The sequence below is a fragment of the Lepidochelys kempii genome, chromosome 24 (genome assembly GCF_965140285.1).
Source record: "Lepidochelys kempii isolate rLepKem1 chromosome 24, rLepKem1.hap1, whole genome shotgun sequence".
Taxonomy (NCBI): domain Eukaryota; kingdom Metazoa; phylum Chordata; order Testudines; family Cheloniidae; genus Lepidochelys; species Lepidochelys kempii.
This window is the reverse complement of record NC_136403.1, coordinates 7,591,698-7,829,440: the sequence shown is the minus strand read 5'-3', so window position 1 is coordinate 7,829,440 and position 237,743 is coordinate 7,591,698. Positions and strand designations below refer to the sequence as shown.

At 49.9% G+C, this 237,743-nt stretch overlaps 7 protein-coding genes across 32 annotated transcripts; 3 read left to right on the top strand and 4 right to left on the bottom strand.

Moving 5' to 3' along the window:
- Positions 1-11,391: 11,391 nt before the first annotated feature.
- On the bottom strand, positions 11,392-34,212 carry PRUNE1 (prune exopolyphosphatase 1). Of its 2 annotated transcripts, XM_073322481.2 has the most exons (8): positions 34,014-34,212; positions 23,690-23,794; positions 23,233-23,438; positions 20,899-21,077; positions 20,365-20,523; positions 19,988-20,082; positions 19,128-19,286; positions 11,392-16,115 (listed from the first exon to the last, which is right to left on the bottom strand). In XM_073322481.2, exons 1-8 carry the CDS (start codon positions 34,050-34,052, stop codon positions 15,594-15,596), a joined length of 1,464 nt encoding a protein of 487 aa, XP_073178582.1. In that variant the 5' UTR covers positions 34,053-34,212; the 3' UTR covers positions 11,392-15,593. The 2 variants fall into 2 exon arrangements, with proteins under 2 accessions (XP_073178582.1, XP_073178581.1); XM_073322480.2 differs by lacking the exon at positions 19,128-19,286 and having other exon boundaries at positions 34,014-34,196.
- Positions 34,213-39,581: 5,369 nt separating this feature from the next.
- Positions 39,582-65,863, top strand: MINDY1 (MINDY lysine 48 deubiquitinase 1). Of its 9 annotated transcripts, XM_073322512.2 has the most exons (12): positions 39,585-39,937; positions 44,859-44,984; positions 47,568-47,677; positions 48,688-49,571; positions 50,857-50,914; positions 53,201-53,265; positions 55,820-55,978; positions 57,565-57,667; positions 58,796-58,938; positions 61,615-61,794; positions 62,644-62,775; positions 63,605-65,863. In XM_073322512.2, exons 4-12 carry the CDS (start codon positions 48,933-48,935, stop codon positions 63,683-63,685), a joined length of 1,560 nt encoding a protein of 519 aa, XP_073178613.2. In that variant the 5' UTR covers positions 39,585-39,937; positions 44,859-44,984; positions 47,568-47,677; positions 48,688-48,932; the 3' UTR covers positions 63,686-65,863. The 9 variants fall into 9 exon arrangements, with proteins under 9 accessions (XP_073178619.2, XP_073178613.2, XP_073178618.2 ...); XM_073322517.2 differs by lacking the exon at positions 44,859-44,984 and having other exon boundaries at positions 62,671-62,775; XM_073322509.2 differs by lacking the exon at positions 44,859-44,984.
- A 1,424-nt stretch (positions 65,864-67,287) lies between these two features.
- Positions 67,288-82,691, bottom strand: ANXA9 (annexin A9). 3 transcript variants are annotated; one of them, XM_073323043.2, is made up of 14 exons: positions 82,537-82,691; positions 80,954-81,096; positions 79,496-79,596; positions 78,618-78,714; positions 78,430-78,524; positions 77,425-77,538; positions 75,528-75,618; positions 74,685-74,764; positions 74,227-74,286; positions 73,607-73,700; positions 72,624-72,719; positions 71,419-71,477; positions 70,977-71,099; positions 67,288-70,606 (listed from the first exon to the last, which is right to left on the bottom strand). In XM_073323043.2, the coding sequence occupies exons 2-14, from the start codon at positions 81,051-81,053 to the stop codon at positions 70,544-70,546; spliced, it is 1,173 nt and encodes a 390-aa protein (XP_073179144.1). In that variant the 5' UTR covers positions 81,054-81,096; positions 82,537-82,691; the 3' UTR covers positions 67,288-70,543. The 3 variants fall into 3 exon arrangements, with proteins under 3 accessions (XP_073179144.1, XP_073179146.1, XP_073179145.1); XM_073323045.2 differs by lacking the exon at positions 70,977-71,099; XM_073323044.2 differs by lacking the exons at positions 80,954-81,096; positions 82,537-82,691 and adding an exon at positions 80,415-80,934.
- Positions 82,692-99,551: 16,860 nt separating this feature from the next.
- On the top strand, positions 99,552-149,600 carry CERS2 (ceramide synthase 2). Of its 2 annotated transcripts, none has more exons than XM_073323349.2 (11): positions 99,552-99,670; positions 138,844-139,017; positions 141,623-141,740; positions 143,005-143,123; positions 143,885-143,942; positions 144,050-144,100; positions 144,559-144,651; positions 145,278-145,406; positions 146,074-146,180; positions 146,470-146,623; positions 147,681-149,600. In XM_073323349.2, exons 2-11 carry the CDS (start codon positions 138,845-138,847, stop codon positions 147,804-147,806), a joined length of 1,128 nt encoding a protein of 375 aa, XP_073179450.1. In that variant the 5' UTR covers positions 99,552-99,670; position 138,844; the 3' UTR covers positions 147,807-149,600. The 2 variants fall into 2 exon arrangements, with proteins under 2 accessions (XP_073179450.1, XP_073179449.1); XM_073323348.2 differs by lacking the exon at positions 99,552-99,670 and adding an exon at positions 100,307-100,551.
- A 2,271-nt stretch (positions 149,601-151,871) lies between these two features.
- Positions 151,872-178,945, bottom strand: SETDB1 (SET domain bifurcated histone lysine methyltransferase 1). Of its 11 annotated transcripts, XM_073323346.2 has the most exons (23): positions 178,794-178,945; positions 178,703-178,713; positions 176,847-177,063; positions 175,938-176,110; positions 174,357-174,394; positions 173,994-174,093; positions 173,286-173,456; positions 171,608-171,809; positions 169,847-169,920; positions 169,175-169,365; positions 167,727-167,895; positions 167,110-167,248; positions 164,392-164,550; positions 163,353-163,961; positions 162,422-162,538; positions 160,864-161,033; positions 158,906-159,537; positions 157,648-157,676; positions 157,092-157,224; positions 155,626-155,791; positions 154,758-154,969; positions 153,859-153,947; positions 151,872-152,842 (listed from the first exon to the last, which is right to left on the bottom strand). In XM_073323346.2, the coding sequence occupies exons 1-23, from the start codon at positions 178,943-178,945 to the stop codon at positions 152,725-152,727; spliced, it is 4,071 nt and encodes a 1,356-aa protein (XP_073179447.1). In that variant the 3' UTR covers positions 151,872-152,724. The 11 variants fall into 11 exon arrangements, 10 of the variants coding, with proteins under 10 accessions (XP_073179447.1, XP_073179445.1, XP_073179439.2 ...); XM_073323344.2 differs by lacking the exon at positions 178,703-178,713 and having other exon boundaries at positions 178,794-178,872; XM_073323338.2 differs by lacking the exons at positions 178,703-178,713; positions 178,794-178,945 and adding an exon at positions 178,230-178,324.
- Positions 178,946-179,905: 960 nt separating this feature from the next.
- On the bottom strand, positions 179,906-188,489 carry CTXND2 (cortexin domain containing 2). The gene is made up of 2 exons (XM_073323420.2): positions 188,420-188,489; positions 179,906-180,145 (listed from the first exon to the last, which is right to left on the bottom strand). The coding sequence occupies exon 2, from the start codon at positions 180,089-180,091 to the stop codon at positions 179,918-179,920; it is 174 nt and encodes a 57-aa protein (XP_073179521.1). The 5' UTR covers positions 180,092-180,145; positions 188,420-188,489; the 3' UTR covers positions 179,906-179,917.
- Positions 188,490-197,289: 8,800 nt separating this feature from the next.
- Positions 197,290-236,087, top strand: ARNT (aryl hydrocarbon receptor nuclear translocator). Of its 4 annotated transcripts, XM_073323393.1 has the most exons (22): positions 197,290-197,397; positions 207,879-207,990; positions 209,908-209,961; positions 212,448-212,492; positions 216,287-216,331; positions 218,526-218,739; positions 218,898-219,111; positions 219,805-219,904; positions 220,521-220,586; positions 221,812-221,897; positions 222,450-222,526; positions 223,229-223,363; positions 226,243-226,317; positions 227,177-227,328; positions 229,231-229,341; positions 229,904-229,979; positions 230,555-230,678; positions 231,376-231,475; positions 232,147-232,297; positions 234,110-234,269; positions 234,911-235,059; positions 235,836-236,087. In XM_073323393.1, exons 1-22 carry the CDS (start codon positions 197,373-197,375, stop codon positions 235,923-235,925), a joined length of 2,361 nt encoding a protein of 786 aa, XP_073179494.1. In that variant the 5' UTR covers positions 197,290-197,372; the 3' UTR covers positions 235,926-236,087. The 4 variants fall into 4 exon arrangements, with proteins under 4 accessions (XP_073179494.1, XP_073179495.1, XP_073179497.1 ...); XM_073323394.1 differs by lacking the exon at positions 216,287-216,331; XM_073323396.1 differs by lacking the exon at positions 220,521-220,586.
- Positions 236,088-237,743: the final 1,656 nt, after the last annotated feature.

Sequence of the window (237,743 nt, the reverse complement as noted above, 5' to 3'; positions counted from 1 at the left end):
ACCAGGGGTACCCTCGTGCAGGGATTGGGGTGTCTTCCCCTGCCCAATGACAGGTTTCAGAGCAGCAGCCAAGTTAGTCTGTACCCGCAAAAAGAACAGGAGTACTTGTGGCACCTTAGAGACTAACCAATTTATTAGAGCGTAAGCTTTCGTGAGCTACGGCCCACTTCATCGGATGCATAGAATGGAACATATAGTAAGAAGATAGATATATCGATCTATATCTATTGTATATATATACACACACACACACACTGTCGCTTACACACAGCCCCCGAACCCGAAGCAAACACTCACCAGCAACTACAAACCACACACTAAAAACACTAACCCAGGAACCTATCCTTGCAACAAAGCCCGATGCCAACTCTGTCCACATATTTATTCAAGTGACACCATCATAGGATCTAATCACATTAGTCACCTGCACATCTACCAATGTGATATATGCCATCCGGTGCCAGCAATGCCCCTCTGCCATGTACATTGGTCAAACCAGACAGTCTCTACGTAAAAGAATAAATGGGCACATCCAAAGTGACAACTCTTTACACAATGTGCATGATAATAAAGTTGGTTTATTGGATAATAAAGTGAGTTTGTGTGTGTATGGGGGTGGGGGGGATGTGAGAAAACCTGGATTTGTGCTGGAAATGGCCCACCTTAATTATGCACATTGTAGGGAGAATGGTCACTTTGGATGAGCTATTACCAGCAGGATAGTGAGTTTGTGTGTGTGGTTTTTGGGAGGGGGGTGAGGGGGTGAGAGAACCTGGATTTGTGCAGGAAATGGCCCAACTTTATTATCATGCACATTGTGTAAAGAGTTGTCACTTTGGATGGGCTATCACCAGCAGGAGAGTGAATTTGTGGGGGGGGTGGAGGGTGAGAAAACCTGGATTTGTGCTGGAAATGGCCCACCTGATGATCACTTTAGATAAGCTATTACCAGCTGGACAATGGGGTGGGAGGAGGTATTTTTTCATATTCTCTGTGTATATATAAAGTCTGCTGCAGTTTCCACGGCATGCATCTGATGAAGTGAGCTGTAGCTCACGAAAGCTCATGCTCAAATAAATTGGTTAGTCTCTAAGGTGCCACAAGTACTCCTTTTCTTTATGCAAACTAGATATCATTAACTTGGGTTTGAATAGAGCCTGGGAGTGGCTGGGTCATTCACATATTGAATCTATTTCCCCATGTTAAGTGTCCTCGCACCTTCTTGTCAACTGTCTAAATGGGCCATCTTCATCATCACTACAAAAGTATTTTTCTCCTGCTGATAATAGCTCATCTTAACTAATTAGCCTCTCACAGTTTGTATGGTAACTTCCAACTTATCTGTATGTGTATATATATATATATATATATATATATATATGTTCCATTCTATGCATCCGATGAGGTGGGCTGTAGCCCACGAAAGCTTATGCTCTAATAAATTAGTTAGTCTCTAAGGGGCCACAAGTCCTCCTGTTCTTTTTCCCCTGCCCAGCTGGCCTCTCTCATCAGGACAACGTGATTAGCATCTTAATGAGCATAACAACACCTTCCGTGCTGCCAACACATTCCTTCCCGGTGATCTGTGGCTTCCAGGCACACGCCCTGCTGCTCCAACCTGCCCTGGACCGGGAGCTCCCAGACAGGCTGGCACACGACTCGGTTAGCGGGACCCCGTGGGGCCAGAAGTGTGTGGTGCATACAGATGGGGTGAGGCAGCGGGATGGTCTCAAACACGGCTGGGGCTGCGGGGAGGGGGTGCTGCCCACGGTTTCTCCTGGCTTCTTTGCTATTGTGTTGCCATCAAACGTGCACTCATCAGAGATTCCAAAGCCACAAGGGACCGTTGTGACCATCTGGTCTGACCTCCTGGATCGCACAGGCCAAAGACCTCTGCCAAATCATTTCTGGAGCAGATCTTGGAGAACAACGTCCAAACTGGATTTAAAAACTTGTCAGTGGAGAATCCACCATGATCCTTAGTAAGTTGTTCTAATGGTTAATTGCGCTCACTGTTAAAAACTCACCCCTTATTTCCTGGCTGAATTTGTCTAGTGTCAACTTCCAGCCGTTGGATCCTGTTACCCCTTTCTCTACTAGATGGAAGAGACCACTAGTAAATATTTGTTCCTCATGTAGTTACTTATACCTATAAGGCACCCCTTAACCTTCTCTTTGTTAAGCTAAACAGATCGAGCTCCTTGCGTCTCTCACGGTAAGGCAGGTTTTCTAACCTTTAATCAGTCTCGTGGCTCTTCACTGACCCCTCTCCAATTTATCAACATCCTTGAATTGTGGGCACCAGAACTGGATCTCACCAGTGCCAAATACAAAATCACCTCTCTGCTCCTCCTCAAGATTCCCCTCTTTCTGCATCGCAGGATCGCATAAGCCCTCTTGGCCACGATGTTGCACTAGGAGTTCATGTGCAGCTGATTATCCACCATGACTCTCAAATCTCCTGCAGATTTGCTGCTTCCCAGGATAGAGTCCCCCATCCTGTAAGTTGTGTCTGAGCAACTATGCAGGGTCAGACCTGGTCAATATTTGGAGGGGAGACCTAAGAAGCAGCCTAATAGTAATGCCTACCTACCTTTTTTCTCAGTAGTTCTCAAAGCAATGCTGGTCTCCTGAGTGCCAGTCCGCTGTTCTGTCCACTAGGCCACACTGCCTCCCTGCTCAGGCTGTTACAGGAAGTGGTGTCCGCAATGCAACAGGGTGTACTCTCCCCTTGTGAGCTGCTGGCGCTAGGTCCTGATGGAGGCGCTATCTTTCACATGGGCTATAAAATCCCCCGGCGGGTGTGATTTCCGGCATTCTGGTTTAAAATCCAGCTCCCACAAAATCACCTCCCGCTTGGCAAAGCTGCACCTGCAGTTCCAGCAGGGCGAGTTATGAAATCCTCAGTAAAGCGCTTTACTGCCGAGTGACATGCTGACTCTGAAGCCTAATGGTGGTCGTTAACATTTGCTATTTCGTTCCTGCTCATTTTAAAGGGGGATTTTGGGCGGAGCACAGGGTTGTGGGCAGAGCATCAAGTCCCACCACTTTCTCCTCGCCCTGTCTTCAGCGGACAGAGGCACAGAGACAATGAAACATCCACCCTCTCTGTTCAACAGCAAGAGTTTGGGTGTTTTTTCTGCTCCACCCTCCTCCAAAGAAAACAAACAAGTCATGAAGCAGGCTGGCAAGCTGGAGTGACTCCCTGTGTAATTCTCCAGTGATTATGCCTCACCTGCCTTCTGAACCTTAACACGGGCTCTCAACTGGTTTCGCCCCACCAGGAGCAGTAACGGAGCCCTTTCCAGCTCCAGAATGCCCTGCTAACCCGAATCCATCGATTCTACGCCCAGAAGGGACGCCATGATCATCCTGCATAGCACAGGCCAGAGACCTTCCTCTAAATAATGAGACACACCATCCCCACCCTGAAGAGTGTCCGGTCTAAACTGACAAGCCAGCCAGAGGGAGGGCAAAGGGAAATATTTAATTGGATTCAAAATCTTTAAGTGGCAACGATCATTTAGCGTTTGTGACCATTGAGTGGGATGTATAAGCAGCGTTCAGCAAAATCCACATGTTGTTATAAAGCATATTGGGGAAGGGACTGTCTTGCTGTTCTGTTTGTACAGCGCCTAGCGCACTGGGCTCCTGGTCAAGATCAGGGCGACCGCAACACAAATAATAATAGAATTTACAGCTGTCTAAATCCTGATCATTCCATTGGTGCCAACCCCTGTGACATCAGCTCAAGATCTGACCCCTGGCTGCTGGAAACTGACAGTGTTTCAAAACATCATTTCTCTCCTTAGGAATCATCTTTCATGCAGCTTTTCCCCATCATAGAGCTCTAGCCCCATCTTACCCACCAGCCTGCCTCCCCCTCCCCTCAAATCCCTCCTCAAGACCCACTTCTTCTGAGAGGTGTAAAATAATTAGCCAGCTAATAAAAGTCAGGGTATTATTGTTATTATTTATATAGTGGTAATGTCATGAGCCAAAATGTCATTGTGCTAGGCACTGTACAAACAAAGAACAAACAACAAGGAGTCCTTGTGGCACCTTAGAGACTAACAAATTTTTCTGGGCATAAACTTTCGCGGGTTAGAACCCATTTCATCAGATGCATGGAATGAAAATACAGCAGCAGGTATAAATACACAGCACATGAAAAGATAGGAGTTGCCTTATCAAGTATTTTCCACTCCATGCATCTGATGAAGTGGGTTCTAGTCCACGAAAGCTTTTGCCCAAATAAATGTGTTAGTCTCTAAGGTGCCACAAGGACTCCTTGTTGTTTTTGCTGATACAGACTAACACGGCCGCCTCTCTGAAAGAACAAAGAGACAGTCATCCCTCTGAGTTCCCAATCCCTCTGAGTTCCCAATCTAAGTAAGGGTAGAATTGAAACCAGGGATATATGGGGCCTCAATTTTCAACAGTAACTAGTGATTTTGGGCTGCCAATAAAATTAGGATTCTCATGCTATTTGGAGAGGTGGGGGGGGTCACTCCTAAAAGTCCCAGCTCCTGGAGTCGTGTCAGAATCTCAACTTTCATTTAAAGAAAACAAGGAAGTATGCAGCCCTTGTGATTGTGGTTCAAACTCCAGAAGACAAAGAACCCAAAATTCATTATTACTGATTTTTTTGAGGCATGACTCAGTTTAAAAAAAACAAAACAAAAAAAACTCTTTGGATTGGCAACACTGCAAACCACAGACACTAAGGAGCCCTAATTTCCAGAAATTGCTGAACCCCTATTCGGTCTGAACACCACGGGCAAAATCCTGGGCCCCTGGAAGTCAGTGGAATTTTGCCTGTGATTTCAGTGGGGCCTGTGATTTCACCCACATCCCTTACAAGCATCTCATATAACTGGCAATTCCAAAAAAGCAGCAAAAAAAAATTTCATTCAACCCAAATCCAAAATTTTTGGCAAATCAAAAAGTAAAAAAAACAAAAACAAAAACCTAGTTTCAGGTCATATGAAACGTTTCATTCGACCTCAAGTGGAACATTTTGTTTGGATTTTGAGCATTTTTTAAAACGTTTTACATTTTTTTAAAAGTAAATTGAAAGAAAATGTCAAAACAACAAGTCTTTTTGAATTGGAAAATCAAAAAGTTGCATTTTGACTTTCAGGGAGTATTTGTTTTTTGAAATTTTGGGGCTGCCAAATCTGCATTTTACAGCAGGACAAAAAAAGTTTTGACTGACAAATTTTGCCCAAAGTTGTGGCAGCCAAAAATCACTAGTCACTTTTGAAAATCCAGGCTGTGTATCTTTCTCCCGTGCCTGGTTGTATGCTGCTGGATTGTAAGCACCTTGGGGCAGGGACTGTGTCTTCCAGTGACAGCATCCAGTACAACGGGGTCCCAATCCGGATTGGAATCCCTGCTCACTACTGTAAGAACAGACTGAGGCCGACCCTGTCTTGTAAGGTTTACATGACAGTCTCTGAGCCTGATTCTGAAAACACTAGGGGAGTAGTAGCTTACTGCAGCACACATTCCACTGTATTATGGGCTGGAATTTCAGCTCAACTCCCATGAGATCTTCAGAAAGTCTTGTCCCAATTGTGGGTGCTAAGTACTGAAAAACCTGGCCCTCTGCTTGGCAGAATCACTACAGGATCGGGCCCCACTTTCAGAAACCGTCCACTTTCTGAGCTGGATTTATCAGCCTGTCTGAAAGGCCCAGCACAGTATGATTCAGTCAATAAAATCGCAAGGACAACACATGCCTGATTCTCCAGATGCCTCCCGCAACAATCCTAAACAGTGTTTGCTGGTTCCACCGTGTTTAGACACCACACCGATGGGCACCACCAGGTACACTCAGGAGAGAATCCTGAAGCTGCCTATCTCATTGGCCCAGCCAATGCAGTGAACTGGGAACCTGAATCTCCCAAGCTAGATTCAAACAGCGTCGGACACTCCGGATCTCATTTAAACTGGAGTGGAGTCGCTCTGGATCAGTGGCTCTCAACCTTTCCTGACTATTGTACCCCTTTCAGGAGTCTGATTTGTCTTGCGTACCCATAAGTTTCACCTCACTTAAAACTACTTGCTTGCAACAGCGGACATAGAAACACAGAAGTGTGACAGCTCACTGTTACTGCAAAATTGCCGACTGACTCTCGTTTTTACCATGTACTTATGAAATAAATCAATTGGAATAGAAATATCACACTTACATGTCAGTGTATAGTATACAGAGCAAGATAAACAAGTCACTGTATGAAATTTTAGTTTGTACGGATTTTGCTAGTTGCTTTTTGTGCAGCCTGTTGCAAGACTAGGCAAATATTGAGATGAGTTGATGTACCCCCTGGACGACCTGTGTGTACCCCCAGCAGGGATACGCGAGAATGACTGATCTGGATTAACGGAGATCAGAATCCGGCCTGAGTGGGGTCAAAGACACCCAGCTGGGCTACTCACCTTTGAGGCTGGAGTTTCTCATCATAGACGTAGGAACCCATTGTTCCAGCCCTCAGAAAACACTGAAGTTAGCCGGGTTTTTCCCCCCTTCTTGGGGAGCCAAATCCCCAATGGATTTTCCCTCCTGTGGCTCTAGGACACCAGTTATGGCCCCTGTACTGCTCATCCCAAACTGGTTTGTCTGCATTCGCACCTCCTGACTCCACCTGGTGAGAATTCGCTGGGTCCTAGTGCCCATTGTTCCACCCCTGCAAACAGTGCTCTGGAGTGGCAGAAGGGGCCGTGTGTGTATGGGGGTGATTGCTCTCTGTTACCCCCAGTTTGCCGGCTGCTGTGTCTGGGCTGAGGCAGGTGGGCCCAGGCACAGGGCTCCATCATAATGAAACGTCCTCCAAGGACAGCATCAGCTTCCGGCAAAACCCCTGGATCCCAACTGGCCCCCCAAGCTCAGGGCAAAACTGGGGGCTGCAGCTGTAGGTAACTCTACAGCAAGGTTACCCGTCCTGGTATTAGATCCTAGGCACAGTGGGAGGAGACAAGCAGCCATGTCCTAGGGACCTGAGAAAAAGGTCCCCCCCGCCGGTCGCAGGGGCTAGTTATCTGAGACAGAGGGATTCCTGCGTCCTATTCCTGGCTCTGCTGCTGACTCACTCGATGACCTTCGGCGAGTCTCTGTGCCTCAGATTCCCCACTCCAGTACGGAACAATGCCCCCCTCTGTTCCCGGCAAGATTCCTGGGGGCCTCATTCCCCTGACTGGCTCATTCTGAGCACGCTGCAGCAGCAGCTCCTTCAGCCTTTTGTTGGGGAGGGGAAGCAGGAAAAGGGCAAAAGGACAAGGAGTGCCAGGCAATAGTCAAAATTCCCACCTCCCCTCGCCAACTAGGGAGGCAGCACTGAGGGATCCAAAGGCATCCTCTGTATCACAATTGTACCTAGATGTGCTAGGTGCTGCAGAAAAAGAGAGCAAAAAGACGGTCCCCACCGTGAAGGAGCTTGCAGTCTCTGGCTCCCAGCCTCTCTCATGGGCAGGAACCCCAGGATGGGGGAATATGAGGCCCCAGCAAGAATTTGAGCCCCGACCTGCTCTCTAGTGTGCTGGGCCAGCATCCAGGGGAAGCGACCAGGGCCGTTAACGACACCGACAAACCCTCCCCTGGCCTCCAGGCCCAGCTCAGCTTTTCCATTGACTCAGAGCAGCCTGGGTTGCTGCGAAACGCCGACGGGCAGCTGCCAGGAACCACACTTGGCATGTGGGTTGCCACAGCAACATGCCCCCCCCCGCCGCCACTTCCCCTGCTTCAAGGACCAGCCACTGCCTCACCGGCTTCCTGTTTTCTCTGCCACACACTTCACTCAGAAACACAGTCACGCCTTGGCCCTGGCTTTCGGGATTCCCCAGCGTCCCTGCCCTGTACGTAAGGGGACACATGCTGTACTGAAAAGGAAAAGGAACGGTGTGCAGAACGAACTCACCCTTGGGCTCGTCACGGAACCCCCTTGTCCGTCCGTGCCGCTCACCAGGCTGTCGGACGGGAGGGCTTTGAGCAACTCAGCTCAAAAAAAAGCTCTAATTAAGTGGTAGAACTTTCTTGGGGATGAGTGAGGGGACTAAGACCCCTGCATGCAGTTCCCAGCTCTGCCACTAACTCCCTGTGTGACCTTTGACACATCGCACCATCGCTCTGGACCTCAGTTTTCCTATCTGTAAAATGACAACTATCAGCCTGTCTTTGCCTATCTAGACTGGGAGTTCTCTGGGGCAGAGAGTCTCTCAGGTTGTGTCTGTGCAACAGCCAGCACAATGCGACCCTGATCTCAGTTTGGGCCTTAAATTGCTCTGGTAATATAGAGAAGTCCAACAAATGCTGTTTCCGTCATGCAGCAGAGTTTCAGAATTCAGGGGGGGATTTTCCCCAGCTTCATCACAAATGGTCCGCAGTTCGTATCTTCCAGCAGCCCTTTAAAATAAACAAAACTCATACAAGGTAATAGGGTGCAATTCTCCAGCCCCTGTTATACAAGTCAGACTAGATGAGCTAATAGGCCCCTCTGGCCTTACAATCGAACATAGACCTGTGCGTACGCTTGTGCACAGACGCTTGTGTGCACAGGCCTTCTTCAGTCTACATACAAGGGTGACTTTTCCAACCCAGGCGTGATCTGATCATTGGCACCAGGGATCCGTCAGCTGTGTCTGCATCTGCCCTCAGAGGTACTGCTCGGCCAATGAGAGCGTGCTCTGATGATGTCATGTTTCCAGGGTGGAACGAACTGATGCTCACTGCGGAATTGTGGGAAGACTGGTCTTTCCGCTTAGATGAGCCTCCAAACCTCTTGCTCATGTAGTTGAATTGAGTCATCAAAGCAGGGTTGTTGTTTTGTTTTTTTTTTTAAAAAAAAGAACAGCCATAAGGCTTTCAAAGCCAGCCATCCCTGCTTTTGCAGGGCCCAGTGATATGGACTGAGAGTGTTTTTCAGCCTTTAAGGATAGGGTCAGACTGTTGTATCTTTAACAAAGAAAGTTTTTCTCCCTCCCCTCTCCCCGGTCAGGCCTTTGAGTTTTAAATTGGCGTTAACAATAACTAAAAGTTTGACTGAGCCTGGATAAAATGCTCTCCCCATCTCAATCCGGTTTAATTATTTCTTGTGGCACAATCTTGCCAATTCTCCACTAGTTCAGGAACAGGCCTGTAAAGCTTTTTCTGTTCCCCCCAACCCTCCCTTCCCTTTCAAAGCTAAGCAATCAAAGTGTGTGTCTGGTAAAGGTAGGGGAGAGAGAACCCTGCTTAGCACCTCAGCTATTGTGTTTTGTCTTTCAAGCTGCAAAATCAAACATTTATTTTCCTCATTACAATGGGATGCTGCCACTGCCAGGAACTATTAGGTAAATACCGGAGCTTCGGTTACACATTTGACTGAAAAAAGCAAGTCGGGGCAAAGTGTGACTCATAAATGTGTTTAAACAGTGATCTGACCAAAAAAAAACAAAACAAAAAACTATCTATCTTTTTTTAGTCTTAGTTAAGCACTTGAGCATATGCTTAACTTTAGGCATCCTTTAAAAAAACAAACACCCATTTAACTCAAATGCTCGGCAAACAGTTGGGAAGAATGCTCTCTTCATTAAAGATCCTCCCAGCTCCCGGGAGGCTGCTCCCCATTTAGTTCTCTGAGCCCACGCAGCAGAAAAGTGAATTGATATGCCTGATATTTCTAAAAGTATAAAACCAAGCAGGGCCAATTTTAAAAGGCTTTCAGGCCTTTAAACAAAACAAGGCAGTAAAAATATGGGTGTGACCCCAGTTTACTTTTCTCTTTACAAGGGACCTTTAATCCAGCTCTGGCAGAAGGAAAGGAGTGTTTAGACCAAAATTTCCAAAGCAGCCTTTGAAATTTCAAAGAGATGTGGGTGCTTAACTGGCATAGGCGCCTAGACATTTGCGCTTTTATGGTGGTCATCACAGGCCCCCTTTGGCATTGCACTGCACCTTTGTGCTTGGAGTGTCTTAAAACAGTTTAAAAGTGTAAACTGTCACTTTAAATTTCAGGGCTTTTTTCTGGTTCTGCTTGCAAGAGCTCTGTAGGGAAGCGTAAGACTGAATCTAGCAGTAATGTTCAGTCTCTACAGAGAGCCAGCCTAGAGGAAGGTGTATCGAGCTGTGCCTCTGTTTTAGGGAGCAGCCCGTTTTGCCTCTTTCTGTTTTGGGGTTCTTACGTATTATCATTCTGAATGCTAAGAAATACAGTTGTGTTGTTATGACCTTCCAGCAAGAGAATTTATGTTTTTATCTAACGTCTCTTGTGTTCATGTCGTGATTGTCACAGGGCTGTCTTTTACACCAGTGCAAAGTAAGCGCAACAATGCTACCATTGTGATGCAGCGGAGTTTCACGCCCCACTCTGCACTGGTGTAAGGAGATGGCAAATCAAGCCTCCTGGAGAAACTTGCTCCGCTTTGAGGAGGGGGGCTGCTCTGTGCACCACTCACGTTCCCTCTGCACATGGGTGAATTTCACCCTCTGTCCTCCCCACTCTTCAGTCTTATCACGGAGGCAGCCCTGGCCTCCAGACACACCCCTCAAATTTGTGAAATGGGTGTGAGGATACCAGTGTGGTTCTTTAGCCCTCTCTAGTGACTACAGAGCACAGAGCCTGATAAGTCTGCTACTGCCTAAGAGCTAACAATGAGTCACGTGCTCTTTTAGCGCAAAATGGAGAGGCTGGTGCTTTTAGATCCAGAAGAGGTCGTCAATCCACCTGCATCTAAGCAAGAGCAGAATTTGTCACAAAAAGGGTTGTTCGGTCTTTTGTGTTTGATTATGATCCACACAACAAATACCATGAATAAGGCTACGTTTTAGTCACGGGTATTTTTAGTAAAAGTCATGGACAGGTCGCGGGCAGTAAACAAAAATTCACGGCCTGTGACCTGTCCATGACTTGCACTATACCCATGAGTAAAACTTGGGCCAGGGGTGCTCTGAGGAGGCGGTCTGAGGGCGCCGGGGGGGGGGGGGTAGCCCGGGACCCCTGCTGGTGCTGGTGGGGCAGGCAGCTCCCATTGGCCGGGAACCACAGCCAATAGGAGCTGTGGGGGTGGTGCCTCCAGGCAGTGGCAGCATGCAGAGCCCCCCAGCCCCTCCGCCTAGGAGCTAGAGGGACGTGCTGGCCACTTTCGGGAAGCCCCCCCCCAATAAGCGCCCCCCCTCACCCCAACCCTGAGCCCCCTCCCACACCCAAACTGCCCCAGCAGCGGCAACCCCGCTTGGGCAACCCCGGAACCAGCCACACTGGCCGCTGCAGAAGTCACGGAAAGTCACAGAATCCTTAACCATGAATGGGGGGGTGGATGAGGGGTGGTGGTTCTAAAATATACACCACCATGAGCAGGGGGAGAGCGTGTGTGTGTTAAAGTACACACACACACAAACAACAACACAGCCAGGAAAGCACACAAATTTAATCCTTAAAATGCAAGATCATCAGAATTACAAAAACAAAAAAAACTTTGGTTACGTAATATTTCTCTTTTTTCATACAACAATTTTGAAATAAATTTTGAAACGTAGCACATTTTAGTAGACCTGCGGCCTACATAAAAATACAACACCCCAAAAGTGTTGGAAGGGAAATTACCGTATCAAATCATTTAAAAAAAAAAAAAAAAAGACTAACAAAACGTTACCATCGGAAACCCTGCCAGCTGAGAACAGCCGCTCACTCCGCTGCGGAGGGGCTTGCTGGGAATGGAACAGAAAGGCTTACAGACCCACAGTGACAACTGAGGTGCTCATTGGTTCTCTTGCTAAAATGTGATTTACACAATGCTACACTGGATGAAAAAGCAAACCGCATTCTCTTCACTGTGCCTCGGTCCCTTCCATTGAAATAAAGCTGCTTCTCATCTTGTTTTGCCTTTATTACATACTGTATGTTACTTCAGCTGATACCCAGTTTAACAGCAGCCTGCATCCAGAGTGAAATTGACACCCCCCCTCCAAAGATCTATCCAACCCAGACTCAGGAAATCACTTAAGCACGTGTTTAACTTTAAGCACCTCTCCCGAATAGGGATGCTTTCCTAAATCAGGGCATGGAGGCCAATTTTGCTGGCTTATGTGATGCATTAAGCTTTGTGCTGCTCCCCTATCCCTGCACAAGGGTGAATTAAACCCCAGCTCTGATAGAACTGAGAGTTTTCCTACCCCACTCCCCACAAGTTCAATATCTCCCTTCCCCCACCCCTCACCCCAAAGCAGATTTTCTTTGCCCCACAGATCGCAAACGCATCCTGGCTCCTTTGATTACCATGTGGGGCAGCCTGAGCTGGGAGCTCCTGAAATCATACCCCAGTGGACACCAACTCGCTGATGGTAGGACACATCCCCCGTTGTGCCTCAGTTTCCCCCAGCTGCACAGCAGGTATAATGACCACACTCACCCAGAGGGGTGTTGCAAAGACAACTTGGAAAAGGGCTATGTAATGTCACCCCCAACTCTACCAGGCAGATACTAAAGCTTTCATTAAACCCTCCAGGGCCTTTCTGCTTCCCTGCTCTTTAGGACACAGATTGTCTGTTCTGTGTTTGTACGGCACCTAGCACCATGGGGTCTTGGTCTGTGACTGGGGCTCCTGCGTACCACTACAATACACACAAAGAGGGAGATCACACCCTGCATACCTGGTTCTGTCTTACTTCTGGTGCACGGTGTAGGACTGACAGCCTCGGAGCCTGAACCTCTCGAGGTGTCCTCCATGAATAAGGATGCACGTTGCTTTCGTAGACAGACCGCATTATAGCTACTAAATCGAGAGGGATTCAGACACAGCATTCATTTCCCGGTATCGACGTCGTCCATCAGTGCAGCTCCCAGACCCACCTGTTAGAGCCTTTGGTTGTGGGACGTATGGACAGACACAGACAGTAGCGTAGGAGGCTCAGGGCTCCGCCACAAGGGGGTCTCTCTAGGGTGTACGTACCATAGAGACGTACCAGGGTTAGATGATTCACAAGATCAAAGGGAGGAGGGGAATTCATGACGCACTGAGGAACACGCCTGGGGGTTCTAGCACCCGAGGCTTATTCACAGCCACCGCAGACAATGGGGTTACACGGGGGTCGGACTATGGGGTCAGGGAGTTTTTCCCCTTCATGCAAGTGCCCCACAGAGTGGACCCGGCTTGGGGGCACACGCGGTTACTTGCTAACCTGCAGTGTCAGTACCTGAGGCCTCTCTAGGAGGCACAGGTCCATTACAATTATCATGTGAGAGCCCAGAATGACAATTTTGGAGAAGGCCAGTTCCTGGGTGCCAGGTGCATTAGAACGACTGCCACAGGGTGGAAGCCCGTCCTTAACAACGAAAGCACCAGCAGGGCGGTGGACTAGGGCCATTTCCAAGGAACGGAGCCTGGAAAAGATTTCGAGGCCAGAGTTTCCGGTTTTTGCAGGCCCAATTGTACCAACCTGCAATTTCGGTCAATTTGCTGCTTGAACTCCTGATTTGCAGACAAGAGTCAGGACCATGGGGCCAAGTTTGCCGGAGGGCTCCGTTCCTATGTAGCTACCTAAATAAAATGGGATCACATGTTCCTTTGGGGCCAGATTATCTAAAGAGCTCATCTCCCACCCCCTACCCTCTGAGGACAAGGGGAATCTCACACCCATTCCTCTGAACAACAGAAGCTTCTAGGTGGCAAGCATAAATCATTTAAGGTCGTGGCTACATGGGACATTTGCACTGGCATAAATCCATGGTGTGAATTTAAATCAATATACGGCTATAACCCGTGTGGAAACTGATTTCCGTTACGAGTGGCTGATTTTGTTTAACTGAAGCCAATTGGGAACTGGCTTAAAATTAAACTGAAATAAGCCCCTTCCCCCCCCTCAGAGCCCACGCAGGGGTTTGCCCTGATTTAACAATATTGGTTAAAAAGCCAATTTAACTTGAACTGGTGCAAATTTCCCATGTAGACAAGGCCTCAAGCACTCTGAATTGCCAGCCCACAGAATTGTAGACACGAAACCGGGCCTGAAATCAAGTGAGCCCACACCAAAAGAGGCTGAGTTAAGGGCAAGCTGATAGTGTGGCCCCTTTGATAGTTTAATGAATGGTCGCCACCTGAAAAGTGCCTCATTAATGGCTACTTTCAAAGGGGAACTATGCTGTGGGTCACAGGGACACCCTGCCAGTCCCCTCGGGAGAAGGGACGGACGCATTGGGGCATTCTGTACCATCCATTTCCCCACCCGCAGGTTGGACCGTGCCATGGGACAGGTAGCTCAGCTCTCCAGTAGGCCAGTAAAGACAGCAGGCTGGGATTTTGGGGTTATTCCCTCAGTGACTCAGAAGCAAACACGCCCAGTTCACGAGCACTGAGGAGGGTTTTCCTCATTGCGAGCCCTGCAAACTCAGCCAGGGCTCCAAAAGTCAAGCCGGGCTCCTTCCTTCTTGTGCACCGGGCAGGCGGGAGGGGGACGACAACAAAAATGCCCTATAAAACCTGTAACTGGAAATTAGTAATGATTCCATACATGATGCACAAGGAGGAACAAACCCCAGCCTCCTCCTTGTAGAGCCGGGCTGTTCCCATGGGGTTAACAAGGAGAGACCCCAGCCCCCTCCCCACAGAGCCGGGCTGGCCCTGGTTTGCTAACAGGACCTCAAAGCAGTTTGTCCTGGCCCTGGGCTCAGCTCCCTCTCACGGTCGCTTTCCAGGGCAGAGCTTTAGGAACCAATCACTAGAAACCCCTTCACACAACCCCCGGACAGCTGGCTAGAATTCACTGCCCTGGGGGTCACTTTCCAAAGCTGCCCAGCCAGGGTTTCAAAGGGACTGGACAATGATGACCACAGATAATGGGGACGGTGGGAAGGAAGAGTTTTCCTTTACGCACGGTGCTGCGCAGGCAGGCAGGTACATGGCAGACCCAATGGCTCACAGGAGGCACGACGGCCGACTGTGTCACATGGACCAGGAGGAGAGGAGACGGGAGAGAAGTTCCTCTCCTTTATTGCTGTTCCCCGACGGGGGATTCTGGGTGGAAACGACGCTGCCAAATCCACACAGGGTTCAACAAGAGTGGGGCCGAGATCTCCCCTCCCACGATGCGAGGGGTAAGCCGGTGCACACAGGAAGGGGACACAACGTGGAATGGGTCTCAGGGGCTGCTGGACCTGGGCATTCTTCCGCATAACACAGCACAACCGCTCACGACCTAGGGCACGGTGACGCAAGAGGCAGCTGGGGCTGCGCCAGGGCAGGGTTTAAAGAAATCACTGTAACAGAGAAGAAGGAGGTGGTACTTGTGGGCACAGTCCAGTCAGGATCAAACCCCTCGGTGCCTTTAAACTGCAGCTGCACTTTGCACTGGGGGGGGGAGGGGGTGCCACGCTGCTGGTGTTTTGGTTTGGCTTTCCCATGAAATTCCCCGCTGGAGGAGGAGCTGGCTGGAAGTCGGTTCTGGAGCATCGCTGACAAAAGTGCCTGTGTCTGGCTTTTATTGCAGAGGCCAGGGTCCACGTCCCCGTGAGACAGACGGACGTGTTTCATCCACACACAGAAAGAGGCCACGCATCTAATCCCAGAGCACCAGGATTGCAATCGCTTCCCTGAAACCCGAGCGGGCACCAGCCCCGGTGTCATTTCTTCTCGGGGCTGCTGCTGGCAGAGGGGCGCACCACCGTGATGTGGCTGAACTTCTCGAAGATCGCCTCCACCGACAGCTTGGGCAGCCCCCTGTCCAGAGGGCACTCATCCACCAGGCTGTTCATGGGGGTGGGAGGCAACGGGGCATCGTCCTCCAGCAAGGCATCCCCATGCCTCGGGCACCTGCCTGGATCTCTCCTGCCCCTTGGCTCGTACTCCAGGGCACCCGCTTCGCCAGCCACATCCGAGTCCTCCGGGTTCTCGTCGCTTTCATCGCAACCGGCAGAGGAGTCTTTTGGCTCTGGTCTCGTCATGCCACAGGAATCTTTGTCCGCAGGATGCATGGTGCCAGCCGCTGTGCCCCACTCCCTTAGGAAGTCTTTAAGGATCGGGAGGACTTTCTTACGTGATGCAACTGTGTTGCCTTGGTGGTAGGCACAGAGGTTGGGGTAGAGGCTCCCCAGAGGGGAGAGGTCCAGGGGCGGGTTATTAGCACGCTCCAGAACGCCACATACCTATTGGGGACAGAAACATGAGGGGGTGAGGAGCCAGCTGAGAGCCAAGGACCCTCCCGAAGACTGAACCTGCTGTCACAATGCAGCAGGGATGGGATCATGACACGCATAGTACAGCAAAGCCGGAGCTGTACTGGGCTGACCCCCCAACTCCCCTCCTACATTTCTGCTGTTTGGGGCACTAGCCAGGTTATTCGGATATGCTCAGGGCCAGATCCCCCCCTGGTTGTAAACTGGTGCAGCTCCATGGATTTACACCATTTGAGGGGAGAGGGAATTATACATAGCTTGCCTCACACTGATTGGATCCTGGGCGGGAGCCCCATTCTGCTGCACCCCACCATTGCTGCTGTAGCAGGTCTGCAATGCCAGGGTGCGAGCAGAGCCCAGAGCTGGGGTCTCTGCTCTCGGTGCTCCCAGCCAGGCCCTTCTGATCCCAGGGTCGCTCTCCCCACAAGCTTGGATACAGCTCCCAGGTTGCTCAGTCTGCCAGAGAGCGGGCCAGATCCTCAGTTGGTGTCAGTCGGCACATCCCAAGAGAGCGACACTGATTTACACCAGCCGGGGATCTGGCCCATGGATTCCAATGGGGTAAATCTGCTGGAGCTCCAATCAGGGATTTGGCCCACAGACTCCAATGGAGCTACGATGGATTTACACCAGCTGTGGCTCTGGCCCACAGACTCCAATGGAGCTAAGGCGGATTTACACCAGCCGGAGATCTGGCCCACATACTCCAAAGGAGCTACCCTTATTAGGGTAGCTGAGTGTCAGACTCCAAGTCTCCCGTGCCTGGGCAGCCAGTCAACTGAGAGAAAACGTACGTGTCCCCCACAGCCCAGGGAAGGGTTTCACGCCCCCCACAGACAACCCCAGGGGACCGCGAGCTCAGAGCTGAGCGTTAAGGAACAAGTAAAATGAGTGGACAGCGGCTGACAGGGCAGATGTGTGTGTGTCGGCAGCCGGGGGAGACAGGTTGGTTTCTAACGATCGTCATTCAGCTTGTATCTGCCCAGTCCAGCCTCTGGATTCAGCCTCCAGAGGCAAAGTACTGGGTGCGGGAGGTGCCGAGGGTGCACGTCGGGGCAGGATCACACGGAGGGCATTTCCCGTTGGAGCAGAGCCGGTTGCAGGGATGGAAAAAGGAGCCTCTTACCTCTCATCTCTAAGGCTGCTGTCTCCCGCTCGGTCCCCTCGGCTGCTGTGATCTCTGACCCACCCGGGCGATTAGCCCGGGATCCCTCCCACGGCTCTAAACCTTTGACCACGGTTAATGAGTGACGAGTGGTGGCGAGGGATCGGAGGGGGTGGTGGTGGGGGGAGCCGTTGCTGCATGGCTGGGGATGGGGGGAGTAAACATGGCCTCCCCCCTCTGCCCCCACTCTTGTGGTAGGTTCTCGCCAGGCTCTGGAAAGCACCGCAGCAAACTCTGCAGGCACGTGGGCTGCTGCGCTGGGGGTGGCCTTGGAGCCGAAGGGTGAACGCCGAAGCCTACACAGCTCAGCAGCTACCCCACCGGCTACGGGAGCGACCGTGGCATGAACAAGCTCTGATGGGCAGAGGATGGGGGGGCTGCAGTGCTGAGCCTTGAGGGGTTGAGGGAGGGGGGATTCGCGGGGACCTAGAAACACCCACCGAGGTGGCGGGGGGAGGGGAACAGGGCTCTCAAGCGGTTTTGCTTCCACTTGGGTGGAGAGCGGCTCGGCTGGGAGCTCGGCACAACAGGCAGGTGAGCCGGTTTCCAGGGTGGACGGTGATTGGAACCAGACAGCCGTGGAAGGTGCTGCACAGTTTGTGCACCTGGGCCCCGATTCAGCAAAGCACTTGGGTGGGTGTTTCATAAGGGACTGATTCCCACAGGACTTCAGCGCTCTGCTGAGCTGGGGGCCAGGTCCGCAGGAGGGCGGGGGCCGGAGGAGGTAACCCACCGGGGACGCGCCACCACCCTGTAAATCCTCTCCCAGCCAGCCACCCGCCACTGCAGCAAAGAGGAAGGTGCTGGTTATAGCCCAGCACGCTGATCTGGGAATTCACAAGTCCAGGGGCACCCAGAGAGTCAGATACCCAGCGGGGGCTCTTCCTGCAGGCAGCTCCCTTGTGTTTTACGTTGTACAAACAAAACCCCCAGATCCCAAGCTTTGGCTCCCAAACCCCTTCACATTCTGCCCCATCTGCAGCAGGAGCAAATCCGTTTCTGCTCTGGGCTCTTTGCAGAAGCAACAACCAAGGTCCAGTTCCTCCCCTTGCTCCATTTCTAGAGGTTCCCAAGATGGGGGCGGCAGGGAGGGGCAGCTTTGGGGGCAGGGATTATCAGGGGTCAAGCAACGGCCAGACTAGAGCAATGGGCCACTATGAGAGCAAGTCAGATAAGTGCTTTGCTGGGTCAGAATCTAAGTCATACATGTCTAGAAAACATGACCTATGAGGGAAGGCTGAAAAAAATGAGTTTGTCTAGTCTGGAGAAGACTGAAGGGGGCCAGGATAGCAGTTTCCATGTACATAAACGGTTGTTACAAGGAGGAGGGAGAAATATTGTTCTCGTAACCTCTGAGGACAGGACAAGAAGTAATGGGCTTAAATTGCAGCAAGTGAGGTTTAGGCTGGACATTAGGAAAAACTTCCTTACTGTCAGGGTGGTTAAGCACTGGAATAAATTGCCCGGGGAGGTTGTGGAATCTCCATCATTGGAGACTTTTAAGAGCAGGTTGGACAAACCTCTGTCAGGGATGGTCTAGATAATACTTAGTCCTGCCATGAGTGCAGGGGACTGGACTAGATGACCTCTTGAGGTCCCCTCCAGTTCTATGATTCTATGTGACTGCAGTAAAGCACCTGTTTAAATGCTGTACAGGATCAGGGCGCAAGCAGGGGATCTAGTGCTTGCCCTCAGTTTGTTATATGCATGGGCTTCTGGGACTGGTCACTGAGGAAGGGCGGGCGGCTCTGGAATATCCCTTGAGAATCTGAGGGCAGACCCCGGGCAGGTAGGCAGCATGCCCCAACTATGCTCACCGCTGTGCGCACCGCCGCGTGCTGGCTGTACACCGCGAGCTGCCGGAATGGCTCGTTCCGCTCATTGAAGGATATTGTCATGGCTACCAACCCGCCGTAGCCATACCGCTGGCAGAAGGCGCACAGGTCCTGCTGCAAGCCAGGCCGCTGCAGGAAGGCCTAGGCAAGACCAGCGAGCGGCGTCAGAGTCCAGAACGCACAGGCACGCGACGGGACAGGACGGCAGGCAACGCTTCCAGCTCCCGCCCGTCTTACTACCCTGTCGTCCTCCCCCACCCCCAGCACCACCCGCTTGTCTCATGCACCTGTTATGTCTGAACTGTTCAGACTATAGGCTCCTTGGAGAAGGAATGCCTATTTGGCAGCAGTGTGATCTAATGGATAGAGCAACAGACTGGGATGTAGGAGACCTGGGTTCTATTCCCAGCTCAGCCACTGGCCTGCTGGGTGACCTTGGGCAAGTTCCCTCTCTGTGACTCAGTTCCCCACCTGTATGATGGAGATAACAGCATTGCTCTGCCTCAGAGGTGGGTTGTGAGGGAAGGTGCTCAGATACTACACTGATAAGTACCATGGAGAGATAGAAAACCCTCCATTGCCCTGCGAGGTAGATGGGCAGCATTATTCCCCACTTCATTGGCAGGGCTAGGGAGAAAACCTAGCTCCCAACCGTAGGATCGGCTTCTTTCCACTTGCACAGGATAACATTTAAATAGCAAAATGCACAGATACCCAGCAGGCAAAAGGTGCTTTCACTCCTGGGCTCTATTCCCAGCTCCGCCACTGACTCCCTCTGTGGTCCGGGGCAAGTCACTTCACTTCCCTGCGCCTCAGTATCCCCATGTTTTATTGATCCTTACCTCCAGCGTCACGTACACAGCACTGATGGCCAGAACGAGCCCGTCGCTCGACAGCGCCTTAAGGTCCTTTCGCAGCATCTGGTCCGTAGTGAGCCCTGGAAAAATGAGAGGGGCAAACGTGAGCGAAGAGGGATGTTCATTCCCAGCGGGAGCTTGGATCACTTCCAGGGAGCTTTGCGTTTTGACGCTCCAAAAGACTCAGACATCATTCGCACACACAACCCTCTGACCACTCTGCTAGGTGAATTCTTGGACTGTTTTCAGATGAATTCGGATACTCGTCTGATTTAATGCCTCCAACTATATAAGCTCCACGCAGCCCCTGCCTTCCCCATCTGTCCCACTTGATCCCCGATCAATCCGCGAAAAGCTGGTACCTGACACATCGAACTTGGCTGTCTGCAGAGCCTCAAACAGGATGCTCCTCGCTGGGAGGTCTGGGAACTTGGATTCCAACAGGGCCACGTACTGACTGTCTTTGGGAGTCACTTTCCCAGCTTCTGGAGTCATATTAACACAATCCAGAAGTATTGTACCTTTAAAGCAAAGGGAGCAGCAGTTGACACAAACATAGTGTGAGCCAAGCCAGGAGCAAACAGAGACCCATACACGGTTTTTGTGATCTTAGACATGAGCTGGGGAGTTAGAGCCTTGGGGTCTAGACAGGTGCTTGTTATATCTCCCCTAAGCAAAGCCCTGCTGCAATAGACTGGCCTTGCAGGAGTCCAGGATTTGCTGCTTCCTGGGTTGGTGCAGATGCAGCCCTGCTGAGCATGCTGCTGCTTAGGGGTCGGTTTTACAGCCAGCAGGATACAGCCTGGGAGACGGGCCTGATACTTGCAGCTGTGGGTCTCTGCCCCAGAACTCTACACCCCTCCCTGAATGTCAAAACAGGCTAGCACCGCTCTCACCGAGTAGCAGGGCGGCCGTCTGTCTGTCCAACAGCTCCGCTGGGCCCTGCACAATCCTCTCTGTCACCAGCGTGGCGCAGGAGCCCACCAGCTCCGCGGTGACTCTGCACCGAGGCTCCCTCTCCAGGGGCCGATGGTCGATCACCTCGATCACGGCCTCCTCCAGGGCTGCGTCTCCGCTGGGCGGGCAAGACGGGGACGTGAGCGGCGGTGCCCGTGAGAGCACCCCCCTCTGGAGAGGTGGGCGCAGGCCGAGAAAGACCCCGGTTTCGTCCCCAGGCGTTTCTCTCTGCAATTTCTCCCCCCACCCCCACGCCAAAATGAGGGACTTAGGGTCAATGGAGTCACCCCAGGGATGGAATCTGTCCTTTTGGCTACACCATCCACCCGAGAGCATCCAAGGGCGTTATGGCGCACCCTGGTGGGCGTTATTGTGTATTTATAGCATCACCCTAGGGACGGACTGAAAATTCCTCCTCTCGGGCTCTTTTCTTACCCCGCCCCCCACCAATAAAGACCGATGGGGGCTTATTTCCTCTACACTGAAAATATACTGACATGCACATGCAAAGGTGCTGGGCTGAGGGCGGTGCTGCAGTGAGGGGAGGGGGTTTTCAGCCCCTAAACAGGGAAAGGATGATATGGCAACTGCGGGGGAGGGGGGGAGGGGCGGTGAGGTTGGGGTAGCCATGTAGAGGGGGAGACAATACATGGAGCGTGGGCAGGGGTGAGGGTGGTGTAGGAATGGGGTGGGGTGGCGGCAAGGCGGGCACAGGAAAGGACGGCAGACACGCATGTAGAAGACGAAGGGAGAATGCCATCGTGTTCGGGTTCCCAGAGACGCAGGGGGATGCTGCGCACACCTGCCTGCTCATATCAGAGATTTTACACCTCATCCCCTTTAGCAAAACCCTCCCAGAGCACCCAGGGATGCAGAGCAGCTGTGGGGACGCCGTGGCTCCTGTCTGTAGGTCCCTTCCAGCCACAAGAGGTCTCCCGGCTCCTCCCAAGGCAGCTGAAGGGTTCATGAACTTGTCTGGACATCAGATCTGCTGTGGTGGGTAGCAACCCACCCGGCCCAAGCCCTCTGTGCCTTGTCCCATGCTGACCCCGTGTGCAGGGAGCTGTCCCTGGGAAAGACCCGTCTCTTCCCCAGTGCCCATGAGTCATGAGCTGACAGCAAGATTAGGAATATTTTAAAAGTGAGTCACTCGCTCCTCTAGGGCAGGGGTGGGCTAACTTTTTGGCTCGAGGGCCACATCAGGGTCGCGAAACTGTATGGAGAGCCAGGTGGGGAAGGCTGTGCCTCCCCAAACAGCCTGGCCCCCGCCCCCTATCTGCCCCCTCCCACTTCCCGCTCCCTGACCACCCCCCCCGAACCTCTGCCCCGTCCAACTGCCCCCTGACCCCTATCCACACCCACGCCCCCGACAGGGCCCCCAGGACTCCCATGCCTATCCAACCGCCCCCTGCTCCCTGTCCCCTGACCATCCCCCCAGAACCTCCACCCCCCCCCAGCTGCCCTCTGCTCTCTGTCCCCTGACTGCCCACTGGGGACCCCCTGCCCCTTATCCAACCCCCCGGCACCCCGCCCCCTTACCATGCCACTCAGAGTGGCAGGGGCTTGGAGCCCCGCCGCATGGCCAGAGCCAGCCACGCTGCCCGGGAGGAGCAGCGGGGCAGAGCACTAGTGATGCTGTGAGCTGAGGCTGCGGGGGAGGAGGGACAGTGGGGGAGGGGCTGGGGGTTAGCCTCTCCAGCCAGGAGCTCAGGGACCGGGCAGGATGGGCCCGCGGGCCAGATGTGCCCGTGGGCCATAGTTTGCCCACCTCTGCTTTAGGGGTTTCCACCTGCCCTTGTGCACCCATCTTTCATAATCCAGCAAGGATGCCATCCACGCCGTGGACAAGACAGTCCCTCTGTTTATAAGGCTAAGCAATATCATCTACTTCGATTGCAAGCTCGTAGGGGCAGAGGCCCTCCTTCTGTTCTGCATCCGTATGGTGCCTAGCACAACAGGGTCCTGGGCCAGGATTGTACCACAATACAAGTAATAATGTCTTCATTTGCCCATCATTTACTCCCCACTCCGTCCTGCCTGGAGCCCCCACCAGTGATTTAATGATAACACCGAGCTGCCGTATCGCGTGTTCCATCCGTACATCTCAAAACTTTATAAAGGTGGCTCAGTGTCCTTGGCCTCATTTTACAGATGGGGAAACTGAGGCACAAAGAGGGGAAGTGACTTGCCCAAGGTCACCCAGTAGGTCGGTGGCAGAGCCAGGATTAGCCCCCCCAGATCTCCTAAGTCCCCCGCACCGCCTCTCCACTTGCCTCGGCAGGATGTGGTGGTCAACCAGCGTCAAGGAGAGGAGGCCAGCCCGGTGCAGCGCATGCAGGTCGATCTCATCCCGGAAGATCAGGCAGCTGTCGGGGATCTGCTGCTCCTGCAGGAGGAAGGCGCTCTCTGTGCGCAAGGGGAACTCCGAGCGGGGGATGTTCAGCACAGGGACGAATGCCGCCCTGGACTCCAGAGAGGTCTGCAGGAGAACACAGTGAACCTCAGGGACAATTAGCAGCAGGCCTTGGCTATGGAAAGCCCAGCCCAGGGGGGTCCAGGCATCACACAGCAGCCCTAGTGTGCATTGGTCTCAGTGCTATGTGGTCACCAACCCAATTGCCCCATGTGCCCCCTTGCACAGAGAGAGCCCCTTCCCTCCCCATCCCCGTTAATTCCACCCCAGCCGAAGCAGAGCTCCAAAGCGGAGCCAAGCCTCAGGGCAGCACTCACCTTTGCCAAGTAATAAGCCAGGGCAAGCGCCGACACCATGGAGTCCAGATCGCAGGCTTCATTCCCCAGCACCACGTGGACTTCCTGCCTGTGCTGGACATGCTCCTGCCAAGAGACAGCAGGCTTTGAATCCAGGCAGAGCAGGCCCAATGTCGCTTGCACGGGAAAAAGACTCACTCCTATGAGCTGATGCAGAAGGAAAACACGCACCGTCTCCCCTGTGGGCAGGCTGAGCTGGGGAGCTGACATGACAGGGTCTTCCCGCCCGGCTCCTCTCTGTCTGGCCCAGGAAGCCTTGGTCATTCTAGACCCTTTGCTGGCTTAAGGACCTGAGGCTCCCAAGTTCATCTGCTGAGCAATCCCCGGGCCCCCAGAGCATATGCCCGACCCAGCCACCAAGATGCTCCAAAGGTAACAGTCACCGGCCACCTCTGGGTTAGAGGAGCCAATATAGGGGGAGACGTTCAGCTGATTAGAGACGCACCCGCAAGCACTCTCTGTAGTGCCAGATTCGCCTCCCACTCCCCCAGGTTCACAGACTGGCAGTGTTCAGAGACGCACACCGGGCTGTCAGCCCCGCAGTGACCACCTTGACCCAGCATGAAACTGACAAAGGAATGGAATCCCTTCGGGAACACAGCAAGAAGGAGCTGCACCAATGTTTTCCACTCGCCAGCGTCGTTCAGTGGCTAAACCAGGGGACTGGGAGCCAGGACTCAGCTCTGGGAGGGAGCACGCTCTCGTACTCAGACCAGGGCCCTGGGTATCAGGACTCCTGGGGCCCATTCCTAGCTCTGAAACTTTGTGCCTGTAAAATAAGGTTAATAATCCAATATTGTCCAACAGCACAGAGAGGGTGTGAGACCTGCTGCGTACAAACGGCCCTTGGAGGAAGGCAATGTCAGTACCACTGGCGATTGCTTTGCTCTGTGCTCACAGGGGGTCAGTAGGCTGCTCTGTGTTTTGAAGGGGAGATAAACATCTGGGGTTCACGGAGCAAAAGAGAAGGTTTCTGGCAGCCTATAACAAAACACAGGCAGCCAGATCTCAGGACGCTGTGCTCCTAACACAGCAGGCCCATAACCGGCTCGTCAGAGACGCAATCGAAACGCCAGCTGCTATCGATTCTCTTTGGTTCTAAAACATCTGGGGGGGGGGGGGGGGAAGGGAAGGCATGTGCAAAGAGAGCTGCAAGAACAAGCTGTGGGCCAGATTCTCCTTTCACACCATTTTACTCCTGTAACTCCAGTTTAGACCAGTATTAGGTCAGTGCACGTGGGAAGATAAGCAGACTCCTCTGGCTGCAGCCAGAAATTCAGATGCAAGGAAAACGGAAAGGGATGAAGGAGGGAGTTTAAAATGGAGGGGCATGATTCTCTGTTTGCCATGAAGTCATTTACAACCGCACAACTATGCTGACCTGCCAGCAGTTTACAACAGCGTACGTGACTGCACGAAGTGCAGGGCAAAAGGAGAATCAGCCCCAAGACATTTGAGGTTCAATGTGAATGTGGGGTGAAGGGTTGACTGAGACTCTTACAGCCTCTGAGCTGGTTCCGACGCTCCAATCTCTACACTGGCCCTTTTGCTCCGGTGCTGAAACTTGCCAATGAAAAGTGAGCCTGGAAACTACACATGGGTAGCAAGGTCTCGGTGACCACTTATGAATGAAGCTTTTGGTACCTGCAAAAGCAAACGGATGCAGCAGCAAAGAAGCCCTCCTTGTCAGACAGCAAACAAGGCAGATTTGCACCAGCTCCCTAAAAGCGATTTGCCATTCCTCCCAGGTGCAAAGAGGCAGCATCCGTTTCCCAGTTACTGTCAAGAGAACAGGCGGACACACTCGGTGCCGGGTTCGAAGCGCTGGGCGCTGGCTGGCCAAGCACTTTAGATAAGCAAGGCTGGGATAATGCATTTATGGAGCAGAGTTAAGAGCTGCATGTTACCGAGCGAACATGCAAAACAGCAGCATATGGCCCCCGGGGAGGAAAGAAAACAACCTCACCGAGAAATGCACAAGCAATTTGCACTAAAAGGCACTCAAAGGTCTCGGAGAGGGATGTGTGCAGCCTTTTCAAAGCTAATTTACCTTTGCGCTATCTGGGAATGGCAGCGATGTCCCAGCCATTCCTGCAAACACATTAAATCAACATGACAGGTCTGATCCATTAGGATTGTAAGAGACACCCTGGCACCTTTTGGAATCAGAATGGATTTTTTTCAGGGGAGCAAAGGCAATTAAAATTGTCTTTCCATCTAAATAATACAAGCAGCATATTCATAGAGACCTAGATTTTTATGGGACCATTCTGAGCATGTAGTCTGATCTACTACATACCACCAGCCACAGAACCTCACCCAGTAACTTCTGCATCGAGCCCATACCTTCTGGGTGGGCAGGCATGTATATTGTACAAAGCCATCCCGCCTTGACTCAATGACTGCACCACCATATAGGAGAGTTACTTTATCCTAGTCAGCACTGACTCACTTCTATAACACCAGGCATATCTCGATTTTTGATCCTGGGACTGCAATCCAAATAAAAAATAATAATACCTCTAGCAATGGTAGCTCTCTTCCTGGGATACTGGATTCAATTCTGGCCCCGCTATTCCAGAACGAGATTGCCAGAACAGAGAGGACCTTATGGGAAAACATCCAGATTGAAAAGGCGGAGACGGTTTAGTTTTCAGAAGCGACGTGTGAGAGGGAATATGATTGAGTATGAAAATAGCTGACAATGGAGAGAAGAGAACTTGGGACAGTTCGAGTTATCTTCCCAGAACACAAGACTCAGCTCCGGGAGGGAGTATGCTCTCGTGCTCAGTCCAGGGGCCTGGTTAGAACAAGGGGATATTATTCAGCAGAAGGCAGTCAGTAACAGACTGTGGAAAGGAAATGGTTTTATTTCTATACAGCATGCACCTGGCCTGTGGGACTCACTGATTTCACAAATCACAAGATTTCAGCAAGGCGAACAGCTCAGTCAGATTCACAAGGATTGGTCTTTTATACTGGTAATGAGGGCCTCCAAAGATACTTTAGGTGGAATTAAAGAAAAGATCAGAAGGGAAATAAATCTTCCTGCTTCAGGGCATACACTGACTCTAAGTGAAGGTGACAGGAAGAAAATTCCTTTACAAGAAGGTTATTCCGTAGCGGCCCACTGTAAGGGTGGTTTGCACCTTCCTCTGAAGCAGCTGGTTCTGGCCTCTATGAGAGACAGGATAGTGAGCTGGATCTAGAGATGAGGGATGGTGCAGTGGTTAAAATACCAGCCTGGGGCTCAGGAGATGTGGGTTCAAGTCCCTGTTTTGCCTCAGACTTCCTTACACAATTCACTTAGTGGAACATTTTCAAAATGGAGCCTAACTCCCATTTTCAAAAAAAAATCTAGACGGTGAAGAGTCCAAACCTCGTCGACTCTGAATAAATCACTTGGGTGCCTGGGTCACCACTCTGCTTGGGCCAGGGCAGTATTCAGAGCAATTTACCGCAGTGCCTAGAGAGGTCTGCACTGAGAGTGGAACCCCACTATGTCAGGCACTGTACCCAGGACAGTTCCTGCTGCCAAGAGCTTACAGCCTAAGTAAACAAAACAAAGGGAGGGGAAACTGAGGCAGAGAATGGGAAAATGATTTGCCTGCGGTCACTGGCAGAGCTAGGTCTAGAACCCAGGAGGCCCAGTTCAACGTGCTGTCCCACTGAGCCACACTGCCACTCAGGGTTTTAACATCACCTTTTCTCCTGCCCAACTTTTCTTTCTCTTTTTAGCCTTGCAAAGGTAACGCGCATTGTCTCACAGGCAGGCAGCATTAATTTGCAGGCCCAGCATAAGCATGACTTCACGCGAGTCTCAAGCAAATGCAGCAGACTTATTTTTGCGGCAGGCAAAGACACACACGAATAGCAGCCAGACGACGTCACTGATGCGCTTGGCGCAAACAGGCCACACTCAGTGAGCCGCACACAGAGGCTTGTTTATGTGCAGCCCCAAACAAACAGTTATTATGGAAGAACACCCACCCTGCATTCATCCTCCCAGCTCCTCTCAGCAGCCAGCAGAGTCCGTCAGGCCAGGAGAAAGCAGCTTTTTGTCCCAGCTCTCCACACTTCCACCCCTCTCTGTGTCCTGTTTGATCTCCAGAACAAGGGGACCCCTTCACCAGGTCAGCATTTAGGTTACACCCCACCACTCAGGCTTTGTCTATGGCCTGGCTTTTAGCCACCGGAGTAGTTATGCTGAGGCCGATCCCTAGTGCAGATATAAACGAAGCCTTACACCAATGCAGCGTGTGTATCGTACGGGCCTCATTCACCCCGGTGCAAAGTCTGTATAAACCCAACACTGATTCAGCAGCGAGGCAGATTTGAGTACATGGCCAGGGACCTATTTACCAACAACTGTTCTTCTCCCCAGGTCCTACTGCCACAGATGCAGTCAGAGCAGGGCACTCCCCGCTCCCATCAGAGAGATGGCGCAGCTGCTGGAGCTCTCTCTGTGAGGGCCCTTTAGCTTTGAATTAGTTCCTTCCGCCCTGGTCTGAAACAGTCCTGCCGAGGCACGCTGCCAGGTCCATTTGCAGACAACTCCAGTGGAGACCATAAAGATGGGAAATACGGTTCTAAGAGCTGGGTGATGATTTACGTTAACAATGGGGCGAAGGGGGCTTCCTAGAGCAAACCATGCACCATGGAGCACTTAGAATCAAAGACATATGCTGCTTTTTTATAGTTTCATGCAAGTTTAAGGTTGGAAGAGACCGATTGGATCAGGTGCCGGGAATGGCGAACCGCGGTCACTGGGAGATGCGGGGGGCCGTGCCTGCGGATGGTCAACGTAAACAAAATGTCTCGCGGTCTGCCAGTGGATTACCCTGATGGGCCACCTGCCGAAAATTGCTGACCCCTGGATTAGATCATCCAGTCTGGCCTCCTGTATCACACATTTCACCCAGACACCCCAATATTAAGCCCATCGACTAAACCAAAACATTTCAGCTCTCAGGAGACTAAACTGTGTGCCACAGGCAGAGAACAGGAGAGACCAAGGTTACACCAACGGCAGGGAACTGATTAGGTGGAACGTGCCCAGGGGAGGAAATTCCTTCGAGACCCTGAATATGTGAGCAAGACCCACCAGCCAGGCATCTAAGAAAAAAGGATTCTCGGTATCAGCTCAGAGCACTGCCCCACCCTGTCCAGTCTCCCGTCTCCAGCTGGAGCCCATCGCTGATGCTTCAGAGGAAGGCAAAAATAACCCCAGCATACAGGAAGTCAATTGTGCACTGGGGAAGACTGTTCCTTTTTAACCACCCCTTGCATTTTTACAGCCCCGAAAAATAAATACCCGATCTTGAAACCTGCACTGTGTCAGCGATTGCACATGGTGCAGAGCAAGGAAGAATCAGGCCCGAGGCAGTGAACACAATGCGATACACCACTGGCTAAAAACCCTTGTGTTAAATAAGGCCTTAGTCCCACCGCTAGGTCCTCTCTGCTACCCAGCGCAGAGAAGCGGGCCGGTCGGTGAGCAAGACGGGCAATGATACCAGGCAGCACGGGGGGAAGGAGAAAGGAGAAGTGAAGTCTTGACAAAGCCCTGGCTGGGATGATTTAACTGGGAATTGGTCCTGCTTTGAGCAGGGGGTTGGACTAGATGACCTTCTGGGGTCCCTTCCAACCCTGATATTCTATGATTCTATGATTCTAAGTCCTACTCTTTGGGAGTCAGTGTCCCAGCCCTCCCCTCCTCACTGCAGCACTGGAAGGTAGGTTTATTGGGTGTCACCTGCCTTCAAGACTCTAGCAACATGGAAAGGTGGGGGACTGTCCTTCAGCATAACCTCCATGGGATGGGAGGACAGGAATGCCTGCCTCACTTTATGGAGGCCCTGTGCTTCTCCCACAAGTGTCACCAGCCAAAAAGCAGCAGCTCCAGGGTCACCGCAAGCAGCATCTCCAGGAACAGACGCAGGGGGCCCAAACAGATCGCGATGAGGCAATTTTAGCACTAATTCAAGAGTCCTTTGGGCATCTGCTGATGGCCTCACCCTTGGAGACAGACATGTGAAACGCATGCAGTCCATGGCCTAGCATTCAAAACACACACTCAACACTGGGGAAGATGAGCCGCTCCCGGAATGGGTAAGACACCATGTTGCTAACCTATCCATTTCACCGTGGAAGAAACACTAGGGAAAGTGGGGATAATTCTTCATAGCACTTTGTAACTGTGGGGAGGAAGGTTGGTCTTGCAGCTAAGGCACTAGACTGGGACCCAGGAGATCTGGGTTCTAGGAAAGTCAATGAAATTGCTCTGCACCTCAGTTTTCCCATCTGCAAAGAGGGGATAATCTTCTTCCTCTCCTTCCACCTTTTGTCTATTTAGATCGTAAACTCTTCAGGACAGGGACCGTTTCTTACTCTGTGTGCGTGCGCAGCGGCTGGCACAATGGGCCCCAGATCTCGGTCTCTCTGTGTGCGTGCAGCAGCCAGTATGACGGGGCCCCTCATCTCAGTTATTCAGTGTCTGTGCAGCACAAGGCTCAATGGGGCCCTGATCTCAGCTGGAGCCTCTGAGTGTTACCCTACTACGAATAACAACAGTAAGTATTAGTAACAGGAGACATCACTGCATTAGCTTTGCTATTTATTCCCTCCCCCCACCCCCCGAGAACTGGGGAGGGTTTTCAGAAAGAACGATCAAAGCCGGGGATTAGCCGAGAAATAGGGAGTTTCTACTGTATACTGAAATGTCAAATAGATTCCTTTTAAATCTCAGCTGATATTTTTACACCTCTGTGCAGAGAGAGATTAAACATATTACCTGCTGCTGACTAGCTCATGTCTCTCCTCAAAGAACTGCATTAAAATACTCATCTATAATTACCTTATCATAACAAGGTATCAGTGTAGAGAAGCATGACAGCGCTACACTCTGGTTAGGAAATCTAAAGCTATTAGAAGAGAAATGTAATTTAAATTGCAAAGTAACCAGGATCAAAATAGACAAGACTCTTCTTTCATATCTTCCATTGCTCCTCAAGCACACTGATATTGTCACGGCCTGTAGCTAGCTGAGTGACCTAATTCTCCATTGCATCCATTAGAATGTCTCTGCAAAAAGCATTGTATCACGTTATCAAGGTTTTGGGGGTTTTAATATTTTTGTATCCCTTGATCAAATAAGATGAATGACATTTTCCAGATGCAGAGAGACAGAGGAGCTCGTGGCATGAGAATTTCTGCCCAAACGCAAACTCGTGGAATGGCCACAAACAGCATTGGGATGTCAAAACTCATTGTAAAAAAACACTCAGCAATTCTCAGCTGTTTACCCCACACAAACCTGCTTGCATAGAACTGTTGCCTTCACTTGAATTTTGGCACACTTGGGGAGATGGGAAGAAACACACTCTATTGTAAGAGGCAGGGAATCTTCCATTTTCATTTCCCCACATGGATTACGCTGTTTCTGATAGGTTCATGCTAATCACGACATCCCCAAGCTTCTCAAGTATATCACCATCTCAAATACTTCAGAGGCCAGCGATGACTGTTTAATTGCATATCCCAGCCTTACTAATTTATTTCACATAAGCAAAGCAAAAAAGTACTAGGCCTTGAAAAGACAAGCAGGGCCCGGAGGCCAGAATGAATCCCTAAAGGAGGGCCCACTCATATTTCATTTGACTGACAGGTCTTCATCTATAGGGTCCTTTTGAACATGCTTACAGCACTCTATGCTAATCTATGAAAAGGTTGCTCCAAAGATATATGATGTCAGATGTTCCGCTCCCACAGCCCTGTGCAATAGGGAGGTGTTGTACAGATGGGGAAACTGAGGCCCAGAGACTTGTCTCATGTGACATTGGACGTCTGCGGCAGGAACAGAACCCATGTTTCCTGACTCGCAGTCACGTGTCTTAACCACAAGTCCATTCTTTTGCCACTTTGCTCACATGTCAGAATGCCCCACATCATACAGAGCTGTCAGCCTGTGACTGCTGTTGGAGAGTTACACATTGGTGAGGGTGCCCTAGCCCAGTGCAAAGAGAATTCTCTCCAGATTCACAGTGCAGTAAAGTCTCGGATCTGACACACAACTTCGCCCTTACCATGAGTTTATAGCCTGGGCAGAGATCACATGTATACTAGCAAGCGAGACCTTTGCTGATTTTCAAATTAGTGGAGCACCTTAATTTCTAAAACGTATCTGTTCAGTGTTACAGCCAAGGTCTACTTCATTCCTGGAGAGACGTCTCCAATACAAACAAGGCGACACTAAATTCTAACAGGTCTTTACCACCTCTATTTCCTGCGCTTCTTATTTTGACACTGTAACCTGTTCACTTTAGCACTGTGCACAGCTGCCCATCACAGCAGAACTGAAAATGCTAAAGACATGAAAACAACAGCTTCTCCCTAAGGGCAAAAACTGAGTCATTTTGTGCATCCACTTCTGACACTCCCTCTCCCTGCCCATACACACTAACATTAAACACCAGCCCCTTTGTTTCCACAACTTCAGCCTGTTTTCATAATATTTGTCAGTCAACGGGTCCCACAGGTAAAGGAAATTATATGGGTCCAGGATATGCAAAAGCCAATTTGAACTAGCACCAAAACAAAACGCTAGCCTGATCGTAGAATTTAAGTCCAGCATCACATGAAACATCAGAACTAGACACCCCTGGAAAATTGACCCTCCTGTGATTTGAAGTGGGGTATATATATTTCTTATAATCTCTGGTAAGTCACTTTAAAGGTGTATCTTGTTTAAATTTCGTTCTCTACATAAATTCACCCATGATTTTAGCTGTCACTGGTTCTAGGGGTTCTTAAGACAGCAGACAGTGCTTCAGAGTCCAGCACCCCAGTAGTAGAAAGTCTTAGGCTGGGATTCTCCTCGGAACTTGAAAGGAGTTTGGTACCCACCTTTCACTGAAAGTCAGTGGGATATGGGAGTCTAACTTCCCTGTAAGGATCCTTTGAAGATGCCAGCCTCAGTCTCTAACTGTCTCTAACTCTCCTGGATCAGGAGAGATCAGCTGCTAATGTCATTTTCGAAAAGCTACAGGGGCAGGGGGAAAGCACGATAGTAATCAGAGCACCGTGATTTTCTAGGTCGAGGTATAAGGTCAGTTCCAGGATCAATATGTTTGGCTAAGTGCTGGGTTCAGTCCCGCCACCAAAGAGAGAATAATTCAGTCCCCGGGTACACTTTGTCCTAGTTCTGCAGGTGTAAATGGGCTACATCAAACTAGGCTCTTACATTGGTGCCCATCCCTGCAGCATCTTGGCACCTTAGCCTAGATCCCAGGCCAGTCCCAGAGCCAGGATGAGGGGAGATAGAAGGTCATGGGGGCAGCATGGAGGGGGACCATGGGGTTAGGGGAAGCAGAGATTGAAGGGGGGATGGGGAGGTTTGGAGGGGCATGGAGAAAGCTGGAGGACCGGGCATGGAAGGATGGGGGAGGAATCGGGGGCAGCGGTTGGTGGGTGCTGGGAGGCAAAGGGGACCATGGACTAAAGGAGCAGGGAGCAGCAGGGGGCAGCGATGGACAGGGTGAGAGTGGGGTGAGCTGTGGAGTGGAGGTCAGGCTGGGGAGCAGCAAGTGCGGGAGGTGGGTTGGGGCGCGGGAGAGACAGGACCAGGCTGTGTGGTTCTGGGAGGAGCAGCAAGGGGAAGTTCAGGGGGCACCAAGGCTGGGGGAGCAGCAGGGACAGCTGGGGTTTGTGAGGAGGGCGATGGAGGGGAAGCTTTGTGGGAGCCAGAGATGAAGCTCCTTCTATGGTCTCCCTGTGCTCTCCCCAGCCCATGGGCCCCCCATGCCCTCCCTCCAGCCCCTCCATAGCGCCCGTTCCTTCCACAGTCCCTCATCCCCCCAGTGCCCGCCTCCTGCTCCCCTCCAGCCTCTGCCCCCCATAGCTCCCACTGCTTCCACAGCCCCTCATCCCCCCATGCCCCCCTCCTGCTTCCACTGCCCCCCATAGCTCCAGAGCTCCTCACCCCCCATGCCCCTCCTGCTCCCCCCAGCCCCTGCCCCCCATAGCTCCCCTATTTCCACAGCCCCTCATCACCCCATACCCCCCCTCCTGCTGCCCCTGCCCCCCATAGCTCCCGCTCCTTCCACAGCCCTTCACCCCCCCAGTGCCCCCCTCCTGTTCCCCCCTGCCCCTGCCCCCCATAGCTGCTGCTCCTTCCACAGCCCCTCACCCCCCAGTGCCCCCTCCAGACTCTGCCCCCCATAGCTCCCCCAGCCCCTCACCCCCAGGGCTCCCCCCGGCCCCTGCCCCCCAGCGCCCGGCCCGCTACCTGCAGGGCGGCCCGGCGGCTCCGCACGAAGCTCTCCATGGCGGGCGGGCAGCGGGGCAGGGGGCGGCGGCCGCAGCGGGCCCTGGCTCCGGAGCGAGCGGGCGGCTCCTCCCGCCGGGCTGGGGAGCCCGGCCCGGCCCGGCCCGGCCCCTCCGTACGAGCCACACGCGGGGCTGCCGGGAAATGGAGGCGGCCCCGGGGAGCGAGAGAGCGGGAGTGTCACTGGGTGGGTGTGACCGCGGGGTTGTGTGTGTGTGTGTGTGTGTGTAGGGGAGGGTGTGACTGCAGGGTTGTGTGTGTGTAGGGGAGGGTGTGACTGCGGGGTTGTGTGTGTGTGTAGGGGAGGGTGTGGCCTCGGGGTTGTGTGTGTTGGTGTGGGTGTGACTGCAGGGTAGTGCGTGTGTAGGGGAGGGTGTGACTGCAGGGTTGTGTGTGTGTAGGGGAGGGTGTGACTGCGGGGTTGTGTGTGTGTAGGGGAGGGTGTGACTGCAGGGTTGTGTGTGTGTAGGGGAGGGTGTGACTGCGGGGTTGTGTGTGTTGGTGTGGGTGTGACTGCAGGGTAGTGCGTGTGTAGGGGAGGGTGTGACTGCAGGGTTGTGTGTGTGTAGGGGAGGGTGTGACTGCGGGGTTGTGTGTGTTGGTGTGGGTGTGACTGCAGGGTAGTGCGTGTGTAGGGGAGGGTGTGACTGCGGGGTTGTGTGTGTGTAGGGGAGGGTGTGACTGCGGGGTTGTGTGTGTGTAGGGGAGGGTGTGACTGCGGGGTTGTGTGTGTTGGTGTGGGTGTGACTGCAGGGTAGTGCATGTGTAGGGGAGGGTGTGACTGCAGGGTTGTATGTGGGTGTGTAGGAAAGGGTGTGACTGCTGAGGTTGTGTATGGGTGTGTAAGGGAAGGTGTGACTGCAGGGTTGTGTGTGTGTAGTGGAGGGGTGACTGCGGGGGTTATGCGTGTAGGGGAGAGTGTGACTGTGGGGTTGTCTGTGTTTGTAGCAGAGGGTGTGACTGTGGGGTTTGTGTAGGGAAAGGTATGACTGCGGGGGGCTGTGATGGGGGAGTTTGTGTGTGTCGGAGGATTTTGTGTGTAGGAGAGGGTCTAATGGGAGAAACTGTGCGGGGTTGTGATGGATGTGTTTGTACAGTAATTATGAGTGTGTGTGTAATCAGGAGTGTGTGTGGTAACTTGTGAGTATATAGGAGGGTTATGAATTTAGAAGGGAGTGTGGGGGGTTGTGTGTGGGGGTGTGTGGAGAGTGTATAGGAATCTGGTCTGAGTGTAGGGGGTTGTGATGGGGAGGGAATGTGGTTGTAAATGTGTTGGAAGATTGTGCATGTCAGAGATTATGATGTGTGTGTGTAGCTGTGAGTAGTGGATAGGGGTTCCAATGGGAGAGTATGTTTGTGTGGTGAGTGTGTATGGGGTTGGTGTGATTGTAGCGGATTGTGATGGGGGAGTGTATGTGTATAGTGAGTGTATAAGGGTTGCGATGGTGGAGTGTGTAGGAGGGAGTGTGGTTGGGCAGTGTGTATGGTTGTGAATGTTGGGAGTTTTCTGTGATTGTGGGGGTTGTAATGGAGAGTGTGTGTGTAGCTGTAAATGAGTGTGCATGGGGTTCTGATCAGGAGTGTGCTTGTAAGGGTTGCGATGGTGTATGTGTGGGAGGGTTGTGTGTGCAGGATAGGGTCTGTAGTTGTGAGTTTGTGCATAGGAGGGTTGTGAGTTTAGGGGGTTGTGATGTGTATGTGTAGTTGGGAGTGAGTGTGTATGGGTTCTGATGGTGGAGTGTGTGTAGGAGGGTTCTGAACACAGGGAATTGAGTCGGGAGACCGTGTGTGTAGTTAGTGTGTAATTTGGTGTGAGTGTAAGGGATTGTGATGGGGCGGTGTGAGTGTAAGGGATTGTGATGGGGAGTATTTGTGTGTAATGAGTAGAGGGATGGTAGTCTAGAGGTTGTGAGGGGGAGTGTGTGTGTAGTTATGTGTTTGTATGTAGGAATAAGCGTGTTTGCAGGGAGCCGTGTGAGGCGGTGGTTGTGTGCCGAGGGGTTTGGAAAGCTTAATCCCAACTCGACATATACAATGATGGGGTCTAAATTCACTATTACCACTCCAGAAAGAGCTCTTGGGGTCCTTGTGGATCGATCTCTGAAAACATCTGCTCAGTGTGCAGCGGCAGCCAAAAAAGTGACCAGAATGCTGGGAATCATTAAGAAAGGGATAGATAATAGGACAGAAAATATCATGTTGCCTCTATATAAATCTCTGGTACGCCCACATCTGGAATACTGCGTGTGGTGTGTGGTCACTCCATCTCAAAAAAGACACATTGGAATTGGAAAGGTTCAGAAAAGGGGCAACAAAAATGATGAGGGGGATGGAACGGCTTCCGTGTGAGGAGAGATTAATAAGACTGGGACTTTTCAGCTTGGAAAAGAGACGGCTAAGGGGAGCTATGATAGAGGACTATAAAATCATGACCGGTGTAGAGAAAGTAGATAAGGAAGTGTTGTTTACTACTTCTCATAACACAAGAACGAGGGGTCACCCAATGAAATTAATAGGCAGCAGGTTTAAAACAAACAAAAGGAAGTATTTCTTCACACAACACACAGTCAACCTGTGGAACTCTTTGCCAGAGGATGTTGTGAAGGCCAAGACCATAACAGGGTTCAAAAAAGAACTAGATAAGTTCATGGAGGACAGGTCCACCAATGGCTATTAGCCAGGGTGGGCAGGGATGGTGTCCCTACCCTCTGTTTGCCAGAAGCTGGGAATGGGCGACAGGGGCTGGGTCACTTGATGATTTCCTGTTCTGTTCGTTCCCTCTGAGGCACCTGGCACTGGCCACTGTCGGAAGACGGGATACTGGGCTAGATGGACCCTTGGTCTGACCCAGTAAGGCCATTCTTATGAGGGGTGTTCAAGTGCTGTGGGGATGGGTAGGTGACCGTGTCGGGGGAAAGTACTTTGCAAGTGAGGGGTTATATGGAAATACACCTGGGCAGCAGCTGTGAGTGTGTGTAGTTGTGGGATTTGTGGGAAAGGGGTGGGTGAGTAGTTGCTGGAGTATATGGGGGCTGTGTGTAGGAAAGGGAAGGGGTTGTGTGTTGATCCAGTTTGACAGAAGTGAGGCAGATCATTCAGGCCAAGTGACAAGGACAGAGGGAGCTCTGTGGAAGTACTGATGGGGCGGGGGTCTGGCTTTTCACAGTCACACGATTCTCCATCCCCCCTCCAGCTTTGCACACCCTGTAACGGTTGTTGCCTTGAATCCTGATTTGTTGTTCGCTACATTTCTTTGATCCAAAACCTCAGAAAACCACTGCCAGAAAACAATATTCCCTGCTACCTAACTTCCAACTTGTGTTATTTACATAATCCACTGGCTCTCCTTTAAGAAGGGCTCATTTCTGGACTGGTTCTTTTTCCTACATTGTTGCAGCAGCCCTGTTTCTTATTGTGTCTTCTGAATTACTCCTCTTACCTTTAGCTAAGCTTCAGATATGAGACCCAAATCCAGTGCAGCAGCCGGCTTGTGGGAGATGGCATTTCTTTGACAGCTGCAGTTCAGAAATAGAGAGGCCAGTGTGTGAGTTGCATGTCTGTCACACACTCCCTTTACAATAAATACTTTAATTAAAAAAACTAATCATCACAGGGCAAAAATAACCTGCAGCAAATTGCAATTAGGCCGACAATGTTGTCTGTGAACCAGTTTCACTTCCCGATAAAGAAGCACAGAACAGATTAAAGAGAAAAGGGTACGTCTAAAGGGTAAAAAATCATATTTGTTTTTAAATCATTATTGGCTTAAAATTATGAACTTTTTTATAGCACTGCAACGTTTTGGGGGGGGGGGTCTTCTTTGCTTTCTGGTATCTGAGACTTTAGGGTTCAATTGCTTCATGTTTTTAAGCAGTTCTCTTCAACCATAAGGACAAGAAAGTTACTTTTTTTCTTGTTTCCTTTCTAAGAAAAGCTGAAGAGTCTCTTGCAATCTCATGATTCCCAGCTGGAAATATCATGAATCTCGTGGGGGGAACGCTACAAGAGTGACGGTGGGTTTTGTGTTGCACGCGCCTGTCCCTGCCAGCTCATTTCAGACAGGCTGATATTTTTTTGGCCACTTAATAACCTGGGCTAGGTTGGAACCGGTGACCTAAACATGAATGGCTCTGAACGCTTCTGTGCCATCCATTATGCCAATCAGGATGGTTTTTAAAGGTCTTCTGGTGATATTTGTCCAGGGCGAGAGTAGAATTGGCTCTGCTGGAGGGAGGCATCTGGTATAAAAACCCCATGAGCTGTGATGTACTCCTTATAATGAAGATAGGCAACAGGGGTTTGTTATTTCATCTGGGAGTTTGTAGGGGTGACTCACAGAGACCCTGGCCTGGGATGAGGACGAGAGAGTGGGGGGCACAGCTGCTGGTATGGGGGCAGAGAGGAATGGGAAACATAGGGGGAGAATGGAGGGAGAGGAGAATGGGGTAGCACACAGCCTCCAGTATGGGGGGGAGAGAGAAATGGGCATTGGTGAAATGAGGGGCATGCAGTGCCTAGCATGGGGGAATGGGGGATATCGGAGGAATGGTGGGTACACAGCCCCTGGCATGGGGGGATTGTAGGGAGTCTCTAGAAGAGAGCGATATGGAAGTGTGGTACCCAGGGAGCTGTGGGGTGGGGGGAATGGAGGGATGCAAGAAGCCCCTGGGGTGTGCATTGAGCTCAGCCTAGGCAAGCTACAAAGTGCGCACCCTCCTAATTAATGTCATTGCAGGGCTAGGCAGATTGTATTCTCTGAATTATTATCTGATCATTTCTGTTACAACCCCCTCAGCTGCTGTCCTAAATTTAAAGAGTATCCCACAACTGTTTACCTGCTTTATGGAGGCGTTTCCCCTAAAGATGAGTCAGGCCCCCCCAAATCTGACAAGGTTGGCTTAAGAATCACATGCGCTTTTTTGTTTGCTTATTTTTATTTTTTAAAGCGAGGTTCTTTTTATTTGCCATCTGTTGTCTCAATCACATTTTCTAGCTCTTCTCCGTAACCACGAAAGCTAGAAACCTACTTAAAACACACATACCCCACCTGAGAGCCACACCTAATCACATGCCTCCAGCAGCTGGAGCTTTAAGAAACACACACCAAATATTGCCAGACTCACAATAAAATCACGGGAACTGGGCACCGGCTGCTGTTGGATAAGAAACTTGATGGACCAGCCACGTGACCCACTAGGTCAGATCCTGCAGGCCTTAAATGAGCATGATGATATTTCAGTGTAATCCCCAGTAGGTTGATTTGCTAATTCTGCTTTGCTTTGGCCCTGGACTCTTATCCTATGAGACAGCTCCTGCACATACCAAGTAAGGCTAATTTCGTTGCTACTGTTTGCCCTGCCTTTCTTTCTCCAGCTAGCTCTTGTGCATTGCTTCAACTGGGAGGGAAGGGGGGAAACAATCTCTTTTCCCTCCCCCTTGGCTGCTGTAAATCCTCCAACCCAGCAGATGTCTCTTCTGCAAACTCAAAAGCTAGGCCAAGAAACCCACGCGGCTTTTCTTTCCCCAGCAGCCTGGAGTCCTGTCTTTGATCAATGCACCCAGGGGGAGAAAAAAATAAAAAATAAAAAACTTCCTAGAGAAGGCAGCAAAGTAGTCTCAGAGAGTTCCAGGGATGTTTGGGGCACCCCATGCAGGCAGGAGAGCTTGCATGCATCTATATGTCCGGGGGAGGAAAGATACAGGGATTTAGCACAGTCATAGTAGAATCTGGATTAGTTGCATTTACATGAGCACTAAGAGGGGAGGGGACGGGAGAGCAGCGCAGTGCTGACAACAGGACGAGGGTGAGGAAAAGTCGTTCCTTGCCCTGAAGCAGCGTCAGAGTGAAGTCTGCAAAGAAACTTTTACATGCACCCCCATGCCAGGTAAAAATCTGGAGGCACCGCGGCTTGCGTGGTGGGGAGTGGGACAGATGCCAGCTGTGAAAGAAATATGGCTGCTGAGGAAGGGAGTTTGCAGAGGGTGTATGTGTGCGGGAGGGGGCTAATCAGTGGGTTGTGATCACTGTCACAGCTGTAATTTAGGGGGGTGGTTTGGAGCCGCAAGGCGACAACTCATTTGCTGGCTGTCTTTGGGGCAGGGGTGGCTGACTCAGTTTGGCTGGTGCACTGTAATAAAATATTGGGGGGGGGGGTGACTGGGGTTGTTCTTAAGAGCTAATAATCTCTCCTGTAAGTGCTAAACCTGCTTGCTGCAAGCCACTTCCCTCATCCCCAGAGCAAGCAGTGTCTGTTTGCATGGTGTAAAAGCTTTGCTTTTAATGTCGGCAGGGGGCACCCATATGGGCAAACCCATCTTGCCCCTTGCTCCAAGAGCAGCATGCTCCCCGCTTCTGAAGCAGTGCAGACCCAGCCTCAATGCTTTGCTGCTCAGAACCCGTCTCTGGGGTTTGCCGGCGGCTTGTTTGCAAAGGGAACTCAGGACGATTATGGAACAAATGCCCAGCCACCTAGGGTGCGGTGTTCCTACAATTAATGGACAAGCTTGGGAGCGTCTCTTTGCATGTGTGTGTGTTGCAAAGCTTGAGAAAAGATTGTTATGTGGTAAGACACAAGGAGGGGTGGAGCCAGAGGCTTGTGACTTGGCTTGGAGAAGTTATCCAAAGCAGGGGGGAAACTTTGCCTGGGTGGCATCCAACCTCCTGGCAGCGGCTGCCTGAATTCACTAAGCAATGAATCCAGTGTGGAAAGTTTGCTGGGACCCTGGCTGCTCTCTGGTTCCGGCCTAAGGCCTGCCATCTCCTTCGCAGATGCTCCTTTTATTTTGCTGCGCTGGAGCGTGGGATCCCGGAGGAGGGAGAGGCTCAGAGAGTCCATGCTGAGTGTGCCCGGGAGAGCCACGCAAGCCGTGGTGGCTGCTGAGAGCCCAGACAACAGGACCCCAGTTAAGAAACTGGGTCACTCTAGGCTAAGCTCGTAAACCCGTAATTTGCAGTCAGAAGCGGCTCGTGTTCTGGGAAGGGGATGGGTGCCATGGATCACCCTAGTTTGCCTGTTTAAAAGCTGCTCTCTTAAACCCATCTCTCACGGAGAATGGCACGTGAGCTCTCTTCGTTGTTTTGCGGTCCCCATGACTCTGTCCCCTCAGATGATCCTACAGGACACCAGTAAAAAGGTCAGCCCTCCCTTTTTGTAGCTATTTATAGAGCACCCATCCCCGTGGCATCTAGGTCCTGAGGCCTAGATATTTGAAGCCAGCTTCTCATGTGGCAATGGAGACCCCTTCCCCTTTCCACCCAGGCCTCGCCGACTTAACCCTTTCTATCCTGGGGCCAAATGCACCGCCAGAGTAAATGGGTGCAACTCTGATTTCAATGCAGTGCCATAGTCCCATCTAGCCCCATGATTTCACCAGCTCTGATTCTAATCTGTGTTCTCGTCCGAGGGCTTGCAGAGCAAATTGCTTGCTGCCCGTACAAAGTAAACGACCGTTCTTACCTGTCACAAAACTTTTAACTGAATAAGGTTTGCATTTAAAAGCCCTCCTCTCTTCCCCCTCTTCCCTCCCACCCCCGCATGTGTTTTGGTATGGTATGTGCTGTTGTCCTCATTTTACAGGTGGGGAAACTGAGGCATAAAGCTGGGATTGGTTTACCCAGTGGGCTACAGCAAGTCAGTGACAGAGATGGGGATAGAACCCAGGAGTCCTGCTCTCCCCACTAGACTCTATGCCTGCTAGCCATTTAAGACCGAGCACGGAAATGAGCAAGTGACACAATCTAGTGGACTATGGCTGAGGAGGAATTTGGGTGAAAAGTGTTTTCTCAGGGTTTCACTTCTGATAAGTTGCCTTTGTCGGCTGTGATGCAATGGCTGTTTTGACAGCTCCGGGGAGTGGCCCAGGGAAGGAATGTGAGATTCTGGAGCACAACATTGCCATCTCTTGTAATTTTTTGTTTTGTTGTTGCAAGTCTTGTGATATTTGATGTGTTTCTTAAAGCCCCAGCTTCTGGTGTCATGTGGTGTGGGAGAATTGCAACTTTCCTTTTTTTAAAGTGTCTAGCCCCGGTGGTGGTGGAGAAAAGATTGAAAACATGAAACCTGAAGGCTCAGTTATTACTTGTATTATAGTCATAAAGTAGGACCGCACTGTGCTAGGGTGCTGTACAAACAGAACAAAAAGAGGACCTCCATTCCAAAGAGCTTCTAGTCTGCGAAAACTATAAGAAAAGAGAGAATAGATGGATACTTCAGACAGGGGAGCACAAGGAGACAAATAATGGCCAGTGCTCTCAGAGGCCGAGAAGTGAATAGAAAGAACCCCACATCTATATTAAAAAACAAAAACAAACCCAAAACAAATCCGTGATTTCTTTAGGATCCTGACTAGTGACTTTTATTTATTTTAATACCTGGGGCAGGCAAGACTGGTGACAGGACCGTGACTGCAAATGTTCTGATCGTATTTTCCTTGGGAAGAAACATCAGATATATACTCTTAAAGCAAGAGCATTTCCAGCTGGCAACAGGGCTGGCTTGACAGTCTCCGATCTCAAGTCCCCTCTATCACTGGCAAGGCAGGTAACCCCCACCAATTCTCCCACTGCCAATGTGCCTCAACCTTGGTCTGGGGAGGGGTCCCCCAAAGGGGAAGCTCATGTACGTGACCCATTCAATCCTTAGTCTCGGCAGAGAGGTAGCGGAGGAGGGGTCAGATGGTGCCTAAATTGCAGGTGGCTTTGAAAGCTTGTTTTCAGACATTAGACTGCAGAGAATAAGGTGGAAGCTGGATGCTTCTGTCATGAATGGTGGGCGCCTGGATCCTGTCTCTCTGTAATCTGTCATAACAAACTCCATTATCGCTCGTGATTTGGCATTAAGGGAGCTGGCAGTGAATTACCATGGCAAGACAGAATTCACAGCTGCGTCCGTATCCTTTTCTATCAATGCAGGGTACTCTGGCTTCCAAAGCACTGTAGCTGGCAACTCTTCACCACTCTCCTTTCTCCCTGGAATCCCCTATGTACTCAGCATGCAAATAGAGGAAGCTTTAATGTATCCTGGCTGCTTTTAAGGGTGCTTTTAAATTTCTCTGGTCCTGATCCAGCAAAGCACTTAAGCATGTGCTTAACTTTTAAGCACAGGAACAGTTCCAATTGACTTCCATGGTACTACCGATGTGCTGATAGGGTTTATGTGATAGTTTAGTATGTGATTAAGCGCTTTCCTGGATCTGGGCTGAAATGACTTGACTTTCCTCTTTTTTTTTTTCTTCTTTTTTTAAAGCTGTGGCTGTAGCTAGAAAAGGGCAAATTTTACACGGTCGCTTTTTCCGTTCTGCTCGTGTGAATGAGATCAGTAGACCTGACTGACTGAAGCAAGTTTTCAGGCCTGTTGCAGCTCTGAGCCTTGGTTGTAGTTCTTCATCCCCCTCTGATGGAGCCGTCAACAGCTGACTGCCGAGGCTTTAGTGCTGCTCATGTCATCAGGAGGTGGGAAGAGCCTAGAACAGTGGTTCTCAAAGCCGATCCGCCGCTTGTTCACCTGCCGCGTCCGCAGGTTCGGTCGATCGCGGCTCCCATTGGCCGCGGTTCACTGCTCCAGGCCAATGGGGGCTGCGGGAAGGGCGGCCAACATGTCCCTTGGCCCGCACTGCTTCCCGCAGCCCCCATTGGCCTGGTTTTCCACTGAATGCATCCGATGAAGTGAGCTGTAGCTCATGAAAGCTTATGCTCAAATAAATTTGTTAGTGTCTAAGATGCCACAAGTACTCCTTTTTCTTTTTTCACTATAAAGCAGTAAACCTCCCTACTCCAAGCCCATGTCTACGGTGCTCAGCCGGTGTAGCCATACTCTTCACACAACGCACCGTCAACCTGTGGAACTCCTTGCCAGAGGATGTTGTGAAGGCCAAGACTATAACAGGATTCAAGAAAGAACTAGATAAATTAATGGAGGATAGGTCCATCAATGGTTATTAGCCAGGGTGGGCAGGGACGGTGACCCTACCCTCTGTTTGCCAGAAGCTGGGAATGGGCCACAGGGGGTGGGTCACTTGATGATCCCCTGTTCTGTTCATTCCCTCTGGGGCACCTGGCACTGGCCACTGTCGGAAGACGGGATAGTGGGCTCGATGGACCTTTGGTCTGACCCAGTATGGCCGTTCTTATACTGGTATACTGTACCAACAAAGCACTCCTGCAGCGGATGCCGCGGGCAGGTCTACACTTAAAAAGCTGCAGCTGCACCAAAGCCTCTGTAGCGCATCAGTGGAGACGCTGCTACGCCATTGGGAGCCCTTCTCCCGTCGGCGTCGTTCATCCATTTCCGCAAGAGGCGGGAGCTGTGTTAACGGGAGAAGCCGTCCCGCCGACAGCGCTGTCTGCACCCAGGGCTAGCTCGGTATAACTGCATCACTCGGGGCGGGGGGGGATTTTTCACACCCCTGAGTGATGTAGTTATGCTGACGTAAGTTTGTAGTGTAGACGGGGCCTGTGTATACTGGCAAAACTGCACTTTTGCTGGTACAGCTTATTCCAGCCTCTGCCCGGAGCAAAACAAGCGAGACCAGGAAAAGCGCAGTGTTGCTTGCACAACTGTGTCCGCCCTAGGGCCTTTTGTTGGTACAGCTGTTTCAGTCAGGAATCGCAGCTCTTCACATCGCTGACCGCCAGAAGTGTGTCGTGTAGACATAACCTTAGTGTGGACATGGTTATATTGGTAGAGAGGTGCAGTATCCTGGGATAGCTGTTCCTGTGTGGGAAGGCAAATAAAACCCTACCGGTATAAGGCATCTTTGTTTCACTCAATAATTATTATTATGTTTGTTTGTTTTTTATTTCAACAGCACCCAGAGGGCCAAATCAAGAGCAGGATCCCAGTAGTGTGGGCTAGTGGGTAGTGCACTGGATTGGGACTCAAGAGACCTGGATTCTGCTCCTGACTCAGCCCCTGGCCTGCTGGGTGGCTTTGGGCAAGTGGCTTCCCCTCTCTGTGCCTTTGTTTCCCTATCTGACCTCTTCTGTAAAGTGCTTTGCGATCTACTGATGAAAAGAGCCAGCTGAGAGCTATGATTATTATTAGGGTGCTGGGCTCTATACAAATATAAGACAGTCCTTGCCCTACAGATATTACAGTTCAGAGTCCTAGATTTTTAAGGGTAGGAGGGACTATTATGGTAATCTAGTCTGACCTCCTGTATAACACAGGCCATAGAATTTCGCCCACTGATTCCTGCGCTGAGCCCATGACCTCCAAGTATGGCGTGGTCCTGCTGAAGCCAGTGGTAAAATACACCCACTTCAGTGGGGCTTGCAGTATATAAAGTTAAGCATGTTTGTTAAGTCTCTGCAGGATCAGGGTTTAAATGTGGAGAAGTGCCGGCAGGGCGCAGAGCAGACAGAAGGGTGTGGGGAAGATGGGTGGCACGCATGGAAGACTCTATTAGGGCAAGTTTACACTACGAAATGAAGGCGAGCTGAGTTATGTCGATGTACAGCCACCAGAGTAATTAAACTGCTTTTGCACGTGCGTGGTACGCTCCTTGTGTCCTCACCAGGAGCGCTTGCAGCGATTTAACTGTCAGCGCGGGGCATTGTGGCACGGCTTCTGAAAAGTAGCAACAGGCGATGTAAGCAATGCAGTGTCTACACTGATACCGCATCAACCTAACTACCTTGACCTAAGCGCTCCGCCTCTTGCGGAGGTGGAGTTATTAAGTTGGTGTTGTGGGCAAGTTACACCAGTGGGAGCTGCATTTTAGGGTGTAGGCTTACAGGGTTAGGTTGATGTAAGCTGCCTTAAGATCTCTCTCTGGAGTGTAGACCAGGACTTAGCTAAGGAACCATACAGCTGGTTTGTGTGCCTAAATGATAAATGACCAAGATGTTAATGAGGTGCTAACAGGCCACCTACTTAGCATATCGTTAACTTTGCATTATGATTGGTTTCTGGAAGTGTGCCTTAAGGAGGGGTTTAAAGCAAGGGAGGGTGTTGGCTGCATGCATTTGATTGGCATCTTTCCTTTAACTAGAAGGCCTGGTCTACACACAGGTTTTTGGACTGATTGAGGCTATGTCTGCGTGACCGCTTATGTCAGCAAAACTTAAGCCGCCCACCTGAGCGACATAAGTTACGCCGGCATAAGTGGTAGCATGAGCTCCCTCCCATCAACATAGAGCAGCTACATGAGTGAGCTTACGGCTGTGTCGTAAGCTCTCTAAAGCTCTCTAGTGTAGACATAGCCTTAATTATATCGGGGGGGATCTTTTTTTTTAACTGATATAGTTATACCAGTCCAGCCCCCCAGTGTGAACGCAGTTATACAAGTATAAACATTACACTGGGATAGCTTATACCTCTTCTCTATGTTGGCTTCTCCGTCACTGGCCATTTTAAAATCCAGATTGGATGTTCTTTTTAAAAGATTTGCTCTGGTTCAAACAGGGATTAATTCAGGGATGTCCTATGGCTTGTGCTATGCAGGAGGTCAGACTAGAGGTGATCACAGTGGTCCCTTTTGGCCTTAGAATCGATGAATGGCTGGAACTGCATCCACGCTGGAGGGGTGTTACTGTTTTATACTTATACAGGTATAAGATGGTACAAGTGCTGTGTGTGGACATGCCCTAAGTGCTGTTTTCTGGCTGGGTGTGTATTTTTTGTTGCTACTAGGGGTTTTCTTTCTTTCTTTCTGTGCTTCCCGTGAGCCAAGCAACTTCCATACCAAACAAAAAGGGCCGGAGTAGGATTCTGAAAGGTCTCCCTGTAAGAATCTACCCACTGACCCTGCCTTGGAGGGTTTACAGTTCATTTGCTTTCAGACTTGACATGAAAAGTGAGAGCCATAAATTTGGGGGGGTTATGGGGAGGGTGTGAGGAAGAATAAGGATTAAGGTGATTAAATCTCTTGGATACTCAGCGGAGGCATGTAATAATAATCCCTAGTATTTTTCATCAGTAAATCTCAAAGGAGGTCAGTCTCATTATCCTCATTTTACAGGTGGGGAAGCTGAGGCACAGAACAGGGCAGTGACTTGCCCAAGGTCACCCAGCAGGCCAGTGGCAGAGCTGAGAATAGAACCCAGCTCTCCAAATTCCTAGGCCAGGGCACTCTCCATTATGCCACTCTGCCTGTGATGAATTTGTACCTGCTACAGCAGGGGGATTTGAATGAATTGAAGCAGTTGGTTTGGGATGGGGAAGGGAATCAGTGCTCTAGGGATCAGCATGGAAAAAAGGCCCGGAAACGGGAAATGCAGCCAAGATTTCCAAAAGGGGACTGATGTTGCTGGCCTTGTTTCTGGGGAGCCAACTTCAGACACTTTTTAAAGGACCTAGATAAACAAGGTCCCCTTAAGGCATCTGAAGCTGGGCACCTAAAAAAACACGGGTTGCTGGAAAGTCCTGGCCTGTATTGCTGTGTGCCAAGCAAAGCTGATATCCATTAGGTGTGTGTCTGTCCAGCTGCAAATGAGCTGACCTGTAACGATTACTGGAAATCTCATAATGGAATTATTAGTTCACTCTTTCTCTTCTCCTCTGTGTGTTTGTTCAGTGAACAAGGAGGAGTCTTCCTACTGGAGCTCCATCTGACAATGCTGCCAATGCCCCAACCCAGTTAAACAGCTACGGGAGAAAAACAGCTACGGGAGAAAAACTGGAAAGGCAAGTCAACGCACTAGGTGGAAAGATCTACAGATCAGGTCAAAACAAGATAAGAAAGCACCAGCCCTCTGCTCTGTTGACATAACCTCAAGGCTAGAGAGAAAAGGACTTTAGGTAAAGAATTGGGAGGAATCAGGAGATTCCAGACCACTGATAAGGCAAGAATTAGCCAAACAACCCCACTGACTTTGCTTTTTTTATTTCATGACTTAAAAATACTTTTTGTAGGAAAATCTTTGCTCTATAGATTGCGGGGGGTGGGAACATACATTTTCTATAATTACGTCAGGCCTGTTTTGCAAGCTAGTTGTTCTGTCTTTGTTTTGTTTTGAGTTAAAATCTCTCCCCTTCTTTCTAGATTATTGTTACTTTTCTACACCCTGAAAAGCATTGAGAAGCCAGTTGCAGACACCTTTTTTTATTTTTAAAGGTGATCTTGGGCTATAATTATCCAAAGTATACGCACACAGAGCAGGTGGAATATTGCATTTCATCAGTGCTGAGTAATTGAATTTAAAACATGAAAGGAAGAGGGATTGGGATTAATTTGCCTTGAGGAAATTGATTGATAAGGGATAGGCCAGGCATCAGTTTGGAATCAGGTTTTTTGGGAGGGGGCGACCTTTAAAAAAACAACTTTCATAGAAACCTCAAAGTGCCTAACAAAGATTTTTATTTTTTTTTAAATACCCTGGACTGACCAAGCAGCACTAAATAGATTCTGGAACAAGAATTAGACTGTTTTAAAAGGAGCTATATATGATAATCTTATTCTTTTTAGATATACTTTTTTTATTAATTTGAACAAATTTAATGGGGAATCTAAATTAATAGACAGGAAGAGGAAAGAGCTCTGAACCTGATCAATGAATAAGAGTTTGTTTTGCTTAAAACATACTATTTTTATATCCTTGAAAGAAACATAGTCCTTGATTGTTACTGGACGGACTTGATGGGTTTGTAAAGGCTAGGTTGAGACGTGGGGATTTTTTATTTTTTTTCTTTTCCAGAAGCAGGTGTGGTTGTTGCTTACCCCCCTCCAGTCGTGTTCAGTGGAATTGGCTTCCGTGAGAATTTGTAGAGTCAGGGACGGGAGCGAAATACGCGACAGAGTCAGACTGCAGCGGAAAGTGAACCGGGATTGCAGCTGGAGCTGGTTACCAGAGAGGGACCAGCCTGCGTGATCCGCTCTCTGCCCCGGTGAATGTACTAAGGACATTGAGGGGCACTGCGGAAGGGGTTTTGTCTGGGCCAGATGGAGCCCCGACTTGAGCAGGTGGATCCCATGGCCACGAAAGGGGATGATGTAAACGCAGAAGTCACCAGACCTGAAATCTGCCAGGCCCCTCTGGGGCTAGAGGAGGACGCTGCCGGCATGGAGGATGGAACCCAGGCTGCAGCAGGGCAGGGCCGCATGCTGAATGGGCAGGAGCCAGAAAGCCCAAAGGGGATTGCGGTAACGCACAGCGAGGAGGCTCCTTCTGGGCAGGGCAGCTTGAGCTGCCAACAGGCCGCATGCCAGGAGCATGAGGACACCCCAAGGAAGGATCCGTCCCCGAGAGCAGGGCCCAGTGACAAAGGCAAGTGGCTGGAGCGTGGGGAGCCAGAAGGAAGGGCGGACCCCAAAGAGAAGCAGCCTCCCCCAAGCGGGAGTATCCGAGCAGGAGGGGTCACCTCCCCACCGGATGACCCCATCGCCAGCCCTAGCCCAGGCTCCGCAGAGCAGGCGTCTGATGCCACCAAGGCCCGGCCCCCAGCCGGCGAGACCGAGCCTGACTTCTATTGCGTGAAGTGGATCAGCTGGAAAGGGGAGAGGACACCCATCATCACCCAGTGTGAGAACGGGCCCTGCCCACTCCTGGCCATCATGAACATCCTGTTCCTGCAGTGGAAGGTAGGTGGGAGCTAGGGGAGGCCCAGTACTGCTGTTCAGAGCAGGTGTGCTGGGTGCGAGGAGGGGGCGGTAAGGACCTAGAGATCTAATGTAGTTCATGTGAGAGGCTGTTATCTAGTGGCACAGAGGAGGCTACTCGTACTGAGAGGTTGGATGGCCTGAGGGTTAGGGCACTGACCTAGTACTGGGGAGACCTAGGTTCAAGTCCCTGCTCTGCCACAGACTCTGAGAGACCTTGGGCCAGTCATTAGCATCTCCGTGCCCCAGTTTCCCCAGATGTAAAATGGGGATAATAGCCCAGCCCCACACAGGCACTTGGGCTATAAAGTGCTCAGATACAACAGGGCCCAGATAAGTATCCAGGACACTGGGGAAACCTGCTCCAGGGGGGGACTTGAGGGCTGATGCTAGCTATCTGCTGTTGTGTGCTCTCTCCAGCGACCCCTGGGAGGACATGGTCCCTCTCAGCGCATGCGTGGGGAACGCGTGCCGAGCTGCTGTTGCCGCAGAACTGTTCTGTAGTCGCTGAAGCATTTGCGCTCTGAACTCCTGTTGTCAGGGTTCTTCTCATCTCGGGGTCAGAGCCAGCCCCCTGAAGTGCGTGGAAAGACTCACAGTGGGTTTTGGTATCCTGGGATGTGTCTGCCGTTACGGTAAAAATAAGTGTAGTCAAGTCTCATGCTTCAAGGCACCTGCTGGCTACCGCAGCGGTCAGGAAGGATTTTTCTACCTCTGTGCAGCGTTGTTAGGTAGCATGGCCCAGTAGATCAGGGCCTGAGACTCAGGAGACCTGGTTCTATTCCCAACCCTGCCTCTGATTTGCTCTATCACCTTGGGCAAGTCACTGCCTCTCTATGTGCCTCAGTTTTCCCATCTGTCAAACAGGGGTAACAAGACTGATGCAGTGTGGGAAAGTGTTTAGCAATTGATGGATGAAAAGTCCACCTTATGGTGAGGTGGTTGTTTTCGTGCCATCTTCTGAAACATCCAGTGTTGGCTGGTGGTGATGTGGGTTTCCCAACGTGGGATAATGGGTTAAGAGGGCTAATGGTCTGAATCAGTATGACAGGAGCCAGACTAGATGGACCAAGTGTCTGACCCCAATATGGCTGAAGCGGGGCTACTGGGTTAGTTGGACCATCTCATGTGGCATGGCAAATCTGCGTAAGGATGTTATTGGTATTGATTATCGCTGTGCCCTGATTCAAGGGGAAGCCTTGAGGGTCAAAGCAGTGCTGGGAGAGAGGGTCCTTCACTAACTTCGCCACCTTCCGTCTGTCTGCAGGTGAAACTCTCCCCCCAGAAGGAAGTGATCACGTCAGACGAGTTGATGGCGCATCTCGGTAAGTGGTGAATTCAGGAGAGCACCTGAGGGCACTGGGCTTCCTGGAACTATCCTGTGTTCCTGGGGTGCTCAAAATTCCCATCAGCTTCTCTGGGAATTCACCATGTCAGAGTTCCCTCCCCACTCTGAACTCTGGGGTACAGATGTGGGGACCCGCATGAAAGACCCCCTAAGCTTATTTCTACCAGCTTAGGTTAAAAACTTCCCCAAGGCACAAATCCTTCCTTGTCCTTGGATGGGATTGCTGCCACCACTGCTAAGGGTCCACTGAGCTGCGGCCTCAGTTTCACCATATACTGGTCTGTAGAGATGCTGTACCCAAGGCAGGCTGTTTCAGAATTTTCTAAGAAGGCCTCTGTATCATCACTTACCTTGTAGGTAGGGAATTTTTTGGAATGGGGAGCGGCACCTGGAGAAGGATTGTTAGGGTTATCTGGTAGACCCAGCTTAGCCCTTTCCAGATCTAAGCACTTCAGCTCTAACTCCGTATCCAAGCATTTTGTCTCCATTTCCGTCTCCAAGTGTTTTGCCTGTTTCCTCTCCTCTGCTTCCAACTCCAAGCATTTTAAGGCCATCTGTCTTTCATGTTCTTTCTGTCTCTCTTCAGCTTCAAATCTGGCTAATTCTAGTTTCTTTTGGACCTCACTTTCCATCATCCTAGCCTTCCTGCGCTTAGCCTACCCTAACCCGAGAGCTAGAAAGGGGAGGGGGGGAAATCAGCTTATAAATTCCCTTGCTGTAACTTAACTCCTCTGCCTCCAGGTAAAGAAAAAATCTCCAGCTGCTCTCAGCTTAAAAAACAAAAACAACAACAAAAAAAACCTCCCTGGTTTTCAATCAGCCAAAAGAAAAATTGCTTTTAAAATCATCAGGTCTGTGCTTCTGGTTCAAAACGATCCCATTCGCTGCCACCATGTCAGGGTTCCCTCCCCACTCTGAACTCTGGGGTACAGATGTGGGGACCCATATGAAAGACCCCCTAGGCTTATTTCTACCATCTTAGGTTAAAAACTTCCCCAAGGCACAAATTCTTCCTTGTCCTTGGATGGGATTGCTGCCACCACCAAATGAGTTAGACAAAGATTCAGGGAAAGGACCACTTGGAGTTCCTGTTTCCCCAAAATATCCCCCCAAGCCTCTTCACCCCCTTTCCTGGGGAGGCTTGAGAATAATATACCAACCAAATAGGTAAACAAGGTGAGCACAGACCAGACTCTTGGGTGTTTAGGACACTAAAACCCAATCAGATTCTTAAAAACGGAACTTTATTATAAAGAAAAAAGTAAAAGAAGCACCTCTGTAAAATCAGGATGGAAGGTAATTTTGCAGGGTAATAAGATTTAAAACACAGAGGATTCCCCTTTAGGCAAAACTTCAAAGTTACAAAAAACAGAAATAAACCTCACTCTTAGCATAGGGAAAATTCACAAGCTAAAACAAAAGATAATCTAACGCATTTCCTTGCTTTACTTATAATTTTTGTAATCTAGATACTTATTTCAGGTAGGGTTTTAGGAGAGGGTTTTTTTTTTTCCTGCCTGGTCCCTCTCTTTGTCCCGAGAGAACACACAACAAAACAGAGCACAACAAAACCTCCCCCCACAGATTTGAAAGGATCTTCTTCCCTTATTGGTCCTTTTGGGCAGGTGCCAACCAGGTTATTTGAGCTTCTTAACTCATTACAGGTAAAGGAGGGATTTTATGCTACTCTTATCTGTATGGTTATGACATAGGTACACAAAAAAGAAGGCAGGACTGGACCCTTAATGCTATCTCCTGCCTGCTTGTGTGGGTGCCTTTCTTCCCTGCCCCAAACACAAATGGGAAACAGGCTGCATTTAGTGTGTCTCCGTTCTGTTCCCCCCCACACCCGCCTCCATCCCAGTCTTCATCCCCTGATCCCATGAGGACCATGCTGCAGGGCTAGACAGAGAGCCATCAAATTGAGCCTGTGCAGGAATCGTCATCTTGCCATCTTGACCATAATCTAGATCCAGTCCACGCCCAGGGATAGGCCAAGCCCTTGCCCTGGTCCTAGAGGCAAAAATGATACTCCAGTTCCTGGCTCTGCCACAGACTCCCTGTGTAACCTTGGTCAAGTCACTTAGCCTCTCTGTGCCTCCGTTTCCCCATCTGTACAATGGGGATAATAGCCCTGTTCTGGCTCACGGGGGGGCTGTGAGGATAAAAACATTAGAGAATGGTGCCCAGGTATTACAGTATTGGGGGACTAGGTAAATACCATCCATTAGTAATCGGGACTGGGTGTTTTCTTGTCTCAAAGGCGACTGCATCTTATCCATCAAACCCCAAGAGAATTCGGAAGGGCTGCAGCTCAACTTTCAGCAGGTGAGACCATCTGGATCCACCCCCTCCTTCTGCAGAGTATTGAGGGAGGTCCGGGCGGCAGGGCTCCAACCTGAACCCTGTTTAAAAATGCCTATCCTGTCATCCTGAACTGCAGCCCCACTGTGAGGGGGAGAGGCCTCACATGTTGCAAAGGAACCTGCAAATCTGGGAGCTGTGTAGCTATCAAGAGTAGTCTAGAAGTTAGAGCACTGGACAGGGACTTGTTCTGCCATTGGCCCAGTTGATGGCCTTGTGCGAGCCACTTAATCTACCCGGTGCCTCAGTTTCTCCATCTATGTAAACAAACAAAAACCCCAATCTGTGCGTCTATATAAAATAGGGGTGACCAAACCATGGTTCACAAGCCACATGGGACTCTTTTGAAATTAGTGTGTGGCTCACAGAGCCCCCAGTGCTCCCCCCATTCTCCACCTACCAGACTTGTGGGGCAAGCTCAGGACCTCTGTCTTGCAGCGGGGTGGTTGGGTAGGGGCTTCTGCCCAGTGGGGAGGATGATCTCAGGGCTTCCGCTCCATGGAGTGTGCCTGCCGGGGCTCGGGGCTTCAGCAGGAATGGGGCTTCAGCCCCGAGCCCCGGTAAGTGCCTCCCGCAGGGCAGCAGCCCCGAGCTCCGGCAGTTATGCCCGGCTCTCGAACTTCTGTAGATTGTTCTATGCGGCTCGGAGGGTCAGTAAATTTGGCCAGCCCTGATATAAAATAAATAAAAGTTATTTAGGTAACACTTTCCATCTGGGTTATAGGGATTAAAAAAAATCCACACTCACATTTGTTGCTGGTGAAGGCCAGATAGATGCCTGCTTAGATAAGTTGCAGAATAGTTGATTGAGTGCAATTTCAGAGCTGCGTCTACCCTAAGGATACCTTCTGCTTCTACGGCCCTTTCCACTAGGGAGAGGAGCCATTGAAACTAAAGGAGAGCGCTGGCCCAAGGACAAATGGGGATTAAACTGGCCATGAGTCAACGGAGGCTGGAAATTAAAAGCAGGTTTGTAGCCACCAGAGGAGGAAGGTTCTGGACCAGCCTCCAATAGGAGGGGAAAGTGGCCTAACTAGTCTGAAGATGGAGCTTGATCAGTTTCTGAACGGGCTGCCGTGGCAGGGTTGTCTGTGCTAGAAGGGACTGTGGACTCAGCGAGCCAGAAGGCCCCTTTCAGACCTGTGTCCTCCATCCCACACGAGCATCTTGTCTGGATTTTGATCAGCTGTGCAGCTTGTTCTGGCTACCCCAGCCCCAAAAGCATAGGGCAGAACTAGCCTGGGGTTTAGAGGGGCAGCAAGAATGACTGGAGGCCTGAAAAGACTCTCCAATGAAGCGAGATTGGAAACATTGGGATTGTTTTACCTTTACGGAAGAGGCAAATAAGAGGAGACACGGTAAAAGCATATGCAGTGATGAATGGGACAGAGAATGTCGAGCAGGCTCTTCTGTTCTCTCTCGTTTATATGAGAACAAGAGGACAGTCGAGGAGATTAAAAGGTGGTAAATTCTAAGCTAATAAAAGGAGACGTGTGATTAACCTGTGGAACTCCTTGCTTCTGGAGGCCACTAAGGCCAAAAATATAGCACGTCTCAAAGAGGAGTTGGGTGTCCATATGGAGAACAAGTATAGCCAAAACTGGAATAGTTAGTGCTGACTAAATGAGCACTGGAAGGGAGATAGAACTTCAGGGTTGAAATCCATCTCTGAAGGGGCTAGGAGGAGCTGTTCGGAGAGACTGGTCATCCCACGTCTGCCTCCTGTGGGGTTTGTGCACCTTTCTCGAAGGCATCTGGAGCTGGCCGTTGTGGGAGTTGGGATACTGGGCTGTAGGTGGGCTCAGGTCTGATCCAGGCTGGCCTTTCCTCTGCTCAAAGCATTTTGCAAGCACTAATGGCTTGTCTACACCAGGAAATTGACTGACCCAACTAGTGCTGTAGAAGCTCTCCTGGAGGAGCTCTCCTTGTGGATGCTCAGTTCCAGAATAAAAGTGACATTCCAGAATAATTACTCCGCTTTGGAAGTGTGATGATTGTTCTAGGGCAGAGTGACTCGTGTTCTGGAGTGGAGTGCCCACACGGGGAGCGATTCTGGAATGGCTCCTCTGGTTAATGTCTCTGCATGGACAAGTCCTGACTGAGTCTCAGCTGCTGGGCTAGGAAGTATTTAAGTTATAGTAGTGCCCGATTCAGGATTGGGACCCCATTGTACTGGACGCTGTGCTGGCCTCACAAGAGACGGTCCCTGCGCTGGGAGGACACAGATTGGTGAAGTGAGTGGCCAGGGCCAGAAAGAGAACCCAAGAGTCCCGACTGCCAGTCGTTACCGCTAGGAACACTTGCCGAGGATCAGGGCCCCGTTGTGCTGGGTGCTGCACGGACAAGTCACAGAGAGATGGTTCCCACTCTGGAGTGCTTATGAACGATGTGACAACAGGATGTAAGAGACCAACAAGGCAGGGATAGGAGGAAAGCAGGAATCCCAGCCCCTCCCTTGCCACCGCTCCTCTGTCTCCTATCTACACAAGGTGCTCTCCTCTCTCTTTCCCAACTCCAGAACGTCAACGATGCCATGATGGTCTTGCCCAAACTGTCCACGGGGCTTGACGTGAACGTGAGGTTCACGGGCGTCTCCGACTTCGAGTACACCCCGGAGTGCATCGTCTTTGACCTCCTGAACGTCCCGCTGTACCACGGCTGGCTGGTGGACCCCCAGGTGAGTGCCATTGTTGTAAAGTCCACCCTGTGCGTTGAATGGATACAAGCCAGAGCCAGTGTGTGGAGGGGGTGGAGCAGGGAAGGGGGAGACAGTGTGATCTAGTGGATAGAGCACTCGACTGGTCCTTGTAGCACTGAGTTGCATCTCCAGCTCTACCACTGCCCTGCTGGGTGACCTTGGACAAGTCATGTCCCCGCCCCTTGACTCAGTTTTCCCACTGCAAAGTGCTGTGAGATCTGCTGACGAAAGAGCAGTCGGAAAGAGCTGGATGGCATTATGGTTATTATATGATCAAGGACAAAGGCAGGTGTAAACTCAGAGGGGTTTTTAGGAATTGACAAAGCTGAAGTCCTGTCCAGAGCTTCTTAATTCAGCTTCTTATGGCTGCTGGTAGCTGGGAACGTCTGGGGGAAAAATGAAGAGTTTGGAGCACGTTCAAGGGCCGTCACTCCACCCAGCGGGGTGACACGCGTCCACGTCCACTCCAAGAATGGAGGGGACGGTCCATGGGAGGTGCCAGTCTAACTGGGCAGGAGATGGTGCATTTTGTCTCTGCGATGTTGTGTGGTCAGGCCAAGCTGACGGCAGCTTCGGCCCCGACTGCAGAAGGAAGTCGAGCCCAGCCCCCAGATAGTGGGAGAAGAGCAGAAACATCTCTGGGACCAAGAGCCAGGGTTTGGGCCAATGTTGAGACACAAGGGTGAGTGGGTGGGTCGGGGGTTTTGCAGGTGAAATCCTGGCCTCGCTGAAGCCGATGGCAAAATTCCTGTGGGCTTCAACAGAGCAAGGCTTTCTTTCCCCATCGGCTGCCAGTTCGAATCCAGCCGGGCTGGTAGTGACCAAGCACTCTGCCCCCCAGGGCTGTTTGAGTGACCTGAGCAGGGCTCTGGTCCCATTTTCAAAGCAGATGTGTCTGAATTGCACCCCAAAGAGGCCACCAACATAATAGCTGCCCTTGTTGGCTGCCCAGCAGAGAGCCAAGGATGGAGCGGGCTACTGTGGCTGAGCTCTCCCCATACAGAAGGATGGGGTGCCTTCTTCCAGGAGAGGTGGGGGCAGGGGAGCAGCGTGGTGGCCCGGCTGTCCCAGATCTGGGAATAATCAGGGGCCCCAGTCTCCTGACTCTTTCATTTACAACTTAAAACCAAAGGTGCACTAAAAGACCAATGGAGACACCAGGGCAGGTTTGCCCCATTGCTGGCAGTGGCACAGAGGGCAGGCAGCCTGCACCGCCCCAGTGCAGGGGCAGCGGGCACCCATATGGCCCTGACTGGCACCTCTGGTTCTTTGGCCCCCCATGGGGCTTTGCAAGGCAATGGATAGCCAGAGCACAGGATGGCACCAGAATCCCTGGAGTGGGGGCAGGGCTGGCTCTGCTTGAGGGGAGCGTCCCCTTGTGGGGCGGAGGGGCAGGTTGCCTGGGCATTAAACTCCCTGTGCACCGTCCTCACGGGCGCAAAGGGGCCACAGGGTAGTGACCGGTCAGGCCTGCGCTTTCCCTTCTGCTTAAAAAGCCCTCTCTGGAGCCCTCCCCGGGCTCCTTGGGCCGTCTCCTCTCCCCCTCCACCCCCTTTCTGCTCCAGAGTCCGGATGCGGCCCAGGCCGTGGGCAAGCTGAGCTACAACCAGCTGGTGGAGAAGATCATCACCTGCAAACACTCGAGCGACCCCAACCTGGTCACCGAAGGTAAATCCCCATTCCCTGGAGAGCTCAACTCCCCGCCCCCAAACCTCGGCTGGGGGGACCTCCTGGGTGCTAGAGCTCCCCTGGCCTTTTGGGGGCTCTTTACATTGTTAACAGAGGAGGAACAACGAGGGCACTCCGCCCCCGTTAGGTGCCTGATGAGGGAAGCGATTTCAGATCTGCAGTGGGGTAAACGGCATGGCCAGATTCACTGCTGCACTGGTACGGGGGTGGGTACAGTCTCCCCTAATCAGGGGTTATGGGAGCCTGTGCCACCCTCAGGGGACCCCCCCATGTGCCAGTGGAAGAGTGCAGAATAGCCAGGGTACAGGCTTGGTCACGGGCAGCGAGGAACTGGGGTTCCCCAGGGAATCAGAGGATGTGCATCCGACCCTTTAAGAGGCCTGGCTGTGCTGAGCGCGGGGGTGCTGCAGTTAAGGGACACTCCACCCCCCACCGCATTTCCACCAGCCCACCCAGTGTCGTCAGGTGGGAAAAGCTCAGGGAGGAGTCACCCCGCGCCTGGCTGCGTTTCCATTTAAGGCCTTGCCAGGTTGCTCTGAAACCCTGTTCTCTCCCGACCTGCCTTTGTTGCGTTGCACCTACATCAGACAAACAGGCCGTCGGGTTGCGCCAGGAGGTTTAGCTGGGGACGAGGCATCCGAGCTGTTCCCTGGCTGCCTGGACAAATGCTGACTCCTCTACGGGCGTGGAGGGAGTTAAACCGCTGCTCAGCAGAGCACCTGCCCCCCACCCCAAAGGTATTCCCGCTCACCCCCCTCCATGCGTTTTCCTACCGCTGCTCGGTGAGGCTGCAGCTTGTTCACTTCCCAAGCTGTGGGTCGCTAGGCAGAGTGGCCCAGTGGGTAGGGTGCTGGATTGGGACGCAGGAGACCTGGGTTCTGCTCCCTGCTCTGATGCTGAGCAAGTCACTTCCCTTCCCTGTGTCGCTGGTTTCCGTCCCGCCTTGTGTCTCTCTGGTTTGGTAAATCGGTTTAGCTACTGTCGGTAAATTCGTAGGCGCAAGTTGAACCGGTTTCACGCCTATCATCGGTGCACCCACGCTGAGCACCAGTCTAACACCCCAGTTCATGCCCGCACCCCACCTGACGCCTTGTTTCTCCGCCCCAGGCCTGATCGCCGAGCAGTTCCTGGAGTCCACAGCCACCCAGCTGACCTACCACGGCCTGTGCGAGCTCACAGCTGCGGTCAAAGAGGGGGAACTAAGTGTCTTCTTCAGAAACAACCACTTCAGCACCATGATCAAGCACCAGGTCAGCCTGGCCCCTTCCACCCACACCTCTGCCTTCCATAACCGCTGCTGCGTGCATTTGCACATATGGGCTCTGTGGCTGGGGAGGCTCCACACAAGGCAGGAAAGGGTTAGTGGGCTACTGAAGGCCCAAATAGAGACACTGGGGAAACTGAGGCACAGCTGCTGCCCCATCACAGCCCTTTATGGCCTGTTGCAGCATTTGTGGCAGCCGTGCCTCGGTTTCCCCAATGTCTCTATTTGGGCCTGCAGTAGCCCATTAACCCTTTCATAGAATCATAGAATATCAGGGTTGGAAGGGACCTCAGGAGGTCATCTAGTCCAACCCCCTGCTCAAAGCAGGACCAATCCCCAATCAAATCATCCCAGCCAGGGCATTGTCAAGCCTGACCTTAAAAACTTCTAAGGAAGGAGATTCCACCGCCTCCCTAGGTAACGCATTCCAGTGTTTCACCACCCTCCTAGTGAAAAAGTTTTTCCTAATATCCAACCTAAACCTCCCCCACTGCAACTTGAGACTCCTTGTTCTGTCATCTGCTACCACTGAGAACAGTCTAGGTCCATCCTCCTTGGAACCCCCTTTCAGGTAGTTGAAAGCAGCTATCAAATCCCCCCTCATTCTTCTCTTCTGCAGATTAAACAATCCCAGTTCCCTCAGCCTCTCCTCATAAGTCATTGTTCCAGTCCCCTAATCATTTTTGTTGCCCTCCACTGAACGTTTTCCAATATTTCCACATCCTTCTTGTAGTGTGGGGCCTAAAACTGGACACAGTACTCCAGATGAGGCCTCACCAATGTCGAATAGAGGGGAATGATCACGTCCCTCGATCTGCTGGCAATGCCCCTACCTATACATCCCAAAATGCCATTGGCCTTCTTGGCAACAAGGGCACAGTGTTGACTCATATCCAGCTTCTCGTCCACTGTAACCCCTAGGTCCTTTTCTGCAGAACTGCTGCTGAGCCATTCGGTCCCTAGTCTGCAGCGGTACATGGGATTCTTCCGTCCTAAGTGCAGGACTCTGCACTTGTCCTTGTTGAACCTCATCAGATTTCTTTTGGCCCAATCCTCCAATTTGTCTAGATCCCTCTGTATCCTATCCCTATCCTCCAGTGTATCTACCTCTCCTCATAGTTTAGTGTCATCTGCAAACTTGCTGAGGGTGCAATCCACACCATCCTCCAGATCATTAATGAAGATATTGAACAAAACCGGCCCCAGGACCGACCCTTGGGGCACTCCACTTGATACCGGCTGCCAACTAGACATGGAGCCATTGATCACTACCCGTTGAGTCCGACAATCTAGCCAACTTTCTACCCACCTTATAGTCCATTCATCCAGCCCATAATTCTGTAACTTGCTGGCAAGAATACTGTGGGAGACCGTGTCAAAAGCTTTGCTAAAGTCAAGGAATAACACTTCCACTGCTTTCCCCTCATCCACAGAGCCAGTTATCTTATCATAGAAGGCAATTAGATTAGTCAGGCATGATTTGCCCTTGGTGAATCCATGCTGACTGTTCCTGATCACTTTCCTCTCCTCTAAGTGCTTCAGAATTGATTCCTTGAGGGCCTGCTCCATGATTTTTCCAGGGACTGAGGTGAGGCTGACTGGCCTGCAGTCCCCAGGATCCTCCTTCCCTTTTTTAAAGATGGGCACTACATTAGCCTTTTTCCAGTCGTCCGGGACTTCCCCCGATCGCCATGAGTTTTCAAAGATAATGGCCAATGGCTCTGCAATCACATCCGCCAACTCCTTTAGCACTCTCGGACGCAGCGCATCCAGCCCCATGGACTTGTGCTCGTCCAGCTTTTCTTAATAGTCCCTAACCACTTCTTTCTCCACAGAGGGCTGGTCACCTCCTCCCCATGCTGTGCTGCCCAGTGCAGTAGTCAGGGAGCTGACCTTGTTCGTGAAGACAGAGGCAAAAAAAGCACTGAGTACATTAGCTTTTTCGACATCCTCTGTCACTAGATTGCCTCCCTCATTCACTTTCCTTGACTTTCTTCTTGTTGCTAACATACCTGAAGAAACCCTTCTTGTTACTCTTAACACCTCTTGCTAGCTGCAACTCCAGGTGTGATTTGGCCTTCCTGATTTCACTCCTGCAAGCCCGAGCAATAGTTTTCTACTCATCCCTGGTCATTTGTCCAATCTTCCACTTCTTGTAAGCTTCTTTTTTGTATTTAAGAGCAGCAAGGATTTCACTGTTAAGCCAAGCTGGTCGTCTGCCATATTTACTATTCTTTCTACACATCGGGATGGTTTGTCCCTGTAACCTCAGTAAGGATTCTTTAAAATACAGCCAGCTCTCCTGGACTCCTTTCCCCCTCATGTTATTCTCCCAGGGGATCCTGCCCATCAGTTCCCTGAGGGAGTCAAAGTCTGCTTTTCTGAAGTCCAGGGTCCATATTTTGCTGCTTTCCTTTCTTCCTTGTGTCAGGATCCTGAACTTGACCATCTCTTGGTCACTGCCTCCCAGGTTCCCATCTAGGTTCCTTTCCTGCCTTGCATGGAGGCTTGTGTGCCCCACTAGAGGTGGGGTGATGGTTCCCCTTGATTGCGACGTCCCCAGGGGTTGTTGTCTCTGTGCCCTAGTGGATCACAGGCTGCCGCTCTGCCCACCCTCTGAGGGCTCTCAAGGGGACGCTGTCTCTTACTCATCTCTCCACAGGGCCACCTGTACCTGCTGGTCACAGACCAGGGCTTCCTGCAGGAGGAGAAGGTGACCTGGGAGAGCCTGCACAACGTGGATGGGGACAGCTGCTTCTGTGACGCCGAGTTCCACCTGAGCCACACCCTGGGGAAGGAGGCGGCCGGCAGCTCCCCCCAGGAGCAGAGGCAGGTGGACCAGGTAGGAAACAAATGGCTCAGCAGAGGCCCGACTGCGCTGGGAGGTGCTTAGTTACAGTAGCATATCTGAGCGGTTCGAGCAGAGGGGGCTGGGCTTCAGGACTCCTGGGTTCCTTTCCAGCTAGAGGAGGGGAATGTGGCCTAGTAGTTACAGCAAAGGGGACTGGGAGCTGGGACTCCTGGGTTCTCTTTCCAGCTCCAGACAGGATATGTGGCCTAGAGAATGGAATTTGTAGCTCCCCTGCTCTTCTGACTGAAATGTATCACCTCCAGGAATCGGTATCTGCTGTAGCAGGATCCTTATCTTTAGGGCAATGTAGTCTAGTGGTTAGAGCAGGGTGACGCTGGGAGCCAGGCCTCCTGGGAGGTCAGTGAGGGAGATAGGAGCTCAGGGTCTCTCTGGGTGGCTCTGAGTCTCATAACCCCTCTGAGCTTCCGTTCCCCCCCACACACCCCGTAGAGCGAGGGTGATAGAACCTCTGGGCAGGGGGGTCACTGTGGACAGGTGACCGAGCCCAGAGCCCCCGAGCCTTCCAAACCTCCCCCCCCGCCCCCCGATAATCACTGCTAAGTGAATTCGTGCAGAGGCCTGTTGAGACTGACGTACCCCTTCAGCGACTTGTCTCTCGTTCCTGCCCCCAAGCGTTTTGCAGCGCCGTCATTAAATGGTTGCGGCGTTGCTCCCCAGAGGTGGCCGCGTCCCAGTGCTGGGCGAGTGATCCTGTATGTGCACAATTAGTGTCGGGCTTCGGGACCCTCTGGGGTATGAGATCTCTTCTTCCGTGTGTCTCGCTCCCTGGGAGTCCCAGCACTGACCACGTCTCTCCCCACCACCCCCCCTTGCCCCCAGGACTACATGATCGCCCTGTCCTTGCAGCAACAGCAGCAGGGCCCCTCTGCCCTGAGCGACCTAGAGCTTGCACGCCAGCTGCAGCAAGAGGAATACCAGCAGCACCAGCAGCCAGCAGCGCCTCCCGCGCAGGTAATGGGCCCTGGCCTCCCTCCCAGAACACGTTGCAGCCCCCTCCCACTCCCCTGCCATGAGGACCTTGCTTCCTCCGGGATCCTGGAGAGCCTGTCAGCGCTGCTCCGAGACCAGCCAGCAGGGGGTGCTGTGGGGGTCGCACCCGCCTAGGGCGAGGGAAACTCAAACCCGTGCGTGGTGGGGCAGGGTGGGTCCATTCCAGCCTCCCTTTAACCCTCCCACCCAGGAGTTGCCCAGCTCAGCCCGAGCATCCCTCTTCTGGTCAGGCCAGTCTTCCCCCTTGTGTGGGGCTGACGCGCCGGTCACTCTCGGTGGCGCTGGGACAGCGACTTTGTCCTGTGCAGTTCTGTCTCCTCCTCACCACGGCTTAGCCGCGGCCCGCAGGCCTTTGCTCCGTGGCAGCGGGCGGATCAGGGATCTGTGGCTTTGCATGGGAATCGAACTCCAAAACCTCTCCTGCAGCAGCTGCATCTCTCAGGACAGCGACTGGAGCCTGGAAGTGAGGCCAGGCGCCTGGCTTCTGTTCCCAAGCCTGTGGAGGGTGCCAGGGGAGAGACCTGGAAACTGGGGCCCATTGACTCAGATGCCTAGCTCTGGGAGGAGTATTGCCTAATGATTAGAGAGGGGGCTGGCCCCAGGACCCCCAGGTTCCAACCCTGGCTGCGCCAAGGCCACGTGCCAAGTCACTCCCCCTCTCTTTGCTTCCATCGCCTCCTCCTAGGAGAGGATATTGGGGCGGGGGGCGAAGGGGGGGAATGGGACTGGTCTGAAAAGCACCCTGAGATCGCTGAAGGTAGCAGCTGCTTTTTCGTCTCCTTGGTTTCAGGGGAGAGCTCAGCCGGCCAGCCGGCCAGCCGGGGAACGCAGGCACAGACATAAGCAGGAGTCGGACTGTGTCCTGCTCTAGAGCCGCTCGCCCCCCTGCCTGCTGCTTTCGGACCCCTCGCCCTCCCATGGTCCTGCCGCGTCACCGTGAAGACTCCCAGACAACAGCCCCGGTGGGGCTCGCCTCGCCTCCGCTTCCCCCGGCCCCCGCCCTCCCCAGCACGGGACCCGCTTCCCGAAGAACCCAGCCCTGGCTCCCGTGCTGCGGGGGTGAAACCTCGTTCCGTGCTGCTGGCATCTCCCAGGCCTGCGCATCGCAGCGCGGGAGGGACCGTGCAGGGTGGAGTCCAGCCAGGCTGTGCATTGGCTGCAGTTTCTCCTCACCCCCGACGCCCTCAACTGTACCTCGTACCTCTGAGCTCTCCCCAAAGATACCGAGTGCTCTCCTCTTCCAGAGGCAGAGAGTTCAGTGATCAGAGCCCGGACTCCTGGGTTCCAGTCCCAGCTCTGGGAGCAGAGTAGGATCTAGAGCTTAGCAGAGGGTGGGGGTGTGAGTGTGAGCCAGGACTCCTGGGTTCTCTTCCCAGCTCTGGGGGGGGAGTGGGATCAGTGATTAGAGCTGGTGGGGACTTGGAGCCAGGACTCCTGGGTTCCATTCCCAGCTCTCACCCTGACTCGCTGTGGGATGCTGGGGCAAGTTGCTTCCCTACCCTGTTCCTCCATTTCTCCATCGGATATAGCAGGGGCAGAGGGGAGAAAAGGGGGTGATGGTACCAGTTCACCCACTCCTTCCTCACATGCTTTGGGATCCACAGATAGAAGCAGCTGTGATGCTGTGAAAACACAGAGGCTTATTTAACAGGCACGAAGCAGCAGCTGCCAGCCTCCCTCGAGCGGGGGCAGCTAACCCACCGAGTGTCCCAGGCAGCTGCCCGGTGCCTCTCGTGAATCCAGTGCAACTAAGGAGCAACGGCCTGTGCAGGGTCTCTGGGGCAGGGGGTGCACTTACAAAGCTGGCGGGACGCCCGTGTGTCCCCCTCCTGCCGGAGGGCCAAGAGATGCTCTGCAAGGCCTTGACGCAGACAGGAGGATGCAGAAGGTCCCCAGGGTGCTAGCCAATGAGTTGCTGCCTCCTTGATTCGATTCTCATGGCTGGGCGAGTGCAGAATTTCCCCCCTGCCCCCTCCTGTGTAGTCTCCCCTTGGGTGGGCCCGATCCTGCACTCAGCGGTCCTGCTGGGAATTCAGCGGGCAAGGCCATCGGCTCTAATTAACTAAGGCAGCATTGGCACGGAGGCAGAGCCAGCGGTGGCTCGGGGGGCAAGTGGATTGCAGGGGGAGGGGATCTGTCGGGTCCAAACTCTCTCCAGCCCAATGACGCGATCCGAGCTGCAGGAAGTGCGTTTTCAGGGTGCATTGAAATAATTTGCAGAGTAAAGCGCCCAGAGCGTAGGAGTAGGGGGAAGGTTTGGATGTAAATTCCCTGCTGGGACAAAGCTTTCCCTTAGCCCTGTCTGCCATGGCACCGTCCTCCCTCCAGCAGGGAGGGTTTAAACCAGACCCTGTGGAAAACAACCCGAGGCGGGATGGTGGTTATCGCACCCCGTTGGCATCAGCAGCCACCTAGTTGGGTCAGGGGAGGTACTCGGAGCCCCTTCTCCTGCTCGCAAGACGCCGAGTGACGCAGGAGCCAGCGGGACTTGCAGCTCGAGTGGGGGGGAGCGCGGTTCCGCCGGCTCCCAGGTGACTGCAGGCTGGATCCCAGTGCTGGCCGGGGCAGAGGGGGTGCTGCCTGCCCCTAGGAGAGGCAGGGAGCCCAGCGCCAGGACCGAGATGCTCGCTGGCCGTTCCAGATCAGCAGCGGCCGAGCCCACAGGAATGGCATCTCCTGTTCCTGTCCTTTGCTGGTTCTGCCCAATTCCTCTTCCAGACAGCCTCCTCCCCAGAAAAGCTGCAGTGGGGAGGGGCACGTTTAGGACCTGGGATCAGGGTGGCTCCCATGGGTTAGTTAACCCTGCCCCACTCCTCATCCTGTGACGTCCCCCGCCTCCACCCCGTGGATTGAATGGGATCAGGATCAAACTTTCAGGACACTAACGAACCTTCTGTGGTAAGCACCTGGGCACTTGCCTTCCCAGGGGGCTGGGCTCTGTCCCCCTGCTCTTACGCTCTCAGGCTTGAGGAGTTTTAGTCTCTTTTCTACTCTCCGTTATTTGTAACACTGCCTTAGACGTTTGGAAATAAAAGTGTCTTTCCCTAGGGTACTGGTGTGATGGTTGGGGGGGGGGTGTCTCTAGGGCTGGGGGCTTGTTCCTATGTGCTCATGGGGCATCTGTCTCCCTAGGACTGGTCTGACGACTTTCTGTATGTCAGTCTCTGGGGCTTGTCTGTTCGATCCAGCCCTTGGGCTGCAGTCTGCTGGGTGTTTGTCTCCCGCCCCGGGAATGTCCATCTTTTTGTCCATCCAGCATGGGGAGGGGGGGCATTTTGCCTCTTGCAAAGAACACAGCATCACTCATGGTGGTTTTTAATTCATGGGGGGCATTGCTGGTAACTGTCCCAGGACTGAGGCTTGTGTAGCTGCTCCAGTACCCAGGAGCTTAGAGTGTTGGGGGGCCTGACTTTCCCAGGGGCCTGAAGGCCCCCCCACTCCAAGTCCAATTAAAGTCCAGTGGGAGTTGCTCTTCTGCAAGTCAGGCATAGTGTTTTTAGGTCGGTCCTACATAAACAGTGAAGACTGTCGGGTTTTTTGTTGTTGTTTTGGTGGCAACGGAGACTAAAAAGTGAAAGTCCCCGAGGTCTCCTCCATGCCCAAAGCACGTCTCGAGGCCAGCTGCCTTTTCCTTCCAACCATTGGGGCCTCCAGAACAGGCTACCTGCAGTGTCTTTGGGGGATGCGGCCACCCTTGGAGATGACTGAGACTCGACAACCTCCCTTCCTGCCGGTCACTGGCAGAAGAGCGTGTTCTGGGTCAGGACCAAGCCCATCCTCCCCCTTCCCTGTCCGCTCCCCAGTTTTGGTGCCTGGGCTTGTCCACCTGTGGAGTTACTCTGGAATAGCTGTACCTGATTAGCATCCTGTGTGGACACTGAGTCTGGATTGAGGGAATTTGTTCTGCTGTAGTTTAATCTGGATTAAGCTACAAAGGAAATAAGGCACTCTTCTGACAGAATTAGTGTCTCTATTCGGGAATAACCACTGCAATTTAAATTCATGCCCTACCTTAATCTGACTTAACTTTTGAGTGTAGACAAGCCTTCATTCGGTTTGTTCCAATCTAGGAGCCTAAAAATGCTGCACCTCCATAGCACAACCTCACTGGGTCCTAACCTCAGCCAGGCCCACACAGCACCTGTCAGGGTTCCCTCCCCACTCTGAACTCTAGGGTACAGATGGGGGGACCTGCATGAAAAACCCCTTAAGCTTATTTTTACCATCTTAGGTTAAAAACTTTCCCAAGGCACAAATTTCGCCTTATCTTTGAACAGTATGCTGCCACCGCCAAGTGATTTAGACAAAGAACAGGGAAAGGACCACTTGGAGTTCCTGTTTCCCCAAAATATCCCCCCACGCCCTTACACCCCCTTTCCTGGGGAGGCTTGAGAATAAACAAGATGAGCACAAACCAGCCTTGGATTTTTAAGACCCGAAAACCCCAATCAGATTCTTAAAAAAACAGAACTTTATCAGAAGAACAAAAAAAGATAAGAGAACAACTTTGTGAGATCAGAATGGAAGATAATCTTACAGGCAGTCAGATTCAAAACATAGAGAATCCCTCTTGGCAAAACCTTAAGTTACAAAAAGACACAAAAACAGGAATACGCATTTCCTCCAGCACAGCGAATTTCACAAGCCAAAACAAAAAAAACCTAAAGCATGTTCTAGCTAGATTACTTACTAATTTTACAAGAGTTGGAGGGCTTGCATCCTTGATCTGTTCCCTGCAAAGGTATCACACAGACAGACAAAAGCCTTCCCCCCCCCCACCTGCTCCAGATTTGAAAGTATCTTGTCCCCTCATTGGTCACTTTGGGTCAGGTGCCGACCAGGTTACCTGAGCTTCTTAACCTTTACAGGTAACAGGATGTTGCCTCTGGCCAGGAGGGATTTTATAGCACTGTATACAGAAAGGTGGTTACCCTTCCTTTCATATTTATGACCGCATTGGTGTGGGAAACTGACATGATTTGAGCAGTGAGCCAGGAATCCAATTTGTGTTTCTTTCTTCTAACTTTTCTGAGGCCCCCTTTGCCAGCCTGTCAGTCACCCTGCGGGAGCCGCTGCTTCTCTCGTTAGTCTCCGTTGCCAGCAAAGGGTGAATTTAAAAAGTCGCTGTTTATGGTACTGCAGCAACAGTGGACCATTTTAGGTGTCACTGAGCAACTGACCCCTGGGAGGCAGGACACCTGGGTTGCGTTTCCAGCTCTGGGGAGGGACGTGGGGTGAGGAGAAGGCCTGGGAGTCAGGACTCCTGGGTTCTCTTCCTGACTCCACCACTGGATCCTTGGTCACCCTGCACCATGCCACCTCTGGGCTGAGAAAATTAAAGGGGACGGTTGCTTCATTCTTTCCATAACCAAGGGTTTCATCATTTATTTTTTTAAATGATGCGTGTTTCATTTTGGCGGAGTGATTCAGTTCAGCAGAGCCGCAGGGCCTCCCATCGGCTTCTTTCCAGGAAACGAACATGGCGAGTGCTCGATTCTAGCAGCGTTCAGTCCTACCAGAACCCCCAGCCTCCCCGCATGGCCTTGGGCCAATCTCGTCACTTTTGTGAGCGCCGGCTCCCCATCCACGCGAGGGGGATAACAGCACGGCCCTGCCTCCGAGGCACTCTGAGTCCACACCACCGTGAGTGGGGCCAGATAGGCACAAGTGTCTCTGCTAGAAAGTTGTGCCACTTTGAACGACAGCCTGGTATAATTAAAGCAGCCAACCCCCACTGCAGCCAGGGCCCTGCTTGACCCTACACTACAGTGATAGAACAGCAAAGCACGCTTAGTGCGGACGCAGCTTACACTGGCAAAACCGCACTTTTACTGGCCCCGCCCAGCGAAACGAGCAACGCTCGTATAACTGTGTCTACGGTGGGGGTATAACACTGTAGCTCGGGGATGATGCTACTGGCTGCCATAGCTATACCAGCCGAGGTCGGGGTAGCCCTGGCCTTAAAGGGGCAGCTCTCAGCTGTTTAGATCTCAGCTAGATGCTGGCAGAAGGCTATAGCAATGGTTCTCAACCAGCGCTATGCAGAGAACTTCCAGAACTGTATTTTTATGTCTGGTTTTGTAAGCAAAAGTGAAGGTACACAAGACAAATCAGACTCCTGAAAGGGGTACAGTCGTCTGGAAAAGTTGAGAGCCATTGATCTACAGGGTAGGCATGGCCCTAGTGGGGATGCAGTTATATGAGGAGAGAGGTGCATTATGCCAGCATAGCTGGTTCTATAGGGGAAGGGGAATCAGCCGTACCAGTATAAGGTACTTTTATACTGGTATACACAGTGCGATTTGACCCATTGGTCTGACTATACTGGTTAAAAAAAATCACCTCCTGATTGACAGTTATGAAGGTCGAAATTTTAATAGTGGCCAAGCCGGAGCCAAAACCAATTTTCCTGACTCTCTGTTGCCAAAGTCAAGGGATCAAACACCAGGTATCAGGCCTGCAAATATCACAAGCATGGCTGAAGAATCATGAGATTGTTGAAAAATAATAAATTTGGAGTCTGGCTCCCTGTTCCCCAGCTCCCGGTTTCTGAACCTTGAGGGTTGCCCTGAGGTCACATTCTCAAGCTTCTTTCCACCAGCCCAAGGGCTAAAAATTGAGAGTGTGTCTACACAGCAGTGTTTTAGTAGCTGGAGTGCTGGACTGGGAGGACATGGCAGCTCTGGCCTGCTGGGTGACCTTGGGCAAGTCACCGCCTGCTCTGTGCCTCAGTTGCCCCATTTGTAAAATTGGGATAGGAACACTGCCCTCTGTTAGAAAACACTTTGCACTCTGCTGAACAAAAGCACAATATCAGAGCTAGGTATTATAATTAGCCAGAGAGAGAAATACTGGGGTAACCCCGGGTGTGGCCCCTCTTATTTCAGTAGGACGGGGGTGTGTATTGGATTTCACTTAAACCCTTTCCCAAGTGACGTAGCTAAATGGCCCTCTTGCACCAGGATAGGCGTGTCCATGGAGGAGGTTATACCAGTATAACTATATCAGTTTAAAAACAACATACTGGAAAACTTTCCCATGTGGACGAAGCCTTTTTTGAAAATGCAAGCTAACGTTCCCCCAGAATCACATGACTCCTGGAGCTGGGACTTCAAGAACATCGCAAGAATTGGCAGCACTCCTGATTTCTCAGCTCCGGGACGGCTGCAGGTCCTGGTATTTCTAGAGTCCAAGGCCAGAAGGGACCATTGTGATCATCTAGACTGACCTCCTGGATTGTGCAGGCCAGAGACCTGCCCCGAAACAATTCCTAGGGCAGAACGTTTAGCAAAACCTCCAACCTTGATTTAAAAATGGTCTGCCCTGCCCTGGGGAAGTGTGATTGCAGAGCGTGCAGCGGGGATCTAGCCAGCTCGCTCCAACAACAACAGCAGTGATGCGCGCACCTGTTGAAACACTGCATGAGCGGAGGCCGCTCAACTAAATACCCAGGGTTCTGGGAGGGCAGGGCTTGCCCGGGCAGCCCCCCATCCCTGCTCTTGTTATTCAAGGCTCGGGGATGCGATCACATACCCCGGTTGCAGCGTAGATGCACCCTGCTGAGTGCGGCTCATGGCTGTTTCCATGATAAAATGAGTGAACGTGATAAAAGGAATGAACCCGATGCCACTGGGCGGACTCATGCTTCCCTCCCTCCCTGGTGCACTGTTCCCCACCGTTTTCTGCAGGCCAATGGGCTCAGCGGGTTTCTCCGAAGCTGGCAGCTGCCCTATAGGTCTTCCGCCCTGCACAAGGCTAGCAGGGCTGCCTGGTAATCGCCTCTCGTCTCCACCTGGAGCAAGGAAAGGAGAGAGCAATGAGACATTTCCCAACCTAAACCTTTACAGCAAACACTGGAAGAAAGCAGCGCGGTCTAGTGGGTAGGACAGGAAAGTTGGTGGTGGAGGGCCCAGATTCTATGCCTGACTCCAAGGAGCAGGGTCCGGTCTTGCTCTCACTAGGCAAGGGGCTGGGAGCCAGGACTCCTGGGTTCTAATCCTGGTGCTGGGAGGAAAGTGGGGTCTAGTGGGTAGAGCAGGGAATGTGGGAGTCAGGACCACGGGGGGGTGCTTGGCCTGGCGGCTCTATGCCCCTGGGTTCTAGGGCATGCTGGTGTTGGTTCTGTCTCTGTCTCTGCCCCCAGGCGGGCGCAGCAGGCTGACCTGGAGACAGGAGTACAGAGACTTCCCATGGCACTTCTTGAACTCGGAACGAATGCTCAGCAGGTCGGTTTCACTGCGGGAGACCAGGACACGGATCAGGACTTTGTCATCGGTGCCGGGGCCCTGTGGGGGAGGGGAGGAGAGAGGAGGTGCCCGCTCAGGCTGGGAGATGGAGAAATTTCAGCCGCCGATAGATGGGAAGTGGAGCCCCAAGTTCTGGTGGTAGGGGTCACTGTATCCCCATTGGTTTCTACAGCCCAGTAACTGCCCCCTGCAAGCAGACTAATGCAGCATCGGCCCCCTCCCGATGGCTAAAGGTCCTGCCTGACCCATGCGGCATGAACAGAACCCCCTGCAGCCCGAACATCACTGCCGGGCTGCCCCAAAAGGCCGCTGGGCCCATACACCGCCGATTCACTGGCACGGGTTGAAGGCGACTCACCTTCATGGCATGGTGCAGCTTCTCGGCAAAGTAGCGCGGGGTGTTCCTGCACGCCGAGGCTGAAATGAGAGGGGGGGCCCAGGGTTCAAGCCATGGCACATGCTGGCTGGCATGCACGGGGCACCACTGCACTTTGATGGATGGAATCAGAACTGCTCCACTCAGTGTCATAAGCCCTGTACTGTACACACCTCCTGGGGATGCTCCCATAGCTGACGGGGCAGGCGGTTCCACCCCCATAACCCCTTCGGTGCTCAGCCACTCAGGGGGGGCTGCCAGCCCGAGGGGCTCGCTAGAGACAACGCTGCAGTTGGCGTCTGCCAGGCAAACGCCGGCCTGCTAGGAACTGCGCTGAGACCCACCGCACTCGCTGCACAGAGAGGCCAGCGGATGGCAATGCTCCTTAGCAAGGAGGTGGCATTTGTCCTGGTGCCCCAGGGGCAGCGATCGCCCATCTTGTCCCTCAAGGCCAGGCAGCTCGGTGCCAGCCCCGAGTCACCTATCGAGCCCAGAACCCTTCGTGCCCACTGCCCTGCGCATGCTCGTGTTCTTCGAGGCCTTGAGTGGAGCCCAAAGCCTGGCTCTCACTTGATGCTGCAGGGTCTGTTTATAACGAGTTAATAAATAAATGAGTAGCTTGGCCCAGGCCCCCATTGCGCTAGGCACTGTACAAATCCAGTCCCTGTCCCACAGAACGTATAACCTATGTGAATCAATCGGGTGCTCTAGACGAAGTCAAATGGGGTCCTTAGAACCATCTATGCTCCCTTCTTCTGATGGCCGCAAAGCCACGCCCACCACCCACTACTCATGTCTGCACCGTGCATCCCCCGTCCATTCGCCAGGGATTAGCCCTTTATAAATGGGGCCCTCACCCGTGGATGACGCCATCAGAAAACAGGGAATCTGCAATAGTGACTCCCACTAAATATTCTCTTCTACCTCTCCGGCCGCCATCCCTGAGCACTTCCCAGGCTTTAGCGGATTGATCCAACCTGCTGTGAGGCAGGTAAATGCCACGGTCCCCATGGGAAACTGAGGCATGGAGCGACTGGTCCAAGGTCACCCTGGGAGTCCCTAGCAGAGCACAACCCCCCAGTTGGCACACTAACCCCTGGGCCCTTCTGCCTCTGAACTGCACTTGGCTGATGGCGCTCCCAGGTTCAGGGGACCCAGACCCAACTGCAGCCCAGGTTAGTGCTTACCTAGGGCCAGCATAGCCATCTGGCCATCTCCCCGGAAGCGCTTGCAGATGGTCTCCTCCACCTCCAGCCCGTGGGATTTCCGGTACTGACTGAACACTACCAGAGTTGGAAAGGGGAGAGTTAGTCCTGGCCTGCACGTGGCGTGCTTTGCCGGGGGGCTGTCCCGGGGCGCCGTACCAGCAAAGCGCTCCTGGGGCAGGGACACGCTGCGCAGACCTGCCACACTGCACTCTTAGGGTAGGGTTCACTCCTGCCCTGCCGAGCAAAACAAGCGACACTGGTGAAATACAGCGTTGCCCGCATGACACCATCTACCCTGGGGCCAGGATGCCTGCAGACATTTTTCACATGGTGTGCGCCTGCCACCCCCGTCCTGGCCGGCTCCCCCGGGCGGGTACCCACTGCAGCTTCCCATGCTTGTGCAGGTCTCCAGGCTGTTGCTGAACGAGTCCTGGGGGCAGAGCAGAGGGGAAATGGGCCGCTGGAGGCCGGGCAGCCCCCCGATGGGGAGCCGGGGTGCAGAAGCCAGCCCCATGGCAGTGGTAAGGGGGTGCAGTGCTGGCCACCCCACTGACCATGGGTGAGACCTAAGCAGCATAGAACCCCCATGTGTCAGATCATGACACCACTCACTCAGACTTGGCCCGACCAGCACCCTTGTCATGACAGAGGGGCTGCAGGTCCAAACCTGAGTGGACAGTGAGGTGGCCACTGCCCCTTCTCCCCTGCTGCTATGGGGCCGGTTCCTGTACCAGGGCTTCCCCCCAGGGTCCTGCCCAGCCGCACCCTGCTTCCAGGAGGCCATGTCCCTGCAGGACTAGTGGCGAGTGCCTGCAAGGGGGTGGGGCAGCCCGTGGACAAAATTTCCAGGGTACCCCTGGGTCGGGCCACATGGACACAGAGAGAGAAATGCCCCGACTCCCTGTGCCAGCTCCCAGCTGTGAGTGACGCCAGGTTCCTGCAGCAGGGCATCTGGGCCTTGCCTCTGCTGAGATGCTCAGGGCTTCGCTGCGTGAAGATGCTTATCCATGTCCTCTCACCGGCCCCCTCACTGCTGGCTCCTGGGTCTGCAAGAGCCTGGAAGAGGAGGAGAGTGGTGATGGGCTGTGGGTGCTGCGAGAAGTGACTCCCCCCCAGAGGGCTTCCCCATTAGCCTGGAATTAAGCCCACTGTGTTCTGGGTTGGGGGATGCAGCAAGATGGGACCGGGGGCATCTATTCCAGAGCCATAACCAGGCAGCTCTGAGCAAAGGTGCACTGAGCTTGGCTTCGCTGGGGAAGCTCAGACCTGAGGCAGGCAAGGGGCACGTGATCCAGAAGCACGGGGACGAACAGGTGCAATGGGCAGGGGGCAGCCGCCCATTGGTGCCAATCGTGTCACTACTGTGGCCTGTGGCCGGTGTACAGCAAGGTGCAGTACTGACTGCTGCCACGGCTCCTTGGCCTCAAGAGGCTGACGCCATCCCAAAGGACCCCATCCCAATGCCTCTCTCTGAGCATGGATCCCTGGGGACCCCGGGAGGCATGGAACTCCCCCCAATCAGTCCAGCAGGAGGATTTCAACAACTCACCCCCCCCCCACTTGAGCACATCCCCAGGTTCACCTCGGCATCCTGCTGTATCAGGGCATAGTCGATGATCCCGGTGTCGCGCTCACGCTTCCCCTGCAGGGTAGAAGGCCGGAGAGATGGATTTGTGACGTGGTCAGAGCTGGAGTCCCTCGCCCCACAACCCACCTAACAGGATGTCCACTCGCAGTTACAATATTCAGCCACTAGAGGACCGTTGGGTAGGCTGCGTGGAGGAGGCAGAGAGTGGCTGTCTGGTAATTAACAGAAACAAAGCTGGGTCTCAAGTGGGGTGGAAGCTTGTCTGTTTCCCAGTAGCTGTATGTACCATGATGCCCACAAATGCTGAGGGAAGGGAGTGCTGGAGATGGTAAAGCAGGTGGGTGCGTGCTCGGCCCCCCACCCTTGCTCTGCTGGTTCCTGCAGCTGAGCAGTGGTCCCCAGTGTACGTGCCCATTCAGGTCATGCAGAAAAGGAACCAAACAAAGTTTTACCTTTGCTAGCGCCAGGAGAATTTCCTTGAACCAACCGCTGGTTTCCAAGGCTATGTCCTTCTCAGGGTCTGCTTTAAAATCTGGAGATAGAGAAACCACCCTGGTTAAAGGGGAATTCAGCTCAGTGGGCTTGCATGGGTAACACGGCCGCCAGCTAGAATATATGCAGGGATCAAACCAAGAGACCCCTGGATTTAAAAGCAGCAACCTCTTCTGCTTGAGTTAAAGGAGCACCCCTGTTAGGCTAGCTGCCGAAGCCTGTATATATACTCTAGCCTTGGGGTGGGGGGACAGAAAGCGACCCTAATGTGCGACCACATAGGACTGGTCCAAAATTTTTCATTGAAACTGTTTTTTGACAGAAAATTGGGGTTTTGACTAAAAAACACAAAATCGCAACACATATCTACTCCCCCACAGAAAAGTTTCATTTTTCATTGAAAAGCAGAATGCCCCAAAATTGAACTCTTTCAATTAGGAAATGCTATTGCAGTGCCTCATGCTCCCCATTTTCCTCTCTTGGGCTAGGCTCCCTGGCTGGACTACATTTCCCATGATGCATCATGGCCAGTGATTCCCATGATGCACCACCTTCCTCACGAAAAGGGGAGAGTGTGGTGCATCATGGGAGATGTAGTTCAAGCAAGGAGCCTGGCTGATAGATGACAAAATGATTCCCTCCCTCCCCCCGGCCCATTTTTATTGAAAAAGGAATCCCAGCTGGCTGTAGAGACACACGGATCCAAATGTCCTCAGGGTAGCAGGGCCCTTCCTCCAGGGCTCAGACAGCACTAAACTGGGGCTCCCCTCACAGCCCCTGGCCTTCCCCGCCCCCACTTTTACCTTGCTGGTAAAAGGCCAGGATTTCTCTGAGCTGCTGGTTGGATCGAGTGGAGAGAATTTCGGTCAAAGCATCTTCGTCAGTGCCCATGCCCTGAGAAAGCAAAGGGCACAGAGCGGGTACAGGAGTGGCTGGCATGGGAGTGGCTGGCATGGCCATGGGATGAGGACAAGCCCACTGCTGGCTTCACTGGAATAGGGGGTGGAGAGGGCCAGCCCAAAGGGGAAGCATTGAGCCAGGAGCGGGGATGGGCAGTGATGCTGCTTTATGGCAAGCTAGTCCTCGGGACGTGGACGGCATTTGACGCCTGTTATCACGTCCCCCTTCTAACCTCTCTGTACAGCTCCTGCCATCCTCCTTGTTTGTGCTGCTCTTCTCGGACCTCCCTCCAAGGTGTCACCCCAGAGTGGCAGGACACCTGGGTTCTATGCCCACGGACCAGCTGGGTGAGCTTGGGCAAGTCCTGTCCCCTCACAGTGCCTCACTTTCCTCTCCAACTCTTCGTCTGGTCTGTTCTGACTGTGAGCTGCTTGGGGCAGGGACTGTCTGTGTCTATGCAGCGCCTGGCACCATGGGGCCTCTACCACTGTCATAAATATAAAGGGAAGGGTAACCACCTTTCTGTATACAGTGCTATAAAAACCCTCCTGGCCAGAGGCAACATCCTGTTACCTGTAAAGGGTTAAGAAGCTCAGCTAACCTGGCTGGCACCTGACCCAAAGGACCAATAAGGAGACAAGTTACTTTCAAATCTTGGTGGGGGGTGGAGGGGAGGGTTTTGTTTGTGCTCTTTGTTTATCCAATGAGGTGAGCTGTAGCCCACGAAAGCTTATGCTCAAATAAATTGGTTAGTCTCTAAGGTGCCACAAGTACTCCTTTTCTTTTTGCGGATACAGATTAACACGGCTGCTACTCTGAAACCTTTGTTTATGTGTTGTTCTCTCTTGGGACTGAGAGAGGCCAGACAGAAATCCATCTTCTCCAACCCATCCTAATCCAAGTCTCCAATATTGCAACCAGCATAGGTAAGCCAGGCAAGGCGGATTAGTTTATCTTTTGTTTTATGTGAATTTCCCCTGTGTTAAGAGGGAGGTTTATTCCTGTTTTCTGTAACTTTAAGGTTTTGCCCAGAGGGGGAGCCTCTGTGTTTTGAATCTGAATACCCTGTAAAGTATTTTCCATCCTGATTTTACAGAGATGATTTTTACCTTTCTTTTTTTAATAAAACCCTTCTTTTAAGAACCTGACTGATTTTTCCATTGTTCCAAGATCCAGGGGTTTGGGTTTTTGATGATTTTGTAACCAATTGGTTAGGATATTATTCTCAAGCCTCCCCAGGAAAGGGGGTGTGTAGGGCTTGGGGGGATATTTTGGGGGAAGACGTCTCCAAGTGGGCTCTTTCCCTGTTCTTTGTTTAACACGCTTGGTGGTGGCAGCATACGGTTCAAGGACAAGGCAAAGTTTGTACCTTGGGGAAGTTTTAACCTAAGCTAGGTAAGAATAAGCTTAGGAAGTCTTTCATGTGGGTCCCCACATCTGTACCCTAGAGTTCAGAGTGGGGAAGGAACCCTGACAAACACAATACATATTATATATGATAATATCACATCCCAACCTTGACTTGGCCAGTCCAAAATCCGTTTGAGTTTTTCTGCTGCTATATCCCCTTTGCAAGCCCCTCACTCACTGCCCCCTCCTCAACCCTTCCTGCTCTTGAACCCCTCCCACTGACCAGATGAATTTGTCAAATTTCCTCTGGGTATTTTCCACCTGTGTTTGTAGTCTCTCTGGCGGGCCCCTCACTGCTGGACGCGGCCATGCGCAGAGTCGGGAGCAGGGCTGATAGGCCGCGTGCACCCCACTGGCCTCCCAAAGGGGTGCTGTGTCCCCAGGCCGTACCTGCATGGCTGCCCTCAGCTCGTGAGCATCGTACTGAGCCGGTGGCTTCAGCAGCCCCACGATGACCCGCTCCAGGTTCCCAGACAGAGCCGCTTCCATGGATTTCAGCAGGTCCTGGAAGAGAGCCCAGGAGTGGTCAGAGCTGGGGCCAAGCAGTGGCCTAGCTCCAGGCCCCAACTCCCCTGAGACAGGAGGCTTCATGCATTTGGGGGACCCCATGGCAGCTCCCTTCCTCAGGGCCCTGCGAATGGTCACCCCAAGTGGGCTGGTCTAGCAGTTGGAGCATGAAACAAGGCAGGACTCCTGGGTTCTGGGAGGGTGTGGTCCAGTGGGTAGAGCAAGAGGCAGCAAGTCAGGATTCCTAGGCTGTATTCACGGTTCTGCCACTGACTCGCTGTGTAACCTCAGCACAGCCTCAGTTTCCCCATTTGTTAAGTGGTGAGAATAAGGGCTCCCATACAGGGGAGCTGCAAGGGTTAATAAATATTATTTGCACAGAGTTTCAGATGGAAGCCTCTAGAGAAAGGGAAAAGGTTGTAATGAGGCGGCCAGTGTCTGTGGATGCACCGCTGCCCCCTAGTGGAGAGATTCGGCAATGTGGCATAAGCCCTATACTGCCCACAGCTAATGGGGATTCTCTGTTGGCGCAAGTGCTGGGGCCTGGGCTATGGCCATAGGAGGATCAGAACAGTCACAGTCAGGATCTCAGTGGCCCACTGTGCAGCGTAGCGGCAACCAGGATGTGTTGGGTTATTAATATGACCGGGTGGGGGTTGAACCCAAAGGAGCATGGGGACACAGAAAGGAGCCCACTGAGTGGCTGCCCTGTCTTCCGCATGGCTGGTGCGTTGCCAAACGCCCGGCACACGGCCCCATCTTGTGCACTACGGCATCTCTCTGCAGGGCAGCCAGACTCCAGTGCCTGAAATGGGCCCCAAGCAGACAGCATCGCTGCTGCTGAGAGCCCAGCCCAGTGCCCCCCACCCCCTGGGCCCTTCCCATCACCTGCTTGGTGAGGGCCTGGAACACCTTGGTGATCTGCTGCCTCTGGGCGCTGGTCCGATTGGTCAGCACGTCCAGGATGGCCCCATGGTCAGCGCCTGTAGCAAGCGGGCAGGGAAGCTGGGTGTGAACCCATTCAGCTGGGTGCTGGGATCCCCTCCCCCAACCCCTCCACAGTGGGATCACATTACCATTGCCCACGATGGCCTCTGTGAGGTGCTGCACGTCACTCTCCACGTCAAAGCCCAGGTAGGGTTTGATGGTGCCCAGGGTCCCCCAGGCTGCTGTCTATGGCAAGAGTGGAGACGGTTAAGCAAGTAGTGGTTACTGAAATTCATATATGGAACTTGTTGCTGTGTGATATTGTTGAGGTGAGCCTGCGGGACTCCCTGTCACTCGCTATTGGTGGGGTTAACCCAGGGGATTCACTGCTGCTAGATATTAACATGATTAGCTCGTGGGACCTCACTGCCCCGGGTTATTATTGAAGTTAATTCATGGGACTCCCTGCATCTGGATATTACTCAGTTTAACCTGTGGGACCCACTGCCATTGGATAGTACTGGGGTTAATCTGTGGGACTCACTGCAGTGGGCTATTACTGAGGGTAGCATGTGGAACTCCCTGCCACTGGATATCATTATCAGAGTTAACTCATGGAATTCACTGCTACTGGAAATGATTTAACCTGTGGGATCCCTCATACTGGATATTATTGGAACTCACTGTCATTGGGTATTACTAGGATTAACTTGTGGGACTTCTGCCATTATTGAGGGTAACCTGTGGGACTTTCTGCTACTTGATGTTAGTGGGGCATACCTGTGGGTCTCCATGCTACTGGCTATCACTGGGGTTAACCCAATGGAAACCCAAATCACCCTCTCACAGTGCTCACCACTCCCCACTTGCTAGGGTGAAACGCTCACCATGGTGCCCAAGAACATCCTTAAAATACCCATGATGCCTGCAGAGACGCCCCAAAACACCCTTCCACCCATGCCCACAATGCCCCGGGCAGGGATGCCCATGGTGCCCCCCTCCTCCCACGCTCCTTGGCACCAGTCACCTGCTGGACCAGGGGCAGCTGGCTGAGAATCTCATGGGCGAGGGAGCATCTGTCCATCCCGTCCCCCAGGAGCATGGCGTTGTCTTTGTCTTTGGACAGCTCTGAAAGGCAGAGAGAGGCGGGGGTGAGGCCCCCACAGGGAGACTTAACCATCCCCCCAGCATCCCAAAACAGCCACCATCAACAGGCCCAGTCACAGGCCTGATTTCCTCAAGCCCAATCCGATTCAGGTATGCGGGCTGGTTCCCTACCCCGGTCCAGGCCTCCTGCACGCGCCCTGCTCCTTTGGCGGCCCTCGGGGATGGAGGACGGAGATCCGCGGGGTAGGTGCAAACTCACAGGGGTGGAATTGGGAGCCATGTAGGCTGCCTTATCCACGCAGCTTGGGCAGCAGCAGAGCAAACTTCCCCTGCATAGTGCCCCTGCTCATGGGGTGTGTCCCCCGGCACTGCCCTGAAGGGGATTAAGTGTACCCCAGTGAGTAAGGCACTGGCCAGAGAGCCACATGGGAGACAGGACACCTGGGTTCTATTCCACTATCTGCTGTAAGACTCTTGGCGGCTGTTCTGTGCCTCAGTTTCCCCTTCCATCCTTAGCTGCCTACTCTATTTAGACTGTGAGCTACTCAGGGCTGCCTGGGGGAGCAAAAGGGGCCCTTTGCCCTGGGCCTCCCATTTGAGAGGGCCCCCTAACTGGAGTGGTGCTGCAACCCCATGCACTAGGTTGCAATGCCCAGAGTGGGGAGCCAGGCTCAGCCATGTGGGACAGGAGCCATCGCTGCTGGGCGAGTCCAGGGCCTTCCCCCAGGGATAATATTTTTGGAAGGGTGGGGAGCCTCTGTTTCGTATTTTGTCTCAGGCTCCCCAAAACGTCTGTGCACCCTGCAGGGGACTGTCTTTCAGGTGTGTCTGGGCAGCACCTGGCATGACGGGGTCCTGATCTCGGTCGCTCTGTGTCTGGGCAGCGCCCGGCACGACGGGGCCCCGATCTCGGTCGCTCTGTGTCTGGGCAGCGCCCGGCACGACGGGGCCCCGATCTCGGTCGCTCTGTGTCTGGGCAGCGCCCGGCACGACGGGGCCCCGATCTCGGTCGCTTTGTGTCTGGGCAGCGCCCGGCGCGACGGGGCCCCGATCTCGGTCGCTCTGTGTCTGGGCAGCGCCCGGCGCGACGGGGTCCTGATCTCGGTCGCTCTGTGTCTGGGCAGCGCCCGGCACACCAATGTTCAGAGTCCTACAGCTCGGTCATTGTCTGGAGCTCCATTGATTTCAGCATAGCACTGCTCATTGGCAACAGCCGGGGACCTGGCCTGCACATGTCTGCAGCTGGAACACATCTGCCCTTAGACACACTTCCCTGCAGGGAGATTTTCCCTGAGCTAAAAAGCGTGGATCCATTGCTGAAGCCAGTTTTGCCAGCCTAACCGATGAGTGTGTGTTCTGGGTCCTTCTCTGTGCTGACCTGCGGAGGGTGCGAGTGGTGACAGCTGCAGCCACAGAGCGTTGGTGCTTTCGCCCAATTCATCACAGCTCCCGCTTTGAGCGGCGGAGGGCCCTGGCATGTCAGCCCAGAGCGCTGGCCATCAGGCAGACGGGGGTGGTGGCCTTTGAAGGGAATTTGTTCATTGCAGATGGGGCTTTACAAGCAACCTCCAAAGGGGCGAAATTAAGGAGGCCCGTGCTAGCAATCCAGGCCTCATGTCTGGAGTGAGGCGAGACTGCTTTGTCTGGAGATCCAACCAGCTCGTCAGTGCAGCCAGAGACTTTCCACAACAGCCTCCCCAAACCTCTTGCTTTCCAGTCCCCGTCCCCAGCCCCTCTTTCTCAAACCGCACCAGGCTGGGGGATGGGAGGGCGCAGGCCGTGACACAGGCTGGAAGAGCCTATGCCTTGGACAGGCGCCAAGGGGAAGCGAGCGCCACGGGGGGCTTTTATTTGGGCTGTTTCGAGGCTCTGGGTTGCTTTTGAACTCAAACATCTTGGGAGGAAAGACAGTTCGAGATGCCCGGAGCCTTTTGCAGGTTGCCTCTCCCAGCCTGGCCTTTAGCACGGAGCTGGAGCCTTTGCCCCGGGCCCGGAGATGGCTTCCTTCTCTGGCTCCCGCCTCCACCTCCTGGCTGCGCTTGCTCGTGACCACGGCCCAGCGAGCTGCCAGGCAGAACTAACTCAGTTAGTCTATTGCGAGCAGGGAGCTGAGATTCTAATCTGGTCTGCAGGGAGTCTGGTGCACGGGGTGGGGGGTGTACGCTGGGGAGCCTTGCATGGGAGAGCCTTTCACAGCACACACGGGGGAGTGTTGCCCTGGGGATTGCGGCATTGGGGGGGCGGCATGCGCTCCGTCTTCTCCGTGCCCAGTGCTCCTCCCCCACTTTGTACTCCTCTCCCTGTTCCCTGCAGCCCCATTGGGACTCAGGGATCCCTTACTGGTCTGAAGCCCTGGGGGTGGCAGCCATAAAAAGCAGGAGTCCCCCTAAAGTGTAAGGCAGCCTAGCCAGTTAGTGGGGCTCCATCTCCCCACAGCATCTCAAGCACTAATTGAAGTTAAGCTCCCCATAGAAATGCTAAGAATGATTATTAATTAATTAATCCACGCTGTGGGAAGCCGGCAGATGTATGTGTCTGTCCAGCTAATCCCCATTGAGATCTAGGTACTGGACATGCTCTTGATCACCAGCTGCGGATCCACCCCTGTTAATTAGCATCATCCTCATTCCACAGATGGGGGAACTGGGGCGCGGAGGGGGAAAGTGAGTGGGCCACGGCCATGGTGGGAGTCGGGGGGAGCTGAGACTAGATCGCAGGAGTCCTGACTCCCAGTCCCCTGCCCTCACCACTGGAACACACTCTCCTTCCAGAGCTGGGAAGGGAACCCAGGCGTCCTGACCCCCGCGCCCCGCCCCCTGCTCTAACCACTAGACTTTACTCCCCTCCTAGACCCAGGAAAGGAACCCAGGGGTCCTGACTCTCCTTGTTTGCAGCTCAGCTGGACAGCAGAAGAGCTGGATTTCTCAGAGACTGAGACAGACCTGACAAGGCTGCACTTACCCCAAGCCGCACTAGTCAGAGTCCGGATCAGTGCACACTATGACCCGACCAGTGTGTGTGCTCGGCTGATGCAGGGAGTGGCCAGGACTAAAGAAATCTGATCGGCTGAGGTCCACACAACTGGTGGGTGTGTATCATCTGTCCCACTCCCAAATAAACACCCTCCTGTGCAGGCGTGGGGACAAGCGGGGGCATATAAACAACCCTCCGCCCCCTAACCCACCCAGAAGCAGCCATGGCAACCCACACATACAGCCTGTCCATCCTCCCAGCACCCGGATTTTTCCGGACACTGGCTGCATTGTATTGCGCAGTCCCCAGCTTGACGTGACATCCACCGCCAGCCAGGACCCGCTGGGACAGTGGGCACTGGAGGGATGCCCCTCCCCGGCGGGGATCAGTCATTGGGCATGGAGCTGCTGACGAGAAGTGCAAAGAAAAACCTGTCCAGCGTGTCGCTCCAGAGCCAGGGTGGGTGGAAGCAGGGTGTCAGGTGGTTCTCAGCTTGGCTTGTGCACCGTGCCAAGCTTCGCTCCTGCTGGAGGACACCAGACGGGCCGTGCCCCAGGGGGAGCACTGGGGCGGGCGGCACTGGGACCGTGACCGGCTGTGGGTTTCTTAGTGGGGAGGCAGCGAGTGGACTTGCTACAGCATGACCTGGGGACAGGTTCCCATTGGGAAGCCAGAGAGCGGTTGGCAAGAGGCCAGGCCTGCCGACGTAGATCGCTCAGTGGAGAAGATGGGTGGCGGAGGGGTTAGTGTACCAGCCTGCCTGTAGCGAGACCTGGTTTCAACTCCCACCGCTGCCTCTGTGACCTTGGGCAAGTCAATTAGGCCCAGATCCTCAAGGATATTTAGCAAAAAGAAAAGGAGGACTTGTGGCACCTTAGAGACTAACAAATTTATTTGAGCATAAGCTTTCGTGAGCTACAGCTCACTTCAAATGCATCCGATGCAGTGAGCTGTAGCTCACGAAAGCTCATGCTCAAATAAATTGGTTAGTCTCTAAGGTGCCACAAGTCCTTCTTTTCTTTTTGCGAATACAGACTAACACGGCTGCTACGCTGAAACCTGTCATTATGCAAGGATATGTAGGTAACTAACTACCCCTGAAATCTGGGACTTAGGCCAGGTCTCCACTGCAGACCTATATTGGTGTAACTATGTCACTCAGGAGCCACATCCAGCTGTGGGTGGAGCCTGGGATTTGGGGGCGGAGTTAGATTCCCAGCCTGCCGTTCTGGAAAAGACCTCTTTACCTGGAAGGTTCTCAAGGCAGAACGACCTACCCCTCCAGATACACAGTGCACGGCGTGGAAAGGGCGTCTCTGGTCGGTTAAAATGGGAAACTGGGCAGAGGAGTGTGGATTGTAGGATCATTGGGGGCTAAGCCCACCCAGTGCCCCCACTGATGTACTGTGGGGTGCAACACCACCTGCTGCCACTGAAGGTCTGGTAGGGCTGGAGCAGCTGCAGTAGACCCAGCTGCCACCAGAGAATGCCGGAAGGAGACAGCGCAGAGCAAGGAATATAGGGTTCAACGGGACCGTTGGAGTTCAGCCCCCACAAACTCAGAGCCCTGTGCCTCTGGCCCCCACTGATCCTGCAGCCATGCTGGCTGAGAAGCAGCTGCTGCTGCCCCTTATCAAGCAAAAGCTGGTGTCGGCTGGATCCGTCTAGGTGGCCAGTGGTGCGTTTGTTGCATAAACCCCCACACCTGCGTGTGCCGGGCTGAAAACGCGGGGGTGTCTCCCAGCTGTCTGGAGCTGCATCAAGGGGGGCACCGAGCCAGCCAGTCTGACGCCGAGCCGCCTAGGACCAGCGCTTCCAGCTCAGGGGAGTGAGATATGGAGCCGCTTGGCTCTAGGGTGCGAACAGCAAACGCCCGAGCCGGCGGCCGGTGGGTGGTCTGCATGCAATGAGCCAGGTGGGATGAGGAAAGCTTGCCCCGGCCATCCCCATGCTGTGCTTGTTCTGGGGCTAGAGAGGGGATTTCTGTCTCCTGAGGCCCTGTCCGTCAAGCCAGCAGGAGAAAGCTGGAATGGGTCGGGGAGAGCTCTGTGACTGGGGGCTTCTACCAGGCATGTGTCCACATACAGTTCCTCTGGGTGGCGTCCACAGACTCCCTTTCGGGGCAGCGGGCACTCTGCTCGGTGTACCCTTCTGGGTCCCTCATTTTGACCCTATTCCCTGCACTCCCATCCCTCTACTTTTTTTTTGTCCCCCATGCTCAGTTGTCATCTGGGTCCTGTGGCCCCTCCCACACCTGAGGAGTGTGGGGCCTTTTGGTCCAGTGGGCCCGGCCCACCGTCTCAGTCATCAAACAGGCTGGGGAGAATGGATGGCCTTGTGATACAGCCCTGGGCCAGGGCTCTGGGGACCAGGGTTTGATTCCCTGTTCTGCCATAGACTTCCTGGGTGAGGTCCTTAACTACTTCATGCCTCAGTTTCCCACCTGTAAAATGTGGATGGTATTTCCCAGGCTGAATTCACTTCTCTTTATTCCCCACCTGGGGTTAAACAGATCAGTGGCTATGGGGTGGAGGCCAAAGCAGAATAATCTCAAGCAGGTAGGAATCCTGGGCCATTTTTCCAACCTCCTGGGAAGGAGCCTGGAGGCCCTGGGTGACTCAGCTGGGCTCCTTGCTGCCAGACTGCATTCCTAGCAGAAATTCCTTCCTTGTCAAACAAGATCAAACAATTCCTGCCTCAGAGGAGAAAGGGGGAATAAGTAACAAAACCACTGAGGAGGGCGGATCAGATGGGCCCAGGGCCGCTTGCACAACATGGCAAAGGCTTCCGTACCTGCCAGCACCTGACTCCTGGCTCTGATGCCTGGAGTGCTGTGGGGCAGTCGCTGCTGGAGGGCAGAGAGCAAAGTCCAGCGCTGGGTTCCAAAGCTCTTGCCGTGGGCGGGGGGAGGTATTTGGAACTGGGGGTGGAGAGGAGGAGTTGGGAACTCGGAATCCCCCCCAAAGTTAGAGGGGTTAAATCCTGGGTTTGGGGTTCATCTCTACACTCAGGGTGAGGAATCTTATCTTATCCCTACACATGCCTGTCTGCCTGGCTAGGGCTTGGATGTGCTGCCCATCCCCATGGCATCTGACTCCCCAGCCAAAGTCGCCCCCCCAGCTCTTTTGTCCCAAAGGGTATTTGCTGCTGTCAAGCGTCCCCTGAACTCTTCTGTTGGCATCTGGTCTCCCTTCCCAGCCCCACACCTGAGCAGAGCCCCCTCCCCAGCCCACCTGCTGCAGCCCCACAAAGAGCCCCATCTCCCCCACTTCCCTGGCCTGACTCCCCACTTATTCCCCCCAGCCTCAGCCTTTTCCCTCCCCTGCATCTCCTCACCCCTCTGCGCCTGTCTCCTTCCCCCCAATGCTGCCCCCCAACATGCCTTGTCTCCCCGCCCCCCCGGCTCCTGAGCAATGCTGTCCCCTCCTGGAGAAGGGCTGTATTGCAGCTGCTCAGGTCCAGGGGAGGGACCTAGGGAGAGGGAAGGGGCAGGAAGTCTTGGCTGCCGGCTTAGCAGCCCTGGTAGCCAGAAAGCCGGGCACATGCCCGCAGCCCAGCTGGGGAGCAATAGTGCAGCTGGGCTGAGTATCAGGCAGCTGCAGGGGGCAGGCCTAAGGCTGACGCTCCCTGTCCTGGCAAGTGGGCACTGCTGGGCCCTTGGGACTTGGGGTGTGTGAGTGTGTGTCCATGCATGTGTCATTGCGTGTGCGTGCAGGGCTGGCCCTAGATCACATGGCGCCCCAGGTGAGGAGCGTCTTTGATGCCCCCTCCCATTTGTTAAACCTTTGAATACCTTCTTTCTGATTGGTTTCAGAGTAACAGCCGTGTTAGTCTGTATTCGCAAAAAGAAAAGGAGTACTTGTGGCACCTTAGAGACTAACCAATTTATTAGAGCATAAGCTTTCGTGAGCTACAGCTCACTTCCTCAGATGCATATCGTGGAAACTGCAGCAGGCTTTATATATACACAGAGAATATGAAACAATACCTCCTCCCACCCCACTGTCCTGCTGGTAATAGCTTATCTAAAGTGATCATCAGGTGGGCCATTTCCAGCACAAATCCAGGTTTTCTCACCCTCCACCCCCACACACAAATTCACTCTCCTGCTGGTGATAGCCCATCCAAAGTGACAACTCTTTACACAATGTGCATGACAATCAAGTTGGGCTATTTCCTGCACAAATCCAGGTTTTCTCACATCCCCCCCACCCCCATACACACACAAATTCACTCTCCTGCTGGTAATAGCTCATCCAAACTGACCACTCTTCAAGTTTAAATCCAAGTTAAACCAGAACATCTCGGGGGGGGGGGGGTAGGGAAAAACAAGAGGAAACAGGCTACCTTGCATAATGACTTAGCCACTCCCAGTCTCTATTTAAGCCTAAATTAATAGTATCCAATTTGCAAATGAATTCCAATTCAGCAGTTTCTCGCTGGAGTCTGGATTTGAAGTTTTTTTGTTTTAAGATAGCGACCTTCATGTCTGTGATTGCGTGACCAGAGAGATTGAAGTGTTCTCCGACTGGTTTATGAATGTTATAATTCTTGACATCTGATTTGTGTCCATTTATTCTTTTACGTAGAGACTGTCCAGTTTGACCAATGTACATGGCAGAGGGGCATTGCTGGCACATGATGACATATATCACCATATATGATATATGCCATATATGTCGGAGAACACTTCAATCTCTCTGGTCACGCAATCACAGACATGAAGGTCGCTATCTTAAAACAAAAAAACTTCAAATCCAGACTCCAGCGAGAAACTGCTGAATTGGAATTCATTTGCAAATTGGATACTATTAATTTAGGCTTAAATAGAGACTGGGAGTGGCTAAGTCATTATGCAAGGTAGCCTGTTTCCTCTTGTTTTTCCCTACCCCCCCCCCCCCCCGAGATGTTCTGGTTTAACTTGGATTTAAACTTGAAGAGTGGTCAGTTTGGATGAGCTATTACCAGCAGGAGAGTGAATTTGTGTGTGTATGGGGGTGGGGGGGATGTGAGAAAACCTGGATTTGTGCAGGAAATAGCCCAACTTGATTGTCATGCACATTGTGTAAAGAGTTGTCACTTTGGATGGGCTATCACCAGCAGGAGAGTGAATTTGTGTGTGGGGGTGGAGGGTGAGAAAACCTGGATTTGTGCTGGAAATGGCCCACCTGATGATCACTTTAGATAAGCTATTACCAGCAGGACAGTGGGGTGGGAGGAGGTATTGTTTCATATTCTCTGTGTATATATAAAGCCTGCTGCAGTTTCCACGATATGCATCTGAGGAAGTGAGCTGTAGCTCACGAAAGCTTATGCTCTAATAAATTGGTTAGTCTCTAAGGTGCCACAAGTACTCCTTTTCTTCTTTCTGATTGCGTTTGTAGCCCATGTCACGACGCTGAGGCACGATTTGCCTGTGTGATTTATCCCTGTCATATAAGCTGACCAATTTGCGCACTGGGATCTGTACAGCTGTATTTATTCGGGCCGGACATAAGCAAATAACAAAAAATGAGTTTCCTCTAAGCTTATGGAAACCTTTTAAGAATAACTGAAATGTACAGGGCAGGGCTGACAACGTTCTAGGTTAGTGAAAAATGAAGCCACGTACAGAATACCGGAAACACTTTACTTCAGACGTTCTATTTTCCCTTTTGTTGCTAGCCACAAAACCAGCCCCCCGAGCCCGGCGCCCCCCGAGCCCAGCAACCCAGGCAGTCGCCTGCCCCTAAATCTGGCCCTGCCTGCATGTGCCTGCGTGTGTCTGTGTGTGAGCTTGCACGCGTGCGTGCGCCCAACCTGCCTACCTCTCGCACGCTGCTCCTGGGCCTCGTGAGCTAGTGCAGAGATGCTAATGGAGGGGTGGCCTGGGCAGCACAGGTTGGGAAGGGATCCCAGCAGTGGAGGAGGTGGGCGGTGTGGGGATCATTAGGAAACACAGGACTCTCCAGCCTGGATTGGACCAATGGGCCCATCTAGCCCAGCATCCTGTCTTCAACAGTGGACAATACCAGATGCTTCAGAGCAAGGAGCAAGAACCTTGCAGCGCTGGGATAACCTGCCCCCCAGGGAAAGTCCCTGGCTGATCCCAGGGAGCTAGAGGTTAGTTTATGCCCCTAAGGAGAGAGGTTTACAGCCTTTCCAGCACCTTTCATTCCTCCCCCCTGGAGATTTTCATTACCCACATCCGTGTCTGAGCCGTTCTGGAATCCCTCTAAGCTCTTAGCCTTGATGCTATCATGTGGCAGTGAGTTCCGCTGACTAATGGCAGGTTGCGTGGAAAAAGTAGTCATTGCATCCCACTGTAATGCAGCAATGGAGTTGGGAGTGCCTGGCTGCCAGGGCCCCACCCTGTGCTCTTCACAGACCCAGAGCTCCCATCGGCAGCAGTGGGAGCTTCCGGCATACAGGCTCCATCCCCAAGATTGGAATAAACCCCTGGGGCCAGTGAGCCAGATCCTCTTGCCAGTCAAACTGCCTCTGATGCAGAGATTCTGTGGGCTGGACAGGGGCCAAGCAGCTTTGAAGACAGATACTGCTGCAGGATCTCTCAGGCTGTGGACAGGTTCCTGGTACCGGAGGTCCGACGGACTAACTGCCTGGCAAAGCCAGCTGGGGAGGGAGGGAAGCTGCTGTACCACACCCTGAGTTGGCCAGATTTTATTGACTGAATTTCCTGGTGCAATATGAGGCCACACTGTCCCCTGGAGTTTAGACTCTTGCATGATCCAATTTTAGAGGGTAGATTATTATTGCTTGATGCTATAGATCTGCAGTAAATAGGCCAGTTCTCTCAACATCCCGCCGTTCACACCCCCTCCCTCTCTCTCTCTCTGCTTTCTCCCAGACGGCCTGGCATAGCTTCCTTATTGCTCTCTGCCCGTCCCACCTTTGTCTGAACGGCAGTGAGGGCTATTATTATTATTGTTATTTATTAGGTGTATTATGGTAGTGTCCAAGAGCCCCAGTCACTGAACCCAGGACCCCCACAGTGCTAGGGGCTGTACAGACTGAACAAAAAGACTGCTGCAAGCCAAACAGTTAATAAGCGAAAGATGAGAGCATGGTAGAGGGAGGCAGGACTCCTGAGTTCTAATCCTAATGCTGTGTGACCCCCTGGCATCTCATTTCTGTGCTCCGTGACTCAGTTCCGCCCCCCCCTAAAATGGCGGTACAGACCTCCCTTTGCCCAGAGAGTGGAGATCCCAGGATGAAAAGCACAAGATGTTTATTATCTGATCTGATTATAAATCTGTTCTGGGAAGCTGGGCAATGCCAAAGGAGAGAGGCTCGTCAGAGGAGGGAACTGCTAATTGTTCGGCATGTTACCCTGTTGCGCCAGGCCTGTTCGTGGCTGTACAGAGAAAAATATAGTCCCGGCAGATATTGGGCAAACTTCCTTCACACAGCTGTGCCGATGCTCCTCAGTCCCGACCCGCAGCCCTGGGCTTCCCCCGACCCCCGCTCTGCTGATGCCCTTCAATTCCAACCTGCAGCTGCTGCCCTGACGCCCTGAGCTAGCCCAAAACAGCTTTCCCGATGCCTCTTAATTCTGACCTACAGGCCTCCCATCACCCGCTATTCTGCCCCCCAACCCCAGCTCTTCCGATACCCTGCATCATGACTTGCATGCAATCATAACACACCCCCTGGTATTCGAGAGTCCTTTCTCTAATTTCTATTCTTCACGTATGCAGGTTTTGTTGTTGACTCTGCTACTTGACTTGTTTCCCCACCTATAAAACTGGGATCACAGCTCTTCTCAGAGACACAAGGGGTCTAATTCCTTAGTGTCTGGGAAATTTTTGAGATTTTCCAATAGAAGGTGTGAGAGAAATGCAAAGTACCATTATTATTTTGGTAAGAAAATCTGTCCATGTAGGTGCTGTTGCAGGGCTAGCCTCTGGGAACTTTATAGAAAGAGGGGGAATAGCATGTGGATTCTTCTCCCAAAGCCAATGCCCCTACCACCTGAGCTAAAGGAGAATCTCCATTTATGTATAGGGCATATGACACACAATTGAGTTGTTTCAATTCCATCCAGGAGAGGGCAGCTCTCCTTCAATATCTCTCACAAACTCTGCAGTCCATTACAATATTATTAATTTAATTGGTTGTTACTTAAACTCCATTTCCCAGCAGGCTATGATCCCCATTGCTTTAACCTTAATATTTCTCAGTACTTACAGTGCTTTTCTCTTTCAAAGCCTTGTGCATTCATTAGCTTTTAATCCACCTATTAACAAACCACACTTCTCGACCTGAATTGGTCGAGGAGCGGGTTGCATTGTTGAAGGCACTCCGTACATAATCCTCAGCTGTGAGTATGCAATTTTTCCAGGGACGCGAAGCAGATCACTGCTCCTGCTCCTAATTATTATTTTTCTTATCAATAATAATAATGCTGATCGCCTTTCCGCTTCATATTGCCAAGGTGCAGCAGATGGCAGCAGAGTAAACAGAGAGATGTTTGTATTGCAAGCGTTTGCTCGGCAGTGACTCAGCAGCGCTGTAGGTCTGGTAAATTAGTTCTCCCCAGCTGGGCTTTTCAAGGCTCATGGGCCCTCCTGGCCTAATGACAACAAAAGCTAAAACCTCGGACTGTAAAGCCCTACCCAGTTCAGGAGCGCAGCTCTTGGCTTTCATTCCGTGAGATGAGCCAAACAGGATGAGTTTCGGGAAAGACTCAGGTCCTGATCACACAGCTGGAGTCAGATGGGCAGGGCCCAGAGCGGCACCAAGTTCTAAGAAGTCAACGTAGATTGAAGCCCAAGTGTCAAATTACTAAATAAATTTAATTTAAATCTCTTTATTCTGAGTTCTATTGCCCGCTCTGCCACTGGTGACCTTGGGTACGTCATGTCCCTGCTCTGTGCCTCAGTTTCCCCATCTATACAATGGGGATAATGAAACTTACCTCCTTTCTAAGAGACTGTGAGATCTGGGAATGAGAAGTGCTGGATAAGAGCTAGCTAATAATCAATGTATAATATAATGATACAATTATTATTATAAATCGCATGCACACTATTCGGAAGAACACATTTTTCCTCAGTACGAAAACCAGTCATACTCTTTGGGCCTTTTGGCGAACACCGTTCAAAGAATGGATGGTCTGGAGCCTGGGATAAAATGTTATCAAAGCATCAGCTAATGCTGATTGTTAATTAACTGTTACTCATAGTTAATGGTGCAATCATGCTTGTATTGTTTAGTGTGCATGCCCTCTTGTTGGTTTGGTATAATCTCATCATGATTTCACTTGCTTACGAATTTGTTTGCAGGCCAGCAGCCTGCAAAGGCAGGCGAGAGGCGATTGCAGATAGATGGTCTGGAACAGACATGCAGGGAAAGGGCTCAAATTTTCAAACGTTCTTAAGCAGGGTTCTCAAACTGGGGGTCGTGACCCCCTCAGCAGGTTGTGAGGTTATTACATGGGGGGGGGTCGCGAGCTCTCAGCCTCCACCCCAAACCCCGCTTTGCCTCCAGCATTTATAATGGTGTTAAATATATAAAAAACGTGTTTTTAATTGATAAGGGGGGGGTTGCACTCAGAGGCTTTCTGTGTGAAAAGGGTCACCAGTACAAAAGTTTGAGAACCCCTGTTCTTAAGTAATTTAGGAGCCCAGATCCCACTGGCTTTCCTTGAGGCTGACGCTCTGGAATTGCTTGACTATTTTAACCAGTGTTCCTATCCGGGGCAGGATTTAAGGAAAGGTTGAAAGAACTGGACATGTTTAGTCTAGAGAGGAGAAGGCTGAGGGGCGACCTGATAGTCTTCAGATATGTTAAGGGCTGTTATAAAGAGGATGGGGATCATCCAGAGCCGTCCCTAGGGTACAACGAATCAGGGCAGCCGACCTGGGCCCCATGATTTGGGGGGCCCCCAGCAGCCACCCCAAATTACCATACCCTAGGGACAGCTCTGTGTGCCTGTCATGCGGGGGCACTAAGCCGGCCCAGAGGGGTGGGGTTAGGGTGCGGGGGCCAGGCTGGCCCAGGGGGTTAGTGAGGGGCCTGGCACCAGCAGCAGTGACCCCAGGCGTCGCACGTGGGATGAGGCGGAAGCTGGAAAGAGGCGGGGCAGGAGCGGAGCAGGGGCGGGACACGGGATTGGGGGAAGGGGTGGAGGGGGTGGGGTTTTCCTGGGCTCTGCACCCCTCGGGGGCGGCCCTGGGATCAACTCTTCTCTGTGTCCACTGGAGGTGGGACAAGAAGTAATGGGCTCAATCTGCAGCAAGGGAGATTTAGGTTAGAGATTAGCGGAAACGGTTTAACTGTAAGGACAGTTTAGCATTGAAACAGGCTACCAAGGAAATCCCCGCCACAGGAGGGTTTTAAGAACAGGTTGGACAAACACCCATCAGGGATGGCCTAGGTTTATTTAGCCCTGCCTCAGCGCAGGGGGCTCGACTAGATGACCTCTGGAGGTCCCTTCCAGCCAGACATTTCTCTGATTCTCCATGTCTAACTTGGAGCACGTGCTTACGTCTCACGTGCGTGCGAGCACTGGCCTGCATAGGGATAATTTCCTGAGTCGGGCCCTGGGAGACTCAGCGGATGACCTGACTCTGCTCTCATTTGACCACCTGGGGAAGTTTGCCCAGTGACTTCAGTGGCAGCAGAACGGCAGCCGAAATGGGGCGAAGGCTCCGTCCCTGCTCAGATCACTGCAGGATCGGGGCCACAGGAGGGCGGGGGGAGAGGGTAAGAATGTCGCAACCTTTGCTGAGGCCGCGTAGAGGAAACGCTCAGGGGAATGTGTTTCGGGCCAGAGAAGTGACTGCGCAAAACACTGGCCCCGCTTACTCAACCTGCTCCCTGCGTGTCTCTGAGTCACATCCCCTGACCCTGGCAACTCGGCCCTCCTGCTCCCTGCCAGCCAGGGGGGTGTACTCTGGGCCCACTGAATTGCCAGCTGCAGTGGCATTGTGCCCGGGGGTGGTGGAAGGAGCCAGCTGGAGTTTGAGATCTTGGGGGTGCAGTTTAGGGGGGTGTTTCTCTAGACGTCAATGGCCTGGCAGTGACTACGAGCCCTGGCATTCTGGGCTTCTGTTTTACTGCAACAGAACCCTGAGCTCTGGGGCCCTAAGTCCTGCTTGTCCTCCCCCTGCACCCCTGTTCCCCACCCCTGCAAGAGGTTACTCCAAAGACACAGACAGGAATGGAAGCAAAGAAGTGGAGAGTGCCAAGCTCTTTGCATAGCCCTTTAAGAGCCAGCCAAGGAAAGCGGGGTTAGAACAGGGGTCTGGGCATCAGGAGTCCTGGGTTCTGTCCCCAGCTCTGGGAGGGGAGTCAGGTCTAGTGGTTAGAAGAGCAGGCAGGCAGGCAGGCAGGACTGCTGGGTTCTATCCCCAGCTCTGGGAAGGGAGTGAGGTTTAGTGATTAGAGAAGGGGGGGAGGGACCAGGACTCCTGGGTTCTCTTTCCCAGGGGGACCCACCACGCACACTGCCTAGTGCATGACAGATGTGCAGAGAAGCAGAACGATCAGTGTCCCCAACTTGCATCGGGGGCTCTAACTGTATAGGGTGTGATGGGAACTAGTGGGAAACATATGGCCTGTAATCCCATCCTGCCCTAGCCTGACTCACAGGGGCTTTCCGGCAGTGACACGTTCCAGCAGGAACAAAAGATTTAATTCCTTCTCTGGGTAGAATCCTGCGTGGTCACAGACTTGTTACAGTCCCATCAGCACCATTCTACAGATGGTGACACCGAGGCACAGGGCAGGGACCAGACTTGCCTAAAGTTGCACAGACAGTGCTGGGAATAGATCCCAGGAGCCCAGACTCTCAGGCCCCTGTTCTAACTACTAGACTCTGCTTTCTCCCAGCAGTGGGCGTAGAACTGAGTCACAGTTCCCTGCTGTAAACACTAGACACCACTCCCCTCCCAGAACTGGGAAAGAGAACCCAGGAGTCCTGCACGCTAGAGGCTTGGCTCTTTGAATCATACTGCAGCAGCACCTGGTTCAATCCTGGTATGTTGGCCAAGAGGGTGGCTGGCATGCATTCTTCTGCATGGGGCCCGGACGGTGTCATGGCGCCAGGGGCTCTGGTGGGTGTCCAGGTTGCAGAGAGTGAGACGGCCAGGGCTAACCTGATGGAAGGTTATGAAAATCACGACAGGGACCTTCCCCCCCACTTCCAGGCTAGTATGTTTACAGTGATCGGGGTTGCTAGGCGGATAGGATTCCTTGTTCTGTACCAGCTAAAGCTGCATCAGGGTGTGTTTCTGCATTCCTAGGCAAGGCATCCCACGGCCAGTGCTGTGCATCATGGATCTGTTTTTTTGTAGTGTAGACATACCCTTAAACCCACTATGGATTTGGTGGAAGGTAATTATGCATCTTGGTATTAATAATTAGCATTCTCTGAATGGCACTCAAAGTTGGACAGACAGACAGGCTCAGCGACGAGTCTAGGTATTGATCCTGCAGTTGGGCCCCCTGCCCGCATGTGCAATCCCATGGGGCAGCAGGATCGGGGCCTCAACAGACCCTTTTCACACCATGGGGCAGATTTCCAAGGGCTCACCACCCACAGTTGGGGCCGGGACCCAGGGTTTTCTAAACACTTCCACTCCCATTCAGCTAGCAGAACAAGTGCCCCAAATTTCCAGCCCGGCACCCAAAAGGGTCACTTTTGGTGAGCGTCTCGGCACCCAGGGTGCTTCTGGAAAGCAGGTCCCTAGTACTGTGGGGAGCTGGGCTCTCTGGGAAAAGGGATGACCGTATAGCTGTATTTAAGGTACTTACAGGGCTCCTCCCACTACCAGAGCATCTGAGCGCCTCACACCCACCCTGTGAAATAGGGAAGTGCTATTATGGACCCCACTTACAGATGGGGGAAACGGAGGCTCTAATCCTCAAAGGTTTGGTCCCCAGTCATTTGCCCAAGGAGCCTGGGTAGAGTAAGGAATTGCACTTAGGTTTGCCAAGTCCTAGGCTAGTGGGCTAACCATTAGGCTGTCCTTACTCTCTGGGGAAGGGTTTGTTTGACTGCTGTCATGCCACACTCTCTTAGGTCTGACCTGGCCCCCACCACCCTAGTATCTGAGCACGTAACAGTCTTTAATGTATTTATCCTTACACCACCCCCATGAGACAAGGTAGTTCACTTATCACCATTGTACAGATGAGGAAACTGAGGCTAAGTGACTGGCCCAAGATCACACAGAGAGCCTGTGGCAGAGCAGATACTTGACCCCAGGTCTCTGGCTAGTGCTCTGACCACTGCACCAAATCTCCCGCCCTGCCTTCTCCCCCAGTGTCACGGCTCCATGCCCCCGTGTTTAACACACCATGTATTCACTCCTGCCATTTCTAAGCCTTACCCATTAACTCTTTAGTTGCTGTTTTATGGATGACTGGACACATACACACATCCCTCCCTGACACTCAGGGATGCTTCGCCCACCCTACTGAGGGGGCAGAAACCTCCATCCCTCTAAGGGTAGATCTAGAGTGCAAAGAAAAGACCCCTAGCAGCAACCCTCAGAGTGAGGGTCAACTGACTTGGGCTCATACTAGGGGGCTGAAAATAGCAGTGTAGCTGTTTGTGCTTGAGCTGGAGACCCTCCCTCCTCACTGGGTCTCCAGCCCGATTCTCTACACTGCTATTTCTAGTCCTGTAGTGCCAGCCCAAGTCAGTTGACCCAGGCTCTGACACTTGCTGCCGGGGGTCTTCTATGGCAGGGTAGCCATTCCCTAAGTCTTCTGGCCCTGGAGTACTCCCTGCAGCCACCAATTGGGTGTCTCTGCAAATCACAGAACTAAGACCAGTCAGTGATACGCCCTCCCCGCCCCCAAACGCACACTTCTCCATTTGGTCTGAGCAGGCTTGCTGCCGCAACTGCAGCAAACCTGTCTGCTCAGCAGAAAGGCATCTGACTCACCACCGTGGACCCACCGTGTGCGTTAGATGCCTCCTAGGCCGATTGACTGTGCCACACATCCATGAAGAGTGGGCGCTCCACAGGTGGGTGCTGCAGTCTATTGGGTGAGTGGAAGGAGGACCCTTCAGCCCCCAACGGCGAGTTCGTGGGGTCACTTTCTGGGGCTAAAGGAAGAGGACTTAGACTTACAGTGCACTGGAGTGGGGCTCAAGTGACCCAAATTCAATTCCTAGCTCTGCTGGTGACCTCAGTTTCTCCATCTGTAAAATGGGGACAATGACACTGACCTTCTTCATAAAGCACGTTTTGATCTATGGATGCAAAGAGCTAGGGATTTGACTCTGTTGACAGCATTGACAGGACAGCAACTGGTGCGAATTGTGGTGCATTGAAAACTGTGTTAATTGTAAACTGTCACTTTAAATTCTCAGGGGGCCTTCCTGGTTTTGCTAGCAGGCTAGGGGGCTCTGTAGGGAAGCGTGTGATATGGGCCTAACAGCAGTCAGTGCCAGTCTGCAAAGAGCCATGCTAGAGAAAGATTGGGTAAGGTGTGGCTCACTGCCTTAGGGAGCAGCCTGCTTTGTCTCTCTCTGGTTTTGGTTCTTGTGTGTTAAGGTCTGGAGTTTAAGAAATAAAGTCGTGTTATGCTGCAACCTTCCAGCAAGACTATTGATGTTTTCATCTAATGCCCAAATCAATGGACTCTCCTTCCTTCTTGCGATGTTGGGTAAAGGAAGTTGGCAGCTCATAGCTTGGTCAGAACAACGGAGCACCAAGGACCGAAGCAGCATTCCTGACCTCATGTTCTGAGGCGCTCTGTTTGTCTACTCCTCTTTGGACTCACTCCATAGCTACCTACACAAAACCCTGGCCGAGTGCCATCGGGAGCTTTATTAAAAGCTCTGGGTCGGTGTCCCTTGCCAGCACCTTGTTGCCTCTTAAATCCAGACTCAAGGGCCATTTTTCTATGGGAGCACCTACTACTTCTCCCCCTGATAACAGGGGGTTCCTATGTCTGGTTTTGGCCAACTTCAGGTTTAATCTTGTAGCCAGGCAAGATTCTTTGTTTTCCCACTAACAGGCAGGGTTGCACTACCTGTCAGATCCTTTGTGTTTAACACCAACACCCAGATTTCACAGGAGAACTCTGTGCCTTGGCAGGAGTTAATGAGAATGTATTTTAGCTGGTTCCAGGCGGGGTTTGTCAGACCTGCCGCTGTAGCAATGGGATAGGGTGCGTCCAGTTGCCCTCTTGAGTTTGCAAATACAGTTGATGTGCCGCAGTGTTTCTCCAGCCTCTGATACACCAAAAAATAAGCCAAGCTGGGTTCTCACCCAAGCATCAGGAACTGTGGTGCAACATTGTGCTTTGTGTCCCTGGAGATAAGCACCAAGAAAGCAGCAAAGAGATTTCCCCCTCCCTATTGATTGGCATTGCAAAAGCCATAATAGAGATTCTCACTGGGTGCTCACTGTACTACCACTGGACATCCTGGTACACTGAGGGTGGGACTGCTGACTCTCAAGCTATGATGGCCCCCAGAGACTTTCCACTACACGCTTCCTCTTCTCGGTCTCTCTCACCTGCCACTCTTGCATCATGTTGATGACATGCTCAAGCTGTGTGTCTCCTCCAGGCAGTGCAACAGCACCCACAGAGAAGCAGCTCAAAGGAGCACTCTAAAAAGCTAATGCATCAGGTGACACAAAGACGGGGTCTGAGGGTTAGAGTCCTTCACATCAGCCAGACTTACTGGCAGGACTTCCCCAGCGGCTCTTGCTAGCTCCAGGGGCAGAGTTCAGGTTGCGAGGCAGGGCTGGTGTGCATCTCGGTATTTCCTAGTTTTCAGAGGTTTAAGTAAGGGGGCCCCTCGACGTTCTGGAAAGGCAAGAGGCTGGCCAGACTTAACGCTCCAATAACAAAGTTTTGGGGCAGTGAATTTCCCTAGTTGTTTGGGGGAAGCGGGGGGAGTGAGGGCACACTATTGCGGGGTGCAAGGAGGCTTCCTGGGAGCACCTCACTGCCACTCAGCTACCAGCTCTGCCCTCCTCCTTGGGGCAGGGATGGGCCAGTAAGGCTGGAGTGGCTCCGGGGAGGAAGGAAGGTGGTATGCAATGGGCTCTGAGCAGCACATCGACCATTGGCAGGCAACCAGGGAGAGTGGAGGGGATCCCTAGCTGCTACACCCCCTGCTGGGGCCAGCGTATTGGGAGGGGGTTCTGCATAACCCTCTGTAGGCTCATCTCTCTGTTGATCCCTGTATCCGTCTCTCTGTTGATCCCCACATGCATCTATCGATCCTCACACACCTCATCTCTCTGTTGATCCCTGTATCCATCTCTCGATTGATCCCCACATGTATCTAGTAATCCTCATACACTTCATCTATTGATCCCTGTATCCGTCTCTCTATTGATCACTGTATCTATTAATCCTCATACACTTCATCTCTCTATTGATCCCTGTATCCATCTCTCTATTGATCCCCACATGTATCTATTAATCCTCATACACCTCATCTCTCTATTAATCCCTGTACAGTATTTGGCCTGCTAAACCCAGGGTTGTGAGTTCAATCCTTGAGGGGGCCATTAGGGATCTGGGGCAAAAACTGGGGATTGGTCCTGCTTTGAGCAGGGGGGGTTGGACTAGATGACCTCCTGAGGTCCCTTCCAACCCTGATACTCTATGATTCTATGATCCTCAGACACCTCACCTATTGAGCCCCGTATCTATCGATCTCTCTATTGAGCCCCGTATCTATCGATCCAGCTACCCGCGTATCTCTTTCTCTGTCTCTATTGATCCCCGTCTCTCGCTACTGATTCATCTATGGAGCCCCGTCTCAGCCTATCAGTCGATCCCCGTATCTATCCCTCTGTCCGTCCCCCCCGCCGCCGCCTCCCGCCACGGCCGCCTCAGCCCGCTGCCCTCCAGCCCCGCGAGTCGCGCCCCTCCCCCCAGCGGAGGAGCGGCCGCGCGGCGCCGGCCGCCGCAGGGTGGGGCGTGGCCTCAGCCCGGGTCCGCCCCTCCCCGCCGGCGGCTGAGGCCTCGGGCGGCCGATCGCTTTCTCCGCGGTCGACTGCTGGGGCTGGACCAGCGTCTCGCGCGGCGGCGGCGGCGGCGGGCACGTCACGGGGCAGGGCGCGCGTTGCCCGGCAGGGGCGGGGACCGAGAGGCGCAGGCGAGAGGCCGCAGGGAGCCCGCTCCCGCTCTTCCACAGGTGAGTGAGTGTCTGTCTGTCTGTCTGTCGGGGGGCTCCCCCCCTCCCCCTCCCCCCCCCGGGGGCGGTTGGCAGCGGCGCCTGAGGGGAAGCGACGCGCGGCTCTTCGCCAGCGTCGGCTGCAGGGTGGGGCTTCGCCGGGCGGCTTCTGCCCGCCCCGGCGGCCCGAGAGAGGGCGAGGGAAACAACGGCCCCCCCCCGCTAGGGGGCGTGTGCAAGGGGGGGCACCCCTCCCTTGGATGGGGGGGGGCTGGGGGCACCTACCCCCTCTGATGGGGGGGGGTGGGGAGTTGTCGATTTCTCCTCCTCTTTTGTGTGTGGAAGCCGTTAAAAAAGGGAGGGGGGGTGGTTTCTGCCGCATCCCCCCCCCCTTCCCCTTCCCCTTCCCCTTCCCTTGCCATGACTAATGGATTCAAATGGGCTTCGGTGCGTCTCAGCCCGTGTCCACCCACGTGAAGCGTTTACCAGAAACTGGTTCGCGAAGGTGGGGTGGGGAAGGGGGGTCGTTTCGCGGTCGGTCCCGCTCTGCCTTATTCCCTTTGATGGCGCCCGGGCCTGAAACAGTCACGAAAAGCGTTAACCGCCCCCCCCCCACCCGCCCCACACTCCTTCTCCTGTCTTCTTTATCGTCTCCACGCGCTGCCCTTCCCTTGGGCAGGGAGGGTTTTGCAAAGTTTCCGTGCCGCGGCGGCGGGGTCGTGTCATCGGCTCTCCCGTTTGCAACAAGCGGAGAGGCTGGAAGCGTTTGCAAAAGCTGGGCACTCCGGCGGGGTTGCGTCGGCTGGCCAGAGCCGCTTCTGAGCCGGCGGGGTGTGGAAGGGCCTTGCACGCTCCCCTTAAAATGAGGGAATGCAGCCGGCTGGGTGGATCGTGAGCAGAAAGTAAGTTGGAGGAGAGGCTGTTGTCCCGCTGTTGATAAAGTGCTTCCCCCCCCCCCCCCCGAAGGGTAGTGCCTTATGGAGTTTGGACGATGCGTGTGTGGGATATAATTATTTTCCAAGTAATCTAAGGTCTCTTCCCCACCATATGCCCTACATTTGGGGTACATGCTTTCTACGTTTATAAGGATTTTATTCTTTTGCTTCCAGTTTTTTTTTTTTGGGGGGTGGGGGGAACCTGCCCTGCCTCCAGCCTTGTTGCTGTGGTGAGTTTGAGACTTTTCCAAAGCACACGACTTTGCAGAACGCTTAATGCAACTGGGAAACGTTTGCAGGGAGTATGTTTTCCGAGGCCTCAATTACGGGAGTTTATCTTGTTTTGACTCTTCAGATGTTAAACAGCACATATCTCTGCTGAGTCCCATTATGTTTTTTAAGCTCCTGGGCTGCTGACTTCCCACTTTCTGAATTCCAGGAGCCATAATGTGACTTGCCAGTTAACAGGCCTGAGTCAAAGCAGATTGTAGTCTGTGGAAAAGATTCCATATTATGCATTAAGTTCTGCATAAATGTTCATCTTCAGACACCCCATGTTTCGGAGGGGATTGAATCAGTGAACTTTTAGTGGGGCTTAAGGGGCTGGAAAGTGTGCAAATTTAATAGCAGCTGGGTTCCTAACTCCCCTAGGGTACTCTGAAAACCCCAAAAAGAAAAGGAGTACTTGTGGCACCTTAGAGACTAACCAATTTATTTGAGCATAAGCTTTCGTGAGCTACAGCTCACTTCATCGGTTTTATGTGGCTCAAGAAAGACCACACAGTAAGTTGGAGGCCAGGGAAATTGCTGGCTCCCAGCCCCATGCTTCATCTGTGAGTAAATTCTAGCATTCAGTAAAATAGAAGGTTTCATTATACAGAATCTGAGGCTGCCTTCCAAAGTAAGATAGCTGGACCTTTGGGCTCTCTCTTAAACGGAACGAAAGACTCTGTTCGTAATGTTCATTGATTCAGCAATGCAGGTTCTCAATTACCATATTTGGGCGGGGGGAGGAAAGGGGACAGGAGCCCAATGTGTCAGAACCCTTATCAGCTCTGACTGTACGAAAGGTATGGGAACAGTCAGAATCTGCAATAACTTTACAAGATCAGCATACTGAATAATTTAACAATCTAGGAATAGAGAGGAAGATGGCCCCGTGGTCAGGACACTGATCTGTGACTTGGGAGATCTGTTTAATTTCCTGCCCTGCTGCAGACTTCCTCTGTAACCTTGGGCAAGTCACTTCAGAAATTAATGGAAGTTAAAAGCCTAAATACATTTGAGCATCTTGGCTTTCGTTTGTCTGTGCCTGAGGTTCCCCAACTGTAAAATGGGGGTGATCCTTCCTCACAGAGGGTTTGGGAGGATAAATATGGTAAAGATTGTGAGGTGCTCACACGCTACAATAATGGAGGTCAGATAAGGACCTTAAGGTAGAATGTGTAACCTGCTTGATGCTATAATGTAATTCTTGGGCACCTTTTAAAATTAGCCTACTCTGTACAGAAAACAGTGAATTTCTGGCATGTTGGTAGCTTTGTTAAAGGGGGTATGTTTCTATCTTTGAGATAAAGGTCTCACCTCTAATTTTGTTGTAACCAGGGTCGTTCTAGTTTATATTTACTGGGGAGCCTGAATCTTTGGCCTTGTTAGTGGTGGCTCCAGCTGACAACCCTGGTGCTGAGCAAACCAAAACACTTGAAAAGCAAAAGTTTCTGATTCCAAGTTCATCCCAAAACAACCCTCCTCTCCATTCCCATCTAGATGGGTTAATTCCAAGGAGCATTATTTATACAGCAAATCTTGCAAGGCTGTCAGTGGAAAATAATACTTTATTTACTCTTTCCTCTGTTTGCCATCATAACTGGAATTATAAATATTCCCCCTTTAAAAAAAACCAAAACAACTTGGCTGAATGAGCAGAATCTTGTGGGGGTACATGCAGCGCCTGGCACTTTAAATTCTCTCTGCAAAGAAGGGTTTTCTGCCATAAAGAGCTTTCAATCGGAAGCAAATGTGGGATGCAGGATCATTACCACTTCTGTTTCTTGCTAGTGCTTTGGCCTGATCTTTTGGTCTGGTTTGAGCAGGTGGTTCCCTGCACCCATGTGGAACCACATTGTTGGGCTGGGTTTTGCGTGGAGAGGTCAGATTGCAGGATGGGGTTTTTGTGAGCTATTCCTGAGCATCCAGTTAGCCAAATGTTAATAATCCATGCATTTTCCCTCCCCCTTCCCTAGCTCTGTGATCTGAATTGCTAGACAATCAAGACTCAACTCCTTCAGGTTAATTATTCACATCAGTGGAGAGTTTGAGCTATCTATTTTGGGGCATAGATTCCCCCCCACCACTATGACTGGTGATTTTATTTTGATGCTTCTGTTTTTGGGTGCCCAACTTGAAACACCCTGGGCCACATCCTCAGCTGGTGTAAACTGTCATAGCTCCATTGTGGGTATGGCAGGTACTTAACACACTCTGAAATTCAAACCCCTTTTAAAGCGCTTTGGGTTTGGTCTTACAAAATGACTCATTGCTTTTGAAAATCATGGCTTTGTTATTTTTAAGCCAGCAGTGGCAAAGCAGAAGTTGCCCAGATGTAATGTGTTAACTATGAAGACAAGAAGATTCTATTCTCAATAAATCCCTAGCTGTCACTCAGGAATTACAGGATGTTGGATGGGTGAGACTGAAAGAATTTAAAGAATATTGACCTGTCATCACTACTGCTCCATGTGTATGTTTACATAGGCTAGTCTGTTTCACTTTTGTTTTTAGTTACTTTCACTTTCTGGTTCTCCTGCCCTTGTACAGCTGTTTGGTACAGCTACCTAGAAATCCATGTGTGGTTTTTTCAAAAGCACTCAAGGCCCTGATCTTGTAAACACTTACACACAAATTAAACATTTTACTGTTATGAGTAGTCCCATGAATGTGTTAAAAAAACCAAAACCATGAAATGAAATCGGGAGGCAAATAAACAGAACTTAACACTTAGATTTCAGAGTGCTTTGCAAAGGAGGTATCATTATGCAGACAGAGAAACTGAGTCACACAGAGAGGTAGTGACTTGCCCAAGTCACCCAGAAAATCAGTGGCAGAGCCAGGAATAGAACAAAGTCTCCTGAGTCCCAGTCCAGTGACCTACCCATTAGGCTGCACTGCTGGGTTCTGTTTGTTTGCCTTCTGTGGTGTGTGTGGTGTATTTTGTTTTTGTTTTGCCATTAGGGGTCATATTTTCAAGTTTTTCTCTGTGACCACAAGGGCTAGAAGTGAAAGATTTTCATGTAACCTCCTGACTGCAGGACCAGGTGCTTTAAGAAAAGCAACAATTATCAAAAGACTCAAGATTTGGCAACATTTCTTTGCAAATAAATCCTATTTCTCCCTTCTAACCCTCTGAAAGCCTTCTCCAAATAATTGGAAAACTGTGTTTTTATGTATGTATATTTAAAAAAAAAAAGGAAATGGAAATTGTGGAGGTAATGAACCAAACTCCACTGCTTAATCACTGCTCTTTGTTGTAACCCCACCCTGATCTCTTATCTGTAAGGTTATCAACTTAAATCAGGATGCCTTCAGCGTGAGGTCAGAGGTGTTGGCATCTTAATACTGCAGAGCACATGAGATTCCTTCTGGTGCTGTATAAATAATAATGCCATTTTTTAAAAAGACAACCCTGCTAACCATAAATTTGGAGACTAATCTTAAATTTATGTTGTCCCTTTAACTCTGAGGAGCATCACTGTCAACGCTACAGATTTCCCTGGGTTTGGGGATCACAAGCACATAATCTCATTCATTCATTTTTTTTTAAATTAAAAAAAAAATCATGGAATTAGTTAAACAAAACCCAAACTACTTGAGTAAATTCCAAAAGCAGCTGATAAGCTTTTTCATAGCTTGCAGCTGTGTGTCTGCCTATGTTTAGATCTCTGAATCCAGCACTTTGCTCAGTTAGTTGCTTATATTCTTTGTCTGCCAAAAATCTCTCCTCTTAATGGTCTGGCTCTCTCTAACTCATCAGCTAGCACAGTTCTCCATCAGAGTGTCTTTGTGGCCTATTGGGTAGGGCACCAGCCTGAGACTTGGGAGACCTTGGTTCTCTTCCCAGCTCTGCCATTGATTTCCTGTTTGACCTTGTGATTCCCTTTTCAGGGCCTCTCTTTTCCATCCCACCCATTGTCTGTCTGTCTAGCTTTTGTTTGTTAGGCCCTGATCCTGCAAACACTTCTTATCATGTGCCTAACAGTGACTCATGGAGGTAAAATTAAACGTGCATAAGTGTTGGTAGGATCGGGGCTTTACTCTGGAAAATGGGGATGATCAGTCCTTATCTGCCTGGTCTGTTTAGATTGGGGGCTCTTTACGGGCAGGGTATGATCCTCACACAGTCTGTGCAGTGCCCAGTGTGACAGGGCCTTGATCAGTGTCTCAGTGTGCTGCTGTGACACACTGAAGGAACAATGAAGATGTTATTTTGGCAATGAGTTTAACAATCAGTTTACTCTTGATTAGCATAGGATGGGGTGGTTTTCTTGGTAGACTAGTTTAGGTAGCCAGTCTAAGCATCTGGGTTCTGTGGTCTTGTGGTTAGGATGATGTGAAGCAGTCATAATCCTTCTATTTTATTATTTACATCATAACAATGCCTAGAAGCCCCGACTGGATCAGGGCCCCATTGTGATCAGTACTATACTCAGAATCATAGGACTGGAAGGGACCTCGAGAGGTCTTCTAGTCCAGTCCCCTGAACTCAAGGCAGGACTAAATATTATCTAGACCATTGCTGACAGGTGTTTGTCTAACCTGCTCTTAAAAATATCCAGTGATGGAGATTCCACAACCTCCTTAGGAAATTTATTTCAGTGCTTAACTACCCTGACAGGAAGTTTTCCCTAATGTCCAACCTAAATTGCCCTTGCTACAATTTAAGTCCATTGCTTCTTGTCCTATCCTCAAAAGTTAAGAATATTTTTTTCTCTTTACTCCTTGTAACAATCTTTTGTGTACTTAAACTGTTATCCCCCTCGGTTTTCTGCAGACTAAACCAAACCAACATGCACGTAGTGCGACAAAGTCTTTGGCCTGAATTCCTTAGACAAAGGTGGGAGAAAGAAATAACTATAGTCTTCCCTTTAGAGGAGAAACTGAGGCACAGAGAGGCCAAGTGACTTGGGCTGGGAATTGGACCTGGGTCTTTTGAGTTCCTGTCTGGTGCCTGAGCCATTTGGTGCCCAAACTTTTGGAAATGTCTCATCAGCCAGGCATGGCAGTGGGACAATTGGAATGGACCAGAGCCATACAACTGTTGGATGTTTTTCTTCAAGGCTGGGGGTGTTTTTTAAGAGACACTCTAGTTCAAACGGGAATTAATTCAGGGCAGTTCTTGGGCCTGTGCTATTCAGGAGGCCAGACTAGATGATCACAGTCTTAAAATCTATGAATCTATAAATGAAAAATGAGCAGAAAAGCATATTAACAGACTTAATGATGCTGCTTTAGTCATCCCATCCCTAAAATGGACCGCAGCACTTGTTAACCCTTGCACTCCCCTGAGCTAAAAGGATTGGTAGAAGAGTAACTGAGAGATTGATTCACCCCCACACCCCACCCCATGGGTTCTTTCTTTAAATATATATTTTTAAGTAGCTATTTTTGAAGTCTGTGCAAAAATTCTGTTAGCGATCTAGAGACTCTCACACAGTGATCTTTAAAAACTAAAATACTTCTGATTAGCTGTACAGATTAGTAAACAAACCAAGCAGTAAGGAAGGAGGTGATCAAAAGTACCCAAGGGATTTAGGGACCAAGTCATATTGACTTTGAATGGAATTTGTACACCTAAAAATCCCTTTGATGCTTCTGAAAATCTCCTTTTACATTGTTTTTAATACAATGAGAGGCTATGTGTCCTGGTATGTAGGACACTAGACTGGGACTTGGAGCCCCGAGTTCTATTCCCAACTCTGCCGCTGGCTGGCTGGGGGGCTTTGGACAAGTCACTTCCCATCTCAGTCTGTTTCCCCGTGTGTTGAATGGGGAGACAGTTATACTGACCTCCTCTGTAAAGCATTTTGAGATCTAGAGATAAAGGGAGTGATGTGTAGTGATTAGAGCCATTTGAGAGATGAGACTCCTAGATTGTGTTTCTGTCACCAAGTTGGACATATGATATCAGACAGGTCACTTCCCCTTATTGGTGAGAGCCCCTGTCCCAAAAAGCTTTTAATCTAACCCATCTATAAAGAGAAGATAATGCTTACCCCCCTTCCTCTACTAAACCAGACCATAGTCTGTTGGGTGCAGCAGGGGGCTGGGTGCCAGGACCCCCTGAGTTCTAATCCTGGTTTGGCCACTGACTCGCTGGGAGACCTTGAGCAAGTTGCTTCCCTGCTCAGTTTCCCTATCTGTAAAATGGGGTAATGGGATTTTCCTCCCACACGAGGGGGTTGTGAGGACAAATCAGTGTCAAGTTCTTTGGGATCCTGTAATGCAAGGTGTTAGGGGAGTAGGGCTTTAGCATCACAGAGCACCTGCCTGCCCTTTGTGCCTTTGACAGTCATCAAATCATAGAAATGCAGGGCGGGATGGGACCCCGAGAGGTCATTTGGTCCAGTCCCCTGCGCTGAGGCAGGCCAAGTAAGCCTACAGAATCCCTGACAGGTGTTTGTCTTCTAACCTGCTCTTAAAAACCGCTAATGACAGGTTCCGCATCCCTGTTGGTAACCTGTTCTGGTGCTTAACTCTGCTAATATGGCAGCTTTGATCCATGCCAATTACAGCCCTTGCTCCTATTTGTTTTAGCAGCAGCATGGATTTCTTGCTCTCCTTTTCCCTCCCTCCTCCTTACAAATCTTCCTTACTTAGCAAAGCTTCAAGACTGAAGAGGCGGGTGAGGAGACAGGCAAATAGAAACCAAGTTCCTTGGAAGAAGTGTAACTCCCTCCCCCGCAGTCTATTGAATCTTTAAGTAGACAAACTAATATTAGCTCTGGCACGGGGCAGGGCAGACCTTCCTGAGCCAGCAAGTCAATCAAGGGACTTGGCACACTCATCCCTAGTTTCACTGAAAGTAAAATATTGATTGTGTGGCAAAGGTGCCAGAGGCACTAATTTCCCAAGGCTGAAGGGTCATGCCAGCAGGGGCCGGTTCTTGGTTATCATTCAAACCTGTAATTTGGGACGTCAAAATCCTTTCATGGGACAGCTCCGCTCCTCCCTTCTCGCCCATCCTCTCTCTGCAGCCTGGCGGATAGAACCTCAGGGTACCTGGGTTCTGTTCGGAGCTCTGCTGCGGGCCTTCTGGGTGACCTTGGGTAAGTTGCTTTCCCTCATGTGCCTCATTTTTGGGGACAATGAGACTGAAACCACCTGTGTAAAGTGCTTCGAGATCTCCAGATGAAAATCGGTAGGTAAGAGCTAGAGCGATGTGTATATCTCACACAACCCTTCAGCTCTTATCTATTGCTTTTCATCTGGAGAGCTCAAAACACTTTACAAATGTATAACATTCCATTGGCGTTTAGGGGCTGCAACTGAGATGTGGGCCCCATCATGTTAGATGTGGTACGTTCACATAAGGTATGTCTACACTTCAATAAAAGACCTGTGGCTGGCCTAGGTTGGCTTATGCGGGCTCGGGCTGTGGGGCTAAAAATTGCAGTGTAGTTGTTTGGGCTTGGGCTTGAACCCGGGATCTGGGACCCACCCTTTACAGCGGGTTTTCTGAGCCCAGGCTTCAGCCTAAGCTAGAACGTCTACACTGACATTTTTTAGCCTCACAGCCCGAGCCCATGTTGATTTATGTTCTGAGACTCTGGGTTTTTTATTGCAGTGTAGATGAACCCCTTGGGGGATGGTCCCTGCTCCAAACAGCCAACCATCTAATGGACATGAAGTGGGAGGGGAAATGGAGAGACTTGCCCAAGGTCAGGGCTGAGAATAGAACTTGTATCTCCTAACTCCCAGCCTGTGCTACCTCCCTGTGTGATGGCCCTATTAAATCTGTATTAGTGCAATGGGTTACATACCCTACCTGCTCTGCATCTTGTACCTGTGCTGGGATGTTTTCCCTCCCCGCACTCTGGGTGCTACAGTATTAAATCTCCCCTGGTTGCATTTTGATTTGTACCGTGGTACCTCTTAGATATCCCGTAAATGCCCTTTTGTGCCTGAACTCAGAGATTATGGATTTAAGTGGGGAGGGGTCTTTGCACTGGCTTTTTGAAAGGGGAGGATCTAATTTCCAGAGGCGCTGTGTCCCCGCAGCTCCCAGTGACAGCTGTAAATCAGGCCGCTGATTTAGGTGCCTCTGGTTAGGTCCCTGATTCTGGAAATCTCAACCCTGAACTGAGGAAAACCAGAACCCTGGTCTGGTTCCCTGATCCTTAGCTCTGGTTTCAGTCATCCGATGTCCTTTACTTAGTGAAACCTGAGAGTGTGGTCTGTTTGTGTTGGTGTCTAATCCTGCTTTGTGGGATTGTTTTCCTTCCTCTTTGTCGTTCTGGTTCCTCTGCAGCAGGGGGAGGGCGGCCAGCATAGCTGTATACCCAGCACTGCCTTCCCTAGGAAAGCTGAAGCCTTGGAATTTAGCACCTGTGGAAGTGAGGATGTGCTAATGTCACTCAGGCATAGGGTGCATAAGTGCTACTGCTCTGCTAAACCTCAGCCAGCAGCACTCTTTGCTCTTCCAGTCCTGGCTACACGCTCCTACATCACTGCTGCTTCGATCCCAATTTACTGCCATTCCAGCCCTGAATTCCCCCACCCCTCATCTCTGCCAATGTTGTAGAAGTGCATGTAACTACAGTGGCATCATAGACTATTGGGCTGGCGATATAAGATGGGAATTCTACAACAAGTGGGAATACGGATGAATTGCCAAGAGGAGTACAAAGGAATAACATGAGCATATAGGGACAAAATCAGACTAAGGCACAAAATGAGTTCTGCGTAGCAAGGGGAATAAAGGGCAATAAGAAGAGGTTCTTTAAATAGATTAGGAGCAAGAGAAAGAAGGACAAAAGTGTAGGTTTTCTACTTAGCAGGGAAGGAGAGCTAATAACGGACGATATCAAGGGGGCCGAGGTGTTTAATGTCTATTTTGCTTCAGTCTTCACTAGAAAGGTATATTGTAATTGTAACCAGATATTTGACACAATTAATATTAACAACAAGGTGGGGGGGAAATGCAAGACAAAATAAGGAAATAACAGGTTAAAAAATATTTAGATAAGTTAGATATATTCAAGGCAGCAGGGCCTGATGAAGTTAATCCTAGGCTTTTTAAGGAACAATCTCGGATCCATTAGCAATTATCTTCCAGAACTCATGGAGGAGGGGTGAGGTGCGAGTGGACTCAAGAAGGGAAAACATAGCACCGATCTTTAAAGGGGAGCAAAGAGGACCTGGGGAATTATAGACCAGTCAGCCAAACTTTGATACCTAGCAAGATACTGGAACAAACTATTAAACAATTAATTTGTAAACACCTGGAGGATAATAGGGTGATGATTAATAGCCAATGTGGAATTGTCAAGAACAAATTAGGGTTACTGGTCTTGTAGATGTGATATATCTTGATTTTTAGTACGGCCTTTGACACAGGCCTACATGGTATTCTCAATAGCAAACTGGGGAAATGCGGTCTAGATGAAATTACTATAAGGTGCATTTTGTAACTGGCAAAATGATTCCTCTAACAAACAAAAACATGAGGCATATCACCTTCTTAAAGCCAAAGTCCAAAGGCGGCTACGTGACCTCAAAAACAAGTGGTGGCAAGAGAAGGCCTCTGAGATCCATGGTTTCGTAGACTAGGGTGACATGAGAAGCTTCTTTCAAGCAACAAAACCTATATATGGGCCAAGCTCCAAAGGGCTAACCCCCTTACATTCTCCGGATGGCTCAACCCTCCTCAAGGACAATGCGGCCATTAAATAACACTGGAAGGAGAACTTTGAGAGCCTACTAAACCGCAGATCCATGGTCTCTGAAGACCCCATCGAGTTTATTCCACAATGCTTAGCAATGGAACACCTTGCTAATCCCCCATCTTCAGAGGAAGTCTGGCATGCCATCACCCAGGCAAAAAATCAGAAGGCACCAGGCCCAGACAGTATCCCAGCTGAAGTTTTTAAAGCTGGTGAAACAATGCTCCAGCACAAACTTTCCCAACTCCTTGACAAAATCTAGACCTGTGAAGAAATTTCACTTGACTTTAAGAACACCAGCATTGTTACAATATTCAAGAAAGGGGACAAATCTTTGTGCGGGAACCACAGAGGTATTGCTCTTCTCTCCATTGCAGGGAAGATTCTTTCCCAGATCCTACTAATCTGCCTTCTCTCCCTTGCTGAGGAACTCCTCCCCGAATCACAGTGTGACTTCAGGCCATCCCGAGCTACAACCGACATGATCTTCATGGCACGACAGATTCAGGAGAAGTGCAGAGAGCAACACCGGGAACTGTTTATGGCATTAATCGACCTAACCAAGGCCTTTGACTCTACCAATCGTGATGCTCTATGGAAGGTGTTGTGTAGGTTTTAGCCACAGAAATTCATTTCTACTCCATGATGAGATGACTGCCACCATTTTGTGCAACAGCTCAGAGACCGAACCATTCGCACCGGTGTCAAGCAGGGCTGTTTCATTGCTCCAACACTCTTCTCCATTTACCTTGCCATGATCCTGATTCTCATCCACGACTGCCTTCCTGTTGGAATAGGGATTGAGTATCATATGGGTGGCCAACTCCTGAATCTTGGATGCCTCCAAACAAAATCTAAGATCACAAATTGGCATCTCTGACCTTCAGCCTGTCATTCTTGCACACACAGAGGCCGAGCTGCAAAGCACACTAAATCTTTTTGCAGATGCCTATCACAGCCTGGGGGTCTCTCTCTCAACATCGGGAAAACCAAGGTACACTACCTGCCCTCACCTGCACAAACTACTCTTCGTACTCCACAAGTCACCGTCAGCGGAGAACCCCTAGAAAATGTGGACCATTTTCCGTACCTTGGCAGCCACCTCTCTCAAACAGCCAGCATTGACACAGAAATTGAATACAAGATCCGCTGTGCCAGCACGTTGTTTGGACGACTATTCAAACGAGTCTTCAATGGTAGGGATCTACAAACAGGTACCAAGATCTTGGTTTACAAGGGAGTTGTCACCCCCACCCTTCTCTATGGATGAGAGACCTGGGTAACCTGCAGACGATATCTCAAGCAGCTGGAGTGGTTCCAGCAGCACTGCCGCAGGAGGATTCTCAGGATCAACTGGGAAGACCAACACAGTAACATCAGCATTCTCTCTGCAGCCAACATTCGCAGTATAGAAGCACAGGTCATGAAATACCAACTCCGCTGCGCTGGCCACTGTGTATGTATGCCTGATGCTTGCCTCCTGAAGCAAGTGCTCTTCTCTCAGTTAAGTGAGGGAAGAAGGGCTTGCAGAGGGCAGTGGAAGCGTTTCAAAGACATTCTGAAAGTACATCTTAAAAAGAGGCATCAACCCAACAAACTGGCAGGACTCGGCACGGAACAGAACAGTGACACCACGCCACGCCATGCACCAAGTCACATCTCGCTTTGAGGTGAACAGACGTGCTCAAGAGACAGAAGCGACAAAGGAGGAAAGAGAGGGCACAACACTTCAGCCAACAACTATGTTTCCTCCAAGATTACACCTATCACTTCTGTGGGAAAATCTGCAGGGCAAGAACTGGGCTCCTCAGCCACTTAAAAACTCACCAATGAACCCTCTTGGCAGACGTCATCCTCACCTCAGTCCCTGGAAAAATCATGGAGCAGGTCCTCAAAGAATCAATCCTGAAGCACTTGCATGAGAGGAAAGTGATCAGGAACAGCCAGCATGGATTCACCAAGGGAAGGTCATGCCTGACTAATCTAATTGCCTTTTATGATGAGATTACTGGTTCTGTGGATGAAGGGAAAGCAGTGGATGTATATCTTGACTTTAGCAAAGCTTTTGATACGGTCTCCCACAGTATTCTTGTCAGCAAGTTAAGGAAGTATGGGCTGGATGAATGCACTATAAGGTGGGTAGAAAGCTGGCTAGATTGTCGGGCTCAACGGGTAGTGATCAATGGTTCCATGTCTAGTTGGCAGCCGGTATCAAGTGGAGTGCCCCAAGGGTCGGTCCTGGGGCCGGTTTTGTTCAATATCTTCATAAATGATCTGGAGGATGGTGTGGATTGCACTCTCAGCAAATTTGCAGATGATACTAAACTGGGAGGAGTGATAGATACGCTGGAGGGGAGGGATAGGATACAGAAGGACCTAGACAAATTGGAGGATTGGGCCAAAAGAAATCTGATGAGGTTCAATAAGGATAAGTGCAGGGTCCTGCACTTAGGATGGAAGAATCCAATGCACCACTACAGACTAGGGACCGAATGGCTAGGCAGCAGTTCTGCGGAAAAGGACCTAGGGGTGACAGTGGACGAGAAGCTGGATATGAGTCAGCAGTGTGCCCTTGTTGCCAAGAAGGCCAATGGCATTTTGAGATGTATAAGTAGGGGCATAGCGAGCAGATCGAGGGACGTGATCGTTCCCCTCTATTCGACATTGGTGAGGCCTCATCTGGAGTACTGTGTCCAGTTTTGGGCCCCACACTACAAGAAGGATGTGGATAAATTGGAGAGAGTCCAGCGAAGGGCAACAAAAATGATTAGTGGTCTAGAACACACGACTTACGAGGAGAGGCTGAGGGAGCTGGGATTGTTTAGCCTGCAGAAGAGAAGAATGAGGGGGGATTTGATAGCTGCTTTCAACTACCTGAAAGGGGGTTCCAAAGAGGATGGCTCTGGACTGTTCTCAATGGTAGCAGATGACAGAACGAGGAGTAATGGTCTCAAGTTGCAGTGGGGGAGGTTTAGATTGGATATTAGGAAAAACTTTTTCACTAAGAGGGTGGTGAAACACTGGAATGCGTTACCTAGGGAGGTGGTAGAATCTCCTTCCTTAGAGGTTTTTAAGGTCAGGCTTGACAAAGCCCTGGCTGGGATGATTTAACTGGGAATTGGTCCTGCTTCGAGCAGGGGGTTGGACTAGATGACCTTCAGGGGTCCCTTCCAACCCTGATATTCTATGATTCTATGAATAGATGAAGAAGGTGACAGTTATAAGGTGGATGCACAACTGATTGAAAAACTGTTCTCAAAGAGTAGTTATCTATGGTTCGCTGTCAGATTGGGAAGGCCACAAGGGTCAGTTCTGGATCCAGTATTCATTATCCAAGTCATAACTGAAAATATTGAAGTGGAGAGTATGCTTATAAAATTTACAGATGACCTCCATCTGGGACGGGTTGTTAGCACTTCGGAGGAGAGGATTAGAATTCAAAACAATCTTGACCAGTTGGTCTGAAATCAACAAGATGAGATTCCGTAAAGAGAAGTGCAAAATACTTCACGTAAGAAGGAAAAATAAAATGCGCAGCTACAAAATGGGGAATAACTGCCTAGGTGGTAGTACGCTGACAAGGATCTGGGAGTTATAGTGGATCACAAATTGAATCTGAGCCAACGATGTGATGCAACTGTGAAAAAAGCCAATATCATTCTGGTGTGTGTTAACAGGAGTGTTGTGTGTAAGACATAGGGGGTAATTGTCCCACTCTGCTTAATACTGGTAATGCCTCAGCTGAGGGACTGTGTCCACTTCTGGGTGCCACGCTTCAGGCAAGATATGGACAAACTGGCGAGAGTCCACAGGGAGAGCAACAAAAATGATAAACCTGATCTATGAGGAAAGGGTAAAAAAAATTGGGCACATTCAGTCATGAGACAAAGATGACCGAGAAGGGACTTGAGAACAGTCTTCAAATATGGTACGGGCTGTGCTTGGTTATTCTCCATGTCCACAGTGGGGTGGACAAGAAGTAATGGGTTTAATTTGCAGCAACAGAGATTTAGGTTAGATAGTAGGAAAATCTTTCCAACTATAAGGTTAGTTAAATGCTGGAATAGGCTTCCAAGGGAGGTGATGGAATGCCCGTGGCTGCAGGTTTTTAAGAACAGGTTAGAAAAACACCTGTCAGAGATGGTCTAGGTATTCTTGGTCCTCCTCCTGTGCAGGGGGCTGGACTAGATGACCTCTCAAGGTCCCTTCCAGCCCAACTTTTCTATAACTTTATGGCTCCAGCGGCAAGCTGAGTAGCTACTCCTGACAAGAGGCAGCCTGTTGTAGCAGCCAGCGTGCAGACCTGGGAGCTGGGATGTCCTGAGTTACCTCTGCGTCAGAGAGTCTTGCTCAAACACTTTCTGTACCTCGGTTTTCCTAGCTGTAAAACTGGAACTAATGCATATCTCAGTGGAGAGGGACTGGGGCTTCATGAATGGTTGAACATTGGCTTGGTGATGCCAGTGTGCATAAGCATTAAGCATTAGGGTTTCTACTGGCATCCCTCTAGGAGGTGAGTGCATGCAGGTGGACAAATACCTGCTCTACATTGCAGATATTGGGCACTGGGGTAGCTGCACTAATGCAAACCCCTAATGTGTACATGGGTTACATCAGTGCTGTTAACCTGGTACAAATGGTGTCCACGCTAAGGAATTTGCAGCAGTAGCAACCATGCTGGGGAATGAATCCCCAGTCTACCAGGCCATAGATCTCTGCAAAGTGGTCAGTCGATGCCTTCAGAGGGGATACCAGAGCATTGGTTGCTAATCCCCTAAGCAAACAGAGGAAGGATGGTCTGGGGCTGAAGGCGTTGGGCTGGGACTCAAGAGATCTGGGTTTCAATTCCCAGCTCAGCCACCGACTCCCTGTGCGACCTTGTTTGGGCAAGTTAAATGATCTCTCTGGGCCTTGGGTCCCTATCTGTAAAATGGAGATCCTTTCTCCCGCCCATCTCTTGCTTTACATTTGTGCAGCACCTGGTAGAAGAGGACCCCACCCTGAGCTGGGACCTCTGGGTGCTGCCATAATACACACAATAAAGTAGCATTGTTGTGTGTATTTAGGTCCGGGGAGATGAGTAGAATCCACTCCACACACTCATTGCTGAGGGGTAGATTGGAATTGCTGTCCGGCAGTGGCTGTCCTCTTGTTCAGCGCTTTGTGGAGTGCCTTGTGCCATAGATTCCCTATCCATGACTGGGGCGGAGAGGTGCCGTAATACACCTAATAAGTAGAAATAGTTTAACAGCAATTTCTTCCCCAAATGTAATATCACGACTGGAGGGCCAGATCTAGACTAGAAACTTTTGCTGGTAGAGTAATGTAGCTTAAGGGACTGATTATTTAACGTCTCTTCTGTACCAGCAAAACTGTAGTGCAGGCACAGTTATTCCAGCGTGAAAGTGGGTTTGCTGGTCTAGCTGATTTTGATTGGTATAAGCCATACTGGCAAAAGCCCTTTTTTGCCAGTATACGATGCATCTGCACTAGGAGGGTTTGCTGGTTATAGCTACACTGGCAACCCCTTTCTAGTGTAGACCTGGCTAAGATGTACTGATTTCAGGACCATTATTTTTGTCCTTTTCTAACGGGTATGAAATCTTTCTGAAAATACAGCGTTGCTCCATTAAAAATGGTACCATGGGGCTCCATATTGATCGTGGTTTTCTTAGCTTTATTACGATAGCCACCGTAATCTTTCATCTTGTTGATTTCAGATCAGGTCCTGTTGTGCCAGGCCCTGTACAGATCTAGTGAGAGCCAGTTCCTGCCCTGAACAGCCTACACTCTAAATAGCTAGATGATGTCTTCTAGAGAGAATCTGCCAACCCCCTCAGTGCTCAGATCTGATGAGGGTGGTTCAAAAAAACTCATGAGATCTTAATAGTGGGTTGTTGTATTTACTTCCTGTGTCTTGGACCCTTATAGGGTCAATTGTCCAAGCTTTTCTCCACCATCATTTTAGCTAGAAACTTGCCTTCTTTTTTTTTTAAAATTGTGCCAAGATTATCATGTGATCACAGGACTCCAGGAGATGGGGCTTTAAGGAAAAAAACAAGTCTCTTAATATTTTGTGAGATAAAATCATGAATGTTGGCCATGCTGAACTTGCGTAGTTTAAGAGTAAAAATCGGGTGAGGAGTATTGTTCTGTCGTCCTTGCATTCTGGGATCTTGAGGGTGGAGACGAGGACTTCTGCCTCTCAGGTAGTCAGGGTTAGTTAATTCTGATGCATGAGCTAGATTTTGTTCTGGCTCTTGCTGCCACAGCTGTGCTGAGACTTTGCAATACTAATAGAAGAAAAAAGTGTTAATTTACATTAAAGAAATTCATGCTGGTATTAGTGCATCAGTGTAGTTATGCCCATATAAACACTTTTCCTGGAGCAATTTAATCTGGTCCCAGATGGAAATAAGATTGATGGTGTAAGCCTGCTTTGCCTGCTGCAGAGCTCTTACATTGAGGTTTTGCATTGATTATACACATGCAAATGCCCTTAGTTACTAAGGTTTTTCTACACTACAAAATTCAGTCGACCTAAGTTAGGTCAATTTACAGCCATTGCAGTAATTATTGCGGTGTTCATGTCCACACCGCGCCCGCTCTGTTGGTGGTACATGTCCTGACCAGGAGCACTTCCACCGACTTAACTGTTTGGGACACTGACGGGTGGAGCCCCCTGCCCCAAGGCTGACAGCCAAGAGGCAATGTAAGCAACACAATAGGTATTAGGTTGGTGTAGTGGTCAGCTTACATCAGCAGGAACGACACTGACCTAACTCTGTAGTGTAGACCAAGCCTCCAGTAAGGCCTTTGTCTGTGTTTAAAGTCTGCGGCTGTGCATCCCCATCCTGAGCAGACTGGTTGAGTAGAGGAAGCTGCTGTTTATTTTTTTAACAGTCTTTTTAAAGGTGTGCCCGTTCCATGGCCCTATGGCTGGATCCTGGGGATTTTCCGTCCCTGTTAGGAGGCAAGAAATGTTCAAAGTGGGAGATCCTGGTGCCAGTCTGTGCTGGTGGGTGGGGAGATGTTTGGCAAGAACTAATGCCTTCAAGGCAAGTGCCTGCCCACTTCCTGTGACTGCTTTGGCAGTGTGGGTGTGATCTGTGCGCTGGAGGAATGTTGGATCTGATGCACTGCTGAGAGTCTGGAGGGCTACCCAGGATTTCTGCCCATGCCCCTGAGATCAGAATCTGGCTCTTAGACGTGCAGCGAGGACAGCAGTTCCCACTAAGGCAGATCCTGTTGGATTTTTCTTCAGCACCCAGAGAGTCTTTTTACACCAGGTCTTAGGTCAGGGAGCTCGGTTAATCATCTCTCTGTGACCCTCCAGAATGAGGGCAAAGTCCCTGAGCCAAACCTTTGGCCAACATGCCAGCAGCACAACAATTTCACAACCCTGTGGTGACTGGCTGGGTCAGGTGGGCTTGAGAATGTTTGCTGAATGATCTGGTGGATAAGACCTCCCTAGTGCCCATCCCTGGCTACTGGGGGGGGGGGGGTGCTGATTCAAGGGCTAGGCATGGATTTCCATGACAGCATGCAGCTGATCCTGACTTGGCAGCAGTGTCCATAAGTAACATGACTCCCCTGCACCTCCTTGCTGTCATAATTTGGTCAATATATTTGTTGTTTGTGCTAAACCTGAACTGCAATAGGGTAACCTCGTTTCCCCTCCCGAAGCTCTTCTGTTGCTTTAAGTGGTTGCAGAATTCTCCTTGTTCTGGCCTTGCTGGGTGACCATGGGTGAGTAATGTCCTCTGTGCCTCAGTTTTCCCATTTATACAATGGGTAAGGATGTTGACCTCCTTTGTAAAGTCGTTTGAGATCTAATAACCATCATCAGTTCCTATCCTGAAGTGTTTTTTAGTGTCACCATGTGGCTGTTAAGCACTAGCAGCTGCCACGTTCCAACCCAGAGGTGGCTGCATCTTTATAGTGGCTGAAGGGAATTGTGTAGATGGCTTGTAATTTTGTAAAAGGATTTGGGGCTTTCAAAATGATTAGGAAGGATTAAATCAAATTCTACAGCACCCATCTTCTGCATCTCCTTAGCTGTGAGACCTAGGTGCATATTTCAGATTGAATAAAGGAGCAGGGAATCACAGAGAAGTGAAGGCCCTGGGCTGGGACTCGGGTGCCTGGGCTTCAGTTCCCAGCTCTACCACTCCTTTGGCTGAGGCCCTGAGTGAGTAAACTCCATGCTTAACTTTCAGCCTGCCTTCACAGGGACGGGACTGAAGCATGTGCTTAAAGTTAGGCATGTGCTTAAGGGCATGCAGTACTTTAACTACGTTGGTTTAGAAACTGCTACAGTTAAAGCGGTACAGCACTACAGCATGAGTCTTTGTGAGTGCCTTTATACCAGTATTGCTCTGTCCACACTAGAGGTTGTTCCAGTTTAATTATGGTGGCAGAAAATCCCACCCCTAATCAACTGAGTTAAACCTGAACAAAAACTGTGAATGGAGCTGTGAATCTCTGGGCCTCAGTTTCTCATCTGTGAAATGGGGATCATAATCCTTCCTTTGTCTGGCTTATCTTTGAGACCGTGAGCTCTTTGGGTCTCTTGTCCTCTGTCTGTGCAGTGCCTGGCACAATGGGGCGCCGATCTCAGCTGGTGTCTCTAGGCACCTGTAATTATTATTTATTAGGTGCACTGCGGTATTGTGTCGTGGTCCTTGACTGGAGCCCCTAAGCACTAGTGTGATTGAGTCTGATGTGAAGGGACTGTTTGAGACATGCAAGGGCTTTGCAAGCTCCCTTTGCCCTCGGGTGCAGAAGTGAGCTCATAAATCAAACCTTAGGCATCTTGCTCCCCAACTGTCCAACTCCCCAACCCCTCAGACAGAGACAAACACCTACAAGATCTCTGTCAAGCTTTCTTACAACTACAATACCCACCTGCAGAAGTAAAGAAACAGATTGATAGAGCCAGAAGAGTTCCCAGAAGTTACCTACTACAGGACAGGCCTAACAAAGAAAATAACAGAACGCCACTAGCCGTCACCTTCAGCCCCCAACTAAAACCCCTCCAACGCATTATTAAGGATCTACAACCTATCCTAAAGGATGACCCAACACTCTCACAAGTCTTGGGAGACAGGCCAGTCCTTGCCTACAGACAGCCCCGCAACCTGAAGCAAATACTCACCAACAACCACATACCACACAACAGAACCACTAACCCAGGAACTTATCCTTGCAACAAAGCCCGTTGCCAATTGTGCCCACATATCTATTCAGGGGACACCATCACAGGGCCTAATAACATCAGCCACACTATCAGAGGCTCGTTCACCTGCACATCCACCAATGTGATCTATGCCATCATGTGCCAGCAATGCCCCTCTGCCATGTACATTGGTCAAACTGGACAGTCTCTACGTAAAAGAATAAATGGACACAAATCAGATGTCAAGAATTATAACATTCATAAACCAGTCGGAGAACACTTCAATCTCTCTGGTCACGCAATCACAGACATGAAGGTCGCTATCTTAAAACAAAAAAACTTCAAATCCAGACTCCAGCGAGAAACTGCTGAATTGGAATTCATTTGCAAATTGGATACTATTAATTTAGGCTTAAATAGAGACTGGGAGTGGCTAAGTCATTATGCAAGGTAGCCTGTTTCCTCTTGTTTTTTCCTACCCCCCCCCCCCAGATGTTCTGGTTTAACTTGGATTTAAACCTGGAGAATGGTCAGTTTAGATGAGCTATTACCAGCAGGAGAGTGAGTTTGTGTGTGTATGGGGGTGGGGGGGATGTGAGAAAACCTTGATCTATGCAGGAAATAGCCCGACTTGATTATGTAAAGAGTTGTCACTTTGGATGGGCTAGCACCAGCAGGAGAGTGAATTTGTGTGGGGGGGTGGAGGGTGAGAAAACCTGGATTTGTGCTGGAAATGGCCCACCTGTTGATCACTTTAGATAAGCTATTACCAGCAGGACAGTGGGGTGGGAGGAGGTATTGTTTCATGATTTCTGTGTGTATATAAAGTCTGCTGCAGTTTCCACGGTAAACATCTGATGAAGTGAGCTGTAGCTCACGAAAGCTCATGCTCAAATAAATTGGTTAGTCTCTAAGGTGCCACAAGTACTCCTTTTCTTTTTGCGAATACAGACTAACACGGCTGTTCCTCTGAAACCTGTCATTCTCTAGAAAGGCACATTGGCTCCTTCAGGGAGTTTATCTTGACTTGTTCTCAGCCCTGCCCAATGGCTACTAATAACACAGCATCTCCTTGCAGCTGTTGACTGGAACACTCTGGAGATAGGGATGGCATCACAACACACGTGCAGATTCTGGATTGGCTAGTACTAGGGAAGTGGAACAGGCTGTGCACTTGGCCAGCCTGGCTTGAATCGGCACCGGTTTGCTGACCTATGGAACTTGCAGCAACAGCAAAGTAGTTTAGAAAAGGTTGGAAAAGGGGTAGGAGATGATACGCATTCCTTGATGTGGTGGGTCCTTGCAACAATCCCAGGTGCAACTATGCAAGTAATCACAGGTACAACTATGAGCGTTGCTTGAACTATGAACTGGGGTTGCTTCCACCATTCCTGCAGAGTTTAGAGCATTATTGGAGGTTGACTGGTATGAGTTGGTGTCAGGAGTGGGATACTGGACAAACTGGTGCATTGTCTTGTTTCAGTTTGTTGCTCGTATTGCAGTAGCAGCTATACACCTTTTCGTGTGGTCAGGCCATGTGTCCCCTGCCTCAGTTTCCCTTCGGCTCCCCTTAGATGCTTGTGAATCAGGAAACAGCCCTTCCTGGGTGGGTGGCTTATTAAAATATCATTGCACTGCAGTGTCAATGACAAATCTCTCCCAGGCTCTATAGTTCTTTCCCCAACTAGGTCCTGGTGCCCTAAAGCTTCTCGCCATTAAGGCTGCTACTCCTGGTGCTTATGGGTATCATTTATCAGGAGCAAAACCCGCTCCTAGGCTCTTTCTCTGACCCTGGGGCTTCCTCCTATAGGAAATGACGCCACTGGGTGGTGCTGTCGCATGACCCTTGGTGACCTGTCCCAGGACCTTGCTTGTAAGCCCCATTGTGCGACATGAATACACAATGAGAGACAGTCCCTGCCCCACAGAGCTTGCAGTCTACAAATACAAAAGGGAGGGGGGAATGACTTGCCCTATGTCAGAGGCAGTGCTGGGAAAAGACTTAGGTCTCCTGACTCCCAGGCCTGTGCTGTATCCACTGAACAATGCTGTCTCTTTGGAAGGACAGCGGAAAAGAAGTACTGTTATCCCCACTGTATAGATGGGGAGTTGAAGGTCCAGAGAGATTAAATTTTGGGTTGATTTTTCTTGTGCACATCCCACCTTTCACATGCCGCTTGACATGCTGGTGAACTGCAAGGCCAGGTGATGAAAGAGGCTGCTGGCTATGGTGGCTTGGCTGGAACGCAGCTGGCTGTGGGTTCTGCCATGGATCAATGGGCTGAGAGTGCGGGGGGCAAAGTCCACTGCACAGGATGTGCTGGACCTCTGAGGACATCCTGGCAAGCACTTGGGGATTTGAACACGCAAGTGGAGAATGAAACTTGGTGCACTGCATTGTGGAAACTTGGGTTCCAATCAGTCGCTGAACCGCTTTGCAGCGGGAGTGTAGCTGCTTGTTGCAACTGATGTTCTATAAAGAGCTGCAGGGAAACTTTAAGCTTGGTCCTGGGAGAGATCAAAGCTTTTTGTGAAGTGGGTGGGCAGCCCCCAGCTTTTTGAGGCCTGAATTCTATGGGGATCAGCCTCCTGGGTAACTGAGGTAGCTGGTCTGGCCTGGATGAGCCATTAGAGTAACAGGCACATGCCAGAGCAAAGAGAAAGCTGTACCCTTTGCTGCACTGCTACAGCGACAGGACTCTTTCTGAGGACTGGATGCGTCACTTTGTTGGGGGACTCCAGACACATTCCACTGTGTGCTGTCTCCCCGCCTAGCCTGAGCCAAAATGTGTGACCTTAAGTCACTTCCCAGCCCTCCCTTAATGCCTGCAAACGCTGCTCAGCTGTCTGTGCTCTGCCCTTGTGTCTGTGTTTCCTGCAGTAGCCTTTTCAGCCCTTGTGGGATTCCCTGAGACACCGGTCCTGCACCAGGTCATGGCATAGCAAACCTGTCTGCTGCCCCAGCTGGGGCCCAGTCTAGTGTCTGTGCTTTGCTTCTAGCTATGGGGCTTCCGCCCACCAAATGTTTGTGAGGGGTAGAAGAGCTCGGGTTTGAGGACCTGGCACAATCTGCTTTGCAGAGTCTGGGTCCCAGTTCAGCACAGAGCGGGCAGGGGAGAGCTTATTTTCCAATTCCCGTTTGGATGTGGCCAACATTGCACTGCTCCCAATAGTAGTACTTTGTACCCAGCAAACCTGGTACTTTGTGGAGGTGGGTGGAAGATCAAGGTCCCTCATTTGAAGAGGGGGGAATCAGGGCAGAGAGGACCCAGTGTTTTGCAGCCAGTCAGAGAGAGAGAGCTGGGAATGGACCCTAGGAGTCCTGATTTTTAGCCCCATTAGCTCTAACCACTAGATCTGTTCCCACAGCCAGAAAGGAACCCAGGAGTCCCCATTTGCAAACTTGTGCCTTATTAGCTAGGCTGCAGCAGGCCCAGAATGGAGAAATCTAACATCTCCTGGCTACTGTCATCTTCAGCTGCAGTCTGTGTGTCTATTTTGTGTATGTTGCATTGAGAGCAGCTAGGTTGGTTGGCTTGCAAACACAAGTGTGTCTTCTCCATGGGTGTGTTCGCCACGTGGCTCTTCCTCTCGAATCACTGAGTTATTCCTAATGGCTTGGCTGTTGATGCTGTGTTGCTGCAGTGCTCTCAAATCCAACTATGTGAGAGAGTGCGAGCACCTGGCTTGGGGTGTGTGTGTGAGCGAGCTGTGCACACGGGGTGTTTTGGGTGTGTGTGAGATACTGTGGTGTAACCTCTCCCCTCTTATTTCCCAAATGTGAGCCTCTTGGCTCACCTCTGTGGACACTTGCAATGCGCTTGGGCAAGGAGTGCTGACTTAGTTTGAGGAAGTCCCTGCCCCGCCCCACCCCACCCTGGACACCCCATGTGACTCAGGAGGAAACCACAGCTTGTGACAAGCTGCACCACTGGGTGTCCCTGGCTCTTGCCACACGCCTGCCCAGCTGCACCCTTTCTCAGCTTCCTGTGACCTGGGCTTCCTAGCTAGGCCCGTGCCCTGGGAAGCGGGGCAGTCTCCTTCCAGGGTCTTGCTCAGCAGATGCATTGAAGCAGCACTTCAATAGCTGTGGGGAGTGGAGGGGTAGGGCCCTGGGCACAGCTTTGTCTCTGCAACTGCAGCCAAGATCTGCACCCTTCCCCAACTTTCGCACTCCAGATCTCCGTGTGCTGCCCATGTCTCTGCTCCCTTTGCCTGCTCCACACTGCCCCACCACCCTGTCTGTGTGCTCCCAGCTCCCTCATCCTACCCTGGCAGCTCCCACGTGCCTCAGCGTCCTGCGGAACAGATGCCCATCATGTCTTGGCAGCCTTTGCACGAAGCTGGCCATGCTCAGGATGCTGTGCATTCAATGGATCAGATCCATCTGGCTTCTCAGGGGACCCTGGCAGGTAGCCAACCTGCTTCCTGGTGCTTCCTTCCAGGGGTCTCTGAGCGTGGGGGTTCAGCATCCCTGCTGTCAGGGATCACCCCACATCTGGGCTTCTGATTAAAGGAGATACCAGCTATTGTCTGCCTAAGGGCTTTGGGCCATAGCATATCCCTCTGGGGTCAGGGCCGCCCCTGGACTGGGGGATCCAATGAAGAAGAGGCTGCTGAGTGGGGGGGATTTTATTGTTCTTGCTCGCTGTGATCTGGGAGCCCCTCGACTCATCCAATTCCCCACACAGCCATCAGGGCCCTCATTCCTCTTGTGCTCCCTGCATCTGGGGTGAACACACCCATGGCCTGTCTGGCGTAGGGGGTTCTTGTGTTGAAGACAGAACTTCAGGGCTGTTGAGGGCACCCCGGAATGTAGGAGCAGGCACTGCAGAGGGACTGCGGGAGATGTGCTCCTGTGTGCCAGCTGAACAGGTGGAAGTGACAAGGTGCGTTTGCAGTATACATTTCCTTGGTACCCCTGCATGGTGATCACCGGAAGCAGGAGATCTGGGAGTTGGGACTCCTGGGTTCTATTTCCAGCTCTGAGGGAAGTGGGGTCTACTGGATGGGGTCGGGGGGCTGGGAGTCAAGATTCCTGGGTTCCACTGCTGGCTCTGCCACTAACTGCTTGGCCAAATCACTCTGCCTTTCTCTGCCTCTGTTTCTCCACCCATAAACTGAGGGGGCGTGACAGTGACCCACCTTTTGCAAAGCCCTTTAAGATCTATGGATGCAAAAGGTCATAGAAAGCCACTGTTTGTTCTCTCTGTTCAGTGAATGCATTAACTGATCAATCCAGCTTCACCTACGTGTGTGTGTGAGAGAGAGAGAGAAAGAGAGAGATGTAGCACATCAGCATGGGACCAGTCAGTGCAGCTGCAGGGACTCTTCCCTCAGTGTGTTTCTGTAGCTCCTGGCATGGCGAGGCACAACCTGCTTGGCCAATAGGCGCTGGTGCTCTATAGCTGTTCCACAATGACCTCTGCTGTCTGGCTGCCCCACCCGTCGAGCCTCAACAGCGTGCACAAGACCCAGCACCAGCATCCCTGCTGTAGCTCTGCATTGAGAGATGCAGCAGTGGGAGAACCTGGGAGGAGCTGCTTTGCTCTGGAGACGTCTGGTCACCCGGCGTCATTTGTTTTCCATGGATGGTATTTAAGACAAGTCCTGACATGGTTAGTTTCCTAATCTGCTAAAACTGCTAAGGGCAGGGTGTGTGTGTGTGTGTGTGTGTGTGTGTGTGCACACGCAAACGTCCCACTTCTGTCCTGTCCTCTCACCACCTGGACTAGTAGCTCTTCTGCTTTCTAAATCCCGCCGCTTCCCAGCCTTGAAACGCAGCCCTTTCCCCAGCCCCTCTACTTGTGAGTGGGGGGCATGAACCTAGTCTAAAGCAAGGCCATGGGTTTGTCAAGCAGTCACTTGGGGGTGAAGGGTGCTAGCAACACAAGACCGTTCATGTTGCTTACTGTGAAAGACTTCAGCTCAATGAATGTAGCTTGTCTCTCTGGGATCCCTTGCTCAAATGAGCCCAAATTCTGACCACTAACCCTGCCCCAGGAGGCACAGGAGTTTCCAAGAAGATGTGAGATAGCATGTGGATTTTAGAGCACTAGGAAAACCTGGTTGTTGAACAGTAACTTAGGCTGTGTGTACGCTTACAATGCTACAGCAGTGCAGCTGCCCCAAAGAAACCCTCCCATCGCTATAGTCAATCCATCTTCCCGAGAGATGGTGGCTGAGTTGCATGAAAAATTCTTCTGTTGGCCTAGCACTGTCTATATGGGGACTTAAATTGGCTTAACTATGTCGCTCGGGAGTGTGGATTTTTCATACCCCTGAGCCATGTAACTGGGTTGACGTAATTTTTCTAGTATAGTTCAGCCCCTAGTCTCAAACTTACGTATAGCGGAGCTGCTGCTTTGCTGTAATCAGAGAAGATTGAGAAGCGACTTGATCACGGTCTATAGACACAAACATCAGGAGAAGGTTTCTGCTCTTGAAGTGAGCAGACAAAGGCAGAATTAGCTCCAAAGGCTGGAAGCTGAAACGGGAGTAATTCAGACTAGAAATAAAGTGTAAAATTTTAAGGGAGAGGAATTGATCTTTGGAACAACCCTGAGGATTCTACATCACTAACCATCTGTAACTCAAGGCTGGGTGCCTCTTTTTAAACAAACAAAAACCTGCTCTAGCTCAGCCAGAAGTTATGGGCTGGATGCAGAAATTGCAGGATGAGGTTCTCTGACCTGTGATGCAGGAAGCCATAGTAAATGATCATAGTGATCCCCATTGGCCTTATGCTCTGTGACTGACTGACTGACTTATCGATCAAGCCCAAGATATTCACTTTTTAAATATACCTTCCAAATTCATGTTCTGAACAAACCTATGAGTTCATTAGAGAGAGAGAGAGTGTGAGTTCAACATGTGGAAGAGTCAAAGAATTCAAGTAACCTCAGCAAAACCAACCAACCAACCATGTTAATAGACTGTAGGCACACGCTGGGCCCAATTCTCTGCTGGTGTGAACTGGTAGAGCATTACACTAGCAGCGAGTTTGCCCCAGTTACACAGCAAACCAGGAGTGTGTAGAAGAGGGGTTACTGAGTGTATGTAATGCACTATGGTTGGGAACAAATGATGTGATACTATATAGTCTTTGTGTATTGTTGCCCCTCCTTCTAACACCAGATATTGGGGCCTTGCAGATCAGCTCCCTGTGGAAGGGAAATCTGTGATGCAGAGGCTGGGTATATTCGAAAGGTCACTTGTTTTATTTATACACGTACACCAGTCCTGGAACAGGGGTCGTCAAACAGCACACAGGGCAATCCCTTCTCCCAGGAACCTCAGAGAAGTGCCAGTGCCTAGTTCCCAGGGAGCAAATCTGTGTCAAGAATTGGCTCCCATCAGGGCCCAGGCACAGAGCAAACATTTGCACTGCTCCCACAGCTCCCGCAACCTTGTCTAAGCAAATCTGTCACAGCATGTCTTCCTGAGGTGGAACACTTGCTCACACACCAAGAAAAGAATTTGGGCAGCTGTAACAGCGCCACCTGCTGTAACAATAGGTATGAAATATCACCCATAAAGTGATTGTGTGGTGGTCTAACTTGCAAATTTAATCTCCTTTTGGGGCATGCCTCAGGATTGCTTATCAGCTCAGCCCTAAAACCTGGATTAAAGGGTGTTTGCGTATTTTATAAATCTGTGTGCAAGTCCTAACAGAAAGATTAATGTGCTTTGTGATCTCTTCAGAGTTTTTTCTTCAGATCCTTCTCTGAGGGTGGGACATCTGACTTAGTTTGGGCTCCACAGCCACTTTTCTCTCTGGAGGGTGGGAGCCAGTGGAAACCGGTGTGTGGTGAGTTGCCTTTTCTTTAAAAAAAAAAAAAAAAAAAAATCAAAGTCTAGTGTCTTCAAGTTCAGCACTCAGCCTGTCCCTTTGCCCCAACATGAGGAGCCAAGTCCGGCATGTTCAGGGTTGTTTACTAGCCTGACTTGAATCTGCATTGCTTTTCCTGATTGACCTCCTAATGCCTTGACTTTTGATGTCATTATGGAGGTGGTGGAATGGGAAGAGCGTTGCTCCAATGCTTTGAGGTTCTCGAACACCAGACTTAAGGGGAGTGTCTTGTTGATATATCATGTGGCAAAGACCCATCAGTCCAGGATTGTCTGTTGCCCACCAGATTCTCAAGAACCGCCTTTGTCCCAGTTTGTTTGTAGGTGCAGGTTTGCTCACTTGGTCCAGAATTTTCACAAGTCTCAGCTTCCATTTAGGCACCAGAACAAGGGCCCGGGGTTGTAACAAGAGCTCAGCATTTCAGAAGCATGTTGTTAATTAACCTTGCCCTTGTTTTCGGTGCCTAAATAAGAGCTGCGATTCTTGAATGCCTGGGCCCCTCTGCTCATCTGGTAACTGTCTGGCCCTTTGCTACTTAAATGCTGTGTGAGTAACTGCAGGTGGTAAACTTCCACCCAGCCAGTTGCAAATTGCGGTGATGGGGCAGGGGAAGAGGGGTTGTGATTGAAAGTTAGTCCCTTCTTGGCTTTTTTTAATGAGCCTGGAGCTGCATGAAATGCTGTGAGCATCAGTGTGAGTTGTTCTAGGAATTAGCATAACACTTAGGTCCGTGTGTTGGATTCAGCACAAATTAGGCATGGCTTAACTTAAGCACATGCTTTATTGTGTGCCCTTTCATTGGGGTCTGATTTGACCTTAGCAGTTAGAGGGTGGAACCCTTTATGCGGCTGCCTTCTCCTTCAGGTCTTGACTGATCCTACAGAACGCTGTCCTACTCAACCTCCCCTTCCCTGGTCTGTTCTGCAGTTGCTTAAATCTATCTTGGGCAAATGACACTTAGGTGGGGCAGGGGTGTGATGTGTGTTATGCAATTGCATTGTGAAGCTCCACTGATCGCTGCAGGGTGTGCCTGCTTCTGTGCTCATTCGGATTGGGATGGCTTTTTTAAATTTTGGATTAATCCCATTTATTATGGCAGTGCCCAAGGGCCAGCTGAGAGGCCCTGTTGTGCTAAGTGTTGGACAAACTCACAGTAGTAGAGCTTACAGTCTAAATAGATTAGATGGGCACAGGGTGAGGGAAGAGGTATCTTCCCCCCCCCCCCCCACTAGGGCTGCTGACACTGTATTTCAAAAATAAGGGGCCGTTGTCTTAGCACTCCTGCCTCACCCCTCCTCTCGGTGTCATCATCAATAATAATACTACTAAGCAGTACTCACCTATGTTCACATGGGGTATTTCTTGCTGCTTTTTGCAGCACGTAGCCAGCCACCAACCAGCAGTTATGCTTCTCTGCTGGGGACATTGGCAGTGACTGCGAGCAGGGAGGCTAGGCCCTGGGAGTAATGACTGCCCTCTGACAGAGTCCTTTCCTGACCCTGGCCCTTCAGCTCAGCTCCAGGGCATACAGCCCCATCCACTTGCCCTGCCAGACAGTCTGCTCAGGGAAAGCAGATGGGGATGCACGCAAGGGCTGGAGTCAGCAGGAGGCCAGTACTCATGGGTGTACCTTTCCATTCCCCTCCCAACCTTGGCCTGGCCTTTGAGTGTGCCCTGCCTGCTTTCCCTGCACAGCCGCACTGAAGGCCCCCAGTCAGAGGGGAGTGGAAAGAGGCACCCATGAGTACTGGCCGCCTGCTGTTGAAATACTAGAAGGCATCCTGATTGAGTACTGGACAGGCAATTTTCTATGTAAATAAGGGACATCCCTTTTGTAATTCGGGGACTGTTGGAGACCCCCCCCCGCGAGCACAGCCTGTGTGTATGCATGGAGGCATGTCCTGCAGTGATCGCTCTTTCTCTTGCCCAGCTGCTGAGGACAGATCCATTTTGAATAGCCCTATTGAGCACTGGCCCTGGCCGCGCTGTGTATTCATTTAGCCCATGTGCATTCTCCACATGTTGCTTGCACAGCTCTGATAGAGGCCTGGGCAGGGCTATTGTGGCTGCTTTCCAAGCCCGCTTTCCCTTCCCCAGCGCTGTTACCCAGCTGCACCAAGTAGCTCAAATGCCCTGGACCTGATTCTTCATGGTGGACCGCTGGGAGATCTCTGGTTGGGCTGCAGGCCAGGGGTTTTGGTGCAATTGTGCAGTGGAAATGAGCCATGTCTTCTCCCCCCCCCCCCGCATTCCTCCCCAGAAAAAGCCCATCCATGCTGGCAGCGTGAAAGCCGGGCTCGCTGCTCTGGTTTGCCGCTCTGCTTTTGATCTCTGCAGTGTGCATACAGCAGCGCAGCGGCTTGGCGGACTCCCATCTGATTGTTGTAGGGGCTCAAGGAGTGGCTGAAGCGATGGGGCTGAGGACTGAGGGTCATGTGCAAACTGGGCGGGCTTCTTGCTCTCTGTGCAGGGAGTACTCAACCTGGGGCCTGGATTTTCAGAGGTGCAAAGTCTCTGCAGCTGTCCTGGGCTTGCTGTTGCTCAGCACCTCTAGGAGCCAGGTTCTCCCCACATACATGCCAGGATCATCTGGGTTCTGTGTGGATCAGCTGTTGTGGGCTCCAGCTGCAGAAGAAAAAAACAACCCAGGGTTCCCCACCCACTGCAGTCCATTCCAGTTCTCCGATGCCAGGGCAGCCCAGCCGCAGTTACAAGCCCCTTGCCTCTAGCACTGGAGAAGCATCCTGTCATGGAGTGGTCCCGACAGTCCTTTCCAGCCTTAGTCGCAGCCCACAGCCACCCTTGGTGGGCTTGACCATGCCATGCTCTGTTATATTTGTTTCCATTCAGCACCAGGTTCCCCACTTGTCTGCTGCAGCAGCCAGTCCTGCCTACTGCTGCCTTCCGTCAGGCTCCCCACTCCCCTCAGCACTTCCTGCCTGTTTGCTTAGACAGCCTTAGCTGCTGGGGCGCTTCCCCCTCACACAGCCCTTCAGCTGCAGCTGTACTCAGTTAATTGGCACCCTCCATCAGCTCCCTGCCTTCCTTCCAGTTAGGCTCTGGTTAAGAGTCTGGTGGGGATTTGCATTAGCCCCTGACTCAGCACACCCTGTCACACATCCCCTGTGACTGCCACCTCCCAGGTCTTGCACGTGGGGGGGTTGAGGTAATGAGGCTCCCGCAGGTGGGGGTGTGGGAGAACCTTGCTTTGTGTTACTGCTACTCTGGAGAGCTCATGCAGCAATGCTGCCGCCATCCCAACCCCACTGACAGATGGTGGCAGCAACAACCCAGCTTCCTGCCCCTGACGGCGCTGCACTCAGGAATCCTCCCCTTCGCCCTGCTTTGCAGCCCTATTGCTTGCCCTCTACGGCAGTTTTAAGGGGTCCCAATCCTCCTGGCTGCCACGCAGCCTTCGCTCCCACTGACTGGCAGGAGCAGAGAAGGCCCTGCGCCTGCCGGGGACATGCAGCCACTTGGGGGATTGGGCACCAAGGTGCCCAAATGCACCCTGGGTGGGTCTCTGTGCCCAACTCTCCCCCTGAACCTAATCCACGCAGTCCCTAGAATGGCAGGGTGAACACAGAGCTCATCAGCGGGAGAGGATCTCTGTGGCTTGTATGCCTGGCTAGATAGCCACTGCTGTAATCAAGGGGACCCTGCAAAGAAGGGAAAGTCAGGTTAAAATTAACCAAGAGGGAGTGGGGTCTAAGGGTTGGAGCAGGGGACTGGGCATCAGGACTCCTGGGTCCTAATCCCATTTGTGTCACTGGCTCACTCTGTGGCCTTGCACCAGACCACTTACCCTCCTTGTGCCAGGGCTTCCCTAGCTGAACCCTTCTCTGCCCTTTGGAAAATCCAGGGTCAGATGCTCAGCTATGGTAAATGGGTGTGTTCCCACCGACCTCAGTGCAGCTGGAATGTCATAGGACGTTATTAGGCCCCCGTCTCCTTAGTACCTGAGCACCTCATGCTCTATAGTGTATTTATCCTGTCATCCCCCTGTGGGCAGGGGAGTGCCGTTATCCTGTACACATGGGGAAACTGGGGCACAGAGCAGTTAAGTGACTGTCCCAAGCTCACATAGGCAGTGTGGAAGAGCAGGGAGTTGACTCTGACTCTCCCAAGTCCGAGACCAGCGCCCTTCCTCTCCATGCTGCACTGGCTTATCCCAGCTGTGACTCTTGCCCATAGATCCCTGGGGGGACTCTGAGTTCTGTGCCTGCAGGGATGTGGTGTGCGGGCATCCCAGCCCTCCGTAGAACCCGATGCTAGGGGCTGTGTCATTGGTTTCCGAGGGCTGGGAACTTGGTGTGGGGCCATGGCCGTGCCCGGAATGCTGTCTCCTTTGGGACGTTTGCATCAACAGATTGCAACGCTGCTGCTCCTGAGGCTATTCTAGTGCCCTGGGCTCGTCGCGTCCCACCGAGAGAGCTCACGGGCTGCCCCAGAGAGAGCCTGCGCTGAAGAACGTAGCTAGTGCTGTGGGGGGGGAGGGGGGAGAGGAGAGGCGGGGCAGGGTTTATGGGCACTTTCCAGACACCTGGCAGCTCCTGGCCCCCAGCAGTGAACTCTGTTGCACAGGATGGGGTAGAAGGGTCTGTGGGCGGGAATGGGAGCGGGATCTGACTCCTGTGAAAGATCATGCATCCCACACTGCTTCTCTGGGGTGGGACTCTGGATGCCTGGGTTCTATTCACAGCTCTGCCACTGACCTGTTGATGACTTTAGCAAGTGACAGCCCCTCTTCCGCCTCAGGTTCCCCTCCGTTTCCTAATTAGGTTCGACCTGCTCAGTCTCTTTAGACTGCAAGCTCCTTTGGGTGAAGGACCATCTCTCGCTCTGTCTCTGTGCCGTGCCCAGCACAACGGGGCCCTGATCTCAGTTTGCATCCCAAAGTGCTGCTATAATACACGTAATACCTGTCGCCACCTGCTCTGGGTTGGGCTATTGGCTGCCATTGCGTGTTGGGATGGTGTCACTAGGGTGGCGTGGTTGACGGTGTTTGGTGGTGGTTGTGCAGGGGGCTGTGTGTTGGATCTGCAGTTGTGCTATTGAGCAAGTTTTAATGTGGATCTGCACCCAGGTTTCCTTTAATGATGAGACACGCCACTTGATGGGGCAACAACTCTAACTAATCATCAGTGGGGTAGTGGAGGGGGACTGGTTACTCCGCACCTGGATCATCCGTTTGGTTGGGGTTTTCCCTTTTTTTTTTTTTTTTTTTTTTTGGTGGTATTATTCAGATGGGTGGGTGCCAGTGGAGGGAGACAGGATTGAGGGTCTAATGGGAGAGGCCAGTGGCTGGGTGTCCAGGGAGTAGGGGGATGGTATGGGATAAGGAGGAAATGACAGGGCAGGGCAGAATAAAGGGGCTCAGGTCTGTGTTCGGGGTTAAAAGGGAATGGAGGGAGATGGGTGGATGAGGGGATGGAAAGAGAGCAGAGGGGGAGTGTGATGGGCAGGTTACGGGTAGGGCAGGGAGATGCAGACAGAGGAGGGGAAAGAACCAGGAAGTGAAACTGGCCAGCCCAGCTGTTGGTGTCTGGGCTGTCAGTGGTGCTGGGGGGGAGAAAGCTCTAGAGTTTCGATCTCGGTCACCTCCAGGGTTGATATTTTTCAACCAGCTTTGATTGAGGCACAGGGCCAGCCCCTGCTCTTGGCAGTGCGGGGAGCTGCCATGCTGAGGCTGGTGGCGTGATTCCAGATTTATCCTGGAGTTTAGTGCTGATAAAATCCACCCTCGTGTGCGTGAAGAGGCTGTTTGGTTCAGAACGAATCTGCCCACAATGGTAATGCTTAATACTCTGTGGACACTGCCCACGCTCACCATGGTTCACAGCAGTGCATTCGTGGCTGGATTCCTTCTCATGTGTGCTGCAGGGAAGGGTAAGTGCTCGGGAAATGGTTCACTAGTGCTTCAACGCCCCATGTGCTCTGCTCCCTCCCCCACTGAGCTAAGCTCCACACCAGGCTGCCGAGCGGTGACTGGTTCCTATTGAACAGGTGCACCCTGCAGCCGTGGCCCCATTGTGTCCTTTTGCCTCGGTTCTGTCTCACCCACACCTCAGTCAAGCCTTTTATGGGGGGGCATTCTGGTAGGTGAGGCAGCATGTTGCAGGGAGGGTCCACCTTGCTTGAGTCTGCCCCCAACAGGAGGGACTGCGTGTTGGTGGGGTGGCTGTGCCAGTCTGTCCAGCGGCCCGGGCAGGGTGCCACTTAGCAAAGTCAGTTTCTGGTGAGTTGGCTCCAGGCAAAGCCAGGTGAATATTGGCCTTTTTGGTTACCCACTTTCTGCGCTGGGCAGGTCCTTTGCTCCCCAGTGTCTGTCTGGACTAGAGAGCTGACCTGGGAGAAGGGCCTGGGCTGTCCAAGGCCAGGAGCAGGAGATGGGGTGGGAGATTTGCTTGTCCTTGCATGCTGCCATCCAGCACCAATATGCAGCCACCTCTGGACAGGGGAGGGGCAGCTGTTAAGCTACACCCTAGTGTCTTGTTCCTCTAAGGGGCTTAAAGGATTTTGAATATAGCCCCTTCTGTATTTCCCATGTGGCAAGTGTTAGTTCTTTTCCACAGGCTGGGAAACTGAGGCATAGAGGCAGAAATCAACCTATTACTACTTGTCCTATGCCCAGTGGGGGAGGGATAACTCAGTGGCTTGAGCATTGGCCTGCTAAACCCAGGGTTGTGAGTTCAATCCTTGAGGGGGCTATTTAGGGATCTGAGGCAAAAATTGGGGATAGCTCCTGCTTTGAGCAGGGGGTTGGACTAGAGGACCTCCTCAGGTCCCTTCCAACCTTGATATTCTATGAAAACATTTGATCACCTTCCTTTGTAACAGCCCTTAACATATTTGAAGACTGTTATCAGGTCCCCCGTCTCCTTTTCTCAAGACTAAACTTGCTCAGGTTTTTACCTTTCCTCTTAGGTCATGTTTTTTAAACCTTTTATCGTTTTTGTTGCTCTCTCTCTGGCTTCTCTCCAGTTTGTCCACATCTTTCCTAAAGTGTGGCACCCAGAACTGGATGCAGGCATTACCAGTGCTGAATGTAGCCGGACAATTACCTCGCTTGTCTTACAAACACCACTCCTGTTAACATGCCTCAGAATGATACTAGCCTTTTTCGCAACTGCATCACATTGTTGGCTCTTACTCAATTTGTGATCCACTATAACCCCCAGATCCTTGTCAGCAGTGCTACTACCCAGCCACTTAATCCCCTCTTCGTAGTTGTGCAATTGATTTCTCCCTCCACCCCTTCTTAAGTGAAGTACTTTGCACTTCTCTTTATTGAATTTCATCTTGTTGATTCAGGCCAATTTGTCAAGGTCATTTTGAATTCTAATCCTGTCCTCCAAAGGGTCAGCAACTCCTCCCAGCTTGGTGTCCTCTGGAGCTCCATTATCCTGGTCATTAATGAAAATATTGAATAGTACCAGCCCAGGACTGACCCCTGCATAACCTCACTAAATCTGTCTGTCGTGTGTGTCATGTCATGTGTCCCGCCCCCCCGGTTTGATCCCGAACCATTGATAACTATATTTGAGTATGGTCTTTCAACCAGCTGTGCACCCACCTTTCGCTAGACCACATTTCTGTAGTGTGCAATTGAGGATGCCATGTGGGAAGGTGTCAGAAGCTTTACTAAAATCAAGATATACCACATTTACTGCTTCACGCCATCCACTAGGCCAGTTATCCTGTCAAAGATGAAAATTAGGTTTGTTTGGCATGATTTGTTCTTGGCTATTGCTTATCACCCTGTTACCTTCCAGGTGCTTACAAATTGATTGTTCAATAATTTGTTCCAGTATCTTTCCAGGTATTGAAGTCAGGCTGACTCGTCTATATTTCCCTGGGTCCTCTTTGTTCCCCTTTTTCAAGACCGGTACTGTGTTTGCCCTTCTCCGGTCCTCTTGGACCTCACCTCTCCTCCATGAGTTTTGGAAGATAATTGCTAACAGTTCTGAGATTGCTTCAGCTAGCTTCTTAAGTACCTTAGGGTGAATTTCATCAGGCCCTGCTGACTTGAATACTTGACTAACTTAGCTAAATATTCTTTAACCTGTTCTGTCCCTGTTTTGGCTTGCGTTCCCTCCCCCTTGTTGTGAATATTGTGCTGAGTATCTGGTCACCATTAAGCTTTTTAGTGCTCCATGCTCCCTGTTAAGCTGTAGAGTATTACAACAGCCACAGAGATCACGACCCTGCATGGGCGCAGAGTGAGAGACGGTCCTTGCTCTGATGAGCTCACAGTCCGAATAGCCAAGGCAAAGGCTGGGAGGGAAAGCAGAGGCATACAGGGCAATGACTTGTCTGAGGGCAGTGGCGGAGCTGGCAATAGAACCCAGGTGCCCTGCCGATGCAAGAAGGGGGAAGGTGGATCTTGTGTTTCTCCAGCACTGATGGAGGGCAACAATCTCTGGGGTGAAGCACAGTCCCAGACTGAACTGCATATTATGCAGCCACATGGGGGAGGGGAGTTGTTTAGTGGGTTTCAGCCCTGTTTTGTACAAGCTGCTCACACTGAGATGGGCCTCGACCCAGACACTGGGCAGCCTCCTCTCTCTGGCTTCACTGCCTGGGAGTGGGCTGGACTGGAATCTGTGACATGGAGGCAAACGGTAATCAGGAGACATCCGCTCCGCTTGCACTGAGTTGCTGTCAGAGTGGCAGGGCAGTACCCCTGTATCTGGGAGCCAGCCCCATGGCTGATCTGGAGGGTGGTCTTCTGCACATGCTGGGGTGGGAGGGCGGCAGAGAGCCAGCCTGACAGTCAGCACTGAGAGCCATCTTACCACCCACTGCCTGCAGCTTGAGTCTTGGCCATGCCTGGCTGGTCATATGCCACCAGCCTCTCTGCCGCCCAGGCACTCTCTTCCAGGCTATGCCAGCCCTGTCTTTGCCTTGCTGGTTAGCAAGAGATGCGCCCCAGTCCAAGAGGCCCTTTTGAATTGTTCCCCTGGGCCCCTGATGCTCACAGAAATCCCAGCTCCTCTGTCCCCGCAGGAGCAGTGTGCCCTAGTTTACCGTAAACCACTCTGCACTTGTGAGCACTTTTAATAAAACCAAAGCGGTTTATTGGAGAGAGAATAGAGATTTAACTAGAAACAAGAGCAAGCAGTGGAGAGAAAAGGTTGCGATACAAAACAAAACGCAAAGCTGGATCAGCACTTATCAATAGTTCCCTTTCCTAGCTAATAAAGTCGGGTTCTCCCCAATGTTCAACCTGTTGCAGAAGAACCAGGATCCAAACGTTGGTGAAAACACCCCTGCTCCCAAAGGGGTTTCTTCCTTGACTGGATCCAAAGAGCCCTTCCGTCCTCTGTTAAGACTGAAACAGCGTTTTGTTCCTGTTCACAGCCAGGGCGAGCCCGGGGCTTGTTGCAATCCTCCTTTTTCACCTTTAAGAGGTTTTGATTGTTTGTATGGCGCAAGGCTAAACAAAGGAGCCTTGCATTGCATCACCCGCTAAATAGAGGAGGCATGACAACTCCCTCCTGCCTGCGTGGGCTGTCACCGAGACCTATATCCTGGTGACTATTTTTTTTTTTACTGCAAGTCCATAAAGCATACTGTCAGTAGAAATACATTAGTCCTTGCTAGTACCCGTACAGTTGTGAATCTTGACAAGTTATGAGCTTTCTTTAGACACCTTACAGCAAGGGTGGGCAAACTACGGCCCGCGGGCTGGATCTGGCCCACCAGCCATTTTAATCCGGCCCTCGAGTCCTTGCTGGGGAGCAGGGTCTGGTGCTTGCCGTGCTCCAGCTGGGGAGCAGGGTCGGGGGCTGTTCCACGCAGCTCCCGGAAGCAGCGGCATGGCCCCGCTCTGCCTCCTATGTGTAAGGGCAGCCAAGGGGTTCCACTCTGCATGCTGCCCCTGCCCCAAGCGCTGGCCCCTGCAGCTCCCATTGGCTGGGAACTGCAGCCAATGGGAACCGCAACCAATGGGAGCTGCAGGGGCAGTGCCTGCGGACGGGGGCAGCATGCAGAGCCACCTGGCCACACCTCTACATAGGAGCCAGAGAAGGGACTTGTTGCTGCTGCTTCTGGGAGCCGCTTGAGGTAAGCGCTGCCTCTAGCCTGTGTCCCTGAGCCTCTAAATCCCCTGATCCCCCTCCTGCTCTCCGAACCCCTCAATCCCAGCCTGGAGCCCCCTCCTGCACCCTGAACTCCTCATTTCTGGCCCCCACCAGAGACCTCCCCCCCCCACCGCACCCCAACCCCAATTGTGTGAGCATTCATGGCCCGCCATACAATTTCTATTCCCAGATGTGGCCCGCAGGCCAAAAAGTTTGCTCACCCCACCTTATAGCTTACTCTTGGTGGATAAACATCCTGTAAGACATGTTTGGTGTGGTGCGTTTGTCAGGTCTGAGGTGAGAGTTCGCAAAGAGCCAGGGACCCTTTGCCAAGGAGCCTGTGTGTCACAGCCAGGTGCTGCAGTCATCCTGGGGAAAGCCCCTGTCACCCGCTCAGCCTCCTCTATTCTGAGCCCCAGGCAGAATGTAACTGGGTCTCTCACGCGTGGCTGGGATGAGCTGGGCAGGGGGACTAGACGCTGGAACTTTGCATGGAGGTGAGCGAAGGCTAGATGCAGAGCTGGGTGCATTTGTGCTGCTGGCGCCTCCTACTGACGCTGTTTATTTTTACTGCAGTAGCACCTAGGGTCGCCATTCGGGACCCCCTGGCACTAGGTGCTGTACAGACAGAACCAAAAGCCAGTCCCAGCCCCAAAGGACGTACACATCTGTACTTAAGAGAGTGTCTGGACTTGAACGTGGCATGTGACCGGCTGTACATCTGTCCCAACCCTGACCCTTTGCAGCCACTGTAGACCCCATAGCACTTTTCAACCCTCCACACTTGGCATTCCTGGATTTCCCCTGTGATTTCAGTCACATCCAAGGTTCTCTCCTTGCTAAACTGCCGTGTGGTGTTCAAACAGCTGCAGCATTCTGCGCACACACCCATTCTCAGCCCCCCCGGGCCAGCTATGTTCTCACCACTTTCCTGTGTGTCCTTAGCACTGTAGGGCTTACGGTGATTCTCCTCCTGCTCTGGGACAGGCAGGGGCCTGTGCTTTGAGTGGTGGGATCCCAGGGCTGCGAGGGTTGGAGCAGCCGTGATAAGTCATGTGTGTCCATGCTGCTTATTGTAGCTTGGGAGGTGGGAATCCAAGGGTGGAGGCGGGGGCCTTGGTCTTTGTTGCCCAGGGGCATGAGTAGGAGACTCAGGGAACCCTGGGGCATGAATGAGCCACTCCATTTGTCTCTCTCCCCCTGCAGGATGTTCCAGACGTTATACAATTACTTTTGGTGGGACCGGCTCTGGTTGCCAGTGAACCTGACATGGTCAGACCTGGAAGACCAGGATGGGCGGGTCTATGCCAAGGCTTCGGACCTCTACATCACCATCCCCTTAGCCTTCCTTTTCCTCATCGTCAGGCACCTCTTCGAAATGTGAGTACCCTTTGGGGAGGCCAGGTCAGCCTCCGTTCCTGCAGCCTGGCTGGAGCCAGCTGCAAAGAGCTCCCCCTGGCGGACAGTGAGGGAATATCCAGTCCCTAGAGGAAGTTTTGTCTTTAATGCCAGGCAGTTGAGGGCAGATTTTCATAACACTGGGTGCACATTAGGTGCTTCTGCAAACCCAGACCTTGTTAAGGTGCCTGAGCGGTCTAGAAAATCTGGCCGGCCCCAGTTCAAATCCCCACATCCCACTGCCTTCCCAGAGCCAGGAATCCTGACCCCCCTGCTCTAACCACAGACCCCACTCCTTCCCAGAGCTGGGGATAGATCCCAGGGGTCTTGACTCTGCTCTGTCCACTAGACCCCACTCCTCTCTCAGAGCTGGCAGTAGAACCCAGGAGTCCTGACTTCCAGCCCTCTGCTCTAACCCACTAGACCCCACTCCCCATCCAGAGCTGTGAACAAAACCCAGGAGTCCTGAATCTCCCAGTCCAGTGTGTGGGCCATGGGCGCCTTCTGGGCGGTATGGACACTGGATCAGATCCTGATTGGGTGGGACGGGACAAATGAACGGGGGAGAATCTCCTGATTTTACTTGGGCTGTGTCTACACTACGCTTCCGTCAAAATTTTGTCAGTCAGGAGTGTGAAAAAAACTCCTTGACTGACAAAAGTTTTACCAATGGAAAGTGCTGGTGTGGGTAGCATTTTGTTGGTGGGAGATGCTCTCCCGCCAACAAAGCTACTGCCCCTCGTTGGGTGTGGTTTTATTTTGCACTGCGTACCTTACAACGGTACGGCTGTAGCGGCACAGCTAAGGTACACAGTGTAGACAGCATCGTACACACGCTGTCCCTCCCTCCAAAATAGTAAAAAGTCCTAAACCCAGACTGCATGAAGCAGCAGACAATGGACTGCAGGCTGCGACCTGCACTGACCTCTGTGGGAATGAGATAAAGCTTGGTAGATGGTCTCTAACCTCCTAGCTTCTAGGAATACGGAGCATGTGGAGTATATTTATATGCACCCATCCCAGGCCACACTGCACAAATGCTTGCATTGTGCAGTCCAGCCCCCGATCCCAACTGTCTCAGCAATGCTGGGGGCTGAGGCAGGAACAGCTGGGCCGAGGAATTAAAGAGCAATTTGTTGTATAAACCACTGTCATGGTGACAAACAGAGACCTGAGAACAGAGCTGGCTTTGTTGGGGGATCGGCACAGGCACGTGGGTGGGTGGAGCTCTATCGGGAGCTGCCCGCCTGTGTTGTGTGTGTGCGCCCTGGGTGCTCTATGCCTGTGAGCATCTTGCTGTGATCGCAGCTGGGTGGGAGGAGCAGTGTGAAGCTGGGGGAGGAGGGGGCTGGGTTTCTGTGGGGATGTCTCCCCACATGTTGTCAGTAAATACAAAACCTGTGTGGGATGAAAGCAGGGGCCTTGGACTGGGAAGAAGGGGGCTAGAGATGTTTCTTTTCTGTGTAGCAAAGGGAAGATTCACTTTCCCAGCCTTCGACTTTCTCTTTCTTTCTATCTTTCCTGTCGCCCGTTCTTTTTTTCCTCTCCCCTCAGTTAAAGACATGCTCAGTCTGTCTCTTTGCTTTCATATCATTCACTTCTCTCCCTCTGAGTGTTTCTTCTTCTCTTCCCTCAATTAATTTTTCTTTCACTCTGTCTCCCCAGCCATCAGTTCAGAGCCCCCACTCTGATTTTTAATCCTTTACTTCCCCTGCGCCTGTCAGTCACCTCCATTATGGCAGGTCTTCTGATCAAAACACACACATTGTTGACTTTAACTCTTTGCTCCAACTGCTAGGAGTCAGGACTCCTGGGTTCTGTCCCCAGCTCTGGGACAGGAGTGGGCTTAGAGATTGGGAGACAGGACTCCTGGATTTTGTTCTCACCAACTGTATGACAGGGGAGTGAGTCCAGTCCCTTCTCCGTCCCTCAGTTTCCCCATCTGTAAAATGGGAAGGATGTTAAAGATTCCTCCCGAGCCATCTGCATCCCTTTGGCTCAGGTAGGTTTGCTCTGTCATGTGGGTTTGACTGCCACCTAATGGCCACTGCCCAGCAGAATTCTTGTCAGTGACTTTACAGGCAGCTTTGGAGTTCTGATCTGAGGGCTGTCAGGTTGCAGGAGGGAATTGATTGTCCATATGGATCTGTGTTATGGTAGGGCCTACAGGGCAAGCAGTAATGGGTGTGTCTTTGCCAGAAGCTGCACAAATGTAGGGTGACACACGGTTCCTGCCCTGAAGAGTTATTACCTAATAATTAGGCGTATTATGGTAGCACCTAATAGCCGCATGGTGCCAGGTGCTGCACACACTAATAACTCCTCCTCCTAACTCTTCCGTGGCACTTCCCATCCATAGATTTCAAAGTGCTGTACTCTGGAGAGCCGTGTCCTCCTCTGCCTTGCACAGATGGTGAAAAGCTGTGTGAAAGCCGTGGTGCTCTCCCTTTTCTAGACTGTGGCCCCATCTTATAACAACGCCAGATGGCCACAAAGGGAAGGGCCTCCATGTTCTAAAGCATTATTCTAACCATGTGTTTTCTGCCTGTGTTCCCCATTCCTCTCCCCCGCTTCGCCCCACCCCCAGATATGTGGCTACCCCACTAGCCGGGCTTTTGAATGTCAAGGAGAAGATCCGATTAAAAGCCACCCCGAATCCCGTGCTAGAAAAGTTCTACGCTTCATCCACAAAACACCCCAAACAGGTACAGCGCGTGCCACCGGCAGGGGGGACGGGTCGACACGACGTGTGTTGCCTGTGACAGGCATGGTGCTGGTATTGCACCCGGGTGCTGTGGGTCAGGTGCCCGGGCTGCCCTCTCCCACCTGGGGTCTCTGGGAGCTGATCTGTACGGGGCTAGCCAGGCGGCTGGGGCATTAATGTGATGGTATTAAATGAATCTGGCTCTGTGTGTTGGAAGAAACCGGGAGGCAAGTTGAGGAGCGAAGTGGCTGCATTTAGCGCTCGGGGGCGCTTTTGCATGCGGCTTTAGCGATGCAGGGGCTAAAGCACTGGTCTTTCCCCCCGGTGGGGTGGGGGTCCATTCCTGATCATTACAGGCACTCTGCCTCATCCCCAGTAGGTAGCTGGCCAGAATGGCAGCCTGTGCCCTGGGGGGTTCCCAGAGCTGGCATAACAGGGAGGAGGTACAAGGCAGGATTGAGGGGCATTGGCACAGCTGCTGGGGCAGAGGGGGAGCCCCGGGCTGGATTAGCAGGGGGGGATGCAGGTTGGGATTGAGGAGCCTAAGGCTGGGATAGCAGGGGGCTGCCGGGTAGGAGTGAGGGGCACCGGCAGAGCTGGGGGTGTCAGGAGTTGGGATAGCATGGGGATGTGGGTCAGGAATGAGGGGCCTGGGCAGAGCTCTGTGTGGGGTAAACCCAGAGCTGGGCTAGCCAGGGTGGGTTGGGATTGAGGGGCCCCAGCAGAGCGGGGTATGCGAGGCTAACAGCCTGTGGGTCAGGATTGCAGAGGAGCTAGTACCCTGCACTTGTCGCTTTCAGCTTCTCACTCTCTCAGGCACCTGCGCCCCCCAGCCCTTGTGGCCACTGGCTCTGAAGGCTCAAAACAAACCCGTTTTCGGCTCCCTGGGCCTGGCTGCGCAGTAACAGCGGGCTGTGGCTGCAGTGGGTGTAGACGGACCCGCTTTAGCGAGCTCAGGAGCAGCGAAGCTGCAGCAGCACCAGCTCAGGGCCAGTCTGGGCCCCCAGAGTTGCTCATGGGCTAGATGCCCCCACCCGGCGTCTTCGCTATGGTCAGTACCTGAGCTCATGAGACCAAAGCAAGCCTGGGTAGCTCCACGCAAGCTGCCATTCCACAGCCCTGATTATCAGGCAGACGCCCTCTGCTTCCCCTGGCATGAGTGGCTCCTGTCTCCCACTGACCACCCTGTGGCCTGGTCTTGGGGCCCAGCCAGCCCCTGGGTCACCCTGGCATCCGGTCACTGCCCCGGGTCTCTCCCCTCCCAGGGCGATGTCGAGATGCTCTCCAAGAAGAGCGGCTGCATGGTCCGGCAGGTGGAGCGCTGGTTCCGACGCAGGCGCAACCAGGACAGGCCCAGCTTGCTCAAGAAGTTCCGGGAGGCCAGGTAAGAGCCTGGTGCCGCTCGCCCAGCTGTGCAACAGCGACCCTGTCGCACCCTGGTGTCTGCAGCACCCCCTGCAGCCCATCTCTCTGAACTCGGGACCCCCTTGTGCTCTCTGCTGAGCTGGGCACCGTGGGGCGGACCCGGGGCTCTCGCTGTAATGAGACCCGGCAGGGGTTGGCAGGTGGGTGGTTCTCCAGTGGTAGTGAAGGGAGCATCTGTGGGCTGTGAGTGCTGGAACGGCAGCGTGGGGGGCCCCGGGAGTCCATTTGGGGTGATCCCCTTAAGTCCATAGTGCCCTGTCACCCCCATGCGCTGCCATCAGAACTGAGCAGGCAGGTTGGGGGAGGGAGTGCGTGGGAGTGGAAGAGGCTGTTCCCTCCCCAGCCCAGGCTGGTGAGCGCTGCTTCTGAGCCCAGCTTGGCTCTGAGCACGGCTCCGGCTCCAGCTCCAGCTTCAAGGCAAGAGGGTGACAGGATTGAGGGGACTCTTAAAACCCAGCAGCTGCAAGGCTAGCTCCTTCCCCTCTCCAGTTTTCTCCCAGGGCATAGGACAAGGCTCCGTCCCTGCTAGATCGCGAGAGAGGCACAGAAAGGGTCCCCCGTGACCCAGACGGACGCTTCAACCCTGTGTCCCCTGGGCCGGCTCGCTCTGGAGCTCCCAGCGTCTGGGGCTCCCTACTGGCCCTGCCCATGATGTGTTCTCTCTCCCCTTCACCCTGCCCCGGGCTCCTCTGTTGAGAATCATCTGCTTCCTTTTTCCAGTTGGCGATTCACCTTTTACCTTATTGCTTTCATTGCTGGCATGGCCGTCATAGTGGACGTAAGTAAGATCTGCCGTTTTGACCCCTTCCCGGTCTCTCACCCCATCCTGGCCAAGCTGCCCTGCTAACCTCTACCGTGTCTCCCCCGTCCCGCTTTTCCTCACAGAAGCCCTGGTTCTACGACTTGAAGGAAGTGTGGAAAGGGTACCCGATCCAGGTGAGTCCAGCATGCACCTGCTGTTCGGGTTAGCGCCGCTGGACAGAGAGAGTCCTGGCTCAGTTCAGGCTCCAGCATAGCTGCCCACGCAGCACGGGCTCCCTGCTTCATTGGGACGCGCGTCCATTGGTGCATGGGCTCCGAAGTCAGGATGGTTACCTGGCAACTACTTGGTGGATAACATCTACTTGGAGGGAGTTCTAAGGAATTGCTGGGATAGTGCAATATGTGGCCTGTGGCCATCTAGAAATCCAGGGTGATGTCAAGGCTCAGATCCTCCTGCTTCCAAAGCTCAGGTCCCTGCTGCTTGAGCTACTAGAGAATCCTCATTAGTTCTGTGCAGAATTGGGCTTATGACACACAGTGGTGCCATTCTGATCCCATCCAGCAGAGGGCGCGCGCGCATGCTTCAGCAGAGCATTGTGACGATTCGCTCTCTGTCCCCCTTTGCCTTGCAGACCACGTTGCCGTCGCAGTACTGGTACTACATGATTGAGCTGTCGTTCTACTGGTCCCTGCTCTTCAGCATCGCCTCCGACGTGAAGCGCAAGGTAGGCTGTCTCTTGCGGGCCCGGCTGTGCAGGAGGCAGGGGTCTCTGGGAAGGCGGGGGGCTGGATGGAGATCCATGTGCATCCCCAGTCCCAGGCTGCTGCTGAATGGAGATGAGATCTGGTGGCTGTGGGCTGCTCCTACCGACCCTGTGGGGCTCTGGAGAGAATCCCCTCTGCCCTGATCAGTTCTAGGCCTCCAGGACATGGGAGGGAAGGGTCTGCTGGGGTCAGAGGGCTTCTACTTGGGGCTGCCTCCACTAGCTCCATAGGGCGAGCGATGGCCCCCAAACCAGCCCTGGTACTAGGAATGTGGCCCTTCCCCCACTACATGGGTGTAGTTGCTTGGTGATCCCCAGGTAGCCCCTCTCCACCTCCCGGATTGGGATATTGCATGGGATTCTGTGTCCAGGGCTGGGGGTGTCTGGGCAGGGCTGGGGGAGTGAACAGCTTGGCAGTGCTGGGCAGGGAGGGTCTGGTGTGTTTGGGGATGGGGCAGGGGTAGGAGGTTTGGCAGGGCAGGGCCTGGTGTATCTGGGGCAGGAGGGGCTGGGCTGGGGTCTGACCCCTCCTCTTGTGTGTTGCGGGGCTTAATCCCTTCCTTTCCCCTCCCCCCTCTTCCCGGCAGGACTTCAAAGAGCAGATCATCCATCACGTGGCCACCATCATCCTGATCAGCTTTTCCTGGTTCGCCAATTACATCCGGGCGGGGACGCTGATCATGGCCCTGCACGACTCTTCCGACTACCTGCTGGAGGTGAGCCGGGTGGGGGGAGCAGCGCGCAACCCCCCACCCAGTCCCTGCGGCTCTTCCCCATGGCTGATGCACCATACAACCACCATGCCAGTGAGAGCAGACCCCCTGGCGCCCCCGTGGAGCCAGTGGGACTCACTCCCATGGGGTGTGGGGGCTGCCCCACTGAGCCCAGCACAGAACCCAGGAGTCCAGAGACTCATCCCTGGTCTATTTGGACTCTGAGTGCCTTGGGGCAGGGGACAGTGTCTCACTCTGTATCTGGGCAGCACCTGGCACATGGGGACCTCTGGGTGCTTCAGCACTACACCTGATGCGAAATGGATGACTCTGCGTTTCATTAAGAGACGTCCATCGTCGGGAGCTGGGGGCTACTCTCCAGACGCAAGCCCTGCCTGAAAACCAAACCATGCAGCTGCTGTTAGCAGTGCCGCTCTACCTTAGAGCGTAGAGGTTCCAGCTAAGAGCAGGACCCTGTTGTGCGAGGTGCTGTATGTACAGAACGAGACCTGGCCCCTGCCCCAAGGAGCTCCCAGTCGAGACTGACGAGGGGTGGGAGAGCCCCCGAGAGACGCAGTGACTCATCTGAGTCTCCCAAGGCCCACGCTCTGCCCCCTCCCACCCCTCAAAGGCACTGCAGCTTACTGTGGCTTTGGCCTCTCGCCCCCAGTCTGCCAAGATGTTTAACTACGCCGGCTGGAAGAACACCTGCAACAACATCTTCATCGTGTTCGCCGCCGTCTTCATCGTCACGCGCCTCGTCATCCTGCCCTTCTGGTGAGCGAGCCTCTGACCGTGGCCACCGGGCGGCTGCTGCTGCCAGGCCTGGGACAGCATTGCAGGCAGTGGGGCGGAAAAGCTGGCCGTCGGATGATGTTCCACGAGGCCAAGCTGTTGCATTTCGTGTACCTGGCAGAGCCAGGAATAGAACCCAGGGCTCCTGAGAGCCAGGGTGGCCCTCTAGCCACTAGGCCATGCTGCCAATTTTGCTTCTGAGCAGGGTGAACCAGGAGGGTTGCGTAGCCGCCTCACTTTCAGTACAGTGGTCTCCTGTGCTCTCCTGTAGGATCATGCACTGCACGGTGGTCTATCCTCTGGACCTGTACCCGCCCTTCTTCGGCTATTACTTCTTCAACTTCATGATGGTGGTACTCCAATCGCTGCATGTCTTCTGGGCGTATCTCATCATCCGCATGGCCCACAAGTTCATAACTGGAAAGGCAGGTTCACTCTCTCTGGTGGGGAGGGAGGGTGTTTTTGTTTGTTTCCAGGTCACCCTTTGCTTACATTGGAACCCAGGGGCCAGGAGGGAAGCAAAGTGAAGCCACCTCTCTGGGGAGGATGGGGAAGTGGAAGAGATCAGCAATTTTTAAGACCGGCTGGGGGGCCTTTTCTTGTCTTGGTTAATGGGGACAAATAACACGATAAACACCCTAGTCCACATTGTAGGGTTGTTGGTTTGTTTGTGGTGCAACAGTGCAGAGATTCCTGTCAGAGGAGCAGAGGGGTGGGGGTGTGTGAGTGAGGGCGGCGGTGTTGGTGAGCACTGGGGCCTCTATTGCCTTTTTGAGGATAGAGAAAAACCTTTGGTCCAGATCTTCAGTAATGCAGGTGCCTATCTCCCACTGATTCCTATGGGAATTAGGCACTTCAGTACCTATGAGGATCTGGGCCTTGGGGATTTAAGCAGCAGCGTGATTTGAGGTGCCTGTGTCACATCCCAGGGCATCCAGACCGGGTAGGGCCACATGCTGGGTGGTGGCTCTAGGGGAGGTCAGCTCTAGTAACGGGAGAAGTTCACTAGGGCAACAGCATGGAGCGGGTAGAGGCAGGAAGAAGCCAGAGCTCAGCAGCGAAGTCCTGGAGCGAATCTAGGGAAGGCAAGGCAGTAGGGGGTCAGTGAGCCCTGGGGTAAACGGAGAGGGGGCCTTTCACATCGCGGTTGCGAGTGCAAACTCGGTCCCAGGCAGTGGCTGTTACCATCTAAAGCGTGTGCGGTGGCCCTTGTGTGGGAGGATTTCGCCCAGTTCCCAGTCAAGTGCCTGGCTCACAAAGCTACCTCTGCAGATGGCACTAATGGAGGAAGGGCAGGGCTGTGGATGGAGTGGGCCTCAGACAGGGAAACTAAGGCACAGAAGCAAAACTGATCCCGCAGATAGTCAATGGCAGCGCTAGGAACAGACCCCAGGAGTCCTGACACCCAGTCCCACTCCGCTCTAGCCTGCTCGCCCCGTTTCACTTTGATTCATGAAGCCCCTTTCTTTTCGATCCCCCCAGGTGGTGGAAGACGAGAGGAGTGATCGCGAAGAGACCGACAACACGGAAGAGGAGGAAGTGACGAAGAACGGGCCCCTTTCCAACGGGCACCCCGTCCTGAACAACAACCACCGGAAAACTGATTGATTTTAGGCACACGTGGAGGTGTTGCCAGCTTGCCGCCCGGCCCCACCACCACGGGCGTGAGCTGAGAAGGCCAAAACTTTAAGAGAACTTCAGCTTCCACCCTGCCACCAAGAGTAGTGCCAGGGTCTCCCTCCTGTCCCCTATAAATAGTTACTCCCCCTCTTCTCCCAAAACTGATCTAGTGGAAGGAAATAGCTGACCCATCTAGGGGGGAGGCTAAAGGCATGGATCCTGGAGTGGCAGCACCAACCTACATGTGTGCTTAGAATACATCATTTGAGGTCAATTTTCTTTCCTATCGCTGCAGATGGAAATGTGCCAACTTTGTGGGGGGGGAGGGGTGGTAGCACTTTGTGCCACCGCCATACAGTAGCGTCCTTTCTCTCTGTATCCTCACCCAGCTGCCTTAAAACCAAACTGGGATGCAAGGATTCCCTTCTGCAAGACTATCTGGCCCCATCCCCAACTCTAGGGGCATAGTGGAAGGCACAGCCAGATTGCTATGTGAGGGAGAGATGGCAAATTGCTCTCACTTTTTTTGTGTTTTTACACACACACACACAGAGAAAGCTGGCGCCAGTTCCTTCCCAGTCTGTTTTATTGGTGAGGTATGGTTTCATTGCCTCTCTAGTCGCTTTTTTCTCACCTCTCAAGTTTCTGGAAGGGAATTCCCTAGCTGTGTTGCTGGTGGAAATAACGCACAAAAAGCGGAAGTCTGTTGTCTCTTTAATGTCCTCTGAGGGTTTGGATTCAATTGCAAAGACTCGCTCATTCCCCTTTGTTGGGTTTTTTTTAAATGACTGCAAGCCCTCTCCCCAAACTCCTTTCCAGCTGCAGAGGAAATTGTAGTGTTTCCCATGCAGAAGGGGCATAGAATTTTGCTTTCTTGGGTAATAGCAAAACCATGAAATCAAAGCCTAGGCAGGCCAGAGACTGTCCTGTCAGTTTCAGCTCTGCCTCTTAGCTAAGTGGATTCCTGCAGTTCAGGCCCTTCTGGGAGCCTTTTGCTCAGCTGTAGAGTGAAGGAGTTCAGGGACTAAGATGAAGGGGTCTAGTTTTGAAAGAAGACCCTGGTCCCCATTTTGACTTTGCTACTTGCCACAGTTAGTGAATGGAGGTCAAAGCTTTGGCGGCTGGCTCCCCAGCGTGACCGAAATGTGCCCATTGCGCCCAGAAAAGCAAAGGAATTGGGGGAGCAGGCAGGAAGAGCAGCCAGAATGAATTTGTGCTCTGTTTACAGCTCACCACCACAGTAACAGACTTGTGGGATCAGGTGACATTTGTTCTACCAGGGGGGAGGCTAGATTAAGTAGATGAAGGTCTGGGTATTAATGGCTGATTTAATAGACACTATGGAATACCTGCTGGAAGGAAGCTGTGTGGTTTAGACATGCTCCCTCATACCTATTTCGGTGGGATTTAATACGTCCCGTTGTGTTGCTGTATGAGAATTGGTCCTGATCCCCCTTAAGAACAATCTATTCCACTTCCCTTCTAATGTGCTGCTCCCCCCTCTGCCCAGGCTGTAAATCAACACATGAATTTACAACTGAATTTTTTTCCTATTTATTTGTTTTAAAGCGAGGACTAAGTACAAAGAGGAACTGGAGCGCAGAGAGCCTTCCCTGTAAACCCAGATTTGGTGGGGGCTGAAATGCTGAAGGCATTAAAACTTTCCAGGTTAGACAGAGGGGTTGGAGAAAAGGACCATTAACCTAACTTCAGACCAAAATGTTGTTTTTTTAAAAGTTAAAATTTATTAAAAGTTAAATAAAACTAAAACTTCTGTAAAAACAGGCGTGGTGTTTTCTGTGGGGAGTGTCACCCTTTTCCCACCCCGCCCATCTGAGGGGTTTGGATCAGTATGAAATGCACAGCTTTTCTATCAGCTGTGCTAGGCTTGCAAGACTTGAGCTGGTGTGGTTTTCACAGGTGGTTTTCCTTGTGGTGGTAACATGGTCACTACAATAGCAGGGATCAGCTCCCATTTTTAAGGCATCAAAATAAGCAGCCAGATTTTCAAAAGCACTCAGCATGCTGGGTTTTGAGGTGTCCTGGAAACCTGGATGAGGCCACTGGGAGGTGTGGGGAATTTTTGAAAGTCTGGCCTTTAGTTAAGAGCTTGAACACTTGGGGGAACCAAGCCCAGAATGTGGGTTCAGAACTTCATATGCTTTCTACTGCCCTACTTTTAAACACAACTGGCCTCCCACTTCCTAGAAAAGCCACCTGCTACAGCCCTCTGAGGTTACACGGTTGAAATACTAGTGTGGCTACTGGCAGCTGTTCCTACAGGCAGCTTGGGAGGAACCAGCTGCTGATTTAACCCTGCTATTAATAGCACTTATCTATTAGCATTGCAAGATTCCCATGCAGCCCCTCAAACGGACAGAGACGGGATGAGCTTTCAGATATCCGAGGAAAGGTAATTACTTTAAAATCCAATGTCAGACTCTCTCCCCCCATTAGCAAGGGTGGAGTCCCTTTTCTCCACATGTGTGTAGTACCTCTGCTCAGGAGTGACCCCCTTTGCTGCTCCAGGGAACCTCCGTTCCCATGACCCATTCGTTTCATTGACTAGCTCAGTAGAGGGGGCCTGCACTGATGCTCTTTGTAGCTCTGTGCCTTGTGGGGTGGTGATGGTCTGACCCTGAGCTGGCTTGTACGTGCCCCTGCAGGCTGGAAAGGGGGGAGCAACCGGAACAGTGTACTTCCCCTAGCTTGGTTCGCTCATGATCACTGTGAACTCAGACTTGCCCGTGGCCTTTGCGGTTTGACAGCTGGTGCCTAGGGAATCTCCTCTAGATGCTGTGGCAGGTGCCATGTGCTGATTGGGTGGTTCTGGCAGATTCGTGAGGTGATAGTGCCCAAGGTCCAATGTGTGTTAAGCTAAACCTGCTGCTCTAGGCGGAGTTGAGTAGAACCTGCTATGGGTTTAGGACACAAGTGCATCCCTTTGTAAGTGCAGTTTAGTTTGAGACCCTGACAAGGAAATCACTCAACCCCTTTGGATGTGCAGGGACTTGGACAGGCTACACCGCCTACACCTGTAAAAAGAGGCCTGAAATTACACATCTGCTTTAAGGAAAGGAGCCACTTCTAGCTTCACCTGCAGCCATAACCCTTTGGTCTTGGAAGGCTGAGACTGGCCCCTGAGAAACCCCATGAGCAGGTCAAAATAGACACCACAGCGGCTCAAGCTTACTCCCGCCAGTGTCAGCTGGAGCCTAGCGGTAGATATTTGTCCCTGCTAGCAGCCCATGCCACCCTAGATTAAGCTCTTCATGCAAACCTGCAGCTGCCACTAGATGCACCCACATCTTTACAAATGTTCTCTGAGCAGATATTTTTAGATTTGTTTCCAATGTGAGCAACGTGCCCTGGCATCTCTAGCCACAGGGAAAGCTGGGTGAAGGAATTTGACAATGAGCCCTGAGGGGGCTAGTTGTCATGCAAAGCTCTCAAAGACAGTGTGCCTTCACCTGGCCCAGGGCAGGCAGCATAGTGTGTTAGAGTCCTGGCCCTGTAGAAGACTTAGTTTGCTATTTGATGTAGCTATAACTTAACCCTAGAACAATCCTCAGCTGTATAACTGAGCACCAGCCTCCTAAAACTGTGGTTTTGTGCCCTTATTGCTTCCTCTACTGAGACAGGGTGAGAGAAGTTGGTCCCATAAACTATTACTCACCTGCCTTGACACACACATACCCTGGAACCAACATGGCTACTCCAGTTACAGCAAGTAAGGGCCTTGTACCAGTTTTGGTCTGGCTCTACTGAAGCCTGGGGAGTTATGGGCCAGATTTAATCACACCTGCTTTGAGTATTTTATACACACTGGTAGGTGCTACATCCCTTCCTCCAGTGAAGTTTGATCATATTTCCTCCATGCCTATATCATCTGGGAGCAGCTGTACAGAAGCCTTACAGACCTGGGTTTGTTCACTAACCAACGAGTGGTGTTCCCAGTGTCCAAGTCCTAGGCAAAATCCCATGTGCCACTACCCAGCTAGGTCTAAATCCACCCCAGAAGTGCTGCTTTCCCAAGAGCAGGCCACCAGCCACTTTCAAGTTCACACTGTTCTGCAGGGTGGGGGTTTTATTTTTTAAGAAACACATCCATTGCTTTCAACAGCAGACAGGTTTTTTTACAACACAAATAGGTCAGAGAGAGGAGGACAGATCTCTCCTTTCTGCTGAACTCCTTGGTCTTCTGCTTGAACTCCAACATTGGTTCACTCCCCCAGGGCCTTACCAGCATGTTCAGCAATAGCACGGGGAAATCCCAAGAAGGTTCCTGCAGTGGATGATCTACCCCTAGTGCCTCTAAAATGCTGCCCTTCATTGTCATTATTTCAACAAGAGGGCACCAATTCTAACTAGTTGCCTAGTTTTGGGGGGGATGGGGGATTTGACATGGCAGACTTGTGTGCAGTAGAGGCTGGCTGCAGGATGGCAAAGCAGGGGACCCTTCTGTACTGCCTGCCTTGTGTGTTTCATGCCTGAATTGAGCTGTCATGATGACAGGTATTAAGTCTCTCTCAGCTAGCTGAATACCTGATCGTGGAGGCACCCCACCAAGGCAGAGAGCCATCCCAGCCCTCTGCACAACGCCAAGCCACCCCTTCTGTGAGCCTGATCATGTTGTGGTCCGTGCACCTGCAGGCATATTTTCAAGTGAACCGGGCAGCTCCAAGTTACTGGCACCAGCTTTATAACAGCTACAATGACAAACATGGTGTAATTAAAACAGCTCCCACTGAAATACAGTACATCACCCTCCCAGACAAAAGGTAGTGCAGGGAGGGTAGGGACCAGGCCTGTGGCTGAGAATCAACTTTTTCCTGGCTCAGAAGCAGAGCTGTGGGGAATCCAGGGCCAGCAGCCCCTGTCCTTCATTGTGCGGGCACCGGCATGGCTAGAGCAGCCTGCCGCGGCATTCGATAGCTCCACAGCAGCACAGGAGTTCCTTGCCCTCCACGCTGCCCACCTCGTAGTTATAATCCCAGGTCAGCTCAGTCCCGGCTCGTATCCTCCTGAGAAGGAAGGGAAGTGAGCATGTTACTTAACTAGCAGAAAGGGATGCAGTTGCTGGCCTCAAGGAAGTCTGTGCATCTCGGCCAGCAGACACAGGGCAAAGCTGATGCCTGTTGATGGGCGAGATCCGTGCCTTGGCAGTGCCACCAGCCTCAGGGGAACAGAAGCATTTCACAAGCTTTACAAGGAAGAAGCCCATGTGACAAAGAGGTGGGTGGGGAGAGGGCAGCGTAGCCAGCGGCTATGGACCAAGACTGTTTCCCTGCTACTGCCAGACCACCACAGGGGTGCTGTAGTTGCTCTTTTTGGGAAGACCAGAAAGCAAAGGCTGGTCCAGTACATTTCATTATAGGATTCAGAGGCAGGACAGCCTAGTGGTTAGAGCCTTAACCTGCGACCCAAGAAACCTGGGTTCAATTCCTTGTTCTGCCAGGTCCTAGAGACCATTCTGGGCCTCAGTCCTCATCTGTACAAGAGGCATAAAAGCCCTGTTCTACCTCCTTAAAGATCTGAGGTGCTCATATGCTACAGTAATCAAGGCCACAGAAGTACTTGAGAGATTAAGCTTCACGATCTGTGAAAGGTGCAATGTCACTATTTCACCAACGATTAAGTGGCCGCACCTTTTTCCCCAGAAGCACGGAGAACTTGCAGCTCCCAGTTACTTTGGCAAGAGCTGGTACTGCAGGCCCTGTGGGGAAGACTTTCAAAGGCAGATGGGTGCCTAAACTGCACCTTGTGACTTTGAAAGTCTCTCCACGAGCCACTTGCCCAAGCTCACAATAAGCCAGGGACTGAGCTAGGAAAAGAAACCAGAAGCCCTGATTCCCCAATCCCAGGTCTAGTCACAAGACCACATTAGAATCCTCATGGCACAAGCCAAGTACAACTTCTGAAGATGTCTTGCCTCCTGGTGAAGTTTTCAACCTCCTGAACCATCAGGAACTAAAAAGCAACCAGCGGCACCAGCAGCAGCCCGACAGCCAACAAAACCCCTCAGCATCAGATCACTTACTTGCTAGCGAAGAAGGCAACCCAAGGGAAACGGAGATCATGCGTGTCCACAAAAACATTCTGCACAAACAGATTGGGGCTGCAGCTATGCTGTAAAGGGACAAGAGAAGCCACTTTATGAACAGGCACTTGTGGCAGGCAGGGAACAAGCAGGCTGTGGGATACAGTGTTTTTAAACAGGTAGATCAGTAAGTAAGTCACTGAGTCCGATTTAAGCCCACTGAAATAGGGGTTACTATTTTCTTACCACACGCACTACATGGAATAAGTGCTAAGCTATAGCTTTAGTAGCTGCGTGTATGTCACACAACCGCACTTCGCATCCGTCTTCAACTCTTGCGTTTCCATCCCCCACCCAACAGCAAGAGCAAATGCGCTCCACTATGGAGCAGCTGCTTTGACAGGTTTCACTTCCTTGCTAAGCAGGTCTAGAGTCGAGCACAGAGCAACAAACAGAATCCCGTACAAACCCAAAGCAGACAAGCTGCAGGTTAATGTTCACCTTTAAATCACAGAACTAGAGGGCTGGGTGGGACCTGGAGAGTTGAAGTCCAGCACCCTGCACTGGGACAGCTCAGTAACGGATGTTTGAAGCGACACTGAACTCAGTTCGGTCCCTAGTGGATAGGTGTTGACTTAATAGCCACCAGAACTGGCAGTCACTGGTCTCCCACCTAACCATGTCAGCCGGAGGAGGAAACCCTCCGGGACAGGGCTGAAGTTAGAAGCACGGCAAATGGGGAACTTGCTTCGGACCCACAAGGCTACCTAAGAGAAGTGAAACTCCTGTGCAACATTTGCTCAAATCAAACAGAAGCCGAGAGCCAGACAGCACTGTTGATGCTCCGAGAGGACACATGCAGCACTGCCTAGGAGAGCACGCAAGAACAGGGAACTCACATTGAGGTAACGGCCGAGGTTCCCTTCGAGTTTGGCATCGATGATATAGCAGGACTCTTCGCCATCATAAAACTGGCGGGTGTTTTTGCGCACGAGCATGTTCTCCCCCTTGTCAGCTGATGCCATATTGGTCGACTTTATGGCAATCCCGTGAGTCGATTTAAGGGCAAAACCTCGTGTGGACTTCACTGCCACTTGCCTTTTAATGGGACCTGCCAAACCAGAGAAATCATCACCGCGAGGTTTCCTCTCACTTTCTTAAAGGGATCGAAGACAGTGATAGTACTTTAGCTGAAATCAGTTCAACTCAATCAGCGCTGCCTGCTAACAAACTGTCCTGTTTCAGCCAAGACTCAAACCATTCAGGATTCAGCTTCTAGAGCTGGGACAAAATCCTGAATCCTCTCTGAAGCTGGGACCCAGGGATCCTGGAATCCCTGCTCAACGCCAGTCCATGCCCAGAAATCCACAGAAAAATAAATCGCTCTTTCTTCAGAATCTCAGGCTTAAAGTTTTCCAGACAGAGGAGTAATTTTGGGTGCCCACTGTGAGGGGCCTGATTTTCAGGAAGGGCCAAGCACCTACCTGAAGTCAGGTCCCTTTAAAGTGTCTCAAGTTGGGCACCCAAAACCAGTCACTTTGAGAAACTTTAGCCCTCAATTAGAATTTAGTCTGTAGTCAGCTGCACTGGGACCAGCGTAACATGTAGAAACGGCTGTTCTGCCCCGGGCACTGGAGACACATTTGTCATCATGTTAGCAACACCTCCTATTGCTTCTGAACAGTTTCTTCTCCTGCATCTGCCCTCTGTACAGAGCTCCCTGTTCAATCCCATTAGCCCTTCGCCAAATGCCCCTGCTGCACCTACCTAGCCCGGAAGAGGAATTCTTTTTATCATCAATGTCCTCTTCCTCGGAGCCAGAGGAAATCGTCTGGATGTCATCACTATCATTCGTGTTGCCCTGCGCTTGTCCTGCTGCCGGCTGGCCATTCTCCCCCTCGCTGTCCGTGCTACTTGACAGTGTCAGCACATCCTGGAAACAGGCACGTGTACCAGCGTCTCAGAGGGGTTGCAATGCAGGCCAAAAGCATCATTTTACCTTCTCCAGCATGCTGCTAAAGCCTCGGAGAGTATTAATTCCCCTTTCTCCAAGGAGCTGTGCTTAAATATTGTGCCTTTCTATAGAACCTTTCAGCAACTATCAAAGCCCTTTCATTCATTAAAGCTTCCGATACCCTTGGGAAGTCATTTTAAATACACACACGAAAAAGGCAGGAACAGAACCCTGGGTCCTGGAACCCTGATGAACAGGCCTAGAGCCTTCAGAAAAATTTCTATAGCAACTTTTGGCTTGAAGACTATTTGGACAGGAAGGATTTTAGCCACCTCTGAGGTGGTACGTGGCAGCTAACAGCACAAAGCAGCACTACAGTCCACAGTTTATTAAATGGGAAAAGAATAATGTTCAGGTTGAAACTGCAGGGGGAAAATCAGAGAGGCTGGTTAGTAACTCCAAGGTGGAATTTGACCAGAACACTGGGAGGTAACATGCCTCCCCTCGCTGCGTGAAATAAGTTCTTTAATGACCACTAATGGTCAGAAGTTTGGTTTCATCAACTTTTATAATAGCAACAAGGGCTGATTTGATTAGCTTCCTTTTTTATGTTCTGCAATTAGGAGTTAATGATGCAAAAAAAGTGTTTTGATTTAAAAAACCCCAAATTCAGTGCATAATGTTGTGTGTGTCATATTTCATACAAAGAGCTAAGGATCACAGAACACAAGTGGTTGTCGTGCAGCCTGGAGTGAACGATCTCTTACAAAAAGAAATAAGTGCCAAGATCCATCCACACTCGCTGGAATTGTGAGAGATCAACCACATGGGATAGGTCTATCTGACCCAAACAGATGCTCAGTGTCCTAGGGGAAGGCATAAGGAAACCTACGGTCCCTCTCAATGTGCCCTAGGGACAATTCCTTCTTAACACTAAGTCTGGCAATCATCTGAACACCACGCATGGAAGAGTCCCCACAGCGGAATCCCTCACCCCATTTAGACCAAGTCACTACAGCTGCTTTACCATAGTGAGCCAGAGCCTTCAAAACCCAAATACAGGTGCCTGCAATTCAAAGCAAACCCTGGAAAGATGTAATCACAAGGAACTAGCAATCATAATCCACTGGACTGGGGGCTGGCTCTTAATCAGGCTGGAGCATGTAAAGCTCGAGTTTAAAGAGAGCCTCACACCGCCTGCCGTTTTGCAGTGCAAACCAAAAAGCCCACAAGGCACAGGCCAGTCTTCAAAGATCAGGCCCTAAAGCACGATTCTTACGTCAGCCGCTTGCTGGGGAGGAGCCAAGTGCCTTTTGCTCTGATGCATGATCGTCTTGCTTGGTGGCCTCCGGATCCCCTCGAGTTTCATAGGGCTTGGATTATAGCCATACACCTTGCCTGTCTCAGATGCCCTGGAGGGGGCAAGAACAAAATAAGTCACGCACACCGCTTCCTAGCCATCTCCCCCACCTGTCCTAGGGATACTCGGAAACACAGTGATGCCCAGGAGAGCTTCTAACACAGAACTGGAGAAGGTAAGAGACGCTCACAGCTGACTGTATAACTTGCTAATCTACCCAGTCCAGTTCCACGGCCTAACATGCAAGGGCTTAACCAGCCTCGGTAGTAATGCAGCAGCTTTCCCGGCCCCCTCTGTTAGCATGGAGCTGGTTTCTCACTCATCTACCATGGACCTCCCTCACTGGCTGTACACAGAGGCTAGCTTAATTACCGGGGAGGCATCTACATGCGACAGTGATTGTGTCGGTAAAGATACCCAGAGAGCACTGGTAAACTGCAATGTTTCACTCAAATTCAAATATTTCAACACTTACAGCGAAAGCTTGTTTGGCTCTTCAGATTCCTACAAAGTGAAAAAAGTAAGAGACAGTTAACACCTCTTCTGCAGGCTGCATTTCGCTTTCTGTGAATATAGATCTAGCATCTCAGAGACTTGAAGTACTGTAACCCACTAGCCATAAGACCCAGGTGCTATAAACAGAGACTCTTCTGGGGACTGGTTTCCACCGGATATACTCATCTGGGGCTTTCCAGCCTTCTACAAGGGCTTAATTTTCAATCTCATTTCCATAAAGTCCACTGACGCTGCTCAGCACAGGTTTGGGCCTTAAATCTGTCCTCCAGGGATTAAGTATCTTACAATAGGACACTTCACCTTCCCGTAGGAGACTATTCCACGGTGCAACAGATCAAACTGTTAAGTCTTCCCTGCATTCTTCCCCTTCTTAATGTCATCCATTCCTTCGAGTAATAGCCCTTGGATCACTCCAATCCCTCAGTGCTTCTACCCTTCCTGTTAGTTGCCGCTTGGCCAAGTAATTAGGTATTATGCAAATTAGCACTTGGGTCTTTTGATACTTCTCTACTCAATGCTGCAATTCCCTTGAACAAGTTTAAAGTGTATGCTGTAGGAAGGATGATCTAGCACAGGGGTTCTCATCCTTTTTCTTTCTGAGGCCCCATATGCAATAACTGGTTTTCTGCATATAAAAGCCAGGGCCGGTGTTAGGGGGTAGCAAGCAGGGCAATTGTCTGGGGCCTTATGCCACAGGGGCCCCCATGAAGATACATTGCTCAGGCTTTGGCTTCAGCCCTGGGTGGCAGGGCTCAGGCCTGGGCTTCAACCCTATGCAGCTGGCCCTGCTTGGCAGCCCCCTTGAAACCTGCTCAGGGCCCCCCCAGGAGGCCTAAGACCCCTAATTGAGAACCACTGATCTAGCAGAGGGGGCACTGACCTGGGACTGAAGTCTTGGGTTTTATTTCTGGCTCAGTGACAGCCTCCCTGTTTGACCCTGGGCATGTCACTTGCCTTCTCTGCGCCTGTTTTCCCATGCATGCAATCAGGAGAATGCTTCCCTACTTCACAGATACCAAGGCGAGGCCGGCTGTACAAAATGGCACTGTAGCCTAGCTGAACACAGCCTTGGGATCCAGGAATGCTACATGGCATGGCTGGTCCAGGCATTCCCCTCCTCTGCACCTCATCTATAAAGAGGGGTGCTGATGCTCCATCTCCCCAGAGACTGGGAATGCCATGTACTTAGAGCATCACTACATCAGCCTCTCTCTTACCTCCTTCTTCTGCATCTTTGAGTCTGCATCCAAGCCAAAGGCCTCCTTGCCCCCAAGCCCAGAAGTGGAGGGCTTCTCTCGGTCACCCAGGACTTCCACTTTGCCTGCCTTGACCTCGCTGGCCTCGGTCATCTTGAACGAGGAGGCACTATCATTGTCCTGGAAGCTGTCCGACATGCTGTTGGAGCTCAGCCATGAGGCCACTTTGTTTTTGGAGGTCTCCTCAGACACGGGTAGTTTGCAGGCGGCGGTCACGGCGACCTCGTCATGGCTGATCTGCCTGGTGAGGCCGGAGTCCTTGGAGGCTGTCTCAGACAGGCCATTCTCCTTCTGGCCCCGGGTCTGCCGGCGGGTAGCATAGCTGCGCCACACCGAGCTGGTGCTGAAATCCTCGTCCTTACAGAAGTTGTCATCAGAGCTGTCCTCGTTGGACTCATCCTGCTCCTCGGTGCCGGTGTTCTCTTCCTCTTCATCCTTCAGGTCCACGCCACTGCTGTCGGAGGAGCACTTGGCATCGCTTTCGTAGCCCTCCTTGAAGTTCTCCACGCTCTCAATGTGATCCAGGTTGGCGAAGTACTCATCCCCCATCTCCAGCCCTTCTTTGTCGGCAAAGTCGTCCGTCAGGATTTTCCCTGGAAAACGAGCGCGGCATGAACTTTAGTGGGTGTGTTACCCCTTCAAAAGGAAACAGGCCTGGGTCTACTCCCAAGCTATGCTCTGAAAACAAAGCAGGCTATGCCTGTGGCTAAGGCAAGGAGGGTTAAAACAGCTTGGTGTGCCTGAGATGACCCTCGTTGACCCCCAAATCAGGGAGCTGAAAGTATAACAACAGCTGAGTAAGGCCGGTGGAAAGTTTTCCACTGAAGCTATTTTTCATTGGATAATTGGATTTGGACTCAAGAATTTAAGTGAAAAAAAAAAAAAAAAGGCGTCTGGCTTCCATGGAAAAATTCAACTTTGTTAAAAAAAAACCGAACACCAGAAAACAGAACTTTTAATCTGAAATGCCACCACGGGGCCTCATGGGAGCTGCAGTTCAGGACCTTCATGTCCCTATTTTCCTCTACATGCTGGGATCCCCAGAGGGACTACATCTCCCACAATGCAAGCACAAGCAAGAGGAGGGCCCATAGTGTGTCATGGAAAATAGTACAGCCAGGAAGCCCAGCCCACAGACAGTGAGGGCTCTGAGGCACTGGGGCAGCATTTCCAATCTGCCCTACTGCGGAGCTTCCCCGGCAGGTCACTGAAACAAGCTGTAAAGCCAGCAGGGAGAACCTAGCCCTGTTTAAGGCCCTTTTTTTGTTTTGTTAAACCTACTGCACTTTCATGACTGCATGAAAGCCCTACCCAGCCAGGGACGCTCGGAAGAGAGGACTGATTAGCCAGAGTGTCCAGTCTCTACACTGGCGATGACATCTGGAGTCACGTAGGCCAAGAACACAAGTTCGTATAAGAAACTAGCACTGAAGCAACATCAACACTCAATTATTGGCAACCCAGTGCTCGATTGTTTAAACAAACAGGAAGCAGGTAGCTATATCTGTGCAATGCTGCTGAATTAATGCCGCAAGGGAAGCCTTCGCTCTAGGCAAATGCTTCACTTTTCAATACTGGCATCGCAGTCACCATGGTTTCTGTATTTCCTTGTTTACGGGGAAAGGCAGGGATGAAACTGCAATGCATCCTTAAATGAGTTTAACATGCATGCGAGGAGGTCTGTGACAATTCTGTTCACGTCTGAAGTTCTGTAAAAAGAAAACCGAATGCCGGTGTCATTTTACATAAATATTTGTTTTGTTTAAGAAAGGGTAATTTAGGATTTCTGTGACCGTTGGCGATAGCCCAGTCTAGTAGGAGCAGACATTTCATAAGACAGATCTGTGTTAGTCGTGCCCGATTTTAACCAAAGGACTTCCAGATGGATATTCAGTACCACTGCGGCATGGCACCTGTACCTGCATAGATGCAGACGAAAGAGCCCTTGGCAATATCATCAAGGCAGCGGATTCCCCAGCCTTTGTTCTGAGTCTTGAATAGCTGGAGTCTGACTTGGAGTCCATGTTGTACCAAGCGATTGGTGCACATGTTTGTGTTGCATTTGCATCTCTTGTTACATTCATAGACTCTGGGGAAGGGAAAGCAGATGGTTATTGCTGCAAGTTTCAAAGCCCAGACTGAGCTCTTAAAATCCCCCCAAACAGAGGAGAGACTAGGCCACTCCATTTGCCTGGTTTCCTTTTGAATCTTGCCATGTTACATTATTAGCACTGCCTGGGTTTTGTGCATGTGATATTTTGACAAATGGGGAAATCCCAGCTTTCCACTCTAGAGGGCGCATAGCATTGGTACTGCTTGTTACAAAAACTGATATAAAACCCACTCAGGGCAGTTTTCCCAGCTGAAGAGCACTGGACCTATCCCTGTTAGAGGTAGAAGTGGACAGAAGTCCAGACATAACCCTGCATCTGAAGTGTGCTTTTGCTGTGTAGAGAAAAAAATTCATTCAAAGTAAATCGCTTGCCATAAGAAGTGAGTGATTTCTAGTGACGTACTGGGGGATTTGACACACCCCATGTAATAAGGCTGGATCGCTGTAGACTGAAATAATGCATAATTACTTTGGTGCAGAAGCCCCCTGCTTTCTCCAATGCGTTTGTGTTACTAATACGAATAAATACATAAATCAACAGTACATTGAAAATTCAGGGACAGCATTACTATAAAAATAAACCTTAACTGCAGTTGACCAGTCGGTCCTCTACAATTTAGCAACTCTTCTACGATACCCGAGTGCCTTCCATTAGAGCATTAAGCAATGTGACAGACGGCTCCCACTGATTGCATTCACCACATTCAGCAACATTTCAGTTCTGCAGTGAATCTGAAGCGGTCACAGAATATCCAGCCGGCTGCATTTGAGTGCCACAGAAGCTGAACCCCTCCCTGGTGCCATGTCTAGGACCAATTTGCCATGGAGCCTTAGCAATATCTTGGACTTGAACAGTCAAATCATCAGAGGTGCTCAAAGTGCTTCCCAGCTAATTTCATTTTGCAAGAACACATGAAAGGAAGAATTGCACTACCCCCTCCTGGCAAGTGGGGAAGTTTCTTAGAGGCAGGACGGTGCACTGGTTATGACACTGGGACTCAGGAGACCCAGCTTCAATTCCCTGTTTCATCACAGACTTCCTGTGCGACTAGGTGCAAGTCACGTAAGCCTGTGCCTCAGTTTCCCCATCTGTAAAATAGGAATCATGTAATGCCCTATTTGTTGGGTGGGGTTTTTTGTTTTTTTTTGGTTGAGAATAGCTACATTAAAATTGTGAGGTATTCAGTAACTACAGCGATGAGAGTCAGGCATGGATTGTCAAATGCCAGGGAAAGCGGAAGCGGAAGCCAGGAACACAACCCAGGAGTTCCGACGTGCATGACTAGCTCTCCAATATGTTGTCAGATTGACCATACTGGTCTCAGAAATCCAGCTTAACAAAAGCACAGCGCCACTCTACTCACCCTGTTGGGAGGCATTCCTCCAGCCTCTTGTGCTGGTAGCCAGAATTGGGGTTGATCTGCCCACCGGGGGTGCAGCCTGTTGCTTGGACTGTCAGCTGGTGGCAGGCACATTTAGATCTGAAGGTCACAAAGCCCCCCCAAAGAAGTCACACCTTTCAAGTCACATACATGTGACGGGGTATGAACATTTGGGACTCTCTGCCAAGGGCAGGACTCTTGCTATACAGTGTTACAGCAGGTCACTTTGAGCCCCACCTCCTCCCCCTCAAACTTACTCTGATGGCAGGTTACCTTCAAACATTGGCTTGCAACAGAGCCCCTGTCCTGCTGCACAGGCTCAGATGACTTGAGCCACACTGCAGAGCCAACCTTTACCCCAAACTTTTAACATTGCTTCCCCAAAGGAGCTGCGGTGGCAGGACACTAGCCAAGAGCAATCCTGAGGCAGTGGGATCTGTGCCATAATCTGAGACCTTGGTATGTGCAAAAGAAATTAGAACAAGCAAAATGCTATTGTGGGAACCCCCCACTCCATCAGCGGGGGCCACCAACCCTAACCTGCATCCGCACCAGGGGAAACGATTTTTGAGACAATCGGAAGAAACAGGTGGATTTTCGAATACTTGGGAATCGGCTGAGAAACGGTAACTTAAGTCTCAACCTTACGAGAGCAGTGTTACTGACACACTTTTATAGAGCATTCCTGCTGCTGCAGCGAGTTGGGAGGCTCAAGCCAAGTACCCCAGAACTGGGGACAGTGTTCTCCATGGGGAACCCTGGCCTCTGAGATTTGCTTCCTTACCACCCCCCACATACTATGTGCAACCGAGCCAGGAGCTGGTAACATTCAGGCCACGCAGCAAGGCCTATTTGCAGAGTCTTTCCTCAACGTGTGGCCCAGAGATGTGAGGAACTGCACAGAGTCACCTACTTGTCTCGGCAGCCATCTTTACAGTCGCAGCCCACGAGGAACTCCCAGCCGGTGTTGATATAGACTCCTTTCCCCGGGATGCGCTCCTTGCTATAAGCCACCTGTGGAGGAGGGGTAGTGTCTATCTCATTGACGCAGGACAGCGGCACGTCCTCCTTGCCTTTGGTGATGTCTGCAATGTAGTAGAAGGGCTTGTAGGGCTGGAACTTGCGGTCCACCAGCACGTAGGGGTCTAGGCAGAACATCTCCAGGAAGAGGAAGTCACAGTCCGTCTCAAAGATGTAGCGCTCAATCTCCTGCATGGTACGCAGGCACAGCCCACACGGCGTCTTGTAGATGACGTGGAAGCCCATCTTGCGGTTGACGCGGCGGCGGGCAGTCATGCGCCGGAAGTCGTAGAGAAGCGGGATGAGAAGGGGGTTCTTGCTGCGGTACTGGTCGCTCCGGATGGGGCGGACCCGCGACAGGCAGGTGTAGCTGCAGACATGGGGCAGGTAAAAGAGCTTCTCCATCGGGGCCCGGTACGAGGGCTCATTGGGCACCCGATCCATCATGCCGTGGAATGGCTGCACCGCACTGCTGCCTGGCTGGCCACTGGAATAGCTTCCACTGGAGAGAGACAGACAGCAAAGAAGATACACTAAGGATCCTCCCCCCTGGAGAAAGGCAACACTAACAGCTTGATTTGGCACATGAAGCCCTCCTCAGAGACACCGTAAGATAGGCTCCCTAGGGAAGCACCACTGACTACACTGAGCAAAAAGCCACAGGGAATAGGGGGATGACCCTACGGCGGCTGAAGAGGGACAAGATTTTCAACTCTATACCGGGAGCTGGCTAGCACACCTGCACCATTGTAAAGAGAGAACAGGTCTTTTCATTATTAGTAATATCACAGCACTTAAGAGCCCTGGTCATGGACCAGAACCTAACGTGCTAGGCGCTGTACAAACAGCACATATTCTCATGTAAAATATGCACGAGCCTAGGGATTCTGCAGCATGCATGTTAAAGGGAAACCAGACTAGAGCTTGCTTACCGATATTGCTGGTTCACTGCAGCTTTCCCCATGGGAGGAGTTTCACTTAGGACAGGAGAAACAGGTGAAGAGTGTCCAGACCCCACAGAGCCAGGACGGAAGGACGTGCTTTTCTTGGCCACTTGCTTTCTGGACTGAGCCAGCTGACTTTCAGGGCTTCTATATAAAGGAAGAAGAACGGTGCACGATTTCAAGACTAGATGCTCTCATGAGTGGCAGGGGTTAACAAACAGAACCTGGCACCTAAAACACTCTATGAAAATTCATGATCCTGCCCCACACCGCAGCAGAGCTCAGCCCTCTACTGTCTGCCAGAAACAAACTCAAGAAAAGATTTTGTGTGATGGTATGATTCGTTCAACTCAATAGGATACATACACTGTAGGGATCCCAGGTTGAATATCAAAACTACATTTAAAAAATGTTGGCATGCAGGGGATTTCTGGGGAGTGGGGCAGGTGCTTGAGAATATTATACTAATTTCAGGCGTTTCAGAGAAACCTGGACAGCCGAAGATCCGTGGGCTGGCAGACTAAAAGCAGAGCCCTTGGAATCTGTATTGGGGGCACTTTTCAGCATCAGTGAGAAATTAAAAAGCGTTCCAGTTGTAATGCTCTCCTTACCATATCAGCTAGCAGCAAGAGTGAGGGGAATATAGGTCTCCTCTCTATATTGCTATTGAGCTGCATGAATCAATTACAAAAGGGAAGCCCAACTGCTGAGTGAAGTAGAACATCTATACTGGAAGATGCCAGGCGCTCAGAAGAGCAATTAAGTCTCATTCTTTGCAGAGATTATGGCAATTTCCAATCCAAATTACACACTGACTGACAGAACACACTACATGTGAAACCAACCATTGTATGTCAAACATTGGGGGGAAAGCGGGCAGAGGGGCTACATTTATATAAGACAAATTCTAAAATCCAGGACCAAGAGAAATGTTTGTGAACACTTAAATCCAGGGGGAAATGGCTTGAAGAAGAGATTGTTACCCTGCAGCACTTGCAATCCCAACACTGTGACATTGCATAAGAACCTGAAAGTGAAAGACTAGAAATCAAAACAAGACTAGGCAACGTCAGTAAACTAGGAGTACACAAAGACACGAAGGCAAAGATGCCATTCTTTCAGTTTTAATAATCTTAATCATAATCTTAAAAGTCTTTACTAGTAGGATTTTTTAACCCAACCATGCCCCTTTGAACAGCAGCAATACTCAAAGTACGGAGTCTGTTTTTAGTTTATACTAGAAGCTAACGTCTTTACAGCAGTTTGCTGCACTAAAGGCAAAGGGGCTTAGAACAATAGCTGTACTCCGAACCACTTGTCTGCAACTATGTGCTTTGAAGACAGGATTTAAAAAAAAAAAAAAAAAAAAGATTTAAGATCCCAGAGTGTCTTGCAGCCACGGCAATGACTGTTCTATAACAGAAGCGTGCAGCTTGGACAGCTAGAGGGAGTCTGTATCTTGTAGTTTAGTGTAATAGACTTCTATCAGTCTACAGGTAGTGCTGCTGTCTATCATTCCTGTAGCCTCCTCAGTTAGAGTTACTTCAATGGCAGCAAAGTAGTTTCGATCTTGTCCTGAGGACGTGGCCCTGGGAGCGGAGAATGAGAAGCCAAACTCTGTGTTCTTCAAGGTGGAGAGGACACCACTTGGGAGTAGGACTCACCTTGGCAACGAAAAGAGGAAGAATGAAACTACAGCTTGGATTCATGAGCCTTGGGAAAGCATTAGGGTTAGAGTGGTGTGGAGGGGGCATTTACCAGTTGGCCACTACGTTCAGGGCAGAAGGCTTTGTATTACACTGGCTTTCGGGGCTACAGGCAGCAGCGCAGACTGGGTTACTTGCATGCTGCTACGTCTGGAAAGAATCTCGGGTATAATGCTCGACTTGCTGCACTGGTTCACTACAGCTCGGGCACTTCTTATCTCCCTTTTCCCCATGCAAAGCGGCACAGTCATAGCAGAAGACATGTAGGCAGGGTATCATGCGTCCATAAATTCTGATGGGAAATCCACAGTGGTGACAAAAGTGAACAGGGACAGTATCTTTTTCTCCTAGGAAGTTTATCTTGAAGTCCCAGTACACATGCTTTCTTGCATTCTCCAACCCACAATCTCCATTGCAATGTTGCTTCTCTCCTTCGTCAAGTCCTCCTCCGGCACTAGGCTGTGCCTCTGACCGTGTCCAAATCGTGCCTCTTGCGGCGGAAGCTGTGTGTTGGATTTTGTTGGAGATTGGCTTGATCAGGTCTGGTCCGTGACCATCAAGACCAACCAATGATTCTGAATTCTCAGGGCCTTGTAAGTCAGTGAGGTCCATGAGCCGGTCAGTCCAAGTTGAGGAATGCAAAGCAGCAGGGGGCCAATGCCTGGATCGTGACATGAGGGAGTAATTCAGAGAAGCAACAAACTTTGTAACTTGGAAATATATCAAGTGTGAAGCATTAGGATTGAACAAGGACAAGAAGCTTTACTCAATGGGTACTGTGCTGTCAGCCTCCCCGCCCCAAGATACTCATCAGCCTTTATCTACCGTCTCCCCACACTGGAATTAAAACAATTGTGCAACCAAGAAATAAGCCAAGTGATGGAAGAAACCCACACCAGAAGACTCCTTCCCACAGGAAGGGATGGAGCCAGTAACAACTAAGAACTGGAGATATTTGGTGCAGCAGAGAGAAAAAGCAGAGAATTAATAGGATACTTACTCCATCTCAGCAGGCTGTGGGGAAACAGATGGTGCAGCTAGAGACATTGCTTGGACTTGTTCTATAGGTTTAAACTGAGGACTGGTTCCTGTTAATTCTTGCGTGTACTGTACTACAGGCCCTTTGCTTCTCACAGCACCTGGAGGAAGAGAGAATCTCTACTTCAGCCAAAGATTGGTGCATTAATTAAACTACACGATATTGGGAGATTCCAGTTACCGCTCACAGAAAAATGTACAATTGAATTGCGAACAATTGTTAAACAATCCAATCTATTCTTTGGAAGGACTTCAGGCAGACAACCACAGCTCTGAATATCTAGCACATAGCAACGTTGCAGCTAGCGGGAGATGCGTAGACTCAAGAAAGGTTAAGTCCACATTAGCAAAGTTAAGACAGCAAGAATCCCATTTTCTAGTGCTGCAAGACACCGGTGTTGCCAATTCTCTCCAACAGACTGGACTCTTAATGCAACTAATTTCCTTGCCAAGTCTTTAAACTAGCGAATGATGGGCCAATCTTGTAGCCCTGATTTGGTCAAAGCTTCCATTGGAGTCCTGCCTGAGAAAGCAGTCTAGGTTCGTGCCCTGAGACAGACACTTGGGGGAGGGACATACCAACATTGGGACGAGTCCTCATCTGCCCTCCTTGTTTCTTTTCCAGAGTGGAGGCCGTGGAGGTTTTCATGCTGAACATAGGCTCCAGACGTGTGGAACCACGGTAAATCCATTCGCAGCGTTTGTCGTCCTGTGGCAGAGAGAACATTGTAACATTCACAGCATCTGTCTGAGATTCAAGACAAGAAGTGTGTGTTTAAGGGGACGTCAAGATTTGAAGTATACATTAAAAAAGTGCATGAATGTTACGCTATGGAAACAGAGTATTAAAACGCAGAATTTAAAAACCATAGTGCACAGTGTGCTCTGAATCACACAACAGGACACGCAAGTCAAACGCGTGCAGACGAGCTGGTGCTCTAGAGACACTAGATGTACAATACAGAATAGAGAGGGTGAGATTTTTACAGCTAGAAAGGGAGGGTGCCAGCACTAGTTAGGAGACTCGTGCAAAGGAAAGGTAGAAGATGGCAAAGCTGGCAAAAGATACAGAAAGGACTGCGTTCTGAAGGGGAGGACTAGGCGCTTCCATTTAACGGATGGCCTTGCAGCTAACGCACTGGATTGGTACCCAGGAGACCTAGATTCTATTTCCAGCTCTGCCATCAACTCCTTGGGTGATGCCGGGCAAGTAATCTCCCTGAGTCTCCGTTCCAAGACCAATACTTTGTTGCCTTAAAAGGTGTTTGAAGGATAAATTGATTAGTGTTTACCACCAGGATTTCACATACTATGGAGCCCACACAATACCTAGATAAGCATGGAAAGAGACAGGAAATCAGGGAAGGGAGTTAAGCAGAGGGAGGGGTGGGGAACAGTAGTGTTACTTTCTGATAAGACTATCATTTAAGCTTCTAGTCAGTTTCACACCAGTTCTCTCACACTAGCACAGTGCTCTTATGTTTGGATTCAGGAGGCCACTGGGAGGAGTTTACAGTCAGTCAGAAAGAAGCCAAAACAAAGAACTTCCCATAGACCGTTAAAAAAGAAAGAAAAAACTTGTATTGTCTATTTCAATTTGAACATACACATCTATCCGATACAGAGCCTAAAAATTAGACATTTTTAGGAGCACCTATGTGACCTAGGAGCCAAAGTCATTTTTGAAAATGGGACTTGAGTGCTTTGGAAAATTTGACCCACTCATTTTAAATATAAAAGTCTCTCAGGTGGCACCTCCAAGTCAACCTACAGCTATCAGACCATATTCCATGCAGAACAGAGGAACTGCCAGCCTGGATCAGAGCTGAGGCCCATTTAATCCAGTATCCCATTTCTAACCATGGTCAGTAACCAAAACACCTTTTAAGTCACTTCCCATGGCAAGGAAACTCATTTTGTCCAGCCTGACCTACTGGAGAAGGAAAGTCCTCAGCCCCTGATTGGAAACATCTCAGCAAAATAAACTCAACCTTCCCCCATTCTAGGGGTAGGGAATGCTTTCATACCAGGAAGAGGATTTTGACCAGACTGCCATCCACTTCCTCCACTCTGGATTTCCACCAGGTCCCTTCCCATTCTGTTTTAATCAGCTGGCCGCTCTTCAGCAATACCATGGGACGGTTTGGGTAAGCACTGATGTACTCCTCTATGAAATCACGACAGGAAACGTCTTCTATGTCTTCCCAGGTCTTCTTTACTATTAGGAAAGGAAAAAAGGGGAGAAGGCTTTTACAAAGACCTTCTCCGCAGCCTCTCCAGTGATATTTCAGATGGATTTTAGTTAAAACAGGCAAGTGAACAAGGACAGTCTAAAAGACAATGAGGGATCATAATAGAGTGATTACTGTAGTGCAAATACTTGTAATCAAAAATAAATATAAAGTGAGCAATGTACACTTCGTATTCTGTGTTGTAATTTACATCAATATATTTGAAAAAGCAGAAAACATCCAAAAATATTTAAATAAAATGGTATTCTATTATTGTTTAACAGTGCGATTAATAGCGATTAATTATTTTAATCCCTTGACAGCCCTAGTAACATTTGATTGTTACGTTCTGCAGCTTCTCGTGCACAGCAAATCTTTCCAGGCAAAGTGTTTAATTCCAATGCTAGGACAGAACCCAGCTAGAGTCTTAGCAAAGCATAGAAGCTTGCAAACAAACAGAGAACTCACATGGCCTGCAGATTGGGTACAGCTCCGATTGAGTGACGTAAGAAGCATAGCCATCATCGAAGAAGATCAGGAACCTGGAAAATGTATTTAATACGGCTATGGAGCTGCCTTACGTGATGAGAGTAGTGTTCATGAATGTAGCTGAAGACACCTCACCCACAGCCTGTTTGTATTACCATAGTGCCTCGGAGCCCAAGTCATAGCCCATTGTGCTAAGCACTGTACAGACACAGAACAAAGAGATGGCATCTGCTCGAGAGAGTTTACAATCAAAGTTATCTGATACTTCCACTTCCTCTCCATAGATCGGAACAGTGGAGATATCACACTACAAGGGAATCCTTCCCACTTAGCTGCAGGGGCTGTGGAAAGGAGAAGCAGTGCTTCCTTAAGAGAGGCTCCAAAGATACCTCAGCAGCAAGAAGCAACAGCAGGGCAGGGATCCCAGCCAGGACTTCTTCCCAGCCTTGGATATGAGCATGGCAGAGAGAGGATCCACCCTCCCATTCAACAGTAGAAAGCTCTCTGCCTCAAACCACAAGAAGCTGCAGCCACTCCCACAGACAGGGCTTACTCCCCAGAGGCAAAAAGCACCCCCCAGCAGCACTTCTGCACCCTTGAAACACTGACATCAGAGCTGTGCTCCACAACGGATCGATAGTCTTCAAGTGGCATCCCATACCTAAACAGAGCATGCACCCAGGAGGGAGGAGTTTATTTTCTGGGCAGTTCGGGTAAGCAGAGGGGCAGTTAGAAATAGTTTGTGTTTGCAGAGGAGGAGAGGAGAACAAAACCAAACAGGAACCAATCCCTGAAATCACTTTTTCTGGGGGCCGGGAGTATTGAGATTACAGGGGCTATGGATTTATAGAGTGGACCGTGGTAGCAGTTTAATGGTATACAGTAACACTACACAACACAGTTTTAGGACAATAGCATCTAGTTGAAGTTATATTACAAAAAGATCACTGATCACCTATAGAATAAGTTGTATTTTCAATATAGCCTCTGAATGCAGTTAATTTTAGATAGGTTTCAGAGTAACAGCCGTGTTAGTCTGTATTCGCATAAAGAAAAGGAGTACTTGTGGCACCTTAGAGACTAACCAATTTATTTGAGCATGAGCTTTCGTGAGCTACAGCTCATTTCATTGGATGCATATTGTGGAAAATACAGAAGATGGTTTTTATACACACAGACCACGAAAAAATGGATGTTAAAACCTTTTGTAGTGATAAACACCCATTTTTTCGTGGTCTGTGTGTTTAAAAACCATCTTCTGTATTTTCCACAGTATGCATCCGATGAAGTGAGCTGTAGCTCACGAAAGCTCATGCTCAAATAAATTGGTTAGTCTCTAAGGTGCCACAAGTACTCCTTTTCTTTTTGCGAATACAGACTAACACGGCTGTTACTCTGAAACCTGACACTTTTTGTTGTTGTTGTAGCAGTGTAGACATACCCTAACTCCTAGACCCTGTAGCAGGAGGGTCATGGCATTAGCAGGTGCGATTTGACTCTCTCAGAAGAAAGTTGCACACAGAATAGCAATTCTGACTGTGTGATTAGTGGGATGGGAATGCTTCTCAGGCGATTCAGCATCAAAGATCCAAACCACTTCACTAAAAAGCTGGTTCACCCAAATTCACAACAAGGTTTAGAATCTGAGACAAAGCCTCAACTTCACTATAGTCTTACTATTCTACATATACTGCCCCCGAGACTGGGACCACCACTATGGAGGAGAAGGTTGTTTAATACCTCAGTTTATTCTTCATGTTTGGCGTTTCGGCCACGATGCCAGCATAGAGCCAGACTTGATTCCCATCCTTGTATTTGGCCACAACCCGGCTTCCGACGTAGAGTTTCTCGGCAGAGGGATGATAGTCATACGCAATGTGATTGCCAGAAAGCAAACTCTTCCCTTTGTTGTCAAATTTCACTTTGAACTTCTTACCAGCACCTGAAAGGTGTTTTAAAGAGGGCTATGGTCAGTGAGAACCACATCACTTCACACTAACATCCCACTACCAAAAAGAACGTCAGATTAGATTATAAAGCAAGAAGTGACCATTGCAATCATCCAGTCTGACTTCCTGCATAAAACACAATCATGGGACTTCCCTGTATTAATTATCCTTTGAACTACAACATATCTTGCAGCAAAAACATCCATTCAAGTCTAAGAGCCAAGATAGAAACACTTAAGACGAGTTTAATTCAGAAGATTACTAGCAAGACCACATCATTTATCATCCCTAGTTAGAATATTTTGCATTTATCCAGTATCTTTTCATCCAATGATGTAAAAGCACCTACAACCGTTCAACCTTGGCACCCCAGTGAGACACTCAAGTATTATGCCCTTTTACACAGGGGGGAAAATGGCACAACAATTTGCCCCGCCATCTACTCCATGATAAAACAGGGACTAGAATGCAGGAAATCTTGACGAAACTCCTGTTTTAAATAGAGAGCCCATGTTACCTCCAAGTACTTTTGCAAATATTGGAACACACACTTATTCCATTACTACTGTTAGCTCAACTGCAGGAACAGTTCTAGTAGTAAAAACTAAACAGAAGTTTTGGGAAAACATAAACCCTCCTGCTTCAGACTATAAAGACAACCTCCAATGGGGGTCAGGAAGAAACTTTCCCTGGGGCCCGACTATCCCACATCTGCCTCCTGCAGCGTTTCTTGCATCTTCCTCTGAAGCAGCTGGTCAGTATCAGAGACAGGTCCCCTGAATAGAAGGACGAATATTCTGGTCTGGTATAGTAATTCCTATGTTCCTAACAGTGTAGTTCTGCCATCTCAAGGACACAAGTTCTTAAGAGAGGAAAGATACCAGAGTCTGGCCAACCCTGAGCTAAGCGATGCTAAAACAGAAGGTTCAGGTACCTTCCTCAACATCAGGTATTAGCAACAAGAAAACATTAAATAACCAGTAGATCGCCACCGATCTTTAGACTCCTTCTTACCCGAAACAAGCTGCTCTGATCTACAGCTGGTGAGGAGAGCAAAGGACTATGTATTGAAACTCAAATATTTAATCTCTTAATCTGAAGGAAAGATAGGATGGCCCTAAGGATATGAAGAGCTCGGATATGGCGACATGTAGCAGCAGAAAACCTTAAGATAGCATTTCACTTGTAGGTGGCAAGTTCAAAACCAGGCCAGATGGGAGTGTAGTTGCCATGGCAACATACAATACGCTGGCCACTGCAAGTCAAATAAGATGGTAGTCCAAATCTAGTTGACAAGGCCACATGGCAGTAAACTGCACTGCTATTCCGCTTGCTGTACTTGTTCTGTGCACGGAAGATTGGCAATCTAGCACATGTTGGTCACTAAATTCACAATGACGCTTCGCATATTGCATTCACCTCGAGACACCACTGGCTAGTTTACAGCCAAGACTGTGGGACTCACTCACCTACTGCCTGGATTGCAATCAAAATTCCTTTGTGCCACGTCTTGGTCCTTTTCTTGCCTAGGATACGCATACCAACCACCAGGTCACCATCATTGCTGAGGTCACCCCCAGCGAGCGCAGAGCTCACCTGCTGGGATGCGCCAACAGAGCTCGGAGGAGAGGATAGCCCATCTGTCAAGGAGAGAACAAAAAAGAGAAGTCGAAATCATTTTTCAAAGCAAACTTCTTACTTGTGTAACCAAAAACCACTTCAGCTTAGAGCTGGACAAGCTAGAAACCTCATTAGCTTGCCACCATTTATGCTATTTCACTCAGCCTAAGCTAGTTAGTTTCACTTTCAGGTTCTCATGCTCCAGCTCAGTGATGTTTGGTTGGCAAACCCTGTAGGGTTAGGTGTAAACTAAGCCCTTTTAACAAAAAACACAGTGTTATGAAGTGTTGCTATTACTATTAGGGTTTGGAAAAGATTGTCAAGAGACAAAACCTAAACTTGGGGCATGAACCACCTGACAGTTCCTTCAAGCAGGCAATTAGCAAAGAAGAGACTATGGTCTTTCTGTAACATTCTAGAGATGGATTATTGCAATCCTCCCAATGACTTTCTATCTCAGAACAGCCTTGACCTGTCTTTGGTTGAGATAAAAGGCCTGGGCACATGGTTACGCCAGTAATGGGACAGCCCTCTCACTCTCTCACACACAAACACACCTTTTTGCAGGTCCTGGGCATTTGTTTTTTTGTTAACAGCTTCCATAAATTTCTGAACATCTTGGGCAGACTTCCTCATCGCAGCCATGGCTTCTCGAAGCTACAGGGAGGGAAGAAGGAGGTAAAAATGAAGATGCTTTTCAATATAAACTTTTTTTTTTTTTTTGAGGAGTTGCAACTTTAACATGATTCGTTTGTCCTATAAGTTTCTCAAGGCAGCAAAACTCAACAAAATGTAAGACTGGCAGCTCTCCAGAGCAAGGAGTACCTTTTTTAATGTTTGCCCAGTGCCTAGCACAACCGCACCCGGATTGTTACTTGTAATACAAGAACGCATTACAAAACAAGTCTTTTCCAACTCACCAGGGTCTGATCCTTTGAGATTCTGTTACTTGTTTCACCTATATTTAAATGAAAGAAAACAGAAAAAGCACTTGAAGCTTGGAACTGACGCTGGAAAAGAGTCTAAATCAGACCACAATCTCCTCCTGCCAAGACACCAAAGCAAATTGAAGGGGGCAGAGGAAAACATCCATTCCAAAAGGAGAAATATAATTTAGAGTATAATTCTTTTACAAATGTATTAGAAGATCCACTCTGTTAAGCCAAAGATTTACATTGGTCATTGGAGTGGGCCACTTAAGACAAGTTTCACAGTTCCCTTGAAATCCAGCCACCTCTGAGGTGAAAGGCACCATTAAAGAGGGATAATTGGCACACAAGCGTTGCGGTCAACAGGCAAGGGAAAGTTTTGGGACGGAAGACCTGGACAGGCCTTAACTCTTAAGAGCTACAGAATGTTTACAATCTATGCAGGTCATCCAGAATCTTAACTTCCAAGGACTCTCCCAAGAAATACATGCACAGTAATCTTAATAAAAAGAACAGGAGGACTTGTGGCACCTTAGAGACTAATGAATTTATTTGAGCATAAGCTTTCATGGGCTACAGCCCACTTCATTGGATGCATAGAATGGAACATATGGTAAGAGGTGTGTGTGTGTATGTGTGTATATATATATATATATAAAAATAATCACACACACACACAGAACATGAAAAGGTGGAAGTAGCCATGCCAACTGTAGAGGCTAATTAAGATGAGCTATTATCAGCAGGAGAAAAAAAAACTTTTGTAGTGATAGTCAAGATGGCCCATTAAGACAGTTGACAAGAAGGTGTGAGGATACTTAATATGGGGAAATAGATTCAATATGTGTAATGACCCAGCCACTCCTAGTCTCTATTGGAACTCATTTTATATACCTAAGAATGACTGGAGGGACATGCCAATCCTTCTAGGGTTAAAACGTGTAGTTCCAAGAAGTCCTGCTATTTCAAAACTGAGGCTTATACCATTAAGCCATCCCTCTTCCAACAGGGAGTCCTTATAAACAGAATCTCAGGATAACCGAGGGCCACAGCTTGAGCATGCACAACACCTAGTGATTTCAATGGGAGCTGAGTGCGCTCAGGATCTCAGCCCATGACCCAAATTTTGCCTCATTTTTTGAGGAGAGAGGATTCCCCAGGATCCCCTCCCATTTCATCCTTCTCCTTCCCCACCAGAAAGCTGTGCTTTGGGATGAGTTAACTGGCCCTTCTGGCTGTTGAGTGCTCGATGCAGCTTATCTGCACTACTCCTGAGACAGCAGGAGAATGGGGAGGGGGGGTTGTCATTTGAGAGCTTCCCAATTTAACTCCTTTCAATTCCAGGAACAAATGCACTGACCTCGCAAGAACCACTCTTTATTACACTTCCCACAGACTCCACAGGAGTCTCCATCTGGTCTCCACAGCCTGAGGAACAATAGTCCTAATGCATATTCTTGAGGATGTTCCTTCACCAACTCCTCATTCCCCTTCTTATTCTTTCCAGGGATACATTTTCATCTCCCCCACCCTTCACCAACCCACTCCCCAACATCATATGGAACACTGAACTGCGCTTCCAACCCGAATCAATACTCATAACATCGTCGTCATCCTCATCTGGGATTTCGATCACTTCCATCGGCTTGGAAGCTGAGTCCTCATCTTCAGAGCTGCTCTCACGATACTGAAGGCCCAGCTTGGAGTAGAGATCTTTTACCAGTATCTCGCATTTACCAATGGCTCTGCAGAGTATTGGGGGAAAAGAGGGGCAGAGAGAAAGCTCCAAGATGAGTACAGCTGTACCCCACCCCTCCCAGAAGGAGGAGAACGTTTTGCACAGCAGTACCTGCTACATTAAGAGGCTACTCAGCAGTTGCTGCCATCACTAGCACTAAGAAGAACTGTGACTTCACCTCAGTAAACAAACCATAATTAGGGGTTGGACAAACTTTAACCTGAAGGACTCAAAGCCACTACAGAACGTGGCTTTGCACGACATACACACAAACAGATACCGAACCATACAAAGTTAGTGAACACTTCCGAAAACTTGCCTACACATCACGCTGCAAAGTCAGTGGTAGAGATGGAAATAGAACCCGAGGGCTCGTCTACACTACCGCACGGGGTTGATCTAAGATGCACAACTTCAGCTACGTGAATAGCGTAGCTGAAGTTGAAGTACTTAGATCTACTTACCACGGTGTCTTTGCAGTGGTAAGTCGACAGCTGATGCTCTCCCATCGACTTTGCTTGCGCTCCTCCTTCTGGTGGAGTACCAGAGTCGACAGGAGAGTGGTCAGCAGTTGATATATCATGTCTATACGAGACTAGATGCGATAAATCAACCCCTGCTGGATCGATCACTGCCCACCGATCCGGACAAGGCCTGAGACCCAATTCCCTGTTCCAGAATGCTCCTTGCTACCTCCACTAACTCACTGTTCAACACAAAGCTGCCACTATAAGTGTGCCCACCTCGAAGCATCATTGAAGAGCTGGTCGACATATGCCACTTCTGCTTCTTTCTGTTCCACGCTCTTTTCCAGCTCTTCCAGCTGCTGTTTCCGCTGCTTCACACACTCAAACTTCTCCAGCTCCTCATCAATGAATTGCTGGAGCTCTTCCATAGAGATCCCCAACTCTTCCATCACTTCTTGCTGCAACTCTGTTACTTCCGGAGAATCCATTTTTGCTAAAACCAAAGCAATAAAGAAATATGAGACAACATGTAAGGTTTCAAGGTTTTCCTCACACACACTGTAAGCCACAGCCTATGTATTTTACAATTATATACTCTCCTGACTGTAGCAAAAGGCCTCATAAGCATATGAACATTAGAACATAAAAGCAGCCATAGTGGGTCAAACCAAAGGTCCATCTAGCCCAGTATCCTGTCTTCCAACAGTGGTCAATGCCAGGTGTCCCAGAGGGAATGAACAGAACAGGTAACCGTCAAGTGATCTATCCCCAACATGTGCACATGAACTGGTGCTTAACTTGAGTTGACTGAATGTAAAGATGGAATCAATAAAATGTTCAACATAATTTAAAATATCATGCCTTCCTCTCGAAACAAGAAGCTACACAGAATATGACTATTCAGAATGCTGCTTCCAATACACCAGTGACAGAGTAAAAAGAAAAGGAGGACTTGTAGCACCTTAGAGACTAACCAATTTATTTGAGCATAAGCTTTCGTGAGCTACAGCTCACTTCATCGTATGCATCCAATGAAGTGAGCTGTAGCTCACGAAAGCTTATGCTCAAATAAATTGGTTAGTCTCTAAGGTGCCACAAGTACTCCTTTTCTTTTTGCGAATACAGACTAACACGGCTGTTACTCAGTAACAGAGTAGGAAGCAGGAACACAAAGCTAGTTTTTCCAGGTAATCTTGTTTTGTTTATACAGAACCTTTAAACTGACGCATCTACATTTTGGGTTGCTGGAAGTGGTTGTAAATGAATTAGGGGGCTGAGGGGCCCTAAAACATCTAGAATTTCAGTTTGGACAAATTCTCCAAGCCTTCTGAATTTTCAAAGTTTACACCTCACCATCCTTCCCCTAACAACCCCCAGCAATCCCCCTCGTAGCCATCTGAGACACTGCTGGGCTCGCTCCCATGCTAACACAAGTTCTACTTGCCTAACCAAAGAGAAAAAGATACCATAACCCTTCGGTTGGCATCCAATACCCCCGGCCTACATACATGAAAATAACCCAAGACTGCTCCCTACGCATCCATCCATGTAGAGAACATGGATCATCACAACAGCATCTAGATACCGGCCCCCAGCTCCCCAGCCATCCCTCCATCCCAGAACACCTGTCTTTCCCCTATGCCATCCCACTTCCTTTACCAGTTCCTGGCTCCAGCCACCTTCTCATTACTTCCCTGACTCTCCTGCTTACCCCCTGGTCCCATGGCTCCGGCCTCCCCCCTGCAATCATCTTCTGGCTCCCCAGCTCTCCCCTCAACCCTTACCTCCAACCCCCTTGGCTCCCTAAGGTCATCTCCTCTCCAGGGCTCCTGGCTCCACCCCCACCATCTCCTGGCTCCCAGCCCTCCTTCCACTGACTCCCTTAAGCCATCTCCCGTCTTTTAGCCTCCCAGAGCCACCTCTTATGCGTCTACCACTCAACCAGCTCCACCCGCATGGCCCCCACTCCAGCCCCCCTCCCCCAGTCCCACTCCCTGGTCCCTGCCTCCCCCATCAGCCCCTGGCTCCCCAGAGCCGCCCAAGCCCCTTCCCCAACCCCGCGCCTCCAGAGACCATGTGCCCCGCCCCAGCGCGCCCCTGGATCCCCAGAACCCCCGCCTGACCTCCCCCACCGCCCCCCGGGCTCCCCAACGCCCCCCAGGCTCCCCAACGCCCCGCCTCCACGGAACTCCCCTTCCCACCCCCGGATCCTACAGCCCTCACCTCTCCCCGGGGGGGGGGCACTGTTTTTGAGGAGCCGCCGCTGGGAGCGGACCGGATGGGACGTCACGACACTTCCGGCGACGGTAGCCCGCGAAGCTCAAGTCAGCTCCGATTGAGAGCGGGACGAGAGCACACGCGCGGATACTGCGCATGCGCCAATGACGCCTGGGGGTGGGGTGGGGGGCTCTCTTAAAGGGCTAGCGACCCGTCGCTCTGTTTGGGCCGGTGCGCATGCGCTGGGAGAGCTGCGAGACCCTTGTGGGAGGCGCCGCATCAGCGGGCTGAGGCTTCTCTTAAAGGGGCAGGGGGCCTTGCCCGAGATCACACGGCGAGTCAGTGGCAGAGCCGCGTATGGAACCCAGGAGTCCGACCCCGGCACGCACTTCCAGAATCCCTGCTGGAGTCACGGGGGCTGCTTGGGCACAAGCCTCTGAGCGGCGCGTAGCTGGGTGCCACGTGCCCCTGCCCTAGCGGTGGGACCGCCGGAGGGATAACAGCCTACTACTGCTGCCCCTTCATCTCAAACGGGAGAGGCCTGTGCTGGAGGTTGAGGGAGTTCACACCTTGGTGAGGACCTCGCTGGGGTGATTACACATGCGCAGAATCACAGGAGAGAAACACCAGGCGACCTATGCTAATCGTGCACAGATACCACGGTGGTGGGTGTGCAGGCATGACAGAGTGGCTGAGTCTGCAGCCTCTCGCTTGCCCCTTGTAGAAACAGTTGCCTGGCATAAGCAACCGTCTCCTACTCCGTCTTGCTGTTGGGGTCGGCTAGCCCAGATGGCTGCTACTGTCTTCTTCAATAAGGAATCTACTGTTTCAGACAAAGAGAGTCAAGATTCCTAAATTCAAGGTTTTGGTTTGGCCAGTGGCTCACTTGACACAAGGGGTTTAGTATATTCACTTACCTCCCGGAGGTTTTATGAAGCTGAGTTCATTGAAACGTGCTTTGAGATCCTCAGATGGAGGGTACCAGGCATTATCGTTAGCATCAGATTCTGTCAAATGCACAATTTAAACTACGGAATCCTCTTTTTCCCTGCAGGGGCAGGGATTACAGGGACAGCAAAGGAGTCAAACACATAGACTTGATTAGCAATTTCCCTCCTCTTTATTGCCAGTCAATTGATTTGCTCCTCCTCCCACATGGAGGTGGGGATGGCGCTGTACGGGTCCACGATCAGCTTGGCGCACCTCACAATCATGGCCATCAGGAAGAAGCACATCAGGATGACAAACCCAATGGCAAATCCCTTGTCCACGTCGACGTATGGCTGCACTGTCGGGCTGTCCATCGGGCTCTGCCTTCACTCCCTTCTCCGTCCTCTGAGCTCCAGCACATCCATCACCTGCATGGCAGAGTTTGGGAAGGAAATCATGATTGTTGATAATAATTTGTATTGTGATAGCACCCGGGGGTTCCAGTTAAGTCCCCATAGTGCTCAGTGTTGTAGACAACACAATGACAGTCCCTGGCCCAAAGAGCTAAGTATGGAATCAGAAGGACCATATTACCTGCCGTGGCAGAAAATCATGGTTTTTCAGCTCACAGACTCTAAGGCCAAAAGGGACCATCATGATTATCTAGTCTGACCCCATGCATAGGCACCGACTTCGTGAGTGCTCCGGGGCTGGAGCACCTATGGGGAAAAATTGGTGGGTGCTCTGCACCCACCTGCAACTCCCTGCCCCACCCCCTGCCCCAGCTCACCTCCGGTCCATCTCTGCCTCCTCCCCTGAGCGTGCCGCTTCCCTGCTTCTCCCCCAGCTCCCAGCGCTTGCCGTTGCGAAACAGCTGTTTCGCAGCGGCAAGCACTGGGAGGGAGGGGGAACGCGGCACGCTCTGGGAAGAGGCGGGGCCGGGGCAGGGATTTAGGGAAGGAGTGCAGTAGGGGCAAAGAGGGGGCGGAGTTAGGGCCGGGATTTTGGGGAAAGGGTTGGAATGGGGGCGGGGCAGGGGTGGAATCAGGGCGGGGCCAGGGGGGAGCACCCACCGGCACTGGGAAAAGTTGTTGCCTATGACCCCCTGCACTTCACAGGCCACGGAACCTCACCCACTCACTCCTGCAGTAGGTCCATAAATAACCTCTGGCTGAGTCACTGAAGTCCTCAAAACTTGATTTAGAGAATTCAAGTTACAGAGAATCCACCATTTACTCTAGTTCAAACCAGCAAGTGACCCAGGCCCCACACTGCAGAGGAAGACAAAAAAGGTTCCACGGTCTCTGCCAGTCTGACCTGGGGGAAAATTCCTTCCTGACCCCAAATGTGATGATCAGTTAGTCCCTGAGCATGTGGGCAAGACCCACCAGCCAGACACCTGGGAACGAATTTTCTGTAGTAACTCAGAGCCTTCCCCCTCTAGTGTCCCATCTCTGGCCATTGGAGATACTTATTAACAGCCGTCGTGGATGGGCCATGTGTCATTGCAGGCAATCTCCTCGGATCACCCCCCTCCATAAACTTATAAAGCTCTTTCCATTGCCCATCAACCCCAGCCCGGAGCAAGCACATTCCACCTAAGGCACATGCCACAGCGCGTACTGCCTTGGTTATGCACCAAGAAGTGCTCTGAAGAGAGGCCCGACTCTCCCACACTCCCCTAGTCACTGAGCTATACATTCATTCTCACTCTGGCCCAATTCGTGTTTATTTCTCTATATCTACAAAGTGGACCAGCTTCAAGAGGAGAGCTGGAGAAAGGCCTACCCTGAAAAACCCCTTAGCCTACTGGGTAGGGCACTCATCTCAGAGGGGAGAGACCTACACTCAAGTTCCTTCTCTGATGCAGGCTTCGGCCCTCTAACCACTGAGCTATGGAGTGGCAGCTCTTCCTTCTGCTGTGTTTTGTGGGGGGCCTGATCTGGTAGCTATGCTCTACAGGGGACTCGGAGCATGCCTGCCTCTGTGCTTCCATTCCCATGTGTGTACTGAGGATAATAGCACCTCCCAGGGGGGTTGTGAAGATACAGACATTAAAGAGGGTGAAGTGCTCAACCCGACATGATGCATGGAAATACCTTTGATACATGACCTGACTCACCATCAAGATGATGGTGAATTTCAGTTTATAAATAACTTGTTTACGTCCTGTTGTCCATTTAGTTCCAGGGGAAAATGACACTGAAAATGCCAGGCTGAAATCTTAGCACATGCCCATCCTATGTCTGGTGGGGGGTTGTTTCTTGCGTGATTTCACTACTGGTGTATTTTCACTGTTTCAGATGTGTAGTCACGTTGCTTAGCGCGCCCCTGCGAGCTCAAATGCTACAGTGATGAGCATGGTGTAAGGACCTCTGTAGAATAGAACTGGTGAAAGGTGCCGGATGGACTGTCTCAGTGACTTTGGAGTCCTCTGTTTATCCAGAGGACGTGGGCAGAAGCAGGGCAAGCATCCCTAATTCCCCCTCCCCTGAAGCCTCTCTCCCTACGGAGGACTACGATCGAGAGTCGCTCAGACGCCGGCGCCTGCTCAGTCTTTGGCGTCTTTGCCGAACCTGCCAAAAAGTGAACTATGTTGTAAGCTCTTTGAGGCTGTTCTGTGTTTATACAGCATCTAACACAATAGGGACCTGATCCATGACTGGCCCCGTGGCACTACTGCAATATGTCCCCCTTTACTGCAATATTGGAGCACCTCACAATGTTTACTGTATTTATCCTCACAACATCAGTGGGCAGTAGGGCTATTAATCACATTTTGCAGTTGAGTCACAGAGACTAAGTGACTGGCCCAATGTCACACAGGGATTCTGTAGCAGGGCAAGGACTGAGGTTCCATGAGGCCCCAAACTCACTAGCGTTCGTATGTCTGATATCGCCTGCCTGGGTGCTGGTTGTGCCGTGTGGACATCTGTCTCTTTGGGGATAGAGACCCAACCTCATTTTACATAGGCCACTAAACCTGTAGAGTCAAACTGAGTTGCAATTCCCTGATGGGCCAGGAGGTGGCACAGAAACAAACAGAAGCTGTTCGGTAACCAGACTGTTAGAGCAAAGTCTGACGTGGCTGTTAAAGTGTCACAGAGGAAACCTGTGGAACCGAACCCAGCTCTCCCAAGTCAGCCACCCCCTGACCACTGGACCACCCTTCCTCTCCTTAGGCCTCCTCATGGCTGCCCATCGGCCTGCCCATAATTAGACATTTTCTTGTGAGCACCGTGAAATCAGTGGGTCTGAGATTGGAGGCAAGCGAGTAGCTTTGTGGATCAGCTCGAGGAGGATGTTGCCAGCATTGTGGGCCGCGTGGGAGGTGGTGGTGGTAAGAGACCTGTGGGAGAAGCAGATCGTTGAGGGATCAAGGTGCTCACAGTCAGGGTTAGTGATGTCCCCATTCAACCTCCCGTTCTCGTTGCACCCCTGAAGTGTATCTGATCCACGGGAGAGGGAGAGACACAGGGGCATGAAGGAAAGAGTTAAAGGAGTGTAACAGACTAGCCATCTCCTATGCTGATGTTTAGATGTAAGAATATTGGGCCTGATTCTCAGTTACTCCATTCCTGCCCTTGGGGCAGGAGCATGTGGGAGGTTGCGTGTTAAGGTGCCTTGAATCATGGACTCAGGACTGGGAGGGACCTCCGGAGGTCATCAAGTCCAGTCCCCTGCACTCCTGGCAGGACTAAGAATGATCTGAACCATCCCTGACAGGGGTTTTTCTAACATTCTCTTAAAAAATCTCCAATGACGGAGATTCCACAACCTCCCTAGGCAATTTATTCCAGTGTTTAACCACCCCAACAGGAAGTTTTTCCTAATGTCCAACATAACCGCCCTTGCTGCAATTTAAGCCCATTGCTTCTTGTCCCATCCTCAGAGGTTAAGGAGAACAATTTTTCCTCCCTCCTTGTAACAACCTTTTATGTACTTGAAAACTGTTCTCATGTCCCCTCTCAGTCTTCTCTTCTCCAGACTAAACAAACCCAATTTTTTCAATTTTCCCGCACAGGTCATGTTTTCTAGACCTTTAATTACTTTTGTTGCTCTTCTCTGGACTCTCTCCAATTTGTCCACGTTTCCTGAAACATGGCGCCCAGAACTGGACACAATACTCCAGTTGAGGCCTAATCAGCGCAGAGTAGAGCTGAAGAATTACTCCTGCTTCGCTTATGACACTCCTGCTAATACATCCCCAAACTGCACTCAACTTGTTCTGGGCCTGCCCAGTCCTGATGTAAGTCAGAGCAATCCTGCAGCTGCTCTAACTTACACTCCACTACCCTGGGAAGCAGAACTTAGCCACAGTGCGTTGAGCTCTGGCTACGGCACAATTCACTCCCTTCACCGGAGGCTAGTGCAGGACTCTTGTGCTGGCTCCACACAGGCTGGGGAGGCCCCCTGTGTTGGGGAAGGATTCTCAGGGGGGCTGTTTCTATCGTCTTTTAGGCTTCGTTACGCGGCATATACAGCAGAAAGATTTTTACAGTGGAAATTCTGACGCCCTCAATTGCAGCAGTGCCCAGCGTAAAACAGCTACAGTTTTAGAAGATCTGCAATGCCTCCTTGTTTTTCGTCCAAACAGACATGCCTCCAGGTGCTTTGGATGGCAAAGATTCGGAATTTCCCTGTTTTCTCGCTCCCTTTTGTTTAGCCATCTTCATTTCATTGACTCCCATTAGTAACGCCTAGCGAGGGCATGGCAGATGATGGGCGGGACAGTAGGTCATGGGCCGGCTGTGGTTATGCTGCATTCAGATCCTAATTGTGATTTCCAACGTCCATGCTGCAGCAGGCTGTGTGTTTTTCTGGTGGTGCTTTTCCACCTCTCCAACGCCAGTGTAAAGAGTTTGCCGAGCTCCTAATTGTGAGAAAATCAAAATCTTTCTCTTTCCAGCAAAACCAAGAAAAAGAACAGTGAGCTGTAGCTGCTCCTTTGCTAAGGAAATTTCGACTCAGGAGCAGGGTTGGTAAACAACCTGCCCCCCAGCTAAGAAAACAACAGCACAGCCATGCTATCAGGGCGCTGACTGATTTGTAACACCAGGGCTGCTTTTGACCTTTGCAACTCACAAGTTGCAGATCACGATTTGAATTACTATAGCAACACAGACACATAGGGAGAGACAATTCCTGTCCCAAAGAGCTCACAGTCTGAGACAAAGGGCAGGAGGGAAAATGAAGGGCCAGATCCTCAAAGGTACTTACATGCCGAACTCCCATTAAAATCAGTGGGGTTCCAGCCCTTAAATACCTTTGTGGATCTGGGTTCAAGTGGCTCACCCAAGGTCACAGGAGAAACATAGCTAAGATTTTTTTTCAATGCCAAGTCCAGAGCCTTAGCAATCAGATCTCCAAGGAGTGGGTATGGGGCATCCAGGCCAATTTAGGAGGAGAAAATATTTGTCACGAGACAATGAGATAAATGGGGATTTCATTGGAAAGATTTATTTCCAGCGATGCAATAGTGCAAAGCTGTCAGGCTTGGCTGCTCTCTGCTCCTACATAGGGTTGCCAACCCCCCAGGATTGGCCTGGAGTCTCCTGGAATCGCCATCGATCTCCCACTACTGAAAGCAATCCAGGAAATTTTAATAGGATATTTTAAGAAAAGGACAGTACGTCATGTTGGGGGGGGGGGAATCTCCTGGAATAGCTTCTGTCAGAGTGGGTAACCCTACTCCTAAAGCACCCAACATTAGTCTAAACTCTGCTCCTTCATCTTTAATGGGAACAGCATTAGAACAATACTGAGGGTATGTCTACACTATAGTGGCACAGCTGTGTAGACACGTCTTACATTGCCGGAAGGGGTTTTTCCATCAGTGGAGGTAATCCATCTCTCTGGGAGGTAGTAGTCTTCTGTTGACCTACGTGCATCTACAGTAGGGGTTAGCTCAACTTAACTAGGTTGCACAGGGAAATTTTTCACAGCCCAATGATGTAACTAGGTTGTCCTAAGTTTTAGATGTAGACGAGGCCTGAGTGCTTTCAACAACATGGTCTGTAGTTTTTTGAATGCCTTCTAGTGGCAGTTCTCATTACAGGGCTTCTCAGTACAAGAAATGCCTCGTAGATACCATTATTCAGAATGCCTCGTGGGAAGTTGGAAGAGTCTGTGGTTGGAGAATGGAAAGTAGAGCATAGCGGAGTGTTAACAGCAAGCTTTAAAGCTGTGTCTTTCCTTATTTAAAAACATCCTAATGTGACTGTATGGACACGGCACACCTGCACAAGGCGCACATGTAAGCAATGGAAGGACTTTGCTTTTACACCTGGCATTCTGTAGCTAAAGATGATTGAGTCTTTATTATAGATTCTTTCTACATCTTTCAAGTATAATTATATACTGGCTTATAACTGGCTTGTTAAAGCCAAACAAATTCAAATGAGGAATAAGGTGCAAAATTGATTAATCACTGGGACAAACTCCCAAGGGAAGTGGTGGATTCTCCATCTGTTAACGTCTTCAGATCAAGTCTGGGTGCCTTTCGGAAAGAGATGTTTAGCCAAACACAAGTTATTGCTTTCAGTACAGAAGTTCTCTGGCCTGTTCCATAAGGGGTCAGACCAGATGATCTAATGGTCCCTTCTGCCCTTAAAGTCTATGGATCTTTTATGTAGGTACAAGGTTCTCTGCTAGAGTACACATACATTATTAGTTTCATATAGGTACAGATGTAAATTACTGCCTAATGCATTCATGATAACGATTGTGCATTTCTGTGATATCAGAGTATGTGATTGTAGTGGGGCGCCTGCCCCACTCAAGGAGAGCAGGGGTTAAAAGCAGCCCTTGGAGAGGGCTGTGGCTGGGACCAATTAGAAAAGGGATTAAGAGCAGTTGAGGAAGGCTGGCTGGCTACCTGGCTCCAGGTGTGGCTAGCTCAATCAGGGCACAGCTGGCCCTGATAAAAGGGCGGTGAGACAGGCAACAGAGTGTTTTTCTCCAGCCTTGGAGTGGGAAGGACCTGGCTGTCTGGGAGCCCAGGGTAGTGTTAGGGAAGGGTAAGAGGAGCCGGGGAGCCTCAGCCTGGCAACTCCCCAGGCTGAGGCCTTGTTAAGGCCTAGGGAGGTACTGGGGCTGCAGAAGTGGAACCTGGGGATAGGCAGAGGCTGCTGGTCCAACCCCCTTGCCAGTGATGAGTGGCCATTACAGACTGCAGTCTGCCCCAGAGAAATGGGGCTAGATGATGACTGGTAGTAGCCACTGAGGCAAAATAGACAGGGGTTGGGGAGTCCCCTGGGAAGGGAGACCTGGAGTGTGGGGGCACTGCTGTGGGCAGAACCCTAAGGCAAAGGGCACTGGGGTCTGGGAGGGACCCTGGCCAGCAGGAGGTGCTCTGAGTGCTGGAATTGAGCTAATTCCCGGATGACTAGCAGGAGGCGCCACGGCGGTGAGTGTTCAACCTTGCTACAGTGATTTAACAAGAACAGGGCGTGAGTCATCTCCATCTGGCAGCAGCTATGCAAATAGAAGGTTTTTTTTTAAGCCACTTTCCATACCAGAATGATTTTTTTTTTTAAACCATTCATTATAGAGCTCTCCCTCCACAAAACAGACTGAACATTCACTGCACAATCTTAGCTCTTGCCTACACTGGAAAGGGTTTGCCAATGTATCCAAACTCATCGAGCTAGACCATCACTCCCTCTGAGTGGAGACAGCTTATACAGGCAAAAACAGTTTGTTTGCTGCTGTATCTTATACCAGGTCCCTGAACAAAATTAGCTGGGCTGCCAAAAGTCATGGTTTGACAGAATAACTGTCTACACTAGGGATGTTGCCAGGACAGCTGTGTCATTTGGGCTTTGATTTCTTTTTTTTCATGCTCCTGACAAAATTGTTGGAAAACTTTTAAGTGTAGACCAGACCTTAGTAATTTTGGCTGCTGATGAAATGTGTTGCTATTTGTGTATTAATTCTGAGCAATGCTCTAAGTGACACTGTTTTAGTTCGGCACTGAACAGTCAGTTCTTTTAGAGATTGTCACGCTGTAGGCCCCCGAATTTAGGCTGAATACATAGGTGCTGTGCTGGAAGTAGGAGTGCGGTGGGTGCTGCAGCACCCCCTGACTTGAAGTGGTTTCCATTACATACAGGGTTTACAGTTTGGTTCAATGGCTCTCAGCAACCCCACTATAAAATGGTTCCAGCATCGCTGGTTGAATAAGACAAAGAATAGCCCTCATTTTGTTTTAACTTCTATTCTGAACACAGAAGTTCTATTTTCTATTTATTAAAAAATGTGGTGAAAACACAGTCATCAAAATCTTCCCCTTTAGTGCTGGAAACAGAAATGCAGCAGCTTCTGGCTAGCCAGAAAGTGAAACTGACTAGAAACAGAAAATGAAACTAAGTAGCCTCCTTCCATTGTCCAAATGTGCAAAAAAAGTATAAACAAACAGCATTGATGGTGAAAAGTCAATAGCATTTTAAAAATTCGTAACCATCCATATGTCATTTGCAAGAGAGAGGGGTGTGTATGGGGCTAGACAGCTAGATTACATCGCATGCACTATATATCATTTGAGCACAATTATAGACACACGTGAAATAGCATGTAAAGAAACAGAATCCACAGAAAGGTACACACTGTATAAAGATTTTTCTAAGTGTAATATAACATTGGCGACCCATTACCTTCACACGTGTCTGGATTTTATTGACCTCTGGACATTCCTTACCTACCCCAAAGGATCTTTCAATAGCTCCCATCTTCTGCCCCGTGGTGCGACACTTTCATTACCCTACGCAGTCTGGCTGGGGCTGTGACTTGCTTGCTCTCCCTGACTCCTTGCTGTGTTTGCTGCTACAGAAGCTTCATAAATACTTCAGAAATGTGACAGCATTGGGTTTCAGGCACTCCCAGTAATGAGAGCAAAATGATCCCTCACAGATGAAATTATAGCCCAGGTCATCAAGAAAATATTTCCACAGTTGTTTTTCAACAGCGTGATGAAAACTCTGCTGGGCACAGAGCACGTGGCTCAGTGGGGGAGGCACCCTTTCAAACCAGATTCTCACTAGCCGATGGGTATCTTAACAGATTGGTCAGTAAGAGGCGCTATCATATTATATCTCCCACCCAGGACCTGACCCTTCATTCCAAACAGCCATGTTTACTTCCACCGTGCCTGGGAATAACTGTTTGCTGGATTGGGCTTTAAGGCCTAGATACTGGGAGGTGCTGAGAGCCCCCCACTCCCACCGATCTCAATGGGAGCGGAAGGTGCTCACTGCCTTGCAGGATTGGTGTGTGTGTGTGTGTCAGAATTATTGCAGTACTTGCTCAGTTGAATTAAAGGTGGTTTAGCACAAGGCCTACACATCACTTAAGTCTCACTTAGGTGATCGAAACAAGACTTAAGGGTACCTGAGCCCTGGGTTTGCCCGCCGCGTGGGGCATATTTCACCCTGAGGCCCTAATCATGCAGCCACTTATGTACATGCTTCATTTTAAGTTAGCAATCTCAGATGGGCTAGTCGCCCAGGTACAAGCCCATGCCGCCATGTCTTGACTACTATAGTGACCCGTGCATTAGAGAAAAAATAATTTTAAAACAATAAAGCAAACAATTACTTGCATATTTACTCTCATCTAATTCAGAACTGGTAAAAGTTTTTTTCACATCTGTGATTAGACTGTGGAACTCTCTGCAACAGGAAGTCATTGGGGTTAAACCCTTCACAGGATTCAACAAGGGATTGGACATTTATATGGATAACAAGAACAGCCAGAGTTAGAATTTATGCTGACATACATTTTGGAGGAGATATTACACTTCATGTTTCATGCCTTAAGAATGTGGTCTACTGAAAACTAGGGTAAAATTACAAGCTATCACTAACCCATAAGGGTTTTCCTGGGTTTGGTGACATGCTAAGCGGCTCAATAGAGAAGCGGAAGATCAGAGTCTGTCTGCAGCCAGGTAGCTTCCTTAGAGTAAGGCGGGTTGAGTTGTTGCTCTTGGTTTTTTGGGTCCTTGTGTGTTATCATTCTGAAATCTAAGATGTAAGGAATGTTACGTTGCAACCTTCTAGCAAGAGGAGTTCTTTGTGTTTCTTTAACTTCTGTGTGCATCTGCCAGGGGTGGCCAACCTGTGGCTCTGGAGCCTCATGCAGCTCTTCAGAAGTTAATATGCAGTTCCTTGTCCTAGGCACCGACTCCGGGGCTGGAGCTTCAGGCTCCAACTTTCCAATGGGCTGGGGGGATGCTTGCTGCTCAACCCCTGGCTCTGCTCCCACTCCACCCCTTCCCGCCCCCTCCCCTAAGGCTGCCATGCCCTCGCTCCTCCCTCGCAGAGCCTCCTGCACACCACGAAACAGCTGATTGGCAGGTGTGAGGAGGGAGGGGGTGGTGCTGATCGGCAGGGCTGCCGGAGGGCAGGAGGCGCTGGAAGCGGGGGGCGGGGGAGTAGGGAGCTGATGGGGGGTTGCTGACGTATTACTGTGGCTCTTTGGCAATGTACATTGGTAAATTGTGGCTCCTTCTCAGGCTCAGGTTGGCCACCCCTGGCATATGTCATGAATGTAACAAAGACAATCTCTAACCACTAGGGATTAGGAAATTTCTTGCACCTTTCCGTGAAGCAGCTGGTTCTGGCCACTGTCAGAGACAGGCTACTGGGCGAGATGAGTCTGGCGACTCTAGAATACAGTGTTTCATTTCCCCCTTTGCCATGTGGTAACTTTATCAAAGTGGAGGGAGTCTGAACAAGTTACAGAGTGGTGAAAAAAAAAGTTTGCGAGGGGCAGGGGTGTATGGGTAAAACCCTTGACATCCGTCGTTCTGTGGCACTGTGTAGCTGAAAAAGGAAAAGGGGGGAGGGGGACAAAAATTCCCATTTTGAACACTTTTTGGAAACTCAAATGAAATTTGCCATCAAAAATGCCCTTTTCCAGTGGAAAAAAATAATTTTTGATTAAATCCATTTTTCAGTGGGACTTTTTTTTGGGGGGGGGGTCAAAACATGTTGACCATTTCTAGTTTATCGGGGGGAAAACCGGGACATGGTGCTTATGGGAATAAGAATGGCAGCTGGAGTGACAACAGCTAGGATGAAAATGACAAGGCAGTCTCATGCTCCAGGCCATAATTTGATCTCCATCTGAGCTGCCAGGAAGAAATGCCCTTTGTCCCACACACCCCAGTCATAGGACATCATTTTTAAAGTTCTGCACCAGGAGCCGTGGGAAAGGTGGCTTTAGCACCAGCTTCGGAACAGATTCCCATGAGCCTCCTCTTTTCTGATCCAGATGCAAAAAGGATTTAGGGGCCGATGGCTGAGAGGTGAGGAGCCCCTTTGTTGAGAGCACTGAGACCCTTCCCAGAGAGGATCAGAACCCTTGCAAGACCAAGTCCTATCTAGGCAAGGACATTTTTATCACATCCATTTGGGAGAAGTCTCCAGTGTAATCCAGGGTCAAGCCAGGTCCCCAATGAGGGATCTGATTATATGAACTCTGCTAGATAAGCGGATTACATAAACCTTACCGGATAAGCAGAAGCAAAGGTCACTTTATCAACAGGGACAAACACCCTCTTGAGCGGCTGGGAAATTGTCACTTGCTCCTCAGAAGCATTCAGAGCATGGGTAAAGCCAGCTCTAGGGGAGCTGAGCTCGCTGTTCATTGTGCTGGCATGGACAGAACAAGAACAGCTTCCCAGCTTTCTCTGCTCTGACTTGCCATGTTTAGTCGAGCACCATTCAGAGAGCAGAGAAAAGCAGCAGCAAGAAAATCCCAGGATTATTCGGAAGCACTTGGAGGCCCCACCCAAGATTGGAGCTCCATTGTGTCACGCACTGGCAAATCCTCATGGTGAGAGGTGAGACACGGCCTGCCCCAAAGAGTTTATAGCCTGAATGGACAAAGGAGAGGAGGAGAACCAGAAGTGCCTTTCTCAAGGTCACACAGCAGAGCTGGAATTAGAATCCAGGCCTCCCAAATTGGTGCTTTAACCACTGGACCACAGCAGATTAAACAGCCACAGCCGATCCTGATGCCCTATGTAGGAACTGCCACATCAGATCAGACCAATTGCCCACCTCAGCCTGTGTCCTACCGCCAACAATGGCCAGTACCAGCTGCTTCATAGGAAGGTGCAAGAATTCTCCTACAATGGACAATTACTGGGCCTAATCCAGCACCCACTGATGTCCATACAAAGACTCCCATTGACCTGAATAGGCACTGGATTTGGCCCAGAGAGACTGAGCCCTAAATATCTTGGTCCCGGTCCTGCATCCCTTGAAGTCAACGGGGGTTTTGGTGTGGACTTTTCTGGAGCAGGGCTGGCTCCATTATGTAGAGAGGTAAGGACACCACACCAGAACAGATGATAGGTCTGTCTGATCTGATGATATGACAATACCCAATGTTTTGGAGGAAGGTGAACAAAACCTTAATGAGGCACCTAACCAGCTGGGCAAGTCTTTACTTTGGTGAGAGGGATATTTTCATGGTCATGACTGGAAATCAGCATGGGTCTGCTTGTCACCTTGAGAGCACCTAGAAAGGACCCTCTGTGCATGGATCTCCCCTCTTCTCTGGGGAAGGGAGGTCAGCCACCTGCAAGGCACTCTCCCACTGTTCCTGGGTCCCACTCAGCCTCTGCACATGTTTCAGAGTAACAGCCATGTTAGTCTGTATTCGCAAAAAGAAAAGGAGTACTTGTGGCACCTTAGAGACTAACCAATTTATTAGAGCATAAGCTTTCGTGAGCTACAGCTCACTTCATCGGATGCATACTGTGGAAAGTGTAGAAGATCTTTTTATATACACACAAAGCATGAAAAAATACCTCCTCCCACCCCACTCTCCTGCTGGTAATAGCTTATCTAAAATGATCACTCTCCTTACAATGTGTATGATAACCAAGGCGAGTGATCACTTTAGATAAGCTATTACCAGCAGGAGAGTGGGGTGGGGGGGAGAGAAAACCTTTTGTAGTGATAAACACCCATTTTTTCGTGGTCTGTGTGTATAAAAACCACTATTCCTACCTACATGCCTCCAGCTTTCACCCTGACCACACCACAGGATCCATCGTCTACAGCCAAGCTCTGCGATACAAGCACATTTGCTCCAACCCCTCAGACAGAGACAAACACCTACAAGATCTCTATCAAGCATTCTTACAACTACAATACCCACCTGCGGAAGTGAAGAAACAGATTGATAGAGCCAGAACAGTTCCCAGAAGTCACCTACTACAGGACAGGCCCAACAAAGAAAATAACAGAACGCCACTAGCCGTCACCTTCAGCCCCCAACTAAAACCCCTCCAATGCATTATCAAGGATCTACAACCTATCCTGAAGGACGACCCATCACTCTCACAAATCTTGGGAGACAGGCCAGTCCTTGTCTACAGACAACCCCCCAACCTGAAGCAAATACTCACCAGCAACCACATACCACACAACAGAACCACTAACCCAGGAACCTGTCCTTGCAACAAAGCCCGTTGCCAACTGTGCCCACATATCTATTCAGGGGACACCATCACAGGGCCTAATAACATCAGCCACACTATCAGAGGCTCGTTCACCTGCACATCCACCAATGTGATATATGCCATCATGTGCCAGCAATGCCCCTTTGCCATGTACATTGGTCAAACTGGACAGTCTCTACATAAAAGAATAAATGGACACAAATCAGATGTCAAGAATTATAACATTCATAAACCAGTCGGAGAACACTTCAATCTCCCTGGTCACTCGATTACAGACATGAAAGTTGCTATATTACAACAAAAAAAACTTCAAATCCAGACTCCAGCGAGAAACTGTTGAATTGGAATTCATTTGCAAATTGGATACAATTAACTTAGGTTACCTTGCATAATGACTTAGCCACTCCCAGTCTCTATTCAAGCCTATTTCCCCTTGTTTTTTCCTACCCCCCCCCCCCCGCCCCTCAGACGTTCTTGTTAAACCCTGGATTTGTGCTGGAAATGGCCCACCTTGATTATCATACACATTGTAAGGAGAGGTTTCAGAGTAACAGCCGTGTTAGTCTGTATTCGCAAAAAGAAAAGGAGTACTTGTGGCACCTTAGAGACTAACCAATTTATTAGAGCATAAGCTTTCGTGAGCTACAGCTCACTTCATTGGATGCATACTGTGGAAAGTGTAGAAGATCTTTTTATATACACACAAAGCATGAAAAAATACCTCCTCCCACCCCACTCTCCTGCTGGTAATAGCTTATCTAAAGTGATCACTCTCCTTACAATGTGTATGATAATCAAGTTGGGCCATTTCCAGCACAAATCCAGGTTTTCTCACCCCCCCCCCTTTTTTTTTCAAAAACCACACCCACAAACTCTCTCTCCTGCTGGTAATAGCTTATCCAAAGTGACCACTCTCCTTACAATGTGTATGATAATCAAGGTGGGCCATTTCCAGCATAATTCCAAGTTTAACCAGAATGTCTCACGGGGGGGGGGGAGTAGGAAAAAACAAGGGGAAATAGGCTACCTTGCATAATGACTTAACCACTCCCAGTCTCTATTTAAGCCTAAATTAATAGTATCCAATTTGCAAATGAATTCCAATTCAGCAGTTTCTCGCTGGAGTCTGGATTTGAAGTTTTTTTGTTTTAAGATAGCGACCTTCATGTCTGTAATTGCGTGACCAGAGAGATTGAAGTGTTCTCCGACTGGTTTATGAATGTTATAATTCTTGACATCTGATTTGTGTCCATTTATTCTTTTACGTAGAGACTGTAAGGAGAGTGATCACTTTAGATAAGCTATTACCAGCGGGAGAGTGGGGTGGGAGGAGGTATTTTTTCATGCTTTGTGTGTATATAAAAAGATCTTCTACACTTTCCATAGTATGCATCCGATGAAGTGAGCTGTAGCTCACGAAAGCTTATGCTCAAATAAATTGGTTAGTGTCTAAGGTGCCACAAGTACTCCTTTCCCTCTGCACATGGGAAATGTTGGAGGGAAGGTGGAGAAAGGCAGAGGGAAGGTGAGGGGGAGTTGATGCTTCAGTGCCCCAGGCTACCGGCAGTATATCTGCGGAAAATGTAAATGCCACCTGAATGAGGTACCAGGGCATTGGTGTATGCAGAAATCCTTGAAGCCATGCTGTCTGTGAGCTGGAAAGATCATAAGCCCTGGAGCTGATGCACTGCATAGACAGGTCTGGCTTTCTGGGATCTGCAGGTTTGTGCGTCTGATTGCATGTGTCTGGGTGCCTATGTTCTTGCACATCACTGCAAAGACCTGTGTTTGCTGCGAGTGTCTCATCCCTCTCGCACTTGCCTTCTTTTGTGTCTCAAAGATTTTAATCTTCCTGGGGGGGTGAACACCTGCTTAAGGACTTTTCAGGGTCATGCCAGAGGGCTGATCACTTTGCAGGGTTGAGCCCTTAGCCTATACAGTGCTTTGGGAGTGCAGAAGACGCTGCAGAAATGGAAGGGTTATTTCTTTTGTAGTAACCAAAGGCGGAGTTAAAAATAACCTCCCACACAAAAGCCCAGGGGGAGCCAGTTTCCCCTCCTCCCTCTGCCCCAGGCTCACATAATTTATGTTAAAAGAAAAGGAGGACTTGTGGCACCTTAGAGACCAACCAATTTATTTGAGCATAAGCTTTCCTGAGCTACAGCTCACTTCATCAGATGCATGCTCAAATAAATTGGTTCGTCTCTAAGGTGCCACAAGTCCTCCTTTTCTTTTTGTGAATACAGACTAACACGGCAGCTACTCTGAAACCTATAAAAGCTAAGGCTTTATTTACAAAATTAAAAACACCCCTCCATCACGGAAGGTCTCCCCCCCCCCCCCCATACTGCCTCACTCAAATACATCATTGCAGCAGCTGCCAGCAGCAATAGTAGCGGCCTCGCTGTCAGGGGAAAAACCTGACACAAGAACGAAGACAAATCCCTCCAAAGCTAAACCAAAGAAATGTGCCTGAGCAGATGACAAACTCAGGCACCAGCAGCCGCCTCACCAAGGGCTGAGAACTCCCAGGCTGGAGCCCTCCACTGAGAGCAGCCTGCTACCACTGCTGGGGTGGGTGCAAAGGTTGTCACATGAATCCTTGCCTGGGACTGCTCGGTCCCTAGCTGGTGCGTGTGCGTGCACTGACCCCACATTGTCGGAGGGGAAGCACTCGAAGCGGGGGAAGGAAGGGCTCGGCCCCAGGTGTGGGGAGAAGCACGCCATGGGGGTGGGGGGGAAGGGCTCGGCCCCAGGTGTGGGGGAAGCACGCCATGGGGGTGGGGGGGGAAGGGCTCGGCCCCAGGTGTGGGGGAAGCACGCCATGGGGGTGGGGGGGGGGAAGGGCTCGGCCCCAGGTGTGGGGGAAGCACGCCATGGGGGTGGGGGGGGGGAAGGGCTCGGCCCCAGGTGTGGGGGAAGCACGCCATGGGGGTGGGGGGGGGAAGGGCTCGGCCCCAGGTGTGGGGGAAGCACGCCATGGGGGTGGGGGGGGGAAGGGCTCGGCCCCAGGTGTGGGGGAAGCACGCCATGGGGGTGGGGGGGGGAAGGGCTCGGCCCCAGGTGTGGGGGAAGCACGCCATGGGGGGTGGGGGGGGGAAGGGCTCGGCCCCAGGTGTGGGGGAAGCACGCCATGGGGGTGGGGGGGGGGAAGGGCTCGGCCCCAGGTGTGGGGGAAGCACGCCATGGGGGTGGGGGGGGGGAAGGGCTCGGCCCCAGGTGTGGGGGAAGCACGCCATGGGGGTGGGGGGGGGGGGAAGGGCTCGGCCCCAGGTGTGGGGGAAGCACGCCATGGGGGTGGGGGGGGGGGAAGGGCTCGGCCCCAGGTGTGGGGGAAGCACGCCATGGGGGTGGGGGGGGGGGAAGGGCTCGGCCCCAGGTGTGGGGGAAGCACGCCATGGGGGTGGGGGGGGGGAAGGCTCGGCCCCAGGTGTGGGGGAAGCACGCCATGGGGGTGGGGGGGGGAAGGGCTCGGCCCCAGGTGTGGGGGAAGCACGCCATGGGGGTGGGGGGGGGGAAGGGCTCGGCCCCAGGTGTGGGGGAAGCACGCCATGGGGGTGGGGGGGGGAAGGGCTCGGCCCCAGGTGTGGGGGAAGCACGCCATGGGGGTGGGGGGGGGGAAGGGCTCGGCCCCAGGTGTGGGGGAAGCACGCCATGGGGGTGGGGGGGGGAAGGGCTCGGCCCCAGGTGTGGGGAGAAGCACATGATCAACAGGTGGGGGCCATGAAGAGCTCAATCCCGGGTGGAAGGGGGGGGCTCAGCTCCAGGCTCGCGCATAGGACACCCCCCCCAGGGGGGAGGGTAAAACCCGGCTCCTGGCCCTTTAAACCCTGCCTTACGCCATCCCAGTGACGTCACCCAACTACACACCCTCACAACAAACGCGCCCTTTAAATCTTTCCCAGCAGAACGCCCCTCTCTGGCCACGCCCCTCGTGTGCGGGTGGGGGCGGAGCCTGCGGAGACAGCCTGAGTTATGCTCCGGGTGACTCCGCCCTTTTCCCCTCTCTGCCCAATGGGAAAGGGTCAGGGAGCGGCTCCCGCCCCCGCTGCCCGCCCTCCCTCCGATGCTGAGCGGGCAAGCTCGGTTGCGCCGCAACGGGGCGGGTTTTCCTGCGCCGCCATCTTGGAAGTGGCGGTGGGACTGAGCGAGCGGGCCGGCGGGGGGGCGGTCCCGGGCCCATGGCAGCCGCCGCCGCCAACCCGGGTGAGTGCAGGGCCCGCCCGCGCGTGGCAAGGGGGCCGGGGACCCTACGGGGGCCGGGGCAGGGGGATGAGAGAGGGGCCTGACGGAGGGGGGGGGGGGTGACTGATGAGGGACCTAATGGGCAAGTCTTGGGAGAGGAGGGGAAGGGGTGACCGGGGGGGGGGGGGGAGAGGGGAGGTAAGCTTGGGAGGGAAGGGGTGACCGGGGGGGGGGGGGGGAGAGGGGAGGTAAGCTTGGGAGGGAAGGGGTGATCGGGGGAGGGGGGGAAGCTTGGGAGGGGAGACCGGGGAGCTTGGGGGGGGAGGGTGGACTGGAGGGGGCGGGCTGGGTGCCAGGGATGTTTGTGCTGAACTCAAGGTAGTGGAATTTAGAAACTCTAGATCTGAGAGTTGGGGTTGGGGTGGGTCTCCCCTCCTATTTAAACTTGGGGGGGGAAGGCTTAGCTGGGGCCTTTAATGGGGAATACATGAGGTGGGGCTGAACCTACTCCTCTTCTCCCCCCCCCCCCATGAATCCTCCCCTATTTTTTCCTTCTGCACTTCAGTTTTGTGCACCAGGTTGTGTTGTGTTGCTGGCTAGCATGTGCCTAAGCATACCCCGCTTCCCTTCAAGGTCCACATGTGCATACAGCCCAGGCTGTATGCTCCTGTGTCTCTCTTTATTCTTTATTTGTAAAATGATTGCTGGTTGGCGTGCCGTAGGTGCACTCCAGAGAATTCTAATGTTTTATTTGTGTTTTTTTTAACGGCTAATATTGGGGTGTTATTTCCAGATCTTTTATTTTGTATGTTGACTTGTTTTTGCCCTGGCAAGGCACAAAATCTACTCTTGCTAATTGCTCAAAATGTAAGGACTTTGTAGTTTATAGCAATAAAAACAATATCCCATTTCATCATTTCTAAACTGATTGTCAAAACTAACAGCACACAAGGGCATGAGTGGAGTGTGTACTCTGCTTCTAGCTTTCTCTCTTTGTAAACTATAGCTCAGTGGTTTGAGCATTGGCCTGCTAAACCCAGGGTTGTGAGTTCAATCCTTGAGGGGGCCATTTAAGGATCTGGGGCAAAAATTGGGGATTGGTCCTGCTTTGAGCAGGGGGTTGGACTAGATGACCTCCTGAGGTCCCTTCCAACCCTGATAGTCTATGATTCTATGATTTACAACAGGAGCTCTTTTTGTCTGAGTGTAGGGGGAAATCTGGTACTTCTGATACTTGCTGATTTAAAATGGAATCTTTCACATCTCATTGTAGATTACTGGCTAAAATCTTCTCATTTGTATTGTTGTATATCTGTCACAAGTTCCTTGATGTCAGTGAAGTTATTGTTGATTTACAGTGTTGTAACTGGTTTACAGTGTTGTAACTGAGATCAGAATTTTGGCCTCTGCTTGTGTTCCTTTGTGGTGTTTTCTGTTTATTCTCATTTGTGTCTTGAGGCTGATTAGGGGTCTTGGGCTGAGAGAGTTCAGGTTCATCTAGTACTGTTCCATAGAATTTTGAAGGATGAAATTTTCATTCTAACTAAACATAATTTGCATATAGTAACCTTTTGTGGCTTTCAAGATCAAGAAAGCATCTTGGGTCTTTAGCTTGTGGTGAGCTTGAGGCGAGGGCGCAGCACTGACGTCTAGAAATACGTGGTTGTGGTTTCACATATAAAGAACTGAAATTTTACAACAACCTTAAGCTAGAGTTGCCCATAATTGAGTCATTGGTGCTTGTGTTGCCATTCAGTCAGAATATGGCAACTGAGATTGAAATGGAGACCCCGATCATGCAAATACTTACATATGTGCTTAACTAATCAATGAGACTCCTCAAAGTAGTAAAAAGTTAAGCATGTACATGTTTGCAGGGTTGGGGCCTTATTAAAGATATTGCTCCTTTCTTGTCTGCTTGGACTGTTTTATTTTAGTGTTGAATTTTGTTTTCTCTTGCAATTTCATGAGCAAAAGAGGTGTAGTTAAATCCACGGCAATAATTGCTTGATGCAGTAAAGCTAGAGAAAAAACATTTTGTAAACCAGACTTTGTAGCACAATAACATTTCTTTGAACTACAAAGGAAATACTCAAATGAGTGCTTTTTATTGTTCACACATGACACAATGTTTATGCAACTTCATCCTGCTGAGTTGCATGATATTTAGCATTATAGAGGCACTCTTTAAACATTGCTAAATTCACATGTCAAGAACAAGTTTTCCATCTGTGGTTAATGTTTATAACTGCATGGCTGCAGTGTGACAAGCAGAGCAATAATAGCTTGGTTCTCTAAACAGGAAAAATTATTTACTCTCTGCATAAGCATTCATTGTATACACAAGGATAATGTTTGTAAGATAAATTATTTATCAGCTGCTGTCCTTGCAATCTTTGACCCCCTTTTTCCCCTTTGGTCTTAAAAAGTGGACTACAAAGTTCAGGTGAGTCAGTGCATATTTCTGGGCTTAACTCAATGTCCTCCTATTAAGGAGGCTGTGAGTGTGGTGATGGGTAAAACTGTTAACAAAATATGTTGCAATTTACAACTTGTTAAAAGCACAGCAGTTTCAACATTAGGGCCCAGATCCTTAAGTTCTGCACAGGAAGACCACTGTGCCCTTGTGGACCCTCACTGACTTCACTGGAGTTCTGCAGGTGCAGGGTGTGTTTGTGCCAAACAGCTTGCAGAATCAAGTCCCAAGCCTGTTTAGTGGAAGCATTCAGTGCACGTTTCTGGGCTTAAGTCAATTTTCACATTAGCCTTGCTGTTCATAAGTTCTTATGTTTCAACCTAAGCAGCAAGCAACGTATAACGTATTGCTGAGTGGACTACTTCTTTTCATTTAAAAAGAAGTACTTCTCACATCTTAAATTTCTTCTTAAAGCACCATATCTTTCCACCAGTCAGTCCCCCAGCAGTTAATCTATGGCTCCCCCATAGTTTAAGGTTTGATTGCAATTCTCTTCAGTCATTTAAATCCTTCTTTCATTAAGCATAGTATCTTAAGGATAATTTTTAATGACATTTTGGTTGTTGGTAAGATTTTTGATTGGAATAGTGGACTAACATCCCAAGAATAAAAGGGAATAGTGAAAGGAAAAAATGCATCTCAGATGGAAGTATACAGTGAAAACTGCTTTACTCAAATCAATCTACAAGCTTAATACTTTTTTGGATTATGGGAACACTGTTAAGGTCGATAGGACAAATATTTGACCTTCTAGTTTTGTTATGAACCTCCATTCCCTGTTGTGCCTATCTGCTTTTTTGGTCTTGGCAGTAAAGTGAAAGCTACAAGGTTTATTTGTTGTTGGATTCTTGTTAATGTCACCTTCTTTTCCTAAGAGCCTTGGTAAAGCATGGGGGTGTGAACTGTGCCCTGACTCATAATAAATGCACAGCTCTTCTTTCTTTCTTTTTTTTAAAATATGCTCTGTTTTTTAAAAATACCTGAGATGCTAAAGGTGACCAAGACATTTGGAAAACATGTCACTTTTAAGGGTAATCAGATTTTTTTTGACTGACTTACGTTCGGGTTTGCTGTGATTTCTTTCCTACCCTCCCTAAACTGGGGAGACCTATTAACATGGGCTTTATTTAAATGAAACAACACCAGTATGCAATTCCCTTCTTAAGCATAGTTATGCAAACCAGTAAAGTCAGGGACACTATCCAAACAGTAAAGCTTGCAGTTCTGTGAGTGAAAGAGAAGAATGCAATAATCAAGTCTTCTAACTAGTTAGGCCTACCGCTCTGTTGTAGCTACTATCAGATACTGATCAGCTTTTCTGTAAACTTCCTTGCTGTTTCCATACCTAGCCTATTATCAAGTTTTGGTCAAATAAGTCTTGTGCTAAAATATGCAAAACTGATACTGAACTGGCTGAATTGGCATGTGCAGAGCTCTTAAAGTACACAATTCTGAATTCAGCCATTCTGTCTTTAAAGTTTTTACTTCTGTGATATTCCACCATTTTCATGCCACCAGTTGAGGCAACCTCCTTCACAAACAGAATTGATGTGCAAATCTGGATATTCAATTTTAAATGCTAGAAGAGAAGGAAGGAACTGAAGGTCATGTTCCATCAGTTATGTTTCAGTCTCTTCCTGTTCTGGACTGAAGCTATGGTGTTTTGCATTTGCAGTCAGTCATATTGATTAGAAATGCAAAAGATTCATAGCTTCTCTGCATTTTGTGTGTTTTTGTTCTTTTGTGGTCCTGGTTTTGGGGTGGTCATTTGATATGATGGGTGCTGAAGGCAAACATGTATTGCTTCTGGATGGAGCTGATGTTGAAGAGCTGCTGGAAAGGCTTGGAAGAAAGACTTGCATCTTATCATTTTGACTATGTTTCTCTGACGATAATGTAAAACAGATCCTGTTTGCAGGGTCATGGAAGATCTGCTCTTCCACTTTGGCAGACAAAAGTTTCTCTCAGTGACGCATTTGATCTTGCAGAAAGTTGGTTTCTTCACACTTAAGAACATGACTCTTTCCTGTCTTGCTGCTTAACTCCTGACAGTGTTTACAATTTACTTCAATAGAATAATGCTGTCACTGCTTCAGTTGATCCGTTACTTCAGACTATTCAAATGCTTGTTTCCTACCACTTCATCCGTAGGCAGCTTTAGTCAGAACTTCATACGCTGACACTTGATGATCGCTATTTTTTAGTTTCCTGTATTGGTCAGCAGCTTCCAAGTTTAATACAGTGAGAATAAGAAACTGCTTAATGAAGTTGAAGTCAGTGCTGAGGACTGAAAAGGATGAAGAAGCCAGTGGCATGCCCAACCTTCATTTCAGACATTTCTAGGTTAGCAACATTCTGAACAGTTCATAACTCCACCGTTTTCCTCTTGTGACCATTGATTCCACCCATTAGCCATGTCCTTCTTTTCAGTCTCTCCACCTGTTTCCCTTCACCTCTAGGCTCTTGGGTAGTTTTATAACTCTAATGTTCCCTAAGGCACCACAAGCCTTGATCTCATCCCTTCCCTTCTAATTTCAGTATAAAATTTGTATTCAAACTAAGGTTGGAAAAAAGACGGGAGCTTGATGCTTAACATTTGAAAGGGATTTATGTTCATATAAATATTTCCAAATGACAAAAGTTCTCATATTTTTAACACACAATTTTGAAAGAGGGTTTTTTCCCCCCAGGTGAAGGGAACAAAAATGGATTTTCCACAACGCTTTTTTTATCCCTTTAACACTTAAATATGGGACTTGTCCTTCTGTAACACTTTCTACCCTCTGATCTCAAGGCACTCTACAGACTTGGTTTTCTTAAGCCTCACAACCGTCCTCTGAGGTAGGCAAGTGTGCAGTGCGGTTTCAGTTTTTACAGATAGGGAACAGGCAAGGGGTAAAGTGACTTGCCCAAATTCATATGGTGCAGCTGTGTTAAAAAAACAACAAAAAAAACCCTGAAGCCCTGTTATTTTAGCTCTCAGTCCTGGCAGTGGCCCTTGGAAATGTAGTGAACGTTCAGACAGACCAGAAAGGAGCTTTGTTTAAAAAATAATAATTAAAAAAAAATTGCTGTTTTGCTCGTAAATCAGTCTTAAAAATATACCGTCATTTCCTTCCTCCGTCTTTAACCGGAAGTTCCTCCCACCTTAATAGAACAGTGACATACAGTGTCAGTTTCAGGAACTCCAGAAATGCAAATATCATGGTTTAAACCGGAAAAAATTACATGCACCATAAAGCCAACAGCTCCTTGAGCAGCCACATATGCACAAGTTTAGACAAAAAGCAAACTCCTCCTTCGAGATTTCTTCTAAACCACTTAAATTACCCTCAAACCGAGGATTAGGTTTTACTAAACAAATGAAGCAACATCAACACCATATCGCTGAGTACTATATGCTTTAGATCTCAAGAGACAGGAGAAGCTATGTATTTAAAAAAACCAAACAAACCAGATTCAAAACTATTGTGTTCCCCAAACATTTAGGCAATCAAAACATTTAAGAGCCTTATGCAGCAATAGGTGGTCTAGTCACCAGAAAGGAAGGAGGGAAAGGATGTTTTTTTACTAAAACATAGGTCTTTCCAGACACACCGGGAACTCATCACTTTATGGGGAAAATTCTTTGAATAGGTTTTATTTTTCAAACATCCATAAAAGTTTGACAGGGAACATAGGCAAGAACCTAACTGCCCTTTGCCCTTAATCTCCTTTGCCATATTGAATTCACCTGCAGAATGGGTTTTTCATGATGACAAAGTTTTGGGGCTTTTAGTAAGCCGTCATCTTTAAAAAAAAAAATGAAGTACCCTCTTCTGTTGCTATAGTTTGGTATTTATATCTAGAATTCCCATGCTATTGATAAGGCTGAGAATAATAGCTCTGTGAATTGCCAGGCTCAATAGTTATTTATTCCACAGAGCAGTCGCCCTTGGTAAATTCTACAAATTGGCATAGCCTTGCTGTGATGATATGCAGCGGTATGAACCAAACTCAGGTGGGAGGTGCAAAAGAGACTAATGCAGGCTAGCAGTGTATTTTGGTGAAATGTTTTGGGAGACCTGCATGTACTGTTTAAAAATGCTTTGGAGTATTAGGTTCTAATCTCTTTGAAATCAGATCACTTGAATTCTTGCACAAATGCATAACAAAAAATGTTTGACTATTAACAATGACAGTTGTTAGCATATATCTTTTTGCTGTGTGGGGAGTGATTTTTCTCACAGAATGACTTTAAAAATCCCCCAAAGCTAGTCTAGTCATGGAGTAGATAATGCATATTTCATGCCCAAAATATCTAACATAAGTGTCTTGATTGATTTGTGGCTGTGTGCTGTTCATTTTACTTCAAATGGATGGATTTTGTTATGGTTCATGACCAGATGTCTTGATTACAGTACTCTTGGCTAGCTAATGAAATTATTGTAATAATCTACTGTGATGTGAAAACTTATATAGTGTGTTGTATGCTGTGTAGTATAATTGCAGCAAGAGAACAAAAAAATATGCTGACTGCAGTATCTGTAGTACTGGAAGCTGCCAGAGGCTCACTACTTTATTTGTAAAAAGAAAAAGAGTACTTGTGGCACCTTAGAGGCTAACAAATTTATTTGAGCATGAGCTTTCGTGAGCTACAGCTCACTTCATCGGATGCGGATACAGACTAACACGGCTGCTACTCTGAAACCTACTTTATTTGTATTGCAGTAGCACATAGAGCCTCTAATTGAGATCAGGGTACCATTGTGGTAGGCGCTGTACAAGCTTCTAGTAAGACAGGAGCCCCAAAGATCCTACAGTCTAAATAGGCAAGAGAGAGTGGGAAGGGAAATGGAGTACTTGTGGCACCTTAGAGAGTAACCAATTTATTTGAGCATAAGCTTTCGTGAGCTACAGCTCACTTCATCGGATGCACAGAGAGGAGGCTTGGCAGAGCCAGGAATTGGTCCTGGAATTAAATCCTGGCCCCATTGACTTCCGTGACAAAACTCCCATTGATTTCAGCTGGGCCAGGACTTCAGCTAGGTCTCTTGTGAGTTCCAGTTCAGTGTTCTATCCACTTGACTATCCAGCCTCTGTCTCCCCTGTCCCAACTGGTCTGATGAGGCAGAAGTGTTTTTTCACCTTCAGGGCATGCTGCAAGGCTCTGTTTGCCAAGGCTGTAGTTGGAGAGTCAGGCGGGATTCTTTAGTTGGAGTGAAGAGCTACTTTGGTTGCTTTCAGAGTAGCAGCCGTGTTAGTCTGTATCCAGATGAAGTGAGCTGTAGCTCACGAAAGCTTATTCTCAAATAAATTTGTTAGTCTCTAAGGTGCCACAAGTACTCCTTTTCTTTTTTTTGGGGTGGGGGTGGGGGTTGCTTTGTCTAACACTGGGTTAACAGTTTAGTGAGGTTGGTTGTAAGTGAGCCTAGAGGTTGATGACACATTATAGAAATGTGAAAGATAAATACCTACCTAGTGCCCTATGTACACTACAATTCAAACCATGGTAACTAGAGCGGTACTCCAACACTTTTCTTACTAGCAGTGCACTTGCATAATTTCTGTGTAGAGCAGGCCAATCTGAACAGTGATATTAGCCATTTGACAAAGCATACTATGTGCTCCGTAAATAGGCTTGGCAGAATTAGATTTGATTTTTTTAAATAATTTCAGTGAATATCATCCGTGGGGTTTTAAAGCATTTTTTTTTTCAATTTAAGTTTTCACTGTTGCAGGAAATTGTCAGGGGAGTCGTACAATAACTATTTAGTGATGGTAGACTTAAAACTAACTTTTTGAATCTATAACCATTACATTATAAATTGTCAACATCATATGTCAAAATACACAAACTAAATAGCTGAAATCAAACACTAAAGTTCTCAAGCAGCATTTTTCTTATTCTGCCTATCTGTAAATTTTAATGGAAATATTGTTTGGTGGTTTGCATGTGTACAGTGAAACTGACATTTACCGATTAAAACCATAATCCTTCTGAGCCCATCTATAAAATAGCTTAGGGCACAGAGCAATCCTCTTCGAGGGCTGGGGAAATCCTGCTTAGGGCCAGTGCACAGACTGCTCTCAAACCCAGTGCCTGAGCTTGCAAGTAACTGAGAACCCTCCATTCTTATGAGAGTTGAAAGTTGTTGACGTATAATAGGCTTGGCCCCATAGTTTAAACTGTGAACGAAGAACTTGAAAGCTTTTTGCTGATACATTTTAGATTGTTTTCAGGTAAGAAATCGTTGTATTCATGTCTTAAATCTTTCACGGTACCATTTTAAGCATCTTGTATTTCAGGTGTGGAACCCTTTATAGAAGTTTATTTCAATATCAAGTACCACAATCTCTGAAGACCATGACCATTTTCTCCCATAGGTCTTCTCTTTCCTCTGGTTCCCTTCTGTGTTATAACCTCCTGTAACTTATCCCAGTTAAATAACTTGCAAAAGATTTTTAGCTCCAAAAATGGTCCTAGTTAGGAGGAGTAACTTATGCCTTGTTTAGCCAAAGAACTGTTTCTAGGTGAGGTTTGTGTGATTTGCATCTTACCATAAAGTTTTCAGTCTTCCAGTTTAAAAACGAAAACACAAACCAATCCCATGCTGAACTTTTATTCGGTAATCCTTCAAATGGGTGGGCAGTAAGCAGGTTGGGTCCTTTGTTGCAATGGTTAGATGCTTTTCCCATTATGCTATCACTGTGAATGTCCTTCTCTCTCAAAACCACAAATTTAGGGGAGATTTGGTTTGCACAAGATCTTGGTTTTTCCCTCTGGTTTATTTTATTGAAACTTTATACCATGCAGGCAGCTTAGTTACTGGCTTTTTAAAAGCCAGTAATGTAATTAACATATTCATTTGGAGGTTTATATGCTTAGACACAATTCTTACTAGGGGAGTGAACCATGAATATGTTAGAATGGGGCAGGAAACATCTCATTAAATTTAATTAACTCAGCTCTGTACAAAATGTGAATAATTCCACTGGCTTTGAATTCTAACATGCATATTTTAAATCTGGCTCGTTTCTTGTGCTCAGAAGTTGCTCCAGGTTAGAATTTTTACTTTGGCTGAGAGGGTTTGCAGCAAAAACCTTAGTCTTCCCTTAATAAGAACTTACTTATACTATGCGCTCCTTTCAGTAAAAGGAAATCACTTCTCTGGCACCAAAGAAGTGTGGCACCAAAAATGGGGACAATACTGCTATGTCGAGTATGCTTCCTCCTCAATTGTTCTGCCATTCGATGGAGGCACATCGTTAATATATTTGTGTTCAGATGGAGTCAGTGCTGTTTAGCTTTGTGTTTCAGCATAAGTACTCAGTGTGAAGTTATATTGGAACTGTAGAAGCAAGCAGGGATTATTAGATAGCTTCGTTAAGGACAGACAGATCTTTCTGACTTGATCACCAGTTTGAATCCAGCCCAGATTGGTAATGACCATAGCTGCTGCTGTTCCATGTTTGGCCTATTTTGGAAATGAGTTGCTGACGATAGGTAATGAACAAGAGTGGTGACCGGTGTTAAAATTGGCAATCCCACTAGTGAGGCTGAGGATTGAATAGTTTCAGGATGTCTCCCTGGTCCAATTCAGCACAGTTACTTACATAATAAAACTCCACTCTTCTTTCCCCAATTGTATTAATCATTTTAGTAGCTCACAGCTTTCTTTTCCTCTCCCTTCTGCATACCAGAGTGGGGCCAACTAGCATTTGAAGTCAGTCTCTGCTTCCATCCATGACCACACCAAGCTCCTCCTCCTCCTTAAAAGGAGCACATCTTTTAGTTTGACGATCTGAGCTTTTGATCTTATGAAAACAGCATGTGCTTAGAGCTTGAAATATACCCTTAATACAGGCTTTGGAGAGGAGAGCTAGTTGAGAATCCAACTTGCACGTTGTATAAAGTCTACCCATTTAAATAGATTATGGACTTAACTGCATTGGGGCTTTGATTTAATCACTTCTAATGGATAATGCGCTTCAAAATCTGAAGCATAGCGGGACTTGGCATCATTGCTTTTTCTCTCCTGCTCAGAAATGGCATCGGATGTTCCCTCTTTGGGTGCAGCAGTTGCTTCTGGGAACCCTGGACCTGGTACGCAGGCTGGAGTAGCCATTGTCCAGAGAACAAACAAGAGACGACCAGGGTAAGTTGTAATAACTAAAAACCCAGTAAGCTCTTTGAGACAGTGTCTGCTCCTTTGCAGAGCAATTTGTGTAACGTAGCAAGGAGTGGTCAGCCTTGTAATGAGGAAACTGCCTTTCCTTTGAAAGGATTTAACTACGCTGGAGCCGCGACAACACAGCCACGTTAAAGTGCTGCCACGGCAGAGCTTTAACGTCGGTTGTGTAAACATACCCTTAGTCTATTTGTCTTGTTGTCTTTTATGCAAACCATATCCCCAAATGCCCTAAGTTAACATGATTCGAGTTAAAGGGTACGGTCAAAAGAAGGTGAGTTTCACGACGAAAGAGAAAAGATGTCTTCAGCCAAGGCTGGGAATGACTTGGGGGTCACTGAAGCACAGATGTAAGGAGTCTGCTCCCGAATATGGTAGCTGCAAAGGAGAAAACACTTCTGCTGGTGCAGAGGCTGAGGCTGTGGGAAGGAATAGAGAATGCCGATCCACTGGCAAGGCTCCTGTGACGCCTTTCTGCGGAGACTCTGTAGGGAGAGTTTATTGTAGCAGTAGTGCTTACACTGCAGTTTAGTTTTGCTAAAATACCTTTGCAGGTCGCAGGGGCCGGGAAAGAACACTTGAATAGTTTCTCCTAAAATGCCCATTGCTGGTAAAATCCTCTTACTTTCAAGCTGACTAAAACATTCCCCTACCAGCTTTGCTCTACGGCTCCAGCACAGGTCCCTCCCACTCTGCCTCCTGCTTGTTCCTTGCATTTTATTTACAGACTTGTATGCAGCTGAGCTGGTTCTGTATACTAGGTTCCAACTTGAAACGAAGCAAAGTGACAACTCTTTTCCCCCCTCCTATGCACACAAAAAGTGGTTACAGTCAAAATGTTGGCCCGTGTCTAACGCAGTGATGCCATCTAATATCACTAAGAATATGAACTGTACAGTTCAGACTTCACTAACTCATTTTGTTTTCCTTTTTTAAGGAAAACCATTTAAAATGTTTTAAGCTGGGCCTTAAAAACTTCTAAGGAAGGAGGTTCCACCACCTCCCTAGGTAACGCATTCCAGTGTTTCACCACCCTCCTAGTGAAAAAGTTTTTCCTAATATCCAACCTAAACCTCCCCCACTGCAACTTGAGACCATTACTCCTCGTTCTGTCATCTGCTACCACTGAGAACAGTCTAGATCCCTCCTCTTTGGAACCCCCTTTCAGGTAGTTGAAAGCAGCTATCAAATCCCCCCTCATTCTTCTCTTCCGCAGACTAAACAATCCCAGTTCCCTCAGCCTCTCCTCATAAATCATGTGTTCCAGTCCCCTAATCATTTTTGTTGCCCTCTGCTGAACGTTTTCCAATTTTTCCACATCCTTCTTGTAGTGTGGGGCCCAAAACTGGACACAGTACTCCAAATGAGGCCTCATCTATGTTGAATAGAGGGGAACGATCCCGTCCCTCTATCTGCTGGCAATGCCCCTACTTACACATCCCAAAATGCCATTGGCCGCCTTGGCAACAAGGGCACACTGTTGACTCATATCCAGCTTCTCGTCCACTGTAACCCCTCGGTCCTTTTCTGCAGAACTGCTGCTGAGCCATTCGGTCCCTAATCTGTAACGGTGCATGGGATTCTTCCGTCCTAAGTGCAGGACTCTGCACTTGTCCTTGTTGCATGGCGAAGGTGATCTCATGCCAAATGGCCTTCCGCACCATTGCACCCTCCATTTCTGACAAGTGCATATGGGAAGCCCCCTGTCTGAATTTCCTGGCTCTTCTCAGTGGTTACAGTAATGTCGGGTTGTTTTTAATATCAGTTTCAAACAAATTCTGCATCTTTCCAAGGTGCAGGTTGCAGGGCTGACACTGGATAACCAGCCTGAAAGGAGAAACCATCTCTGATAATGGTTGATCTTCTCCTGCTTCTGTTTTTCAGGCTTGATTTTGATGATGATGATGATGATGACGAAGGGAACAATAAATTCCTCAGGTGAGGCTGCTCTTTCCATTCATACTCATTAAAATATACAAAACTTATGGTAAAACATGAGGTGAAAACACTTTGCACGGGGAGGGCTTCCCTCCCAGCACTGGTGGGAGTGGGGTTGACCCCCTTTGGAGGAAGGCACAGCAGCCCTCCTTGGGCAGGGGGATGATCTGCAGTAACACAAGGTCTGTTGGATGGGGGTGGGGAGAACACAAATGGTCAGCATCTAGGGTAAGCTAATCAAAGCAAGGAGACTCAGATAAAATGGTTTCTCTTCACACATCCCTGGTGTGCTAAAGCACTAGAGATCTCAGCATACCAGGATGCAGGAGGACAGATACTGTTCTATCATATCGAAACCCACTGGAGTGAGCCAAAGAGACAGCGTTAACTGTCTGGAAACTGGACTGGTGTATTCATTCACACCATGCAGTGGTATTTGGGTAGCTTTCAGACAAGCAGACCAGATAGTGTCCTGTCATATGTTTGGTTGCTGTCCTCTGTGTTCGGGTATTCCTGCTAGAATGCCTAAAACAAAAATGTCTGCTAGTAGCAATTCTTGATGAGCCACGACAACACTGTTACTAGCTGTACAGTAATACATCACTTGGTTATTTCAGTTGATAAGATTAAGTATGGCACTGCAGAAACATCCCTGCTGGTGTAACGAAGTGGCTAATGGGGGAAAGCAAATGTGATTTAACTCCTTTTAGATCTTTCGAAGGCGAGTTAAGCAGCTGTTCAGTGTTTCCTTTGGGAATACAAGTCCAGCCTAATAGCATGTTTCTCCTATAACAAGGTCAAACCCTTTCGCTAATGAGCAGAGTTTCTATTACTACCCTAGCAATTTGCCATTCAATCTATTGTACGGATGCTCTAGGTTAGCTTACAGCAGCCCCCTACTGCTGAGAACTCCCAGTGGCTGCAAACATCCCTGTTTATCATAATCCATATGGGAAGCCATGAAGATCTCATGTAATTAATCTGTAGTCCAGTTACATGGATTAGTTTTTTGGTTTAGACAACTCTAATGCAATTCTAGGATGCATTAGGCGAGGTATTTCCAGTAGATATGGGGAAGTGTTATTGCCAGCATACAAGGCACTGGTGAGACCTCTTCTGGAACACTGTGCTATTCTGGTCTCCCATGTTTTAGGAACATGAATTAGAACTGGAACCTGTAGCCCTTCTCTGCATGATCAGAGGAATGGAGAACTACCTGATGAGCGGAGACTTAAGGAACTTTGCTTGTTTAGCCTAACAAAATGAAGGGTGGGGGAAGGTATGATTGCTCTCTGTAAATACATCTGAGGGGTAAACACCAGGGAGGGAGAGGAGTTATTTAAATTAAGGGCCAATGTTGGCACAAGAAGAAATGGATATAAACTGGCCATCAGTAACTTTAGGTTTGACATTAGATCAAGGTTTCTGACCATTAGAGGAGTGAAGTTCTGGAGCTGTCTTCCAAGGGGAGACATGGGGTAAAAAACCCGAACTTGTTTTAAGACTGAGGGGTGCCTACAATGTCATATGGCCCATCCACGACTGCTGTTAGCAAGTATCTCCAACGGCCAGAGATGGGACACTAGAAGGCGAGAGCTCTGAGTTACTACAGAGAATTCTTTCCCAAATGTACGTCTGGTGGGTCTTGCCCACATGGTCAGGGTCTAAATGACTGCCATGTTTGGGGCCGGGAAGGAATTTCCCCCCAAGATTAGATTGGCAGAGATCCTGGGGGATTTTTTTCATCTTCCTTTGCTGCATGGGTCACGGGTCGCTTGCTGGTTTGGGTAAAAGGTGGATTCTCTGTAATTTTAAGTCTTTAAATCAAGATCTGAGGTCTTCAGTAACTCCAGCTAGAGGTTGTGGGCCTACCACAGGAGTGGGTGGGTGAGTTTCTGTGGCTTGCAATGTGCAGGAGATCAGACTAGATGATTGTGATGTTTCCTTTTGGCTTTAGAGTCTGAGTCTAATGAAGTTCAATATCCATATGTCAACTTTTCAATTTTTCCCAGGTTGCGTGGCATTTTGTTATGCAGTTTAATGCCATTTAGGCTTTGGAATGGCTAACAAGCATGACAATGGTTCCGGCTTCTTTATTTTTGTAGTGTATGTAGGATTTATCTACTGAATTCTAAGTCATTGACCTGATGAGGCTATGGGAGAAACTGCATCTTCAGAGCATAATTTAAGCCATTTTACTTACGACTTTCAGGCAGTGAGAGGTGGGTGATCTTGGTATGAGCTCACTCTTCTGCGTCACATGGAAGAAATGTAACTAATAGGCTTATTAATCTCTATGCACTTGGCAATGGGAAACAAAGCTATGACTTCACTATGTCGGGTTGTAACTTGTATTCTACGTAACTGGAGTATTTTTGTTTCAGCGTCTGGCTCTCCCACACAATTTAATCAGCTTGTTACTTTATTGTTGAAAAGGAATGACATGTAAGTATTTTAAAACATTTTTTCCTTTTCCCCCCTCCTAGATGTGATGATGATCAGATGCCAAATGATAAAGAGAGATTTGCCAGGTAAGAATTCACAGTCCTGTGGTTGATAAAACCCACAAAGTCATACTGCTTGTATCTAGGGCACCTCACCTACCTGTTAGTGCATGTAGGTGCATCCTTCTCTTTTTTTGTGTTTTTCTGAGGAAAGTCTACATCTTGCACCAGGGAAGCTAGAAATCCTGCAAAATTGCTTTAGAGCAGTTTGATTGTAAAGGTATCAAACTAATTCAGTGTCTCTCTTTTTTTGCGAATCTTCTCCTTGTTCAGCTGTCGATTAGGAGCCCCCAAATCTTGTAGAATCATAGAATATCAGGGTTGGAAGGGACCTCAGGAGATCATCTAGTCCAACCTTCTGCTCAAAGCAGGACCAATCCCCAATTTTTGCCCCAGATCCCTAAATGGCTCCCTCAAGCACTGAACTCACAACCCTGGATTTAGCAGGCCAGTGCTCAAACCACTGAGCTATCCTTCCCCCCTAAAAATTGTATTTATAAAAATACAAGTGTGCAGCATGTTTGTAACAAACTGTACTTGTACAGTGTTTCCTTTTCTGCCTGTAGTATGCTCTGGGTGTTGTCTACTTGTATATTTTGTAGAGGAATTCTGCCAAAGTGGTGTGGATAAATGGGTTGGGTTGTTTTAGAGACCAGATAGTACAATAGCATTAGTAGAGAACTCTTTGACCTTGAAGTTCGAGGGAAGTGTCTGGTAGTGTTGGTGCCGTAGCACTCTTTCCTCGACTACAGCTGAAGTCAGTGGGAGCTGAGGGCGTTGAACGTCTTGCAGGAAGCTCTCTGCACCATCTAGAATTGGGCGCTGGCTCTGTTGTATTTCTCCAGTTGCCTTGGGCGCATTGAAGGGGCACTGCAGACCTAGAATGAAGATAATTTAAGCTGATTTGAAATGTTTAGTTTAAATGTTTTTTAATGTGACTTTGTAATTTTGCTAAACGTTTGAGTTTTATGTATGTTCTGAATGCTGTCTCCAGTCCACGTCTTCATTGTGAGAGTCAATTTTGTCTTCTGATTTTGCTAAACTCTTAGCCAAAATAAGCAACTCTAGAGCATTAGCATCAGTACATGCAATGACTTGTATTAAGCAACTAAATCATTCAGCTAGAGGTGGACCTGAACCAATGAATGCCCTAGATCTAAACGCTCCTGAACTTGGAGTTAAAATACAAACTTCAGGGTGTGGGGCTCGTCTCTGGGTACAAATTATGGCCATTACTCAGTGTCAGAACTGCTTGTATTCCTTAGGAGAGAAAGCAAAGGATGTTACTTGTGTTTATAAAGAATTTCCGTTCACTAAAATCGCTGTGGGCGAAGGGCCTTGCAGTGTGGTGGGTCGTGAATCTTGAGATTCGGGGGTGCAGAGGAGGCAGGAATGGTACTGAACCTTCCATATGAAGCCCTTCTCAGGCAGTAGGACTATGTGTGTGCCAGTGTTGGGCCTCTGAAAGGGAAAAAAGATTAAAAATGGTGTGCATGGGAGTGAGGCTTTGGCCCCTCACCCCTATTCAACTTCCTTGGGGAAGCGACAGTGTTCCAGCACTGGAGTTCTGTTGTCGCAGCAGCTCTGCATTTCCAGGTTTCTTTCCTAACTCCTTATTTCTGTGCGTTTACACAGGAGCGTCTTAATAACAAAAGTCTCAGCATGGAGAGCGAACACTCAACACCAGCCTCTTCAGGTCTATTATGGGCAGATTAAGATAATGCTATGGGCTCAACCTCACTGGGCTTTTGTACTTTGAGTTAATTGCCAATTCCCTTCAGTCAATGTTAACCAACCTGCACTGGCTAACCTGTGTTAAAAAGACCTCTTTCCCTAATGTAAACCTGGCCTTTGGTGGCTTTCAAAGAATCTTAAATATAATAAAAAAGGCAGTCTTTAAGCATTATTGATGCATAATGTAGCACAGGTTCTCTTGGTATCATGTGTTGTGATATCCTAGGATTGTTCTACAGGGTCAGAACGTTAGCGCTCGAGTTGTATATACTATTTCAGTCCCTGACCCTTCCCAGGAGTTGAGTTAACTCTATAATACTCCAATTCAGTGGTGCAGTGTTGCACATGGGGTCGTCTGGAAATTCATCTTGACCCTCTGCATGTGATCAACTTACGCCCTGAAGTATGAGATCAGGTTCTCCTTATCTTGGCATACCTAACTACAAATGTTAGCAGCGATGGACCTTCTAATTACCCAGGTTAAATCAAACAGCTACAGTCTTTAACCTCCACTCTTGTGGTTAAAAAATTAAACAAATAAAACAGTGGAGGCATTGAGGTTTAAAAGCGGCTAATGTGCAGGACCACTGTATCCAACATCATTCTGCATATCTTCAGCACTTAGTGTCTGTTCATTATTAATGTGTAAATAGATCCATTCTCTCCTGTACATGTTGACTATCAGGCAGCCAGCAAGACGGCAAGTTACTTCAAGTATAGAATAGGAGGTCTGCAAATACCTGGGTGTTACATTGATAAAGAGTAATCACACAACAGCAATCTGTGTAGAATTGGAAACTCTTTCACTACTGGTGGGATGGAAGAATGCAGTAAAGATTGGGGCTGGATAAAATATATATTTATACCACACATTTGATTGTGATACCCAGGGACTAAAGTCCTTTGTATCCGTGGAATTAACTTGCACCTATTTTGCCCATTAATCCATCTCTACTAGGACCTCTGAGCAGCTTTCATATGGCCACCATTTACCAGCAGAGTCTCTTCCCCACCCCTTCTTCCTCAAAGTATGTACTGAGTGAACCAGGGCTCGAAAGTCAAACATCAGCTGTTCAGTACAGGACTAATAACGGGTTTAAGGTCCAGTATATCACAGTTGGCCAGAAACTTAGATGCTCCACTCCAGGAACCCTAGGTATGTTTGGAAGAGCATGCTTTTTTAATGCCTGGCAAGCAGTGGGAGATGAAACATAAGATTGTAGCTCCCTGACTTATGGAGAACATTTAGTATCTGAAAACTTACAAATGTAGCTTTTGAATCATTATGTGGTACCTAAAGCAACATGGTCTGAAGGACAGAGAGGGTTGGAAAAAATACCGGCGAACTTTTCAAAGTGTTCCCCCTTCCGCCCCCCCCGACCTACTTTTCTCTAACAATGCTGTACAGGCATACATGTTGCTGTGATTATAAGGTTTCTGTAGGCCCCTTGTTTAGATGACTTGCACAGTACCTTTGTGGTTTCACTGCTCGTGCATAATGTGGTCGTCTCAAATGTCCCATCTCATCACACGGTGTCTGTGTATCTAACAGTGTTATAAAGGGCATTTGTGTCTTGGTCTCTGACTCTCTTGGCATTTGTGGGTGTCCTTGTATGCAAAGTCTGAGTGTCTTTTGTCTAGCTCACCAGTATGTTAACACTACAAATCAACAGGCTGCGTGTATTGATTAAAAATACCTTCTTTCTCATTACTTAGGGAGGTAAGTGTATTTTAATATGACTGAGAGTCAGGACTTCTGAGAGCTCTTCCCAGCTCTGCTGCTGATCTTCTGTGACCTTGGGCAAAATTATTTCTGTGCGCCCCAGTTTACCCATCTGTAAAAATGAGTGTAACACTTGCCTACCTTATAGGCTTGCTCGATGTTTTCAGAGTGCTTTGAGACACTTTGATAGAAGGTGCTAGATGAGTGTATAAAGCAATCCATTTAATGACCTCCTTGTTTTGTGATCTGTTTTTATTATAGAACAGATGTATCTATAGGTTGGGTTTCCTAATACATCTTCCCATTTTTTCATTTCTTTAAACTTTTTTCCATTTTTAGCTTAGTTCACTAATTTTATTTTTAGGTCTGATGATGAGCAGAGTTCAGCGGATAAGGAAAGACTTGCCAGGTAGGTAGGAGAATGAAGTTTTCAAGCATGGCAAAGCAGAGTACTTCCTCTCCTTGATGTTTCTGCGGGCATCCCTACTTTGTTTTTTCCTTATCTGCTGCAATAAAGGACTTGAAACTGGACAGACTTCTGGAAATCTGTGCAAAAGTGAAACTTCAAGCTGTATTCTCCTTGTGAAAACATCTTGCAATACCCTCAAAAGAATTTGTTTGCATCCAAACCCAGGCAGCATGAAGACTGCAGGGCAGAACGTGGCTGGGCCAGTGCTTTCACAGATTACTGTAGCTCTGCTAACTTCAGCCTTGGCAAGTAAAACCTCTCCTGCTGGACTGAGAGATGCTAGGTGCAAGAATACTCAGTTTGTAAGCTCCTGCCATGTTGCGATGGTGCCTTTTACCACTGTATAAATAGATATCATAATTGCATTGGCCAGACTTCTTCTAAACACAGTACCATGCCAAATGCTGGTTTGGTATATGGCAAAACAGAATGGGCACTGTGCTGTAAAAGAGTTAAGATTTTTTTTAAAAAATCTATGTTCTTGAGCAATCACTTCTCTTAAGTAATACACAGAATGATTACATGGGTTTGCATGTTTAGAGTTTGTCAAGGTTCTGGTTGGCTTATTACATGCTGTCTAAGAAGCAGACACCCCTTCTGGAAGTGCAGCATTTCATAGTTGAAATATTTCTGACCAGATAAGAAAGATGTTCAGTGGCTTAAAGGAGGACCCCTAAGTGTGTCTATGGCGAAAGAGGGACTCTTTAGCTGCTTGTGTAGACTGTAGAATGCAGTACTTCCAGGAGTCCTTGTTCTTCTTTAATTAAACAGTGACCCCACAATCTCTCGTTACGGCTGTCTTGTAAAATCCTTCTTGTTGGGAAGAGGCTTTTGCAATGGGGCAAGTAAAATATCATTAGTTGATCTCCTCCCCCCCCCCCCCCCATTATTCTGACAGAAAGGGTAGGTGAGTAACACATGTCTGGGCAGGTAAATTTTCATTGCAGCTATGGAAGGCTGAATTAAAGGTGAATGGGATAGTCAAAGCACTGTGCCGAACGCTATTCCCCTTTCAGCAAAAGGCAAGTCCCTATTAAACAGCTGCATAAGCCTACGGTGACACTCTATTTTTAATTTTTTTTTCCCTTTTTCATCTATTGTATTTAGTTCCTTTTTACTGTTTCTTCCACTTGCTGTCATCCATCCAGTTTCATCTCCCATCGTGTGATTCCTTGCATCTGATCCACTCTCTTTGCACCGCTAACCAATCTTTCCTATAGGAAACCTGGCATTATGTTCTGGTTTGAAAAATCCACCTTCATAACCCAACTAAATTACGCTTGGTCCATAAATGCAACATGTGAACACACGCTAGCCTCTACCCTGCGGGGGCCAATAGGGAATGTCCCTCAGGAGCAGACGGATTCCTGAGAGGCATGTTAAATCCACTAGTGGGATCAAATCAAGGAGCGTTAGTTGTAATGCATCTCTAGGAATCTGTACCGCCGCATTGGCGGTAAGGTGGTGGGACACGAGGTACAGGTATGTGTGTCACAGGTAAGGATGGTGGGCCGCTTGTAGAGTTCACTTTGTTTTATACTAGAGATGAAATTGCCTCTCAAAAAAATTAGCAAGCCATAGTGCCTAATAGTCATATATCTGAAACTCCAGCAGTGGACAGAAATTACATTTACAACCACTCTACAGCCTCTTTATGTGTCCAGCATGGTGAAAAAGGTGCCTTAGTGTAACTGAGAATCAGGCCTGTAGAGTTCACTTATTTCAAAGGAGAATCACCACAGTAACTGTGTGGAAACCTATATTACCATTGTGGGTTACTGGTTTTTTGCAGAGCTGTGTTCTTGAACAGCTGTAGAGAGCTTCCTGTGTTGAAGTAGCTTAGCCCTAACTTACTGTCCTTTGCAAGACTTCTTGAATAAATATAATTTAGAGCAAGGTGCTCTTGTGTTTGGCAAAGATGTCCTGGCTCTAGCTTCTCTCCTTTGCACTTGTTTTTCCCGTGTTCTTTCATGCATGCCCAGCATGGGAGGCTTTTGCAGCCCTTCTAACTTCTGAAGACCCTGGCGCATCTTTCAGTTTTTCGCTCCGGCCTGGCGGGAACCCAGGAAGGGTTGACCTGGCAAAAGAGCTGAGCCGTTTGGCTCTTCTAACCTCTCCCCATCTGCTTTCCCAGGGAGAATCACAGCGAGATAGAGCGCAGGCGTAGGAACAAGATGACCGCCTACATCACGGAGCTGTCAGACATGGTACCCACCTGCAGCGCCCTGGCTCGCAAGCCTGACAAGCTGACTATCTTGCGTATGGCTGTGTCTCACATGAAGTCCTTGCGGGGCACTGGCAACACCTCCACCGATGGCACCTACAAACCCTCCTTTCTCACTGATCAGGTCTCTGCTTTTTTTGCTTCTAAGGAAAGATTGAAAGAGCTCAATGTGTAGCTCAGCCAGAGGGCGATTAATGTTGGGGAGACCTAAGAGCTTAAAGGTAGCTGGTGGGTGATGACTGTCTCGCCACTGGGTTAAGAACGTGTCTGTTCTGTATGCAGGAACTCAAACACTTGATTCTAGAAGCAGCCGATGGCTTTCTGTTCATAGTGTCTTGTGAGACCGGAAGGGTGGTATACGTCTCGGACTCGGTGACTCCCGTCCTGAACCAGCCGCAGTCCGAATGGTTCAGCAGCACCCTGTATGACCAGGTTCATCCTGATGACGTGGACAAACTGAGGGAGCAGCTCTCCACTTCGGAGAACGCTCTGACAGGTAAAGCAGCTTGCTGTGGAAACTCTGCCATGCTGACAATTCCCAGAATTTGTAGTGCGCCCATTGGTCTGGCGTGTGGGTGATTCTGTGAGGCTAGAACTGGGTCGTTAACATTCCTGATAAGAGGAACAGACCACCCTGGGCCTCTAACAAAGATCCTGAGGATGCATCAGAAGATGCGTATAGGCTGAATTTCCATTGTTCTCCTTGTTCGTGGTGCCAAATCTGTTACCAGGAGGGGGATGCTACTACTCCCCTGTTAAAGCATTGAATCCCTCACTCCATCCTCAAATATGCATGAACATGTGACAGACACTACCTTGCTATCTGAGAAGTGGATGGGATGCCAAGGAACCCTTGAACAATGTGCCTTGATCTGCTCAAGCCGTTTGAGTGATGAGGCCTTTCCTTTTACCCCTCGAGCATCAGGGCTGACCATAATGCTGTCAGCTTCTGGAGCAGGGGACCAGCTTCTGCAGGAAGATGCAGATCAAGAGCCAGTCTTTAGTTTCAGTGTCACGAGGGAATTATCCACTGCTGTGTCCTATTTTAAAGCTGGTTAAGTAATAGCTGCTGCTTAGGAAATTACGTGGTGCCTGGTGCGCTGTCTGGTGTATCCTGGTAATACTGAGTGACGATCCCAGAAGTTGTCCTGCAAAACAGCGTCACTTTGCTTGTCTTTTTCCCCCTCAGGTCGAATCCTTGATCTAAAGACTGGGACAGTCAAGAAGGAAGGCCAGCAATCCATGAGAATGTGCATGGGCTCAAGGAGATCTTTCATATGTCGAATGAGGTAATACGGGGAATCCGATAGGAGATCTGGTTGCATGAGCCCCTGGCTAAACCTGTGAACTAGCTGCTTAACAAATATCGGAGCAGTTAAGCTTTTCTTTGGCTCTTTCAGCCTTCTCAGGTTCGATGAGATGGAAGGTCGCTCTGTAAAACCTGATTTCCGAATGGGGTTCAGCTCTAAAACAGACTCTTACTTTTCCCACCCTGTGTTAAGGGGATTGTACAGCTCTCCGAGATATAACCACAGGCAGCTCAGGAACTCCAGGCTCTGTTCAAGCTCTGCCATTGACTTGCTCTGACCTTGGGCAGGTCACCTAGCCCTCTGCTTCAGTAAAGTAGGGCTAGTTACCCACAAGGGGTGGTAGCGATGTCCGCTTCTCCTGCTGATGTAGCACTGGCTACACCGAAAATTAAGCCGGTGTCATGGTATTGCTCAGGGGTGTGGATTTTTCACACTCTCCAGTGACATTGTTATACTGACGTAAGTTTGTAGTGTAGACCAGGGCTCAATTCATGTTTATAAAGCTTTGTGGAATCTTGAATAAAAGGGCAAAGTGTCTTATTTACAGTCTTTATCGTTGGGGTTTAAACTTTTTCCCCCCTCTTGACTGGTCCAGGTGTGGCAACAGCTCAGTGGATCCAGTCTCCATGAATAGGCTCAGCTTCATGAGGAACCGATGCAGGTAAACTGCAGGGATCACATTTAAAGATGATATGTATGAGTCTCACACCACACTGAGTAACAAAGTGTAAAAAAAAAAAAAAGTACCTTAGAGCGGTGTGGGATGCGTGGTCCATAACGTATATGTGAGATGGTATAGCGCAGCCTATTTGAGTGCTTCAGTACAGAGAGACCTTAACAATGCTACTTTCCACAAGACCCTGTTAATGTGCAGATTCAAGCTTCAAACCATAATTCTATGCAGTGTATAGATTAAAGCTCCAGCGGTAGAGCACAGGTTGAGATTCTGTTCCCTTAGGTTTTAATATATTTTGAAGACCATACTTTTAAAGGACATTAAGGCAGGCTCAGATGTCTTCAGTCCCTGGAAATTACAGCACATGAAATAGCTCATTCAGCATGCATCTGACCTTAAGAACATAAGACCGACCATACTGGGTCAGACAAGTGGTCTGTCTAGCCCAGAGTCCTGTCTTCTGACAGTGGCTGGAGCCAGATGCTCCAGAGAGAATGAATAGGACAGGGCAGATCTTCAGTGATCTATCCCCTGGCATCCAGTCCCAGCTTCCGGCATTCAGAGTCTTAGGCTTGGTCTGCACTACAGAGTTACAGAGTAGCAGCTGTGTTTGTCTGTATTCACAAAAAGAAAAGGAGTACTAGTGGCACCTTAGAGACTAACCAATTTAGTCACGAAAGCTCATGCTCAAATAAATTGGTTAGTCTCTAAGGTGCCACTAGTACTCCTTTTCTTCTTACTACAGAGTTAGGTCAATATAAGGCAGTTTAGGTTGACGTAACTCTGTGTCTATGTTACGACGTCACTCCCGCCGATGTAAGTCACCCACTACCCCAATCTAATACCTCCACCTCCATAAGAAACATAGCACTTAGGGTGATGTAGTTAGGGCAGTGCAGACACTGCATTATGTACATCACCTTTTGGCAGTCAGCCCCATGTGTGGCTCACAGCTCGGAACCCCTCACCCCCCCCCACGCCCTGGGGCTGACAGCCCGAGCTGTTTGGGACACCCAGCGCATGGGGTTGCATCCCTGACCATCTTGGCTAACAGCCATCGATGGATCTAAATTAGGTGTCATTGGGCATGTAGGCTCAGGGACTGCACTCCCTCCCTGTAGACCCTTCATTTCAGTTATTTAAAGAATCCAAAATGAGTTGAGCCTCTTAAACATATAAAGAATAATCTTAATTGTTTTGTCTTCTCTAGGAGTGGCTTGGGTGCAGTGAAAGATGGGGAGCCCCATTACGTGGTGGTGCACTGCACGGGGTATATAAAAGCCTGGCCCCCAGCGGGTAAGGAATTATGCCAGCTCCTTGAAATATTCAAGTTACCAAATCTGCTCTTAAGCCAGTGTGTGTTACTAGCATGTTCTTGTGTCCCTTCTGTGCATGCACCTCGCTTTCAGACCACCCATGTCTCTAAGCAGGGATGTTTGGAGACACATTTCAAAATCCATAGAGAACTAAAAAGGGTGCCGAACTCTGCTGAATCAGTTCCTATAGGTCTGGGGTTTTATAGAAGGATGGGACGTTCCTGATGGTCGGGCGAGCAGGTCTCGCTTTCAGAACACAGTCCGCTAGAGAATCTGGGGCTGAAACTAGACTCCTTTCCTTTGACTTTCATATAACACTTCGAGTAAGTTGAAAACTGCACAGGCATTGAACGTATTTTTAACCTGTCAGTCCCTTTTGACTAAGAGAAAGTGATTGGCAACAAGATAACAGTAAGGCGTGAAATATTGAAATCAGAGCTGCTTCTCTTGCTGCTTCCTCTGTGGAATTAGGGGCTTCTGGTTCGCTTGTCATGCTGTAATTTCTTAAACATTCTCTCATCTTTTGTCTCAGGTGTCTCATTGCCAGACGATGACCCAGATGCTGGCCAGGGGAGCAAATTTTGTCTTGTGGCCATTGGCAGACTACAGGTGAGTAGAAACTTTGTCATTCAGTGGGAATGTGGTGATGCTGAGAATTAAACCACTTTCCTACTTTCTCTCCAAGGTCCTTGACCAGTATATTCTCTCCATACAGCCTGTCTGTGTTCCTTCCCGCTCAACCGTGTCATCTGTGGGTCTAGATAAAGCAAACACAAAAAATCTCTGGAGAATAAAACTGTCCACAGCTCTGGTTTGCAAAGCCTACAGAAACTTAGCTATGGATTTCCCACAAGCCCAGCACAGCACTCTGAAACCTGCCAGGTGCATTCTGGGAACTGACATGCCAGCAAGTGCACTGAATGCCCCATCTGGCTTCACAATTCCTACCCTCTATCTCATGCTGGCATTTCAACTCATGGGGGTGTTGTGAGCATCACTGCCCTTTGGAAATGTGCAAATGGCTGTATAAATATTTAATTAGCTTTTGAATTGGGTATGGATTTACCTGGGCTCAGATGCAGCTTTATTCCACCTTTCTGACATACCTTATTAAACAGGAATGTCTCTATCTGCCACCTGTACCTCTCTAAGCAGCGATGCCTGCTTCATGGTTCAGTGGGAGAAAATTCTGTTCAACCAGGCTAAGCACCTATTGTATATGTTGGCTAGGAGGGCACGCTTGCACTTCTAAGTGGCTTTCTGTAAAGCTGAAACCGAATCTAATGGTGCAAAATCTGTCTTGCTTTTCAGGTCACTAGCTCACCCAACTGCACAGACCTGAACAGCATTTGTCAGCCAACTGAGTTCATCTCCCGACACAACACCGAAGGCATTTTCACTTTCGTAGATCACCGCTGCGTGGGTACAGTTGGCTACCAACCACAGGTGAGAAACGGTAGACGCTTCCCAGTGTAGAGTGTTGCAATTCAAACCGGCTTCCCCTCCTCCTCGCTCCACATGTCATGGCTTTGGTTGTCTGATAGAACTGAGCTAAAACAAATTAGTGCTTAAGTATTGACCCAGCCATCAATTTCAGCTCCACTAGTTGCTTAGAAAACAGATGAAAGGTGACAAATCTGAGGAGCTGTCCCAGATTGAGGTGTCAATAGAGGGAAGTTTTGAAACGCATCAGTACATTAAACAGTAATAAGTCACCAGGACCAGGTGGTATTCACCCAAGCATTCTAAAGGAGCTAAAATATGAAATTGCAGAACTACTGAGTGTGGTATGTCCCCTATCACTTAAATCAATTTCAGTACCAAACGACTGGAGGATCGCTAATGTGACACCAATTTTTAAAAAAGGCTCCAGGGGTGATCCTGTCAGATACAGGCCAGTAAGACTAATTTCAATACCAGGCAAATTGGCTGAAACTATAGTAAAGAACAGAATTATCGAACACCTAGATAAACACGATTTGTTGGGGAAGAGTCAACACAGCTCTTCTAAAGGGAAATCATGCCTCACCAGTCTACTGGAATTTCTTTGAGGGTGTCAACAAAGATGTGGACAAGGGTGATCCAGTGGGTATAATGTACTTGGACTTTCGGAAAGTCTTTGACAAGGTCCCTTACCAAAGGCTCGTAAGCAAAGTAAGCAGTCATGGGATAAGAGGGAAGGTCCTCTCATGGATCAGTAACAGGTTAAAAGACAGGAAACAATGGTTAGGAATAAGTGGTCCGTTTTCAGATTGGAGAGAGGTAAATAGCGGTGTTCCCCAGGAATCTGTACTGCGATCAGTGGTGTTCAACATGTTCATAAATGATCTGGAAAAAGGGGTAAACAGGGAGGTGGCAAAGTTTGCAGATGATACAAATTTACTCAAGATAGTTAAGTCCAAAGCAGACTGTGAAGAGGTACAAAGGATCTTACAAAACTGGGTGACTGGGCAACAGAACAGTAGATGAAATTCAGTGTTGATAAATGCAAAATAGTGCATATTGGAAAACATAATCCAACTGTACATACAAAATGGAGTCTAAATTAGCTGTTACCACTCGAGATCTTGGAGTTGTGGATAGTTCTCTGAAAACATCCGCTTTGTGTGCAGCGTCCGTTAAAGTGAACAATGTCGGGAACCATTAGGAGAGGGATAGATAATAAGACAGTAAATATCATAATGCCACTCTAAATCCCTGGTGTCATAAATATAAAGGGAAGGGTAACCACTTTTCTGTATACAGTGCTATAAAATCCCTCCTGGCCAGAGGCAACATCCTGTAAAGGGTTAAGAAGCTCAGCTAACCTGGCTGGCACCTGACCCAAAGGACCAATAAGGGGATAAGATACTTTCAAATCTTGAGGGGGGGACAGGTTTTTGTTTGTGCTCTTTGTTTATGTGGTGGTCTCTCTTGGGACTGAGAGAGGCCAGACAGAAATCCATCTTCTCCAACCCATCCTAATCCAAGTCTCCAATATTGCAACCAGCATAGGTAAGCCAGACAAGGCGGATTAGTTTATCTTTTATTTTATGTGAATTTCCCCTGTGTTAAGAGGGAGGTTTATTCCTGTTTTCTGTAACTTTAAGGTTTTGCCCAGAGGGGGATCCTCTGTGTTTTGAATCTGAATACCCTGTAAAGTATTTTCCATCTTGATTTTACAGAGATGATTTTTCCCTTTCTTTTTTTAATAAAACCCTTCTTTTAAGAACCTGAGTGATATTTCCATTGCTCCAAGATCCAGGGGTTTGGGTCTTTGATGATTTTGTAACCAATTTTTAACCTAAGCTGGTAAGAATAAGCTTAGGGGGTCTTTCATGCGGGTCCCCACATCTGTACCCTAGAGTTCAGAGTGGGGAAGGAACCCTGACACATGATATGCCCACACCTTGAATGCTGTGTGCAGTTCTGGTCATCCCATCTCAAAAAATATATATTAGAAACGGGGAAACTACGGAGAAGGGCAACAAAAATGATGCCAGGGTGTGGAACAGCTTCTGTATGAGGCGAGATTAAAAAGACTGGGACTGTTCATCTTGAAAAAGAGGCGACCAAAGCGGGATAGGACGGAGGTCTGTAAAATCATGACCGGTGTGGAGGAAGTGAAGAAGGAAGTGTTATTGACCTCTTTGTGTAACACAAGAACTGGGGTCACCCGATGAAATTAATAGGCAGCAGATTTAAAACAAAGGAAGTATTTCTTCACACAACGTGCAGTCAACCTGTGGAACTCATTGCCAGGGGATGTTGTGAAGGCCAAAACTATAACAATTCAAAAGAAGAATTAGGAGGATAGGTCCATCAATGGTTATTAGCCAAGACTGTCAAGGATGCAATCCCATGCTCTGGGTGTCCCTAAGCCTCTGACTGCCAGAGTCTGAGACTACCAGGGGATGGATCCCTCAGTAATATGTTCTGTTCATTCCCTTTGAAGCATTTGACATTGGCCATTGTCAGAAGACAGGACTCTGGGCTAGATGGAGCATTGGGATGACCCAGCATGGCCATTTCCGATGTTCTTGTGTAACACAGATCAGTGGAGGGAGGTGGATCTGGCATATATTTAGAGCAAATTTGATTAAGGCAAGGTCTTTGACTCCACTTTTGAGTTACAAATTAAACATCAGGGTCAACTGCTGTGGTGCTGTGTTTTGTAAAAGTGCATCAATTCCTAAAATAGGTGGGTGTCCTGATGTTTTTGTCCCAGAGAGTTGTATGTGAGAGTTGTAAGCATTAGTCGAAAGTGGAGCTATTCGAGCAGGCCAAAAGCAGGGAATTTGCTTATTAAGTGCAGACTTTTTTATTCCTTTCCTCTTCAAAATTAGGAACTCTTGGGGAAAGACATTGTGGATTTCTGCCACCTGGAAGACCAGCAGCTTTTGCGAGACAGCTTTCAGCAGGTAATATATTTAGCCACCGTGGCTGCTTACAACTTGATATGCATCGTTGTAAACCAATATTCCTATTGGCCGTCTGCTGTGCAGTGGAACTAAACTGGTTTAGATTTTTATCAAGGCAGGAATCACACCTTACTGGCCTTAAATTTCTCAGTTACTGAGTAGCATACATTTGAATAGATTATTAAACACAGGAGAACTTGCTAACATGCAAAATGAAACTAGGTGGGTTTGTGTGTCTAATTTATTTTTGGATTCCTCCTTTTGCTGCTAGTTGTCTGAGACCAGAGATGTGAGTACAAAGTCTTGACATCAAGGCCACGCTTCAGTGGCTGTGTTCTAACACCAGTTCATCTGCCTTGCCGTGCGTAAGGTGTCCAAACTTTAAATGGATGCGGCTTGCTGGCCCTCTTGATGTTGTTACTCTCTCCTCTGAGGGCGCTTGACTTGGCAGGGCAGGAAAGACTCCACTACTGATGATTCTGAAAAGCGGCTCCTCGTTCATTTGACCCAATAGTAAGAATTATAAACAACGGACAATCTTTGGTTGCTGGAGAAATGAACTTTTTTGTTGTTGTTTTTCATATATTCCATTGCTGCAAAAAGCATTAATTGAAGGCATAAGAAAATGCTACATTCCACTCCCATATCATCATCCTGGGAAGTCAGACCATTGGAGGAATATTAAGAGTTGAAAAGAATAGAGTAGTTGTATTTTGACAGGGAAGCAAGGTACGATATTATAGCCTTTTGACAAAGAATGCCATAGTCAGCTGCTAGCAGGGTGGGTGTTTGCTTATAAACAACACTGTTCTCAAACGTCTTTTTATCAGGTATTACTGATGGCGTTAAATTTTTCTAGGTGGTGAAGTTAAAAGGCCAGGTTCTGTCAGTCATGTTCCGATTCCGGTCCAAAAACCGTGAATGGCTCTGGATGAGAACCAGCTCCTTTACCTTCCAGAACCCCTACTCAGATGAGATTGAGTACATCATCTGTACCAACACCAACGTTAAGTATGTACATGGCAATGGCTTTCAATCCATGAGCACTTTCAGCGATAGCATATGCACTTTGCCTGATCTAGTGCCTCCCAGTATGACCAGCTACACAGACCGGATGCTTTACGAGCTCGGGTTCTTCCACCATCACCCCCTCTTTCTCCCCCCTCACCCCCCCAAGCTTCTGTGCTTTCTTAAAAAAATCACTCACTACACTGGGCAGTATCCTGACAGTGGTGTAGTGCGTGCTATGAAATGCTTTTAATATGCATAACATGGAATTCTTTTGGATGCTCAGTTGGGAGTTTAGGGAGCTGTCAAAATTCAGTTGTTTAACTCCTTAACTTGCTGGTGGTGCATGGACTCTTCAGGCTGTTTATCTGCATTTGGAGTGTTAATACTAGGACGGTGTATTTTAATGTAGCACTTGGCTTCCATGGCAGCAGGATGAGGCATGGATAGGTTGGGGCCCGGATTTGCTTGAATGTGAGCAGGAAAATCCTCAGCTGACACTAGAAAGTAAATATTGACTTTGGTGTTGTCTGCTTGCTTCAGTAGCTCATCCTAGAGTCAGGAAAGAATCTCCCCTAATTGTGACACTGCAGTAAAAATTGTGCTCTCTCTGTTACTATCTTCACAACCCACCACCCGTTCCCTTCTTGGCCATCATGGCATGGCAATTCTGTGCCATAGTTGGCTCTCCATTGTGGGTAGTCAAGGGATGCTGCCTCTTCCTAGGGGGAGCACGAGGCTCTTTATACAGGCCTGGCACTTGAGATCCTGAGAGGGAACGTTCGAGTCTGGCAGGCACGTATCTTGTAGTTGCAGAGCTAGTATTAGCCTTAAAGGACATCTGCCCAGCTGGACAAGAGGCAAGCCAGGCCAGCTGAGTTGGATGTTCAGGGTCCCTTCTGGACCTTTCTCAATCACTCTGTACAGTCAGCAGTACACCTTATCCACGCACCAGTAGGAGAAACCCAGTCTAATCAGACTCCCTTAAAAAGATTCAGAGCAATATTAATCCGGTCCCTCTAGGGGCTTCCCTTTGGTTCTAGACCACCAAGGTATGAGCACAGGGTAAGGATCCAAGAATCTGTATTTTAATCATGCCTCTGATGTGCACTTAGCTTTTCCTGGCATTAGAGGCATCTCTTTGACTGTATTCTCTCCTCCTCTTATTCAGTCCACATAAATCCATTCCCATTTCCATACTCCAGCTTCCAAATATACCACGCAAGTTCAGACCAGAAAAGCACAGCTGTGCATCAGATAGCATATGGTGCACTCCAGCTGCCTGGCTCTTCGCTAAGTGCACTGTGCTTAGTTTTATTTTTCACAGACCCAAGTACTCTCTGCTGGGCAGAAGCAACAGCGTTTAAAACACATGTTGAGAGATACCAGATTTTTCTACCTTACGGGAAAGCTTGTTAAAGTTGAGTTACATTCCCCTATACAGACTTCACGACTAGACAGAAGCGGAGCCCAGAGGCTGTTTCTAGGGTTTATATTAGGGTTAACAGTGGCCCCTTACTGAGAGCATCCTGCTCGATCCATGATTTATTTACTGACTCAAATGGTAAGTCATGTATGCTTTAGGCCAGACAATCTTGGGAGTGCTGATTATTTGAGATGTATGTAAGACTGGTGAGGCTTCCAGTGTACACAAATTTAATAGCTTTTCTTCCTGCTGCGTATCTTGGGGGGACTAGTGCCCTTTGGATCATAGATGTGTATCCCATTAGATGTCTGATCTAAAGGGCGTTGAAGTTAGAGGATCATTCCATTGACTTCATTGGGCTTGTGCAAAGACGAGGCTCTTGGACTCACGACTGAACCAAAAAAGGCAAATTTTAAAGGACAGTAACTGACATGTGCACCGTTCCTTTTCTCTCTCCCTTTTTTTTAAACAACACTAAGGAACTCAAGCCAGGAATCTCGGCCTGCTGTGTCTAACTCGATGCAGCGGCCACAGCAAGGACAGAACGTCAGCCTTCCCCTGGACATGGGCACAACTCAGCTGGCGTCAAGGTGAATGGATTCTACTGTGCCTTTAACTTTGGTCATCTTCCCTCTCTTCCCTTACCTGGCCACCTTATTTTTATAGGCCTGTCAGTTCTCTCTTTTCACCCCTACTTTGCTCTTTGCCAGAGGAGCAGACACTCTAGGGTTAAATGACTGAGTCAAGAGCTCCAAAATATTTATTACAGCAATCAGCTGACCTAGTTAAGTAGCAAGGCTAATGTTGAACTGGCAATTAATTTTTAAATGAGCGGAAAAGAAGAATAGCTGATCTGCTGGAGTCCAGTGGGCCAGGCAGGAGATTGATTGCTTACAAGAGAGTTGAATGGTTGATGCTGTGAGCCTCTGTCGCAGAAACTTCCTTTTGCAGGGTGGCGTCTTAATCGGGTCATGCTGGAAAATATTGGGTTTTGATGGGGGTTGAGCGTAGGCAGAATCTCCAGTAACTCTGTAGCAATCCTCCTTGCTTGTGTAGAGACACTCGAGTTCCTGGCTGCCAGTGGGTCAGGGCTTAGTTAGCTCGGTTGTTTTTAGCAGACCCAGTTCTTATTACATTTACGTTCTACTTTAGGCAGCAGCAGCCACAACAGACTGAGATGGAAGTGGTCCCAGGAAGAGAGAGTCTGTCTGGTTACGACCACTCGCAGGTAAATCAGCAGGGATCTTGATGGTCTTTGTTCTGTGTGTTGTGATCTGTCCCTGACTGTAGATGAAAACTGGCCCATATAGCAGTAACTTGAGAGCCCCGCGTGGGAGTCTGAGTTGCTGGGTTTCACTGGAGCCCATGTTGTGACTTTCTGAGAAGAGAGAGTTGGGCCTGCCACCTGCCCTGCATGAGTCATGCCCTCATCTCTCCATCAGGTGTGCTGGTACAGCCTCTCCTGCAGGGCAGGGCAAAGCTGCTTCCAGAATTCTGAGCCCACTGGTGCTCAGTCCCTCTGCTTGGGGTGCCCATGTCCCCCAAGAACTGCCTCGTGCACCCCCCCCATTCTTGAGCTGTTGTCAATACACTCAGCACCATCAGTCTGGAACAATTCAAGTGGATATTGAGACTGCGCTAAAGCACCTTGCAGACCAAGGTTTATGTAAAAAGCCAGGCAACAAATGCCGTCTGCTCTTTATCATAGACAGTAGGTTCCTAAGTGGCTTCCTCTGTAACCTCAGAGACATCTCTGTTTTGCCTACTGGTTGCTTGTGCTTATATCTCCCTCCTGTGATCCAGGTTGCTGTCCAGCCTGTGACTGCTGCTGGCCCAGAACGCAGCAAACCCCTGGAAAAAGCGGAGGCTCTGTTTAGTCAGGAGAGGGACCCGCGGTTCAGTGAAATCTACTCCAATATCAATACAGGTAGGGATTGTGCTGTGCATAGGTTGCTGAGTTAGCCTGGACGTTCAGTTGACTCTGTTTCTCGAGCTCAGTCCTGGCTCAGTATCATCACCTGTTCTGTTTAAATGAATCTAGTGCTAGGGACAGGTGCTGAAGTGGCAGTGGAGAGGGAAGTCCCTTCTCTTGCAGAACAGGAATGTCTCAGGCACCCCACTCACCCACCAGTCTGCCTCTAAGCTTTTCCCCCTGATTGCTGCCTTCCCACCAGTGCCTGCCTGACTGCAGTCAGCATCTTGGCAATGTTTTGGGGGAGGGCGGCAAGGGCAGTCTTTTGACCTACACCTTGGACCAAGTTTCCCAAGTGTGGGATCTCCTCATAACCCCTTCTGCCTATCCCCAGAGAGCAGATTTGTTTTCTGTGACTCAGAACAGACAACCGTGAACGTCCTAAGCCCCAAAAAGATCTTAAGGCAAAGCTTATTAGAAAATTGAGAGGAAATCAAATTAAATAAGCTGTTATGGAACCATCTGCAGTCTGAGTCTGGGTAATGTCTGTAACAAGACTGTCCCTTATCTAGCCAAGCTGTTTAAGCCAAAGAATCAAACTTGACGTGGAGAGCTCAGGTGTTTAGCTCCCTTGCTAACAGCCTTTGTCTTGGCCTCCCTCCATCTGCATTGCCTTGTCACAGGCTCTAACCTGTTTGCCTTTCTTTCACAGATCAGAGCAAAGCCCTTCCTGCCAGCACAGTGCCGGCCAATCAGCCACTCTTCCCCCAGGGAAACACTTTCACTCCTGCGCGGCCCGCTGAAAGTTTCAGGTGAAGTTGGTGTGCTGGATGGGGTCGGGTTGCTGTGAATTGTATCTTTCTCTTTGTATTCTGTCTATCCAGGCTTAGTTTTCTGGAGGGGCAACAGAAGAAACGACGGGTGACAGTGCTTTGTGGTGTCTTGCCACTGCTGAAAGATAAGTGGACCGTAATAACCATCCAGAATGAGCACACTCTGTTGCCCTAAAGGGGACTCTCCCATGCACCAGAACTGACTGTTTGTTGCAAGCGGTGGATCATATCACAATGAAATATGCCTGCCGTTCTTAAAATGCAAGTTTAAACCAAACCCCTAGGAAATATTTGCATGTGCCAGGGTGTCCCTAGTACTCAGACACCATTGTCTTTTAGTTCATTGAAACCATTTGGTTCTGCATGTTTGCTTATATTAATTGCCTGCCAGACAGTAGCTAGACACTGGTGGAAATATTACTACAAATGGACAGACAGCAGAGGCAGAAGTGCATGCTCTGTCACATCCTCTCCAAGTTTAGGCTAGCCTCTTGTTTTGTAATTGAGGTATCTAAGTTGTGTGGGGACTGTGGATTATCTGCAGATGCATAGTACCTGTCTGCCTATGCTTGTAATGCCTCGTAAGGCACGTCTAATGGTAATGGTTAAATCTGGGCTAACTCTTTAAAGCATGTTCTCTTCTATTCTAGGAGCAGTAGCATGGTACCCCCTGTCAACATCATCCAGCAGCAGCCTGCTTCAGCAGGCCAGATTTTAGCTCAGATTTCTCGCCACTCCAGCACCACTCCAGTCACTGCAACCAACTGGGTGTCGGCGACACGACCGTCCTTCACGGCACGGGTAATATTTCCTAGAAGGCCCAGGAGCCTTCTCCCGAGGGATACAGGTTTGCCGCACACATGCGCCCCTCGCTGTCCTGAGAATTGCTCTTTCGTTAGCTGCGTGTAGCAATAAAGTGCTCCGACGGGGTTGCCTTCTGAATAGCAGAGTGATGGAGAAATTTCTCTGGCAAGTGGAGTAGGTCGTACTGGATGCATTCAACAACTCCAGTTTGACAGCGATCGCCGTCTCTTAATACAGGAACTCCCTGCTTAACGTGGTCGTTCTGTTCCTGAAAAATGCGACTTTAAGCGAAACGATGTTAAGGGAATCCAGTTTCCCCATAAGACTTAATGTAAATGGGGGGGGAGGACGGGTGTTAGGTTCCAGGGAAATTTTTTTCACCAGACAAAAGACTATATATATTTTAAACAAACAATTTAATACTGTACACAGTGATGATGATTGTGAAGCTTGGTTGAGGTGGAGGAGTCAGAGAGTGGGATATTTCCCAGGGAATGTCTTACTGCTAAATGACGAACTAGCAATTGGCTGAGCCCTCAAGGGTTAGCTCTCTCACTCTACAAGGCAGCAGGAAAGGAGGGAGGGCAGACAGAGACACACACCCTGTGTGTGTTTGAGAGATGGAGATGTGCATTTCCCCTTTAAGTATGAAGAGGTGTCGGAAGTACACTGCCTTGTTAATTGACTACAGCTGCTGCCAAAGGCAGCAGCTCTCTTGGTCAGTGTGTCCACTCTGCTCTATGGAAGATGGGGTAAGCGGGGTGCAGGAGCAGAGGGGAGGGGGGACACCCTGACATTAGCCCCCCTCTTCTTCCCCTCCCCCCACACAGCAAGCAGGAGTCTTGGGGAGCAGCTCCAAGGCAGAGGGCAGGAGCAGCACATGGCAGTGGGGGGAGCGACAGCTGAACTGCTGGCAATTGATAGCCTGCTGAGCAGCTGCTGCATAGGGAACTTAGGGGAGCGGGGAGCTGATGTGGGGGCTGCCGGTCCACCCTGGTTCCAACCACCCACCAGCTAGCTCCACCAGGCTGCTCTTCCTGCAAGCAGTGGACAAAGCAGGAGGCTGCCAAATGATGTTAGAAGGGAGCATTGCACAACTTTAAGTGAGCATGTTCCCTAACTGATCAGCAACGTAACAGTGTTAACCGGGACGACTTTAAGTGAGGGGTTCCTGTAGCTGAAATCCCAGCAGCTGCTTGTGTGAATTGGTCCAGATCCATTTCTAAGGAGTCAAGTGTTCAACCTCCACCCTGAAAACAATTGCTCCATCATTGCACCGAACTGGGGCCCCTCTGGCACAATCAGCAGTAAGAGTAAAGCTCGTCTGGGCAGGAGACAGAACTTCATCGGGGTCGGTCCCAGACGGGAATGAACCCCCGAGGAACGAAGGTCCATCCTAAACCTCCCCCTCATTTTCTGCTCCAAGGGCAAGGTGCTCTTCTGTGACCTGGCCTTTCCTGTTAGATAAATGCATAGCGACAGGTATATTTATAAAAACCAGAAGAAACCCCCTATTAAACCAAGGCACTTCACTGTACATCCTTCTCCCTTTGGGGAGAGAACAAATATGTGACAGGTGTGTAGTCCTGTTTAATGCATGGCTGGAAGGCGCTCAGGTACTAGAGAGAGTTCCTCCAGGTGCAGGGCTGGGGCAGATTGGCAGGGAGAAGCTTGCAATGCACATGCTGTACCTTCTTCATAGATAGGGAACATCGGTCACCAGAGCTGGGTCAGTCCAGCAACCTGCGCCGTTTTCAGATTAAGAGCAGAGTAAATACAGCGTTTACTTCTCTCTTGTTGCTGTTCTAGCAAGTGGCTTCCCAGACCGCAAAGACTCGGTCTCCTTCATTTGGAATGGGGAGTTTCCAAGGCACCCCTTCCTCTTTCAGCCCAATGTCAACACCTGGTTCCACAGCTTCCCCAGGTGGGGCTGCTTATCCACCCCTCGCCAACCGCAGCACTGGCTTTGGTAAGTGTCGTTCGTGTCACATAAGGAATATAGGTAGGATCTTGCTGGGGAGGTGGGACCAGGATAAAAATCTTCTTTAAAAAGAGGCTTGGATTTGAGCTTCAAGATAGGGGTAGGGCCAAATTTGGGCCGGGTGTGGGCAGATGCATCTCCCCATGTCCTTGGTCTGTTTTTTGTAAAAATGTCATGAATGCTCTACTAGTGTTACTTCTAAACCTGAATTCCAGCTTCTCCTTTCCCCTAGCTGCCCTACTGAACAAGGGATGATTCAAACCAGAGACACTCCATACAGTTGCAGCATTGGGGGGGGCAGATGGAAGGGACTCCTCAAAATTCAGAGGTTGGTTAGAGTGGGAAGGCACCTCTCGAATCCCATTGTCCTGACCTTGCCAGAAATTCAGTTCAGAGCTGGTTGGACAATATCAGGGATGGATCCTTCATATTATTGCAGGATCAGATTACCCTTGCTGCTACGTGGCTGGGCACTGGAAGTCCTCCCCACGTTGTTTGCCATACTAAGTTGTCCGCCTGAAGCAATGCCATTGACCAGCCAGGTCTTGTATTTACTGACCCTTTAAAGGCACTTGGGTAGAGACTCTTCTGTGGACGCCACTCGCTGACCTTGTTCCTCTGTTGAACAGCCACTGAAACCGGGCAGACCCCAGCCCAGTTCCAGACACGGACAGCGGAAGGAGTTGGCATGTGGCCTCAGTGGCCAGGACAACACCTCGGGCGAAGTTCTGGGGAGCAGCACGTCCAGCAGCAGCCGAGCCAGCCTGAGGTCTTCCCAGTAAGATGGCATTTTCGTAACCCATTGAGGGAGGGCTGTAAATCCTGCGGGAACGTATGGGGTCGGTTTACAAAAGCGCAGGAAGTTGGCTAGAGTGCAAGCACCTTGGCCAGCATGATGTGAAAGCCGTAATAAGCTCACATGGGGCTGGATTGCCGGGGAGGAACTGGTCAAGGGATCTGGAGCTGGTCACTTCTATTAGGTAACTGGTTTGAATCTGGCTGAGTTTGGGATCCCAGCGGGGCCTGTCTTGTTCCAGTGGACAGGAGTCCACTTCACCCAGCACCACCAGAATTGGCTTGAATCATCAGTCTCGGAGGTACAAAAGTGGCCGCAGACTGACCTCCCCTCTGAGGCGTTTTGTCCATAAGTGAGCTAAGGCCTCCTGGCGGGGTGCTGTGCAGAGCTTGTACTGCTGCCTGGGCTGGGCCTGCTGTGTGGAGAGAGGGAACAGCTGGGTTTTCAAAACAAAATACAGCCCCATAATGACTGTTCCGCATCGTGCCCTCCACAGGGTCCAGGTGTCCGCTTCAGCCCCCAGGGGCGTGTGGCTACAGTTAGTCACTGATCGTATGAGAAATACAGCTGGTATCTAGACTCTGAAAGGCAGTTGGAATGTGTCTGCAGGAATCTTTAGCTTGTAAGCTCTTTGGGGAAGGGAGTATCTGTTCTGTTTTTGTACAGCTCCTAGCACAATGGGGCCCTAGTCCATGATGGGGGCTCCAGCTCCTACATGCGACTACAGGACAGATACAAAACTTATTTTGTTCTTACAGGACATGCTGTCGATGCTGGGAGACCAGGGATCCAATTACAACAATGAAGAATTCCCAGACTTAAATATGTTCCCTACCTTTTCAGAATAAAAACAAAACAAAACTGAAACCCCCTCACAAATTTTATATAAATATCTATGTGTAAAGGAAAAAGCACCTACATCTCTTTTCTCAGACTCCTGAACTTTCTAAACACTTCCTACTTTCTGGAGGTGGAAACTTCCAACCAAGAATCCAGAATGGACAGCTTGTCCCAAAGGAGGAGGCAGGGTCTTTGCAGTGCTGCCAGCCCTGCGTGGAAGATGCGTGGGATTGTTCATCAGACGGCTTCAGGACTCATGAAGCATTGGAGAGTGCAGGAGAGAAACTCCAACAGACTGCGGGATGCATGCAAGAGGCTTACTCTGTTCACTGGGTTGGGAGGAGAGGCTCCTGGCTCCTTCAGCAAGCACCTCCCAAAGCTCACAAGGTGCTTTTTAAAAATTTCAGTCTTCTATCCTGTGACTTTTTAAAGACTTGTTGTAACTGTGCTGAAATGTTGGAACCTTTTCTCAAATGTTACCCTAGGATCGAGTTATAAAGGGTTAACACTTGCTGGGGATTACAAATCCTTCTTGGTTCACCCAGCCTTTCTCATTGGGACTGCAGGTCACCTCAGCAAGGAAGCTTTTGTCTCATCTCTGGAGAGGAAAGAGTCAGGTTATTACTGGCTCCCCGGCTTGTGATCGGGTTGTGTTTGGTGAGAAGCTTCCATGTTCACGGGAGCTTAGCTTTGGAAGAACATGTTTGTTTGAAATCCCATCTCTCTTCCATAAACAGTGCAATTAATATGGGTATTTTAGTTAGCATGACCTATAAACTTGGATTTTTCATTCACTTAAAGATGGGAAAATAATGAGCCATAAAGTGTTAAATAATCATATGTAGCTTTTCTTTCTAGATGCACCGGTCCACAACTGATGGCTTCAGTGCTGCCATAAACCAGTGTTAAACGGGTTTTCAGTGAGTGTCTCTCTTAAGAATAACATGGCACTTTTAGTGCAACTTTTACCATTTTTATCTCCTTTCCCACAACCTCCATTTCTGAGTTGTAGGCCCAGCTCCTGTTGGAAACAGACTCTTCTGCCTGTCTAGCTTCTGGGTGAGGGATCTGGTAAATAGCCAAGAGTTGGGCTCTTCACTCAGCTATCAGAGTGGCAATCTCCAGTCTGATGTTCACTGATCCCTTAAATAACTTCTTACTGCCAGGTGCTGATCTATTGCCAAAATACAAAATGGAGGAAAGCGAGACAGGTATTTAACTTAAAGATTCAAGCCTTGTGTTTGAATTTTCTGGCACCTTCCCTGGAAAATTTGTGGCAAACTTCACACTCCCTACTGGCCCTGTTTTTCAAAAAGTGATGGTGAATCCAGTACCCATGTCAAGAGTTTGCTGCTTGGATTCAGTAGGTGGGTCGGTCTGTCATTGGGTTCAACACTTGGAAACCAACTCTCCAACGCTGTGGTAGAAAAACAGAATCTTTCCTGAAAAGGGAAATCTGTTTTTCTTCAGGATTAAATCTGTTGGAAGCTGGTCTTGTTGCTTTAAAGCATGTATGCTGCGCCATGTTAAATGAGATTAGGGATGCTGACCTCCTGGGGTGACCATCCTTCAGCCAGTAAGGTCAGAGCTGGACAAATAATGGAATTTCCGCTGGTTAGCAATTTTGCAAAAGTAAAGAAGAAATTTGGCTGGGTTAAATTTACGATTTCATTTTGATTGTGAGCATTTTCAAGCTGCTGGTTTTTTTAAAAAAAATCAAAGGAAATTTTGAAACAAAGTTCTTTCAAACATTTCAACATTTTACATAAAATCAAGTAAGACTCTTGAGTTTTGTTATAAACAAAACAGAACTGAACATAAATTCA

Excerpts from the sequence above, each read along its gene's own strand:
- MINDY1 (XM_073322516.2), top strand. The coding sequence starts at position 48,933 with ATGGAGCCCCGACTTGAGCAGGTGGATCCCATGGCCACGAAAGGGGAT. Across the intron at positions 53,266-55,819 it reads TGCAGCTCAACTTTCAGCAG|AACGTCAACGATGCCATGAT; the intron begins GTGAGACCATCT and ends TCCCAACTCCAG. Across the intron at positions 62,776-63,604 it reads CAGCAGCGCCTCCCGCGCAG|GGGAGAGCTCAGCCGGCCAG; the intron begins GTAATGGGCCCT and ends CCTTGGTTTCAG.
- CERS2 (XM_073323348.2), top strand. The coding sequence starts at position 100,520 with ATGCAGCCGGCTGGGTGGATCGTGAGCAGAAA. Across the intron at positions 143,943-144,049 it reads GCATGGCCGTCATAGTGGAC|AAGCCCTGGTTCTACGACTT; the intron begins GTAAGTAAGATC and ends TTTTCCTCACAG. Across the intron at positions 145,407-146,073 it reads CTTCCGACTACCTGCTGGAG|TCTGCCAAGATGTTTAACTA; the intron begins GTGAGCCGGGTG and ends TCTCGCCCCCAG.
- ARNT (XM_073323393.1), top strand. The coding sequence starts at position 197,373 with ATGGCAGCCGCCGCCGCCAACCCGG. Across the intron at positions 218,740-218,897 it reads CCTCCTTTCTCACTGATCAG|GAACTCAAACACTTGATTCT; the intron begins GTCTCTGCTTTT and ends TTCTGTATGCAG. Across the intron at positions 219,112-219,804 it reads TTCGGAGAACGCTCTGACAG|GTCGAATCCTTGATCTAAAG; the intron begins GTAAAGCAGCTT and ends TTTCCCCCTCAG.
- ANXA9 (XM_073323043.2), bottom strand. The coding sequence starts at position 81,053 with ATGCCAGGGCCCTCCGCCGCTCAAAGCGGGAGCTGTGATGAATTGGGC. Across the intron at positions 74,287-74,684 it reads TTCTCCTGGCGCTAGCAAAG|GGGAAGCGTGAGCGCGACAC; the intron begins GTAAAACTTTGT and ends TCTACCCTGCAG. Across the intron at positions 71,478-72,623 it reads GATGGCTATGCTGGCCCTAG|CCTCGGCGTGCAGGAACACC; the intron begins GTAAGCACTAAC and ends CTCTCATTTCAG.
- CTXND2 (XM_073323420.2), bottom strand. The coding sequence starts at position 180,091 with ATGGACAGCCCGACAGTGCAGCCATACGTCGACGTGGACAAGGGATTT.
- PRUNE1 (XM_073322481.2), bottom strand. The coding sequence starts at position 34,052 with ATGGAGAGCTTCGTGCGGAGCCGCCGGGCCGCCCTGCAG. Across the intron at positions 19,287-19,987 it reads CTGTGTACGTGACGCTGGAG|GCCTTCCTGCAGCGGCCTGG; the intron begins GTAAGGATCAAT and ends GGTCTTGCCTAG. Across the intron at positions 16,116-19,127 it reads ACGCGGCGGTGCGCACAGCG|GTATGTGGCGTTCTGGAGCG; the intron begins GTGAGCATAGTT and ends TGTCCCCAATAG.
- SETDB1 (XM_073323346.2), bottom strand. The coding sequence starts at position 178,945 with ATGCGCAGTATCCGCGCGTGTGCTCTCGTCCCGCTCTCAATCGGAGCT. Across the intron at positions 173,457-173,993 it reads TGCCCAGGACCTGCAAAAAG|ATGGGCTATCCTCTCCTCCG; the intron begins GTGTGTTTGTGT and ends TCTCCTTGACAG. Across the intron at positions 171,810-173,285 it reads GATTGCAATCCAGGCAGTAG|GTGCTGGTAAGAAGTTCAAA; the intron begins GTGAGTGAGTCC and ends AACACCTTTCAG.